Source organism: Hyperolius riggenbachi, chromosome 10, assembly GCF_040937935.1.
Source record: "Hyperolius riggenbachi isolate aHypRig1 chromosome 10, aHypRig1.pri, whole genome shotgun sequence".
Lineage (NCBI taxonomy): Eukaryota > Metazoa > Chordata > Amphibia > Anura > Hyperoliidae > Hyperolius > Hyperolius riggenbachi.
In genome coordinates this window covers 231,792,351-232,080,708 of record NC_090655.1, presented here as the reverse complement: position 1 = coordinate 232,080,708, position 288,358 = coordinate 231,792,351, and the positions used below count along the sequence as shown (strand labels likewise).

Sequence of the window (288,358 nt, the reverse complement as noted above, 5' to 3'; positions counted from 1 at the left end):
TGCCTCGTGTACACAGAAAGACACACTGCCTTGTGTACACAAAAAGACACACTGCCTCGTGTACACAGAGAGAGAGAGAGAGCGAGAGAGACCACACTGCTCGTGTACACAGAGAGAGACACACTGCCTCGTGTACACAGAGAGAGACACATTGCTTTACACTCGCAAACAGCTTTACACTCTGTGCCATTAACTCATATCCACTACATCCTCTGAACTGCAACTGAAATGACCAAGGAACTGAAGAAATGGACATCACACTACAGTAGTACAACAAGTAGCTTGCCCTGTGTGTAGAACCAGCTTTTTTGAAGTCCTTTTCACCAAATAAAGGACTGTTAAAGCTTCCTGTTTAGGAAGGTGGCCTCAGATCTCAATCCTACATTAATCTCCGGCACTCTGGAATTCAAACTGGAGCAAGGGGAACAGCCAGCACGGATAAAAAGGTTACATCCGTTCAAAATTCCCCCACACTCCCCTCCCCAATTACAATTAGACAACATGTCATCCAAATAACAAATACACAACATGTCCCCTAAATAAGTTTCCCATTATCTCCCTAAATAACACGACTATGAAGCACATTCCCCAAGCTGGTCAAATGGACACTATGGGGTTGATTCACAAGAGGCCAGTAACATTGGTCACCACACAGCAATGTTACCGGCCTGTACTGAAAAAAGCAATGCCCATTGAACCAACAGCATTACCATAGCAATACACAAACAGTGTACCACCCATTACGGAACTAGCGTAGCATGTGCTACACAACTTCCATACTGTGTGTACACTGTGGGTGAAAAATGCAGCACCTGGTGGGTTAGATTACCTCCTCCTGAGTGCCCTGGTGCTGCTTGTTGTCCTCTAGGTCCCTCCCCAGCATACAAGGAATACAAGCATGTGATTCACATTTCTTAAACTTAGAAATTACTTCTCACTCACTCATGCTCTGTATGTGCTGAAGTGGCATTAAGAATTGCACAGGGATGATAAGCAGTGCCTAATAACAAAGCAGAGATAAAGGAAGACATTTTCTAGCTAGAGAGGATCAGTGAGAGGCCATTTCTTTCAATTTTATTGCAAATAGCAGGCAGCTTTGAACTTAGCAACAAAGAGCATCAGATTTACAAAAGCTCAAGAAACACTTTACAAAACACAGGATTAAAGAATGGAAATTACCACATCAAGTGTAAGTTGGCTTCAAACCACGCTGAGATGGCTTTTGATGCAGAGGGTTGTCGCAGGTCAGTCCTGTGCTGGAGCTGAATGGAGTACAGAGGTACATTTTAGCTAGGAAATCTTACATTACATACACACCTTAAAGGACAACTGTAATGAGAGGGATATGGAGGCTGCCATATTTACTTTTTAAACAATACCAGTTACCTGGTTATCCTGCTGATCCTCTACCTCTAATACTTTTAGCCTGAGACACTGAACAAGCATGCAGCATATCAGGTGTTTCTGACATTATTGTCAGATGTGACAAGATTAGCTGCATGCTTGTTCCTGGTGTGATTCAGACACTACTGCAGAAAAATAGATCAGTAGGACAGCAAGGCAACTGGTATTGTTTAAAAGGAAATAAATATGGCAGCCTCCATATCCCTCTCGTTACAGTTGTCCTTTAATTCACACCTGAAGTAAGAGGGATATGGAGACTGCCACATTTGTTTTCTTATAAACAATGCACATTGCCTGGCTGCCCTGCTGATCCTCTGCCTCTAATACGTTTGGCCACAGGCCCTGAACAAGCATGCAGATCAGGTGCTCAGACTGAAGTGTGACTGGATTAGCTGCATGCTTGTTTCAGGGTGTGATTCAGCCACTACTTTCTATATTTATTTACTTTTATACAATACCAGTTGCCTGGCTGCCCTGCTGATCCTCTGCTTCTAATACTATTAGCCATAGACCTTGAACAAGCATGCAGCAGATCAGGTGTTTCTGACAAAATCTGACTGGATTAGCCACATGCTTGTTTCAGGTATGTGTGATTCAGACACTACGGCAGCTAAAGAAATCAGCAGGACTGCCAGGCAACTGTCATTGTTTAAAAGAAAATAAGTATGGCAGCTTCCAGGGCTGTGGAGTCGGAGTCGTGGAGTCGGGCAATTTTGGGTGCCTGGAGTCGGAGTCGGGAAAAAATGCACCGACTCCGACTCCTAATGAATTTGTAACTGTAATTAAAATAGAAAATATGATAAAATGTTCTATTTCTCACATAATAGTCATTAAAAATAATGTATATATACAGTAATAGCTGTGCTCAGTCCACAAAAATGAAATAAACCAATCAAAATTAGTTACTTGTGCTGCTTCAATAAAGCAGTCCCCGTATTTTTAAGGTCAGATATACATATCTGATTGTGACTGTATATATGATGTGTACACAGGAATCTCTTATATATACTAAATAACATATATGCTGTAAGAATAAAGCCTGATGTGTAGCTGTGTCACTAATAGAGATGGTCAATGAGATGGAAATAATTCTGCATTGATGTTGGTTTATGCAAATGTATGCACTCCCTTTGCTGATGAAATGAAATAATTTGATATGTTGTTAAAATTTGGTTTAATGACTGCAAATTAAAGGGTACCTGAGATGGATGAAAAGTAAAGTTTTATACATACCTGGGGCTTCCTCCAGCCCCCTTCAGGCTAATCAGTCCCTCGCTGTCCTCCACCACCCGGATCTTCTGCTATGAGTCCCGGTAATTCAGCCAGTCAGCGCTGTCCGGCCACATGCTGCTCCCACAGCCAGGAACATTCTGCACCTGCGCAATAGTGCTGCACAGGTGTAGTATGCTCCTGGCGGCGGAGTGTGTGCATGCGCACTACGCCTGACTGGCTCAAGTACCTGGACTCATAGCAGAAGATCCAGGTGGTGGAGGAGGACAACGAGGGACGGATTATCCTGAAGGCGGCTGGAGGAAGCCCCAGGTATGTATAAAACTTTAATTTCATCAGTCTCAGGTTTACTTTGTTACACAGTAGTACTATACTCTACATATGCACTCCCCACAGAGCTGCAGGGAATCCACTGAGAATGCTGTGCACATTGAACACAGAGGTGTTGTCGGTTTACAATCTCCTCATTCCCCTGCAGAGTACCTGCACATCATTCTTACATGTTCCCACACTTACATTGCCTAGGGCCTGATAGATGTTCTTTGTTCCGGTTTGTACCTTTTACAAGTACTCTTACCAAGGACTAGTTTTAGTCTAAAGGGAATAAATATAGTAGTCTACATATCCTTCTCACTTCAGTTGTCTTGTAAAATTCCCAAGCGTTGGCAGTTAAGAGACGAATTTCATGTTGCATACTTTTAATCAACAAAATTGTAATATGCAAATTAGAGGAGTCGGAGAGTCGGAGTCGGTGGAATCCTAAACTGAGGAGTCGGAGCCGGTGGATTTTTGGACCGACTCCACAGTCCTGGCAGCTTCCATATTCTTCTCATTTCAGGTTTTATTAAACGATCTGTCACCCAAATTGCCTTTATAGGCAGGCAATTTTGGGATGATCACTGTACATAAATGCTGTTCCGCTGCCAGCTCTATGGAGAGAGATCAAAGAGCTGCTTCAAAATGATCTTTATTTGAAGTTCGGCAAACAATAGACACCAGGAGACAGCAATCCAACCTGGCAGATCGCCACAGAGGAACTTCAGAGAGGAAAGAAGAAAAAAATATCATGGGACACTAGAGCCTTCTAAAGTCTGGCACACACATTCAGGTTTGATTGGCCAATGTTACCACTTCCATGTAGTATGAGAGCTTCCCTACACAATCTGTTCATAGTGTTCAAAAGTCTGTTGGCACTCATACTATTTGGAAATTGTAAAATTGGTCCGTGATTTGCCAAATCAAAAATTGGATGCGTGTATGCACCTTATAGTCGACCGGAACTCTTGTACAGGACAGAAGGAAAATATAGAGAAATGCACCCTGAATGTATTTAGAGAGTTCAGCCTGTTTAATGCACCCTCATTTGTGTCTAAACAAAAGTCGTGATTTGATCTCTCCCCTGTGTCACATGACTGCCACGGCAGAGATGGCAGATAAGCTCATTAGAAAGCACAGGCTGTTAACAATATGGCTGCTTCCATGAATCAGGAAGTAGAAATGGTGCAGATTTATTTTAGGATTTGTATCAGCTGTAACAAAGAAATGTTTTTTTTTTAAATGCTGTTATTCTGCTGTGTATCTTTTAGAGCAGAGAGGAGGTCTGAGTTCAGGTCCACTTTAACCACTTGCCGACCGCCCACAGCCCATGGGCGGCGGCAAAGTGGATCCCTAAAGGACCGCAATACGCCTTAGGGCGTTGCGTCCTTTTACTATGCCGGGGGAGCGATCGCGTCATTGATGACGCGCGCTTCCCCCCGGCAACTGGCTCCGCCCACCCGCCGCAACATCCCGCCGGCCTTACGGAAGCGCCGGCGGGATGTTAACCCCGCGATCGCCGCTACAAAGTGTATAATACACTTTGTAATGTATACAAAGTGTATTATACAAGCTTCCTCCTGCCCTGGTGGTCCCAGTGTCCGAGGGACCACCAGGGCAGGCTGCAGCCACCCTAGTCTGCACCCAAACACACTGATCTGCCCCCCCCCCCGCCCACAGCACCCCTCAGACCCCCCCTGCCCACCCCCCAGACCCCTGTTTGCACCCAATCACCCCCCTAATAACCCATCAATCACTCCCTGTCACTATCTGTCAACGCTATTTTTTTTTTTATCCCCCCCCCTGCCCCCTCCTGATCACCCCCCCCCCCACCCCTCAGATTCTCCCCAGACCCCCCCCCCCCCCCGTGTACTGTATGCATCTATCCCCCCTGATCACCTGTCAATCACCTGTCAATCACCCATCAATCACCCCCTGTCACTGCCACCCAACAATCAGCCCCTAACCTGCCCCGTGCGGGCAATCTGATCACCCACCCACACCAATAGATCGCCCGCAGATCCGACATCAGATCACCTCCCAAATCCATTGTTTACAACTATTCTCTCCTCTAAACACCCACTAATTACCCATCAATCACCCATCAATCACCCCCTATCACCACCTGTCACTTTTCCCTATCAGATCAGACCCTAATCTGCCCCTTGCGGGCACCCAATCACCCGCCAACACGCTCAGATTGCCCTCTGACCCCCCCTTATCAATTCACCAGTGCATTAATTACATCTGTTCTTCCCTGTAATAACCCACTGATCACCTGTCAATCACCTGCCAATCACCACCCTGCTTATGACCGGTTCCACAAAATTCGGCCCCTCATAGACCACCTGTCATCAAAATTTGCAGATGCTTATACCCCTGAACAGTCATTTTGAGACATTTGGTTTCCAGACTACTCACGGTTTTGGGCCCGTAAAATGCCAGGGCGGTATAGGAACCCCACAAGTGACCCCATTTTAGAAAAAAAGACACCCCAAGGTATTCTGTTAGGTGTATGATGAGTTCATAGAAGATTTTATTTTTTGTCAAAAGTTAGCGGAAATTGATTTTTTTTTGGTTTTTTTTCACAAAGTGTCATTTTTCACTAAGTTGTGACAAAAAATAAAATCTTCTATGACCTCGCCATACTCCTAACGGAATACCTTGGGGTGTCTTCTTTCTAAAATGGGGTCACTTGTGGGGTTCCTATACTGCCCTGGCATTTTAGGGGCCCTAAACCGTGAGGAGTAGTCTAGAAAACCAATGCCTCAAAATGACCTGTGAATAGGACGTTAGGCCCCTTAGCGCACCTAGGCTGCAAAAAAAGTGTCACACGTGGTATCGCCGTACTCAGGAGAAGTAGTATAATGTGTTTTGGGGTGTATTTTTACACATACCCATGCTGGGTGGGAGAAATCTCTCTGTAAATGGACAATTGTGTGTAAAAAAAAAAATCAAACAATTGTCATGTACAGAGATATTTCTCCCACCCAGCATGGGTATGTGTAAAAATACACCACAAAACACATTATACTACTTCTCCTGAGTACGGCGGTACCACATGTGTGGCACTTTTTTGCACCCTAAGTGCGCTAAGGGGCCCAAAGTCCAATGAGTACCTTTAGGATTTCACAGGTCATTTTGCGACATTTGGTTTCATTGTCTCAACAAATGTCTCAAAATGACCTGTGAAATCCTAAAGGTACTCATTGGACTTTGGGCCCCTTAGCACAGTTAGGGTGCAAAAAAGTGCCACACATATCGCCGTACTCAGGAGAAGTAGTATAATGTGTTTTGGGGTGCATTTTTACACATACCCATGCTGAGTGGGAGAAATATCTCTGTAAATGGACAATTGTGTGTAAAAAAAATAAAAAAATTGTCATTTACAGAGATATTTCTCCCACCCAGCATGGGTATGTGTAAAAATACACCCTAAAACACATTACACTACTCCTCCTGAGTACGGCAATACCACATGTGTGGCACTTTTTTGCAGCCTAACTGCGCTAAGGGGCCCAAAGTCCAATGAGCACCTTTAGGCTTTACAGGGGTGCTTACAATTTAGCACCCCCCAAAATGCCAGGACAGTAAACACACCCCACAAATGACCCCATTTTGGAAAGTAGACCCTTCAAGGTATTCAGAGAGGGGCATGGTGAGTCCGTGGCAGATTTCATTTTTTTTTGTTGCAAGTCAGAAGAAATGGAAACTTTTTTTTTTTTTTTTGTCACAAAGTGTCATTTTCCGCTAACTTGTGACAAAAAATAAAATCTTCTATGAACTCACCATGCCTCTCAGTGAATACTTTGGGATGTCTTCTTTCCAAAATGGGGTCATTTGGGGGGGTATTTATACTATCCTGGAATTTTAGCTCCTCATGAAACCTGACAGGTGGGCAGAAAAGTCAGAGATGCTTCAAAATGGGAAAATTCACTTTTGGCACCATAGTTTGTAAACGCTATAACTTTTACCCAATCCAATAAATATACACTGAATGTTTTTTTTTTATCAAAGACATGTAGCAGAATAACTTTCGCGCTCAAATGTATAGGAAATTTTACTTTATTTGAAAAATGTCAGCACAGAAAGTAAAAAAAGTCATTTTTTTGACAAAATTCATGTCTTTTTTGATGATTATAATAAAAAGTAAAACTCGCAGCAGCAATCAAATAGCACCAAAAGAAAGCTGTATTAGTGAGAAGAAAAGGAGGTAAAATTCATTTAGGTGGTAGGTTGTATGACCGAGCAATAAACCGTGAAAGCTGCAGTGGTCTGAATAGAGAAAAAGGCTCTGGTTCTTAAGGGGTAGAAAGACTGTGGTCCTCAAGTGGTTAAAGAATAACCGAGGCGAGTCAAAAACACTAGCTTTACTACCTGGGGCTTCTTCCAGCCCCAGAGGTCACGTCTGTCCCTCACTGTCTTCTCTCTGTTCCTGCTGACAGGCTCTGAAGTATAGCCAACCCCCAACGGGTCAGCGTCTTCTGCACATGTGCAGGCAACATCAGGCGCATACTGGGCTTGTACAGTAGTACTGCACAAGCGCAATGCAGTCCCAGTGACGTGAGTGTTGAAGGCACATGGCCTCGCAGAGGACGCTGACCCGCTGGGCGTTGGCAATACTTCCATGCCTGCCGGTGGGACCAGAGAGAAGACTGGAGCTGCAAGGAGGGCCAGATGTGACCTCTGGGGGCTGGGAAAAGCCCCAGGTAAATAAAGTTAGTTGTTTTTTTTATTCACCTCAGATATTCTTTAACCTGCTGGGCGGTCTGGACGAGCTCAGCTCGTCCAGTACCGCCGGAGCCTGCCGCTCAGGCCCTGCTGGGCCGATTTGGCTCAAATAAAAAGCAGCACACGCAGCCGGCACTTTGCCAGCCGCGTGTGCTGCCTGATCGCCGCCGCTCTGCGGCGATCCGCCGCGAGCAGCGGCGAAAGAGGGTCCCCCCAGCCGCCTGAGCCCAGCGTAGCCAGAAGAAAAAGTTCCGGCCAGCGCTAAGGGCTGGATCGGAGGCGGCTGACGTCAGGACGTCGGCTGACGTCGATGACGTCACTCCGCTCGTCGCTATGGCGACGATGTAAGCAAAACAAGGAAGGCCGCTCATTGCGGCCTTCCTTGTTTATTCTGGGCGCCGGAGGCGATCGGAAGAACGCCTCCGGAGCGCCCTCTAGTGGGCTTTCATGCAGCCAACTTTCAGTTGGCTGCATGAAATAGTTTTTTTTTAATTAAAAAAAAACCCTCCCGCAGCCTGCCTGGCGATCTTAATAGAACGCCAGGCAGGTTAAGTCAGGGATGTACAACTCCAGTCCTTAAGGGCCGTGGTCCTCACACATTTTTGCCACAGCTCAAATTAATCGATGGGACTGAATCAGTAAAGGTGTGGTTTATCTAAAAGAACACATTTTCTGTCCATCCTAAACACTGACATGGATATGGTCCTCAAGGAGTTGAACATCCCTCTTTTAAGTGCAGGAGTATATATGTAAACACTGGGAGAGTGGTTTGATCCCATACTACACTCAAATTGGGTGGCCCAATTGCAACTACATTTTGCACTTGTGGAGAAAACCTGTCTCCACTCAGGTCTTTTACTCACACTCAGATTTGCAAGTTGGGATTGGTGGTAAACAATGGGGAAGGTAAGGAGAGGGAAGGGGATCAACTGCAAATTATATGAAAAGCTATATTTTTGAGCCATCCAGATAGTATAGAATATAAGAGATCTTCATACTGGTGTGTAGTGATGGTCAGGTCTACGACAACTCAAGGATAAGCATGTGATCAGTTTGGTCAGGTGATAGAGATGCAATTATATTAGACCACTTCATATTTGAAGCTGAAACAGTTGCTCACAAGGAAGGTCCTGAAATGTGTACATTGCTTTATCCTTCCATATTGAATCTGGGCATCATCTAATCTTCTAGCTGGAGGGGGGGGGGGGGGGGTTGGGCGCTGCTTCACTACATCAACCTAGTGACTGGCTGGGGGGAGGAGGAGAGCTTCACTGCATCAACTGGACAGTGACAGGATGGGAGGTGGGTATCATCACATCTCCTAGCCAGCAGAAGTTGGAACTGGTGGGGTGGGCAACATCCCATCTCCTGGCCAGTATGGGTCGGCGGTGGGCATCATCGCTTCCCCTGGCCAGTAGAAGTTGGAACTGGTGGTGGGCACCATCTCATTCCCTGGGTTGGAGATGGGCATCATCCCATCTCATCTCCAGTGGGGGGATTTGGAGGTGGGCATCATCGCATCTCCTGGACAGTACAAATTTGAGGTGGTGAGGTGGGCACCATCCCAACTCCTGGCCAGTACAGGCTGGGAGTGAGGCTGGTGGGCATAATCCCATGTAAATGCAAACGCAACAAACTCCCAAGATGCTGCATGCAGTGTTGGGGAAAACTCGATCGACCACAATGCTTGACCAAACAACGGCAAACAGCAGTAAATGTGAGATAAACACTCCCATTCATCTGAATTGTGACATTGTAGATCCCTAGTGCTAAACACCAGGGACAGTAGCCAGCAGCCATCTATGTGAACCAGCTCCTAGGCTACAGCAGAGTGATGGGCAGTGTTCTCCCCAGGCTGTTTTTTGGTGAGCACCCGGCTGTCATCGGCTCACCTCCTCCTATGCTGTAAGCAGAGTTGCACACAGAAGCACCGGCCCTGTATTCTCTCATCTTGCTCCACCTGGCTACTTTTTCATGCCACCCGGCTACTATTTCATGCCACCCGGCTGGAAAAAATATCTGGGGAGAACACTGATGGGTAATGTTGCTATCAGGGCTATGGAGTCAGTACAAAAATCATTCGACTCTTCACTTTATGAAGCCACCAACTCCAGGTACCCAAAATTGCTCCAACTCCTCAACTCCGACTCCACAACCCTTGCAGGGCTATGGGGGGTACAAAAACCACTGACTCAGGTACCCAAAGATTGATCTGACTCTGACTCTACAGCCCTGGTTGCAGAGGAAGCATGATTATATGGTGCACGAAGGAGTAGCTTTCATCATCTAGGTAAGGAGTGGAACATTGCAGGTGGCCTTTTTTGTCACATAAATGATCTGCTCTGCTGAACCTTTGAGGAACCCTGTGGGACACCTGTAGACTTATTGTCTTGTTGCCAAGAATCAAGCATAACTGCTAAAGACAGGTAGAACTGTGCCCTTTGGTGGGGTCACTGTAGCTAAAGATCCATCATTGTCAATAAAAATTAGGGGACGTTGGGGGGACACCTGTACACTTTGGCCAAATGTCATCTAGCGTGTGATCCTAGCTTTCCCCAAATGTCTCAATGTCCGTACTCACTTGCAAAAGACCCCAAACTACCTGAGCAATAGACCTCAGCTTTCACCTGAGCAGTGTGCTCTATTCTATGGACAAGTGAAAGTCAGTTCCCAGCCCCTGGAATTCATCCACAGTTTTCCAGCACGCCTAATTACTAAAAAGCTTTGCCTACTAGGTGAACTAAACTGCAAGTGTTCACTTTACCGATGTACATGTATGCACTATATATGTACATGCTACTTATGTAATGATCTAACCTTTCATACAAACCGATTAAAAATCCAACACCTCCTAAACATCCCTGACCCCCTATCCTAACAATACTCACGTATCTGTACAGAGAGGAGATTCATCAAAACACAGAAAAACTGGAGTTGTCCTGGTAACTATTTCGACCCTCTGTGTCCAGTTAATGTGGCCATACACTAATAGATGGCCACCATCTCATCTGAAAAGGATCAAATCCTACACACTAGGCATAGATCTCCACCTATCTGCCAGTAATTGTCTTCTCCGGAGCAGTGCTTTTCAGCGCTGCTACCTTTGGGCGCAGCCAGCGCCGCCATAGACTGTAATGGGAATCAGTCTATAGCGGCGCTCAGTGAGGAAGGTCGGCTCCGTCAGAAGACGGAGCCGAAGTTGCTTAACCTCCTCGGCGTTCTATTGAGATCGCCAGGGAGGCTGCGGGAGGGTTTTTTTTTAATTAAAAAAAAACTATTTCATGCAGCCAACTGAAAGTTGGCTGCATGAAAGCCCACTAGAGGGCGCTCCGGAGGCGTTCTTCCGATCGCCTCCGGCGCCCATAATAAACAAGGAAGGCCGCAATGAGCGGCCTTCCTTGTTTTGCTTAGATCGTCGCCATGGCGACGAGCGGAGTGACGTCATGGACGTCAGCCGACGTCCTGACGTCAGCCGCCTCCGATCCAGCCCTTAGCGCTGGCCGGAACTTTTTGTTCCGGCTGCGCAGGGCTCAGGCGGCTAGGGGGGCCCTCTTTCGCCGCTGCTCGCGGCGAATCGCCGCAGAGCGGCGGCGATCAGGCAGCACACGCGGCTGGCAAAGTGCCGGCTGCGTGTGCTGCACTTTATTTGATAAAAATCGGCCCAGCAGGGCCTGAGCGGCAGCCTCCGGCGGTGATGGACGAGCTGAGCTCGTCCATACCGCTCAGGAGGTTAAAAAACACAATAATTCAGCCTCCAGCAATCGCTGGAAGCCGAATTATTTCATTCCCCCACTATCCATGGCGGCCTGGAGGGGGAATAGTAATTAAAACGCCCCGGACTTGTGCAGAAGCAGGACCAGCCATATAACAGATGGGCGTACATTTGAATACGGCGCTGGTAGACTTGGGCGCAGGATCCAGCTGTTAAATGGCTGGTCCTGCTTCTGCACAAGTCCGGGGCGTTTTAATTACTATTCCCCCTCCAGGCCGACATGGATAGTGGGGGAATGAAATAATTCGGCTTCCAGCGATTGCTGGAGGCCGAATTATTGTGTTTTTTAAACAACTTCGGCTCCGTCTTCTGACGGAGCCGACCTTCCTCACTGAGCGCCGCTATAGACTGATTCCTATTACAGTCTATGGCGGCGCTGGCTGCGCCCAAAGCTAGCAGCGCTGAAAAGCACTGCTCCGAACAGATGGATCCTGCGCCCAAGTGTGCCAGCGCCAAATTCACATGTACGCGTCTTCTCTCCTCTGCCAGGCACTCTTCTATGTCACGGGATAATAAACACGAGGCCTCGTGTTAGGACTCTAGTGTTTTTCACATGACACAGGCATCACGGGAGAGAAGAGACAGAAAGGACCGCCCAGCAGTATTGCTGCGAATACATTGGTCATCCTGTAATCAAGTGCTAGCACCGCACTCCCGTCCCAACGATCGAGCATTATCTTCCTCCCAGCGTGATTCCAGACAGAAATCGATTAGGCATTGATTTCTAGCAAATTCAGCCAGATATTGATGGGAGGCATCAATTAGTGCATGGCTGCCTTTAGTAGACAGTAGTAACTATGGCTCTACTTTACTATTGGGAGGAAGGGGGCAATAAGGTATCTCTTCAGACTGATCTTTTCTTTTCTAAAAAAAAAAAACAAAAAAAACCTGCTGCATTGTGGGAGACCTCATATGCACACTCCAACCTGAGTAATCACAAATACCTGCAAGAAGGCAACATTTGTGCATAGTGTTTTTAGTAAGAGGGCTTTTTGGTTCTTTTTAGCCCCTTACACACTAACCATGAGCTTGCTGGGCAATCTGTAACCATAAACATGGAAAGAGTCGTGACCTGCAGACAGTGCTTTCCTCTCTGCGTGGACTGAGGAGAGGTTCACAGCTACTATGTGGTCTTACTGCTAGCTGTGTCCCTGTTTCAGGAGAATTCCCACCACCCCTCGGGCTGGTAGCATAGATTCCTCTGGATCTAATGTGAGGTCGGATGTCACCAGGATAGCAAATAAGGAACAACAATAATTCCAGCTCTCCCCCATCTACAATGACTTCTGTTCCACTTCTGTTTCAGCTATTTTCCCAAGAAGGATGACGTACTTCTAACGGGAATCACATGTGCTGGCATAATAGACATATAGATTTATTATCATCATAGAAATAATCAATCTTCCTACCTCCTCTGCTGCCAGTCTCAGCAATGTCTCCTCTCTACTTCCTCCAACTCTATAGCTCTGTCTTCCGCCGTTATAGTTGAGACTACCACCTAGTGGAGAATAGCGGAACTGCAGCTGTCATTAAATTGTCTTTTGCTATGTTTCTTCCCTCATTCTAGGACAACTGAAGCGAGAGCGACATGGAGGCTGCCATGTTTATTTACTTTTAAGCAATACCAGTTCCATGGCTATCCTGCTGATCCTCTGCTTCTAACACTTTTAGCCATAGACCCTGAACAAGCATGCAGCAGATCAGATGTTTCTCACATTGGGCTCTATTCACAATAACATGTGCGGTAACTTTTTTGGGGTGAAAAATTACCTCCAGTGATAATTACCGACTTTTTTGAAATTGAAAATTTAGTGAAATTTTTCACTAAAAATTTACTAAGTGTGATAAATGTTTGATAAAAGTGCTGTAAAACAGGTGATAAAACAAGCGATAAAAGAGGTGATAAAACAGTCAGTAATATCTAGGAAATAAAGCTTGTTTGACCACTGTAGGGCAGCCCATATACTTGCCACCCATTACACAGAGACGACCCAGGAAAGCCTGTCACATTTAAAGTGGGACCTAAACTCTTGCGCAGGACAGAAGGAAAACGTATAGAAATGCACCCCGTATGTATATAATTTAGCCTGTCTAATTCCCCCTCATCTGTGAATAATCACAACTGTAATTTGAGCTCTCAGCTGTGCCAGCTGGCTGCCTCAGCAGAGCAGCTAATTTGTAAACACAAGATGTTAGGGTTAATGTCTGCTTCCATGAAAGCAGGAATTACACACTGGGGATTTTTTGTTAGATTTGTATCAGCTGTAACAAAGAAATGTTTTTCTTCAAAGGTTATTATGCGGTTGCTTATCTTTTAGAGCAGAGAGGATAAAATCATCTAAAGACTGTATGAGGTCTGAAAGTGTGCCTTGAGATTAGACACATTCGTCTTCTCTGCCTTCTGTGTAAAATTGAAATAAACTCGAGCAAACAAAGCTCAAAAGGCTCCATCCTAAAGGCCAACAGCAGAGAAGTGAAAATTATCACCTACCATTTGTAGGTGATAAGAAAAATCCTTAATTAACACCAACTATTCAATTGAGGATCTCAAATTGGCGATAAATTTTGAGGTAATTACCACACTTTTACCGCAAGAGGTAATTTAGGGAGAAAAAGTAGTAGCAGTAGGGTATTGTACCGTGTTAGCCATCAGTAAGGGCTGGTGCACACCGAGCGGCTTTTTGGGCGTTTTCAGATCCGCTTGCGGCTGCGGATCTGCTTGGTCAATGTATCTCAATGGGGTGGTGCACACCAGAGCGGGGGGCGTTTTGCAGAAATGAAAAATGCCTGGGTGAGGCATTTTTTGGATTGCGGGTGCGTTTCTGCCTCAATGTTAAGTATAGGAAAAACGCAAACCGCTCTGAAAAACGGCACTTCAGAGCGGTTTTGCAGGCGTTTTTGTTACAGAAGCTGTTCAGTAACAGCTTTACTGTAACAATATATGAAATCTACTATACTGAAAACCGCAGCAGCAATCCGCAAAACGCTAGCAAAACGCCTCATAAAAATAAAAAAAAGCGTTTAAAAATCTGCTAGCATTTTGCGGATCTGCTAGCGGGTTTTGGTGTGCACCAGCCCTTCAAGCATACCTCCCAACTTTATGAGACTAGAAAGAGGGACACTTAAGCCACGCCCCTGCCACACTCCTGATCATGCCCCCGTCACACCCCTAGTCACACATATAAAGATGTCATAAGAAAAATATGTTGTTTTATAATTCAAACCACACTTGTCCTTTCTATACTGGTTCATTTTCCTTCCTATTAGCATTTGAAAATTAGTAATATATCAATTTAAAGGATGGGAATAAAGTTTATAGTCAAACACATTTTTAGTAGAGAAATACATATATTTATATAGAAAGAGGGACACAGTCCTGAAAGAGGGACAAATGAGGAGGAAAGAGGGACAGGGCTCCCAAAGAGGGACAGGGCTCCCAAAAAGGGACAGTTAGGAGATATGGTAAAAGCAAGAACTTCTTGCTTTTAGGTAGGGTTGAGCCAAAATTTTCGAAATTTCGCATTACTATAATTACGCATGCGAAATTTGCTATTACTGCGCGAAATGACGGTAGCGTAATTGCCATTAAAATCGTAATTGATAATACCGTAAGCGTAATTTTTAACGCGTAATTTCGTGTTTCGTTCATAACGTAATTTCGCGTTAAACCATAACGTAATTTCGCATTTCTTTGTAATTTCGCGAATTTCATAATTACTTGTTAGCTATAAAAAGAAGGAAGCCTTTTCTCTGTCCACAGCAAAAACAGAGCCGCTTGAGGTATGCTAAAGCACATTTGGACAAGCCAGCTTCATTTTGGAATAAGGTGCTGTGGACTGCTGAAACTAAAATTGAGTTATTTGGGCATAACAAGGAGCATTATTCGTGGAGGAAAAACAACACAGCATTCCGTAACGCGAAAACTAAGCGAAAATTAACGCTTACAGTAATATGAACTATCGCGAAATTACGTTATGTAACTACGCTTACAAACGGTTGCATGCAAGGCAAACGTAATTTCGCGATACCCACTGTAATGCGAAAATTACGCGAAAATTACGCTTACGCGGAATTTCGCGAAATCCTTCTCCTTTACGATTATATACTTACGGCCATAATCGTACTTACACTAATAACGCGAAATTTCGCGAAATCGTAATTAAGTCATTACGCTCATAGAAAACGATAGTGAATTTCAAAATGGAGATATTTTGGTCGGTATTTATCACTACCTAAATTACCTCACAACTCCGTTAATAGAGCCCATTATTGTCAAATCTGACAAGGTTAGCTGCATGCTTGTCTCTGGTGTTATTCAGACACTACTGCAGCCAAATAGACCAGCAGAGCTGCCAGGCAACTGGTATTGCTTAAAAGGAAATAAATATGGCATCCTTCTCACTTCAGTTGTCCTTTCAGTAAGTAATACCCAGGGCCAGACATCTTATGGTGACCCAGAACCACTAGGACGGTGTTAAAATTGAATTATGTTTTAAGAAGCCTTTTTGGTTTCTTTTAGCCAAATGTTGTTTCCCATGATGCTTCACTCCCGAATATGCAATTTATCTCTTTGGCCTGGTGCACCCCAAAAACCGCTAGCAGATCCGCAAAATGCTAGCAGATTTTAAAACGCTTTTTCTTATTTTTCTGTAGCGTTTCAGCTAGCATTTTGCTGTTTTGTGAAGCGTTTTTGGTGTAGTAGATTTCATGTATTGTTACAGTAAAGCTATTACTGAACAGCTACTGTAACAAAAAACGCCTCGCAAACTGCTCTGAGGGCCCGTTCACACCTAAGCGGGAATCACACGATTCCCGCTCACGGGAAACCGCTAGCGGTTCTGCAAGAACCGCTACACAATGTAGCGAGTGGCAGTGTTCTCACTGCCGCGGTTGCGGTTAGCGATAACCGCAACCGCGCTACATGCAGCGGTTTGCCGGCGACGAGCGTTCCGCGATTTGCGATCGTGATTAGCGTGCATAGCACGCTAATCGCGATCGCTCCAAAACCGCCGCAGTGTGCAGTGATCCGTGCTAATCGCGGGAAAATCACTCCCGCAACCGGCGTTCTGCGATTTTAAGTGTGAACGTGCCGTTTTTCAGAGCGGTTTGCGTTTTTCCTATACTTAACATTGAGGCAGAAACGCATCCGCAATCCAAAATCTGCAGCAGCCCGGGAGTATGCGTTTCTGCAAAACGCCTCCCGCTCTGGTGTGCACCAGCCAGGGGCGGCGCCAGGGGGGTGCAAGGGGGTGCTCGAGCACCCCCTAGAATTGTCCAAGCACCCCCAAAGCACCCCCTGGAGTGAACTGACTTCAGGCGTCTAAAAGACGCCAAGTCAGTTCACACAGCGGCAGCACGGAGCAGCAGGCAGGGCTACGGTAAGATGGCCGCCCGGAGCCCTGTTCTGCAGACTTCGAGTCTGCAGTGCATGGCTTCGGGCGGCCATTTTCCCGTAGCCCTGCTCTCTGCATGCAGGCAGGAAGTCTCGTCGTGACGTCGGGAAGGAAGAGGATCGTGGGCGCGCGGGCGCTGCGCGCCACAATGAGGTCGGGACTCGGGACAGGAGGTCGGGAAAGAAGGTCTTCTGGCTGTAGGTGAGTAAATGGGTTTTTCTTTTCTTTTTCAGGTGATGCTGATTGTGCATATTGGGGTCATATCTGCTACGGATTGTGCATATTGGGGTCATATCTGCTACGGATTGTGCATATTGGGGTCATATCTGCTACGGATTGTGCATATTGGGGTCATATCTGCTACGGATTGTGCATATTGGGGTCATATTATCTGCTACGGATTGTGCATATTGGGGTCATTTCTGCTACCGATTGTGCATATTGGGGTCATTTCTGCTACCGATTGTGCATATTGGGGTCATTTCTGCTACCGATTGTGCATATTGGGGTCATTTCTGCTACCGATTGTGCATATTGGGGTCATATCTGCTACGGATTGTGCATATTGGAGTCATATCTGCTACCGATTGTGCATATTGGCGTCATATCTGCTACCGATTGTGCATATTGGGGTCATATCTGCTACCGATTGTGCATATTGGGGTCATATCTGCTACCGATTGTGCATATTGGGGTCATATCTGCTACCGATTGTGCATATTGGGGCCATATCTGATAACGATTGTGCATATTGGGACCATATCTGCCACCGATTGTGCATATTGGGACCATATCTGCCACCGATTGTGCATATTGGGACCATATCTGCTACCGATTGTGCATATTGGGACCATATCTGCCACCGATTGTGCATATTGGGACCATATCTGCTACCGATTGTGCATATTGGGACCATATCTGCCACCGATTGTGCATATTGGGACCATATCTGCTACCGATTGTGCATATTGGGACCATATCTGCTACCGATTGTGCATATTGGGACCATATCTGCTACCGATTGTGCATATTGGGACCATATCTGCTACCGATTGTGCATATTGGGACCATATCTGCTACCGATTGTGCATATTGGGACCATATCTGCTACCGATTGTGCATATTGGGACCATATCTGCTACCGATTGTGCATATTGGGGTCATATCTGCTACCGATTGTGCATATTGGGGTCATATCTGCTACCGATTGTGCATATTGGGGTCATATCTGCTACCGATTGTGCATATTGGGGTCATATCTGCTACCGATTGTGCATATTGGGGTCATATCTGCTACCGATTGTGCATATTGGGGTCATATCTGCTACCGATTGTGCATATTGGAGCCATATCTGATAACAATTGTGCATATTGGGGTCATTGGACGTGTTTTTTGTTAAAATCTGCTCACATTACGTGTATTTTCTTGAGAAAACCTGCACAATTATGTGAATTTTCTGGGAAAAGGGTCACCAAAACTTGGGCCCTCTGTCTTTGCGTTGCACTTTTAAAGGGAACCCGAGGTGAGAATAATATTGAGGCTGCCATATTTATCTCCCTTTAAGCAATACCAGTTGCCTGGCTGCCGTGCTGGTCCTCTGCCTCTTATTCTTTCAACCATAGACCCTGAACAAGCATGCAGCAGGTCAGGGGTTTCTGACAATATTGTCAGAACTGACAAGATTAGCTGCATGGCTTGTTTCTGGTGTAATTCAGTTCACTACTACAGCCAAATAGATCAGCAGGGCTGCCAGGCAACTAGTATTGTTTAAAAGGAAATAAATATGGCAGCCACCATATCACTCTCACCCTGGGTTCACTTTAAATTACAGTTAGCCCCGCCCTCATCCGGTCATGACCACGCCCATTTTATCGCCGCGGCGCGCTTAGCGCGCCGCAGGTTGTAGCCACACCCATTTTTTGCCGCAGGCGCGCTAAGCGCGCCGCAGGTCGTCAGCTCCCTCGGAAATTGGTCCAGCACCTGCATAGCACCCCCTAAAAAAATTTCCTGGAGCCGCCACTGGCACCAGGCCGTTGAAATACATTACCCTAGCGGATCCGCACCCGCAAGCAGATCGCAAACCGCAGCAGAACCGCTCTGGTGTGCACTAGGCCTATATGCCCCAGAACCAAGGCTGCACATCCAGAACCGCTGGTGTATAGTGTGCCTGTAGCTAATACATTTTACAGAGCCACATCAATCAATTTACATTTCTCATTATATAAAGGTGCCTACTCAAATTGACTGACATTACCAATCAGACGTGATGGGTTCTTGCTGGTTAATCGGGGATGAGGGTGTGGCAGTATCTATGCAGGGGGCTTAGATCCAGGGATGCATCCCCCCCTAATGCTGCTCTACCCAGTGCCACAGGGAATCAGGCTGCATGCAGTCCACCTATCATCTGTTACAGGCACACCCAAATGTCACCTGTGAGTGAAACTCTTTTATCCCAGTTTGTCATTCTTGCAGGTGGATATCATATATTCATTGCTGAACTGATCACTGGACTGTTTGTGCGAGTACGAGCGCATACCAGCAGGTGATTGGTTTGAGTGGACGTTACACATTACCTTCTCCCGGCCGTATGACATGTCCTCTTTAATGCAGCTCATTGCCTCTCAACCAATCACCATGTGGCTTCTGTCCCTGGTACATGGCATGAAGAGACTGGAGCCACAAGGTGATTGGTTGTACAGCACAGCGATGAGCTACACTGAAAAGGATTTAGGCCAGTTTTACACCTGGCATGTGCTTTTGGGGTGAGATGCCCTGCCCTGCCCCATCGCATTGCACCGCAACTCACAAAATGCCTAACATAGAACACTGCGGCAGATTGTGCCGACAGGGTCATATACATAGATCCCCCACACGCTACCCATCGCCCAGTGACGTAATCCCTGCTGGACATGAAGTACGTCACTGGGATTCCTGGGTTTTCCCATCATTCCGCGCATGCACCAACACATTCTAAGGTGCTGTGAAAATAAATATTTTACTAACAAATAACATGGACAATCGAGGAGGGCATTATGGATAATATATAACACGCTTTGTAATATGTATATGTACAGTAACAGTACGTGAGGCAATAAAGTACTGCAATATCAAGAAACAATAGGGGAGAGGGGGTCACTTGTATGGGTGAACGTAGCAGATAACCCATCAGAGGAAATCTCCAGCATGTTTCAACCACTTGACAACCATAGGCTTACACCCCCCTAAACACCAGGCTATTTTTCACAAGCTGTGCAGCTTGGTCAGGGTACTGCACAGCCCTGCAACTTAGCACACAGCTGCATCTTTCCTCCTTTTAGTGTCCCTAGCAGGACACTATGACGGAGGTCTCTGATCGCTGCTGCAATCTTTTTTTTTTTTTATGCTGCTCTAAAGGGAGGCCTTTCCATCCCTCCCTTCCTCCCTCTCAGCCGTGTGTCAGACATACAGCGCAGCAGGAGATCGCAGCGCTGCACAAAAGGTAAAAGGGGAATTACTTCCCCTTTCGGCGGAAAACGGCCTGCTAGCCACGATCGCAGTTAGCAGGCTGATCACGGAGACCCGCTCCGCGAAACGGCAGGGAACGATCGCGCATGCGCGCGGCCGTTCCCTGGGAAACTGCAGCCCCAGGACTTGACGCCAATTGGCGTTAGGTGGTCCTGGGGCTGCCGCCACGTTCACGCCCATTGGTGTGACGCAGTCGTTAGGTAGTTAAAGGTTACCTGAAGTGTCATGTAACAGGAGGAGATAAATATGTATAGTCCCAATCCCACAAAGGACTAGTACATGTTCCTGTTTCTTTTTTTCCCTCAGGCTAGTTACACACCGGGACGTTGCGTTATAGTGGACGTTATGGTCGCATAACGTCCCCTAACGCAACGCCTGCCGGTGTTGGTAGAGGTCGTTGAGTGAGCCGCGCTAAGCGGCTCTTTCCGCATTAGGGCAGTGAGAGTGGCGCTGATTGGCCGGCGGGACCACGTGATGCGGAGTGAAACACTCCGCATCACGTGGTACCGCCAGCCAATCAGCGGCCACCAGTGCAGTGCATATTGAGTAGCCATGTGCGCGGCTACGTTGCGGCCTCTCCCCGCCTCCTCTCCGCCCCAACACTGAGCATGTGCAAACAGTCTAACGCGGCTTAAGCCGCTGGAACGCTATAGTATACTGCACGTTCTTTAACGACGTGCAGCGTTACATGTAACGCAACGTGGGCAGTGTGAACAGCCCCATTGACTTTGTATTGCTGTGAGTTGGGGAGCGTTAAAGGGTGCACTAACGTGCGCCTGTAACGTCCCTGTGTGGAAGCAGCCTTAAAGTAGAAGTTAGAAATCCAGGGCTTCAGTCAAACCACAGTTGAAATGTAGTATAAGGGTCAGGACTGTGGAGTCGGAGTTGAAGCAATTTTGGGGTACCTGGAGTCGGAGTTGGTGGTTTCATAACCTGTGGAGTTGGATTATTTTTGTACCCACTCCATAGCCCTGCAAGGGAGTCAGAGCAACTTTGGGTACCTGGAGTCAGAGTCAGGGGTTTCATAAACTGAGGAGTCAGAGACGGATGATTTTGTACTGACTACACAGCCCTGGGAAGGGTGCATACATCACTCGACCTTCCGATTCAATAACTTTATTAAATCAAAAGAGAATTGGTGCCGCAACATGGTCACCTGATCAGTCTTTCCATTAATATATATTCTAGCCCAAAAAATTGGTCTTGAGGATTGATTGCAAATGCTAGAATATCTTGGTTGCAAGGGCAAGTGTCACACCAGGCCCATGTGCAGAGTTAAAAGTGTACCATGGCTTCCTCCGGTGTTACTGCGAGCACTGCATCTTTTGTGTTAACTTGTAAGTAGCTTTTCTCAGGCATCTTTTTTTGGGGTTCAGAAATGAACTTTGTAATTCAAATAACCTGCCCCCCTTGTTATAGCCATACTGACTTAGGCCCAGTGCACACCGAGCGGATCCACCGGCCGAATCCGCCTGAAAATCCGCATGGCTAATGTAGCTCTATGGGCTGGTGCATACCGGCGGTTTGAGGTTTTTAGCAAGCCGCAAACGTGCCTCTTGCGGTTTGCTTAAAACCTCAAACCGCCGGTGTGCACCAGCCCATAGAGATACATTAGCCATGCGGATGCTGATGCGGATGCGGCTGGTGAACACCCGGCGGATCGCATCAAGATCCGCCCGGTGTGCACTGGGACTAAACTCTGTCATCCGCACCCAAAGCCGCTAGCGTTTTGTGGATCTGCTAGCGGTTTTGGTGTGCACTAGGCTTCAGGTGTGTTAACCTGCTAGCTGGGGAAAGTCTTAAACATTTTTGCAAATGACAACATTTGAGAGCAAAAAAATATTAAAGTTATGAATTACAAATGCTATTACTGTTCAGCACCCATTTCACATGACTTCCTATTGAGTTTTCCTTTACAGATACACACTGTAGTTCCCACCATGTATTGTTACAGAAACTGGTACTGTTCCTACTAGCTGCAATTCAGAATGTTAGGTTGTAAACACACATCCATTTTTTAGAGGCCAGTCAATTTTACCACCTCTTTGTAGTATGAGAGCTTGCCTACTCTGCTGATAGTGTTCCAAATTTGTTGGCCCTCAGACTACATGGAGGTGGTAAAAATGGTCAGTTATTGGCCAATCAAAACTGAAAGTATGTACAAGGCTTTAAAGGGAACCTGAGATAGCAGCATAGGGTATATTTATACTTGCCCGGGGCTTCCTCCCCATCTTCTCCAGCCCCTCGGTTCACTTGTAATAGCTCCCGGTAATCCAGCCAGTCGTGCTCTTCTGTGCATGCATGACCAGACTACACATGCAGGTGCAAAACTCTCCCGGCTGCAGGAGCGCAAACGGAGAGTGCTTGCTCAGCCAGGCCACGCATCCGCTGGGGAGCGAGGCTGGCAAGGTTACTGGGAGCTTTTACGAGTGAAGGAAGTGGCTGAAGAGGGCAGCTTCCTGCAGCCCCGCACCTCATGCGGATAATAATTTCCTTCTCATTATTTGCAATCATAAAAATCGCATCGAAAGATCGCATTTGGTGAAAAAATTGTAATGTTAATGGGCACCTTAAAGCTAAATACACACATGGAATGTTTGTTGCTCATCGGGGATCAGTAAACAATCCCTCCGGTGATAAATTGGGGACAGTACTGGCTTCAGGCTAGCGATGCTTTCCGAAGTTATGAAGGGTAACGGAGGAACAGAGAGGGCAGGGGGAGTAAAAGTAACAGTGCGATTGGACATGCTTGGGTGTCAGGGGTCATTTAGGATCTATCACGTTGAATCCTTACGTGACATTGGCCATACGTTGTACACACATTAGAAAGTCCAGCAATCATTGGCCAAAGAGGCCTACTTCTATATAATGCTGCAGGTTGTCATTGGTCAGGTGAACTCACAGAGCTGTAAGCCAGGAACAGAAAGCTTTTCCTAATTTTTCAAAAAAGCTCTCTCAGCACTGTTGTCTGTAGCTCATGTTCCAGCTGCATTGGCTTTGTCGTGGGAGCTGTGAGTGTCACCTGTGTTATAAACTGTTCTTATCACCTTGCTTCGACACCATCGTCTCACAGACTGTGAGATCACTTGACTCTCCACACAGCAAACAGGATATAGACTTGCTCAGGCTTCCTTCAATGTTTCCGTTATTTATTCAAGTCACAGGAATACAGATAGATACATTCATCATATCCTAGCCATGCCAATCTTCATGTTGCGTTATAAGCTCATGATTAGACTCCCTCTTGAAGTCAATCAGGTACCTTCTTCCTAACTACGTTACACTAAGCTACATATGTACAGCATACATTATATCAGATTACAGAAAGGACGAACATGCTTAGGTCCCAGTCGGCCTTGCGAGCTAGTGCAGAAGGAAGAAGCAGAAGTGAGTTCTCCATTGCTTGCTCCAGCTTTAATACCGGCTAGGAAAGAGTTAAATATGACATCATCTTCGCCACCCCCTATATCAGTCTATTGGTGGACCCACTCATGGTGTCATCATACCCGCCTACTCGATTAATAATCGATGAGACATTTGACATACATGCAGGAATGTGAATATTTACAAAACATGACTGATGTTTATTGTTCCAGGCCCAGGTCAGGGAGACCTGCGGCCTTGATCAGAACAGCTTCTTGGTATGTTCTAGTTCTGCTGACAGAACTGCAGATTTTCTCTCTTCAGAGAAAATCCCCTTAAAGGGCAGGTCTGCTCATCAAGCCTTTTTGACTAACTCAGTCCAAATAACTGAGGCCTACTTAAATTATAACAATCCCCCCTAAAACGGCTTGACCCGCAGATCCCAGCGTCTGAACCTCCCAGTACCTGGTTTCTTTTGTTTATGTTTCACTTTTCGATGTTCGTGCTCACACAACTTCTCTGCTCTAGGCGGTTACCCCTGGAAGAGAGAGAGCAAGACCTCTTGGTCTTCCTGTAACCAGGCTCTCTGGGGAGGCCCTACTTCTAAGTCCCTCAATACCACATGCTCAGCATTTGCGTCACTTGCGTATCACTCACAAACTTGCATGACCACAGAAAAGTGAAACTCGTTTGGTTGTTACAAAACGGAGCAGTGCCAGGTGCCTTCTAAAAGAGCGCCTTTATACAATCAGCTCCTAGGTACTACTAAACCTATACCCGTAACCCTGTATATCCCTTAATTTAAACTATTGGTTCCGGAGATTGTTTATGAGGCACCAATCTCTGGACCAGGTTAATTTATTTTACGTAATTTTAACCCGCAACCTCACCTGGATAACGATGCCTAAAGTTGTCATCCCCATCCAGACGACCAGTGGGTGTAGAAAGAACTTTGGAACTGCAGATGCCCCGTCCGAGTGTCCCTGGAACATCACCGGAACCTTTGTCCACCAGGGCAGACTGGAACTCACCTGCTCATTTTTGTGTTCTACCTCGTTAAGATCACCTGTATCATGGTGAAATCTTACCTCTAACTTAGTGTACTGTTTGTTTAACCTTTGTAACACAATGTGGTCGTCTTGGATCAAACCCTGTTCCCCTTCGTCCCATGTCGTGTTCTCTTTCAGGACGGGAACTACCCGTGAAACTTTGACCTTTAGAGTTCTCTTAACAATTTGAGAAACAACGTCATCAAACCTGGATGACAGGATCCATATGGGATCTCCACTCACACAATATGTTCCCCTTGGAAACTCCCCCTTATCGGAACAATTATGAGAATATACCTTGAATGTATCATTAGACCTTATGTTAAAAAACCAAACCTTTCCTTCAGCCACCGGAACTATTGGTTTGGCTTCAGGGTGGATCTTTTGAATGGTAGCCTCGCAGTCTGCGTTATTGAGCCCGCAGGCTTCTTCACTAAATTTGGCTTGCCCCGGCCAACGCAGATACTTCTGCAAGAATTGCCCGCATGAGGACAACTCTACTTGCTTCACCTCCCCGTCTAGCACCAAAAAAGGTTGACCTCTCAGGTCCTGGTGTAAGACATGTGTTGAGGTGGGAACTAAGGAAGTGGCGGTGCCTAAAGGAATGTTGCACCGTTTCCATTTGTTCACCCAAACATCTCGAAGATGCCATGCAAAAGATCCTTCTCCAGAAAAGTTACTATACCTCCCCTTGTCCAATCTCTCGCTGACAAAATATGTCCCCAGCTGTCCTGATTGGACCTCTTCCCCCCTTACGTCCTGAGGCACAATATGTACCTGAGGTCGGGAAGACTGTACTCTCTGCAATCTTTCGATTAAGAGTACCTCTTCACTTACCCAACTATCATGAGGATAAGCTGCTGCATATGGACTGTGTAATATCGTCCCCTGTTGTGACCCGTGTAGTGTGGATGGGGTTCCCTGTGTGGGCTTTCCCTCCCCCGGGACCGCTCTCCCCACCCTCTTTGTCACCTGGAAATGTGGCTTGATCTCGATTTTTACTTCTTGTTTCGAGAACCTCCCACCCTTGGCTTTCCAGCCTTTACGTGTGTCTAGTTGTTTCAGAGGCATTCTCTGTTGGTCACTCCAGAGTGTGATGTTGTCCCCTGCGTCTCTCTGGTAAGAGAATTGACGCCTCCTGCTCGCTCCTCTCCAATCTGGAACCATCTCACTCTGCATAACCAAGACAAGGTACCCCTGAATCACACACTCCACCTTTTGCATGTACCCATTGTACTGCAATGTACCTTTTAACAAACCTTTGGATCGGTGCATTGATTCTGGGAGTGTGGCATTCAATAGCAGATTTACACTGCCATTAAATTCCCACTGCCCGCACACTTGACCCTTCAGACCTTTCACCCACATTGTGCCATGAAATTTGCTTTCTCCTGGCACAAGTGCTCCTTTCCTCCGTCCCTGCATGGTCCATCTGTGCCAAGCGGAGGGAGGTGTGAAAGGATCAGTACCTTTGTCACCCAACATTAACATGCTTGGGCCTTGCATTCTCATTAACCCCTTATTATACATGAGAATGTCCTCTCTTCGTTCTCCTAGGACGGAATGGCAACCTAGGATCACCATCAGCATGGTACACTTCATTATAAAAGCACCACCCTGGGAAAGAAAAACATTAGCACTTTGCATTATGCTTTGCTCCGACTGTTTTGTTAGTCTCTTTCCGATTTCAGGAATCTCGTGGTTTAGTCTCTTTCCAATTTCAGGAATCTCGTGTTTTAGTCTCTTTCCGATTTCAGGAATCTCGTGTTTTAGTCTCTTTCTGATTTCAGGAATCTCGTGTTCCTCCAAGCTTAGATTGGCATCTGGAACCTTTCGCTTATCCGACTGACATCTCCATCTTTGCTGCCAGCACTGCAGCTGTCTCAATTCCATATTGCCAAACACCTGAAATCGAAATACAAACAAATCAATTCTTATTAATGATTTGGGATTCGCCCTGCGGCTTGTACTCTTTACCCTTTAAATTGATCAATATATATCGTAATTGATCTCGTTGCTTTATGGTTCTCCTGAACTCTGTTTACTCTTATTGGTAGATTGGAGTTAAACTTCACCCCCCTACCTCAGTACTATCCTCAGTACTTACCTGTTTAAAATATGCTCCCGCGGACTTCACCTATGGAAGCTCGCTTCACCTTTGGAAGCTCTCACCCCATTGCAGCTCACTCCACATCCCCCCTTATCTGTCCATGCGCGGCCGTCGCCTGCACAGATTACGGATGCCACACCTGATGCTGCTTTGCGGGTGAGCCTGCAATGCTCTTACTCATTATCGCATTTACTTATCTAGAACTTCATCGCGATACCAGCTCTGCTAGAAGTTCTGTGTGTTGTACCCTCTGACCAATGTTTGCCGTGCCACCACCTAAACTACCAAAAAAAACTGGCTGCCTCCCTGTAGGAAGGAGCACTTTGCACTTAAACTACACAGGGTGCAGGGCTAAGCATACCAGCGTCACATGCCTGTATGCAGATCCCTGAATGCCCACATGGAAGGTAGTCACATGGCAAACAGCGTACTGATACACTGTCACTCTGTAAACGGCAATTCTATCATCTGTATAATTGCCCCATGAACTGTTGTCAGTCCTTGTTCTTCGTGCTACAATTGATAGGAGCTGGAAAAAACATATTTGACCAATCAGTGGACGAAAAAAAACGCACACAAAAACAGCTCCAGCCCAGCATAGACCTCTCAGTCCAGCTCTGGCCCTGTTCACGACAAAACCGGAAAAAACGTTACCGCTCTGCAGAAGCGGCGACGGAAACCCGAATTGGTCAACTCCCTTTTTTCCAACTCCGGCACCCCCTTTGATGCGCTGTCCCCCTTTCCTTCTATTGGGAACTCATGCTGCACCACCCATTAAGGTGCCTCACTTACAGGAATAATCCCATAAGCAACACAGTACAGACCCATTTCCGATCTGCACTGCTCCGTGTGTCCCTGCACCGAGCTGGGAAACACTTCCTATTCTGGCATTCCTGTCCATGGACTCTGGGAAAAACTCTGGGGAAATACGTTGAAACCCGAGACACACAGTAGCATGTCTCTGTATCTCTCCCCCCCTCCCTTCCAGCTGCTCTGCCCGGAGCCGCGAGCACAGCCTGACGTGACGTGGATCCCCCAGCCCCTCCTCCCCCCTGCCATGACGTGTGGGGGCCATGACTCACGGGGGCGGGCTCTCTCCACTGCCGCCATTTTGAGTCCTGGATTGCCAGCTGAGATGGCTGCTCCCATAGCAGCCTCTCGTTCCTATAGACCTAGGAGAGAGAGCAAACACAAATAGAACATACTTTTTTTATGCAATATTTACAAGCATGTTAGCAATGTTAACGCGCGGAGGAAAGACACACAAGCTACCCAGAGACAAGGGCTGTCCACCCAGCTCCCCGAGAAAAACGTACTTCTAAGTTTCACAAATGTTCTCTCCTGTCTACTCTGCTACCTCTGCCGCGGGGGACCCCCCCCCCTTTTTCCCAGCCTCTGTAGAGACGGGAAGAGAAGAGAAGAGAAAAAAACTTCTTGCCAGCACAAACATGCCTGAGACAAAAGCAGAGATAACCACTCCGTAAATATACAACACATGAAGCTTGAATCTGAAGAGGGAGGAAAAAAAAAACCAAGCACATAAACTCTGACAACACATTCTGTATTTACATCGGAGCTGCCCCTCTCCTCACCCCTCTCTCCACGCACAGGAGAGATGGGAAGCCCGCAGCCTCCCCACTGCAATTAACACAGAATATACACATTAACACATTACCCTCCTCTCATACAATAAAGATAATGCAACACAACAACGTAAAACATACTTGCCTGAGCAGAAGACTTTGTAAGCCTGCGAATTCGACCAGCTTTTGGCAACTTTCCACGACACTGAGTGGATCTCTGGAACTACTGAGCGTCAGCTCTGTGTACCCACACTGGCTCAGCGGATCATCTCCAGCGGCAGCTGCCAGCCGGCCTCGGAGCTTCCAGACACCTGTGACCCGGTTTGGCAAGGACTGATGTGCACTGTCAGTCTAAGTTTAACATCCACGAGTGTCGCCGCTGGTTCTCTCGAATTGTAGCCCGTGTGTGCTCGGCTCCCACACACTACTCACACCAGCTTATCAGTCTCAGCGTGATAAGCTTTACAGTCCGTGTCCGTCTATTCCGCTTGTTTTGCTGTGGAATATCTTGAAACCATTTTCCTTCGGCCCCGGCCCCGTCTGCCTGTATAGCTAGGCAGGGAAGGATTTCAGGCACCACTGTTATAAACTGTTCTTATCACCTTGCTTCGACACCATCGTCTCACAGACTGTGAGATCACTTGACTCTCCACACAGCAAACAGGATATAGACTTGCTCAGGCTTCCTTCAATGTTTCCGTTATTTATTCAAGTCACAGGAATACAGATAGATACATTCATCATATCCTAGCCATGCCAATCTTCATGTTGCGTTATAAGCTCATGATTAGACTCCCTCTTGAAGTCAATCAGGTACCTTCTTCCTAACTACGTTACACTAAGCTACATATGTACAGCATACATTATATCAGATTACAGAAAGGACGAACATGCTTAGGTCCCAGTCGGCCTTGCGAGCTAGTGCAGAAGGAAGAAGCAGAAGTGAGTTCTCCATTGCTTGCTCCAGCTTTAATACCGGCTAGGAAAGAGTTAAATATGACATCATCTTCGCCACCCCCTATATCAGTCTATTGGTGGACCCACTCATGGTGTCATCATACCCGCCTACTCGATTAATAATCGATGAGACATTTGACATACATGCAGGAATGTGAATATTTACAAAACATGACTGATGTTTATTGTTCCAGGCCCAGGTCAGGGAGACCTGCGGCCTTGATCAGAACAGCTTCTTGGTATGTTCTAGTTCTGCTGACAGAACTGCAGATTTTCTCTCTTCAGAGAAAATCCCCTTAAAGGGCAGGTCTGCTCATCAAGCCTTTTTGACTAACTCAGTCCAAATAACTGAGGCCTACTTAAATTATAACAATCCCCCCTAAAACGGCTTGACCCGCAGATCCCAGCGTCTGAACCTCCCAGTACCTGGTTTCTTTTGTTTATGTTTCACTTTTCGATGTTCGTGCTCACACAACTTCTCTGCTCTAGGCGGTTACCCCTGGAAGAGAGAGAGCAAGACCTCTTGGTCTTCCTGTAACCAGGCTCTCTGGGGAGGCCCTACTTCTAAGTCCCTCAATACCACATGCTCAGCATTTGCGTCACTTGCGTATCACTCACAAACTTGCATGACCACAGAAAAGTGAAACTCGTTTGGTTGTTACAAAACGGAGCAGTGCCAGGTGCCTTCTAAAAGAGCGCCTTTATACAATCAGCTCCTAGGTACTACTAAACCTATACCCGTAACCCTGTATATCCCTTAATTTAAACTATTGGTTCCGGAGATTGTTTATGAGGCACCAATCTCTGGACCAGGTTAATTTATTTTACGTAATTTTAACCCGCAACCTCACCTGGATAACGATGCCTAAAGTTGTCATCCCCATCCAGACGACCAGTGGGTGTAGAAAGAACTTTGGAACTGCAGATGCCCCGTCCGAGTGTCCCTGGAACATCACCGGAACCTTTGTCCACCAGGGCAGACTGGAACTCACCTGCTCATTTTTGTGTTCTACCTCGTTAAGATCACCTGTATCATGGTGAAATCTTACCTCTAACTTAGTGTACTGTTTGTTTAACCTTTGTAACACAATGTGGTCGTCTTGGATCAAACCCTGTTCCCCTTCGTCCCATGTCGTGTTCTCTTTCAGGACGGGAACTACCCGTGAAACTTTGACCTTTAGAGTTCTCTTAACAATTTGAGAAACAACGTCATCAAACCTGGATGACAGGATCCATATGGGATCTCCACTCACACAATATGTTCCCCTTGGAAACTCCCCCTTATCGGAACAATTATGAGAATATACCTTGAATGTATCATTAGACCTTATGTTAAAAAACCAAACCTTTCCTTCAGCCACCGGAACTATTGGTTTGGCTTCAGGGTGGATCTTTTGAATGGTAGCCTCGCAGTCTGCGTTATTGAGCCCGCAGGCTTCTTCACTAAATTTGGCTTGCCCCGGCCAACGCAGATACTTCTGCAAGAATTGCCCGCATGAGGACAACTCTACTTGCTTCACCTCCCCGTCTAGCACCAAAAAAGGTTGACCTCTCAGGTCCTGGTGTAAGACATGTGTTGAGGTGGGAACTAAGGAAGTGGCGGTGCCTAAAGGAATGTTGCACCGTTTCCATTTGTTCACCCAAACATCTCGAAGATGCCATGCAAAAGATCCTTCTCCAGAAAAGTTACTATACCTCCCCTTGTCCAATCTCTCGCTGACAAAATATGTCCCCAGCTGTCCTGATTGGACCTCTTCCCCCCTTACGTCCTGAGGCACAATATGTACCTGAGGTCGGGAAGACTGTACTCTCTGCAATCTTTCGATTAAGAGTACCTCTTCACTTACCCAACTATCATGAGGATAAGCTGCTGCATATGGACTGTGTAATATCGTCCCCTGTTGTGACCCGTGTAGTGTGGATGGGGTTCCCTGTGTGGGCTTTCCCTCCCCCGGGACCGCTCTCCCCACCCTCTTTGTCACCTGGAAATGTGGCTTGATCTCGATTTTTACTTCTTGTTTCGAGAACCTCCCACCCTTGGCTTTCCAGCCTTTACGTGTGTCTAGTTGTTTCAGAGGCATTCTCTGTTGGTCACTCCAGAGTGTGATGTTGTCCCCTGCGTCTCTCTGGTAAGAGAATTGACGCCTCCTGCTCGCTCCTCTCCAATCTGGAACCATCTCACTCTGCATAACCAAGACAAGGTACCCCTGAATCACACACTCCACCTTTTGCATGTACCCATTGTACTGCAATGTACCTTTTAACAAACCTTTGGATCGGTGCATTGATTCTGGGAGTGTGGCATTCAATAGCAGATTTACACTGCCATTAAATTCCCACTGCCCGCACACTTGACCCTTCAGACCTTTCACCCACATTGTGCCATGAAATTTGCTTTCTCCTGGCACAAGTGCTCCTTTCCTCCGTCCCTGCATGGTCCATCTGTGCCAAGCGGAGGGAGGTGTGAAAGGATCAGTACCTTTGTCACCCAACATTAACATGCTTGGGCCTTGCATTCTCATTAACCCCTTATTATACATGAGAATGTCCTCTCTTCGTTCTCCTAGGACGGAATGGCAACCTAGGATCACCATCAGCATGGTACACTTCATTATAAAAGCACCACCCTGGGAAAGAAAAACATTAGCACTTTGCATTATGCTTTGCTCCGACTGTTTTGTTAGTCTCTTTCCGATTTCAGGAATCTCGTGGTTTAGTCTCTTTCCAATTTCAGGAATCTCGTGTTTTAGTCTCTTTCCGATTTCAGGAATCTCGTGTTTTAGTCTCTTTCTGATTTCAGGAATCTCGTGTTCCTCCAAGCTTAGATTGGCATCTGGAACCTTTCGCTTATCCGACTGACATCTCCATCTTTGCTGCCAGCACTGCAGCTGTCTCAATTCCATATTGCCAAACACCTGAAATCGAAATACAAACAAATCAATTCTTATTAATGATTTGGGATTCGCCCTGCGGCTTGTACTCTTTACCCTTTAAATTGATCAATATATATCGTAATTGATCTCGTTGCTTTATGGTTCTCCTGAACTCTGTTTACTCTTATTGGTAGATTGGAGTTAAACTTCACCCCCCTACCTCAGTACTATCCTCAGTACTTACCTGTTTAAAATATGCTCCCGCGGACTTCACCTATGGAAGCTCGCTTCACCTTTGGAAGCTCTCACCCCATTGCAGCTCACTCCACATCCCCCCTTATCTGTCCATGCGCGGCCGTCGCCTGCACAGATTACGGATGCCACACCTGATGCTGCTTTGCGGGTGAGCCTGCAATGCTCTTACTCATTATCGCATTTACTTATCTAGAACTTCATCGCGATACCAGCTCTGCTAGAAGTTCTGTGTGTTGTACCCTCTGACCAATGTTTGCCGTGCCACCACCTAAACTACCAAAAAAAACTGGCTGCCTCCCTGTAGGAAGGAGCACTTTGCACTTAAACTACACAGGGTGCAGGGCTAAGCATACCAGCGTCACATGCCTGTATGCAGATCCCTGAATGCCCACATGGAAGGTAGTCACATGGCAAACAGCGTACTGATACACTGTCACTCTGTAAACGGCAATTCTATCATCTGTATAATTGCCCCATGAACTGTTGTCAGTCCTTGTTCTTCGTGCTACAATTGATAGGAGCTGGAAAAAACATATTTGACCAATCAGTGGACGAAAAAAAACGCACACAAAAACAGCTCCAGCCCAGCATAGACCTCTCAGTCCAGCTCTGGCCCTGTTCACGACAAAACCGGAAAAAACGTTACCGCTCTGCAGAAGCGGCGACGGAAACCCGAATTGGTCAACTCCCTTTTTTCCAACTCCGGCACCCCCTTTGATGCGCTGTCCCCCTTTCCTTCTATTGGGAACTCATGCTGCACCACCCATTAAGGTGCCTCACTTACAGGAATAATCCCATAAGCAACACAGTACAGACCCATTTCCGATCTGCACTGCTCCGTGTGTCCCTGCACCGAGCTGGGAAACACTTCCTATTCTGGCATTCCTGTCCATGGACTCTGGGAAAAACTCTGGGGAAATACGTTGAAACCCGAGACACACAGTAGCATGTCTCTGTATCTCTCCCCCCCTCCCTTCCAGCTGCTCTGCCCGGAGCCGCGAGCACAGCCTGACGTGACGTGGATCCCCCAGCCCCTCCTCCCCCCTGCCATGACGTGTGGGGGCCATGACTCACGGGGGCGGGCTCTCTCCACTGCCGCCATTTTGAGTCCTGGATTGCCAGCTGAGATGGCTGCTCCCATAGCAGCCTCTCGTTCCTATAGACCTAGGAGAGAGAGCAAACACAAATAGAACATACTTTTTTTATGCAATATTTACAAGCATGTTAGCAATGTTAACGCGCGGAGGAAAGACACACAAGCTACCCAGAGACAAGGGCTGTCCACCCAGCTCCCCGAGAAAAACGTACTTCTAAGTTTCACAAATGTTCTCTCCTGTCTACTCTGCTACCTCTGCCGCGGGGGACCCCCCCCCCCTTTTTCCCAGCCTCTGTAGAGACGGGAAGAGAAGAGAAGAGAAAAAAACTTCTTGCCAGCACAAACATGCCTGAGACAAAAGCAGAGATAACCACTCCGTAAATATACAACACATGAAGCTTGAATCTGAAGAGGGAGGAAAAAAAAAACCAAGCACATAAACTCTGACAACACATTCTGTATTTACATCGGAGCTGCCCCTCTCCTCACCCCTCTCTCCACGCACAGGAGAGATGGGAAGCCCGCAGCCTCCCCACTGCAATTAACACAGAATATACACATTAACACATTACCCTCCTCTCATACAATAAAGATAATGCAACACAACAACGTAAAACATACTTGCCTGAGCAGAAGACTTTGTAAGCCTGCGAATTCGACCAGCTTTTGGCAACTTTCCACGACACTGAGTGGATCTCTGGAACTACTGAGCGTCAGCTCTGTGTACCCACACTGGCTCAGCGGATCATCTCCAGCGGCAGCTGCCAGCCGGCCTCGGAGCTTCCAGACACCTGTGACCCGGTTTGGCAAGGACTGATGTGCACTGTCAGTCTAAGTTTAACATCCACGAGTGTCGCCGCTGGTTCTCTCGAATTGTAGCCCGTGTGTGCTCGGCTCCCACACACTACTCACACCAGCTTATCAGTCTCAGCGTGATAAGCTTTACAGTCCGTGTCCGTCTATTCCGCTTGTTTTGCTGTGGAATATCTTGAAACCATTTTCCTTCGGCCCCGGCCCCGTCTGCCTGTATAGCTAGGCAGGGAAGGATTTCAGGCACCACTGTTATAAACTGTTCTTATCACCTTGCTTCGACACCATCGTCTCACAGACTGTGAGATCACTTGACTCTCCACACAGCAAACAGGATATAGACTTGCTCAGGCTTCCTTCAATGTTTCCGTTATTTATTCAAGTCACAGGAATACAGATAGATACATTCATCATATCCTAGCCATGCCAATCTTCATGTTGCGTTATAAGCTCATGATTAGACTCCCTCTTGAAGTCAATCAGGTACCTTCTTCCTAACTACGTTACACTAAGCTACATATGTACAGCATACATTATATCAGATTACAGAAAGGACGAACATGCTTAGGTCCCAGTCGGCCTTGCGAGCTAGTGCAGAAGGAAGAAGCAGAAGTGAGTTCTCCATTGCTTGCTCCAGCTTTAATACCGGCTAGGAAAGAGTTAAATATGACATCATCTTCGCCACCCCCTATATCAGTCTATTGGTGGACCCACTCATGGTGTCATCATACCCGCCTACTCGATTAATAATCGATGAGACATTTGACATACATGCAGGAATGTGAATATTTACAAAACATGACTGATGTTTATTGTTCCAGGCCCAGGTCAGGGAGACCTGCGGCCTTGATCAGAACAGCTTCTTGGTATGTTCTAGTTCTGCTGACAGAACTGCAGATTTTCTCTCTTCAGAGAAAATCCCCTTAAAGGGCAGGTCTGCTCATCAAGCCTTTTTGACTAACTCAGTCCAAATAACTGAGGCCTACTTAAATTATAACAACCTGTACAGCTTTAATGGCCCATTTTGCCCTGTGTTTGTCTGTTTGTGATCATGTGGATACCCAACAGATCACGATGACACCTAAACTCCTCCCCCACTCAGCAAAGCAAATGAGACAGTCTCCTCTCTTGCCCATGTCTTCTCGTGGAAGTACAGTGTGCCCTTCATTCACACTCTCATGGCTTCTTCCAGTATGAAACATTTATTTTAACAATACAACACTGAAAGCTTCAACGCCCTAGTTCACACTCCCAGACTTTTCATGGTCAGTAAAGGTGAATAGGTGACTGTTACATTAATCACACAATTTTTATATTTGGAACACATGACTCAGAGATCTGTGCACCACACGACTCAGAGATCCGTGCACCACACGACTCAGAGATCCGTGCACCACACGACTCAGAGATCCGTGCACCACACGACTCAGAGATCCGTGCACCACATGACTCAGAGCAAATTAGTAAAATCCCCCATAGGCTTTCATTGGCTCCCTATTTCACTTTCCAAAATCTCACACCTTTTCAAAGGGCAATTGCTCAGCAGTGGCAAATTTTCTAGCATTATAGGGACTCTTAGGGGGATCATGACTGGTGAATTTTGCCACTGCTGAGCCATTGCCCTTTGAAATGGTGTGAGATTTTGGAACGGTAAATAGGAGGCCCAATGGAAGCCTATGGGGGATTTTACCAATTTTGGAGCCCTGTAACTCTGGTTTGCAGAGATGTAGGGACCCCATCTTTGGAGCCCAAGTCTAACAATATGTCTTCTACCTGCATGAGACATTTCGTGAGATTCAGACGTTGCTAACGGCCATGGCTGCGATTTATGTATGTTAGCATCACTACCATTGAAATTGCCCAAATAAACAGGTTTTTGTGACCCTAGGCTATGACTTCTTCGGCCTAGGGGCCCGAAACTCACCAGTCATGTTCCCACTAAGGGTCCCTACAATGCTAGAAAATTTGCCACTGCTGAGCAATTGCCCTTTGAAAAGGTGTGAGATTTTGGAAAGTGAAATAGGGAGCCAATGAAAGCCTATGGGGGATTTTACTAATTTTGCACCCCTGTAACTCTGGTTTGCAGAAATGTAGGGACCCCATCTTTGGAATCCAAGTCTAACAATATGTCTTCTACCTGCATGAGACATTTCGTGAGATTCAGACGTTGCTAACGGCCATGGCTGCGATTTATGTACCTCAGAATTGCCACCATTGAAATTGCCCAAATAAACAGGTTTTTGTGACCCTAGGCTATGACCTCTTTGGCCTAGGGGCCCGAAACTCACCAGTCATGTTCCCACTAAGGGTCCCTACAATGCTAGAAAATGTGCCACTGCTGAGCCATTGCCCTTTGAAAAGATGTGAGATTTTGGAAAGTGAAATAGGAGGCCCAATGAAAGCCTATGGGGGATTTTACCAATTTTGGACCCCTGTAACTCTGGTTTGCAGAGATGTAGGGACCCCATCTTTGGAATCCAAGTCTAACAATATGTCTTCTACCTGCATGAGACATTTCGTGAAATTCAGACTTTGCTAACGGCCATGGCTGCGATTTATGTACGTCAGCATTAGTGTTGGGCGAACAGTGTTCGCCACTGTTCGGGTTCTGCAGAACATCACCCTGTTCGGGTGATGTTCGAGTTCGGCCGAACACCTGGTGGTGTTCGGCCAAACTGTTCGGGGTTCGCCCGAACTGTTGAATGCATGGCCGAACATGGCCGAACAGGGCCCCTGTTCGGCCGAACAGGGCCCTGTTCGGCCGAATACTGCCCCCCTATGGGGTCGCAGGCATAAGGGGGGAGCATGCCCCGGTCGCGGGGGGGGTCGGAAATTCCCCCCACCCCCTCCGCTAGCGCTCCCCCCTCTGCCCGCTTCCCCATAAAAAAAGTTATAGTACCTGGTGCCTGGTGGCTGGCAGTGGAGTGAGGAGGAGGAGGAGGAGTCCGAGTAGCAGAGTGGCGTTGAGGCCGGGCAGCGGGCGGTTCGGGCGGTTCAGCGCTAGTACCTTGTGGTACTTCCGCCCTTTCTCTGACCTCACGTCCTCTGCGTGATGACGCATACGAGGGTACGCGTGATGCGTACCCTCGTATGCAGAGGACGTGAGGTCAGAGAAAGGGCGGAAGTACCACAAGGGTACTAGCGCTGAACCGCCCGCTGCCCGGCCTCAACGCCACTCTGCTACTCGGACTCCTCCTCCTCCTCCTCACTCCACTGCCAGCCACCAGGCACCAGGTACTATAACTTTTTTTATGGGGAAGCGGGCAGAGGGGGGAGCGCTAGCGGAGGGGGTGGGGGGAATTTCTGACCCCCCCCGCGACCGGGGCATGCTCCCCCCTTATGCCTGCGACCCCATAGGGCCCCCATGTTCGGGGGTCCCATTGACTTCCATTGAGTTCGGCGTTCGGGCCGAACATGCCGAACATCTGGCCCATGTTCGGCCTGTTCGGCCCGAACCCGAACATCCAGGTGTTCGCCCAACACTAGTCAGCATCACTACCATTGAAATTGCCCAAATAAACAGGTTTTTGTGACCCTAGGCTATGACCTCTTCGGCCTAGGGGCCCGAAACTCACCAGTTATGATCCCCCTAACAGTTCCTACAATGCTAGAAAATTTGCCACTGCTGAGCAATTGCCCTTTGAAGAGATTTGAGATTTTTGAAAGTGAAATAGGGAGCCTAATGGAAGCCTATGGCAGAATTCAGCAATTTTGCACCCCTCTAATTCTGGTTGGTTATCATCACCCGCCGACTTTAGCAGTTAATAGCAAAGGCCCCTTACATCCTAGCAACACCAAATTTGCAGGATATGTTAAAAAGATAGCAGGAAACAATATTTAAAGGACTTCCGAGGCCACAAATGTGAAAAAAGTTAAATACCTTTTCATAATCCAGATCCATGGAGGACGCCATCCGCGCCCTCCCGTTCATTCCCCCATGGCTCCCGCAGTAATACCAGCCCCGGTCGGGACCAGACTCCCGACCCCTCCGAACAAGTCGGGTTCTCATTCCCTCCTCAATATGGCCGCCACAGATTGCCGCGGCTGCGCAGTCCGCACAGACGCGATTGCACCTGCGCAGCTCTAGGGCCTCCTCCTGCCGCGTCATCAATATGCGTGCATACATCGGACGCATCGGGAGGAGGACCTAGAGCTGCGCAGCCGCAATCGCATCTTTGCGGACTGCGCAGCCGCGGCAATCTGTGGCGGCCATATTGAGGGGGGAATGTGAACCCGACCCGTTTGGAGGGGTCGGGACCCGACCGGGGCCGGTATTACTGCGGGTGCCATGGTGGAATGAACGGGGGGCGCAGATGGCGTCCTCCATAGATCTGGATTATGAAATGGTATTTAACTTTTTTCATACTTGTGGCCTCGTAAGTCCTTTAAAAAAAATAAAAATATATATATATATATATGTATATATATATTTTTATGTGCTGAGTGTGGGAAATAAATGAAAAAAAAAATGACGTGGGGTCCCCCTTCCCGAGCCTCTGTAACCCCTTGTCGCCCATGCAGGCTGGAATAGCCAGAATGCGGAGCCCCGGCCGACTGGGGCTTCGCACCCTGAGCTATACCAGCCCGCATGGTCCATGGTATGGGGGGGCTCCGGGGGGGGAGGGGCGGCCAAGCCTTCCCCTCCTCTCCCCCCCGGAGCCCTTGTCCAGTCCATGGACAAGGGGCTCTTCCCCACCTCCGGTGCCCCAGGAGGAGGTGGGGGCGACGACTCCCTGGGGGGGGGGGGTTCATGGTGGCATCTGGGAGTCCCCTTTAAGAAGGGGACCCCAGATGCCCACCCCCCTCCCAGGAGAAATGAGTATAGGGGTACAAAGTACCCTTTACCCATTTCCACAAAGGGTTAAATGAAATAAAAACACAACCACGAGAAAAGTATTTTATTATTCTAAATTAACCATAAATACTTACCTGTACCTTTAAAAAAGTTTTCCCACGCCAATATCCACAGTAAACGATCCAACGAACTGTATCCTCTTATGTTGCGATCTTCAATTAAGTTGTTTGAAGATCTCCGACGCCTGCCACATAGCAGAGAATGCCTCCTTTTGGACGCATAACTGCCGGCTCCTGCTGTCTTTCCCCACCTCCTCACCTGTCACTCTCACCTAGCCTGGCACCCATGGGTGCGCTGGGTGCCAGGCTAGGTGAGGGTGACAGGTGCAGGCAGGTGGGGAGAGACAGCAGCGAGCCGGCAGCTTCACGTCCTGCTCAGGACGCATTCTCTGCTATACTAACGGTTCTTGAATCATCCGGTTCTTTTTAATGAATCGGTTCTTTTTTTTTATGAATAGGTTCATTTTACTTTGAAACTTTAAAATTGATTTTCTCAAAAAGTATAAGGTCTTTTTGAAAAAAAAAATTTCCTCTTGTTCCCACTATTCCACTTAACATTCCCAACAATTTTGGTGTTTCTACTATGTAAGGGGACTTTGCTATGAACCGTTAAAGTCGGCGGCCATTAAAGTCTATGGGGCGAATCGAACTTCCGCAAAAGTTCGCCTGGTGCAGGCGACCGCGAACCCCCAAAGTTCGCCTGGAACCGTTCACCGGCGAACCGTTCGCTACACCTCTAGCAGATTCGCATACCTAATAATAAATGGAAAAGCACACAGGCATTGATATAGTTAAATTCGCATCCTTATACAGGAACGCGAAAACGCATGCGAATTTGCATGAAAATTTGCATACAAATTTGCATGCACATGTGAATTCGTTTATGCTTTTTCCACATAGAAATCGCACCACAGTAGTTGAAATGGCCCTTACATTGATTTTATGCGAAAATGTACGCAAATTTGCATGGAAAGTTCACATAGCGAAAACGCATGCAAATTTCCTATTAATTATATTGTATGCACGAGGCGCTGTGCAAATTCTGATGGCTCTGCTGTGCAGATTTTTAATGTACCGCACACATAATGTACCGCACACATTTGGAATGTAAAACCTTACTGAAGAAATTGGCACAACTGGACAGTGACATCTTTTTTCTATCCAAGTGCAAGAAAGAAAATCTGATACCGAAAGGTATTACTATCAGAAACCCAGTTCAACATACCTTCAATACCCATTTTGCACAGCGACTCTGCTTCAGAACATCAGAAAGGATCAGGAATCATCTCATCAAGGTTTGTTACAGCAAAAAGAAAATTACCCAAGATAATCTATGTTTACTCTTTTCTACACTGCAAGGACCATCATCAGAAAGCATTAAATCTACATTACAGAAATTCTACAAACAATTACAACACCATTTAATCCAAAACAAGAAAAAGAAACTCGACAGCCTTAGACTGAAAGCTGAAAACATCATTCTAGATAACAATACAAGTGTACCCCGTTCAGAACCTAAAACTGCCAATCTTTTACCTGTGGTTAACTTGTCCAGCTATAACCCAAGCAAGACTGAATTAGCTGTTCTATCTAAAGGACTCACTTTTTGCCCCACCAAAAGATTTGATGAAATAGAATTTTGTAGTGACATGGAAGAATTTTTTCGGAGGATAAGGCTAAAGGAGTTTTTTCACAACAGACCTAATTATTCATCATTCGAAGATACTGAACCTGCGAATAGCAAAAACAAAAAGAGCAGTACCTGGACACCAAAATTAGGGCGGAACAAGAAATTAGAAGAGTATATTGACAACTTCAGAAAAAGAATCAAATTAGAGATACTGGACAAACAAAAACAGACACTCTACAACCTCAATACTCAGGAAAGGAAAGCAATACTGAGCCTTAAAAGCAATGACAACATAGTAATTAAACCAGCTGACAAAGGAGGAGCTGTAGTGATTTTGGATAAATCCAGCTATATTCAAGAAGCAAACAGACAGCTCTCCAACAACACCTACTACAAAAGACTAGAAACAAACCCCACGCTACAATACTCAAGGGAATTGAAGAATATGCTTAATGATCTTTCCTCAAAATCATCTAACATACTTACATTAATACCAGCTAATCCTAAAATAGGCACCTTCTACATCTTACCAAAAATACACAAAGAAGGAAATCCAGGTCGTCCTATCATCTCTGGTTTGGGGACACTAACAGAAAAGATATCTGGTTGGGTAGAAAACATTCTTAAACCCATGGTAAGGAATACAGCCAGCTACATCCAAGACACCACTGACCTTCTTAACAAATTGACTGCCATGGGTCCGATCCCAGAGGGTGCTATCCTGGCTACAATGGATGTTGAATCCCTTTATACCAACATTCCACACGAGGACGGTATTGCAGCTTGCCAACATTTCCTTCAGCTAAATGATCTACCAACAGAGCCCACACTACAACTTATCAGGTATATACTAACTCACAACTATTTTTCATTTGGGAATGATATGTATCTACAGACAATGGGCAGTGCTATGGGAAGTAGGATGTCGCCCCAGTATGCAATTTTGTTTATGGCCAGATTGGAGGAAAACTTCCTTTCAACTTGTGAAATTAAACCATGTGCTTACTTTAGATTTATAGACGATATCCTATTAATCTGGACAGCATCACAGGAAGAATTAATCAGATTCCACAAAAACTTCTCAGAGTACCACAAGAACATCAAGTTAACGCTCAGCTTTTCAACCTCCCATGTCAGTTTCCTGGATACCACAATTTATATACAAGATAGAATTTTACAAACATCCATATACCGTAAACCAACTGACCGGCATATTTACCTAAAATGGAAGAGTTTCCACCCGGAACACACCAAAAAATCTATTGTTTACAGCCAGGCTCTGAGGTATAACCGAATATGTTCTAATTCAGAGGACAGAGACAGACAACTTATGTCACTACGTAAAATATTCATAGATCAGGGATATCATCCACAAATCGTTGATGATCAAATACACAGAGCAACTTTAAAATCAAGAGAGGAACTGTTGAAGTACACCCCTGTTATGATCGCTTCTGCAGCGTTTACTGCTGACTGCAGTGGTATTGCAAACCAAGCAGTTCTAATGTCATTACATGCATTTGCTTGCATAGTTTGGTTTGCACTTAAACTAGTTGCTGATTCCATCTGCAGTCGCTCTGAAGTTAATGACAGTTTAATATGCTTTTGTGTAAACAAACATTGTCTGCTGCAATGGAGGGGCAATCCCTTTCCTGCAGGCTGCATATCATTGTCTGCCTTTTCCTGCTATCAGCCTGTGATTAATTACCATTCACTTGTGTGGGAATCTGCAGGTCTGCTCCCATTGGATGACCTCAGTATAAAGAACTGCTTCCTGCAATGCCTCATGGGCTACCATAGTCTCAGATTCTGTCTGTTACTCTGCCCGTGCCCCACCTCGTTCCTAGTCCGTGTGGACTGCGCTGACTCCTGCAAAGGGGTCAGCGAGTCCTCCTAGTTCTGCTTTTGTTCTAGAAGTTGTTACTCTGCTTGTCTTGTGTCATATATTGGTTCATCGCCAATATATACGCATACTTGCGCATTTTGTTATTTTCTTTGTATTCGTGTTACGTTGATACATCAGTGTCGCTGATATATACGTACACGAACTGTTTATTTCCTGTGTTCAGTCAGTCAGCCTTCCAGCACGCTTTGGTAGTTTGCGCGTATCGTGAGCACCCGTGCTGAGCTAGTATCCTGTTCCTGGTCCTGTTTGTGGATTGCGTTCATCTCTGCGAAGAGATAGCGAATCCTTCTGAGTCCTGTTCCCTGTATTACTCCAGTCTTAGTCAGAGTTCCTGCTTATGTCATATATCGGTTCATTGCCGATATATACATATGTTAGTCAGACGTTACAAATAGTTTCATTGATAGCTGTAATTGTAATACGCTAGGAAATCATACTTATTGTATATTTATCTGTGTTACGTTCATCTATCTTGATCCTGCTATTTCCTGACTATCCTGTCCTGTCTTTGTGAGGCACGCCATTGCTGCAAACGCATTGGCTACCTCATTCCAGTCTGTTTTATTGTGGACGCTTGCTGTCACTAAGTAGTGGCTAGTTAAGCAAGCGTTCATTCTGTCTACCTGTCCTGATCTCCTCAGTCCTGGTTTATGCGCTCAGCGCTACTTTGCGCTGAGACGTTATTACGAAAGTGTTGTTTGTGGCTGTTCGGATCTGCACCGGCTCTGTGCACCACAATCTCCTATTGGAGTCAGTCCTCTCCTCCACTAAACTGGGGATATCCTGATTCCTTGTGCTAGTGTGTGTACCTCCTTCACGTCAGCTTATGTGTTGCATGCTGACTGTGGAGAATACACCTCCAAGCTTAACAACCCCAAAGACTGAAAACAACAGAATCCCAATTGTGGTAACCTACAACCCAAAATTAAAGACACTGAGGAAGATATCAAAAGCCCTACAACCAATACTCCATAAAGACAAACGCCTGAAGAATGTTTTTCCTGATTTACCACTGCTTGCTTTCAGACAACCTCCCAATTTGAGACAAATTATTATCAGAAGTGCATTATCTACACCAGATACTCCAGGCACATTACCCTGCAATAACACAAGGTGTGAGATCTGCCCTTATATCTTGAGCACAAGCCAAATACAAATACCAAACTCACAGAAATATCATCAAATACAAGACCAATTTTCCTGCGAGTCATCCAATGTTGTATATGTTACGGCCAGAACCCGAAGTTTGGCCACTTCTAGTTCTGGCCGGCCACTTCGGGTTCTGGCCGGCCAATGCGCGAAGTGGCCGCTGCGCTGCGGCCAATGTTAGAAATGGAATGATTCCTCTGAGGTTAATGTATCTTCTGGCCGCAGCGCAGCGGCCAAACGTATAACAACTTAGTGAATTTATTGCAATTCAGCCGGCGGCAATGTAACATTTCAAGCCGCCGGCTTTTTTTTTTTTTTCTGCCTCTCTCTCCTCCCCCCCCCCCCCCCCGCCTCTCTCGCTCTCCTATGGGCCGCCGGCGGGGACACGCGTGTCCCCCCGGAGTCGTTCGTCGCGGCAGGGGGATCCTGCTGTTCTTGCAGAGCGGGTGCTGGCAGAAGCAATGTCTGCAGCCTCCCCGCTCTGCTGCCCTGGCGCCACGAACGACTCCCGGGGACACGCATGTCCCCGCCGACTGCCCATAAGAGGAGAGAGAGAGAGAGGCAGAAAAAAAAAAAAGCCGGCGGCTTGAATTGTTACATTGCCGCCGGCTGAATTGCAATAAATTCACTAAGTTGTTAAACGTTTGGCCGCTGCGCTGCGGCCAGAAGATACATTAACCTCAGAGGAATCATTCCATTTCTAACATTGGCCGCAGCGCAGCGGCCACTTCGCGCATTGGCCGGCCAGAACCCGAAGTGGCCGGCCAGAACTAGAAGTGGCCAAACTTCGGGTTCTGGCCGTAACATATACATGATACGCTGCATGAAATGCCCCTCAAGAGGAATCTATATAGGAGAAACAGGACAAAAACTGCGCACAAGAATGAACCATCACCGCTTTAAAATTAATGAGGGTAAAATGGACACACCAGTGGGCCAACACTTCTGTGAACCAGGACACAGCATGCAAGATCTAAAAGTACTTGTTCTTAAGGGTAACTTCAAAAATGATCAATCAAGAAAAGTTTCTGAGTACAAATTTATGAAAATGTTCAAGACATTAACAGAAGGTTTAAATTGTGGAACAGGATTCATGACACCTTATGTAACATGATTGATTTGACTTCATGATCTTCAGAAACCTGCTGGATTTCATGTATGGTTGCACTAACTCACTGGCTCCAGCCTGCTGATCACCTGACACCTAACGGATAAACAGTAACCAACACAACTGTCATCTTCGTGTTTACCATTTATCTGCATAAGTGTTTTACTTCAGCTTACATCTGGAAATATGCCTTAAGAAGGGGACTAGATCCCAGAAAGCTTGCATCATTTAACTCTATTAGTTAGCCATTAAAAGGTATTATTTCTTACAAAACGTTGTTTTTTTTCTAGCTATATATCCTGTACAGAAAAACACTCTGTTGTCCTGACAAGTGGGAACAGGTTAATTAACTTGTATTGGTTATGTGAATCTGTGTGCAGAAAACGCATGCAGATTCGCGATAATGGAAACGGGCCCTAAAGAGAGACAAAGGTGAGTTTCTGCAATTCATATACGACAAAGATGCACATTCTGCATACTACCACCAGCCTCTGTGTCCTTATACTGTGCCCCCAGCCGCCCCACCCCCATGCTCTGCTGTCCGCCTTATAAAAACCGTCACGCTAGCGACACACAGATTGTCGCTAGATGGCTGTTTACATTGATGCTGCCACTCTCTGGGGCTCCCCGCCGCCTGTATATCACGGCTCTCTGCCTTGTCCATAGTCCATACTTGACTTAAGTCCTGGAATGGGCTGTCTGAGGGCAGAGGAGGCGTGGCCTGTGAGATGTAAAGGCTGCCAGGCTTAATACAGTCAGAAGGAGGCGGAGCTATGCAAATCATTTGGTCTGTCCCATGATGAGGCATTGCTCTGGCCAACTTTGATTATGAGGAGCTTTATTTTCTAATGATTATAAGATTAACGTTATATATTTAGGTGCAGAACTTTGCTAATGAATCTATGTAGCCAGACTATTGTTTTGTGTGGGGTATGCTGTTGTCACCATAAGTTGAATGATAAATGCGACTTTGACTTTATAAAAAATTGAGCCCATTGGTTTATATACAGGTGGATGTGTGAGGGGGTCTCAGCTGTTCTTGATGACAGGTGTACTATCTCTGATGTATACCAGCTCTTCCTACAAAAGTCCAGCCTGGCTTGTAATAATTCATAATCTTCAGTATTGAGGGCAGAGGTATGTACACCCAGGTTGTCGGGGACCACATCCACCATTTTGTTATACTGTCAAAGAATAGACACGTTGCGTTTTCCCGTGCGATTGGTGGGATCGATTCCGTCGTTTCGATTATTTCCATCATGTTCGATCGTGTTTCGATGGATACAGCTAGGGTTGAGACGAAATTTTCAAAATTTCGCATTACTATAATTACGCATGCGAAATTTGCTATTACGGCGCGAAATTATGGTAGCGTAATTGCCATTAAAATCATAATTGATAATACCGTAAGCGTAATTTTCAACGCGTAATTTCGCGTTTCGTTCATAACGTAATTTCGTGTTAAACCATGACGTAATTTCGCATTTCTTCGTAATTTTGCGAATTTCGTAATTACTTGTTAGCTATAAAAAGAAGGAAGCCTTTTCTCTGTCCACAGCAAAAACAGAGCCGCTTGAGGTATGCTAAAGCACATTTGGACAAGCCAGCTTCATTTTGGAATAAGGTGCTGTGGACTGCTGAAACTAAAATTGAGTTATTTGGGCATAACAAGGGGCATTATTCGTGCAGGAAAAACAACACAGCATTCCGTAACGCGAAAACTACGCGAAAATTAACGCTTACAGTAATATGAACTATCGCGAAATTACGTTATGTAACTACGCTTACAAACGGTTGCATGCAAGGCAAACGTAATTTCGCGATACCCACTGTAATGCGAAAATTACGCGAAAATTACGCTTACGCGGAATTTCGCGAAATCCTTCTTCATTATGATTATATACTTACGGCCATAATCGTACTTACACTAATAACGCGATATTTCGCGAAATCGTAATTAAGTCATTACGCTCATAGAAAACGATAGTGAATTTCAAAATGGAGATATTTTGGTCGGTATTTATCACTACCTAAATTACCTCACAACTCCGTTAATAGAGCCCATTATTGTCAAATCTGACAAGGTTAGCTGCATGCTTGTTTCTGGTGTTATTCAGACACTACTGCAGCCAAATAGACCAGCAGAGCTGCCAGGCAACTGGTATTGCTTAAAAGGAAATAAATATGGCATCCTTCTCACTTCAGTTGTCCTTTCAGTAAGTAATACCCAGGGCCAGACATCTTATGGTGACCCAGAACCACTAGGACGGTGTTAAAATTCAATTATGTTTTAAGAAGCCTTTTTGTTTTTTTTTAGCCAAATGTTGTTTCCCATGATGCTTCACTCCCGAATATGCAATTTATCTCTGTGGCCTGGTGCACCCCAAAAACCGCTAGCAGATCCGCAAAATGCTAGCAGATTTTGAAACGCTTTTTCTTATTTTTCTGTAGCGTTTCAGCTAGCATTTTGCTGTTTTGTGAAGCGTTTTTGGTGTAGTAGATTTCATGTATTGTTACAGTAAAGCTGTTACTGAACAGCTACTGTAACAAAAAACGCCTCGCAAACCGCTCTGAGGGCCCGTTCACACCTGAGCGGGAATCGCACGATTCCCGCTCACGGGAAACGCTAGCGGTTCTGCAAGAACCGCTACACAATGTAGCGAGTGGCAGTGTTCTCACTGCCGCGGTTGCGGTTAGCGATAACCGCAACCGCGCTACATGCAGCGGTTTGCCGGCGACGAGCGTTCCGCGATTTGCGATCGTGATTAGCGTGTATAGCACGCTAATCGCGATCGCTCCAAAACCGCCGCAGTGTGCAGTGATCCGCGCTAATCGCGGGAAAATCACTCCCGCAACCGGCGTTCTGCGATTTTAAGTGTGAACGTGCCGTTTTTCAGAGCGGTTTGCGTTTTTCCTATATTTAACATTGAGGCAGAAACGCATCCGCAATCCAAAATCTGCAGCAGCCCGGGAGTATGCGTTTCTGCAAAACGCCTCCCGCTCTGGTGTGCACCAGCCCATTGAAATACATTACCCTAGCGGATCCGCACCCGCAAGCGGATCGCAAACCGCAGCAGAACCGCTCTGGTGTGCACTAGGCCTATATGCCCCAGAACCAAGGCTGCACATCCAGAACCGCTGGTGTATAGTGTGCCTGTAGCTAATACATTTTACAGAGCCACATCAATCAATTTACATTTCTCATTATATAAAGGTGCCTACTCAAATTGACTGACATTACCAATCAGACGTGATGGGTTCTTGCTGGTCAATCGGGGATGAGGGTGTGGCAGTATCTATGCAGGGGGCTTAGATCCAGGGATGCATCCCCCCCTAATGCTGCTCTACCCAGTGCCACAGGGAATCAGGCTGCATGCAGTCCACCTATCATCTGTTACAGGCACACCCAAATGTCACCTGTGAGTGAAACTCTTTTATCCCAGTTTGTCATTCTTGCAGGTGGATATCATATATTCATTGCTGAACTGATCACTGGACTGTTTGTGCGAGTACGAGCGCATACCAGCAGGTGATTGGTTTGAGTGGACGTTACACATTACCTTCTCCCGGCCGTATGACATGTCCTCTTTAATGCAGCTCATTGCCTCTCAACCAATCACCATGTGGCTTCTGTCCCTGGTACATGGCATGAAGAGACTGGAGCCACAAGGTGATTGGTTGTACAGCACAGCGATGAGCTACACTGAAAAGGATTTAGGCCAGTTTTACACCTGGCATGTGCTTTTGGGGTGCGATGCCCTGCCCTGCCCCATCGCATTGCACCGCAACTCACAAAATGCCTAACATAGGACACTGCGGCAGATTGTGCCGACAGGGTCATATACATAGATCCCCCACACGCTACCCATCGCCCAGTGACGTAATCCATGCTGGACATGAAGTACGTCACTGGGATTCCTGGGTTTTCCCATCATTCCGCGCATGCACCAACACATTCTAAGGTGCTGTGCAAATAAATATTTTACTAACAAATAACATGGACAATCGAGGGCATTATGGATAATATATAACACGCTTTGTAATATGTATATGTACAGTAACAGTACGTGAGGCAATAAAATACTGCAATATCAAGAAACAATAGGGGAGAGGGGGTCACTTGTATGGGTGAACGTAGCAGATAACCCATCAGAGGAAATCTCCAGCATGTTTCAACCACTTGACAACCATAGGCTTACACCCCCCTAAACACCAGGCTATTTTTCACAAGCTGTGCAGCTTGGTCAGGGTACTGCACAGCCCTGCAACTTAGAACACAGCTGCATCTTTCCTCCTTTTAGTGTCCCTAGCAGGACACTATGACGGAGGTCTCTGATCGCTGCTGCAATCTTTTTTTTTTTTTATGCTGCTCTAAAGGGAGGCCTTTCCATCCCTCCCTTCCTCCCTCTCAGCCGTGTGTCAGACATACAGCGCAGCAGGAGATCGCAGCGCTGCACAAAAGGTAAAAGGGGAATTACTTCCCCTTTCGGCGGAAAACTGCCTGCTAGCCTCGATCGCAGTTAGCAGGCTGATCACGGAGACCCGCTCCGTGAAACGGCAGGGAACGATCGCGCATGCGCGCGGCCGTTCCCTGGGAAACTGCAGCCCCAGGACTTGACGCCAATTGGCGTTAGGTGGTCCTGGGGCTGCCGCCACGTTCACGCCCATTGGTGTGACGCAGTCTTTAGGTAGTTAAAGGTTACCTGAAGTGTCATGTAACAGGAGGAGATAAATATGTATAGTCCCAATCCCACAAAGGACTAGTACATGTTCCTGTTTCTTTTTTTCCCTCAGGCTAGTTACACACCGGGACGTTGCGTTATAGTGGACGTTATGATCGCATAACGTCCCCTAACGCAACGCCTGCCGGTGTTGGTAGAGGACGTTGAGTGAGCCGCGCTAAGCGGCTCTTTCCGCATTAGGGCAGTGAGAGTGGCGCTGATTGGCCGGCGGGACCACGTGATGCGGAGTGAAACACTCCGCATCACGTGGTACCGCCAGCCAATCAGCGGCCACCAGTGCAGTGCATATTGAGTAGCCATGTGCGCGGCTACGTTGCGGCCTCTCCCCGCCTCCTCTCCGCCCCAACACTGAGCATGTGCAAACAGTCTAACGCGGCTTAAGCCGCTGGAACGCTATAGTATACTGCACGTTCTTTAACGACGTGCAGCGTTACATGTAACGCAACGTGGGCAGTGTGAACAGCCCCATTGACTTTGTATTGCTGTGAGTTGGGGAGCGTTAAAGGGTGCACTAACGTGCGCCTGTAACGTCCCTGTGTGGAAGCAGCCTTAAAGTAGAAGTTAGAAATCCAGGGCTTCAGTCAAACCACAGTTGAAATGTAGTATAAGGGTCAGGACTGTGGAGTCGGAGTTGAAGCAATTTTGGGGTACCTGGAGTCGGAGTTGGTGGTTTCATAACCTGTGGAGTTGGATTATTTTTGTACCCACTCCATAGCCCTGCAAGGGAGTCAGAGCAACTTTGGGTACCTGGAGTCAGAGTCAGGGGTTTCATAAACTGAGGAGTCAGAGACGGATGATTTTGTACTGACTACACAGCCCTGGGAAGGGTGCATACATCACTCGACCTTCCGATTCAATAACTTTATTAAATCAAAAGAGAATTGGTGCCGCAACATGGTCACCTGATCAGTCTTTCCATTAATATATATTCTAGGCCAAAAAATTGGTCTTGAGGATTGATTGCAAATGCTAGAATATCTTGGTTGCAAGGGCAAGTGTCACACCAGGCCCATGTGCAGAGTTAAAAGTGTACCATGGCTTCCTCCGGTGTTACTGCGAGCACTGCATCTTTTGTGTTAACTTGTAAGTAGCTTTTCTCAGGCATCTTTTTTTGGGGTTCAGAAATGAACTTTGTAATTCAAATAACCTGCCCCCCTTGTTATAGCCATACTGACTTAGGCCCAGTGCACACCGAGCGGATCCACCGGCCGAATCCGCCTGAAAATCCGCATGGCTAATGTAGCTCTATGGGCTGGTGCATACCGGCGGTTTGAGGTTTTTAGCAAGCCGCAAACGTGCCTCTTGCGGTTTGCTAAAAACCTCAAACCGCCGGTGTGCACCAACCCATAGAGATACATTAGCCATGCGGATGCTGATGCGGATGCGGCCGGTGAACACCCGGCGGATCGCATCAAGATCCGCCCGGTGTGCACTGGGACTAAACTCTGTCATCCGCACCCAAAACCGCTAGCGTTTTGTGGATCTGCTAGCGGTTTTGGTGTGCACTAGGCTTCAGGTGTGTTAACCTGCTAGCTGGGGAAAGTCTTAAACATTTTTGCAAATGACAACATTTGAGAGCAAAAAAATATTAAAGTTATGAATTACAAATGCTATTACTGTTCAGCACCCATTTCACATGACTTTCTATTGAGTTTTCCTTTACAGATACACACTGTAGTTCCCACCATGTATTGTTACAGAAACTGGTACTGTTCCTACTAGCTGCAATTCAGAATGTTAGGTTGTAAACACACATCCATTTTTTAGAGGCCAGTCAATTTTACCACCTCTTTGTAGTATGAGAGCTTGCCTACTCTGCTGATAGTGTTCCAAATTTGTTGGCCCTCAGACTACATGGAGGTGGTAAAAATGGTCAGTTATTGGCCAATCAAAACTGAAAGTATGTACAAGGCTTTAAAGGGAACCTGAGATAGCAGCAAAGGGTATATTTATACTTGCCCGGGGCTTCCTCCCCATCTTCTCCAGCCCCTCGGTTCACTTGTAATAGCTCCCGGTAATCCAGCCAGTCGTGCTCTTCTGTGCATGCATGACCAGACCACACATGCAGGTGCAAAACTCTCCCGGCTGCAGGAGCGCAAACGGAGAGTGCTTGCTCAGCCAGGCCACGCATCCGCTGGGGAGCGAGGCTGGCTAGGTTACTGGGAGCTATTACGAGTGAAGGAAGTGGCTGAAGAGGGCAGCTTCCTGCAGCCCCGCACCTCATGCGGATAATAATTTCCTTCTCATTATTTGCAATCATAAAAATCGCATCGAAAGATCGCATTTGGTGAAAAAATTGTAATGTTAATGGGCACCTTAAAGCTAAATACACACATGGAATGATTGTTGCTCATCGGGGATCAGTAAACAATCCCTCCGGTGACAAATTGGGGACAGTACTGGCTTCAGGCTAGCGATGCTCTCTGAAGTTATGAAGGGTAACGGAGGAACAGAGAGGGCAGGGGGAGTAAAAGTAACAGTGCGATTGGACATGCTTGGGTGTCAGGGGTCATTTAGGATCTATCACGTTGAATCCTTACGTGACATTGGCCATACGTTGTACACACATTAGAAAGTCCAGCAATCATTGGCCAAAGAGGCCTACTTCTATATAATGCTGCAGGTTGTCATTGGTCAGGTGAACTCACAGAGCTGTAAGCCAGGAACAGAAAGCTTTTCCTAATTTTTCAAAAAAGCTCTCTCAGCACTGTTGTCTGTAGCTCATGTTCCAGCTGCATTGGCTTTGTCGTGGGAGCTGTGAGTGACCTGTACAGCTTTAATGGCCCATTTTGCCCTGTGTTTGTCTGTTTGTGATCATGTGGATACCCAACAGATCACGATGACACCTAAACTCCTCCCCCACTCAGCAAAGCAAATGAGACAGTCTCCTCTCTTGCCCATGTCTTCTCGTGGAAGTACAGTGTGCCCTTCATTCACACTCTCATGGCTTCTTCCAATATGAAACATTTATTTTAACAATACAACACTGAAAGCTTCAACGCCCTAGTTCACACTCCCAGACTTTTCATGGTCAGTAAAGGTGAATAGGTGACTGTTACATTAATCACACAATTTTTATATTTGGAACACATGACTCAGAGATCTGTGCACCACACGACTCAGAGATCCGTGCACCACACGACTCAGAGATCCGTGCACCACACGACTCAGAGATCCGTGCACCACACGACTCAGAGATCCGTGCACCACACGACTCAGAGATCCGTGCACCACACGACTCAGAGATCCGTGCACCACACGACTCAGAGATCCGTGCACCACACGACTCAGAGATCCGTGCACCACACGACTCAGAGATCCGTGCACCACATGACTCAGAGATCTGTGCACGACATGACCGAGAGATTTCTGCATCACACGACTCAGATGTGTGCACCACACGACTCAGAGATGTGTGCACCACACGGCTCAGAGATGTGTGCACCACACGGCTCAGAGATGTGTGCACCACACGGCTCAGAGATGTGTGCACCACACGGCTCAGAGATGTGTGCACCACAAGACTCAGAGATGTGTGCACCACAAGACTCAGATCTGTGCACCACATGATTCAGAGATCTGTGCACCACATGACCGAGAGATTTGTGCATCACCCGACTCAGAGATCTGTGCACCACATGACTCAGAGATCTGAGCACCACAAGACTCAGAGATCTGTGCACCACATGATTCAGAGATCTGTGCACCACATGACGGAGAGATTTGTGCATCACACGACTCAGATCTGTGCACAACATGACTCAGAGATGTGTGCACCACATGACTAAAAGATCTGTGCACCACACGACACAGAGATCTGTGCACCACACGATTTAGAGCTCTGTGCATCGCATGACTCAGAGAACTGTGCACCACAAGACTAATGCTACATACACACTTGAGATAAAAGTCTTTGGAAATGGCAAGATCACAGACCAATTTTACCCCATTCCATGTAGTATGGAGAGCCATACTCTACACAGTCTATTCTATGGAGCTGCACTCCCTATCAGATAAAATCTTTGCAAGATGCTGCACACAAAGATGCTGTACACACTCAAAAGATCAGTATCTGCAAAAGATCTCTTCCTGCAAAAGATCCATTCCTGCAAAATGCATTCATAGTCTATGAGATCTGCAGATCCTTATACACACCTTGTTTAACAGACTTCATCTGCACATCTGGCAATCATCTGCAGATCTGAAAATCCATCCTGGTGGATCTGATCTGCAGATGATTGCCTGCTAAACAAGGTGTGTATGAGGATGTGCAGATATCATAGACTATGAATGCATTTTGCAGGAATGGATCTTTTGCAGGAACAGATCTTTTGCAAATAATGATCTTTTGAATGTGTACAGGCATCTTTGTGTGCAGCATCTTCCAAAGATTTTATCTGATGGGGAGTTCAGCTCCATAGAATAGACTGTGTAGAGCAGGGGTCCCCAAACGTTTTACAGACTGCTGGGGGGCCGGAGTATACATCAAATGATGAAGAAGTCTCTGTGCACCAGACAGTGAAGCATACCCAGGTGACAACCTATAGTCCAATTTCAACCCAAATAACTATGTGGAATTTGATTGGAACTCAGCGAATTACTGCTTTCTGGCTTCATTTTATATGCAGACCACTAATATTTAAAGATGTAGCTGACCGCATCTATAATACATTTTGTGTGTGGGGGGCCGGTAAAAAAGCCTCAGGGGGCCACATTCGGCCCGTGGGCCTTAGTTTGAGGACCACTGGTGTAGAGTATGGCTCTCATACTACATGGAATGGGGTAAAATTGGTCTGTGATCTTGCCTTTTCCAAAGACTTTTATCTCAAGTGTGTATGTAGCATTAGAGATCTGTGCACCATACGACTCAGAAATCTGTGCATCGCATGACTCAGGGATCTGTGCATCACAGGACTTAGATCTGTGTATCACGACTCAGAGATGTGCAGAGGTGTGCACCACATAAAGTGTACCTGTAGTGAGAAAAAGTGCCCCAAATGGGTACTTACCTAGGTAGAGTGAAGCCTCTGGATCCTCCAGAAGCTTTCCCCGTCCCTCTCCTCCTCGCCGTTCCAGTGCAGGGACCCACCGAAGCCCATCGACAAGGGCTCGTCAACAGAGCTTGCCGCACTGTGCAGGTGTAGGCGGCACACTAGCACGGAGCCAAATAAGCTCAGCTTTTTACACCAAGCCCGAGCGGCATCTCCATGCTACAGCCCAGGCATGAACGGTTTTGCACAGCGCAGCCGCGTTCATGCTCATATGGATCACGGCCACAGGCTTCAGGGATCCCAGCTCTGGAACAGCAAGGTAGAGGAAGACAGGGGAAGCCTCTTAATTTTTTTACTTTGTTTGCTGCTATGAGCAGTAGTGCTGCCCACAGCTTTTTTTTTTCTTCACTTAGAATTTTTTATATTGGATCCAATACAAAAAAACTTAAATTTGCCGCCTGATGAGATGACATTGCGTGCAACCGACACCAGGGGCCGCACATATCATCACCAGAGGGACCCGCCGAGGGACATTATCAATGGAGGACAAGAAGTGGATAAAGGAGCAAGAAGAGGAGATAGCCACCGGAGATCCCTGTGAAGAAGATGTGAATATGCAGGCAGGGAAACCGCCAGGTGCCGGCAAGGCATCCCGCACTCCAGCAATGCCACAGGTGAGAAACTGTAATAACTGGACAAGCCTGACTCTTCCTTACTGATCGTAGCTATTAACAAACAAGTCAGGTTCGTCCATAAAGCTAGGGAGGTTCAAGAAAGACGCATGCAGATGAAAATGATGGAAGATAAAAGTATACAGATGATGACATCACAGGGAAGTATACAAAAGAAGAAAGAAGATTACAGAAGAGGCAACAGAAGTACACAGATATATAAATAAGAAGGCTACAGTTAAAAAAAAGTTTGATTTTTATTATTATTTTAATAAATAATTTATTGTTGGCTTTTATTACAAATAAAGTTTTTACATTGATCTTTTTCATATAAATAATGGCCCCCTTTGCCCTGGGAGAGGGCAGACATCTGGGGTCCAACATAAGCCCCTTTCCCAGCATCTACGGCCACTTATCCTAAAAGGGAACCTTGAGGTGAGGGAGATATAGAGGCTGACCTATTTCTTTCCTTTTAAACAATGCAAATTGCAGGGCTGTCCTGCTGATCCTCTGCCTTTAATACTTTTAGCCATAGACCTTGATTTGCCACAAGCTTGTTTCAGGTGTGTGATTCAGACACTACTGAACTGAAAGATGCTAATGCCAGGCAACTGGTATTGTTTATAAGGAAATAAATATAGCAGCCTCCATATGTCTCTCACCTTGGGTTCCTTTTAACAGGGACAAGAAGGCTTTGAAGGAGAGGGCAAGAAATAGACTATGTGGGCTGGTATTGCTTAGGTGGCGGAGCCCAATCCTCATCCATTCAGGCAGTACCAGCCAAAATGGGGTGAAGGGGTCAAAGAGCCTTGCGGGGGGGGGGGGGGGGCTATGCCATTGTTCTTTTCTTTTTATTTACTACAATACAAAACAAATAAATCAAATCTGAGATGGCAGATGTCTTATCACTTGGGTAAAGCAGGTGATATCTGCCCTCATTTTTGTTGTCAGTAATCTAAGCCACTGACTGAATTATACGTAAAGAACTTAGGGCAAGGATAGTAACAAGTGAGTTATTTTCAGCACGGCTGGGCGAGCTCATTTTCTCCCGCCAGTGCAGTGTTAACTGAATGGTACCATTTGAAAATCACATGAGTGAAACGACCGCCAGCAAATGGTAACATTGTGGGCCAAAAATTCTCTTTTTTACATGCAATATTTTGGAGCTATGTCTGCACAATACAGCAGTATGAATAGCAAGAATGAATAATTCTTATTAGGGAGGCAATAAATCCCTTCACAAACCAACATGGTCAGAGCTATAGCCTGGTACATACATCCAATTTTGATTGGCCGATGACTGACCAATTTTACCATCTCCACTTAGTATGAGGACCAATATATTTTGAATATTATGAACAGATTGTCTAGGTAAGCTCTCATACTACATGGGAGTGGTAACATTGTTCAATCATTGGCCAATCAAAAGTGGATGTGAGTGCCAGGCTTAAAAAGAGACTTTAACCCAGGATGGAAGTGTATCTCAATCAGTAGTCAATACCTCCATTCCAACGAGAAATCTTTACCCTTTTTTGAATAAGATCATCATGTCTGTGTGGCAGATATTGAGGTGGAACCCCTCCCACAGTGTGATGTCAGGGTCATGGCAGTTTCCTGTCTGTGAACCTTGTTGCATTGTGGGAGATAATGACTGTTGCAACTGCCAAGCAAAATACTGTATACTGTATATAATACATCACCTTTTAGCCTATTGCATTGTTAGGGGGTGTGTTTATAGATAAGGACAATTTGTGCTGTCCATTTTTTTCATGTCTGCCACAATTAAAGATGCTGACCTGCAGGATCAATCAAACAACATGAACATGGCGAGTTTCTTGATCTACAGTATCTATCATTTTGCATGGTCTTGATTTTTTTCCCCTAACACTACCTTTTGGTAAAGTTCTCCTTTCTCAAGTGACAAAATGAGTAAACAAACAATTGTTACTGGAAGAATAAGTACAGTAATCAGGGTGATAATTAAAGTGAACCTCCGGACTAAAAATCTACTCAGCAGAACTGAAAAGGCTTGGTGTTTCTTTAACAGTTTCACAGCATCAGAACTTTGTTTTTCTTACCAAAGCATAATTTTTAGCTGCATTTTTAGCTAAGCTCCACCCATCAAAGAAAAAAAGCCCGGGCTTTTTTCCCTGATGCTGTGCAGAGCATGATGGGATTTCCTATGTTGTTATTCACGTTGTCTAGTAACTGGGAGAGGTGCTTAGGACACAGGACAGTTGGAACTGTGTCTCATGCTCCCTGTCACCTCCTTTCAACCAAAGAGATGGCTGCCATCATGAAATCAAACATTTGCCTGTTCTTTTAAAACAGTGTGGGTAAGAGATTATATTACCCATCTATTTTAATTAACATAACTAATGTAACTTAATGACAGTATGTTTTTTTAGGCTGGAGTTCCTCTTTAAGGAGTGAAGAAGCAATTTTTTTAAGGATCAAATTCTGCAGTCGCCCCTTTAAGATATAGTTTATCATTACATAATATACATAAACAGACAAGAATGTAAGTACCAGAAAGCAAAACGGAGTCTCAATTTTCTTCATAGCATTCATTATGAGTAAATAACAACTCTGAGACACTGGTTTCATAGGTAAGATAGGCAAGGAAAATTGGGTTTCCCGTACGGGTAGCATTCTGTGCTGTGACTCTAAAGTGAACCATATGCTTATGTGCTAAAACTGCACAGGAAAATTTCCTGTACTCTGAGGACTCTTTCACACTGTCAGTCTATGGAGCCTTTCATATCAACGTGGTGCTACGCAATGCGACCGACGTAACTTTTCGACGCATCCTCGACACGAGGTGCATAGCTACATTCCCATGCGGCTCCTGGGTGGATGTGTGGCAGACCGGAAGTCATGCAACCCTTGATATTGTATTTTGTATGCTGTTTATAAATTAATGTAGGAGACTCTGCCCCACTATACAAATACACACAGCGCTTCTTAATGTAGAAGCGTATTACCAATCCATCCAATAGGGTGATGCGACCTACTTATTTCCTATGATTCCGCCGTGGAGCGCTGACGTCACCGCCTCACCACGCACAATTTATGTTTACAGCTATTGCACATTTTTGACAATTTGTATTGAACACCAGCACAGTATTGGGCTTGGTTTATTCTGTGCATATAGCGCAAACCCATGCATTTTTGATGTAAACTTATGGTTTTCCATTAACTTTGTTAATGTTTCTGTTAATGTTTTTGTTTGTTTGTTTGTGTTTCTTGCATTTCAGCACTTTGCAGACCAACTGCTTTCTAGCTTTTTTCCAATTTTTTTTATAATGTATACATTTTTTTTAATCTTTTTCTGATTAACATTTTGTATTTTTGCTCATTTTGACAAAAACTTAAAATGTTTCTGGTCTTGCATGGACCTCTCACTAGCACTTTTAGTTATGGTGTGAACCCACACCATAACTCCTACTTTTTGGCTTACTTAATTACCTAATTTAGGTTATACATAGATATTTTTCCTGGCATGCAAAGTGCTCTGATTATCTTCAGTTAATGGGGATCTTTTTTATAAATGTTTTTTAATTTTTTCTATAAGGGTTTTTGGAATTTAATTAACGTGATTGTTTGTGGATACTTTTTGTAGTATGATTTTCCTTATTGGAATTACTAGGGGTACTTTTTCTGATTGTGAACATATACTGTAGTTATTGCCCTGATATAGTAATTAATTACATATTTATATGCTCAATGTATGGGACGGAAGTCATGCAAGTCTATGGTGATGTGGGCATTTTTAAACTGACCGCCGCAGTTTTACACATCGCGCAGAAATGTATTTTAGCAATACGCTTCCACGCATGTGATCACTTTGCCAACAGGAAGTGAACATCACTTCCTGCTCGTCCAGCTGGCAAATGGGGATTACTGCATACTAACGTGGTAATCCCGAAGGCCTGTTTTTGGAGGTAATGCCAATCCGCAGTGTGAAACCGGCCTGAACATAAATGCTAACACTCACCTATGTGAGTTCTCTGGTGTTTAAGAAGGTTTTCATTCTGAGTGAAACATTTCCCACACTCTGAGCATACAAAAGGACATTCACCTGTATGAACTTTCTGGTGTCTATACAGATTTGACTTCAGAGTAAAACATTTCCCACACTCAGTGCAGGAAAAAGGCCTCTCACCAGTGCGAGATTTATGAGTTTTCTTGTGGCAAGTTAGTTCGACTCTTTGGGTGAAACATTCGCCACATTTTGAACAGGAAAAAGACTGTTCATCTGTATGGAGTCTTCTGTGTTTAAGTAGAGCTGATTTCCAAATAAAACATTTCCCACACTCTGAACATGAAAAAGGACGCTCACCAGTGTGGATTTTCTGGTGCGTAAGAAGAACTGATTTTAGATGAAAGCATTTCCCACACTCAGAACAGGAAAAAGGCCGCTCACCAGTGTGAATGCTTTGATGTCGATCCAGATCTTTCTTTAGAGTAAAGCATTTCCCACACTCAGAACATGAAAAAGGACGTTCACCTGTGTGAAATCTCTCATGTCTAACAAGAGCTGATTTACGAGTAAAACCCTTTTCACACTGTGCACATTCAAAAGGTCGCTCATCAGTGTGAATCCTCTGGTGTGTGAGAAGAGATGATTTCCGCGTAAAACATTTCCCACACTCTGCACATGCAAAGGGACGCTCATCTGTGTGAAGTATCTGGTGATTATAAAGATTTCCCTTGTGCGTAAAACATTCCCCACATTCAGGACATGAAAAAGGCCGCTCCCCAGTGTGAAGTCTCTGGTGCGCAAGGAGAATTGATTTGCGAGTAAAACATTTCCCACACTCTAGACATTCAAAAGGACGATGTCCCAGGTGAACTGGCTGAAGAGATGCACTTTTTAAATTGTCCCATTCAGATGACGGGAATGTATTTTCTTCTGTTTGTGTAAGAATATCTGATTTACCAGATGAATGATCAACTGATCTGTCTGCAACGTAAAATCTAGCATCAATATCTGGGGTAATAGGATGTGATCTGTCAGAAGATTCCTCAGCAGTAGAGGGATCCGGTGATCTCTCCTCATGGTAAAGTCTGTGATGTGTATCTCCAGTAATGAGGTTTCCTCCTGGAGAATATTGTGCAACGCCATTATCTTCTGCATTATAATCTGGGGGTGAGATAAGACGTCCCTCCGAGGTGCTCCCCACATCCTGTCCATCTATTGGGGAAATAATAATAGTTATACAACAGTCATTCTCCTGTTTTTATTTCTTAAGAAGTTTCTGTTTTAAACTGCATAAAAAAAAATCTGTAAAGGTGAGAAATGGATCATCTTGTTACTACATACTTTATGTTGGTCCAGGGATTGCCTTCTTAAAACAGAAGGTATTTGCGATTATTCAGGCTAGAGTGAGCATATGATGTCTCCCACGATGCATCACTGCTGAATATGCAAATCATCCTTTGTTGTCCCTGTAAGCTAACCCCACCTCCAGATCCGCTGGAATGCAATGATGTGTCAGCTTGTTAATTGTACAATAATACAATATGCATACAGACTGTTTCAGACTGGTTGGTCCTCATCAGTGCTGGGCTTTTTGGTCCTTTTTAGCCCCTTTCACACTCCTGTGAATTCTGGTTCACCAGGAGCTTGTTGGGCAATCTGTAATAGTGAGGAATAGAGATGGGCCTTTCATATGGCGTACATTATCTCCTCCTCATTTGTTGGTTCTATGATGTTATACTGAGGAATGGAGATGGGCCTTTGATATGGCGTACATTATCTCCTCCTCATTTGTTGGTACTATGATGTTATACTGAGGAATGGAGATGGGCCTTTCATATGGTGTACAGTATCTCCTCCTCATTTGTTGGGAACATGATGCTATACTGAGGAATGGAGATGGGCCTTTCATAAGGTGTACAGTATATCCTCCTCATTTGTTGGGAACATGATGCTATACTGAGGAATGGAGATGGGCCTTTCATATGGTGTACAGTATCTCCTCCTCATTTGTTGGGAACATGATGCTATACTGACGAATGGAGATTGGCCTTTCATATGGTGTACAGTATCTCCTCCTCATTTGTTGATACTATGATGTTATACTGAGGAATGGAGATGGGCCTATCATATGGTGTACAGTATCTCCTCCTCATTTGTTGGGAACATGATGCTATACTGAGGAATGGAGATGGGCCTTTCATATGGTGTACAGTATCTCCTCCTCATTTGTTGGGAACATGATGCTATACTGAGGAATGGAGATGGGCCTTTCATATGGTGTACAGTATCTCCTCCTCATTTGTTGGGAACATGATGCTATACTGAGGAATGGAGATGGTCCTTTCATATGGTGTACAGTATCTTCTCCTCATTTGTTGGTACTATGATGTTATACTGAGGAATGGAGATGGGCCTTTCATATAGTGTACAGTATCTCCTCCTCATTTGTTGGGAACATGATGCTATACTGAGGAATGGAGATGGATCTTTCATATGGTGTACAGTATCTCCTCCTCATTTGTTGGGAACATGATGCTATACTGAGGAATGGAGATGGGCCTTTCATAAGGTGTACAGTATATCCTCCTCATTTGTTGGGAACATGATGCTATACTGAGGAATGGAGATGGGCCTTTCATATGGTGTACAGTATCTCCTCCTCATTTGTTGGGAACATGATGCTATACTGACGAATGGAGATTGGCCTTTCATATGGTGTACAGTATCTCCTCCTCATTTGTTGATACTATGATGTTATACTGAGGAATGGAGATGGGCCTATCATATGGTGTACAGTATCTCCTCCTCATTTGTTGGGAACATGATGCTATACTGAGGAATGGAGATGGGCCTTTCATATGGTGTACAGTATCTCCTCCTCATTTGTTGGGAACATGATGCTATACTGAGGAATGGAGATGGGCCTTTCATATGGTGTACAGTATCTCCTCTTCATTTGTTGGGAACATGATGCTATACTGAGGAATGGAGATGGTCCTTTCATATGGTGTACAGTATCTTCTCCTCATTTGTTGGTACTATGATGTTATACTGAGGAATGGAGATGGGCCTTTCATATAGTGTACAGTATCTCCTCCTCATTTGTTGGGAACATGATGCTATACTGAGGAATGGAGATGGATCTTTCATATGGTGTACAGTATCTCCTCCTCATTTGTTGGGAACATGATGCTATACTGAGGAATGGAGATGGATCTTTCATATGGTGTACAGTATCCCCTCCTCATGTGTTGATACTATGATGTTATACTGAGAAATGGAGATGGGCCTCTCATATGGTGTACAGTATCTCCTCCTCATGTGTTGATACTATGGTGTTATACTGAGGAATGGAGATGGGCCTCTCATATGGTGTACAGTATCTCCTCCTCATTTGTTGGTGCTATAATGTTATACTGAGGAATGGAGATGGACCTTACATATGGTGTACAGTATCTCCTCCTCATGTGTTGATACTATGGTGTTATACTGAGGAATGGAGATGGGCCTCTCATATGGTGTACAGTATCTCCTGCTCATGTGTTGATACTATGGTGTTATACTGAGGAATGGAGATGGGCCTTTCATATGGTGTACAGTATTTCCTCATTTGTTGGTACTATGATGTTATACTGAGGAATGGAGATGGGCCTTTCATATGGTGTACAGTATCTCCTCATTTGTTGGTACTATGATGTTATACTGAGGAATGGAGATAGGCCTTTCATGTAGTGTACAGTATCTCCTCCTCATTTGTTGGTACTATGATGTTACACTAAGGAATGGAGATGGGCCTCTCATATGGTGTACAGTATCCCCTCCTCATGTGTTGATACTATGATGTTATACTGAGAAATGGAGATGGGCCTCTCATATGGTGTACAGTATCTCCTGCTCATGTGTTGATACTATGGTGTTATACTGAGGAATGGAGATGGGCCTTTCATATGGTGTACAGTATCTCCTCCTCATTTGTTGGTACTATAATGTTATACTGAGGAATGGAGATGGGCCTTTCATATGGTGTACAGTATTTCCTCCTCATGTGTTGATATTTTGATGTTATACTGAGAAATGGAGATGGGCCTTTCATGTGGTGTCCAGCATTTCCTCCTCATTTGTTGGGAACATGATGTTATACTTATCTTGTTTAATTAAATCTTCCCAGGTTGTAGAGGACATATCCTCTTAATCATGCACATGTGGCAAGCTTAATTCCTCCCTATATGCTTTGGGAAGCAGGTCTAACTTCCTCCAAATCTTGAGAAAAGTGGATGGAATGCTAAGGCCTATTAGCAAAATCTTCCATTGATACAGTTTTCAGAGGATGAAAAGACATATGCTTTATATTTGGAAGACATGGTCTAAATAATTCCCATTCAGCATATAGCGTATTGGATTCTTCAGTCATTATTCCATATATTGATTCAGTTTCTGTTACACTTCCATTTCTCCTACCACCCTCAATGAGTTTACTCCCTCCACCTAATTTACCCACCCACAATACATGCCCTCCCAATGCATATCCAATAATCCAACAGTCTCCACTGCCTAACCACCACACCTGAATGGTAACCTGTTCTAGATGCCTAAGCTTAACCTTAAAACTCTAACTAGTAAAGCTAGCCAACCCACTAAAACTAACCATCCGTATCTATGCTCAAGTGATACTCACCTCTTGTCCTCCATCTTGGCTGAAGTGTCCAGAGCCCAAGTCCTCCTCCTTAAGCTAATGTTATCAATCATGCTGATAATGTGACACTGCTTTGTACATAACTTGGACGCCAAACAAAAACGTCAAACCAATGTCCTTTCCTTGTTACTTGGCCTACAATGAGATTTGGATTCACGCTCAGATTCCACCACATTCTCAGCCACCCCATCAATTCTATAGTCCCCAGTGTCTGCCTACCTTGGCCGTGTCCATGAGCTGTGCCCAGAAAGCATATATTTATCTGTCGGCTTGCTGACTTGTGTAACATGTTTGCAGTCAGTTATTACTCACCTGAGCCTATAGGATATTGGCATTCCTCCCGTTTAATGGTCTCCATCACTTCACCTTCTGCCATGGGCTGGTGATTTCTCCACACATAAGTCTCTTCTTCTTCCATCTTCATTGTCCTCATCATTTCATCTTTCCCCACAGACAGTTGATCCATCCTCTCTTTTTCTTCCTCCTTAACTTTCCACATTAGGTTTCCCTCCTCCACAGCCTGCTGATAATCCTTCGCATATGTCTCTTCTTCTTCCTTTTTAATTGCCATCATTTCACTCCCTCCCATAGTCTGCTGGTCACCACTCACATGTGTCTGTTCATGTTCTTCTTTAATTCTTCTCATCATTTCACTGTCCTCATTGCACTGCTCATCAGCTTTCACACATGACTCTTCTTTTTCCTCTTTAACTGTCCGCATTGTTTTGCCCTCCTGTGTAAACTGCTGATCACCCCTCACATACGTCTCTTCTTCTTCCAATTTAACCTCAACTTTCAAATCAATACGCTCTATATCCTTAAAGACATGATCGGAAGCAACATCTTTACAATGGGAGCACTCTAATTGATTAACATTTTCTCAAACAGAATAAAGTCTCTTGTGCAGTGATAACCTCAGTTCCACCTACCTGATAATGGTGGGGGATGGTGGGATCTTCCTGCAGACAATCCTGTGAATTAAGAGGACCTGTACATCTCTCTGGTGGGTTTCTGTTATTTGATCCATCTGTAGAAAACATAAACAGTGACAAAATACATTGTTTTCTATGTGTGTGAAGGGGGGACCCCAGTACTGCTCTCTCCTTTACGAGAAATTAAAGTCTCCTCTTACTCGGTGATGTGAGGGGTAGCTGAGTCTCCATCTTGAAATCCTTGTAGAGGTCCTTGTGGCCTTCTAAATGCTGCCACTCCTGCATGGAAAAATACATGGGGACATGATGATGCCTTATACTGTAGGTACCTGACACACACACAGTGATACAGTCACCATCCACACACATCCCTTGCTGTTATTGGATCAGAACCCAGAGTGAACCTTGTATGTTCTAACAGATCCCAGCGTTCTACCATATTATCAGCATACAATCCCATTCCCCCGAAAAAACGAAAGGGTAAAAGAAGCAGGGTATTGATAAAACTAGGTTAAAAACACATACAATTGAAAAAAGTGAGGGAGCTTAACTCAATGAAGACAAATTCATGTAGATAATTAATCTTAATATGCAATGGCAACACGTTTCATTGGTCTATGCCCACTTCCTCAGACCGAATAAAGTACCTTAGATTCAGCTCAGAGCACCCTTTGGCACTTTATTTGGCCGGAGGAAGTGGGCATAGACCCATGAAATGCATTGCCAGTGCATATTAAAATTAATGAAAATTAATTATCTACATGAATTTGTCTTCATTGAGGTAAGCTCCCTCATTTTTTGTTTTATTTTATGTGTTTTTAACCTAGTTTTATTGATACCCTGGTTGCCTCTTTCCCCCTTTTGTGCTTTTCACTCTCCTTTGGAGGGGAGTTCTATTAGGCTCATTAGTGCCTCCGCCACGATTTGTAACCATTTAGCCATTTTGTATCAAAAGCACGACCGCATTCAGCTGGGCTGGATACCCAAATGGAGAAAGGTTTGTTCATCTCCACCTGCCTGCAGTGGATGGTTGCCCATCTGCAACCTCTCTTTGTGAGTACTGCATTCTACAACTCTGACTTATTATATTCTCTGTGACGTACTGCTCCATCAGGGCTCTGCATTTTTTCCCTTTTAGATCATCCCCATACCGGCCATTCCCAAAAAGTTGGGACAGCATAATGCTCTTTATAAAAAAAAAAAACAACTCCCCCCACCTCTCCAACATTCAGCTGGTATTAATCACTCGTGCTTCCTGACATTGAACCCTCACCTACCCCCTTTAGGCCTCTTTCACAGAGGAACGTTGCGTTTGATGCGACGTTAAAGTCGCACAACGTGCCCCTAACGCAGCGCATGTAGGTTCTGCAATTGGACGTTATTTGGCACTGCGTTATGTGTCTCTTGGTGCACCGTTTTCATCGCATACCGATGGAACAAAATAGGTGCAGGCGCTACATTTAAGAAAAAAAAACAAAAAACACATTACTGAGCATGTGCAACACACATAACGCAGCAAATGTATTGCTAAACGCACAGCATGCAGCACTTACTAAATATTGCTACAAGTTACACACGACGCAACGTGTGCACTGTGAATGTCGCACAGACTTTGTATTGCTGTGCGTTAGTCTGCGTTATAAATTTTTATAACGTGCGACTTTAACGTCCCACTGTGAAAGAGGCCTTACAGTAACCACTTCCTTGATACCCAGCCCTTAAAGGACATCCGAGGTGAAAATACACTGATGAGAAAAACAATTGTATTTATCCTCCTTTGCCTAAAAATTACTTTTTAGATATCCCACAGTTTTATTTTATGTTTAAATCTAGTTTTTAAATTTTTACTGTTTCATTGTCTCTGCTTAATGACACCTTCATTGAAGTATGCCAGAGCTCAAATCTATGAATTATTGGCCCTTTTTATCTCTTCCCGCCCTCAGAAGCCATTTACTGACAGGAAAGTGTTTTATGGCTGTAATTACTTATTATTAAGTGTTATGCTGTAGTTGGACCCAGTCCCGACTCGGACAGAAACTGTCACTTGCATACCTGATGTTTAACTCTTTCAGGCAGAGAAAGAAAAAAAGGAACACAGCCTAGTTATTTGTGTGCTTGGCACTGTACATATACATGTTTATCTCATCATGTCACATGCCACCTCGGTTGTCCTTTAATGTTATCACTTAATGTTACACTTCTTAATGTTATCAGCTTCCTGAAGCCTAACAGGAATGTTAACCCCTTTCCAAATGACTAACCATAATCTCCTAACAAATAAAAGTAATACAACCCTTCCCTGTCTAATAACACCAACCAATATTCACCTTTCATAGTCTTCGTCAATAGTGCTGATCTAGAGAGATACAATCTAGACAGCCGCTGCTTCCACTTTATAATAGCAAAACGCTGGTGCCCAAAGTGAGCCCTTAATATTTTAATTATATATCATATTTTTACCTATGTTTTAGCTGCATATCATATCACCATTATATTTTACATATGTACCTGCTGCTAACTCCCTCACCTTAGCTTCCCATGAAGAAATGAGAGCTGGAAGATTGTCTAAAAAGGGTTTGATTTCAGCTTGCTATAATAGAATAGAGTCTGTTTTGTATCTTACATGTCAAATGAAAACTATGCCCCACAGACTTCTAGATAGTGGACTGGTTAAAGGCTCTGCCTCTGACACAGGAGACCAGGGTTTTAATCTCAGCTCTTCCTGTTCAGTAATCCCGCAGCTATTCAGTAGGAGACCTTGTGCAAGACTCCCTAACACTACTACTGTCTACAGATCGCGTCCTAGTAGCTGCAGCTCCGGTGCTTTGAGTCCGCCAGGAGAAAAGTGCAATATAAAAGTTATTTGTCTTTTTTCTCTTACATGTGAAGAAATACATGTCCCAGCAACCTCCTCATTCTCCAGACCTTTGTTATTTGTATAAAACAATTCTCAGCATCATTTGCTGGTCATTCTTTACCTGCAGAACTACATGTCCTACAAGTCTGTCTCTGCTTTAGAACTACAAGTTCCAGCATGCCCCATGAATTGCCTTTTTTTTGTTCTCCATTGGAATCTGTTTATAAAATCATTACAGCTACTAGCTCTAGCACATTCTGTCTGAAGTGCTGGTATCTTTGCTGAATGTGTAGAACTACAAGTCCCATAATGTCCCACTGGAACCTCTCTAGGATGAGAGAACTGCAAGGCTAAGCAGTCTATCTACTCTTCTTTCCCTCGCTGGCACTTGTAAAGTTAGAAATCCCACGTCCCTCCTGTCTGTGCCAAATGCAAGTCCCAATATATAAGATTAGCAAATAACAACTTACTCCTCTGCTGCCAGTTCCTGCAATGTCTCCTCTCTACTTCCTCCTACTCACCAACTCTCTACATCCTGTGTATATGCCCCACCCCATCAGTTAGATTGCCACCTACTGGACAATGAGAAAACTGCAGACGAGTGTTTTGCATTTTAGCCGTTATTACCGTATTGTTGTTGTTAATAATAATAATAATAACAACAATAATGTATTGTTATTTTACAAACTACGTGCAAGATTAAGGATCACATATTATAGTTAAAATAAAAAATAGATTTTTAACGAATGAAAATAAGGCTGGCAGTGGGCTATTTTACACCAAAATGCGCCAGCAGTTAATGATTTTGTAGAAATTTTTTTGGCAAGCGATTTCAAAGTGATTTTTACAGCACTTTTGCTTGTCTGTGCTTTCTACAGAACCACAATAGCTTCAAATATGCTACATGCAGCACTATTGTCATTTATGCAAAATCAAATCACTTCAATGTTAAAGGAACACTGTAAGGTAAAAAAAAGTTTAACTTACCTGGGGCTTCTACCGCAACCCCCCCACCATCACCCCCAAGCAAGGACACGCATGGCCAGGGCTGCAGAGGCGCAATGGCCCACGACATTAATTGCTTGTCGACCACATTACGCCTATGGGCGTGGCCACGGCGGCAGCCCCAGGACCGCCTAACACCGATCAGCGTAAGGTCCTTGGGGCTCGCAGTGCAGGAGATTGCGGTTGCGCGCGCGACTCCTGTTGGTGGGCGGAGCTGTCTAATTACATTGTACAGCGATGCGATCTGCAGCAGCGCTGTACTGGGGACAGCTGTGTGACATGGCTGTCCCCCTGGGGCACTAGAGAACGATCGGCTCTCATAGGCAGAAGCCTATGACAGCCGATTGCCATGATTAGCTAGCTGCGAGGAGGGAGGGAGAGAAAAAAAATTAAATAGTAATATTTATTAAAAATAAATGAAGAAAAATATTGACACACAAAAAATAAATAAACACAGGGAGAGCGATCAGACTCCACCAACAGAGAGCTCTGTTGAAGAAGAAGGAAGGGGGGGAATCACTTGTGTGCTAAGTTGTGCAGCCCTGCCGCCTGGCCTTAAAGCTGCAGTGGCCCATTTTGTAAAAAATGGCCTGGTCTTTAGGGGGGTTTAAGCCCATGGTCCTCTAGGTTAAAGTTGCAAAAAATGGAAGTGAGCCGCGGCTGGGGACTGGAGGATCGTTTTGTCTCAGCGCTGACTGTTTGTAAAAAATAGGATTATTGGCACACAGCAGAAATTTGGATTGTTCCGTATATATTTGCTCTGTATATATTTGCGCTTTCCCTATTCAGGGCTCTTTAAAATGAATATCATTGGTCAACATACAGAAATGGATTGAGATGTAATGGGGCCCTAGGCAAGGTAGTAGATTTAGGGCACCTTGTCGTCCTTTTGGTAAGCTGATGTGAAGACAGGTCAAATAAGGTGGCAGGTGGGCCCCTTGACAGCCACTAGGACCCAAGCACCTGCCTTGGTTGCCTGGTGGATGATCCTGCTCTGTCAACATATTGTTATTGGTACATGATCTTGTGGTTTAATGCAGTGATCTGCAAACTTGGTTCTCCAGCTGTTAAGGAACTACAAGTCCCACAATGCATTGCAGGAGTCTGACAGGCAGTCATGATTCATAAAGGCAAATGCATTGTGGGACTTGTAGTTCCTTAACAGCTGGAGTGCCAAGTTTGCAAATCGCTGGTTTAATGCATTTGCAGGTTATACAGAAGTAGAGTCCTTTAATTAGTTTGGTCCGGGGTTCTGTGCGGGAGTGCGCACGTGCGACTCCACCCGAAGTCGGCACATTACCAGAGCCACCATCGGGATCACGGAAAGGGCCAGGAGGATGCCGGAGGACCTCGCGGGCTACATTGGGCTGGAGGAAACCCCAGGTAAATTCTGTTTCCTTTTTTTTGGTACCGCTCACGGTCCGTTTAAGCTAATAAATTCCTTTGCGCCTATGGTGTACATCGATCTGCTAAAGTTGTGTGACCATCCAAACTGATGAGAGACTAGTTGTGACGATTTGTCACTGGTGCCGGACGATAAGAAGTTCCAACCAAAGATTACATACTCCTGCTTCAACTCAGAATTATTTGCATCTCATTGACTATCCCTAGTTGCAGTAACATGCTGACACAATTTCATCGCCCTTCCCCTCAGATGAAACACAGACACACGTGCATGCAGCAAGCAGCACACAAGCACACATGTACACAAGAACAGATGAGACAGACTTCTGTCCTGTTCAGGGTGATTTTTATTTACACTTCATGGCTGTTCCTTGTATTAAATATTTATTAACAAGACAAACAATTCATATCAAAATAAATACAACAATACAGCTTGTATATCTTCCACTTTCAAAGCATTTCACAAAACAGTTATTGTGTTGTCTCTCACACACTACAGGATCAAACCAATCTTTTCTGGAGGGAGAGCTGGAAAAGAGGGATGACGCCCTCTGTACAATGTTCAATCAAAAAGAGCTGGCACATCCAAGGTGAATCTTTATTGGTTCCATATAAAACATGTAGCCAACATTTCGGAGCCACGTAGGGCCCCTTTGTCAAGGCACAATTTGCTCAAAAGCAAAGATCTGTCTGCCACTGTAATCAAGCTCCAGTAGGGGTTAATAGGAGAAGACTCCTCTAGACACTCGTTTGCAGTGATGGCAGCAGCACTCCCCTGAATACACATCACTGCAAGCGAGTGTCTAGATGAGTCTTCTCCTATTAACCCCTACTGGAGCTTGATTACAGTGACAGACAGATCTTTGCCTTTGAGCAAATTGTGCCTTGACAAAGGGGCCCTACGTGGCTCCGAAATGTTGGCTACATGTTGTATATGGAACTAATAAAGATTCACCTTGTATGTGCCAGCTCCTTTTGATTGAGCAGCAATTCACAAACGTCAGTATGGCATCCATTTAAACAGAGCATTAGTAATCATCTGATAATCTGTACTTAGAAATTGCTCTGACAATGAAGTTTTACCCTTCTATCACAGAATGCTTGTCCTGCTGTTTAATGATCTCATAAACACGATAAAAAGTTTGTAGTATGGTCCACCCCTATCAGATTTTAACAATATCAAACATGCAAAAACAAAGGTTTTTTTTTTTTTAACCAAAATTCTTGTAGTTTATTCTTTCTCAATATTCTCTCCAAATCATGGACTCATTACATGGGCACAAAGACCAGACTTCCACTTCACATACAAAGACTGCCTGACACGGGTTTCATGACCAAAGGTCGCTTCCTTAGAGGCACATCGTTTACAAACATTTGTCTTACCCGTAAACTAGCGAAAGTTAGCACCCCGATCTGGAGTTTCAAATGGAGACTGCACTCAGCGGAGGTGTCTGCACACTCCTGTGAGTAGCAAAAGATGCTGTCTTTTAATTTGTGGTGCACAAATTACATCTGTTGGATTTGATGTGCTTGCACCAAAGTGTCATTGTGCTCATAGCCCATAGCACACTTTCTGTACTGTTGCCCAACTGTTCTGAGTCTGGAATCAATCCTGAACACTGAGCAAATATGCTAGGGCTGCACAGAGACATTTCCTACTCTCTTTCACTGACCTGTGTGAGTTATCTGGTGTTTAAGAAGGCCTCCACTTCGAGAAAAACATTTCCCACACTTTGAACATGAAAATGGACGCTCACCTGTGTGAATTTTCTCATGCCGATGAAGAACTCTTTTGTCTCTGGAACATTTACCGCACTCTAAACATGAAAATGGATGCTCACCATTGTGAATTCTCTGATGGGTGACGAGAGCTGATTTCTGGTTAAAGCATTTCCCACACTCTGCACACGAAAAGGGACACTCACCAGTGTGGATTCGCTGGTGTGCAAGAAAGGCTGATTTTTGGTTAAAGTATTTCCCACACTCTGATCATGAGAAAGGATGCTTGCCACTGTGGGATTTGTAAATTCTCTGGTGATGAATAAGGTTTGCTTTGTGAGTGAAACATTCTCCGCACTCTAAACATGGAAAAGGACGCTCCCCTGTGGGAATTCTCTGATGCGTAAGTAAGGATGATTTCCAAGAGAAACAGTTTCCACATTCTGAACAGGCAAAGGGACGCTCACCGGTGTGAATTCTCTGGTGACTAAAGAGGTTTGCTTTCTGTGTGAAATATTCCCCACACTCTGAACATGAAAAAGGATGCTCTCCTGTGTGAAGTATCTGGTGGGTGATAAGTCCTAATTTCCGAGTAAAACTTTTTTCCACATTCCAGACATAAGAAAGGACGGACACCAGTATGAATTCTCTGGTGTCTAACAAGAGCTGACTTCACAGTAAAACATTCCCCACACTCTGAACATTTAAAAGGGCGTTCACCTGTGTGAAGTCTCTGGTGTCTTACGAGATCTGACTTTGCACTGAAACATTTCCTACACCTTGAGCATGAAAAAGGACGCTGACCTGAGTGAATTTTCTGATGTCTAAGAAGAGACGACTTTAGCATAAAACATTTCCCACACTGGAAACATGAAAAAGGATGATGACCTGTGTCAAAAATCTGGTGTAAAGCAAGCGATTTATTTTTCAAAGTGTCCCCTGCAGATAAAGGAAATATGTTTCCAACTGTTGATTCATAGAAGATTCCCAAAGATTGAATGGCTTAGGTGGCTTATTTGTACAATGAGTTCCTTGATGAATATTTGTGGTAACAATAAGTGATCTGTCAGAAGGTTCCTCAGGATTAGAGGGATCCGGTGATCTCTCCTCACAGTAAAATCTGTGATGTTTATTTCCAGTAATGGGGTTTCCTCCTGGATAATATTGTGTGCCACCACCATTATCTTCTGCATTATAATCTGGAGGTGAGATAAGATGTCCCTCTGAGGAGTTCCCCACATCCTGTCCATCTATTAGGGAATGAATAATAATAATAATACATTCATTAGAGCTATTTATAATTTTAGACAGGAAGAAAAAAACATTCGAGGAACAGACCTACCTCTCTTACCCATTTGTGTTGCACTTATGAATAAACATTATATGGTGTAACGTGTCTCCACTTCATTAGTTAGCAATACAATGTTATTTTAATCTATTAGGGTAAACTGGATGTATTACGAGCCCAGTTTGCTCCTCGATGCACTCATTCATGACGGCCGGGACTTAAAGGGAACCAAAGATGAACGATTCACACAAAATAAACATATCAGTTGATAGCTTGTAAAGAATAAATGCTCTACCTGATAATTTCGCCACTCTGGTGTGCCTTTTTGAGTGTTTTTTATCCATTATTGCTCCAGGAAATATCCAATATGGCCGCCGGCTCATACCTGTTCTGCTTCCGGGTTATGAGCTGTTCTAGATGTGCTGTCTAGCCTCTATGAGACTATAGACAAGCAGGGCTGCTGCAGCCTTTCATCTGTCTGCTTTCATTATTCTGGTATGCTGTGTGGCTGCCTGTAGGAAGTGTCTCTCATAGAAATGAAACTGCATACAGTAGATAATGACTGGCTGCACACTGCACATCAGATACACTTGTGTGTGTCAGAGCTTCTTTCTCGGCAGCATCAGCCCCTCCCATGTCAACAGCTCTGAGTATGAAATCTGAGCCAGGAGGGGGCAGGCTTGGGCTTGAAAAGACTCCACAGAAGAGTGACTCAGCTATAATGATTCCAGGTCAAACATAGACTGAATCAGTCGGTGGATTCTTATCACAGTTGATAACAGATAGATTAGACTGAAAAGAATAAAACTAAAAGCAGGGTAGGTTTTTACTGTCATGTTCCCACTGATAAATGTATTAAAATACACAAGGGTGCTTCGTCTCTGGTTCTCTTTAACCAGCAGTGATTGGTGAATGGGAACATGTGTTCCCTGAGCCAATATAAGTGTCGGTGTATGAATGATCATCATAAAAATTAAAGCAAAAATTATAGTAACACCAATTACACACTTCCTATGAACACAGGATAAAGCGTGTAGCACCATCTAGTGGACAAAAAGTAAAATTAAAAGAAAAATACATACAAAACATTGCAAAAGGTGATGGAGGAGGAGAATTGAGTTTTTGCCTTCAGCTTTAGCTAAAGCGAGGTCATTGACCACTTTGGTGAGAACTCTTTTGGTTGAGTGGGCAGGCCAAAATCCAGATTGTAGTGGGTCTAGCAGGGAGTTGGCATTGAGGTACTGGGCCAGGCGTTTGTGTATGAGATGCTTAACCATCTTAGCGGTATGGACGAGCTCAGCTCGTCCATCACCGCCGATGGCTGCTGCTCAGGCCCTGCTGGGCCGATTTCCATCAAATAAAGTGCAGCACACGCAGCCGGCACTTTGCCAGCCGCGTGTGCTGCCCGATCGCCGCCGCTCTGCGGCGATCCGCCGCGAGCAGCGGCGAAAGAGGGTCCCCCCAGCCGCCTGAGCCCTGCGCAGCCGGAACAAATAGTTCCGGCCAGCGCTAAGGGCTGGATCGGAGGCGGCTGACGTCAGGACGTCGGCTGACGTCCATGACGTCACTCCGCTCGTCGCCATGGCGACAGGAGAAGCCAAACACGGAAGGCTGCTCATTGCGGCCTTCCGTGTTACCTCTGGCTGCCGGAGGCGATCGGAAGAATGCCTCCGGAGCGCCATCTAGTGGGCTTTCATGCAGCCAACTTTCAGTTGGCTGCATGAAATAGTTTTTTTTTTATTTAAAAAAAAACCCTACCGCAGCCGCCCTGGCGATCTTAATAGAACGCCAGGGTGGTTAAGGAGTTTTGAGTCAAAGGGGAGGAGGGAGATAGGGCGGTAATTGGAGAGTAGTGAGGGGTTGAGGGAGGGTTTCTTGAGCAGGGGTAGTACAGTGAACTACTTATAATCCAGTATGTGTATAGCAGCCTCGACCCTCTCAGCCACTTGGTGGATTGCTTTGCTATGGCCAAATTGCACCCAAGAGCATTGTTTTCTCCACTTACTCTGCCCCCTGCATAGGAATACAACACATCACTAGCCTGCAGCCTAACGATGTGACTGTCAGCTTTGGGCCCAGCCATGTCGCCTTAGGGACTGTTGGCCTCGGTCCAGCCATGTTGCCTTTGTAAATGCATGAGGTGTAAATTGGGAAGATGTATTCACTTTTACAACTGAAAAAGCAATTCCTATTATATTATATCCTATATAGCTATTCTTCTATTCATACCAATCATACTTATGGGAAGATTTGATTCTTCATACCCATCATCCAATCTGCATGTCTTCTTGCATAATCAGAGTGAACAATATTTGCATTCTTGTTTATCACTCACCTGTGCTGATATCAAGATGGCATTCCTCCTGTTTAATTGTCCTCATCATCTGACCTTCTTTGGTAGATTGCTGATCACTCCGTAAATGTATCCCTCCTTCTTCTTCTTTCATTTCTGTCCTCCTCAGGTTACCCTCAACTGCAGACTGCTGGTCATACATCTCCTCTTTCTCAGCTTTAAATGTCCTCATCAAGTCAATGTTCTCTGTAAGTTGCTTATCATCCAATAGAAACATTTCTTCTTTTTCTTTTACTGCTCTCATCATTTTGCTCTCCTCCATAGCTTGCAGATCACCACTTAGAAAAGTCTCCTTTTCCTCTTTAATTCTCTCCATCATTTTATCCTCAATTCTAGAATGTTGATTGCTCCTCATGTTTGTCACTTGTTCTTCCACTTTAACTTTCAAATCAATACAGTTTTCATTCTAAAACCACAAATGATAGAAAAACATATATAAACTAATGAAGCCAGAAGTATATTTTGTGATACACATTAAAGTTTATTTTAGACACTGGAACATTCAGCTCCTCCTACCTGATATTGCTGAGGGATAGTGTGGTCTTCCAGTGTAACATCACAGGAATAGAGAGGACCTGTACATCTCTCTGGTGAGTTTCTCTTACTGTATCCAATTGTAGGAAACACACGCTGACTAAATACATTGTTTATATGTTCATCAGATAGTAGGGGGGATCTAGGTGGCCCCTCATTACTGCTCTCTCCTTTACAAGAAATTAAAATCTACTCTTACTCTGTGGTGTGAGGGGTGGCTGATTCTCCATCATGACATCCTTGTAGTTATCTTTGTGCTCTTCTAAACGCTGCCAACTCCTGCATGGAGATATAGGGCCTGATTCACAAAGCGGTGCTAACAGTTAGCACGCTGGTGGAAAGCCCTTTATCACGCCTAACCTCAGTTTAGGCATGATAAGTTTAGTGTGATAAGTTTAGGCGTGATAAGTTTAGGTGTGATAACTATAGCACCAACTGGGTTAGCACCGCAGTGCACAGCTGATCAAAAGTTTTGCGCTAGCAAAGTTTGGTGCACTTCGCATAGAGTTTAATGGCACTGCTTTGTGTGCGGGACTTTGCGCGCGATCTAAACTTATCTAAACTTATCACGCCTAAACTGGTTTTTCACCAGCGTGGTGCAATGGTTATCACGCCTAAAGTCTCTAACTGGGTTAGTACCGCTTTGTGAATTGAGCCCATAGACAGTGATATGCTGACACTTGATAGGAATCGGATACACACAGTCACCATCCAGACACATCCCCGTGGTTTCACGTGTCCTGTAGAACTAGAAGTCCCAATAATGTCTCTGGGATCTCTATACTGGTACCTGTCACTTTCTCCAGGATTTCTGCGGGTCCCCATCTCTCTCAGGGATGTCTACTGGTCCCCATTTCTCTCTTGCTGTGATTGCTGCTGATCCCCATATCTCTCTCTGGGATTTCTACTTGTCCTCATCTTCCTATCTTTCTGGGATCTATACTGGTCCCTATCTCTCTCTCTGGGATCTATACTGGTCCCCATATCTCTCTCTGGGATCTATACTGGTCTCCATCTCTCTCTCTCTGGGATCTCTACTGGTCCCCATCACTCTCTCTCCAGGATAACTACTGGTCCCCATCTCTCTCTGGGATAACTACTGGTCCCCATCTCTCTCTCTCTGGGATCTCTACTGGTCCCCATCTCTCTCTCTGGGATCTCTAATGGTCCCTATCTCTCTCTCTCTCTCTCTGGTATCTCTACTGGTCCCCATCTTTCTCTCTCTGGAATCTCTAATGGTCCCCATCTCTCTTTCTCTGGGATCTCTAATGGTCTCTATCTCTCTCTCTGGGATCTCTAATGGTCTCTATCTCTCTCTGAGATCTCCACTGGTCACCACCTCTCTCTCTCTGGGATCTCTAATGGTCCCCATCTCTCTCTCTCTGGGATCTCTTCTGTTCTCCATCTCTCTCTGGGATCTCCACTGGTCCCCATCTTTCTCTCTCTGGGATAACTACTGCTCCCCATCTCTCTCTCTGGGATCTCTACTGGTCCCCATCTCTCTCTGGGATCTCTAATGGTCCCCATCTCTCTCTCTCCGGGATCTCTTCTGTTCTCCATCTCTCTCTGGGATCTCCACTGGTCCCCATCTTTCTCTCTCTGGGATAACTACTGGTCCCCATCTCTCTCTCTCTGGGATCTCTAATGGTCCCTATCTCTCTCTCAGAAATCCCTACTGGTCCCCATCTTTCTCTCTTGTGATCTATTCTGGTCTCCATCTCTCTCTGGGATCTCCACTGGTCCCCATCTTTCTCTCTCTGGGATAACTACTGGTCCCCATCTTTCTCTCTCTGGGATAACTACTGGTCCCCATCTCTCTCTCTGGGATCTCTAATGGTCCCTATCTCTCTCTCAGAAATCCCTACTGGTCCCCATCTTTCTCTCTCTGGGGTCACTACCTCTCTCTGAGATCTTTTCTGGTCCCCAAGTTTCTCTCTCTGGGATCTCCACTGGCCCGTCTCTCTTTCTACTGGATCTGTTTAAAGGGACACTTAAGTCAAACAAAAAAAATGAGTTTTACTCACCTGGGGCTTCCAATAGCCCGCTGCAGCTGTCCGGTGCCCTCACCATCTCCCTCCGATCCTCCTGGCCCCGCCAGCAGCCACTTCCTGTTACGGTGACAGGAGCTGACAGGCTGGGGACGCGAGTGATTATTCGCATTCCTGGCCACAATAGCACCATCTATGCTGCTATAGCATATATCATATACCATATAGCAGCATAGAGGGTGCTAATGTGTCTGGGAACGCAAAGAATCACTCGCGTCCCCAGCCTGTCAGCTCCTGTCACCGAAACACGAAGTGGCTGCTGGCGGGGCCAGGAGGATCGGAGGGAGACGGCGACGGCACCGGACAGCTGCAGGGGGCTATTGGAAGCCCTAGGTGAGTAAAACTCATTTTTTTTGTTTGAATTAAGTGTCCCTTTAAGGGTTGAGCAGCCTTGTGCATTTCTGTGCCGATTTCAGCAACACGTCAATGTTAGATTGATATACATTGCTGAAATCAGCACAAAAATGCGCAAATGTGCTCAGGCCTTAAAGAACAACTGAAGTGAGAAGAATATGGAGGCTGCAATGTTTATTTCTGTTTAAACAATACCAGTTGCCTGATAGTCCTGCTGATCTCTTGGGCTGTAGTGGTTTCTGAACCACACATCTGTAACAAGCATGCAGCTAATCTTGTCAGATTTTTGTCAGAAACACCTGATCTGTTGCATGCTTGTTCAGGGTCTATGGTTAAAAGTATTAGAGGCAGAGGGTCAGCAGGGCAGCCAAGCTATGTGCATTGTTTGAGGGCGCGTTTCCACTTGAGCGGAAACCGCAGCGAATCCGCAGAGTTTCCCCGCAGACGAATAGTGCGGGGAAACTCTGCCATAGGGTGGAATGGTAACGTCGGCCGAATCGCTACCGCTAGCGATTCGGCCGGCTTTTCCATCCGATTCGGCGCGGGAGGATGCAGATCCCATAGCCGTGCATGGCACGGCTGATGGGATTCGCCTGCTTTTCCCACAGACCCGGAAGAGCCGGCGCGCGTCTCGCAGACGCGCACCGCTCTAGTGGAATCGCGCCCTAAAGGGTAATAAATATGGCAGCTTCAATATCCCCCTCACTTCAGTTGGCCTTTAAATTTGTAGGACTACAAGCCCCAGCATGCTTTGCTTAAAGTGATGTTATCTTTCTTCAGTCTGTAGAAACATGCATATGCTGCTTTCGGTCATGAATGAGCAGAACAACATGTCCCAGCATGTCCTCTGTTCCTCCTGCTTTCTTATACAGTACATCTGCAGAATTAGAAATCCCAGCATTTCACTGACATTTATACTATTTGTGCAAATACAATTATCAGCAAAATGTTATCAGGAAAGAATATTGTATTCGGGTCCTCCCCATAGTGTCTTCTGTTTCTGTTGTACTTTATCAAATATCAGCTGTATGTTTTTGTACCCATTACTGCATGTCTTGATTGTAGATTGTAGTGAACTACTCGCGTATCCAAGCTCCCCCTTATTGCCTGTGGTATGGAAGGTGTTTGAGCGCTAAATAAATTAATAATAATCAAATAATAACAATTACCTCTTCTGCCAGTTCCAACAATGTCTTCCTTTACTTCCTCTCACTTTACCTCTAACCCTGGATTTTCTGCCTGTATGTCCCGCCCCTTTCTGTTTTCTGGATTGCCACCATCTGGAGGACATGGAAAATGCAGACCAGAGCTACCTTATTTATGCTCTGCAATTTTAAAGGGTTGAAGCCTAACGAAGGCTTTACAGCCGAAAGCTTGCTTATTCTTATAAGCTAGCCAATAAATGGTATCGTCCTGATTCTAAACTTCCTGCTTTTACTGATGGCTAACACAGTACAATACCCCACTGCTACAATTTTAAAGGGAATCTGAAGTGAGAGGTATATAGAGGGTGTCATATTTATTTCCTTTTAAACAATGCCAGTTGCCTAGCGTCCTGCTGATCATTCTGGCAATAGTAGTGTCTGAATCACCTATACATGTCAAACTCCGGCCCTTGGGCCAAATATGCCCCTCAGAGTCATTGCAATTGGCCCTCAAGTGGTTTCTCCGCTTTGCATTATGTTTGGCCCACTATAGACCACCAGGGAAGTTATATTGAAGATGAAGCCCTAGATCACCAGGAAAGCCATATGGGGGAGATAGAGGGAAAGCACTAAATACTAGTGAACTGTATAGGGGAGGGTGGGGACCTCTAGACAGCAAGGAACTGTATAGAGGAGGAAGGACCACTAGACACCAGGGAACTTTATAGGGGAGGTAGGTGGCTAGTAGACATTGAGGTTGGCCTGCGACTAGGTCCCAGCGTACAATTTCGGCCCACTTTGTATTTGGGTTTGACACCCCTACTTTAACCAGAAAAAAAACATTTAGTTTGATTGGCCCAGTCCCCAACTACACACAAGTGGAATCAATAGCATCTCACTCATCTTCTCTAACCATTTATAGGCAGACGTCCTAGTTGTTACGTAGCTTCTATTAAGTAATTTTCCTCACTTTTTTTTGGTGAAGAAAGCTAAACACCCCTGGTTGGTCTTGTGATCATGATTATAAGATATTAGAGAATAAAATTATAGATAGAAAGCTCTGGAGAAGTCTTCCTAAAAAAGGTAGCCATGCCTATCGCACAAACACAAAGCCCTAGGAGGAGTGTTTCTTAAAAATGAGGCCGGGGTCTTCCTGAAAGATGAAGAGCAGAACAGTGGCACATGGCCCCACGGAGGCATGTTGCTGGAAAAAAAATGATTATCTTTTAATAATGATTTTGTGGGGTGGGTTGAAAGGAGGAGAGAGAATCATCCCAAGACCTGCATCCCTCAGAGATATGGTAATAAAGAGTACTAGTCTGTCATCTACAGAATGGAAAGTAGAGAAGGAAGAAGCAGCGGTGGGGAGAGGGGAGTAAGTAGGCCAGCTGCTTTTACCTCTACCACAGAGCCAAGTGGACATTCCACTCAACTGGGTGGTGGACCTTCAAATGGTTAAACTTGCACACAGTGGCCAGATTGTTGTTAATTTTTTTCCTGTTGTTTCAAACACAGGGCAGATGACTATGGCTTGGTCAAAAGGTGAGAATGTTCCCCAACATTCTTATAGTTCTGATGCTAGCAGGTCACATACTACCACCTCCTCATTCGAATGTGTCATAAAGTGGTGGCTTTGTGTCTGCATGCCTGAGGCCAACATGCGAGGTAAAGGAAAAATAAGTAGCTTCAGTGATAGAGAGAGAGAGCAAGGTGACCTTGTTACTTTTTCTTCTGGGTCTGGGCTGAGTGTGCCTTCCACTCATCTGTGTGCTGGACCTTCCTAAGGTTACTCGTGCAAGTCATGTGTTTAACGACTCAAGGGCTGCTGATTAATCTTGTAGGTGACCATAAGAAGCAAGAGGGGATGCCAGGGTTTGGTTAGGATGGAGTGTGGAAGCAACACATGGGACTCCTCAGCAAAACTAGAATGAGTCCCTTCCTGGAATCCAAACCCCCTTGTGTGGCTGGTAAAAAAAAACAAAAAAAACACAAGCACACACAACTACAACCCTCCTCCCCAAGACCCTCTCTCCACATGCAGAGTAGCCCAGGAAGCAGTGTAACATTTACCTGCTCTGGTGATGCATTTGGTCTCTTCTGTTATTCCTCACAGCTGCACGCTCTTTGTTTACATATCTCCAGCTTCTGATCACGAGACCTGCATGGGGAGCAGGAGGTATGCAGCATAGAGCGTGTGGCTACCAGGAACATCATAGGAGTCCCAAAGCAGCACTGGAGCAGGAAAATATTAAACTCTCCACTGTCGTCTTCTGCAGAAGGGGAGGAGCAAGTCCACCAGGCCGCTACAGTTACACTGCTTAGCTTGAGACAATAAAAGTTAAATCTTAACAATTTGGCCCGTGACTTTGACTACGTTTTACATTTTGCCCCTTACGTGATTGAGTTCGACACCCCTGACCTAGAGGTAAGGGTACATGCTGACAATTTTGTAAATATGTGTAGAATCGTATATAAATGAACTCAGCAGTCTGCTGCAGCTAATTGGTTGAGACTGCAGGGGTGGTGTGGAAAGAATCTGAGATCCAAGGTCAAAGTCCAACCTGCGATACCCCAACACACACACGCACATGCGCACACATGCACATGCGCACATACACACAAACACTCACACAAACACAGAAAAAACACTTCTTTAATTAAAAAAATAAATTTATATAGAATAACAAAATAATACAATAGAACTATTTTGCATGTAAACTGTACAGAACTATTCTGCATGTAAATCGCATAACAGGACTAAACAAACTTTTAATATAAAAAGGAAATACAACAATATAGACAATTTTCATCCCCACAACCCCCCACAGTCCAGAGATGGGAGGTGCATGCAGGGAAGAGGGCTACTGTATGGCTGCCATCAGGGGTGGAGAAAACTTCCATACGAGGCCCTTGAGGCTTCAGGGCCTCAAGCCCCAGCCCGCCTTCCCCAGCTCTGGGGTCAATGAGTCTGCATACTCCTCCACCTTCCCTCTGTACCTTGGCAGTGTCATTAGGTTGGGAGTTATTTCATGGCTGGCGGATCGAGATGATTTGCTGCACTGACAGTCACATGTCCTGATGCTCCAGTGCTACTCCACTGGCTCCATTTATTTCCTAATTTCTGCACCTCCTCTGTCCAATATCCTCAGTGATTGGACAGAAAGTGACATGGAGATGGATGCTATATGGCACAGAATGCAGCCACGCAAACAGAGCAGGAGTACAAGGACACCTGAGTATTGGTGGGCCACACACCCCAATCTGTCAGCCCAGCCAGTAAGGTCGCCCTCTAGTGACAGCACCTGGGAGCAGAGGTGAGAGTAAAGTGTAAAAAAGCAGGGGCCCCAGAGCTAAGGGAGGCAAGCTGGACCATACCAAGTGTCACTGATATCACTCAACTTTTTAATATACTAGCAGCTGAAAAACTAAAGGAAAAGGGGATAAACACTCTCTAAATAACCATCGTCAACCCAAGAAAAAGTTAGACCTGAGGCCCAGAGATAGTGGATAAAATTAATTAGGGCAGCCAAAATTGAATCTGTAAACAATTATATCAAAGTGTATTTATAAATATATCTAAACAAGCATTTTAAAGTGAACCTGAGTTGAGAGTTATATGGAGACTGCCATATTAATTTCCTTTTAAGCAATGTCTCTTGCCTGGCTGTCCTGCTAATCCTCTGCCTCTAATACTTTCAGCCATAGCCCCTGAACAAGCATGCAGCAGATCAGGCATTTCTGAAATTATGCCAGATCTGACAAAATTTGCTGCATGCTTGTTTCTGGTGTTATTCAGACACTACTGCAGCCAAATAGATCAGCAGGACAGCCAGGCAACAGCATTGTTTAAAAGGAAACAAATATGGCAGCCTCCATATCGCTCTCACCTTGGGTTCACTTTAAAACCATGTGTTGCATTTTGGGTTAAGCATTACCTGATTTCTAGTAGATAATCATTCAGGGTTGTGGCCCGTGGTTGTTACATCATAACCTAAGCTGCATCGCTGATAATCATACCAAATAACAATAACATTCCAGTACGTCAGTAATGAACATTATAGGCCATATAGGCCACATTTTTCATACCGTGTCTACAGTAGTAAATTGGAGTTTCATATTTTGTTATTTTTGTTTTTATATTATCATGTTTTGAGCATGCATATACATTGCATGCACTGGTAAGGTAATTGTATCTGGACATTCAATAGTTCCTGTGGTAGAGAAATTTCACAGGTGGATATTGACTGGTGTTTGTTGCAAATTTATGCCATAATAAATAGCCAGACTGATCGCCCTCAATCCAATATGTGAAATATCTCACACAGTTCTCAATGATAGTGAGGATTACAAATTCAAATTGGAATTGTGGAGACACAATCAACCTGATTACAATCACAGACATTGTTCAAAAAAAGGATCCGCACTCAAGGATGTATTGTAATAGGAATTATTACAACATGTCATCTGACTATACTAACTGACGTTTGTTTCGAGCCCACCAATTGTTCCCTTTGTCAAGGCACATGACAGACTCAAAACAATCACAGACATCACTCCAGTAGGTATAAAGGGGTATACCAATCCTGCACATAGGAGGGTATAGTTAGGTATGTGTATGCATGCCACATCCATGCACTAACCAAGGCAAATCAATTTTATGCAAAGGCTCCTAAATGTCAAACAAGGGAACCAATCACAGTCACGTATCATAGCTACGGGATGCAAAATGGGGCCTATATTGTTCATTCCTTATTTACAGGAACATTATTATTGTTTGGTGTGATTATCGGTGATACAGGTTAGGTTGTGATTACATGGAATGGCCACTCTCAATAAACAGACAATGCAACATTGTCTGCTTATTGAGAGTGGCCATTCCATGTGATATCTTTTCAAAGTTGTTACCACAGCCCTGAATGATTATCTACTAGAAATCGATAATGCTTAAAGAGCACCCCCAGTATGGAAGACAGAACCTATCATGCCACGCTCTGTCTTAATAATGCAGGATGGGGGGGGGGTCCTCAGGGGTAATTACTTACCTGATCGGCTGTAATTAGGACACAAGTGCCCCGACCCAACTCGGCAGCCACCAATAAGGCCACGGCTGCTAAGCTGGGGGCGGGCCACTGCAACCCAGATGGGGGTGACCAGAGCCCTGGAGAAGTTTGCAAAAAAACTGCCATGGCCACATTTCTGCCATGGCCATCTTTAAACACAACACTTTCTTCTTTAGTTGGGTTAGTGGGAAGCTTTTGAGGAAGTGATTACAATAGTAGCTGATAAGAAAACAAAAAAAGATAATATAAACACTGCTAGCAGTGTCTCAGCTCAATACAAGCCAAAAGTGTTCACAGGAGCCATAAAAGTTTTCCTGGCAGAATACAACTTCTGAGAGCAGAAAGAGATTAAAAAAAATGTCAATAACTCATGTGTTTTAGACTTAATAGACTGCCACTGAGCTGAGGCAACAAAACATTCAATCTACTATTTTGTAAATATGTAAATATAAAATAAAACCATGGGATGTCTAAAAAGTCATTTTTAGGAGTAGGAGGATAACTACAATGGTTTATCTTATCAGTTTATTTTCACCTCGAGTTCACTTTAAAGAGAACCTGAACTGAAAATAAAAAGTTAAAATAACCATACACTGTTCATACTTACCTCCTGTGTAGTCTACTACTCAATCTCTTGCTCCTCTCCTGCGTCCCATTTGTCTTGTCCACTGTGATCAATAGATTTCTCTGTCCTCCATTTTAAAAATGGCCATTACCCATAACACCTTCCTGGTCAGCACACTGTTAAACTGTAATATCGACCACTTGAACCATAGGGAAACATGGACATTAACTTGCACATTCAGTTGTAACTGACAGCAACTGGTATATTTCTGTTCTTACAAAATATTGTCAGAACTGGAAGGGATCACTGTAAGAAGAAAATGGTGAGCTTTTTAGAGGAACTGACGAGGTTAGTATGTAATATTCACTTGCAGCTACGTCATGTGTTTATTTTAAATAATTTTCCTCGCTTTAGGTTCCCTTTAAGACAGAGCCTGCTATGACAGGCTCTGTCTTTCAGGACTCTTTTCCACGGACTGTTAAACTGTGTACTCAGCAAGCAGTTACCAGGCAGCAGTAAGCAGTTACCAGGCAGCAGTGAGCAGCTGTGAGAGTTTGAGCAGCATTTCACTGCCTATCAACAGTCCGTGGAAAAGAGGCCTCATACTGGAGGTACTCTTTAAACTAAAATGTTTGTTTAGCTATACTGATAAATCAACTTTGATACAATTATTAACATATTCATTGCTGACTAGATTCAGTTTTGGGGGGAAAACATGCTGTCTAAGCTTACATTTACGCATTTTAAATAAATAAATATAGACATCTGCAGTGCTTTGCAGCGTGCACAGTCATACCAGAATATCTCATAGAAGCTAACAGTCTATTCCCTACCATAGTGTAAAGGAGGCCACACACACACACAATACAGTATTTTAGACAGCATTTCTTTTCAGTTTGAGAATTACAATCATTTGTAATTGATTGTAATATCTTAATACTTTGACCAATGTAGAACAAAAAAAAATGTGAAAACTATAATGATTTCTAGTTACACTCCTGTTAAATAAGTATTATAAATATGCTGCAAGTAAATGGATGGACTTCATATTGCAATTGAAGTAGAGCCCTAAATGTGAGTCAACTGTATTTTTCCTCTCAATAAGAAACAAAATCTGTGGCGATCAGAGATGGTCAAATAATCCCAACTGGCAGCCAAATGATATGAAGTTTATAATTGGACCAGTATGAATTGGCAAGAAGTACATTAAATAAGCCAATTCCAAACTGCATGAAATTTGCAAGCAAGTCACATTTTTTAGCATCTCTTGTATCTACCGTAGTGGAGTGTGAGGCCTCTTTTCCATGGGCAGTTAAACTGTGTGCTCAGCAAGCAGTTACTGGGCAGCAGTGAGCAGTTACCAGGCAGCAAGCAGTTGTGAGAGTTTGAGAGGCATTTCACTGTCAATCAACCGCTCATGGAAAAGAGGCCTAAGGCCTCTTTTGCACGAACTGTTTACAGGCAGTGAAATGCCTCTCAAACGCTCACAACTGCTCACTGCTGCTTGGTAACTGCTTGTTGCTGCCTGGTAACTGCTGACTGCTGCCTGGTAACTGCTTGCTGAGCACACAGTTCAACAGTTCGTGGAAAGGAGGCCTAAAGGCTCATACACACATCAGACTATAGTCTTGGGAAAATGAAAGATCACAGACCAATCTTACCACCCTTCATGTAGTATGAGAGCCATACTCTACACAGTCTTTTCTATGGAGCTGAACTCCACATCAGAAAAATATCTTTGCAAGATGCTGCACACAAAGATGCTGTACAGACACAAAAGATCAGTATCTGCAAAAGATCTGTTCCTGCCAAAAATCCATTCCAGCAAAATGCAATGATAGTCTATGGGATCTGCAGATCATCATACACACATGATTTAACTGACATTCATCTGCAGATCAAGCAATCATCCGCAGATCTGAAAATCCATCCTGGTGGATCTGATCTGCAGATGAATGTCAGTTAAATCATGTGTGTATGATGATCTGCAGATCTCATAGACTATCATTGCAATTTGCAGGAATGGATTATTGGCAGGAACAGATCTTTTGCAGATACTGATCTTTTGTGTCTGTCCAGCATCTGTGTGTGCAGCATCTTGCAAAGATTTTTTTCTGATGTGGAGTTCAGCTCCATAGAAAAGAATGTGAAGGTATGGCTCTCATACTACATGAAGGGTGGTAAGATTGGTCTGTGATCTTTCATTTTCCAAAGACTATGGTCTGATGTGTGTATGTGGCCTTACTCTGCATGGGTATAATCAAATTTATGAACAGTGCTGATCAGCCAATTAGCAGCAGGGATTGCTAAGAAGATGCAAATAACTCCAAGTTGATGCAGGATTATGCAACTTGACCAATCACATAGAGGGATAGGTGGGATTCATTTGGACCATTTTCAAGCATATATTTGCATTATTCTTCTTTAACTCAGAATTATTTCCATCTCATTGGCTATCCTAGGCCAGTTAAAAAGTGTCCCTGAAAAGAAAAAAATTCCTATACAAGGTACTCATCTCGGTAGGGGGAAGTCTCTGGATCTTTAAGAGGCTTCCCTCTTCCTACACTCCAGCACTGGGACAACTGAAAGAAAGCTTTCCGGCAGCTTGCGCATGAGCACTAGCATCAAATCACTAGCCCATATCACTGCACATGCGCAAACTGCATGTGCAGTAAAATGGATGTGATCGGGCTCGGGTTTTCTGCTGGAGTCTGAGTGGATCTGTGCTCCTGCGCAGGCACTGTACTTTGGGGGTCTTGCTGCTGGATCGGCCTGACTGAGGAGGACAAGGGGAAGCCTCTTTAGGATCCAGAAGCTTCCCTCTCCTGATCTGATTTCCGTTGGCTTTTCTGATTGATTTTGTATAGAGATTTTCAGAAAAAACCATCATGAATCATATCGGACCTTTTGGAAATAATCAATTAGACCGTCAATCTGACAGAAAATATAACAGGCATTAGAGTCTAAACTAAGCCTATGCAAACAGGTTTGATTTCATTAATCTCCTGATTAATTATTCATTAGCTCTTGAATCGGATTGGCTCCTTGAAAAGTTCCATTAAAGCCCCACTAATTCAATTTCCTGTTGGGTGGAAAAAGTACCATTTGCTGGAATTTAAAGGACCACTATCGCGAAAATCATAAAATTTAAAATGCATTTAAACCCATACAAATAAGAAGTACATTTCTTCCACAGTAAAATGAGCCATAAATTACTTTTCTCTTATGTTGCTGTCACTTACAGCAGGACTAGCCCAAAGCCAGTCAGTTCTGTCAGACTTCTACTACCTACTGTAAGTGACAGCAAGATAGGAGAAAAGTCATTTATGGCTCATTTTACTCTGGAAAAAATCTACTTCATATTTGTATATGTTTACATGAATTTTAAAATTTTACGATTTTTGCGATAGTGGTCCTTTAATGTTGAACTCTAATTTTAATGAAAATCTTCTTAAAGCTGGACACGCCTTGTCTTTTTTGCAGCAAAGTCATTTATGACATCATCATAGGAGATAGTTCTGGAAACGTCCCTGTTTATGCTCATCATAGCGAGGCCATTGAGACGGTCTTGTGACATGGTGGACTTCAGGTAGTTCTTCATGAGCTTCAGTTTTGAGTAGCTCCTGTCCGCAGAAGCTCCCGTTACGAGGCTGGTGGCAGCAATCCTGAGGGCTATCCACATATTTGGATGGGTTTCATTCAATTGTTTTTCTTGCAAAAATGATAACAGTTCCAGCGGAGTCATGCCATCTTTAGGAAAATCTGGGAAAGTCTGCATTTCCTCTGCCAGTTTTGTCCCGTCGAGGTCAGACTGTCCATTGTAGCTTAAGAAGTGACTAAGTGTTGTGCATTGTTCATTCAGCTCTTCGGGGGAAAGTTTTGGAAAATTGGTAAGGACCTGAAATTTGCTCTCAACTTCATTTAACATTTGCAATCTCTCCTGCACTGATGCAATGGAAGAATCCACAACTTTATTGAAAAAAGAGACTTCCATATTTATAATGTCATCATCGATAAATTCATCTGGTGCCTGATATGAAAAGTCTTTCTTCGTATTTCTCAGTCGCTTTAGCTTCAGCACAGGTTCTGAGTTCATCTCTTCACAGATATAACTTGCTGAGCTGTGAGTAGAAGTGAACCCAGAACGTCTGTAATTAACTAAGAAGGTTTCCGTTTTTCTCAGCAGTTTTATGGCAGCCTCCAACTGCATTGTCTCTGACTGCAGCATTTTGCTGGCCTGCTGAATTTTGGAAAGGATGTCATACCACACAACAGTGCAGATGTTAAAACGGTAAGACCCCACTTCTTCCGCTAGAAATTGGGCATCTACTATCACCGATGGGTCAATAGCCGTTTCCCTCACTTGCAAGAGTGCCTCTCTGATATTTGGTGCCTGGAATCTTACGGTTTTTACACCATCCACTCGAATTTCCCATCTGGCCTCTGGACATGACCGCAGACCGAGACTGATGTGGCTTTTCAAAATAGCCCATCGCTGAGTTGATGCAGAGAACAGGGTGAAAAGTTTCTGCAAACAGCCAAAATAGGAAAAGGCATCCGGAGAGATTTTCACTGAATCGGCCACCACCAGAATTAATGTGTGCGTACTACAGGGCACAAGAAATGCCCTTGGGTTGATTTCTGAAAGTCTGGATTGCACGCTTTTCCTTTTATCCCTCATGTTACCACCATTGTCGTAAAACTGCCCCCTGCAGTCTGCAAAGGGGATACTGCGTTCTTCAAATCTCTTTAGAATAAGAAATGCCAGACTTTCTCCAGTCAGTTCCTCTGGCTCAAGGAAGCCCATAAAATGCTCCCTAACTTGAAGGTCATAAAGGCCCACAATTCTAACTATCAATGACAACTGTTCTTTACAGCTCACATCGGAGATGCAATCCAAAATAATAGCAAAGTATTTGGACTGTTTTATTTCATTGACAATAGCCTCTGAAATCCTGCTGCCGATACACTCAATCAGCTCGTTCTGAATGATATTCCCCAAATACGTAGTGTGGTTGGCTCCCTTTTGCACCTCACCAACATGCTGCTTGAGGACTGGGTCAAATTTGGCCACCAGTTCCACTTCTTGTAGGAAGTTTCCATTATTGGGTTGGTAGAGGGTGTAGGTGGTGCCTCTGAGAGTAATGTTTCTTTCTGCTAAAGACTGAATAATCGCAACCAGCCTTGTCAATACCGCACGCCACCTCATTTTTTCAGCTTCGTAAAGCGACACTTCTACGGTGTCTATCAATTGTCCCTTTCGAAGGCACATCTCAAAATCTTTCCACAACTTCATGTGCTTACCATGTTCTGGACTATTCTCATGGCTTTTAAGTATATCCCCACAGTTTTTCCAATCTTTTACTCCTTTGGTGATTAGGTTATACTCTTTCTTGGAGAAGAGCTTGCAACAAAAACAGAACAGACTGTTTGACTTCTTTGAATAAACCAGCCAACTTCTCCTTATCTTCTCCCCGCTGTTTAGTACTCTGTAGAAGTAGTGATGGCGGCAACATCTCCCATCTTCTCTTCTTGGAAATACAAAGAATGGTTCAACCTCGTAAGGTCCTCTTCTTATTAAGTCTTCCCTCACGTCACCTGAGAGCAGTGGCCAATCAGCAGGGTCTATGGGTGCGTTTCTGAGTAACTCAGTCATATGCGCTCTACCGTTTATCTCTGTAGGTGTCTGTATTTTAGAGTGGATAACTTCTGGTTGAAGAATTGTTGAAGCTCTAGTGAAGACAGTGGTTGGTGATGGATGCTGCAATCTTTCACCTACGGGAAAAAAAATCCAAACAGTCACGAAGAATTCAATTCTTGCACGAAGAATTCAATTAGTGACATATATATAAAAGTAGTTATGCAAATGTAATCAAGACGATAGACTAGAAAAAATTTAGGGCGCATTTGAAAGGAAATAAAAACTCAGGATGCTTGCACAATATTGCCCCCTGTTTACCTCTCTTGTGAGGCCACGGCTAGAGTATGGTATTCAGTTCTGTAAGGAGGGACATCGCAGTTTCAGAGCAGGCGCAGACGTGATAGAAGGTCTCACTTATTTAGTATGATTTGATCAAATTTGATCAAATCTGGAAGATATCAATGTCATAACATGGCCAACTAATCTATCTTTTAGATTAATTTCTAGCCAAAATCGGTCAAATGGATTGATTGGGCGTGCTGGAAAATCTGAAAAAAAGCTTGATTGGGTGCGGCGTTCCATTTCCTGAACGACCAATAAACTCCCGGCTGATCTCCCAAGTGTATGTGTTTTGAAGCAGGCCATTTGGGAATGCGCTAACTGCTGCACTGCCTCTCACCTGGGCACTGCTATAGACGTAATGTTATCACGTCTATAGAGGCGCAGCAAGATCTAAAGTGTAATTTGGGTGCAGGCAATTGCCGAACGCCAAATTACTTCTCCCTCCAAATCACTACAACTCAGAGGGAAAACAGTGTTTAAGGCAGCCCGGCATTTCAGGGTCAGCAGGGTGAGGCATCATTTGACTCACCCTCCGCCCAAATAACCGGGCAGGGAGTACATACTGTACATAATCATGTGTTTCCCCCCTGAGCCCATGGTGGGTGTTGCAAGCTCACCTGTCATTCCAACACGAATCCTAGCCTCCTCCTGTGTCCAGCTCTTTTTGCATTGCCACCACGAACACCTGTACCATATGACACCTACACAAGTACTGATGTCAGAACATGTGTCAGTTGTCACATGGTACAGGTGGTCGCAATGGCAATTCAAAAAGATGCCGGACACAGGAGAATAGGAGTCTTGCCAGCATGACAGGTGAGCATGCAACACACACCACAGGCCCAGGGGGAGGGGAGGTCACACTACATGGGGGGAAGCAGAGACAGTGCTAGGATGGATTTCCACTAGATTTCTATTGTAAATCTATCTCCAGTGTGTGGGCAAGCAATAGATCCCTCTGATCAGATTCAATCAGAAATGGATCTATCTGATAGTCGATCTGGTGGCAGATGAAGAGGAGTATGGGAACCTGTAGATCTAATTACCATGTATAAATACATCAGAGGGCAATATACAAGCAAGGCAGATGAGATGTATGTCTCTAAGCTTGTGCAAAGGAGTATGTATAACCAAAGGAAGTAGTTATGGCAAATTCGAGATCCGTGTTTAAGGTGGCTTTAATGCTTTCTTTACCTCGATGGACATCCATGGCTATAATTACAAGGTAATTCCCAGCGGTGTTGATCCAGGGATTTTATCTGACTGCCATCTGGAGATGGGAAGTCTTTTTCCCTTTTAAGGCTAACTGGTCAAAGCCTCGTAAGGACATGACAGCACCGCACACTAAATTCAATGCTGCACGCTGCGCTCGCTCTTGCAGCGTAGCATGCCTTTCTTAGCTACATGTGCTGCTTACATAGCAACACTCGCTCCTATAAATGCCAGCTGCTGCTTTGAAGTATTGTGACCGCAGTACTTTACTAGAGCGGCCGCTACTATGTAATTGTGTTAATTAACATAGTAGTGGTCTCTCTAGTGAAGTATCGCCGTCGCGATGTTTCAAAGCAGAGGCTGGCATTTAAAGGAATGCGCGTTGCTACGTAAGCAACGCGCATAACTAAGAAAGGCCCACTACGCTGCAAGAGTGAGAGTAGCGTGCAGCATTGAATTTAGCTGGCATTGCGGTTATGGAGCTCGCGCTGCTATAGCAGCACATCTTCATGAATCAGCCCCAATGTAATTGTCATTTGTTAGTTCTGATAGTCCTTTCCCTATTGTCTTCAGTAAAACCTGGTTTTATTGGGAACATTGTGTTAATACTGAGGAATGGAGATGGGCCTTTCATATGGTGTACAGTATCTCCTCCTCATTTGTTGGTACTATGATGTTTTACTGAGGAATGGAGATGGGCCTTTCATATGGTGTACAGTATCTCCTCCTCATTTGTTGGTACTATGATGTTATACTGAGGAATGGAGACGGGCCTTTCATATGGTGTACAGTATCTCCTCCTCATTTGTTGGTACTATGATGTTTTACTGAGGAATGGAGATGGGCCTTTCATATGGTGTACAGTATCCCTCTCCTTATTTGTTGGTACTATGATGTTATACTGAGGAATGGAGATGGGCCTTTCATATGGTGTACAGTATCTCCTCCTCATTTGTTGGTGCTATGATGTTATACCGAGGAATGGAGATGGGCCTTTCATATGGTGTACAGGATCTCCTCCTCATTTGTTGGTGCTATGATGTTATACTGAGGAACGGAGTTGGGCCTTTCATATGGTGTACAGTATCTCCTCCGCATTTGTTGGCACTATGATGTTATACTGAGGAATGGAGATGGACCTTTCATATGGTATACAGTATCTCCACCTCATTTGTTGGCACTATGATGTTATACTGAGGAATGGAGATGGGCCTTTCAAGTGGTGTACAGTATCTCCTCCTCATTTGTTGGTGCTATGATGTTATACCGAGGAATGGAGATGGGCCTTTCATATGGTGTACAGTATCTCCTCCTCATTTGTTGGTGCTATGATGTTATACTGAGGAATGGAGATGGACCTTTCATATGGTGTACAGTTTCTCATCCTCATTTGTTGGTGCTATGATGTTATACTGAGGAATGGAGATGGACCTTTCATATGGTGTACAGTATCTCATCCTCATTTGTTGGTACTATGATGTTATATTGAGGAACGGAGTTGGGCCTTTCATATGGTGTACAGTATCCCCTCCTCATTTGTTGGGTACATGATGTTATACTGAGGAATGGAGCTGGGCCTCTCATATGGTGAACAGTATCTCCTCCTCATTTTCTGGAACATGATGTTACACTGAGCTGTATGATAACTCACCTGTAGTGATATCCAGATAATATCCCTCCGTTTTTATGGTCCCAATAAAGTCTCCCATCTCCATGGGATGCTGACTACCCATTGCATAGGTCTCCTCTTCTTCTTGTTTAATTGCCCTCATTATTTCATCCTGTTCCATAAACAGTTGATCTCTGATTTCATATGTCTCTATTTCTTCTTCTTTAATTATCCTCAACAAATCACTCTTCTGTGTGGACTGCTGATCACCCTTCACATACATCTCTTCTTCCTCGTTAATTGTCTCCATCATGTCACTCTCCTCCACAGACTGCTGATCATCCCTCACATACATCTCTTCTTCTTCCTCTTTTATTGTTATTATATCACTGTCCTGTGTAGACTGCTGATCACTCCTCATATTCTAAAACCAGAAAATTACAGAACATGTTTTAGGATGATTCACTAATGCAAATAAAAAGGGATTCTAAAAGGAAAATACAGACGAGCAGCCTGCAATTGCTGTACAGAAATGACCATAGTGATCTCTGGCAATCGCTCTGATGCCTGTTTACAGCAGGAGAAACTGCTGCTAAATATATTAACCACTCTGCGACCTCCTAATGCAGACTGGCGGCCGAAGAGTGGCTCTCTTTTTCCTTCCTGGATGCCATACTGTGTCATCCCGAGAAGCGACACTAGACGAGCGACTCCCCGAACAGCGGCAAGGTAAATATTTACCTACCGCGATCCTGCGCATGACATCATGCCCTGGTACTGTATACAGTTGCCCGAAGCTGCATGCGTAGAAGAATCAGCAATCATCACTGGAGAGAGCCTGTGGTGAGTAATTATCCCCTTCTCTATTTACAGCAGTGCCAGGGCACAGGAGGGAAGGAGGGGATCAGGAGGCATAGATGGTAGTTGAGGGAGGGGCGGATCAAGAATGCTGCGGAGTCTGTAGTTAGAACAGGAGGGAGGTCGGGAAGGAAGGATGGGTGATCAGTGGAGGGAGGGAGGAGGAAACAGGAATGTCGCCAGCCACCCGCTTGTTGCTGCTCTGTCCCGCCGGCTCTGTGGGCTTTCCTGGGACTGATAGATGCAGGTTGGCACACTGTGGGTAGCTCAGATCGCTACCCACAGTGTGCTGACAGGCATCCATCAGTCCTAGGGAAGCTCACAGAAGCAGAAAAAGCGGAGCGGGCAGCGCAGAGCAGATAGAAATCTCCCTGGCAGCATGGACGAGCCTGACTCGTCCATACCGATTTCCGAAAATTTTAGCTGGACGAGCCAGGCTCGTCCATACCGCTAGGGAGGTTAAATATCCTGGTTCCAGCATCAGAAATACGTCCTATATATTGCTGTATATTAGGGATGATCAGTGAAATGCAAATATTTTCGCGTTCATGTAGATTTATGTACATTTTTATGCAATATATACGCAGCTTGAAAATGGACCAATTTAAACCTGGGTGGGACTTGATTGGTCCATTTTCAAGCTGCATATATTTGCATAGAAATGTACATAAATCTGCATGAGCTCAGAAATATTTGCATCTCATTGATCATCCCTACAGTATATTAGTATGTAGCCTTGCCCTTGCACTGAGGCTAGTCCTAGGTTGCTTATCATATGGAATTCGCCCCCTTCCCCCAGAGCATTCTGGAAGACCAGCTATGTTTTTTGCACTTGTAGGACTGAAGATGTTGCTGCCTGTGATACATTTCAGAAAGTAAATCAGGGTGAGGAGAGATTTTACAACCGGCAAGCACTGTCTAAATAATATGAATAATGAAAAATAAGCAATTTTATTTATCATGTTATTTTAGCTACAATTCCTCTTTTAAGGCGAACTGTACTGAAAATAACGTAATGAATAAAATTGCTGATTTTTTTTTTCATACAATTTTATAAATAAATGATTTAGTTAGTGTTTGCCCATTGTAAAATCTTTCCTCTTCCTGATTTACCTTCTGAAATGAATAACAGGCGGCGACCTCTTTAGTCCGGTGAGGTGCAGCTCTGCCGAATGTTTGTTTAGCCTGTGCGGTTTCACTACTGAATTAAGAATAGATCCCAGGTCAGGGACGAGGCTGCACAAGGGTACCAATGAGCACTGAACCTGAGATCAACCCCCTGCTCAACGTGCTACATGGGGTGTTCACACTGGCTGCTGCTAATGGAGGAGGGGAGTCTCCCTTTAGCAGGAGAGGTAACGCTGTTGGAGAGGGACATTCTCAGAGTGCTGCTGGTGTATAGGGGTCAGAGAGGTCTTCCTATCCACCAGCAGCACCCTGACTGAAAATGCCCCTCCCCAACAGCATCATTCTGTGCGAGACATCCACCCTTCCTCTATTAGTAGCAGCCAGTGTTAGCCCATTTTCTCCCAACCAGTAGCACCTAGCGTGACCCCCCCCCCCCCCCCCCCCTTCCAGCAATACCCAGCATGACCTTCCCCCCCACACACTCTGTCGAATAGCCCGCAGTCCAATTCCCAGCCACACGTGTGATCCTTTCATCACCCAGTAGCACCCCCACCGACTAGCACACAGCGTGACTTCTCCACCCAGCTACTTTTTCATGCCATCCGGCTGGAAAAAAAAAAAACTGTGGAGAATACTGCAGACATTTAAAGTGGACTTGAACTCTTGCACAGGACAGAAGGAAAAGAGAGATAAATGCACCCCGTGTGTATTTAGAAAGCTTAGTCTGTCTTCCCCTTGATTTGTGTCTAATCACAAGTTGTAATTTGATCTCTCCTATGTGTCAGCTGACTGCCACCACAGATAAGCTCATTTGAAAGAACAGGGTGTTAACAATATGTCTGCTTTCATGAAAGCAACAACTGGAAACACACCGATTTATTGCATGATTTGTATCAGCTGTAACAAAGAAATGTTTTTTCTTTAAAGGTTATTATGCTGTTGCTTATCTTTTAGAGCAGGGAGGAAGTTCTGAGTTCAGGTCCGTTTTAAACTATTTTGGAAAATAAAGAAAGTTAATACTGTATTAAACACATATTTCCCTAAATTCACAATATCATTAGGTAGTAATTAAAACTGGTTAATAAGATATTGATGGATTTGAGCTGATACAAGTCGATACAAGTTTATAATTTATTATTCATTAATTGTATTTAATGTATTGAATCCTTCCGGTGGGGGAATGTCCACCGCTTCCCATAACTGCACAAGACCAATCAGTGGCAGCCATGTCTGCCCACGTTGCGATGACATAGGCTCTGAGATGCTTGGGGGGGTGATTAACAAGTACTGAAAGGTAAAGGAGCCAGCCAATAGGAGGAGTCACCTCATCTAACTAGTCTCCCCACATGCCTGAATAACAGTTGCCAATAGCCACCTAACCTGGCAAATAAAATACAACAGAATAAACCTCCACAGTGGAGTCGGCACCATCAAATGTATTAAAGCTCTTTATTTAAAGCAGCATGATGAGCAATCTGTAATAGCGACAGCCCTGCTGTTTCGGTCTATGCGACCTTTCTCAAGCCGTTCAGCATCACATCTACTGACATCTAAAATCATTCCTCCTTATATATTCCAACCACCTTTAAAACACCAATCAATTCAAAGATCCTTCAGCCAATCAGGATTTCCAAAGGTGTCCCACGGACCTGATGGAGAACTGCAACACCTAACATGCTAATTTAGTACCTCCCACTGATGCTGAACGGCTTGAGAAAGGTCGCATAGATCGAAACAGCAGGGCTGTCGCTGTTACAGATTGCTCATCATGCTGCTTTAAATAAAGAGCTTTAATACATTTGATGGTGCCGACTCCACTGTGGACTGGTATCTGGAATATCGGAGTGTGGAGATATTGGGAGTCTAGGGCACATCAATCAATTCTCTCCTGGGTGCTAGCTTCATACCGAAAAAAGTTAACAGAATACCCCTGGCTTGTTCTACTTCCTACACTCAGAGCCTCCCCTGTGCTATCTCTCTGATGTACATCTGCTGGACATACATATTATAAAGACTCCTTTGGGCAGTGGCACCCCCAGTTCCACCTACCGGATAACGATGAGGAATAGTGAGATCTTCCTGTAGATCATCCCAGGAACAGAGGCAACCACTACTGCTCTTATCCAGTGATGGGAGGAGAAACTGATTCTCTGCTACGACATCCTCGTACTGATCCTTGTGCGATTCTAAATACTTCCACTCATCCGTAGAAAAATAGACAGTGACGTCCTGACTCCTTAAAGGAACCTGACACATACAATGATACAGTCACAATACATATATTGCACTTGTTGTAACTGAATCATTTCCCACAATTCAATGCACTACTCACCTCTCCTGTCAGCAGCTCAATCATCTTGTAGATGACCTCAAGGATCTTCTTTTCTTTATTTCTTTCTGGTGCCTGGGAGTGAGGTGGAGGTGATGTGTTGGAGGATGGGCCATGAAAACCACTGCTGGATGTCAATCGCTTACCAGATGCCATTTTCACTACTTCATAATCCTGTATAATAAACATACAATATCTGTGATCTCCCAATACTTTGCCAGAATCCTCCTTAACTTGTTCAACTAAAGAAACCCTGAAGTGAGGTTTTTTTTTTTTCCTAAAGACGCGTTTCGCAGGAACAACCCTGCTTTATAAGGCAATTAGGACGGAGCATATAGCAATGCAGGTCTAGGTCTAAGCCAAGCGGCAAAACTTGAAATGGGTTGTACCAAACCCTGAAGTATGTAAATAAAATTACTTTGTTGATACAACCAGGGATGCTCTTAAATCCGTATTCGGATGAAATCCGAATGCCTTTCATTCGGATTTCATCCTGCTAATTAAAAGCACCTGTGCGGGTAGGCGAGGGGAATTAATCTTACCCATTAGACGTCTTTATTGATCCATCCCACGGCACCTCCCACGTTGCGTTCCAAGCCACGGTCACCCGATTACAAACACTTCCTCCTTCCGGGTCAAAGGAGGAAGTGTTTGTAGTCACGTGACGCGCTTGGAACGCATCGTGGGAGGTGCCGTGGGACAGATCAAAGAAGATGTCTGATGGGTAAGCAGGACAAAGTGCTTTGTTTAACCATTTCAGTGATGTTCTGCTAAAAAAAAAATTCTGGGATAGTAGGTTTAAAGCGGTGAGGAATATTTTAGAGCAAAGTAGATAAGCTGACTTTCAGGCCACTTTAAGCCCCCCCCCCCCAAAAAAAATATTTTAACTTACCTGTGGCTTCTTCCAGCCCCCTGGACTCCTACTGTGCCCACAATGTCTTCCTGATCCCCTGAGGGCAGCAGTGAGCCCTGCAAAGCCGGGCTGTCACCGCCAACACTGCGCACACCCTGGTCGGGTTCCCGGCACTGGGAGCATTCTGCACATGCGCAGTATCAATCTATGTGTACTGCGCATGGGTGGCAAGACTACTATATTAATACTTATGAGTGAATTAGCCTGACCCTCCCAGAATCCTCCTCACCTATCCAGTCAGGTGTGTGCTTATAACTATAAGTAACAGTGATGTCATATCCGCTTCCCAGAATCCTTCTTACCTCTCTAGTCAGGTGTGTGCTTATACAGTGTTGCCAATAATTATTTATACCTTTATACCCTTGGCAAATTTTGACTTAAAGTTACTTTTATTCAACCAGCAAGTAATTTTTTTGATGTTAAATGACATAGGTGTCTCCCAAAAGATAATAAGACAATGTACAAGAGGCATTATTATGGACAAAAAACATTTGTTCAACTTTTATTTACCGTACATTTGAGCAAAAAGTGTCCAGTCCAAAATTATTCATACCCTTCTCAATAATCAATAGAAAAGCCTTTATTGGCTATTACAGAAATAAAACACTTTCTATAATTGCATACCAGCTTTTTGCGTGTCTCTACAGTTATTTTTGCCCCTTCATCTTTAGAAATGAGCTCCACATCTTTCAGGTTGGAGGGTCTTCTTGCCATCACCCAGATCTTTAGCTCCCTCCACAGATTCTCAATTGGATTCAAAGCAGGTCTCTGGCTGGGCCACTCCAAAATGTTAATGTTGTCTGCTAACCAATTCTTCCCCACTTTTGCTGCGTTTTGGGCCATAGCCATGCTGAAATGTTCATTGGTGCCCATGGCAAAGTTTCTCTGCAGACTGCATGATGTTGTCGTTGAGAATCCTCATGTAGGCCTGGTGCACACCAAAAACCGCTAGCAGATCCGCAAAATGCTAGCAGAGTTTGAAACGCTTTTTCTTATTTTTCCCATCCCATTGAAATACATTACCCAAGCGTTTCCACATCCGCAAACGGATCGAAAAACGCTGCTGAACCGCTCTGGTGTGCACTAGGCCGTATTGCTCTTTTTTCATGGTGCTGTTTACTGTGATTAGGTTCCCTGGTCCATTGGCTGAAAAACACCCTGCAAAGCATTAGGTTCCCATCACCATGTTTGACAGCGGGGACGGTGCTCTTTGGGTTGAAGGCTTCTCCTTTTTATGCCAAATGAAGGAAACATCATTGTCACCAAACAATTCAATTTTGTTTCACAGAAGACCAGAAATCTTCTTCTTTGTCCAGATGAGTATTCTCAAAGGCCAAGCGAGCTTTGTGTGCCTTATCTGGAGAAGTGGTGTCCTCCTTGTTCTGCATCCCTGAAACCAGCAGTGTGCAGGGTCTGTTGGATTGTCTGCCTTGAGACATTGCCACCAGCAGAGCCCAGATTCACCAGGATGGCCTTGGTGGTGATCCTTGGATTCTTTATCACCTCTTTCACTATCCTCCTGGCCAGCACAGGTGTCATTTTTGGCTTCCGACAACGTCCTCTGAGATTTTCCACAGTGCAGAACATCTTGTATTTTTTAATAATACTGTGCACTGTAGCCATTGGAACTTGAAAACATTTAGAAATGGCATTGTAGCCCTTTCCTGACTTGTGAGCAGCCACGATGTGCAGCCGCAGGTCCTCACTGAGCTCCTTTGTCTTAGCCATGACTGTCCACAAAAAAACTGCAGAGAGCTGGTGTTTTTCACCTTTTGAATAAAACAGCTGTTCCCAATTAATCAGGGTAATTAGGATGCTTTAGAACAGCTTGGACTATTTGGAATGGTATAGAACTGTGGACTTTCCCACAGACTGTGACAGTTTGTGAAAAGTATGAATAATTTTGGACTGGAATCTTTTTGCTCAAATTTAAATAAAAATTGAGAAATGTTTTTTTCCACAACAATGCCCTTTGTACATCGCCTTATTATCTTTTGGGAAACACCTATGTAATTTCTAATCAAAAAAGTACTTGCTGGTTGAATAAAAGTAACTTTAAGTCAAAATTTGTCAGGGGTATGAATAAATATGGGCAGCACTGTAACTATAGATAACAGTGTCATGTGACCCTCCCAGAATCTTCCTCACCTCTCCAGTCAGGTGTGCGCTTAAATCTACAGTATAGATAACAGTGATATCATATGACTTTCCCAGAATCCTCCTCACCTCTCCAATCAGGTGAGTGCTTATAACTATAGATAAAAGTGATGTCATGTGACCTCCCAGAATCCTCCTTACCTCTCCAGTCAGCAGGTAGATGATCTCCAGGGTGAGGTTGAGCATTCTCTTAGTCATGTGACTCCGATCCTGCTCCATCCTCATCGATGTGGGCAGGTGAGGCTCTTCTCTGTAGAGGGACAATATTACCAAGCATTACAAGGTCTGGAAGACTCTAGAGTATAACAAGGCAAAGATATATGCACAACTAGCATGCTAGAAAAGGTTTACTAAAGTATATACACCAGGGACACACCATGGATGGTCAGTGAAATACGAATACCGTAATTCCAAGTGGAAATGTTTACGCTCATTTCAAAGGACCACTATCACAAAAAAATGTAAAATTTGAAATAGAAGCAAAACACATACATTTAAGAAGTATGTTTGTTACAGAGTAAAATGAGCTATAAATTACTTTTCTCCTAAATTGCTGTCACATACAGTAGTTAGTAGAAATCTGACAGAGCTGACAGGTTTTTGACTAGTCCATCTCTTCATGGGGGATTTTTGGTATTTCATTTTTCCTTTACACAAGCACTCCCTGAAGAGGATCTATACAAAGATGCCGGCCGTGCCCCCTACCAGTTTGCACACCATTCTGGCAGTTGGACTGAGCAACTGCTGTTCACTAAGTGCTTTTGAAAATAAAGAAAACCCTGAGGATCCCCTATGAGAAGATGAGTTAGTCCAAAACCTGTCAGTTCTGTCAGATTTCTACTACCTACTGTAGTGGCTGGATAGTGTAATGGTTAAGGACTCTGCCTCTGACACAGGAGACCTGGGTTCAAATCTCGGCTCTGCCTGTTCAGTAAGCCAGCACCTATTCAGTAGGAGACCTTGGGCAAGACTCCCTAACACGGCTACTGCCTATAGAGAGCGTCCTAGTGGCTGCAGCTCTGGCGCTTTGAGTCCGCCAGGAGAAAAGCGCGATATAAATGTTCTGTGTTTGTTTGTTTGTTTTGTACTGTAAGTGCCAGCAATATGGGAGAAAAGTAAATTGTAGCACATTTTACTCTGAGAGAAATGTACTTTTTATTTATGTGTTTTAGTGTATTTTAAATTTTTCATGATCGGGGTCCTTTAAGCAAATTTACACAGCTTTAAACTGTACCAATCAAACGCAGCAGTGTGAGATTGGTTTGTTTACAAGCTGCATAAATTAGCACACACATCTGCATCACCTGGGAATTATTTGCTTTTCATTAAAGGGAACCTGAGGTGAGAGTTGTATGGAGGCTGCCATATTTATTTCCTTGTAAACAATGCCAGTTGCCTGGCAGCCCTGTTGAACTGCATATGCTAGTTCAGGGGCTATGGCTAAAGGTATTAGAGACAGGAAATAAATATGGCAGCCTCCATATCACTCTCACCCCAGGTTCCCTTTAACCATCCCTAGCCCAAAAAATTAAAGCTGACAGGTGGAGGGAATAACATTGATTACTTTGTTACAATTATTCTACTGAAGGCGTGAGATATATCAGGCAGCAAGTAAACAGCCCATTCTTTTAATGTGCTGGAAGCGAGAAAAATGTATATCAGTAAGGATCTGACTGTCTAAGGCAGAGGTCCCCAAACTTTTTTGGTCAAGGGCCGGGTCAATGTACTTCAGACTGATGGGGGCCGGAACATACATAAAATGATTTTGAAAAACATTACATTGAATCTAGGTATTGATTCCCCCCAATCATGCCTGGAGGAGAACTCCCAGCAGCAGCTATTCAGTCATGCGGCGCTGAAAAGCGTCTTTGTGCACCAGACAGTGAAGCATACTCAGGTGATAACCTGCTGTCCGAAGTGTTGAAGAATTGGATTGGAAGCCAGCGAATGACTGCTCACTGGCTTCTGCAGTATTTGGATGGGTGGTGCCAGAACTGCTATTCTATAGGCAGGCAGCCGATATTTAAAAGGTACAGTGGGCCGCATCTATAGGTTATAGATTTTTTAGGTTTGGGGGGCCAGTGAAAAAGCCTCAGCGGGCTGCATTCGGCCTGCAGGCCTTGGTTTGAGGACCACTGGTCTAAAGGCTCTTTTCCACAAGCAGTTGATAAGCAGAGAAAAGACTCTCGAACTCTCACATTTGCTTGCTGCTGCCTGGCAACTGCTCACTGAGCATGCAGTTCAGCCTCCCATGGAAAAGGGCCCTTATAGAAACAGCAGCAGGTCTTAGGACCTGTACACACTCCTGCGCTTGCGCTGCGTTTTTAAAATCGCAAAGCCTTCATGAAAATAGAAAAACGCATCGCACCAGTGTGTACAGGTTTTCACGATTTTCATGATTTTTCAAAAAAACGCATGCGATTTTAAAAGCGCAGCGCAAGCGCAGCACTGTGAACAGGCCCTAATTTGAGGCTCCTGTAGGTGGTGCTTAGGATCAACCTACCAAAATGGTCTATGAAAAAAAACAAGTGGTGAACTGGCAACAGGGCCCTGGCTGGCTGACCAAGACTCACTAATACTAGTGTGGGGAACAAAGACTAGCCTGCCTGGCCCAATCTCATATAAGAGATTCTGTGCCATATATTGCCGAAACAATGTAACGCTAGCCATGAAAGAACACACAGTGCATCACAGCTTGCTGCATCAGAGGGTGGGCAGCCAAAGACCTGTCAGAGTGGCCATGCAGACCTCTTCCCATTGCTCTGTGGTGTCCCCACTCACTCTGCAAGTGTGCCGTGTCCACAATGCACCGCTAGTCTAGTTTAAAGGAACCAGCAGGAAACCTCACAAGGACAATCTAGTAAAGTGATTGGGTGGATAGCACCCTCTCGGACTGCACTCACACTACTCAGCCAATCACAATGCTTTGTGCTGTATAGAGTGCTGTGATTAGAAAACTGTTCCCTATGAGGTTTCCTGCTGGGTCCTCTAAACTAGACTAGCCCCCGCTCTGTTGTACTTCTGTAAGTGTGCCATGTCCGTTCTGCTGTGCCCCCACTGACTCTGCCAGTGTGCCATGCCTATTCTGCTGTGTCCCCACTGACTCTGCCAGTGTGCCGTGCCCATTCTGCTGTGTCCCCACTGACTCTGCAAGTGTGCCATGCCTGCCTGCTATGTCCCCAGTAACACTCTGCCAGTGTGCCATGTCCGCTCTGCTGTATCCCCACTGACTCTGCCAGTGTGCCATGTCCGCTCTGTTGTGCCCCCACTGACTCTGTTAGTGTGCCGTGTCCATTCTGCTGTATCCCCACTGACTCTGCTAGTGTGCCATGTATGCTCTGCTGTGTCCCTATTGACTCTTCAAATGTGTAATGTCTACCTGCTATGTCCCCACTGACTCTGCAAGTGTGCCATGTCTGCCTTCTATGTCCCCAGTAACACTCTGCCAGTGTGCCATGTCTGCTCTGCTGTATCCCCACTTACTCTGCAAGTGTGCCATGTCTGCCTGCTATGTTCCCACTGACTCTGCTAGTGCGTCATGTCTGCTCTGCTGTATCCCCACTCTGCCAGTCAGACATATCAGCTCTGCTGTATCCCCACTGACTCTGCTAGTGTACCATGTCTGCCTGCTATGTTCCCACTGACTCTGCAAGTGTGCCATGTCTGCTCTGCTGTTTTCCCACTGACTCTGCAAGTGTGCCATGTCTGCCTGCTATGTTCCCACTGACTCTGTAAGTGTGCCATGTCTGCTCTGCTGTGTTCCCACTGACTCTGCAAGTGTGCCATGTCTGCCTGCTGTGTCCTCACTGACTCTGCAAGTGTGCCATGTCTGCTTTGCCCCCACTGACTCCACAAGTGTGCCATGTCTGCCCTGCTGTGTCCCTACAAACTCTGCAAGTGTGCCATGTCTGCTCTGCTGTGTCCTCACTGACTCTGCAAGTGTGCCATGTCTGCTCTGCTGTGTCCTCACTGACTCTGCAAGTGTGCCATGTCTGCTGTGTCCTCACTGACTCTGCAAGTGTGCCATGTCTGCTCTGCTGTGTCCTCACTGACTCTGCAAGTGTGCCATGTCTGCTCTGCTGTGTCCTCACTGACTCTGCAAGTGTGCCATGTCTGCTCTGCTGTGTCCCCACCCACCCTGCAACTGTGTATAGAGTGCAAAAAGAACTCTGTAGTGTAATTTCTATGGAAACCATAACATTTGTGGATTCAGATAATGGCTAATGTGTGATTTCTTTGCAGCAGTATGGATGCATTTTTTCAGGTACTAATCTCTAAATATGTGACATTTCGTTTTGCATGGAGCAATACAAAATTATACAGGGTAGAAGTTATTGAATCAGCATACAGATCTAAACACAACTGCACTGTTTAGTGTGGCAAAATTCCACTTCAAAATTCTTCATTCAAGAGGTTTATTTGTGGCCACTTTCAACATGCAAAGCATCAACCTCACGTTTCCTCATTTCCGTTATGTCCCACTCATCTCTAACTTACATCTGTAGAACTAAAAGTCTAAACATGCCCATCCTGCCTGTCAACTAAGCAGAACTACAGGATCCAGCATGCCCCACTCATTGCATTGGAGATTAGTCCAATTTAAGTGTCTCTTGGTTTTATAAATGTACAAGTACCAGCATGGACCTTTAATCATCACAGCTATCAGATGTGAAGAACTACAAGCCGCAGCATGCTGTTACAACTGGTGGGAACCTGTGCGACTGCAACTCCCAGCATTCCCTTTGCTCTCTGTTTATCTAATGCCTGAAGAACAGCTCTCCTTTTTCCACGACTAAGTTTCAACAAACGTGATCTACACACAACAGCTTACCTTATATACTTGCCAGTTCTAGCAATGTCTGCCCTGTACTTCCGCCTGCCTCCCCTCTAACCCTTAACTTCCTGTCTGCTTGCCCCGCCCCGCCCTGTCACATACTCCACCTTCTGGACAATTTGAGAACTGCACTGCAGACCACAGCACTAGTTTATGCATTGTAAGGTAACTTCGCACGGCTCTTCTCTGAATCTCAAGCTGGGAGCACACTTTGCAGAATTGCATACGTTTTAATTTCTTAAGGTGGCCATACACTGGTCGATTTGCCATCACATCAACCAACAGATAAATCCCTCTCTGATCGAATCTGATCAGAGAGGGATCGTATGGCTATGCAAAAAAATCATTTAGGTATGAATTTTGAAAGCGCTGCCATTCCTCCTGCTGTAGGGATCGTATGGCTGCCTTTACTGCAAACAGATTGTGAATCGATTTCAGCATGAAACCGATCACAATCTGTGAAGCTGCCACCGCCCCTTCCCCGCCACCCCCCCCCCCCCCCCCTGCATACATCACCTGATCCGACCGGCGCGAGTCCCCCAGTCTCTGCAGTCTTCTTCTCCGCTGGGCTCCGAGTCCGGCAGGCTTCACTGAACTTCCTGTCTGGGGGAAGTTTAAACAGTAGAGGGCGCTCTACTGTTTAAACTTCCTGCCGGGACAGTAAGTTCAGTGAAGCCTGCCGGACTCGGAGCCCAGCGCGGAGAAGAGGACAGCGGAGAGAGCGGGGACTCGCGCCGGCGGAGCAGGTAATGTATTGGCTCTGTATTGCGTCGGTCGTTGGGCATTCGAACGCCGCTATCGACGCACTCCCAACTAGTGTTGGGCGAACACCTGGATGTTCGGGTTCGGGCCGAACATGGGCCAGATGTTCGGCATGTTCGGCCCGAACCCCGAACTCCCCGAACATCCTGCTTTTGGGGGCCCTATGGGGTCGCAGGCATAAGGGGGGAGCATGCCCCGGTCACGGGGGGTCGGAAATTCCCCCCACCCCCTCCGCTAGCGCTCCCCCCTCTGCCCGCTTCCCCATACAAAAATTTTCCTTAAAGTTCAATAGTACCTTCAGTGGCTGGCCTGGCTGGCACTGTGGTGTGTTGTGAGTGAGGAGGAGGAGGAGGAGTCCGGAGAGTGACGCGTTGAGGCCGGGCAGCGGGCGGTTCAGCGGTAGTACCCTTGTGGTACTTCCGCCCTTTCTCTGACCTCACGTCCTCTGCATACGAGGGTACGCGTCACGCGTACCCTCGTATGCGTCATCACGTAGAGGACGTGAGGTCAGAGAAAGGGCGGAAGTACCACAAGGGTACTACCGCTGAACCGCCCGCTGCCCGGCCTCAACAAGTCACTCTCCGGACTCCTCCTCCTCCTCACTCACAACACACCACAGTGCCAGCCAGGCCAGCCACTGAAGGTACTATTGAACTTTAAGGAAAATTTTTGTATGGGGAAGCGGGCAGAGGGGGGAGCGCTAGCGGAGGGGGTGGGGGGAATTTCCGACCCCCCCGCGACCGGGGCATGCTCCCCCCTTATGCCTGCGACCCCATAGGGGGGCAGTATTCGGCCGAACAGGGCCCTGTTCGGCCGAACAGGGGCCCTGTTCGGCATGTTCGGCTGGGCATTGAGCTGAAGGCCGAACACCATGAGGTGTTCGGCCGAACTCGAACATCACCCGAACAGGGTGATGTTCTGCAGAACCCGAACAGTGGCGAACACTGTTCGCCCAACACTACTCCCAACCTGCCGGCGATCGAGCAAAATCTCCCGCATGGACGGAACGACGGGAATCGTCGGGAACGATTGATTTCAGACGTAAATCGATCGTTCTGTCAGCGTTTGCGCAACGATTTCACAGCAGATTCGATCAAAGTGATCAAATCTGCTGTATATAGGCGGGAAAATCGTTAGGTGTATGGGCCCCTTTACTGTACTGTAAGTGATTTCTTGTCTGAGGTAAGCCACCTCAAGTTGGTTTTATAACATAACTTTTATAACTCTTGGCCTCCTCTCCACTGTGTGTTGTACCTAATATGCTCATAGTATTCAAAGTCTGTTGGTTGTCACACTACATGGAGGTGGTAAAATTGGTCAGTGATTGGCCAATCTAAATAGATGTGTGTATTCACCTTTAGGGCACCCAAAATGATCCTCGTTGCCCGTGAAGCTACAGCGATGAAGCACTTTTAGTTCACCAGGAAACACACACACACACACACACACACACACACACACACACACACACACACACACACACACACACACACACACACACACACACACACACACACACACACACACACACACACACACACACACACACACACACACACACACACACACACACACACACACACACACACACACACACACACACACACACACACACACACACACACACACACACACACACACACACACACCCCCTGAGACATCTTAGCTAATGATGCTGCTGTGTGTGAATTGTCCATGAGCAGGTTGTGATGCAATTATATGTAAAGTATATACATTTTCATTTGTATACCATTTCCTTTGAAGAGAGCTGTAAGGACATTTGAATATTGCCTAGCCTGCAGCCATATTCATTAACACACTGAAAATGAGAAAACCAGATGGGTGATGTGTATAGCGACAGAGAATGTGTATAGTGAAGTGTATTCAAGTCATTGTCAAATAGAAACTTGTCTGAAACAACATGAATAGGCAGATGGATAATAACACACAAAACTGTCTGATGTGTGAATACATGATTTTTATTATTATTTAGTATTAATATAGTGCTGACATCTTCTGCAGTACTGTGCAGAGTATATTGTCTTGTCACTTAACTGTCCCTTAGAGGGGGCTCATAATCTAATCCCTACCATCCTCATATATCTATTTCGTGTAGTGTATGTTTCATAGTCTAAGGCCAATTTTAGGGGGAAGCCAGTCAACATATCTGTATGTTGGGATGTGGGAGAAAACCGGAGTGCCTGGAGGAAATCGCAAACATTAGGAGAACATGTTAACTCCATGCAGATAGTGCCCTGGCTGGAATTTAAACCAGGGACCTGGCTCTGCAAGGTGAAAGTACTAACTGCTACACCACCATGCTGCTCCAACATGTCACCAATAGTGTTGTCCGGATCATGAACGATTCGGATCTTTGATCTGAATCTATTTTGTGAGTCGAATCATCCGAATCATCAAAATGAGTGATTCGGATCGGAAAAGGGGCGTGGCCAGGAGAGACACGCCCCCCCCCTCTCAGCAGGCAGCGGGGTCCTGGAAGCAGAGCTGAGATGGATCGCTCTGTTGGTGGGGAGCCAGGCTTGCAGGGAGACAAGTAGATGAGAGAGAGGGGACATGGGTGCCACTGCCAGATATGTGTAGAGCCAGGGCCGGGCCGAGGCATAGGCTGGAGAGGCTCCAGCCTCAGGGCGCAGTGTAGGAGGGGGCGCAGAATTCATTCAGCTGTCATTCCTAATTGTGTTTGAAGCAGAAAGAAATAAGAAAAGGGGATACATGGCAGTGACTGCAAGCCATATAACTAGATATTAAGGTGTTGGGGAGGTTGTGGGCCCTGTGGCGCCTCTTAGTCTATGAGCAATCAGTGTGTGATGGCTGGGGTGGCAGGGATGGAGGGGCGCATTTTGGTGTCTCAGCCTTGGGTGCTGGAGGACCTTGTCTCGGCTCTGTGTAGAGCACACATACTGGCTATAATGTGCTGCCCAAGCCCATTATAGGCTGTCTGTTCCGTAGTTGTACACAGTGAACACATTGGAAGCTTTTAGCTCAGCACAGCTCAGTAACTTTGCAGGCACTGTGATTGAAAGGCAATATGATCCCCCTGCACTCGCTCTAAACAGCTGCACTTTACTTCTGGGAATGCTTTCTTTCACTATGCGACGTTTGCTTTCAAAATACACAGATGAGCATATAGGTGAAATACATGTAAAGCATAATGATTGCAGCATGTGGGTGTTGTGTGTAAACATTTCTGCTCTATGCTCATCCCTCCTCCCTTCTCTGTCCACTCCCTGCCCTCTGTCCATCTTCTCCCCTTCTCTGTGTGTCCACCCCCCTTCCCTTCTCCTGTCCACAGCAGGGAAAGACCTGTCCTGCTGTTTATTTCACTCCCGAATGCTTCGGTAGTAAAATGATCCGAGATTCGGATCAAAGATCCGGATCTCTTCAATGATCCGATTCGAATCATCCGGATCATTGAAAAGATCCGAACTTCCCATCTCTAGTCACCAAAAGAGGATGTCATTCCATTTGATACCAAGGTAGAAATTATTTAGCCCCTTGGGCAGTGATGGCTAACCTTGACACTCCAGCTGTGACAAAACTACAAATCCCATCATGCCTCTGCTTCCCCGGGTTATGCTTAGAGCTGCCAGAGTATTGCAAAGCCTCATGGGACTTGTAGTTTCACCACAGCTGGAGTGTCAAGGTTAGCCATCACTGTCCTAGGGCTACATTTCAGGCTATAAAATAGACAATCATAGGATCAGTAAGGGCTTGTTCACTCTAAGGGCTGGTGCACACCGATCGGCTTTTTCAGCTTGCGGCTGCGGATCCGCTTGTTCAATGTATCTCAATGGGGTGGTGCACACCAGAGCAGGAGGCGTTTTGCAGAAACGAAAAATGCCGGGGTGAGGCATTTTTTGGATTGCGGGTGCGTTTCTGCCTCAATGTTAAGTATAGGAAAAACGCAAACTGCTCTGAAAAACGCCTGCCGGCGTTTTTGTTACAGAAGCTGTTCAGTAACAGCTTTACTGTAACAATATATGAAATCTACTATACTGAAATCCGCTGCAGCAATCCGCAAAACACCATAGAAAAAGAAGAAAAAGCGTTTCAAAATCTGCTAGCATTTTGCGGATCTGCTAGCGGTTTTTGGTGTGCACCAGGCCTCAGGGCTGGTGCGCACCGAGCGGCTTTTTCAGCATTTCTGCAGCCACTTGCGGCTGCGGATATGCTTGGTCAATGTATCTCAATGGGGTGGTTCACACCAGAGCGGGAGGCGTTTTGCAGAAACGCATACTCCCGGGGTGAGGCATTTTTTGGATTGCGGATGCGTTTCTGCTTCAATGTTAAGTATAGGAAAAACGCAAACCGCTCTGAAAAACGCCTGTTCAGAGCGGTTTTGCCAGCGTTTTTGTTACAGAAGCTGTTCAGTAACAGCTTTACTGTAACAATATATGAAATCTACTATACCAAAACCGCTACACAAAACCGCAAAACGCTAGCTGAAACGCTACAGAAAAATAAGAAAAAGCGTTTCAAAATCTGCTAGCATTTTGCGGATCTGCTAGCGGTTTTTGGTGTGCACCAGGCCTAAGGGTGCTTTTACCTTTTTTTTTTAAAGAGAACCCGAGGTGTGTTTAAAGAATGTTATCTGCATACAGAGGCTGGATCTGCCTATACAGCCCAGCCTCTGTTGCTATCCCAAACCACACTAAGGTCCCCCCTGCACTCTGCAATCCCTCATAAATCACAGCCGTGCTGTTAGGCTGTGTTTACATCTGTAGTGTCAGTCTCAGCTGCTCCCCCGCCTCCTGCATAGCTCCAGTCCCTGCCCCCGTCCCTTCCCTCCAATCAGCAGGGAGGGAAGGGATGCAGGCGGGGACTGGAGTTCTGCAGGAGGCGGGGAGAGCAGCAGACTGACACTATAGAGATAAACACAGCCAGCTCTGACAAGCTGTTTGTCAGCAGCGTGGCTGTGATTTATGAGGGATTGCAGAGTGCAGGGTGACCTTAGGGGGGTTTGGGATAGCAACAGAGGCTGGGCTGTATAGGCAGATCCAGCCTCTGTATGCAGATAATATTCTTCAAACCCACCTCGGGTTCTCTTTAAGCTCCGGCAATTTTCAAAATCACCCTAAAAGCGCTTGTTAAATGATTCCCTATGAGAGTTTTCAAATCTGAGTGGTTCGTTTCTGATCCGCTCACCAAAGCGCTGCCTGTATCAGGTATAGCAAAATCGCAAAGCTCTTGAAAAAATGATTTGTATAGCGATTTCCCCAGGGCTTTGGTGAATAAATACATTGGGCTTGATTCACTAAGACAAATAGCATGCCTTATCGGAGATAACACTCCTTATCAAAGTTAACACACCTTATCAGAGTAGCATAGCGAGCGCTACAAAGTTATGCCTGCTAATTGGCAATGACGAGAGCTCCACTCGTCCTGCCCTGAGCCTCTGTGGGTTTGTAACGCTTGCTATGCTACTCTGATAAGGCGTGTTAACTTTGATAAGGTGTGTTATCTCTGATAAGGCATGCTATTTGTCTTTGGAAATGAATTAAGCCCAACTACACTAGCAAAGGTTACCCTGACCTAATCAGCTTTGACTCCTCCCACACCAGGAATTAGACATTACATAAGGGTAAAGTTCTATTTCTGTTTTATGTCCTTTTATTTTTATAAGCGAATGTCTTCTTGTGTGTCATTGTCATTTTTACTTTTGTTATTGTATATATTATTTTTGTATATATTCTTTATGCACTGTTCCACTTTTTGGACTATTAAATCTTTATTTAGTCTAGTCTAGTTTATTTAGTTAGTCTGCAGAGTATTGTAATGCACATCAGTGCCATATTGTATGCTCAGTAGTTTCATTGCATTTCATTCAGATTGCATTGTGTGTGGTGTTCTTGTCCTTTGGGTCTAAAGCCTATGGCTGACCCAAGATACATGAACACCGGCCTGTGCGCGTGCAGCTTGGCAGCAGGGTATGCAATTGTTGTAACTGCAGGCAGGTACAGATCTCCTATCTCCACAGGAATCTTTGTGTGTGTATTGTGTCCAGCAGATTTGTTTCAGACAAATGCTAGTGGTGGCTGAGTCTTGCAAGATGTGGTTGAGGGTGAAAGACTTGTTTTATCCAAAATAAGGCTGCTCCTCCTCTCAATATGGTCAAAAACAGTTAGGTCCTGTCTCTACTGGCTTGCTGAGGGGTCGGGTCCTGACAATACTCACGTCCTGTTTTGCTTACTGTGCACTGGGAAAGGATGGGAACAGAGCTTCACATGGCTACCTAGAACTACTATCTCTGGGGGGTGTCCCATGGCTAGTGGATACTACTGTCTGGCATTTGCAAATGGCTACCTGATTCTACTCACTCTGGAGGTTCACATGGCTACATAATACTGCTATTTGTGGGGCTTCGCATAGCTATTTAATGCTGCAATTTTGATGGCTAACATAACTACCTGCTACAATCTGAGGGGACCACATGGCAGCCTAATCTCCAGTTTTTTTATTCTGATATGAAGAATACAAAGAACATAATAAGTTCCCTTTGTTTTGTCCCATCCTTGTATTCAGGTACTGCAGCAAGTCCAGTTGTAGTTAGTGTTTTTTATGTGGATTCAGGGAAGAAGCTCCACCAGCTGCAGCTACCAGCTAGGAGACGACAAGCAGTAGCACGGACTGTGGGCCTGGCAGGCTTCCTTTAGGTGCGAGGCAGAGCGGAGGTTACAGATTCCCAGTCACACAAAGGTATTGGCTGAGCCAGGCGTGTTCCGGCTTTCAGAATTATGCCCCCTTTGCCAATATTGGACGCACAATAATTTGTATCCCATCTTTAATTGTGGAAATAGGATATAGGAAATTACAGCCTGCTTGATTTGCAGTTTCCAGCAGATTCAAAGTTCTCCATGCTGGGATGTATAGCTGCCTGGAATGGTTTTCTGCCTTAGCGTAAGGCCAACCAGACATTGGGCTTGATTCATTAAGCCAAATAGCATGCCTTATCAAAGATAACACGCCTTATCAAAGGTAACATGCCTTATCAGAGTAGCATAGCGAACTTATGCCTGCTAATTGGCAATGACGAGAGCTCCACTCGTCCTGCCCTGAGCCCCTGCGGGTTCGTAGCATTCGCTATGCTACTCTGATAAGGCATGTTAACTTTGATAAGGCATGCTATTTGTCTTAGTGAATCAAGCCCATTGACTATGACTATGCAGCAGTCTGATTGTACAGTTGTATCGATATCAATGTGGTATGAGAACTAATAGGCTGGATGTAACATGGCACATTGTTCAGGAATTGGGAATTTAAAATGTGTTAAAGTGTACCTAAGAGAAAGAATATAGAGGACTTTATACTTACCTGAGACTTCCTCCAGCCCCACGTACTGAGCTCCCTCACCATCCTCCAGCCAGCTCTGTTCATCTGTATTTCTTCCCATTAGTAAGGCTTCAGGAACAATAACCAAATAAAAAAGTACCCAATAAGAGCACCAACCTGATTCAGTGAGAAGTATCATAACATACATTAGGCAGCACGGTGGCGTAGTGGTTAGGGGCTCTCGCCTTGCAAGCGCTGAGTCCCCGGTTCGAATCCAAGCCAGGTCAACATCTGCAAGGAATTTGTATTTTCTCCCCGTGTCTGCGTGCGTTTCCTCCGGGCACTCAGGTTTTCTCCCACATCCCAAAAACATACAGATAAGTGAATTGGCTTTGCCCTAAAATTGGCCCTAGACTATGATACATACACTACACAATACCTACATAGACATAGGACTATGGTAGGGACTAGATTGTGAGCACCTCTAAGGGACAGTTAGTGACAAGACAATATACTTTGTACAGCGCTCCGTAATATGTCGGCGGCGGTGCTATATAAATACTTAAATAAATATATCATTTTATTGAGGATCTATATAACATTTAAAAATCACTGCAAGGTGAAGCAGTAGGTGGTAACATATAAGATAATATATGGGTAATAATCAATAATGGAACAGTCTCCAACTAATATATCAGAAGTACATGTTAGCTCAAATAACATTAACCCCATAATTCCTACAGCATACAGTGAATAAATCAGGGCTGTGGAGTCGGGACAAAAATCTTCCGACTCCTCAGTTTATGAAATCACGACTCCGGGTACCCAAAATGGCTTCGACTCCTCGATTCTGACTCCTTAGCCTAATACTTAACAGGGCTGTGGATTTTGTACAAAAATCATCCGACTCCGACGCCTCAGTTTTTTTAAATCAACGACTCAACTCCACAGCCCTGGAATAAATGCATAAAAATCCAATACCACAAATAAATTGATTGCGCAGTGTTAACAGACAAAAACAAAGCCTAGAGGAAGGATAATAATAAGTGAATATCAGGCCAGGAGTAAAATAGCAGGGCCTAATAAAGTGCAATAGTGAGAGGAATAAAGTGCTGAGTGAATGAAAAAAGTGCTTATGTGCTGTTATGAAGAGGAAGACTGAGGACTACCTAGCGCTAACCACCTTAATGCATCTCACGGTGACGGGCACTACCGCTTCTGGTAGAGGCTTGGTGAAGAATGGCAATATATACTTTTCATTGAATCAGGTTAGTGCTGTTTTTGGGTAATTTTTTTCTTTGGCCGTTGTTCTTGATCCATTATTCCTATTAGCACATCCTGCTATTTGTCTGGCCTTTATATCCCCTATTCAGAAATGTAATTGTCCAGCTCAATTATTTGTTGTAAATTGTTACATGGTGCTTGTCCATCTTTTGATGAATATCTGATTGTTGCTTTCTTGCCTTGTTAGTAAGTCTTCAGTCGCATCAGTCAGGCTACACTGTGCATGCGCGGCAGAGCCAGGCATGCCCCCTCATCATGTTCCCATTGGTTAGTACCATATGGTAGGGGTCTCCTTCCTTCCTTGCGTGAGACCAGAATGGAGGGATGGTCCATGGCTTTAATAGCTACACCCCCTCCAATATGTAAAGGATGGGGATGAGAATATGCCACACCAGACACACCCCATACTACAATGGGCTGCAGGAGGATTGTCTGCTTCTGCAATGTGATAGCCTTGCTCCAGATGTCATCATGATGACAGCTCAAATCTTAGGTGTCTTTTGTGGGTATGGGGATAGGGAGCTGGGGGTACTCAGTGCTAGAGAGTGAGAGAAAAATACAGTTTTTTGTGGACACCTGAAGTCTCTCCATACTCCATAAAAGAAACAAACATGAAAGTTAAATACAATAATGGGAGAGGGGCTCTGGATTTTCCAGAAGCTTCCTGAACCCTTCTTCAGCCCACAAATCCCTCTTTACCTTCAACTAAACGCAAATCAAATAATTTTTTTCCCGGCTGTCCTCCCTTCCGCCTTATGAGTGCATCCCTATTGGGCATGCATGAGTAGGGTCCACGCATGCCGAGTAGTGAATCGCTTGTGCACAGAGGACAAAATCCATACCCAAGCGGCGGTGTGCTACTGGGCATGTACAGATCTTACTTGCACATGCTCAGTATGTGTGCACTCATACACAGCGGGAAAGCGGCCACGATAAACAAAATTGACAAACTCATGTTGAGTATGTTTAGAGGGACCCAGCGCTGGAACAGTGGGGTGTGAAAGGACCTTGGAAGCCTCCCACTACTGAGGTAAGTACTTCAGCTGTACTTCAAATGAAATAGATGTTAATTTCTATTAAACATCAAATCAGATGATAAACTATTACAATTTTTAAGACCGTCTCAAGTGATTTTCAGTTGAACATGGATTAGGAGTGGCCATTCTGTTTCTGATGGAGGATGGGGGCTGCAGGGAGGAGTGGCACACAATCAGCTTCATAGTTTTGTACCAATACAAAAAAGGAGGGGAAGAGCATTCACAAAATAGGAGGAGCGCGTCACAGCTACTGGTCTCTAAGGCCTAAGACCACAGTTTTGAAGAAAAGGAGATAGTCGGCACTGCTTACAGTGTAAAAAATAGCTCTTTATTTATAGCTCAAATACATAAAAGCAAAGAGAGAGTGTAGCAGCCTGCCTGGCAGAAGATGGCAGCTCTACAGCTTTGAAGAAAGGACACTGAAACCGCAACCTTCCAGCTGCAGCTGCTACAATCTCTTTGCTTTTATGTATTTGAGCTATGAATAAAGAGCTATTTTTTATATTGCAAGCATTGACGACTATCTCCTTAGCTTTGCACCAAAACAGGAAATCTGGGTGCCAGAGGTATGACGAAAGTTTGAATGCCTCATAGGTGCCCTTGTTAATACCAGCAATAAATGCCTAGCGCCCTCTATTTGTAGCCACAATATCTTATCGGGCACCTCCCGAACCCAAATGTCAGATATAGCCGGTATGAACATGGGCGAACAAACTATCACAGCGCCTGATATGTATTGTGATATGGCGAAGACAGTGCAGATATTAGCAGCTTTGCGGTGGTGGAGCACGGTTAGGGTTAGGCATCAGTGGGGGTTTGTTTAGGGTTAGGCAACGGTAGAGGGTGGACTTGTGTAAAAACAGAGATAAGATTAGTGATAGTAAAGTACCAGTAACATTAATCAACATTTTACTATTGGAATTACCACTGTCAGATAGAATATCTGTAAATTTAGCAATATTTTACTAGAGGCTCTTTTTGGCGCAGTGGGTTCCATAGGTATTAAATCCAAATTTCTGCTGGATTCTGACCCAATAACAGGTGGTGCAAAGGGCCTGATTCACAAAGCGGTGCTAACAGTTAGCACGCTGGTGAAAAGCCCTTTATCATGCCTAAACTCAGTTTAGGCATGATAAGTTTAGGTGTGATAAGTTTAGGCATGATAAGTTTAAGCACCAACTGTGTTAGCACGGCAGTGCACAGCTGATCAACAGTTTTGCGCTAGCAAAGTCTGGTGCACTACGCATAGAGTTTAATGGCGCTGCTTTGCGTGCGGGGCTTTGCACGCTATCTACACTTATCTAAACTTAGCATGCCTAAACTTATCACCTAAACTTATCACACCTAAACTTATCACACCTAAACTGGCTTTTCACCAGCATGGTGCAATGGTTATCACGCCTAAAGTCTCTAACTGGGTTAGCACCGCTTTGTGAATCGAGCCCAAAGTGTCACACAACACAGGTGATTGATATCAGGGAGCAGAAATGGTTAAAGAGATGCAAATAATTTTATATGAAATTTAACTTCACAATATTGTTTATTTTAACAAGGAGGAACAGGAGAAAGGAATGCAGTAACACATGATCCACATGGATATATAGCAATAACATGAACAGAAGAGCGCCAACATTCAAACATAATATTACATTCCTGAGTGCAAACACAATTAAACATATTACTTTTATGAGCTAACAAAACAAGGTCACACATGAGTAATCTCCTTAATATCATTAATATATGTTAATTCTATGCAAATATATGCTATTTAGAACTATTTATCAGCAGCAGCCAATTGGTAACCTTCTATCCCTCAATTCCAAATGAAACGGTCAGACTGCATGCTGGGATTGCACAGGAGCATTTCCTGCCCTCTGAACATGAACACTTAAGGTGGCCACACACCATACAATTAAAAGACCCAATTTTTCACCAATTTGATCATTTTGATCGGCTGTCCCGAAAAATCGAGAGCTTTTGTTTTCGATCGATAAATCTGATCGAATTTCCCATTTTTTTATTTGTGGAGATTGGACATGTTGGAAAATTCAGACCAACTTTATCAAGAATTGTGTGGTGTGTGTGATGGATTGTCAATTACTTGATGTTCAGTTCCAATACATTTTGAGTTTTCAATGATTTCATTCACGATTGAGGAAAAATTGAACATAGGTGTGTGTGTGGTACTTTGGGCAGATTTTTGAATTGTTACAGTCAGAAAAATCAATTGCTATTCTTGAATTGAACAGATATTAAAAAAATTGTATGGCCACCTTTAGACATTTACCCCCCCCCCCCCAATTTTTTTTAAAAACTGTCAGAATTGGGGGGGGGGGGGGGGGGGGAGGGGGGGGGGAAGTCATGTTAACCAGGACGCACATACGCTTTATTTAAACAAAAGCCATGAGGCTAGTTACACACCGGTCGATGTGGCCAACAGATAAATCCCTCGCCAATCGTTATCTGAAATCTATTGAATGTTTGTGGAGCTGCTCAATACCTGATGGCCCCCAGGTCTGCCCCTTCTAATGTACCCCCCCAGCCATTCAGAGTATAGGCAGCAGAGCTTACACTTGCCTGTCTGCTGGCATGTGTCCCTTATATATATTATACATATTGCCAGTGCTCCTCCTGGTCTCTTCTTTCCCTGGGCGCCTGTGTCCTGTGATAAATGCTCGAGGCAAAACACTTAGTGCCCGATGGCATGTACCTTATGTGACCACATACATGGTGAGCCTTTAGCATTAATTATGATAAACAGACACAGGGAGAGAAAAAAAAAAGGCTCCCTTTCTCTTCTTTTATTTACTGTCCCAAGAAGATCTGGCTTAAAACGTTTCCTTCACTGAACCAGGTCCAGTTTTCCCTCTAGGTGATGTTATGCTTGATCCTACAGGCAGCTAATGTGGGCAGAGTGGCTTACATGTTGTGGCCCAGACTCCTATATAATAAGCGCCACTTGCCCCCCTGCATGTGCCTCCCCCTTCTCCTCCATGATTAACAGAGCCATGCTAGGCACACTCAAACTAGTATAATTACCTAGCTCCGTCCCCACCCAACCACTCTGCTCATAGCTGCATCCTACTGCTGTAATGTGGCTCACAAACCAATGGCAGGACTCAAGTAAGACCAGCCAGCGGGAGAGCTGACCAGCAGAGGACAGGATAGGTAAATATCACAGAGCACTTCCTGCACAGCTTGGCCTGTGGAAATTCACATTCATGAACATCCTTATTCATATTCAGAACTTTTTTTATGGTGATAAAGAAGAGAATGCAAAAGTCCATTTATTTCAGTAATTCAACTTAAAAGGTGAAAGTAATATATGAAGTAGACTTAATACATGCAAAACAAGATATTTCAAGCCTTTATTATGAATATTTGCTGATTATGGCTTACAGCTTATGAGAACCCCAAATCAAAATCTCAGACCATTAAAATATTGTGAAAATGTTCAGTATTCTAGACTCAAAGTACCAGATTCTAATCAACTAATTAACCCAAAAGACCTGCAAAAGGTTCCTATTTCATATATTAGTTTCACCTTTTAAGTTGAACTACTAAACTAAATGAACTTTTGCACAATATTCTATTTTTCGAGTGTCACCTGTATTGGGCAGGGGGTGGGGGTATTATGGATGCAAGAACTATGGGGTTAATGACTGTAATAGTTGTACTTGTTATATCGGACACGTGTAACGCCTACGTTGTATGGCGCTGTTAATGCTTTTTCTTTAAAGTCTGTTGATTTTAGCACAAGTTAGTCTCTTTATTATCATACAAAAAATGTTCTAAATATGAATAAGGATGTTCACAAATGTGAATTCTCTGAGATCCAAGAAGACATGACTTCAAGGGAAAATGCTTCCCACACTCTGCTTGTGGAAAACAGCTTCCCTCGCTCTGCTCGTGGAAAACAGCTTCCCACGCCCTGCTCGTGGAAAACAGCTTCCCACGCCCTGCTCGTGGAAAACAGCTTCCCACGCCCTGCTCGTGGAAAACAGCTTCCCACGCCCTGCTCGTGGAAAACAGCTTCCCACGCCCTGCTCGTGGAAAACAGCTTCCCACGCCCTGCTCGTGGAAAACAGCTTCCCACGCCCTGCTCGTGGAAAACAGCTTCCCACGCCCTGCTCGTGGAAAACAGCTTCCCACGCGCTGCTCGTGGAAAACAGCTTCCCACGCCCTGCTCGTGGAAAACAGCTTCCCACGCCCTGCTCGTGGAAAACAGCTTCCCACGCCCTGCTCGTGGAAAACAGCTTCCCACGCCCTGCTCGTGGAAAACAGCTTCCCACGCCTTGCTCGTGGAAAACAGCTTCCCACGCTCTGCTCGTGGAAAACAGCTTCCCACGCTCTGCTCGTGGAAAACAGCTTCCCACGCTCTGCTCGTGGAAAACAGCTTCCCACGCTCTGCTCGTGGAAAACAGCTTCCCACGCTCTGCTCGTGGAAAACAGCTTCCCACGCTCTGCTCGTGGAAAACAGCTTCCCACGCTCTGCTCGTGGAAAACAGCTTCCCACGCTCTGCTCGTGGAAAACAGCTTCCCACGCTCTGCTCGTGGAAAACAGCTTCCCACACTTGTAAAAAAAAAAATGCTGCTAAGATGTGTGAATTTTCTGATGTCTAAGAAGACTTGACTTCACGGTGAAACATTTCCCACATTCTGAACATGAAAAAGGACCTTTGTGATTTTTCTGATGTCTAAGAAGAGCAGACTTCTTACTAAAGCGTGTTCCACATTGCGCACATGGAAATGAGCGAGGGCATTTGTGCAGTCTCTTGTGTTTTAAAAGAACAGATTTCCAAGTAAAACTTTCCCGACAATCTTCACATGAAAAAGGACGTTCGCCAGTGTGAATTCTCTGATGTCGAAGAAGACTCGACTTTACAGAAAAACATTTCTCACATTCTGAACATGAAAATGGCCGCTCACCTGTGTGACTTCTCTGGTGTGCTAAAAGAGCTGACTTCTGAGCAAAACAGCTCCCACATTCTGCACATGGAAAAGGACGTTCACCTGTGTGAACTTTATGGTGTGTTAAAAGAACGGATTTCCAAGCAAAACATTCCCCACACTCTGCACATGAAAAGGGGCGTTCACCAGTGTGAATTATCTGATGTCGAAGTAGACTTGATTTTGCTGTAAAACATTTGCCACAATCTGAGCATGAAAAGGGACGCTGATCTTTTAGAACTTTCTGTGGTAAATTCTTTTTGATTTGGTTACCTTTAGATAATGGAAATGTATTAAGAGTACATGATTTACCAGATGATTTCTCAGATTTAGACTGATGAGATGACCGATTTGTTCTACGAAGCCTAGGATGTATATCTGGAATACCAAGATGTGATATGTCAGAAGATTCCTCAGGATTAGAGGGATCCGGTGATCTTTCCTCATGGTTAAGTCTGTGATGTGTATTTCCAGTAATGGGGTTTCCTCCTGGGGAATATTGTGTGACGCCATTATCTTCTGCATTATCATCTGGAGGTGAGATAAGACGTCCCTCCGAGGTGTTCCCCACATCCTGTCCATCTATTGGGGAAATAATAATAGTTATAGCACATGTTTGTGTCATTTTAGGGAATAGAAATAAATGAATGGGGAATGGAAAAGTCTGCAACAACCATTAAATCACATTTAGCAGAAATAATAAAATTTTCACCTTCCTCTGAAGACTGCTGCCCCCTCACATTTGTCTCTTCTTCTTCTTACATAACTGTCCTCATCATGTCACCCTCCTCCACAGACTGCTGATCACCCCTCACATAGGTCTCTTCTTCTTCCTCTTTAATTGTCCTTATGTCCCCCTTCATCTTAGACTTCTGACCACCCCCACATTTGTCTTTTCTTCTTCCTCCATAACTGTCCACATCATGTCACTCTCCTCCACAGATTGATGATCACACCTCACATACGTCTCTTCTTCCTCTTTAATTGTCCTCATCATGTCCCCCTTCATCTTAGACTTCTGATCACTCCTCACATTTGTCTTTTCTTCTTCCTCTATAAAGGGGCCCATACACCTAACGATTTTCCAGCCGATATTCAGCAGATTCGATCATTGTGATCGAATCTGCTGTGAAATCATTGCACAAACGCTGACCGAACAATAGATTTCCATTCGAAGTCGATCGTTCCTGTCGATCCGTCCATGCGGAAGATTTTGCTCGATCACCGGCGGGTCGGGAGTGCGTCGATATCGGCGTTCGAATGTCCGACGACTGCCGCTAGAGGCAATACATTACCTGCTCCACTGACGCGTGTCCCCGCTGTCACAGCTGCTCCTTCTCCGCTGGGTTCCGGCAGGCTTCACTTCTTCCTGTCCCAACAGAGCGCCCTCTACTGTTTAAACTTCCCTGGATCGAAGAAGTGGAGCCTGCCGGAACCCGGAGCCCAGCGGAGAAGGAGCAGCAGTGACAGTGGGGACACGCGCCGGCGAAGTAGGTAATGTATGAGGGGGGGGGGGGGGGGGGCGGCAGCTTCACAGATTGTAAATAGATTTCATGCTGAAATCGATTCACAATCTGTTTGCAGTAAAGGCAGCCATACGATCCCTCTGTGATCAGATTCTGATCAGAGAGGGATCTGTCTGTTGGTCGATCTGATGGCAAATCGACCAGTGTATGGCCACATTAACTGTCCTCATCATGTCACCCTCCTCCACAGACTGCTAATCACTCCTCACATCTATAGGTACTCCTGATCGTCCATCCCCTCACATCTATAGGTACTCCTGATCGTCCATCCCCTCACATCTATAGGTACTCCTGATCGTCCATTCCCTCACATCTATAGGTACTCCTGATCGTCCATCCCCTCGCATCTATAGGTACTCCTGATCGTCCATCCCCTCGCATCTATAGGTACTCCTGATCGTCCATCCCCTCGCATCTATAGGTACTCCTGATCGTCCATCCCTTCGCATCTATGGGTACTCCTGATCGTCCATCCCCTCGCATCTATAGGTACTCCTGATCGTCCATCCCCTCGCATCTATGGGTACTCCTGATCGTCCATCCCCTCACATCTATAGGTACTCGTGATCGTCCATCCCCTCACATCCATAGGTACTCCTGATCGTCCATCCCCTCACATCTATATGCACTCCTGATCGTCCATCCCCTCACATCTATATGCACTCCTGATCGTCCATCCCCTCACATCTATATGCACTCCTGATCGTCCATCCCCTCACATCTATAGGTACTCCTGATCGTCCATCCCCTCGCATCTATGGGTACTCCTGATCGTCCATCCCCTCACATCTATAGGTACTCCTGATCGTCCATCCCCTCACATCTATAGGTACTCCTGATCGCCCATCCCCTCACATCTATAGGTACTCCTGATCGTCCATCCCCTCACATCTATAGGTACTCCTGATCGTCCATCCCCTCACATCTATAGGTGATCCTGATCGTCCATCCCCTCACATCTATAGGTGATCCTGATCGCCCATCCCCTCACATCTATAGGTACTCCTGATCGTCCATCCCCTCACATCTATAGGTACTCCTGATCGCCCATCCCCTCACATCTATAGGTACTCCTGATCGCCCATCCCCTCACATCTATAGGTACTCCTGATCGTCCATCCCCTCACATCTATATGTACTCCTGATCGTCCATCCCCTCACATCTATATGTACTCCTGATCGTCCATCCCCTCACATCTATATGTACTATAAAAATACACACAACGTCCAAAGAAAGTGCATATTACTCACCCCTGTTGTCCTGTTTAATTGTCTTCATTTCATCCTCATCACTCCTCACATAAATCTCTGCTTCTTCCTCTTTAATTATCCTCATCAGGTCACCCTTCTCCTTAGACTGCTGATCACCCTTAAAATACATCTCCTCTTCTTTAATTGGCTTCATGTCACCCTCCTTAGGGTGCTGCTCATCCTTCACACACAGCTCTTCTTCCTTCTTAATGGTCCTTATTTCACTCTTTTTAGGCTTCTGATCACCACTCACGCACGGCTCTTCTTTAATTGTTCTCTTTATTTCACTCTCCTCCATAGACTGCTGGACATGCCTTTCATACATCTCTTCTTCCTCTTTAATTGTCCTCATCATGTCATTCATCTCCATAGACTGCTGGTCACACCTCACATACACCTCTTCTTCCTGTTCAATTGTCCTCATCATATCACCCTCCTCCTTAGATTGCTGATCATTTATCACAAACTTTTCTTCTTACTCTTTAATGGTCCTCATCATTTTCCATCTGCCTCCACACATCACACATCACCTGTTCTTAGTTTAACTTCACCTTTCAAATCAACTTGTTCGTCATTCTTAAAATAAAAAATGATAGAAAAAGACGTTAGACTTACTGGTAATATAAATTCCAGGAATTGAAAGGACAGCACCCATGTTGGACACCCTCTCCACCCCATCCAGATAGGAAGTAGGATAAAATGTACAATTTAGCCACAGGGTATATATGTACAGTGGGTTGCAGAAGTATTCGGCCCCCTTGAAGTTTTCCACATTTTGTCATATTACTGCCACAAACATGAATCAATTTTATTGGAATTCCACATGAAAGACCAACACAAAGTGGTGTACATGTGAGAAGTGGAACTAAAATCATACATGATTCCAAACATTTTTTACAAATCAATAACTGCAAAGTGGGGTGTGCATAATTATTCCGCCCCCTTTGATCTGAGGGCAGTCAGTTGCCCATAGACATTGCCTGATGAGTGCTAATGACTAAATAGAGTGCACCTGTGTGTAATCTAATGTCAGTACAAATACAGCTGCTCTGTGAGGGCCTCAGAGATGTGTTAAGAGAATATTGGGAGCAACAACACCGTGAAGTCCAAAGAACACACAAGACAGGTCAGGGATCAAGTTATTGAGAAATTTAAAGCAGGCTTAGGCTACAAAAAGGATTTCCAAAGCCTTGAACATCCCACGGAGCACTGTTCAAGCGATCATTCAGAAATGGAAGGAGTATGGCACAACTGTAAACCTACCAAGACAAGGCCATCCACCTAAACACACAGGCCGAACAAGGAGAGCGCTGATCAGAAATGCAGTCAAGAGGCCCATGGTGACTCTGGACGAGCTGCAGAGATCTACAGCTCAGGTGGGAGACTCTGTCCATAGGACAACTATTAGTCATGCACTGTACAAAATTGGCCTTCATGGAAGAGTGGCAAGAAGACAGGCATTGTTAACAGAAAGCATAAGAAGTCCCGTTTGCAGTTTGCCACAAGCCACGTGGGGGACACAGCAACCATGTGGAAGAAGGTGCTCTGGTCAGATGAGACCAAAATGGAACTTTTTGGCCAAAATGCAAAACGCTATGTGTGGCGGAAAACTAACACTGCACATCACTCTGAACACACCATCCCCACTGTCAAATATGGTGGTGGCAGCATCATGTTCTGGGGTGCATCTCTTCAGCAGGGACAGGGAAGCTGGTCAGAGTTGATGGGAAGATGGATGGAGCCAAATACAGGGCAAACTTGGAAGAAAACCTCTTGGAGTCTGCAAAAGACTTGAGACTGGGGCGGAGGTTCACCTTACAGCAGGACAATGACCCTACACATAAAGCCAGGTCAACAATGGAATGGTTTAAAACAAATCATATCCATGTGTTAGAATGGCCCAGTCAAAGTCCAGATCTAAATCCAATCGAGAATCTGTGGCAAGATCTGAAAACTGCTGTTCACAAACGCTGTCCATCTAATCTGACTGAGCTGGAGCTATTTTGCAAAGAAGAATGGGCAAGGATTTCAGTCTCTAGATGTGCAAAGCTGGTAGAGACATACCCTAAAAGACTGGCAGCTGTAATGGCAGCAAAAGGTGGTTCTACAAAGTATTGACTCAGGAGGCTGAATAATTATGCAAACCCCACTTTGCAGTTATTTATTTGTAAAAAATGTTTGAAATGATGTATGATTTTCGTTCCACTTCTCACATGTACACCACTTTGTATTGGTCTTTCACGTGGAATTCCAATAAAATTGATGCATGTTTGTGGCAGTAATGTGACAAAATGTGGAAAACTTCAAGGGGGCCGAATACTTTTGCAACCCACTGTATAGCTCACACACACGTGAAATGACTTGTGAGGGGTGACTGGTTCTCCATTATGACATCCTAGTTTAGATCCTTGTGTCCTTCTAAATACCGCAACTCCTGCTTGGAGAAATAGCCTATGCTGACACCTTATAGGGACCTGGCAACACTACCTTGTTATTGGTTAATAATATAATCCTCTACAATTGTGTGATTTGGTTTCTCATAGTCTTATACTAACGACTTTGCAAGCCAGTCATAGGCCTCAATTCTGGTAGCCATGTGCGGTAAATATTTTTTTGACAGTAAAATACCTCATGGTGGGTTTCCCCCCTTTTTTTTTTTTTGAAATTCAGAAAGATTTTTCCGCATTTCCGAACATGTGAATGTAAACATGTAAATGCACAATAGTGTGGTAAAATGTGTGTTTTTTCAGCGATGATAAGCACGTAGTAAACAAATAATAGTGGGAGCAATCAGCCCGGAGGGGGCTGGAGGAAGCCCCAGGTATGTATATTTTATAGGGAATCCTTTGTCTCTGGTACTGTAACGATTGAGGAATTCTCTCCGTGATCAGCGCACAAGACGTGCGCTGACACCGCAGAAATCTTCCACAAGCGTATAATTTGAGGGAACCCAGCAAAAGGTGCGATGCACCTGTAGAGGGAAATTCCTGTCGGCAGGTGGAGCTGTGGAGTGCAGAGGAACAGCTCCTCTGCCCTGCCACAGACGCCAGACAGGAATTGTACAAAGGGAAGAAACGCAGGGCAAGATAGCCCTGAAAGAGAGAGAGCAAAGTGACAGAGGGTATGCGTGTCCACCAATCTAGTCGCCACCCTGCGACGATGAACACACAACCATGAAGATAAGGTAAGAAGGCAATCGCAGGAGATGGCGATTGCTAACAGCGACACAAGACAGAATAAGCACAGAGGAGGAATGTATGCGTGTGCACCAATCTAGTCGCCAACCTGCGACGGTGGACACACAACAAAGGAAACCGAGTGAGAATGCAATCGCCTGAGAAGCAATTGCGAATGAGATTGAGCAAAGGGACAGATTTCATGTGTGTGCACCAAACTAGTCGCCAACCCGCGACGGTGCATACACAACAGCAGATATGAAGTAGGAACGCAACCGCAAGAGAGGCGATTGCCAGAGGTGACACAAGGCTACAGCAAGGCAGAGCACGAGAGTAGCACAGGCACAGCAAATCATACAATGAGAAGGTAAGGAAAATAACAAACGCTAACTAAACGCGAACACCGCGCTCATTCGCAACAGCGAATGCGTTTTCTGCGCGGTCTCCGCGTGTTAAGCACAACAAAGACAAGCATGCCTAACTAACCACCGACAGAAAAACATGGAACAGAGGACGCGAGCGCTTGCTTAACGGTTACCACACCGAGCCTCCAGCAAGCGTTCGTAGCAGACAAGACAGATACACGAAAACAGGAGTAAGTGAGAGACACGATCCACTGCTCTTTCCGCCAGAGCGAGTGCGATCCGAGTATAGAAACAGAGCGAGCTGGATCCACTGCTCTTTCCGCCAGAGCAAGTGCGATCCAAGTACAGCAAGAGAGTTGCAGACCAGAAGGATCCACAGCACTAGCGCAAGGCGAGTGCGATCCAGGCAAGACAGATCAGAAGGATCCACAGCACTAGCGCTAGAGGCTAGTGCGATCCAGGAAGACAGAACAGAAGGGGCTACCAGAAACAACCGCTGTTCCGGTTAGCACCCAGACACACAGAACGATTTCCTGTCGACCACCGCTGGGACAGGACAATCGTAACAGACAAACAAATAGATATGCAATCCTAACTGCACTAGGGAACCTGCCTAGTGCAATCCCAGGAACTACTCTAAGCTAATCTTTAAACAATGAGCAAGGCTGACACTCCAGGAGTGTTTCACAGGACAAACTCTTATGACCAGCGAAGGTCTGTGATATAACATGGTATTTATAGTACAAACCTCCAGAGGATGTGGCTAGGAAATTTGCATGACCAACGTATGCAAATTCCCCAGCAGCAGCAAGCTGCAAAACTGACAAACGGTCTCTCTTCCAGAGACCTGCAGAATGCAGACCTGAACAGTGGTCAAAAAGCTGCCTGCCTGTGCAGGCAGCTGAGCGGATCATTACAGGTACATTTTAAAGAAAACCTGAACTGAAAATTAAAAGTCAAAATAAGCATACACAAGTCATACTTACCTTCCATGTAGTCTACTCCTCAGTGTCTTTTTCCTCTCCCGCGTCCTGTTTGTTCACTGTGATCAAGGGAATTTTCCGTCCTCCATTTTGAAAATGGTCATTACCCATAACAGCTTTCTGGTCAGCACACGGTTAAACTGTAATATCGCCCACTTGAGCCATAGGGAAACATAGACATTACCTGGTACATTAGTTTTCCTCTCAGCTATAACTGACAGCAACTGATATTTTACTGACAGCAACTGATATATTTCAGATCTGACAAAATATTGTCAGAACTGGAAGGGATTATTGTCAGAAGAAAATGGTGAGCTTCTGAGAGGAACTGATGGCAAGGTAAGTATGTAATGTTTATTTGAAGTTACCTCATGTGTTTATTTTAAATATTTTTACTCAGTACAGGTTCTCTTTAAGTCATTCACAGCAGATAAGGATTAATACAAAACAGGACCCTGGGCACAAGAGCAAATTTGGTGGTTTTTCAGCGATAAGCATGTAGTAAACAAATAATAGCAGTCTTTAATAGTCTTCCATAAGTTAGGGGAGTCTTTGAAAGATTTTTTTTGAGAGGGTAAAGGTGTATTTGATTATGTAGCAACCTATGAAAAGTATATTTATAGGCATCCCCTATAAAAAAAAAATCCAGTAAATATTTGGAGTTACACAGCCTGAATCGGAACTCCACTAAAACAGCAATAGGAACTCCACTAAAAACTGAAAAAAATTTGACTTTACCACCAGGTACAGGCAGGTCTTAAACCAATTGGTAAATTATGTGCTAACATGCCCCCTATTTTTCATGAGAATAGCGATTTTCTGTAAAATTAATGCAAATTACCACACAAATTATGGTATAACTAGTCTTGTCCTGATTCTGATTTGCCATTTCTGAGTACAAGGACAACCAGCTCTAAAAGATATACAAGGGATTGTACCATCACATAACAGAATCCTTGACCATCTGTCCACTAGAGGGGACTATTTTTGTTTCAGTTCTGGGGGCGTCAATGCTGCAGAGTTAATGAATGGACTTGAGTCAAGCTGACAGCAGGTATTGTGGAGGACATAAGACCCAGTACAGATATTACCTACCTTAGAAACGTCTGACTCAGTCAGAGCCGGATCATTCACAATGCAATTTAGGCAGGTGCCTAGGGCCTAGTTGGTGTCCAGAAGCCTGGTTGGCACCTTTTCTGACTCCCTTTTGTTATCTAAGCTTACTAAAAAATCTAGATTGCCAGAGGGAGCCAAATTTGCTCTTGTGCCCAGGGTACTGTTTTGTATTAATCCTTATCTGCTGTGAATGGCTTAAAGAGACTCCGTAACAAAAATTGCATCCTGTTTTTTATCATCCTACAAGTTCCAAAAGCTATTCTAATGTGTCCTGGCTTACTGCAGCACTTTCTGCTATCACAGTCTCTGTAATAAATCAATGTATCTTTCCCTTGTCAGACTTGTCAGCCTGTGTCTGGAAGGCTGCCAAGTTCTTCAGTGTTGTGGTTCTGCTATGAATTCCCCCTTCCAGGCCCCTCTATGCACACTGCCTGTGTATTATTTAGATTAGAGCAGCTTCTCTCTTCTCTCTTATCTTTTACAAGCTGGATAAATCGTCCTCTGAGCTGGCTGGGCTTTCACATACTGAAGAATTACAGACAAGGGCAAAGCTGTTTGCAGGAGAAAAAAGAGCAGCCTGAAACTTCAGTGCATGAGAACTGCAGGGAGAAAGAAACACACAAATGATCTCTTGAGATTCAAAAGGAAGGCTGTATACAGCCTGCTTGTGTATGGTTGTATTTTCTATGTGTGGACATACAGTACATCAACCTACTTCCTGTTTTGGTGGCCATTTTGTTTGTTTATAAACAAACTTTTTAAAACTGTTTTTAACCACTTTTAATGCAGCTAGGAGCGGCGAAATTGTGACAGAGGGTAATAGGAGATGTCCCCAAACGCACTGGTATGTTTACTTTTGTGCGATTTTAACAATACAGATTCTCTTTAAAGTGTATCAGAGACGAACAATTCCCTATAAAATATACATACCTGGGGCTTCCTTCAGCCCCCTCCAGGCTGATCGCTCCCACAGGGTCCTCTTCTTCCACTCCATTTGCCCGGTACAGGCCTCGAAAAATCAGTCAGTCGAAGCCAGTTGGCACATGCGCAGTCTGACCAGATGTGCTCCCCTGTATAGTTCACCTCACTTGGAGCCTTCTGTGCCTGCGCAGTACATGTGCAGATGCAGAACGTTCCAGGTGACGTGAACGCAGCGTGAGTGCGTGCATGGTCGGGCGGTGCATGCTCAGATGGCCCCGGACCGAAAGACTTTCCAGGACCAATTACGAGCGAACTGAGAGGAAGAAGAGGACACCGTGGGAGCGATCAGGCCAGAGGGGGCTGGAGGAAGCCCCAGGTATGTATATTTTATTGGGAATTGTTCGTCTCTGGTCCCCTTTAATTAAGATCTCCAGCGTAACTTTTTTTTATCTTTTCTGAAGGCAGAATAATTTTCTCTAAGGTAATAGCCACCATCTATCCAAGAAAACAAAACTTGTTCTAGTTTTTATTTTCCTCTAGGGTATTTAACAAAGTGGTGTACTCCTCCCCATCTTTATTTATCAGAGGCAAAAGATTTTTTTACCCAATCAGGTTAATGGCCTGTTGTAAGATGTCTCACCATATTTTTAGTATTCCATCACTGTTTCCGTTGTTGGTGCCTCACCATCTTCATGTTTCATGAAGCAGTAACAGGTCTCAGGCTGAGCACTGAGAATCTTCACATTCTGTTTTTATTTATCTTACAATGTCCCATTTTTTTTTTTAGAAAATGGGTTTAAATACTAAATGTACAGACACCTATAGATAGCCTGGTAGTCTAATGGGTTATCCCATCATATAGCTTTCCCTGGTTATCTCCCCCTTACATTATACCCTGGTGGTCTAGTGATCTTCCCATCAGTATTCCCAGGTGGTCTAGTAGTGCCCTTTCCCCTTACAATAGTCCCTGGTAAAGTTTGGCTCCTGCAGTATGCTGTTTGATCCAGTCCCTCCCCCCCCCCCCCCTTCACCCCTACATAGCTTTCCCAGGTGGCCTACCCATCCTAGTATAGTTTTTCCTGGTGGTCTTTTGACCCCCAGGTATGCAGACTTGTAGAGTTACGTGTAGCAGTTATTGGTGTAGTTAGAGACTCACCTTCTTCAGCAGATCGATGTTCTGTCTGTGTTTTGCAGCGGCCGTAAGCCCTCTACTTCCTGTTTCTTGACATCATGACGTGCAGAATCGGGAAGACGAGAATTGAGAGAGTGGAGATTGTGTGGCCGCTGCAGAGCACAGACAGATCATCAAGTGGCTGAAGGAGGGTAGTCTTTAAAATTAACCCAAGGTGTGAGACTTATGGAAGCTGCCATATTTATTTCCTTTTAAACAATACAAGTTGCCTGGCAGTCCTGCTGATCTTTATGGTCAGTAGGGTCTAAATCACACACCTGAAAAAAGCGCACAGCTAATCTTGTCAGATTTGTCATAGACAACTGATGCGTATGCCTGTTCAAGGTCTGTGGCTTAAAGGGGAACTGAAGAGAGAGGTATATGGAGACTGCCATGTTTATTTCCTTTTAAGCAATACCAGTTGCCTGGCTGCCCTGCTGATGCTCTGCCTCTAATACTATTAGCTATAGCCCCTGAACAAGCATGCAGCAGATCAGGTGTTTGACTTTAAAGTCAGATCTGACAAGACTAGCTGCATGCTTGTTTCTGGTGTTATTCAGATACTACTGCAGAGAAATAGACCAGCAGGGCTGCCAGGCAACTGGTATTGATTAAAGGGAAATAAACATGACAGCCTCCATATACCTCTCTCTTCAGTTCCCCCTTTAAAGTGTTAGAGGCAGTGAATCAGCAGGACAGCCAGGCAATGTGCATTATTTAAAAGGAAATTAACATGTCAGCCTCCATATCCCTCTCACCTCGGGTTCCCTTTAGCCCCACCAACCACCGCTGCACGTCATTCTGCAAGTCTATATACCAAAGGGAGCACAGGAGAGGGGCCTGAGGAGAGGGTGGAAAGATAAAAGTCAGGCCCCCCTCCTTGCCTCTCTTGTGCTGCCAGGGCTCTAGACATTCTTGGAGCCAATATGACACACACACACAGCTGCATTTTGTGTTTGCCATTTTTTTATTTGAATTTGATATTGCTAACTATGTTTTAGCAGTCTGTTACTACATTATTAGGTTCCATATATGTCTCCATGAAGACATCTACAGACCCTCATAATCAGTCTGTGGTCTCCTCAGACCAGGGATGCTCGGATGTGCCTCATCCACGAATTCGGCAATCCGCGTGGTTGCAAAAAAAAATCCGCAGTCGGCCCCGCCGCATGCGGATTTTCGTCCGCGTCCACGCAACCACGCGGATTTTTCCCCGTGAATGGCGTAATGACGCGTGGATTCACGCCCGGAGGCGGATTTTCTTTTAACGTTAATAACAAAGCCCCCATACATGCTACAGTCCCCCAAATAGCATGGATTATCGAGGTGATAAGGGGCAACATAACTTCAACATAAAAAATTCCAAAATTTTTTTTTTTTCTAGAGAAAATGGATTTTAAAGTGAAATCAACGCTTTAAATGGGGCTATTAATTGGTAATAAGTGGTTTTAAAAAGGGATATACGCGTTAAGCAGTCAAAGAGGTGAAGGCGAGTTCCAATGGCACTTGGCGGCGAAGGTACCGCTGGAGGAGGATGAGTGGCTGACGGCAAAAAGGCTCCAGAGAGGTTTTTGTAAAAAAAAATTTTGTTTTTTTTGCAGCAATTAGCAATGACATCGCAGCAGAGTTGTCAGTGGACCCGGGCAGTGTGAACGCAGAGTGTAGTAGCGACTGAGTCAGGAGGACAAAGCGGGCGGTCAGTTCAGCAGCAGCAGCACAGTAGTAGTAGCACAGCGTCATAGTGCTGGCCAAAAAATTAAATGCACCCGGCGACCCGGGCAGTGTGAACGCAGAGTGTAGTAGCGACTGAGTCAGGAGGACAAAGCGGGCGGTCAGTTCAGCAGCAGCAGCACAGTAGTAGTAGCACAGCGTCATAGTGCTGGCCAAAAAATTAAATGCACCCGGCGACCCGGGCAGTGTGAACGCAGAGTGTAGTAGCGACTGAGTCAGGAGGACAAAGCGGGCGGTCAGTTCAGCAGCAGCAGCACAGTAGTAGTAGCACAGCGTCATAGTGCTGGCCAAAAAATTAAATGCACCCGGCGACCCGGGCAGTGTGAACGCAGAGTGTAGTAGCGACTGAGTCAGGAGGACAAAGCGGGCGGTCAGTTCAGCAGCAGCAGCACAGTAGTAGTAGCACAGCGTCATAGTGCTGGCCAAAAAATTAAATGCACCCGGCGACCCGGGCAGTGTGAACGCAGAGTGTAGTAGCGACTGAGTCAGGAGGACAAAGCGGGCGGTCAGTTCAGCAGCAGCAGCACAGTAGTAGTAGCACAGCGTCATAGTGCTGGCCAAAAAATTAAATGCACCCAGTGACGCGGGCAGTGTGAACGCAGAGTGTAGTAGCGACTGAGTCAGGAGGACAAAGCGGGCGGTCAGTTCAGCAGCAGCAGCACAGTAGTAGTAGCACAGCGTCATAGTGCTGGCCAAAAAATTAAATGCACCCGGTGACGCGGGCAGTGTGAACGCAGAGTGTAGTAGCGACTGAGTCAGGAGGACAAAGCGGGCGGTCAGTTCAGCAGCAGCAGCACAGTAGTAGTAGAAACAGTGTCATAGTGCTGGCCAAAAAATTAAATGCACCTGGCGACCCGGGCAGTGTGAACGCAGAGTGTAGTAGCGACTGAGTCAGGAGGACAAAGCGGGCGGTCAGTTCAGCAGCAGCAGCACAATAGTAGTAGCACAGCGTCATAGTGCTGGCCAAAAAATTAAATGCACCCGGTGACCCGGGCAGTGTGAACGCAGAGTGTAGTAGCGACTGAGTCAGGAGGACAAAGCGGGCGGTCAGTTCAGCAGCAGCAGCACAGTAGTAGTAGCACAGCGTCATAGTGCTGGCCAAAAAATTAAATGCACCCGGTGACCCGGGCAGTGTGAACGCAGAGTGTAGTAGCGACTGAGTCAGGAGGACAAAGCGGGCGGTCAGTTCAGCAGCAGCAGCACAGTAGTAGTAGCACAGCGTCATAGTGCTGGCTAAAAAATTAAATGCACCCGGTGACCCGGGCAGTGTGAACGCAGAGTGTAGTAGCGACTGAGTCAGGAGGACAAAGCGGGCGGTCAGTTCAGCAGCAGCAGCACAGTAGTAGTAGCACAGCGTCATAGTGCTGGCCAAAAAATTAAATGCACCCGGTGACCCGGGCAGTGTGAACGCAGAGTGTAGTAGCGACTGAGTCAGGAGGACAAAACGGGCGGTCAGTTCAGCAGCTCAGAAGGAGGACCATGGCAACTTACTGGTAGTAGTACCATAACACCAAAAAATTAACCAAGGTAGGCACTAGGCAGGTAGTAAATGTCTTTATAAAGGCAGGCATAGTTAACAACAGCACATGCAGCAGCCACTTCATGTCCCCCTGTGTCCGACAATAGGGGCCAGAAACTCACCTTCCACCCAAGCCTGGTTGATTTTCAGGAAGGTGAGTTTGTCCACAGAGGCGTGGGAGAGCCGAGAGCGCTTCTCTGTGACCACGCCACCGGCCGCACTAAAGCATCTCTCTGAGAGGACACTGGAAGGAGGGCAGGATAGGAGTTCCAGGGCGTACTGGGAAAGCTCGCTCCAGATGTCCAGTCTCTTGACCCAGTACTCCAAGGGGTCCACGGGGCTGTCGGTGTCATTGAGCCCTCTGGATGACCCCATATAGTCAGACACCATGGTGGTCAGTCGTTGCTTGTGCTGGTTGGTGGTGGATGCTGTGGCGGGCACCTCTGTTCTGGGCTGCTGCACTGCATACAGGCTCTTGCTTAGGCTCTTCAGGTCTCCGGGGCGCCAGTTGCTGCTGCTGCTGCTGGTGGTTGTTGTTGTGCTGCTAGTGGCAATGGCAGGCACCTCTTGCTGGCTTGGCAGAGCAGTTACAGTGGGGGTGGAAGGCTGGGGGAATGCTTCCAGTAGTCTGCGCACAAGGGCCTCCTTCAACTCCCTTGTGCGTTGCTCGGTGGTGGATGGCGTCATGAAGTCTCCCAGCTTCCCCTTCAGACGGGGATCAAGCATCAAGGTAATCCAGATGTCCTCCCTTGAACGCATCTGGATCACCCGGGGGTCCCTGCGAAGGCAGCGCAACATGTGCACAGCCATGGGAAACAAGTGGGCCCTGCCAGCAAGATCTTCCTCGTCCTCGCCATTGTCCTATAACGCATGCCTGTCCTCTTCCTGTGCCATGTCGTTGTCCTCCTCAAACCGCCATCCACGTACAACGCCTGCTGCACTCTGCTCCTCCTCCTCCTCCTCATTCAGGTTAGGGACCTCCAACTCTTCCACTACCTGCTGTGAGCCCTCCTCTGAGCTGGACTGTGCTGCCATCTGCTCCTGTTCTTCCAACTGCCTCAGGGCTTCATCCCCACGCTCAATTAAATTGTCCATTGCCTGCTCCAGTAGACAAACCAAGGGCACCCACTGGCACACAGAGGCCCGCTCCTCACTGACCATCTTGGTTGCCTCCAGGAAGGGACTCAGCACCAGGCATACTTGCTGCATCAGTGTCCACTGAGTGGCAGTAATCATGGGGACTTGCTGGTTGCTGGGGACACTTGGGTCTAGCATGTAGGCCCTAAGAGCCAGCCTGTGCTGACACAGCCGCTCCAACATGGCCAGAGTCGAATTCCAGCGAACTGGCATGTCGATGATCAGCCGGTGTTGTGGCCTTCCATACTGCTGCTGTAAGGTGGACAAGAGTGCAGAGGCAGTGGCTGACAGGCGGAAAAAGCGTACCACCGCCCGGGCATCCTGCAGCAGCTCGCTCATCCCCTGGTAGGTGCGAAAGAAGCGCTGCACCACAAGATTGAGCATGTGGGCCAAGCAGGGGATGTGCTGGAGGTTTCCCTGCTGCACTGCTGCCACCAGGTTGGCCCCGTTATCGGCTGCCACATACCCCACTTTCAGGCCTCTGGGGGTCAGCCACCTCCGCTCCTGCTTCCTGAGGGCGGCCAGGACGTTGGTGGCCGTAAGCCTCTCCTTCCCCAGGGTCACCAATTTTAAAAGGGCTTGGCAGTGCCGAGGCTTGGCGCTGCTGCTGCCGAGGCGGGCTTGCTTTCCGGGTGCTGCGGGAGTGTCGTGACAGGACCCTTCTGCATCCCCCCTGATCCCGCGTGGTGGCACCACTAGCTGGGCTGATGCGCTCTTGTCCTCCCTCCCTTCCATCAGTGTCACCCAGTGGGCCGTAAAGGACAGGTAGCGACCTGTCCCAAATCTGCTACTCCACGAGTCCATGGTCACGTGGACCTGCTTGCCCACAGAGTAGTCCAGGGAACGGGCCACGTTTTCCACCGCAAACTGAAATAGTGGCGACTGGGGACTTGCCACTCGGGGATGCCAAATTGGAGCAGCGTCCGCATGGCACTCCCCTCCTGCACCAGGGAGTAGGGAAGCAGCTGTGATGCCATGGCCCGGGCCAGCAAGCCATTTAGTTTGCGGATCCGCCTGTGGCTTGGAGGCAGAGGCTTGGTCAGACCCTGAAAGGTGTCGCTCAGCAGGGTCTGACGACGCTGGGATGCAGGGGAGACAGAGGAGAGAGACGAACACTGGCTGCCAGCCTCAATGTCTGTGTCCTGAGCAGCCGAGGTGGAAGAGCGCTTGCGTGCTACTACTGCTGCTGCTGTGGGGGATTCACGACCCTGAGGGAGGGAGGATGCTGCTGTGCTGGTGGGCCTTCTGCTCTCAGGAACCCCTGCCAGCAGTGCCTGCTTCCTCTTAAAGTCCGCATACTCGCGGCAGTGGCGGCTTCTCAGGTGGCCCTGGAGGGATGAGGTACCCATCTTGCTCAGACTTTTCCCACGGCTCAATCTTTTGCTGCATAACCTGCACACCGCATACCTTTTGTCATCAGTACATTCCTCAAAGCAATTCCACACTGGTGACTTTAATTTACTGCGGCCCCCACTAGCAGAGGGTGCAGAGGAGCAATGTGTGGTAGTAGTTGCCGGGGGTTGCATGGTGGTGGTGCCGGCTGAAGCAGTGTCCTGTCTACTTCCTCCACGCCCACTGCTGCCGATGCCCCTGCCCCTGCCTGACATATGGCGATAACCTTGCCTAGGCGACTCGTCATCCTGCTCTGACCATTCTTCCACGGACTCAGCAGGCTGCACATAGTTAGGGTCCACAACGTCGTCATTATCAGCAGCATCATCATAATCCAGCTCTTCCTCTGACTCCCCCGCCTCCTCTTCTGTCCCTACATCCCCAGACACAGACCCCTCTTCTTCATCACCAGAACTCAACAACGCTTGTGATTGTGGCCCGATCTCAATCTCTGCCACATCAGTCCCCAGTAAGTCCTGAGCTTCTTGCATCAGCAGGTTCCCAGATGCCGGACTGAGGGACAGAACGCTGTCATCCTGGGAGGGCTGCTGACCAGTGGGTGCTGGGGTGGATGTCACAACAAGCGTGGGATGTTGGCTGCTGCTGCTACTGCTTGGAGTGGTGCTCACAGTAGAGGTCTGGGAGGAAGTCATGATGTCCATGAGTACGTCAGGTTCCATTTGCTCAACCACCACACGGGGACCAGAAACTTTAAAATATTTGGACAATGGCGTCTGCTGACTCGGCCCAGGCTTTGCTGCCCCCCTTTCTGCTGCATCACGACCACGTACAGCTGGGCGTCCTCTCCCTGGACGTGGAGCAGTCCCAGAAGTGGCTGAGGCAATTGAACTCCCTTTCCTCTCACCCCGTGAAACCCTGCCAGACATGTTGCTAGTAATGAATCACTGGATGCAGTGGGCACAGTACAAGGTCACTGAAGGATGCAGTGGGCACAGTACAAGGTCACTGAAGGATGCAGTGGGCACAGCAGTGGGCACTGGATATACAACTAGGTCACTGAAGGATGCAGTGGGCACAGTACAAGGTCACTGAAGGATGCAGTGGGCACAGCAGTGGGCACTGGATATACAACTAGGTCACTGTAGGATGCAGTGGCCACAGTACAAGGTCACTGAAGGATGCAGTGGGCACAGCAGTGGGCACTGGATATACAACTAGGTCACTGAAGGATGCAGTGGCACAGTACAAGGTCACTGAAGGATGCAGTGGGCACAGTACAAGGTCACTGAAGGATGCAGTGGGCACAGCAGTGGCCACTGGATATACAACTAGGTCACTGAAGGATGCAGTGGCCACAGTACAAGGTCACTGAAGGATGCAGTGGGCACAGCAGTGGGCACTGGATATACAACTAGGTCACTGAAGGATGCAGTGGCCACAGTACAAGGTCACTGAAGGATGCAGTGGGCACAGCAGTGGGCACTGGATATACAACTAGGTCACTGAAGGATGCAGTGGCACAGTACAAGGTCACTGAAGGATGCAGTGGGCACAGTACAAGGTCACTGAAGGATGCAGTGGGCACAGCAGTGGCCACTGGATATACAACTAGGTCACTGAAGGATGCAGTGGCCACAGTACAAGGTCACTGAAGGATGCAGTGGGCACAGCAGTGGGCACTGGATATACAACTAGGTCACTGAAGGATGCAGTGGCCACAGTACAAGGTCACTGAAAGATGCAGTGGGCACAGCAGTGGGCACTGGATATACAACTAGGTCACTGAAGGATGCAGTGGGCACAGTACAAGGTCACTGAAGGATGCAGTGGGCACAGTACAAGGTCACTGAAGGATGCAGTGGGCACAGCAGTGGCCACTGGATATACAACTAGGTCACTGAAGGATGCAGTGGCCACAGTACAAGGTCACTGAAGGATGCAGTGGGCACTGGATATACAACTAGGTCACTGAAGGATGCAGTGGGCACACAAGGATGTCACACTGTGTAATGAGATGCTCATATGCCAGCGAGCGAGCGAGCAGTGGGCACTGGGCACGGCACAAGGTCACTGACAGAATGAATGAACAGCGCTGGCAGAGAGTGGCGGCGCCGGCGGTGTAACTGGCTGCCGGCAAATAGTACAAGTGTATAACTGTCACTGGAATATACAAGTGAACACTGCAGCTGCACTAACCTGCCTGCCTGCACTCTACACACAGATAATCCCCACTCCCACTACACTGCAGCACTGAACCTGCCTGCACAGCACTACACACAGTTAAATAATCACTAGACTCCCACACTCCCACTACACTACACTGACTACAACTAACTACAGCAATCACTCACTGACTAGCTAACTGTGTACAGTATAAGAGCAGTGTTAGCAAAAAAAACCGCTTTGTTTTTAACACAATAAATGCACTTGCTCAAACAACAATGGCCTGGAGATAATCCTCTCAGCACCACAGTCTAGCAAGGACAGAGCTTTTCCATCATGGCCGCCGCTTTATATTCAGGAGGGGAGGGCATAGCTCCCCTCCTGTGATTGGTTGCTAGGGCCTGGCTGGGGCACTCTGATTGGCCTGCAATGTGTCACTTCCGCATAGTTTGACGCATTTCCGCAAACCACGACTTCAGCGCCGGGTTTCACGAGCGTGAATGCGGATTTCTGTCCGCATTCACGCAAAGCCGAAGCAGATTTTCGTGGTTGAAAATCTATTCACGGCTTAGCGTGTCCGAGGCGGAATGCGTCAAAATGGTCGTGAATCCACGCGTAAGCGTGATCACGACCTGGCGGTGAGCACCACTGCCTCAGACGGCTTGGTTTGTGTCCGTATCTTTGTGCTATGAACAGCATGATGATACAAGCAGCAGCAGCAGCACATTGCCTGCTGCTAGTTCCTTCAGCTGGGCTTCTAATTACATGCCACACAATTGTCATTCATTGATTTTGGCAGCATCTTTTTTGGAGTTTAATCAGCACTCAAAGAAAGGCTATGCAAGCCTGGAGTCCAAAATGCAGCAACAATGTTTCTTTAGCATCTGTAGAACTACAAGTTCCAGCATGTAGAACTGATGTCTCTCTTTGATGGATATGTAGTAGACCTATACATCTCAGAATCCTCTACTTGAACTCTTTAAATTAACCACTTCGCATCCAGACCTTGTTTTCAACTTATTGACCAGAGCAGTTTTGACAGTTTAGCTATGTCCCTATTTAATCAGAAATAACTTTATCCCTACTTATGACACAGAAATGAAATATATATTGTTTTTTTCAAGACAAACTAGGCTTTCATTTTATGCCATTTTTTCCCTCAAACAATTTTGTTTTCTATGAATTTTAATGGGAAAACAAAGAAAAAAATAGAAAAAACACGTATTTCTCAGTTTTACCAATTCCAGTTTAAAAATAAAAAGCGCTACTGTCGATAAAAAAACACACATTTTGTTTGGCTATTCTTACTGCTTATCACAAAACTTCGATTATGTTCCGGTCACAATTTATGGTGAAGATATTTGATTCTGAAATAGTGCTACAAAGTGTGTTTTTCACTATGAAATGAGAAAATAAAGTACCTTTAATAGTAAAAATCAATCTTATTAGCTCAGGAAACTTATATTCCCATTCACCAATTAGTCCTGCATCAGATAGTGCCAGAAATATGCACAGGAGCAAGCCCAATCCTGAACAGCACTGCTTCTGCTACAAGACGTATATCTACTGACCTGTGGCTTAGATGAAGTCCCAGAGGACGTTGTTATAAACTGTTCTTATCACCTTGCTTCGACACCATCGTCTCACAGACTGTGAGATCACTTGACTCTCCACACAGCAAACAGGATATAGACTTTCTCAGGCTTCTTACGTTATTTATTCAGGAAACAGGAATACAGATAGATACATTCATCTCCTGGCAAAGCAGACTTCCATGTTGCGTTATAGCGGCTTGATTAGACTCCCTCTTGAAGTCTATCAGGTACCTTCTTCCTAACTACGTTACACTAAACTACATATGTACAACATACATTATATCAGATTACAGTAAGGAATAACATGTTTAGAGGTCCCAGTCGGCCTTGCGAGCTAGTGCAGAGGGAAGAAGCAGAAGCAGAAGTGAGTTCCCATCGCTCGCACCCCCTTTAATACCGACTAGGAAAGAGTTAAATATGACATCATCTTCGCCACCTCCTATATCAGTCTATTGGTGGACCCACTCGTGGTGTCATCATACCCGCCTACTCGATTAATAATCAATGAGGCACTTGACCCAGATGCAGGAATGTGAAATGTTTAGTAAACATAGCCAATGTTTTCTGTTCCTGTTGAGGTCAGAGTGGCCGATGGCCTTCTGTTAGGAACATGTTCTCAGTATCTGCGTGTATCTTCTGCTACACGCAGACCCTGAGATGCCTCTGCCTGCATCACCAACCCTCTATCTATTTTAAAGGCATACACTGCGGTCAAGCCTTTTACATACAACTCAGGCCAAGTAACTGAGGCCTACTTAAATTATAACAATCCCCCCTAAAACGGCTTGACCCGCAGATCCCAGCGTCTGAACCTACCAGTACCTGGTTTCTTTCTTGTATGTTTCACTTTTCGATGTTCGTGCTCACACAACTTCTCTGCTCTAGGCGGTTACCCCTGGAAGAGAGAGAGCAAGACCTCTTGGTCTTCCTGTAACCAGGCTCTCTGGGGAAGCCCTACTTCTAAGTCCCTCAATATCACATGCTCAGCATTTGCGTCACTTGCGTATCACTTACAAACTTGCATGACCACAGAAAAGTGAAACTCGTTTGGTTGTTACAAAACGGAGCAGTGCCAGGTGCCTTCTAAAAGAGCGCCTTTATACAATCAGCTCCTAGGTACTACTAAACCTATACCCGTAACCCTGTATATCCCTTAATTTAAACTATTGGTTCCGGAGATTGTTTATGAGGCACCAATCTCTGGACCAGGTTAATTTATTTTACGTAATTTTAACCCGCAACCTCACCTGGATAACGACGCCTAAAGTTGTCATCCCCATCCAGACGACCAGTGGGTGTAGAAAGAACTTTGGAACTGCAGATGCCCCGTCCGAGTGTCCCTGGAACATCACCGGAACCTTTGTCCACCAGGGCAGACTGGAACTCACCTGCTCATTTTTGTGTTCTACCTCGTTAAGATCACCTGTTTGTTTAACCTTTGTAACAAAATGTGGTCGTCTTGGATCAAACCCTGTTCCCCTTTGTCCCATGTCGTGTTCTCTTTCAGGACGGGAACTACCCGTGAAACTTTGACCTTTAGAGTTTTCTTAACAATTTGAGAAACAACGTCATCCAACCTGGATGACAGGATCCATATGGGATCTCCACTCACACAATATGTTCCCCTTGGAAACGCCCCCTTATCGGAACAATTATGAGAATATACCTTGAATGTACCAAACACACAGGAGATACTCACTTCCCAAACAGTTCTCTGCTGCTTATATAAAGCCTGCAGGCTGCTTGTAAGCCAATCAAGAAGTGCACATACACATGACACCTAGTCTGCAGTGATTAATTCAAACAGAAGCTGAGCTACTCAGCTAGTAAATGGAGAGGGTTTCAGTTGCATATAGACAATGGCTATATGGCCAGCAGGGGGCACCAGCGTGCAGGATATACCCTCTCATCTGCCCCCCTCCTAACTAAACTGCATGGGAATCTACAATAAAATTAAAAACAGTAATGGTGCACAAGCCAGCCTGGGGCCCCAGGAACTCTCACTGCCCGGGGCCCCAGAACCAGCATGCAACACCATATGTGAGCGCAGCCAAGCCCTGGATCTGCCACACCCAGGAGCTTGTCCCCAACTGCTCTAAGACTTACCAAACACACAGGAGATACTCACTTCCCAAACAGTTCTCTGCTGCTTATATAAAGCCTGCAGGCTGCTTGTAAGCCAATCAAGAAGTGCACATACACATGACACCTAGTCTGCAGTGATTAATTCAAACAGAAGCTGAGCTACTCAGCTAGTAATTGGAGAGGGTTTCAGTTGCATATAGACAATGGCTATATGGCCAGCAGGGGGCACCAGCGTGCAGGATATACCCTCTCATCTGCCCCCCTCCTAACTAAACTGCATGGGAATCTGCAATAAAATTAAAAACAGTAATGGTGCACAAGCCAGCCTGGGGCCCCAGGAACTCTCACTGCCCGGGGCCCCAGAACCAGCATGCAACACCATATGTGAGCGCAGGCTGGCTTGTGCACCATTACTGTTTTTAATTTTATTGTAGATTCCCATGCAGTTTAGTTAGGAGGGGGGCAGATGAGAGGGTATATCCTGCACGCTGGTGCCCCCTGCTGGCCATATAGCCATTGTCTATATGCAACTGAAACCCTCTCCAATTACTAGCTGAGTAGCTCAGCTTCTGTTTGAATTAATCACTGCAGACTAGGTGTCATGTGTATGTGCACTTCTTGATTGGCTTACAAGCAGCCTGCAGGCTTTATATAAGCAGCAGAGAACTGTTTGGGAAGTGAGTATCTCCTGTGTGTTTGGTAAGTCTTAGAGCAGTTGGGGACAAGCTCCTGGGTGTGGCAGATCCAGGGCTTGGCTGCGCTCACATATGGTGTTGCATGCTGGTTCTGGGGCCCCGGGCAGTGAGAGTTCCTGGGGCCCCAGGCTGGCTTGTGCACCATTACTGTTTTTAATTTTATTGTAGATTCCCATGCAGTTTAGTTAGGAGGGGGGCAGATGAGAGGGTATATCCTGCACGCTGGTGCCCCCTGCTGGCCATATAGCCATTGTCTATATGCAACTGAAACCCTCTCCAATTACTAGCTGAGTAGCTCAGCTTCTGTTTGAATTAATCACTGCAGACTAGGTGTCATGTGTATGTGCACTTCTTGATTGGCTTACAAGCAGCCTGCAGGCTTTATATAAGCAGCAGAGAGCTGTTTGGGAAGTGAGTATCTCCTGTGTGTTTGGTAAGTCTTAGAGCAGTTGGGGACAAGCTCCTGGGTGTGGCAGATCCAGGGCTTGGCTGCGCTCACATATGGTGTTGCATGCTGGTTCTGGGGCCCCGGGCAGTGAGAGTTCCTGGGGCCCCAGGCTGGCTTGTGCACCATTACTGTTTTTTATACCTTGAATGTATCATTTATGTTAAAAAACCAAACCTTTCCTTCAGCCACCGGAACTATCGGTTGGGCTTCAGGGTGGATCTTTTGAATGGTAGCCTCACACTCTGCGTTATTGAGCCTGCAGGCATCTTCACTAAATTTGACTTGCCCCAGCCAACGCAGGTACTTCTGCAAGAATTGCCCACATGAGGACAACTCTACTTGTTTCACCTCCCTGTCTAGCACCAAAAAAGGTTGACCTCTCAGGTCCTGGTGTAAGACACGGGTTGAGGTGGGAACTAAGGAAGTGGCGGTGCCTAAAGGAATGTTGCACCGTTTCCATTTGTTCACCCAAACATCTCGAAGCTGCCATGCAAAAGATCCTTCTCCAGAAAAATTAATATACCTCCCCTTGTCCAATCTCTCGCTGACAAAATATGTCCCCAGCTGTCCTGATTGGACCTCTTCCCCCCTTACGTCCTGAGGCACAATATGTACCTGAGGTCGGGAAGACTGTACTCTCTGCAATCTTTCGATTAAGAGTACCTCTTCACTTACCCAACTATCATGAGGATAAGCTGCTGCATATGGACTGTGTAATATCGTCCCCTGTTGTGACCCGTGTAGTGTGGATGGGGTTCCCTGTGTTGGCTTTCCCTCCCCCGGGACCGCTCTCCCCACCCTCTTTGTCACCTGTAAATGTGGCTTGATCTCGATTTTTACTTCTTGTTTCGAGAACCTCCCACCCTTGGCTTTCCAGCCTTTACGTGTGTAAAGTTGTTTCAGAGGCACTCTCTGTTGGTAGCTCCAGAGTGTGATGTTGTCCCCTGCGTCTCTCTGGTAAGAGAATTGACGCCTCCTGCTCGTTCCTCTCCAATCTGGAACCATCTCACTCTGCATAACCAAGACAAGGTACCCCTGAATCACACACTCCACCTTTTGCATGTACCCATTATACTGCAATGTACCTTTTAACAAACCTTTGGATCGGTGCATTGATTCTGGGAGTGTGGCATTCAATAGCAGATTTACACTGCCATTAAATTCCCACTGCCCGCACACTTGACCCTTCAGACCTTTCACCCACATTGTGCCATGAAATTTGCTTTCTCCTGGCACAAGTGCTCCTTTCCTCCGTCCCTGCATGGTCCATCTGTGCCAAGCGGAGGGAGGTGTGAAAGGATCAGTACCTTTGTCACCCAACATTAACATGCTTGGGCCTTGCATTCTCATTAACCCCTTATTATACATGAGAATGTCCTCTCTTCGTTCTCCTAGGACGGAATGGCAACCTAGGATCACCATCAGCATGGTACACTTCATCATAAAAGCACCACCCTGGGAAAGAAAAACATTAGCACTTTGCATTATGCTTTGCTCCGACAGTTTTGTTAGTCTCTTTCCGATTTCAGGAATCTCGTGGTTTAGTCTCTTTCCAATTTCAGGAATCTCGTGTTTTAGTCTCTTTCCGATTTCAGGAATCTCGTGTTTTAGTCTCTTTCCGATTTCAGGAATCTCGTGTTCCTCCAAGCTTAGATTGGCATCTGGAACCTTTCGCTTATCCGACTGACATCTCCATCTTTGCTGCCAGCACTGTAGCTGTCTCAATTCCATATTGCCAAACACCTGAAATCGAAATACAAACAAATCAATTCTTATGAATGATTTGGGATTCGCCCTGCGGCTTGTACTCTTTACACTTTAAATTGATCAATATATATCGTAATTGATCTCGTTGCTTTATGGTTCTCCTGAACTCTGTTTACTCTTATTGGTAGATTGGAGTTAAACTTCACCCCCCTACCTCCATACTATCTTCAGTACTTACCTGTTTAAAATATGCTCCCGCGGACTTCACCTATGGAAGCTCGCTTCACTTTTGGAAGCTCTCACCCCATTGCAGCTCACTCCACATCCCCCCTTATCTGTCCATGCGCGGCCGTCGCATGCACAGATTACGGATGCCACACCTGATGCTGCTTTGCAGGTGAGCCTGCAATGCACTTACCCATGGTCGCATTAACTTATCTAGAACTTCATTGCGATACCAGCTCTGCTAGAAGTTCTGTGTGTTGTACCCTCTGATCAATGTTTGCCATGCCACCACCTAAACTACCAAAAACTGGCTGCCTCCCTATAGGAAGGAGCACTTTACACTTAAACTACACAGGGTGCAGGGCTAAGCATACCAGCGTCACATGCCTGTATGCAGATCCCTGAATGCCCACTTGGTAGGTAGTCACATGGCAAACAGCGTACTGATACACTGTCACTCTGTAAACGGCAATTTTATCATCTGTATAATTGCCCCATGAACTGTTGTCAGTCCTTGTTCTTTGTGCTACAATTGATAGGAGCTGGAAAAAAAACATATTTGACCAATCAGTGGACGAGAAAAAAAAACCGCACAAAAAAACAGCCCCAGCCCAGCATAGACCTCTCAGTCAAGCTCTGGCCCTGTCCACGACAAAAACCGGAAAAAAAAACGTTACCGGAAACCCGGATTGGTCAACTCCCTTTTTTCCACCTCCGGCACCCCCTTGATGCACTGTCCCCCCTCCCTTTCAGCTGCTCTGCCCGGAGCCGCGAGCACAGCCTGACGTGACGTGGATCCCCCAGCCCCTCCTCCCCCCTGCCATGACGTGTGGGGGCCATGACTCTCGGGGGCGGGCTCTCTCCACTGCCGCCATTTTGAGTCCTGGACTGCCAGCCAAGATGGCTGCTATCAATCTCCCGTAGCAACCGCTTAACCCTATACACATCAGGAAAAAAAAACAGTTAGAACATACAAGGCATATGCACACTAAACATTTCAGCATATATATTTTTCTCGTATACCTGCAAAACAGACACCGCAGTGTGTGAAATTTCCTATCTTCCTCCCAGAAAAAACGCAAATCATCTTGGACATGTAGATGGAGGAAAAAAAAACATGCACCCAACCCCGTGCACTCAAAAGCTTCCCACAGAACTCCGATCTTATGACGGCTGAAACAAAACATCCTGAACAGAAGGAATTCTCCACAACTACACCGACCTTTACTCATATCATAAACCTTTGCCTGGAATGCGGAGTGACAGAAACTTAACAAATCATTCCAGCTGTTAACAGATATCCGCGGACACAAACCTCAACCGTGCTTCCCCCAATCTGTAGAGAGGGGGGTGGGATGATGCACTGTATTGGCCCCCCTTCCCACTAAACCTACGCTCTGCGATCCGCCAGAAAAAAAACCAATAAAACCCATGACACTGAATCATGCTGAGATTACAGAAGCATCACGTAGCACTAACGAACTAATAGCATTGACTTGAACCAGTATCCCCACTATTCTGGGCTGCTCTCGTTATCCCAACTATGTTCCCTCCATTCCTCCCCCTAACTGCCCTCCCCACTATCCACCATCTGCGTGAGAGAGCACGAGATAAAAACAAACATCGCTGGCATCCCTCCCAGCCCAGAACTGCCCAGAGAGAAAACGAAACTATATACGCTGCCCACACTTTAGCATAACACAGAAAGATAACACACAGCTGTAGAAAAAAACACATCATGCAGACTGTTAACATATATAACAGACCACAAACATTGCTACAAAACCAAATAAACGAAACGCTATACTTGCCTGAGCAAAAGACTTTGTAAGCCTGCGAATTCGACCAGCTTGTGGCAACTTCACGAACCTTGAGTGGACCCCCTGGAAGTACTGAGCCATCTCTGTGTACCCACACTGGCTCAGCGGATCGATCTCCAGCGGCAGCTGCCAGCCGGCCTCGGAGCTTCCAGTCACCTGCGACCCGGTTTTGGCTATGACTGATGTGCACTTCCAGTCAAAGTTTAACATCCACGCGGTTCGCCGCTGGTTTCCACGAATTGCAGCCCGCGTGTGCTCGGCTCCCACACACCCACTTATCAGTATTAGCTTGATAAGCTTCACAGTCCGTGTCCGTCTATTCCGCTTGTTCTGCTGTGGAATATCTTGAAAACTACCTCGGCCCCCGGCTCCGTCTGCCTGTTTTGCTAGGCAGGGAAGGGTTTCACGGCACCAATTGTTATAAACTGTTCTTATCACCTTGCTTCGACACCATCGTCTCACAGACTGTGAGATCACTTGACTCTCCACACAGCAAACAGGATATAGACTTTCTCAGGCTTCTTACGTTATTTATTCAGGAAACAGGAATACAGATAGATACATTCATCTCCTGGCAAAGCAGACTTCCATGTTGCGTTATAGCGGCTTGATTAGACTCCCTCTTGAAGTCTATCAGGTACCTTCTTCCTAACTACGTTACACTAAACTACATATGTACAACATACATTATATCAGATTACAGTAAGGAATAACATGTTTAGAGGTCCCAGTCGGCCTTGCGAGCTAGTGCAGAGGGAAGAAGCAGAAGCAGAAGTGAGTTCCCATCGCTCGCACCCCCTTTAATACCGACTAGGAAAGAGTTAAATATGACATCATCTTCGCCACCTCCTATATCAGTCTATTGGTGGACCCACTCGTGGTGTCATCATACCCGCCTACTCCATTAATAATCAATGAGGCACTTGACCCAGATGCAGGAATGTGAAATGTTTAGTAAACATAGCCAATGTTTTCTGTTCCTGTTGAGGTCAGAGTGGCCGATGGCCTTCTGTTAGGAACATGTTCTCAGTATCTGCGTGTATCTTCTGCTACACGCAGACCCTGAGATGCCTCTGCCTGCATCACCAACCCTCTATCTATTTTAAAGGCATACACTGCGGTCAAGCCTTTTACATACAACTCAGGCCAAGTAACTGAGGCCTACTTAAATTATAACAGACGTATATCTACTGACCTGTGGACGAAGTGGTTAAAGTTACAGAATTCTCCAATGGTCTCTCTCTTCCTGATGTACCTGCAGAACTACAGATCCCAGCATGTCTCCAACCCCAATAATGTCAGTCTGTGATGTCCACTTGACCATCTCATTCTTACCACACGTTGAGAACCTAGGTCTTAGATGAGTAAAACTAAGATTCCAGCATGACTCACTGACATCTCATGCTTGTGCATCTAAAGTCCCAGCAAATGTGATCAACAAACAGTATCTGATTACCTCCTCTGCTGCCAGTTCCAGAAGCAACATCTCCACTGAGTATTCTACTTCCTCCAACTTACAACTTCCTATCTGTTTGCCCCACTTTTAACTGTTCTTGAGACTGCCATCTTCTGGAGAATATGAGAACTGCTGACCAGAGCAAAGTGCATTTTATCTCTGCTAGGTTTTCACAGCACAACTAAAGACAAAATTATCAATTATGTTTATAGTCCCGACTCCTGATCCTAAAGCCTTGTACAAACATACGAGGCATATCGGCGACATAGCTGGGCAGCAGCTGACAAACGTATTGCTAGCATGCAGGCTAGTGACATGTTATGCTCCTATGCAGGGGGGAGGGGCGCAGGCATTATGTCATGTGGCAGGCGGGGTAAGGGTAGAGATCACTGCTCTCAGTCAGCCCAAGCTGTTTGCTCAGCAAAGTGCTGGCCGAGCGGCTAATGCTGGTCTTTCACGGTGCGTTTATGCGCCGGAATCGAGCCACTGGCTCGATGCCGGCGCATTCCAGCGCGGGTACGTGGATCGATTCCCGCTCTCCCCGCGGGCACTTCCTAATCAGCTGCTCGTTTCTTCCATTGTCTGCCCGCGGGGATCAAGCACAGAATCGATCCGGCGCAGTGATCGGACAGGTTGGATATTATCAATCATCGAGCCATCAGCGGCTCGATTGATAAGAACAATCTAGCCGTGTATGCCCAGCATCTGAGGGGGCTGTTGTACCCATGTTGGATTCCCTGGACAGTGCACTTGCTCGATTTTCAGCAGTTGCAATCGTTGTCTACTGCCTCGGGTAAGTTTTATCTAGCCCGTGCACAGGGCAAGCAATCCTAAGCCTAAGCTCGGGTTCAAAATACGATAGTAACCTGAAGAAAAGGAAGCCTCAGTGGTCCAATGTCCCTTGTCGCTGAGCGTAGCACCTCTGTCTCTCATCACATCAGGGCCGCACTCCTTCTCTGTTATGAGTGCAGCTATGCAGGCTAGTGACATGTTATGTTCTTATGCAGTTATGTTCCTATGAGTGCAGCTATGCAGTAGCTAATGCTTGGCCACGCTGCAAGAAGAGGAGCTGCGCGGCCTCGATATGATTAGCGACAATGCCTTGTTGCTAATCTTCCGGGGGGGCATGCTCTGCAATGGGGGACATCAGAGCACAGAGGGACGGCTCAATAGGATCCTGAGGCGTATCTCTCTTTAGGTAAATTTCAATTTGTACCTGAGCTTTGGCTCATGTACACTTTAAGCAGACTTGTGAGGTTTGCCGAGCAAAAATGTCTAAACTTAGGAGGGGTAAGCCTCTGGGTCCTCCAAAGGCATTCCCCATCCTCCGCCAGGCTGTTCTAGCACTGAGACCCCCAAAGCATGGTCGCACTGCGCTTACACAGTAGCACAGACCTGCTTGGCCTTTGGCAGAAAAACTGAGCACAATTGGGCTTGTGCTACTGTGCATGTGTGAACCAGTGATAAGCCATTGTTGATGGTTTTGTGATGGGAACAGCGCTGGAACGGCCTAGAGGAGGAGGGTGGGGAATCCTCTGGAGGATCCAGCATCTTCCCTCTTCCCCGGTTCATTTTAATAGGAACTTGCTTTGTAATCTCTTAATATCATTTTGTACTGAAAAAGTGAAAATGGACCTTTATATTTTTGACTACATGACAGAAGTGTTTCATGTTTTTCAGTTCCCGACAGCTTTCACAGTCATTTCCGCATCGCCCTTGGTGACTGGAGGCCCACAACAACACTGGAGGATGAAGCCCTGTGCTGGAGGAGTGCAGGGCTCCCGCAGCTCTGTGTGGTTACAGAGGCCGCTCTCCTTACCTGTTCCCTGCACTCAGAAGTATTTATCAACCACGCAGATTTTATCAGCTTATGTTATTACAGTTTCCCTGCAGAGAAAATGTCACATAGAGCCCTGGACTCTTGACACTTAGGCCGGTTGCACACCTATTCATTGTGGGATGTGGCGCAAGCACCTCATCTCACTGCAGCAATCAGCCTTCACGTGACCTTACACCACAGTACGGCAACAACGTCATATGCATTGCACCGCCTCCCGGCTAGTGAAGCACTCTCTGCTGGGCAGGAAGTATGTCACTGGGATTCTCGTTGATCCTCCCATGTGTGCCACGTCACATTATGCTCCCGTCATGCACACTTACTGCATTATTTACTGCATAATCCGTGTGGTAGGCACAGATCATGCGGTAACACATTGCAGCGATTTTAATAATTCTGGCGTATGTGTTGAAGTGCATGTAAGAAAGCAGAGGCAGAGCTCCCAACTGTCCCTCTTTCTTTCTTGATTGTACCTCTTTCAGGGCTGATGTAAAGATCTATGTAAATATATGTATTTTACTATGGAAAAATGTATTTCATCGACTCCAACGTTTATTCTCGACTTTTAAATTGATCTATTTCTTATTAAAGAGACTCTGTAACAAAATTCTGAGCCTTATGTCTTCTATCCTATAATTGCTGTTCTAATGTGCTCCGTCTAACTGCAGCCTTTCCTACTTGCACAGTGGCTGTATTATCTCTGTTATATGATCTAATCTTCTCTCCTCTGTCGGATCTGTGGGGCTGAGGCAGTCAAGCTGGAATGTGCTGTGCTGCTTGTGATTGGATAGAAGCTATACACACCCTCTCCAGGGCCCCTGCACACTCTGTATGACTCACACACCGAGCTCCTCTCAGTGTATCACTTGCTATGTGTTTTGTTTGTAAACACTGCATTAAAATGGCAATTATAAACCAGGATTGCAGCATGGAGTGGCAGAAATAGCACAGAGGGGCCCAGGAGAACATAATGAATAGAATAGTATGCTTTTTATTGTAAGAATTTTAGAGTACAGATTCTCTTTAAGTGTTAAAGGGAACCTGTAATAAAGAAAAGTGCCCCTGGGTGATACTTACCTCAGGATGGGGAAACCTCTGGATCCTAATGTGGCTTCCCCATCCTCCTGTACAGCCCCTAACCAGCGCTGGCTCCCTCGATCAGCAGCAGACGACAATATTTTCCTCTCAGAACCAGTGCAGGTGCAGTGCCAGCTTTCCTCTCGGGCTCTGGTGAAATAGCCAAGCCTGAGTCTACTCTACTGTGCAGGCATCAAAGGGGAAGCTGGTACTCCGCCTGCACTGGTTCTCAGAGGTAAACATCTCCTTGTGCTACAGCCACTACTGCGCCTGCACTTATCCACCAAGCTTGTCATCGGATTTTCGGGGGGTGCCAACAATGAATCAGGGATGCACAGGAGGACGGGGAAGCCTCATTAGTAGTCTTTCCTATCCCGAGGTAAGTACTCCCAGGGGCAGATTTGTTAATTACAGGTTCACGTTAACATGAAGGAAAAGTAGTGATGTTAGAAAAGACCAATGTGGTTTGAATTATAAAATAACTTATTTGATTATGAATTCTTTATGGCATGAATAGGGGTGTAGCGGAGGCATGACTGGGGGAGTGGCAGGGTCATGTCTTAAAATGAAAAGTGAGATACGTATCTAAGTAGGTACCTAAGTAGTTCCAGAGGATTTCCATATCCTCCTCAAACCTGCAACTGCTGCCTGAGACCCTCTTCTTGTTTGCGATCAGGCTCCTGTGCATGGACAGCTTGGTGCTCTTGCACATGTGCAGACTGTACTCGCACATGCACAGTATGACCATGCTCATACAAAGACAGAATCGTGCATGGACAGCTTGGTGCTCCTGCACATGCTTGGACTGTACTCGCATATGCACAGTATGACCATGCTCATACACAGACAGAATCATGCATAGGCAGCTTGGTACTACTGCACATGCTTGGACTGTACTCACATATGCACAGTATGACCATGCTCATACACAGACAGAATTGTGCATGGACAGCTTGGTGCTCCTGCACATGCATGAACTGTACTCGCATATGCACAATATGACCAAGCACATAAACAGAATCGTGCATGGGCAGCTTGGTGCTCCTGCACATGCTTGGACTGTACTCGCATATGCACAATATGATCATGCTCATATACAGACAGAATAGTGCATAAGCAGCTTGGTGTTCCTGCACATGCGTGGACTGTACTGGCATATGCACAATATGACCATGCTCATACACAGACAGAATCGTGCATGGGCAGCTTGGTGCTTCTGCACATGCTTGGACTGTACTCGCATATGCACAATATGTCCATGCTCATACACAGACAGAATCATGCATGGGCATTGGGCAGCTTGGTGCTCCTGCACATGCATGGACTGTACTTGCATATGCACAATATTACCACGCTCAAACACAGACAGAATCATGCATGGGCATTGGGCAGCTTGGTGCTCCTGCACATGCGTGGACTGTACTCACATATGCACAATATTATCACGCTCAAACACAGACAGAACCGCAGCCATGAGGGCATATGTGAAGAGACCATGACAGATATGCTTGGAGAGTCCCAGTGCTGGAACAGTGGGGTCAGAGGAGAGGCCTCTGGACTGTTTTGGGCTATTAACCAAACGGGATAGCCTATAAGTATCAGGCCCCCTAATGCACACATTAACATCTTTAGTTTAACATGTTGGGGGTCAGGTGTGAATTACATAAAAAAAACCTCCAGTAAAGGAAATTGAAGCCTCTGGATAGTCCAGAGGTTGTCCAGATCCTTCTGCCTGGTAGAATAAAACCGCTTGTGCTCAGCTTTTTCCTCCATGCACAAGTTGACTTACGTATGGCGAGTACAAAGAAGCGCATGCTTGGATGGAAGCAAAGCCATGAAAAGGAAGATGGTCCCAGGCAGCCGCGGTGGGCTCGAGGAAGAACTGCTTGAAATGTAAAGTGTATACAGTTGTGTCCCAACATCCTTTCCTGTGATTTGCCAGGACAGATTTCCGTCATCTAACTCTTTTGTCCCATCCGCCCGCCCCTCTCCATGGAACTGGGGACAGATAAGCCTTATGTTTTTGGGTTTCTTTTTTTGCAGGCTGCCTAACTATGGGCTTGATTCGTTAAGCTGCGCTGCTAAAGCAGTGCAACTTATATTGAGCAGTGCGAGTTGAAAATCCCCATGCGCACGCTACGCACGATAGTGCTGTGTAGCGTGCGCTCCTAAGTTAGGCGTGCTCCTTTCGGCCGGTACTTTGAAGGAAGCACGCATAACTCAGTAGCGCATGCTGCGTAGCGTGCGCATGGGGATTTTTAACTTGCGTTGCTCAATTTAAGTTGTGCAGCTTTAACAGCACAGCTTAATGAATCAAGCCCTATGTATTTAGTGGGAAGGAAACCTACCTAAGGGCTCGTTCACACTAGCGGTATTTTCAGCCTTTTTTCAAGCACAGGCCATTTTTAAAATCGGTCACAAAATGCTTGTGCAATGAATATCTATGAGAAGGTTCATCTCAGCGCGGTGCATGTGCTGTGCGCGGTTCATGTGCTATGTCATTTTTGGGGTGTTTTGCTATAATGGAAGGTATAGGAAGAGCGATACACGCTCACAAAACCACTTTATGCGGCGATTGTGCTCGCGGTTTTAGAATAAATACATTATATTTACTCTTTTCCGCGTCAAAGAAGTCACTTCACTTCCAAAACCGCTGTGGCAAAATGCTTAGAAAAGCGCTTTTTCAAAAAAAATGCAGCGCACAGTGAAGCACTGGGAGTAAAAAAAAAAAAAAACCAGCGCACAAAAACACAAAATGCTTGCGTTTTCATTTTTAGGTGTAAATGAGGCCTACATGTAGAGGTTAAGCAGCACTGCCTATGGGGTCAGGCTGGGAAGGCGTGAAGTAGCAGGCAGGTGGTGCAGTGCTGGCTGAGGTAGGGAAGGGAGGTTGTGCAATGCTGGCTAGAGTGGGGGGAAAGCGATGTAGCGGTGGATGAGGGGATGTGTAGCAGCTAGGCAATTTCCCACAAATGTCCTGTTGTGTAGAAGCTAGGCAATTTCCCACAAATGCAGTGTTGTGTACGAGCTAGGCAGTATCACACACATATCATGTTGTGTAGGAGCTAGGCCATTTCCCACAAAGGTGTTGTGAAGAAGCTAGGTAATTTACCCCAAATGTAGTGTTATGTAGGAGGTGGGCAATTTCCCACAAATGTTGTGTTGTGTAGGAGCTAGGCAATTTCCCACAAATGTGTTGTGAAGAAGCTGGGCAATTTCCCACAAATGTCGTGTTGTGTGGAAGCTAGGCCATTTCCCACAAATGATGTGTTGTGTGGAAGCTAGGCCATTTCCCACAAATGTCGTGTTGTGTGGAAGCTAGGCCATTTCCCACAAATGTAATAAATTGTTACATTTGGAATTTATTACTTGTGTGGTGCTGTATTTAAAAGGACATGATCCTCTTCTTTTATGAATACAGGAGCATAAAAGGGCAATTACGAATTTTGCACTGGGCAGAATATGAAACGTCTGTATCTAGGCACTTCCTGCAATCCCGACATAGAGCCAGCCAATTGCGGTGGTTTGTGATGGAGGATGTGCCTAAACTTCAAAGAGGAGGGGACAGAAAGAAGTTGCTGCTTCAGTGTGAGGCCAAATGGATTAGAAAATGTAATTGTGTAAGCCCTAATGGTTTAAATGAGAACTTGAGCTTGAAATGTTTCTTGTAATCTGTTTTCTCTCCTAGGATGAAACGGACTGTACAGAGTGTCTAAAACAGGACCTTATCAATAATGACATTGTAAAGACCACAAAAAATTACGTTTATACATGTGTATTAAGTGTTAAACAAGTATATATTGGAATATGCTTAGGTGAACTATTCCTCAAGTATTTTCTGGGGAAGACACCTTGTGGTGTAGTTCCCCATTTGGATATATTCATTTATATGTATGGTGTGATGGTCATGTGACTTGTTTTGGTCACATGACTTCCTGTGGGATGGTATAAAGGTGTTACAGGTGATGGGTGTGGCACACCTGAGGAAGGGCTCCGCCCGAAACATGTTGTGTGTGTGCCTCTGCATGCTCTAATACAGTCTTATTACTGAAGCCATCTGTGTGCCGTCTCCAGTTTTGTGCATCAGACTACGAATTGCAGGAGTGGTGTACCTGCAGGAAGTGAGCACCGGCAAGGGGGTCTTTCTACAGACCTGAAAGGTTGGGTGACGTGTGAACCTTTGAGCCATTTCCCACAAATGTCGTGTTGTGTGGTAGCTAGGCCATTTCCCACAAATGTCATGTGTGGAAGCTAGGCCATTTCCTACAAATGTCGTGTTGTGTGGAAGCTAGGCCATTTCCCACAAATGTCGTGTTGTGTGGAAGCTAGGCCATTTCCCACAAATGTCGTGTTGTGTGGAAGCTAGGCCATTTCCCAAAAATGTCATGTTGTGTGGAAGCTAGGCCATTTCCCACAAGTGTCGTGTTGTGTGGAAGCTAGGCCATTTTACACAAATGTCGTGTTGTGTGGAAGCTAGGCCATTTCCCACAAATGTCGTGTTGTGTGGAAGCTAGGCCATTTCCCACAAATGTCGTGTTGTGTGGAAGCTAGGCCATTTCCCACAAATGTCGTGTTGTGTGGAAGCTAGGCCATTTCCCACAAGTGTCGTGTTGTGTGGAAGCTAGGCCATTTCCCACAAATGTCGTGTTGTGTGGAAGCTAGGCCATTTCCCACAAATGTCGTGTTGTCTGGAAGCTAGGCCATTTCCCACAAGTGTCGTGTTGTGTGGAAGCTAGGCCATTTCCCACAAGTATCGTGTTGTGTGGAAGCTAGGCCATTTCCCACAAGTGTCGTGTTGTGTGGAAGCTAGGCCATTTCCCACAAATGCAGTGTTGTGTAGAAGCTAGGCAATTTCCCACAAATGTTGTGTTGTCTGGAAGCTAGGCCATTTCCCACACGTGTCGTGTTGTGTGGGAGCTAGGCAATTTCCCACAAATGCAGTGTTGTGTAGGAGCTAGGCAGTATCACACACATATCATGTTGTGTAGGAGCTAGGCCATTTCCCACAAACGTGTTGTGAAGAAGCTAGGTAATTTACCCCAAATGTAGTGTTATGTAGGAGGTGGGCAATTTCCCACAAATGTTGTGTTGTGTAGGAGCTAGGCAATTTCCCACAAATGTTGTGTTGTGAAGAAGCTGGGCAATTTTCCACAAATGTCGTGTTGTGTGGAAGCTAGGCCATTTCCCACAAATGTCGTATTGTGTGGAAGCTAGGCCATTTCCCACAAATGTTGTATTGTGTGGAAGCTAGGCCATTTCCCACAAGTGTAGTGTTGTGTAAAAGCTAGGCCATTTCCTACAAATGTCGTGTTGTGTGGAAGCTAGGCCATTTCCCACAAATGTCGTGTTGTGTGGAAGCTAGGCCATTTCCCACAAATGTCGTGTTGTGTGGTAGCTAGGCCATTTCCCACAAATGTCATGTTGTGTGGAAGCTAGGCCATTTCCCACAAATGTCGTGTTGTGTGGAAGCTAGGCCATTTCCCACAAATGTCGTGTTGTGTGGAAGCTAGGCCATTTCCCACAAATGTCGTGTTGTCTGGAAGCTAGGCCATTTCCCACAAGTGTCGTGTTGTGTGGAAGCTAGGCCATTTCCCACAAGTGTCGTGTTGTGTGGAAGCTAGGCCATTTCCCACAAGTGTCGTGTTGTGTGGAAGCTAGGCCATTTCCCACAAATGTCGCGTTGTGTGGAAGCTAGGCCATTTCCCACAAATGTCGCGTTGTGTGGAAGCTAGGCCATTTCCCACAAATGTCGCGTTGTGTGGAAGCTAGGCCATTTCCCACAAACGTGTTGTGAAGAAGCTAGGTAATTTACTCCAAATGTAGTGTTATGTAGGAGGTGGGCAATTTCCCACAAATGTCGTGTTGTGTGGAAGCTAGGCCATTTCCCACAAATGTCGTGTTGTGTGGAAGCTAGGCCATTTCCCACAAGTGTCGTGTTGTGTGGAAGCTAGGCCATTTCCCACAAGTGTCGTGTTGTGTGGAAGCTAGGCCATTTCCCACAAATGTCGTGTTGTGTGGAAGCTAGGCCATTTCCCACAAATGCTATGTTGTGTGGAAGCTAGGCCTTCCCACAAATGTTGTGTAGAAGCTAGGCCATTTCCCACAAATGTTATGTTGTGTGGAAGCTAGGCCATTTTCCACAAATGTTGTGTTGTCTGGAAGCTAGGCCATTTCCCACAAATGTCTAGTGTAGAACTTAGTCATTTTTTCACAAATGTTGTGACACACACACACACACACACACACACACACACACACACACACACACACACACGTTGCAGGCAATGAGATTTATCCCTGCCCATGGCAAGTACCACCCCTTCCATGCACTGACAGAAATTTGCCTGCAGTTCAGTTGACTGTTTCATTCTCTCGTCAGTCACCTAATGACAATAACAGAGAACATTAAGGCACAGCCACACTATGCAGCCACACGCATTTGAACCTGGCTTACAACTGAGAGTGAAGACAATATAGTCTCAATACAACAGCACACACAGAAACAGTATCTCTAGGAGACATTGGCTTAGTATACAATAGGCCAGTTTATTTATTGTGTATAATTAATCTTACAGATTACAGAAAGTGAAACAGTACAAAGAAATAACATTTTGGAAAAAAAAATGATACACAGAAAACTTGGCTGTTTGGTACATGAACAAAAATACGAGATAGAACAGAAATCAGCTTGACTGCTTGGGCAGCGTACCGTATTCATCACCGGGAATACGGAAGGGTATTGAATCCTCTTGTCACAAATGAGCTGCTGGTGAAATACCACCCATCTAATGCCCCTCACTCCTTATAGGTATCTTCTGGTTCCTCTACCATTAACAGATGCTTGGCGGACCTTTGCTTGCTTCACAAAATTGTTCTATCAGCTTTATGAGCATAGATTTCAAAAGCCCCCCCCCTTATCCCTGACCAATCACCTCTTCAACTTCCCTGTGGTAAAGAAAACTCTTGCCCGTAATAGGTTGATGATAACTGATAAGTTTAAAAAGCTTGGAAGTAGATCACTGAAAAGCAGTCATTGCATGCTGCATAAAATTTGCTTCAACTTGAAATTATTAGCATCTTGCTGGCTAAAGTAAACCAGCCACTTTCCTGTCCTGCACAGGTAATCCCAAAACCCAGCGTGATTTTTATTCCCGATCATGGCTTCTTGTATGAGTCATCTATTTGCAATCAAAGATTTAACACACACAAAAAAAACTAACGCTTATATCAGTGCTTCAGTTTTTATGTTTGTTCCACTTAAGCATAGCACAAAAAAAGTCACCATTAGTGTCTCTTTAAAGTCCCTTTTAAACAATCACAAGTAGGCACATTGTTACCATCTGATTATCTCCACTCTGAAATTGCTCTAATAGTGAAGTTTAAAGGAAACCCGAGGTGAGAGGGATATGGAGGCTGCCATATTTATTTATTTGTTGACAATGCAAGTTGCCTGGCAGCCCTCTTGATCTTCTGGCATAAGAAGTTTCTGAGTCAAAACCCTTTAACAAGCATATGGCTAATTCAGTAAAACCTGAGTCAGCTGAGTCAGAGTACATTATATTCTCAGTAGAGGCGTCCCTGACTGTCCGCCATGGCCAAAAACCATAAAGCGAGTGCACAAGGGAGCTCAAGGTTAGAGGTATTTGGAAGCTGCCATATTTATTTTCTTTTAAAGGTACATACACACGTCGGATTTTTCCAAACAACTGGTCGTTTGAAAGTCAAATCGGGCGTGTGTACAGTCGGTCATTCAGCTGATAACGCTGGTTTTGACGGATCCGCAAAATAAATATGGCAGCTTCCAAATACCTCTAACCTTGGGCTCCCTTGTGCTCTCGCTTTATGGTTTTTGGCCATGGCGGACAGTCAGGGCCGCCTCTACTGAGAATATAATGTGTGCAGAGCAGTCAATGTGTCAGTGGAGATCAAACTGGTGAATTGTTTTAACCAAGCGGCGGTCAAAAGGAAAGTACTGTCAATCTACTTGCACTGCCCACACCATCGACCCTCCTCCCACCTCCATAGCAACATGTTGCTAGCCCTCTTTACAGAATTCTTCCCTAAACTGTCGCCTGAGGGTATGTGTGTATGGGGCTTTAACCTCCTGGTTGAGATGTTTGTCCTGCAATTTAATGGCATTGCCTTTTTGAGCTGTGTGTGCCTCAGTTTTGCCTGAAACTGAAGAAGACTGCCACAGGAGCGGTCTGTTGTACTGCCTGACTATAGTGCTTCTGTTTCTCCCTTTGCAGATAACCTTTACATAACAAAACCATATATGTTTCAGTTTAACTTTCACTATGGGCGACAACTATTAATAACGATACCGGGCAGCTGAAAAGACCCCAATTAATGCCATAAAGTCAGAACTATGTTGTTTCTCAAGTGGAAGAGAAGGTAATAAATATGCTGAGAAGCTGTACCTAGCTGATAAGATTACAGCCAGCTGTTACTCACATATCCCCAGTGATGCAGTGTGGAATCTTTGAGGGTATAATACAGACCTGTTTTATTACTTGCGCTGACAAAGCGAACATAAGTGGTTACATGTTGTTGGATAAACAATTGGGAATCTTGCACTTTGATCATATTGTGAAGATTGTTGAAGTTGAGCGATTGCTAGTTGCTCACCTAGACGGACTATAATATTCACTATGATAGTGGGGATTCAGAGTGTTGCACAGGCCAATTCATGAGAGATTCCCTTTGCAGTGTACCTGAAGTAACATGATGAGATAAACATATATACATACATACAGTACTAGCCTTACTAAGAAATTATCTGAAGTTCCTTTCTGTTTTCCAGTACAACAAAAGTAAATAAACTTGAGTTACTATCTATGCAAAAGAGCTTTTTAACAGTTTGTCAAATGCAGCCCGGTTTCCTGAAAAGTGAATAAAAGCTAAAAGCCCGACATCTGGAAAAGGGAAATAAGGTTTTATTGCAGAAACTTTCAATGGGTCATTCCTTCTATTTCTTTTCAGCTTAAAAGGCAGAGTGTGGATTGGATTCTAAACAGTACCTGTGACAGTCCGATGCAAGCTTAAAAATAATGCTAAAAAACTGAAAATAAAAAGATGAGACTTTATTCTATACTACTAATGTTCTATTTATCATCCATACTTCACATCCAATTCATTATCTTTTCATTTTATATTCACTTCAGGTTCACTTTAACTTAAATAGAAACAAAATAGGGAGGGGGGAGCTAAATATTGTATTAAAGGAAACCAGACAAGAGGAAGTGCGCTCTTTATATATCTCTAGAGTGGCTGCTGGAGAGATACGTAAATAGCACACTTCACTTGCATCCGACTGGCTGCGGCTGGAGGAAGTTACGGGACCCGGTACCGGAGGTGCAAGCAGCGTAGGACGGCAGTGTGGGAGCGTTCTGTGCCCATGGGGCTGGAGGAAGCCCCAGGTATGTGTAAAAAGGTAAGTATCTGTCGTCTCTGGCACACTTTAAATCAAAAATAAGAAAAAAAGCTAGTGTACATTCAGGTCATCTGGAAATAATGGCTATTTGAAGAGCGAGTAAATAGGGCCGTGGTCATTCTCTCCAAAAAAAAGTGGGTACTGGACGAGTCTCTATACCACTTCAGGAGTAGCCATGCACACCACTGATATTTGAAAAACAGATAGATGGAGATATAATAATTGAAATGTATACATTTAAGGAAATGGTATCAGCCACTCGAACTATAAAATGACTAACTAGTGAAGGTCATATTTAGGAGGACTCATGGAGAAGCATGTGATCGGTTTGGTCAGGTTATAGATATCTTTGCTAGTCATGATCATGTGCTAAAGCAGGATGTGATCACAGCAAATCAAAGCTTTGCGAATCTATCAGCTGATCAAACAAATATCACATGCTTCCCCATGAGTTCTCCTAGACATAACCATCACTATTACTTACACAGGGAGTATCTGAACACATGTAGAGAAGACTTTATTTCAAGACAAGAATGATGCATTTCATGGGGGCTATATGCTTCCTTATGCTAGGTACACACAATAAGATACATGGTTCTATAGATAATTTCCATCATGTCCAATCATTTTTCTGATCGATTTCTCATATAAGTGAATGGAAATTGATGATAAGGTTCAGAAAATCGATCGGACAGTAAATCAGCTGAAAAATCTCATCATGTGTACCTAGCATCAGGTTCATTATCATCTGCAGACATCTTTAAACATGCACATTGTGGCAGGAGGTGTGATCTCACTCTTGTCATCACCTCTGGCCGCTGCACTCCATGTCACACTCCAGCTCTCACATACTTCCTTCTTTACAATCAGGAGTTAGTATGTAAGGGATTGATGCAAAAAAAAATAGCAGTAATATTGCTGTGAACAGACTGCACATTTCAATATTACCCTTACTACCGGCACCAAGTACCGCAAGTACAATATAAGTGCAACCTGTGGTACTAGAGTATTGCGACTGTTACTATGGCAATGCTTTGAATGGGCGGCTGCGCATGAAGTGTGTCAATCTAGCGCCCGTTTTTTTTAAATGGGCCTAACTGACTAGTAATAGTATAAACTACAAAATAACGTCTTGCATATTATTCCAATAGTAAATTGATTATAAAGTCAAAAACTATGATTAAAGCTGTAAAGCCAAATCTTGAAATAAATGAAATACATGAATTAGAAGAAAAAAAATTACTGATCACTTCACTATGCGGAGGAGGAATGTTTTTAATTTAAGGCTAAGGATTATCCAGCGGATGTATGAGGCCTAAGTGTGCATATATTGGCATATAACAGCAATAGCCCCTCCTGTAACAAATAATATGTGTAATTTGGGCATTGGCAATAGCTGCCTGTTTCATATGTACTCATAAGAAGGGTGGGGGAGGGGGAGGGAATAGCTGCAGTGTCAGAGAGGTGTAAACAGGAGGAGAGGGCAGTGGCAGTGCCGTAGAGGTATAAGCATTGGAGGGGATAGCAGCAGTGTCATAGGGGTGTAAGCAGGGAAGTAGACAGCTGCAGTGTCAGAGGGGTGTAAGCAGGAGTAGGAGACAGTGGCAATGTTGTAGAGGTATAAGCATTGGAGGGGATAGCAGAAGTGTCAGAGGGGTGTAAGGAGGAGGAGGGGACAGTGGCAATGTTGTAGAGGTATAAGCATTGGAGGGGATAGCAGAATTGTCAGAGGGGTGTAAGCAGGAGGAGGGGATAGCAGCAGTGTCAGAGGGGTGTAAGCAGGGAAGTAGACAGCTGCAGTGTCAGAGGGGTGTGAGCAGGAGGAGGGGATAGCAGCAGTGTCAGAGGGGTGTAAGCAGGGAAGTAGACAGCTGCAGTGTCAAAGGGGTGTAAACAGGAGGAGGGGACAGTGGCAGTATCATAGAGGTATAAGTATTGGAGGGGATAGCAGCAGTGTCAGAATGATGTAAGCAGGAGTGGACAGTGGCAGTATCTTAGGGGTGTAAGCATTGAAGTGAATAGCAGCAGTGTCAGAAGGGTGTAAGCAGGGAAGTAGACAGCAGCAGTGTCAGAGTGGTGTAAGCAGGAGGAGTAGACAGTGGCAGTATCTTAGGAGTGTAAGCATTGGAGGGGATAGAAGCAGTGTCAGAGGGGTGTAAGCAGGGGTGTGGACAGTGGCAGTGTCAGAGGGGTGTAAGCATGGAAGTAGACAGCAGCAGTGTCAGAGTGGTGTAAGCAGGAGGAGTAGACAGTGGCAGTATCTTAGGAGTGTAAGCATTGGAGGGGAAAGAAGCAGTGTCAGAGGGGTGTAAGCAGGGGTGTGGACAGTGGCAGTGTCAGAGGGGTGTAAGCAGGGAAGTAGACAAGTGCAGTGTTAGAGAGGTATGAAGCTCGCCCTCACTGAAACAGAAAAATAACTTTATTGGTCCATTTCATCACATTTTACCACCCTATAGTTTTTATAGGATCCGTTCACACTTGCAAGACAGCAACGGATCCATTGCAGTCAGTGGAATGCAAAATTGGAACCTGCATGTAAGAAAGGGAGGGGAAAGCCGCAGTGTCAGTGAAGCAGGTTGTTTCAGCGCACGGCGCTCAGTGCAGAGCGCCGAAATTAGGAGATATAGTGCACGGGGCATGTAAAAGTAATTCAGGATTCCGGTGACCCCAAATTACATCTGATGTGACTCAGAGGGGTAATAGTATTTAATATAGCCAGGGATTTAAGTGGCAACATTGTGAGCTATCATTCGGCTCACCCTGCGCCCAGCTCACAAGTGGCGTACTAATACGTACATCAGTGTCAGATGTGTGTAAGCAGGGGAGGAGATAGCTGCACTATCAGTGAGGTATAAGGAGGGGAGGGGAGGGGACAGCTGCAGTGTCAATGAGGTATAAGGAGGGGACAGCCACAATGTCAGAGAGGTGTAAGTAGGGGAGGTGACAGCTCCAGTATCATAAAGGGTAAGCAGGGGAAGGGTCAGATGCCGTTTCAGAGAGTTGTAAGATGGTAAGTGGGGGTGACAGTCACAGTGCCAGATAGGCGTAAGCGGGGGAAGAGACAGAGGTGTAAGAGGGAAGGGGACAGCCACGGTGTCAGAGAGCTGTAAGCAGGGGCGGGGTACGGTTTGTTAATTACAATACAGAGCAAATGTGGAAGTGATCACTACCAACACAGCACACACAGCTGTTAAAGGAGGGGCCTTCTGTTACAGGATCCCCATTGGAAATTCTGCACACTGCTTCTATATGTTTGTTGTATACTACCCCTGCTCTTGTCCCCCCCCCCCCTCCCCCATTCCTTTAGATTGTAAGCTTGCAATGGCTCTCTCCCCCTTTTGTGACTTGGAAATCACTATACATTTTATTCATTGTGTTACTGTTATCACTGTCATTACCAATTCTGTATTTTGTATTCTGTATCATTTTTGTATTTTGTCTCTTGTATATTGGTGTATACCATTGTCTGTATTATTATGTACCCCATGTTCGTTTCTCACTTTGTACAGTGCCACAGAATATGTTGGCGTTTTATAAATCAATAATAATCCCGTATTGCTACACCACTGACTTGATGAATAAGGTAGCCTTCCAGGAAACGCGTTGCTGTCTGCAAATAACATTTCCCCCCCAGACATTCATTGTGTAAGTCATTTCTAACTCTACAGTTGCACTGGGCTTACCGGCCAGGAAGCGGGCTTTCTGTCCTGGTAACACTCTGTGCCTGGTTCCTGTCCAGAACTGTAAACGTATGAGTCAGAACTGCATGGAACCTCTTCCCCACCACATAAACCTGAAAAACAATGCTGACCTGTGTGAGTTCTTTGGTGTTTACGAAGGTCTCCCTTACGAGAGAAACATTTCCCACACTCTGAGCATGCAAAAGGACGTTCATTTGTGTGAATTGTCTTGTGGAGAGTCAGGTGCCCTTTCTGAGTAAAACACTTCCCGCAATCTGAACATGAAAAAGGCCGCTCGCCTGTGTGAATTCGCAGGTGTCTACGCAGAACTGCTTTGTCTCTGAAGCATTTCCCACACTCTGAACATGAAAATGGATTCTCGCCCGTGTGAATTCTCTTGTGATAAATAAGGTGACCTTTCTGAGTAAAACACTTCCCGCAATCTGAACATGAAAATGGCCGCTCGCCAGTGTGAATCCTCTGGTGTCTGCGGAGGACTGTTTTCTCTCTGAAGCATTTGCCGCACTCTGCACATGAAAAAAGACGCTCGTCTGTGTGAGTCCTCTGGTGAATACGAAGGACTGTTTTGTCGCGGAAACATTTCCCACACTCTAAACATGGAAAAGGCCGATCGCTAGTGTGAGTCTTCTGATGTTTACGAAGAACAGTTTTCTGCCGAAAACATTTGCCACAATTTAAACATGGAAACGGGCGCTCACTTGAGTGAACTTCCAGGTGAGTGAGAAGAGCCAATTTCTGACTAAAGCATTTCCCACACTCTGAACAGGCAAAAGGATGCTCACTTGTGGGAGTTCTCTGATGTAAAGCAAGTGATTCATGTGTAAATTCATCAAAATCGATTGAACCAAATGTCTTCTCATGTGTCCCTCCCACAATACGTACTTTAACAAATGATTCCCCAAAATTGTCGGCACTGTGAGATCTTGACTGGATACCAGGATGTGATGTGTAAGAAGAATCCTCAGGATTAGAGGGATCTGGTGATCTCTCCTCGTGGTAAAGTCTGTGATGTGTATTTCCAGTAATGGGGTTTCCTCCTGGAGAATATTGTGAGACGCCATTATCTTCTGCAGTATAATCTGGAGGTGAGATAAGTCGTTCCTCTGAGGTCCTCCCCACATCCTGTCCATCTATTGGGGAAATAATAATAGTTATAGAATATGCTTATTTCACTTTCTCAGCCAGGAGCTACATTCTTCATTTATAGATATATTAAAAGGAACCCGAGGTATGAAACCTATTGAAGCTGCTATAGTTATTTCCTTTTAAACAATACCAGTTGCCTGGCAGTCCTGCAGTTCTTTTCGGTCAGTAGGGTCTAAATCACACACCTGCAACAAGCATGCAGCTAATATTCTCAGATTTGTCATAAACATCTGATCTGCATATGCTTGTTCACGGTCTATGGCTTAAAGTATTAGAGGCAGAGGGTCAGCAGGATAGCCAGGCAACTGGTATTGTTTAAAAGGAAATAACCATGTCAGCCTCCATATCCCTCATATCACTCGGGTTCCCTTTAAAGAGGAAGTCCAGTGAAAATAATGTAATAAAAAAAGTGCTTCATTCTTACAATAATTATGTATAAATGATTGTCAGTGTTTGCCCATTGTAAAATATTTTAAATCCCTGATTTATAGTCTGACAATTTATCACATGGTGACATTTTTACTGCTGGCAAGTGATGTAGCTGTTGCTTGCTGTTTTGGCAGTTGGAAACAGCTGTAAACAGCTATTTCCCACAATGCAACAGGGTTCACAGACAGAAAACTGCCAAGAGTACGTACTCAGAATTTCTTTGTGGAAGGGGTTTCAACACAATATCAGTCATACAGCGTCCCCTAACGGTCTGTTTGTGAAAAGGAATACATTTCTCATGTAAAAGGGTGTATCAGCTACTGATTGGGATAAAGTTCAATTCTTGCTTGGAGTTTCTCTTTAAATATTGTCACTGTGGTGTCTATCTTTTTCCAGGACTCGATTAAAATGCAGTTAAAATACAGTTATTTGCTTTGCCATTATGAGCCTATGTACATTTTGGTTGTAGTTGCAATAGGCTGCAATTATTTATTTTATATGGTCAGCCTTGTATGCTAGGAATAGAAGTTCAAGGTCTTTAAAGGACATCCGAAGTAAAAAAAAAAAAAAAAAAAAAAAAAAAAAAACTGATGAAATAAACTATTGCATCTATCCTCCTCCTCATAGAAAGGACTTTTTTTTAGATATCCCAGTTTTATTTTATAGTTAAATCTACTTTTTAAGTTTCTACAGTTGCATTGTTTCTGCTCAAAGACACATTCATTCAAGTATCCTAGAGCTAAAATGGATGAATTATTGACTATCTCTTTCCTGCTCTCAGAAGCCATTTTCTGCCCAGAAAATGTTTTATGGTTGTAATTCCTAATCGGTGAGGGTTACACTGTAGTCTGACCCAGTCTGACTGTCACTTACATACCTGATATTTAACCCTTTCAGACAGAGAAAGAAAAAAAGCAACACAGAATCGATATTAGTGTGCTTGGCACTGTACATACACATGCCCATCTCATCATGTCACCTCAGGTGTCCTTAAAGAAAACCTGTACTGAAAACTACAAGTCAAAATAACCATACACAAGTCATACTTACCTGCTGCATAGTCTACTCATCAATCTCTTTCTCCTCTCCTGTGTCCTGTTTGTCCACTTTGATCAATGGAATTTTCCGTCCTCCATTTTGAAAATGGCCAATACCCCATAAAAGCTTCCTGGTCAGCACACAGTTATACTGTAATATCGCCCACTTGAGCCATAGGGAAACATGGACACATCAGTTCTCCTCTCAGCTGTAACTGACAGCAACTGATATATAACTGACAGCAACTGATATATTTCAGTTCTGACAAAATGTTGTCAGAACTGGAAGGGATCGCTGTAAGAGGAAAATGGTGAGCCTCTGAGAGGAACTGATGGCAAGGTAACTATGTAATGTTCATTTGAAGTTACCTCATGCGTTTATTTTAAATAATTTTACTCAGTACAGGTTCTCTTTAAAAGGACACTTGAAGTATGAGTGATGTGGAGGCTGACATATTTACTTCCTTTTAAACAATAACAGTTGCCTGGCTGTCCTGCAGATCTCTTTAGCTTCAGTAGTGTTTGAATTACACACCTGAAAAGTGTGAGTAATCTTCCTTACCTGAAAATCCTTTATTTATAGACATAGTGCACTATTGGCTCCTGTGTTTTTTTGGTCACTGGAATCTCCGGGGCCGTCCTTCAAGTCTGGATGGGTACAGTTACCTGATCCTGAGATGGCCAGGTCCTCTTCTCTATATCAACTCTCATGTCCACCTCCATCCTGGGGTGTCATGCAAAGTCACATGATAAGCTCCTGCAGCAGGACCGATTGGAGAGCTGAGAGGACCCAGTTTTCTCAACATCAGGTAACAATATCCATCAAACAACATACAGTCTTGTAGCAATATAGCAAAGGTGTGCTACATTATCTCTCTGGTACTAGACCTCGTTAAAAACGGCCCTGCCAAGCATTTCATTGGGGATATCTATAAAGAACTGATCGAGCATGTCGCCCTAGATCAGTGATCTGCAAACTTGGCCCTCCAGCTGTTAAGGAACTACAAGTCCCACAATGCATTTGCCTTTATGAATCACGACTGCGGCTGTCAGACTCCTGCAATGCATTATAGGACTTGTAGTTCCTTAAGAGCTGGAGAGCCAAGTTTGCAGATCACTGCCCAAGATAACATTCGACAATCTAAGTCGAATAGGTTGCCCATTATTTATGATTTAGATGACGGTGATTGGGATGAAGCAATAGCCAGTGCCAAAAGAGCATCTCCTAACCTACAGGGAAGGCTAACCCAATTATACTTCCTCCACCAAACATATTTGACTCCTGCAAGACTACACAAAATCAATATGACACTTCCCCCTGCGGACAAGAGAGCGATCGGCAGTGATAGGCTGGCTGGGGGAGGGAGGGAGGCTGGCTGGGGGAGGCAGAAAAAAACTTATTTTTTTTTTTAATATAAAGTGACAACATAAATATTTATTAAAAAAAATAAACAACTGGAGGGCGATCAGACCCTACCAACAGAGAGCTCTGTTGGTGGGGGGGGGGGGGGGGGGGGGGAGGGGAAATCACTCCTGTGCTGTGTTGTTCGGCCCTGCAGCTTGGCCTTAAAGCTGCAGTGGCCATTTTAGCTAAAATGTGCCTGGTCTTTAGGGGGGTTTACTACTGTGGTCCTCATCCTCAAGTGGTTAATGAACTTATAAAAAAAAAAAAAAAAAAAAAAAAAAAGAAGGAAGTGCCACATTTTTACTTACTTACTTACTTACTTACTTACTCACCTGTGCTGTCATCTAGATGACATTCCTCCAGTTCCTCCAGTTTAATAGTCCTCACTATGAGCCCCTCCACATCACACTGCTTATCATCCATGACAAACATATCTTTTTTCTCTTTAACTTCCACTTTCGAATCATAAAAGTCTTCATTCTAAAGCCGCAAAGTGATACAAAAAACAACATCTTTACAATGAGAGTGCTAATAGAGACTACATAGAGAAATATTCTCGTACACCATGAAGTGTCATTAGAAATGTAACACCCCAATTACCACCTACCTGATAATGGTGAAGGATGATATTATCTTCCTGTTTACAATCCCGGAAATGAAGATGACTTCTTCTCCTCTGACCACGTGAGGTTAGGGGCGGCTCATTTTCCATCATGACCTCCTTGTAGAGGGCCTTGTGTCCTAAATCCTGACACTCCTGCATCCCAGAATTCCCAGTACTGCTCACCTCTCCTGTCAGCAGCTCAATCATCTTGTTGATGACTTTTAGAATCTGTTTCTTGTTGTTTTTCTCAGGTGTCAGGGAGTGGGGTGGAGGCCTTGTGTTGGGAGATGAGCCATGGAGATGGCTGTTGGTGGTCAGAAGCTCACCAGATGTCTTCTTTGTAACTTCATAATCCTGTATAATAAATAGCACACAGGAAAAACAATAATCAACATTTACATTTCCGGATCCTCCTCATCTCTTGCGTCAACTGTGGTCGCCTGGTCACCCCATGCCTCACTCAGGTGACGCTCCTGCTGTCGCTGTCCTTATTCTACAAGTCTGTGCGGATATCTCCGCTACTCTACTTTGTGGTCTGTGTATGGACGCACTGCACATCTAAGATAGGTGCATGCCTCTGCCATCTGCTGGTGGAAACAGGAACTGCATACAGGGAGCTCTCTCCTTGCTTGTAAAATAGCTGACAGAGAGGACATTTAAAAAGGTGTTTCGATCACCATTCCTGTGCCTAGTTAAAGAGTCCTTTTCCTGAGAATCTAAACCAGAGGTGGGCAAATTGCCCCCCACACACACACGAAATGAAAGCCAAATAAGCCACTTTGTCTTAGCTTGGCCTGCAGTTCAGGTAGCCAGGTGTGTGAGCCCCCCCACTATAGGTAGCCAGGTGTGTACTCAGCATTAAGTAGACCCCTCCCCCAATGTGGGTAGCCAGGTGTGTCCCCTCCCCCAATACAGAGTTGGGAGCGGAGTGTAAATGACAGGTTACTCACTGGCTTTTACCTTCCAGCTCCAATCTCCCTTCAGCCGCACATACAGCATCCCCTCCATGGCCACAGCATGTAGTTCTTCATGTGACCCACTGGCACGGATTGGTGGCGGGTCACATGGTAAGACACTATAGTCATGGAGATGGGATTCTGGCTGAAGGGAGACCGGCGGTGGAAGCTGAGAGGCGGTGAGTAACCTCATTTATGCTCTGCTAGCAATTCTGCATACAGAAGGAAAGAGAAAAGGGAGAGGCGAGGAGGGAGGCACAGCAGGCTGGATTGAAAAGATTAATGGGTCTGGTAAGGCCCAAAAGCCTTACTTTGCTCATGACTATGTTACTTTGACTCTCTGCCATAACATGACACTTCATTTTGTTTCTGTGCAACATGCTAGTCAGGCAAGTCCAAAGGCCATAACCTGGCACACTGCACAACAGACCCTGTGAACCCTGAGTTTTAATTTTAAAGAAAGGTGTATCTGGCATTCCCAGAAACTTCCTTGCCTTTCCAGTCAGGTCTGTGTTTTATTAGTTGAGATAAGCTTGATGTCATATGACACTCCCAGAATCCTCTCCACCTCTCCAGTCAAGCCTGTGTTTTATATTAAAGGAACACTATCGATTAACATGTTTTTAACCTGGGATTCCTGACGTGCTGGTAAATAATGATGTATACATTTCCCATGCATATACCAGGTTTACTGTATCAAATTCATTTCACTCTTATCTGACAGCAAGTCTGCTCAAATCTTATGGCAGAGTGAATCATGAAGGGAGGGGGAATTCCCTCGCAGTGCATCTGTTAACCCTGTGTGTGTGTAAGAGAGAAAGTCCTGTGTCTCTGACTGAAGTGAAGTGTTTTACATACTTTTTTTTTTTTTTTGCTTTCAGAGAAAAATAATCTGTAGTCCGATATGCAAAACAACACTGGCTGTTTATTGAAGCAAACACCACTTGTGAGAATGATTTGTTCCAATACAGCCAAATCCTATATACAATGGATTACAGCTTTTGCCTCTGATATTTAACATGAAAAGAAGGAAAATGTTTACACAGCTACTTAGACATTATTTGTACATTGTCATTTTTAAAGTAGTAGTGTGAAGCACACCTCTTGTTGCTGGTAAGCGATGTGCCAGGCTAGGATCCAGCAGCACTCCGGTTCAATCAATGTACAGGATCTTCTCAAAAAATTAGCATATTGTGATAAAGTTCATTATTTTGTGTAATGTACTGATAAATATTAGACTTTCATATATTTTAGATACATTACACACAACTGAAGTAGTTCAAGCTTTTTATTGTTTTTCTTATTGATGATTTTTGCATAAAGCTCATGAAAACCCAAATTTCCTATCTCAAAAAATTAGCATATTTCATCCGACCAATAAAAGAAAAGTGTTTTTAAAACAAAAAATGTCAACCTTCAAATAATTATGTTCAGTTATGCACTCTATACTTGGTCGGGAATCCTTTTGCAGAAATGACTGCTTCACTGCCGCGTGGCATGGAGGCAATCAGCCTGTGGCACTGCTCAGGTGTTATGGAGGCCCAGGATGCTTCGATAGCGGCCTTAAGCTCATCCAGAGTGTTGGGTCTTGCGTCTCTCAACTTTCTCTTCACAATATCCCACACATCTGCTGAAAAGCTTTATGGAGATGAAGATTTCATTTTTCAGCACGACCTGGCACCTGCTCACAGTGCCAAAAACACTGGTAAATGGTTTACTGACCATGGTATTACTGTGCTCAATTGGCCTGCCAACTCTCCTGACCTGAACCCCATTGAGAATCTGTGGGATATTGTGAAGAGAAAGTTGAGAGACGCAAGACCCAACACTCTGGATGAGCTTAAGGCCGCTATCGAAGCATCCTGGGCCTCCATAACACCTGAGCAGTGCCACAGGCTGATTGCCTGCATGCCACGCTGCATTGAAGCAATCATTTCTGCAAAAGGATTCCTGACCAAGTGTTGAGTGCATAACTGAACATAATTATTTGAAGGTTGACTTTTTTTGTTTTAAACACTTTTCTTTTATTGGTCGGATGAAATATGCTAATTTTTTGAGATAGGAAATTTGGGTTTTCATGAGCTGTATGCCAAAATCATCAATAAGAAAAAGAATAAAAGGCTTGAACTACTTCAGTTGTGTGTAATGAATCTAAAATATATGAAAGTCTAATGTTTATCAGTACATTACTGAAAATAATGAACTTTATCACAATATGCTAATTTTTTGAGAAGATCCTGTATAGTAGAAAGAAAGTCGGCACCATCCAAAATCGACTTTGGATAGTGCCGGCTTGCTTTCTACTATACATTGTCATTTTTAGAACACTTGGTTTGATAATGTTCCTTTATTAAGGATAATCTTGATGTAATGTGACCCTCCCAGAATCCTACTCACCTCTCCAGTCAGCAGGTAGATGATCTCCAGGGTGAAGTTTAGCATCGTCTCAGTCACATGACTTTGGTCCTCCTCCATCCTCATTCATGTGGTTATGGGATCTGTACACAAAGCTGTTCTCTGTAGAGGGATAGTAAACAGAGTTACACTGGCTGTAGAACACTGGACTGCCTTAAAGCGGAATATAACCCGGCATTTCAACTTTGCTCTAAAATATTATTTACAGCATATTATATGCAACTAGCATTTGTTTTACTAGACCAGCATTGGAAGTGTTACACACAGAGCTTTAAAGTTCCGTGGAGAGAAATGCTGCCGCAGCTGAGGTTTAGATAGATACATTTAAGTAAACACAATGTAACAAGTAAGGAATGTGACACACTCTCTGGCTGTGCAGGAGCTCCTGCACAGCCAGAGAGTGTGTCACATGCCTCACTTGTTACATTGTGTTTACTTAAATGTACCTATCTAAACTTTGGCTGCGGCAGCATTTCTCTCCACGGAACTTTAAAGCTCTGTGTGTAACCCTTCCAATGCTGGTCTAGTAAAAAAAAAATGCTGGTTGCATATAATATGCTGTAAATAATATTTTAGAGCAAAGTTGAAATGCTGGGTTATATTCCGCTTTAATATGGGAATATATTACATGTTTTAAATATATGCCTTACTATACAAAATTACTCAGAGTGGCTGGAACCGTCTGTGTTGCTAGCAATCACTGCCGTGGGCTCAGTTTGTTCACCTTGCTCTGCAACTTGCTGTTATAGATATCGAGATCTGCCCACTACGGTAAGTACTGTTATTATTGTACTATTTTCTATGCTGCGACCCTCTAACAAAAATTTCTGTTTACTCCCAAAGAGACTACAATCTTTTATTATGCCTGAAATGTTTTGTAACTGTAATTCTTTTTCACTTAGATGAACTGTTCCATTTTTTTTTACAGATTTTAATCTTTAAAAAGTGGCCACTATAAGATTTAAAGTGTAACTGTCGGGCATAAAACCAAAAATCAATTCTTTATTTATATCTGGTAAACAAGTAATAGGGATGCTAACCAGGCAATGCAAAAGTTAAAATCACTATTACTTTTCTAGTTAATAAATGATTATTCCCCAGTTTACCCGACTCTTATTTGGTACACACAAAATTTAGTACACAAAAAGGAAGTTGCAGGGCATGCTGGGTTTTCCTTTTTAGCTTCTCTACTTCCCCTCAGACTTAAATAATGCAGCCTGATTGGCTGAAGCCTCTTTTCCTCCTGTTTTCCCCTCCCACAACTCTGTTCCTCTCTGAGTGGCCAATATTTGTCATGCTGAGACAATGCACTTTCTATAGTGAAGGACGGGCAAATCAGGCAGAGGAGAGTAAGGGAGGAAATTACATCAGAATTGGTTTCAAAATAGCCACAGTTAAAATTTTTACTGTGAAAAATCACTAAAGTAAAAACGTGGACAGGGCAATACATATGTTATGTAAGTAGAGCAAGTATTTATCTACTTATATATGCAGGGCTGTGGAGTCGGTACAAAAATCCACCGACTCCGACTCCTCAGTTTCGGATTTCACCGACTCCGACTCCTCTAATTTGCATATTACAATCTTGTTGATTGAAAGTATGTAACATGAAATTTGTCTCTTAACTGCCAACGTTCAGGAATTTTAAAAGACAACTGAAGTGATTAGGATATGTAGACTGTCATATTTATTCCCTTTAGTAATAGACTAAAACTAGTCCTTGGTAAGAGTACTTGAAAAAGGTACGGGCCGGAACAAAGAACATCTATCAGGCCCTAGGCAATGTAACTGTGGGTACATGTAAGAGTGATGTGCAGGTACTCTGCAGGGGAATAAGGAGTTATTACACATTCTTCATGCACAATCTGAACCAGGTTTATGGGTGACAGACAACATCTAAGGGCTCGATTTACAAAACCGTGCTAACTTTAGCACTGGCTCTTAGCACGTCTAAACTCAGTTGAAATGTGAGATCTGATTGAGAAAACCGGTGCTAACCTACTTAGCACCCTGGTTAGCACGCCTAAAGACTTTAGACGTGCTAAGTAGGTTAGCACCGCTTAGTAAATCAAGCCCTAAGTGTTCAATGTGCACAACATTCTCTGTGGATTCCCTGCAGCTCTGTGGAGAGTGCATATGTAGAGTATAGTACTACTGTGTAACAAAGTAAACCTGAGACAGATGACATTAAAGTTTTATACATACCTGGGGCTTCCTCCAGCCCCCTTCAGGCTAATCAGTCCCTCGCTGTCCTCCTCCGCCACCTGGATCTTCTGCTATGAGTCCAGGTACTTGAGCCAGTCTGGCGTAGTGCGCATGCACACACTCCGCCACCGGGAGCGTACTACACCTGCACAGCACTTTTGCGCAGGTGCAGAACGCTCCTGGCTGTGGAAGCGGCATGCGGCCGGACTGCGCTGACTGGCTGAATTACCAGGACTCATAGCAGAAGATCCAGGTGGTGGAGGTGAACAGCGAGGGACTGATTAGCCTGAAGCTTGCTGGAAGAAGCCCCAGGTATGTATAAAACTTTTCTTTTCATCCGTCTCAGGTACCATTTAATTCGTAGTCACCAAACCAAATTTTAACAACAAATCAAATTATTTGATTTTATGAGCAAAGAGAGTGCATAAATTTGCATAAATCAGAATCAACGCAGAATTATTTCCATCTCATTGACCATCTCTATTAGTGACACGGCTACACATCAGGCTTTATACTTACAGCATAGATGTTATTTCGAATATATAAGAGATTCCTGTGTACACATCATATATACAGTCACAATCAGATGTGTATATCTGACTTTAAAAATACGGGGACTGCTTTATTGAAGCAGCACAAGTAACTAATTTTGATTGGTTTATTTCATTTTTGTGGACTAAGCACAGCTATTACTGTATGTATAAATTATTTATGATGACTATTATCTGAGAAAAACCTTGTTACTCTTACCGTTAACGGTATTTCTTCCAGTCCCTCAGGATGGCCTCAAAATGAGAGATTCCGTGCCCCTCCCCCTAAGGAAACACAAGCCAATTAAAAAATGACAATAAATAGCTCCACCTCTTCCCCCTATCTTCAGTTTAATGTATAGAGAAACACCCTCTAAATAACCAATTCTAAAAAATTTACTAAAGCCCAAAATATGCATATTCATATAAAGCCTACTAGTAACGTACACTTTCATACTTACGCTTTCCCTATAGGGCGGGAAACCCAGGCCATCCTGAGGGACTGGAAGAAATACCGTTAACGGTAAGAGTAACAAGGTTTTTCTTTCCAACGTCCCTCAGGATGGCCTCAAAATGAGAGACAAGCGAGAAACTGCTTACCTCTAGGGTGGGACCACTGCCTGCAGCACTTTCCTACCGAACGTTTGATCCTGATTTGATAAAACGTCCACTCTGTAGTGCTTAACCTCCTTAGCGGTAACCCCGTGTGTGACACGGGGTAAGCCGCCGGAGGGTGCCGCTCAGGCCCTGCTGGGCCGATTTTAATAATTTTTTTTTTGCTGGACGCAGCTAGCACTTTGCTAGCTGCGCCAGCACTCTGATCGCCGCCGGCCCCTTTGCGATCGCCGCTATCTGCTGCGGCGCGGGCCCCCCCCCCCCTCCAGACCCCAGCGCTGCCTGGCCAATCAGTGCCAGGCAGCGCCGAGGGGTGGCCCGGGACTCCCAATGACGTCCCGACGTCAGTGACGTCGGTGACGTCATCCCGCCCCGTCGCCATGGCGACGGGGGAAGCCCTCCAGGAAATCCCGTTCTTTGAACGGGATTTCCTGATCGCCTATCGCCGGAGGCGATCGGCGGGGCTGGGGGGATGCCGCTGAGCAGCGGCTATCATGTAGCGAGCCCTCGGCTCGCTACATGATAAAAAAAAAAAAAAAAATAAAAAAAACTGTTGCGCTTCCCCCTGGCGGTATTTTTCATACCGCCAAGGGGGTTAATGAAGGTATTTGGAGACACCCAAGTTGCTGCTCTACAGATTTGTTCCAAGGATGCGCCTGCTCTTTCAGCCCAGGACGTAGATAATGATCTTGTGGAATGAGCCGTCAATCTTTCAGGTAGTGCTTTGCCATTGTTTTTATATGCCATAGCAATTGCTTCTCTAATCCAACGTGAAATAGTTGATTTTGAAGCCTGTAACCCTTTATTTGGACCTGCAAACAAAACAAACAAATGACTCGATCTTCTGAATTGTTTCACCGTAGTCAGGTACTTAAGAATCGCACTTCTTACATCAAGACAGTGTAATTCCTTTTCCTTTGAATTTTTTGGCTTATCACAAAATGAAGGTAGGACAATTTCCTGGGAACGATGATAAGATGAATTCACTTTAGGAAGATATGCTGGATCTGGTCTAAGAATTATCCTATCATCTAAAATAGTCATTAATGGATCCTTCACTGATAGTGCCTGAAGATCTCCAACTCTCCTTGCAGATGTAATTGCCACCAGAAAAACCACCTTTAAAGTTAATAAATGTATTGATATTCTTTCCAACGGCTCAAAAGGATCCTTAATTAATGCCTGTAGAACTAATGGTAGATCCCAAGCTGGCATAATCTTCTCTGGCACCCATCTTCCCATTTTGATTACTCTCAAAAATCTCATGATAAGAGGATCCCTAGCAAGCTGCTTGTCAAGGAAAACTGATAAAGCCGCAACCTGAACCTTTAATGTACCTGGAGCCAACTTAAGATCCACGCCTCTTTGTAAAAAATCCAACACATCAGGTACACCAACTCCTTTACGTGTAGCCTTTCTCCATGCTAAAAAAGTCTTCCAAACACGAAAGTATATTCTCCTGGTGATAGGCTTTCTACTTTTCAAAAGAGTGTCAATCACCTTTTCTGAACACCCTTTCTCTCTTAACAGGACCCTTTCAGGATCCAGGCTGAAAGTTGAAGCCAGTGAGGATCTGGATGAACAGCTTTCCCCTGTATCACAATGTCCCGAGACACTGGTATCTTGAATGGGTCTTCCATAGCCAAGTTCACTAACTGTGGGAACCAACATCTTTTTGGCCAAAAAGGTACCACTAATATCATCTGGGCTTTGTCCTTTACCACTTTGCAAAGAACTCTCTGGATTAATCTGAAAGGAGGAAACGCATACATCAGTCCCTCCCCCCAGTGGACTGAGAAGGCATCCATTCGGTTCGACTGGGTTCCTGTCTGTATAGAGCAAAAGTCTCTGGTCTTTGCATTCTGAGCTGTAGCAAATAGGTCTAACATTGGCTGACCCCATTTCTTTACCAGCATATTGAAAATACGCGGATTTAACTCCCACTCGCTCTCCAGTATTAACTGACGACTCAGAGTATCTGCCCACACATTCAATTCTCCTTTGATGTGAACTGCTGTTAATGAAATTATATACTTCTCTGACCATTCCATGATCTCCAGTGACAGGTTTAACAAAATTTCCGACCTCGTTCCTCCCTGCTTGTTGAGGTACGATATAACCACCATATTGTCTGAAAAAATGACCACCTCTTTTTGACAAATCCTGTCCTGGAAACTTAGCAAGGCATTCTTTACTGCTAATAGTTCTCTGAAATTTGACGATCTCCTCGAGATCTCTGTGGACCATTTTCCCTGGGCCTGTAGTTGAGCACAATGAGCACCCCAACCCCAGGCACTGGCATCTGTTGTAACCCTTACTGGGTCGTTTTGTCTCCATTTCCTTCCTTTGGAAAGAGTCTCTGAACTCCTCCACCAATCTAGTGAAATCTTCACCTCTCTGCTTATCAATATCCTGTGATCCAGTGAATCCTGTGTCTTGTCCCAGTTCCTCAAAATGCTCCTCTGTAAGATTCTTGAATGCGACTGGGCCCACTCTACTGCTGGTATTGCCGATGTCATTAATCCCAGCACCGACATCAATTCCCTTATCGTTAGAGTTTCTGACCCCTGGACCCTTTCTACCGACATTATTAACTTTGAGCTCTTCTCTTGAGTTAGAGAAATAATTTCTCGGTCCGTGTCTATCATGAAGCCTAGAAACTTCATACTTCTTGATGGGGTCAGATTCGATTTTTCTGTGTTTATTAACCAGCCTAGAGATTGCATAGTCTGTAGACATAGTAAACAGTCCTTTTTCAACTGATCTCTGTTTAAGTTGAGGATCAGGAAGTCGTCCAGATAAGGTATCACATTTACGTTCTGTAAGTGCAGAAATTGGATCATTTCCGCAATTACCTTCGTGAAAATTCTTGGAGCTGATGTCAGACCAAAGGGAAGAGCCCTGAACTGGTAGTGGGCAACCACACTTCCCTTCTGAATGGCAAACCTCAAAAACTTTTGATGCACCGGATTTATTGGCAAGTGCAGGTAAGCATCCTTGAGATCTATCGATGCCAAAAACATACCCTTCATCAGCACATTCCTCACTGAATAAATATTTTCCATACGAAATTTCTTTTCCTTTATAAACGGGTTTAACTCTTTGAGATTCAGAATTAATCTCTGATCCCCTGACGGCTTCTGAACTAGAAACACATGGGAATAAAAACCCCCGTTCATCTGTTCTAGAGGAACCCTGCAAACTACCTTCTGAGAAACTAGTTTTGCAACAGCCCTCCACAAAAAATCTGCTTTGCTGCGAACCTTTGGAAGATTTGTAATACATTTTTTGACTGGGGGCAAACTTTGAAACTCCAGACGATAACCCTCTTCTATGATTTTCAAAATGAAACGGTTGCCGGTGATCAGACACCAGCTCTGAAAAAAATACTGCAGTCTGCCCCCTACCTGTATCTGATAGTCATTTATCTTCGGAAGTCTTGGGGTTCCCTGGCTTATTGAATGCAGATTAACCCCTACCTCTTCCTCTGGAAAAAGCCCATCTGCCTCGAACTCCAGACTGAGCCCCTCTACCTCTTCCTCTGGCGAAGTAACCTGTTTTTGCACGAAAACATTTCTTATTAACCACTTTCTTCTTTTTGTCAGGAAGTCTTCTACCTTTTTCTGCTGATCTAGTTAACACAGTTTCTAAATCTTTACCAAAAAGCAAATCACCTTCAAAGGGCATCGCACAAAGTCTCTGCTTTGAAGTGATGTCCCCTTCCCAGGTTTTCAGCCAAATCGATCGCCTGGTAGCATTAGCCAAAGCAGCTGCCCTGGCCGAATACCTCAGAGCTTCTGCAGCCGCATCTGCCAAGAAAGCTACTGCTTTCATAATCAAGGGGATAGACAGTAAAATATGCTCATGCGGAACTCCTTTAATGAGATCCTCCTCAACAGCTTCTACCCAAGATAATAAATTACGTGCCACACAAACAGAAGAGACTTCTGGCTTGAAACAGAACGTAGCTGCCTCCCAAGTTCTTTTACTAAGTACGTCCGATTTTTTGTCCATCGGGTCTTTCAGTAACCCAGAATCCTCAAAAGATAAGTCAGAATCTTTTGAATACTGAGAGATCGCCGCATCTATCTTGGGACATTTGACCCAAACTGCTTCATCGGATTCGGAAAAAGGAAATCGTCGCTTAAAAGAACTTGGTATAAAGGCTCTACGTTCTGGTTCCTTCCACTGGTCCGAAATAATTTCTTTCAGGGAGGAATGTACTGGAAAGGATCTGCTAGGCTGACCCTTTAACCTTTTATAAATTTTATCCTGAGTAGACAATACAGGTTCCGACACCTGGATTCCCTCATTTTCATATATAGCCCTTAACAACTCAGGAGTATCTTCTGCAGAAAAAAGATATTTTGACCCCCTAGAAGTAGAGGCTTCTTCCTCCAGTAAAGGATTATCTCTTTGCTCTCCTTCCTCCATTGAATCCTGCTCTGAGGCTTCCCCTTCCTCCAAAGCAACCTCAGGCTGGGAAACATGACTACTCACAACCTGGCTCTTTTGCACCGGATCAACCATTGCCGTACGAAAAGCCTTGAAAGTAGTACATAATTCTTCTCTAATCATAGAGACCAGATCTTGAACCACATTAGTATTAGATTTTACAGGGGTTTCACATTTTTGACAAATTGCTTTTTTCCAAGTAGTGGATAACTTTACATCACATACATCACATCTTCTGGATTTTTCTAAACACTTAGCAGGACGACCAGATCTAGCAGAACTACTATCCGATCTCTTATCCCGCTTTTTTGTATCCACACTGGTCCCATCTTGCTCCTCCGTCACCTCCCCCTTAGGTCTGGATCTGGATGAGCTGTTTCCTTTCTCTGTATTTTTATTCTGAAAAAATACCAGAGAAAAAAAGAGTTTTAGTTGAATCCTGCTCTGCAAAAATCACACATACCCCAAAACAACCATATAATACCTGTCCTGAGGCAAGAGCATTGCTCTGGGCGCTTTGCACTGTAGCAGGTAATATCGAATCTGCAGGAGAACAGGGCTGCTCCATCTCCCAGATTCCGCACAAACAGAGTGTCAGGACGAACACAGACCCTGAGTCTGTTAAATAAAACTTCCTCCGCCCCCTGCCAGGCAATGAACTAAAGTTAAATTACCTGCAGCTGTCCTCTGCCTCCGTCACATCCGGACGCCGAGTCCACGAGGCGGAAGAAAACACAGAAGCCGTAGTACCTCCGCCGGAAATGCGTCATCCTAGACGAAAGTGCGCATGACTCATGCGTCTCCCTAGACGCATGTACGCGTGACGTATGTGCCTCCGCATACGTAAGCACGCCTGACTCCGCGCGAGATCCAACCTTGCCGGACACCATCTCGCCGTCATGGCTGCCGCATCAGTCTCCGCACTAACCGCCGCCTCAGACGCCGCTTCAGCCGCGTACCAGCCGCCATATAAGCCTCCTTCCGAGCCCCGCAACCCGGTAAGAGACCACACAGGGGGAATTACAGGGGGACCTGGCTCCCACCAGAACCACCAGGCCATGCTAAAAAATAAAAAATGTTGTCGCAGACATTGGCTTATGCTCCCGGGTGGACCGGGAAACACAAAAAACTGAAGATAGGGGGAAGAGGTGGAGCTATTTATTGTCATTTTTTAATTGGCTTGTGTTTCCTTAGGGGGAGGGGCATGGAATCTCTCATTTTGAGGCCATCCTGAGGGACGTTGGAAAGAAATAGAACATTTTATCACATTTTCTATTTTAATTACAGTTTAAATTCATTAGGAGTCGGAGTCGGTGCATTTTTTCCCGACTCCAGGCACCCAAAATTGCCCCGACTCCGACTCCACAGCCCTGTATATATGTGTTGTTTTTTTTCTGAGATAGTATGGCTGACAGTTCCTCGTTAACAGGTCTAAAGGTGGCCATACATTAATTGATGTTTCTCATCTATATCTGGCAGATTTGAGCACTTTGATTGAATCTGCTAGAAAGTAATGCTGCAAACAATGTCCGATTGATTACCTACTGAGATCAAACTGGTCTATCGCAACGGATAGAAACTATTGCTTGACTGGCGGAGGGTCGGGACTAGGGTTGCAACGGTATGAAAATTCACGGTATGATAACCGTCAAAAAAAATACCGTGGTATGACGGTATCACGGTATACGGTATTACACAATTATTCTCATTGCAATCACCCTTATAAAAAGCATCACATCAGCATCCTGCACATTTCCCCTGCTTCACTCAGCTAGTAGAGGCTCAGGTACAGCTGCATACATCTCTGCTGCCTGAGCTTGCATGATCTGTGGCTGAAAATCTTCAGCTATCTGCAGTGCAACAGGTTCTCTTTAAAAATTAGCTTATCTGCCGTGGTGGCAGTCAGGTCACAGGTGACACGCGGAGAGATCAAATTACAACATGTGCTCAGTTAGTTGGTGTACTTTCAAAATTAGCTTATCTGAGGCGGCAGTCAGTGGACACAGGGGAGAGATTAAATTACAATGTGTGCTGTGCTTTGTCACAGATGACAGGGCATTAGACAGGCTCTAAAACTCTTTAAAGAGAACCCGAGGCGCCATTTTTAAATCTTAATAAGACACAGAGGCATGTCCTGTGCACAATAACCTGCCTCTGTGTCATTGTGCTGCAGCTGCTTGCCCCTCCGGGAGGAAGCTAGCGGCGGGGGGGAGCCTGTTGATGGATTGAAAAGCCGCAGGTAAATAGAAGGCTAGGGACAAGCAGATTGTTGTTAGCCTGGTGGTATTTTGCTGGGGGGGGGGGGGGGGGGGGGGGGGGGAATCAGCTGCAGCACAATGACACAGACATACAGGACAAGTTTCTGTGTAATATTAAGATTTGAAAATGCCGCCTCGGGTTCTCTTTAAATACATGCAGGGTGCAGAAATCTCTGTTCTCCTTCCCTCAGTCAGGTCACAAGTGACACGGGAGAGATCAAATTATGTGTTCTGCTGGGCTCAGTCAGATGAGAGGGCAGGTTAAGTACATACAGGGTGCAGTTCTAGGGTGTGTGTAGATGATCACATGTCATGTGGGGGGTTTCGGTAAACTGGGTATGGGAGAACATTGCGCTGAGTGCTGCTGGATGGGAATGTAGTGCCACTGAAAGCTATAAGGTGGGGAGGGAGATCTCACCCTGGGAGCTGTTGATGTGGGTAAGGGGTTCTTACTAGATGCCTCACACTGTGTGATGCTAGTGGACTGGGGGTAAACACTGGCTGCTGCTAATGGACAAGGGAGCATCTTCCTTTTGGGTGATATGGGGAGGGGGTCTCACACTGTGTGATGCTGATGGGGAGGTAATGGTGGACAGGGGAATCTCAGACTATGGTAGGAGAGGAAAAAAATAAATCTATATACCTAGAGAGAGACCCAGGACTCTCCCCTCACAAGCACACATATAGAACAATATATAAGAACAATAAAGAGAGCTAAGTGCTTCCACTGGCTCTCACTACATTATGTCTGCAGTTTACACTGCAGCTGACTCCACAGACCGTATTCCATCCCTCTCCATGACCTGCATGCGACCCTCCACTATGCTGTAAATCACAGCTCACCACACTGCTCAGTCCCACTATCAGCTCCCCGTAGGACTCCAGCACGTGTTTCTTCACTGTGCTATCAATCAAAGCTCACCACACTGCTCCGTCCCGCTCTCAGCTCCATGTAGGACTCCAGCACGTGTTTCTTCACTGTGCGATCAATCACAGCCCGCCGCACTGCTCCGTCCCTGGTCCCCGCTTCAAGCGCTGAATTCCATATAAACTACTTAACATTCCTGCTCAGCTGGTCAGTGTTTGTGCACAGTCTCTGCATATCACGTCTCTACACAGCTCAGACAGCCATGAGCCTCTGCACTGTCTGCAGTTGCCGGCAAGCGCTATGGTCACGCCTCTTACCATACGCTGAGCCAATGAGTGCACGAACTTGCTGCCGGGAGGTGCGATATCTCGTGTGCAGAGACAGCCGGGCACTTGGCGGCAAACGAAGAGCGCAGCGGAAGCGGAAGTGGAAAAAAACGGTATTTCGTGAATGTGCATGGTACGATTACCATGCACATTGAAACCGTGATATACCGTCATACCGGTATATCGCGGCAACCCTAGTCGGGACACGGCAACAGGGGCTTTCAACTTTGAGAAGTCCTATATGCAATGTTGGCAACACTCACCTACGGTATATGCTGGTGCATATATTCTGTCTGTTCCTGATGGGTTTCTTCTCTTCCTGTGTCACATGACAAATGCTTGAGGCCGAACATTAGGGGCTTCTAGTGGTCACATAAGGTACGTGCCACAGTGCCTTCAGTGTGTTGGCTCTAGGGGTTTATCACATAACACAGGCACTCCAGGAGAGAAGAGACAGCGAGGAGCAGTGGCTAAGGGGAGAAGACATGCCCCGGTGGCCGGTAAGCGCAAGCCCTGCTGCCAACAGTCTGCACGGCTCGGGAAAAGGGGGTGGGGGCACATTAGATCAATTATATGCTAATAATTCCAAGTTGATGCAATTTTTGTTCTTATTTATGAAGCTTGAATATTGTCTAGCAGCTGCATTTCATTAGAGCATTTACAAGCTGAATAATATCAGTATTAAATTTGCTTCGGCTGTTAGCATTTCATTTAACCATACCTACTGGATGTTGTGCCGATCCATCAACAACAACTTTATTGAAATAACAAACACAGATAACGGCAATACTTGTCTCCCATACACGGGGCACTCTTCCCTGCTCCATAGGTGACCAATTCCAGAAAACCTGCATTTACTGCTCTTATTTTAGATTTGCAAGTTCTTTTTTGCACTAGTGCTCTTTTTTACTTTTATAATGTAAAGCTTCAGTTTTGTCTCTATCTGTTGCTGGTTTGCTATGGGGGTAGAAGGGGAACAGGTGCTACTCCAGTACCAAGTTGGGATGTCCAGAAACATCTATCTTGCATAGTGGGTGTCAAATGAGTGTATAATATATAGGGTCCAATTCTCTTCTTTGAAGGGGCTTCATCCAAATTTTTTGTAGGGGAGGAGCGCAGGCACCATTGTTTACTAGTTTCCCCTACTATGTTCCCATCCATTATTTGGCCATGCCCCCAATTAGTCATGATCCCGCCCCATTTGGTTGCCATGGCATGATGGGTGCTTACACAATACTCTCTCCACTCCACTTGGAGTGTGTGGTGAAAGATTCTGCAATCATTTATAGGTATTAGTATCAAAAAGTGCAACCTAAGCATTGACTTAAAGCTATTAGTATCAGAAAATGCAACCCAACCTAACCCTATTCTCACACAGAACCCTCCCCTGCCGATGCCTAACCCTAACCACCCCCCCCCCCCCTGCCTTTACCTAGCCCTAACTTCCTCCCTGCTGATGCCTAACCCTAAGCACCTCCCTTGCAGATGCCTAACCTTATAGCAGACCTGAAATCAGAATGTCCTTTCTACTCTAAAAGATGCATAACAGCATAATAACTTTTAAACAAAAACCTTTCTTTGTTACAGCGGATACAAATCCTAAAATAAATCTGCACAGTTTCTACTTCCTGATTCATGGAAGCAGACATATTGTTAACATACTGTGCTTTCAAATGGGCTTATCTGCCATCTCTGCCATGGCAGTCATGTGACACAGGGGAGAGATTAAATGACAACTTGTGATTAGACACAAATGAGGGGGAATTAAGCAGGCTAAACTCTCTAAATACATACAGGGTGCATTTCTCTATGTTTTCCTTCTGTCCTTTGCAAAAGTTCAGGCCCACTTTAAAGTGGGCCCAAATTAAAAATACAAGATTTCAGAAATAAAATCTATTTTCTAAATTATAATAATAAATAGCAGCCTTTTTTCAGCTGCATGATGACAAATATAAAATATTTTACATTTATTGGAGAAACCCCTCCCTTCCTTTCAAATTGCCGGGACAAAATCCGGCAAAATGCTGGAGTAGGTGGTGTCCAGCAAAGGAGGAATTGCTAATGGCTGCCACCTATATAACCCTAGTTATGCAAAGAGAAGGGTGAATAGCATGCACTGAAATGCTCATAGGCTTGAAGGAGTGTTTATTTATCTTTATATGTGTCAGAGTGGTTCAACTAAATATTTTGAATTAAAAAAAATGTTTGGTTTGGGTCCGCTTTAAGTACTTCCCTTGACGATGCCTAACACTAAATTCTGCGCCCCATGCCCCCCCCCCCCCCCCCCCCCCACACACACACACGTGATGCCTAAACCTAACTAACCTTAAAGGAGAACTGTAGTGAGAGGTGTATGGAGGCTGCCATATTGATTTCCTTAAAGAGAGTCTGAAGCGAGAACAAATCTCGCTTCAGTCCTCCTAAATAGCAGGGGCATTTGTGCCCCTGCTAAAACGCCGCTATCCCGCGGCTGCACGAGGGTCCCTGTCCCCCCAAATCCCCTCCGTAATGCGGGGGAGCGCTTCCGCATTGGGGCAGGGCTAACCGCCGCAGCCCTGCCCCACGCGCGTCTGTCAGCGCGTATCTCCGCCTCTCCCCTGCCCCTCCCAGTCTACCTTCACTGAGAGGGGTGGGAGAGAGGCGGCGATGCGCCGCTGATAGACGCGACTGGAGGCAGGGCTGCAGCCATTAGCCCTGCCTCCAGGAGCGACCAAATGCATGACCAAGTCGTGCTGGGGTGGGTTTGGGGGTGAAGGGACCCCCTTTGTGCGGCGCGATAGCGGCGATTTAGCAGGGGCACACGTGCCCCTGCTAACTTTGAGCTCTGAAGCAAGATTTATTCTCGCTTCAGAGTCTCTTTAAAAGCAATACTAGTTGCCTGGCAGCCCTGCTACTAAGCTATCTGCTTGCAGTAGGCGTGAATCACACCAGAAACAAGCATGCAGCTAATCTTGTCAGATCTGACAATAATGTCAGAAACACCTGATCTGCTGCATGCTTGTTCAGGGTCTAGGGCTAAAAGTATTAGAGGCAGAAGATCAGCAAGATAACCAGGCAACTGGTATTGCTTAAATGGAAAGCAATATGGCACCTCCATATACTTCTCACTACAGTTCTCCTTTAACTGTTACCCTCCAGATGCAAACCCGGCAAAAAAAACTCACAAAATTATAACTTAGGTGTCGGCTGGTGCTAATATATACATTTGGGATTTCTGAAAAAAGCATAGGCTGTATAAAAAGTTGCTAAATCTGTTGGGTCGCAATATCTTTCTCAAGTGCCCTGGATCTTCTGGTATCCTAATAATGCCCCTGCCTGATACAGGCTCCATGCAGACAGTTTTCTATCGAGCCCACATTTGAACCAAGAGGCCTAGCACTGCAAGGTGACAATACTATATCCACTACACCTCCGTGGTATGCAGATCTACCAAATGCATCATCATGCCCCACTATTATTCCACTAATTCCACTGGCCTCCAGCTACCAACCCTGTACAACTACATATTACTGTTGGTATCCTGCTTGTATCTGTAAGAGTACAATTCCCAGCATGGCATTTAGACTCTGTAACTAGGTGTCTAATTGTTTCTGCACATTGAAATCTGCATATATGTTATAATCCGCAAATAAACTCTCACCTTCTACGCTGCCAGTTTCAGCAATGTCTCCTCCTTACTTCCTGTGACTTTGCTTTATGGCCTTCCTGTTTTGTGATTGCCACCTGCTGGAAACTATGAGAACTGCAGTCCAAAGCCTCTTCAGTTCATGAACTTGTCTTCTTCAAATTATTTTATGCTTGTCCGTCTTTATTTTTTTCCCTGAAAATGACAATCAAGGGTTTGTAGGAATAGCCATATTTAACATCATTTTTTTTATTGGTATATTTAATTCCAACCTCAAGGAAGTGAACTTGACATAGAAATATTACGCAGCTTTTCTTCAGAATCTTTCTTTTGCATGGTAAAATAAATGAAAGCTGGAAACCTCTGACCATTGTTGATGCTTTGAAAAAAGCTTGGCTGATGTCTTTGAGGGATTAGCAAGCTCTAGCAAATAACCTGAAAATAGAAATTCTAGGGAATTTCCTTGTTCTGCAAGAAGTGAAATCAGGGGCGTAACAATAGCCCCTGCAACCGCTGGGGGGAGGGGGTGTGGAGTTTAGGGCCCTCTGTTACCTCTGTGCCACCACTTGGCCCCCTTGTGTGTCTCTTGTCTCCCTGTGTCCCCTCTGTGCCACCACTTGTCCCCCTTGTGTGTCTCTTGTCTCCCTGTGTCCCCTCTGTTACCTCTGTGCCACCACTTGTCCCCCTTGTGTGTCTCTTGTCTCCCCTCTGTTACCTCTGTGCCACCACTTGCCCCCCTTGTGTGTCTCTTGTCCCCCTGTGTCCCCTCTGTTACCCTTGCGCCACCACTTGAGCCCCTTGTGTGTCCCTGTGTCCCCTCTGTTACCCTTGCGCCACCACTTGTCCCCCTTGTGTGTCTCTTGTCTCCTTGTGTCCCCTCTGTTACCCTTGTGCCACCACTTGTCCCCCTTGTGTGTCTCTTGTCTCCCTGTGTCCCCTCTGTTACCCTTGCGCCACCACTTGAGCCCCTTGTGTGTCCCTGTGTCCCCTCTGTTACCCTTGCGCCACCACTTGTCCCCCTTGTGTGTCTCTTGTCTCCTTGTGTCCCCTCTGTTACCCTTGTGCCACCACTTGTCCCCCTTGTGTGTCTCTTGTCTCCCTGTGTCCCCTCTGTTACCTCTGTGCCACCACTTGTCCCCCTTGTGTGTCTCTTGTCTCCCCTCTGTTACCTCTGTGCCACCACTTGCCCCCCTTGTGTGTCTCTTGTCTCCCTGTGTCCCCTCTGTTACCCTTGCGCCACCACTTGAGCCCCTTGTGTGTCCCTGTGTCCCCTCTGTTACCCTTGCGCCACCACTTGTCCCCCTTGTGTGTCTCTTGTCTCCTTGTGTCCCCTCTGTTACCCTTGTGCCACCACTTGTCCCCCTTGTGTGTCTCTTGTCTCCCTGTGTCCCCTCTGTTACCCTTGCGCCACCACTTGAGCCCCTTGTGTGTCCCTGTGTCCCATCTGTTACCCTTGCGCCACCACTTGTCCCCCTTGTGTGTCTCTTGTCTCCTTGTGTCCCCTCTGTTACCCTTGTGCCACCACTTGTCCCCCTTGTGTGTCTCTTGTCTCCCTATGTCCCCTCTGCTACCCGTGTCACCACTTGTCCCCCTTGTGTGTCTCTTGTCTCCCTGTGTACCCTCTGTTACCCTTTTGCCACCACTTGTCCCCCTTGTGTGTCTCTTGCCTCCCCGTGTCCCCTCTGTTACCCCTGTGCCACCACTTGTCCACCTAGTGTGTCTCTTGTCTCCCTATGTCCCCTCTGTGTCACCACTTGTCCCCCTTGTACATCTCTCATCTCCCTGTGTGTGTCCCCTCTGTTAGGCTCTGTTACCACTTAAGCAAAGGAACAGAGGGTTTTTTTGTCCATTCTCTGCTTCACAGTGAACTGCTCCCATTTTATAAATAGAAGCTATTCACACTTGTAACTCTGCAACGGATTAGTGGGATATGACGCAGTAAGTGGACCACACAATCCACGATAATCCCAGGCACAAAGATGGATTCCCCCATATAGCCTATGGGGGCTGGATCATTGGCTCCTGCTGGCAGCACGTAGTTTGGCACAAATGGGAACACAGCCCTATCCCTGTGCCACCTCTTGTCCCTTCCTGTGGCCCTATGTTCCCCCTGTGCCAACACTTGTGTCACCTCGCACCCTTCTGCCATAACTCACATGGCTCCGATCCACCACCGATCCTTGTCGCTACGTTCCAATCACTCTGGTTACTTCCGCCGGCATCTGTGATGTCATGACAGGCACTGGATGGAACTAACTATGGTGACGAGACACATTAGTGGTGAGGAATGGTGCTCGATCGGGTGTTCATATTGTTGTGGTACCGCTTAGTTCGGCGCAGGGAGAGCCAATAAACTCCCCGGCAGCATTAAATACTATTCCGCCAGAGCCCTGAGTTACTGCTATGCAGGGTGAGTAGCATAGCATTGCTGCTATTATGGCGCCCAGCTTCGTAACCTGCCAGGGCCACGGTGCGGACTTAGCAGGGAGGGGGACAAGATGCAGAAGTCGGGGGCCGTGCAGCGCAGAATGGAGAAGCCCCCCTCTAAAGGGAGACCCCAGGCATGGGCGTACCTTTGCTTGTACGCTGGCGTTGCTCCTGCTCGCGGTACAGAGCCCCCTTCAGCATGGGGGCTGGGGTGATTGCCCCACTCGTCCCCCCTCCCCACCCCCCAAGAGCCACAACTGTACATCCTACCTTGTGTGCTGTATGACTGTGCAGTATTTGTATTACCACTGTAGGTACCATGTAATTTAATGTGTTGTTTGTCTGTGTTACTGCAGTTGTAAAACACCATGGGACGTGCTGGTTTGCTTTAATCAAATTAATAGAGACGGCACCTTGGACAGCAGAATTCCACTATCATAGAAGCACAGGAAGGGGGGGGGGGGGGTAGAGTATAGTTAGGAGGCGCCTTATCTCCAGTTCAACTAGGTAAATAAGACACATTTTCAGATCCTTCCAAAATAATTTCCCTTTTATTCAGAACAAAATCTTACAATAATGCATCAGTTTGGTCATGATCCAAGTGCTGCACAAACATCAGTATACAGAAGGGTCGCAAGCAGGCCTCAGCATCTCCAGAAATTGCTGTAGTAACAAAGTTTTACCTTCCTGGAACAAATGTTTTTCCTGATATTTATTGGAATTACCCTCCCACAGCTATTCTGTACCTTTGCTCTGCCACAGGCTGAAAGGAAAAACTTTTGTAAAGCACTTTTGTCTCGGTAATTACATAGTTGCAAGGTGGAATGTGCTACAGAGGATGAAGCTATGTCGAAAAATCTCAGATCAAACAGGTGGCCTTTCAATGTGGATTAATCCAGCTTCAAGTCTGAAACTGTCTTGATTGAGTGTGGTAAGTAGTTCCAAAGGAAAGGTGCAGCATGACAAAAAGCTCTGCCTCCAAAAGTTTAGAGGTGGACTCTGGGGGTGATCAGGTTACTAGAGCTTGTTGTTCAGAGGTTGTATGAGGTGGGATAGGTGTGGTGGTTGCAACAAATCCTTCAGAATTCTGGAGCCTAAATGATAGAGGATGTCTATTTTACTGCCTGACTGCAGTGCATTGTTTGCTCTCTTTGTAGATAAATTCCATGAAAAAACATTTCTTTCTAAAGCCTTGTGTACACAGGCTAAATGAAACTTGGCCGAGACACCTGCTAAAAACTGCTTCTGTGGAGTATTCAGCACATGTACAGCGGCCCCTGACTCTCTCGGCCAGCGATAAGCCTGGTGGATCACTTTGTCTGACAACATTGTCCTTCCCAATCACCCGGCTCCAATGACATCACATCCTGTGCCACTCCATTGGCCCTCCACCTCCCCCGCATAGCAACAGAACATGTCACCAGCACGTCTGTACAGCCTTAGCCCAGCAATGTTGATCGATCAGATATGATATGAGCGACATGCCTCATTTGTGTTTATGAACATGCTCTTACTGTAAAGAACCCCTTCTTTAATAGTTCTCTGCACCTGCTCTAAAACTGCAATATCTTTCCTGTAATGTGGTGCCCAGAACTGATTTCCATATTCCAGATGCAGCCTTACTAGAACCTTAAATGGGGCAATATTATGTTAGCATCTCGAGTTTTTATTTACCTTTTAATACATCGCAAAAATGTATCTACTTTAGCCGCAGTGGCTTGGCATTGGATACGATTATTTAACTTGTCAACAAGTACTCCTTAGTCTATCACCAAGTCTGAGGCTCCCATCTGTATCTTGATGATTTTGTATGGTGAACTCTCTGATGTTTGGGAGCATAATCGAGGAGGAGTAAGGACTGGACAGCGCATGAGTCATAGCATGTGACCCAGCCAGGTCAGAGACTTTAAATAGAGTGATAGCAGCACAATGGAGGGGACCCAGAAGACGTCAAAGACTACGGGGGCCTGAAAGAAGCCCCAGTTAAGTAAAAGTCAATAAAACTTGACATCAGTATAATATATTTTACTACATTCTGAGCCTGAAAAAGGCTGCTTGAAAAGGTAATGTAGAGACATTTAGTAGAACATCCTAAATTATTTAGTAAACCTACGTTTATGGTAACTATCCTGGTTTCAGCATCAGAAACACTTCCTTTATCTATATATTGCTGTATATTGGCATGTAGCCCTGCCCTCCCATTGATGCTTAGCCTAGACTTTTAAGCTCTAAGGAATTCTCCCTCCAGAATATTCTTGGAGACCTGGTATTATTTCTACTGGCTTCAGAACACACATAGTTACATAGTTATTTTGGTTGAAAAAAGACATACGTCCATCGAGTTCAACCAGTACAAAGTACAACTCCAGCCCGTCCCCCACATACCCCTGTTGATCCAGAGGAAGGCGAAAAAAACCCCACAAGGCATGGTCCAATTAGCCCCAAAAGGGAAAAATTCCTTCCTGACTCCAGATGGCAATCAGATAAAATCCCTGGATCAACATCATTAGGCATAACCTAGTAATTGTAGTCATGGATGTCTTTCAACGCAAGGAAAGCATCTAAGCCCCCTTTAAATGCAGGTATAGAGTTTGCCATAACGACTTCCTGTGGCAATGCATTCCACATCTTAATCACTCTTATTGTAAAGAACCCTTTCCTAAATAAATGGCTAAAACGTTTTTCCTCCATGCGCAGCTCATGTCCTCTAGTCCTTTGAGAAGGCACAAGAAACAAACGTTCTGCAGCGATGCACCTGCCAGCAGTAAAGATGTTGCCTCCTGTGATAAATTTCAGAAGGACAATTAGGGCGAGGAAAGAATTGACATTGTGCAAATAGTGACTAAATAATTTCTAAATGAATATTGAAGTGCAGATCCTATTTAACCTCCTTAGCGGTATGCCCGACACTGTGTCGGGCATACTCCTATCTGTCCTCCTGAGTGCCTCTCGCTGAATAAATGTGCTGTAATACCTGCAAAACCTTCTGCTAGCACTAGGCTAGCTAGTAAATGTGTCCTGCACCCTCCGCTCCCCTGCGATCCCCCGTTTATATATTACCCATCCCCCCCCCGAATCCAGCGATCGTGCAGCCTCCCGGCACAGCTCCGGTCTCTCTATGGGGAGTATCGGGTTTGCGCATGATGTCATGTGTGATCCTCCCCATAGTGAAGAACGGAGCTGTCCGGGGAGGCTGCGGCGATCGCTTGATCCGGGGGGGGGGGGGGGGGAGGGGGTGTCGGGTAATGTATAAACGGGGGAGCGGCAGGGATCAGAAGGTGCAGGACTCATTTACTAGCTAGCCTAGTGCTAGCAGAAGGTTTTGCAGGTATTACAGCACATTTATTCAGCGGGGGGGGGGGGGGGGGGGGAGGGGGGGCACAAAGTTGCATCACCTCCTGAGCGGCGTAACGCTCTGGGAGGTCAATTGTCTGAGCTTTGTAAAATTCCAAAATCATGCAGGGTTATGCAAATTCTGTATGCAAATAGAGCTTTAAAATGGACCAATCAAATCCCACCTACAATTAAGCTGATTGGCCCATTTCCAAGCAGCATATATTTGCATACAGAATTCATTTGCATCTCATTGGTCATTCCTACCTTTGGTGATAAATAGGAATGATCAATGATATGCAAACACTACCGAGTTTATGCAAATATATGCAGCTTGAAAATGGACCAATCAGTTTCAACCTGGGTTTAAATTGATTGGTTCATTTTCCAACTGCATTTATTTGCATAAAAATTTGCATCAACTCAGAAAAATTTGAATCTCATTGATCATCGCTAGTGAAAAATAAAGTGTGCTTTCTGAGTGAAACACTCCCTGCAAGATCAAGAATGACTCTCGCTTGTCTGAATTCTCTGACTTTGAAGGAGATTTGAGTTCAGTGTAGAAACATGTCCCACATTTTCAGCAAGAGGAGGGACATTGACCCGTGTGAACTGTCTGGTGTCTGAAAAGAGCAGATTTGCGAGAGAAACTTTTCCCACACTCTAAACAAGGGAATGGCAGTTCACCCGTGTGAATTCTCTGGTGTCTAAGAAGAGAGGAATTCTGAGTGAAACGCTTACCACATTGTGAGCACAGGAAAGGATGCTCCCCTGTGTGAGTTCGCTGGTGTTTAATAAAAGTCGATTTCCAAGTAAACGATTCCCCACACTCTGAACATGAAAAAGGACGCCCACTTGTGTGAACTCTCTGATGTCGAAGAAGACCTGACTTCATTGTAAAAATCTCCCCACATTCGGGGCATGTAAACGGGCCTGCGTGGCTTTCTTCGTGTTTTTGAAGACCAGTTTTATGATGGAAAATTTTCCCACATTCCGAACATGGAAAAACCTGCTTTCTCATGTGAATATTCTGGTGCGAGAGAAGAGCTGATTTCTGAGTAAAACATTTCCCACAGTCTACACATGAAAACGGACTCTCACCAGTGTGAATTCTCTGGTGGGTAAGAAGAGCTGATTTCTGGGTAAAACATTTCCCACACTCTAAACATGGAAAAGGCCGTTCTCCAGTGTGAATTCTTTGGTGTGAAAGAAGAGCCGCTTTACAAATAAAAGCTTTCCCGCACTCTGAACATGAAAAAGGGCGCTCACCTGTATGGATTTTCTGGTGCGAGTGGAGAGATGATTTCTGAGTGAAACATTTCCCACATTCTGCACATAAAAATGAATTCTCACCTGTGTGTATTTTCAGGTGTGTGAGAAGAGCTGAATTCTGGGTAAAACATTTCCCACACTCTGAACATGGAAAGGGCCGCTCACCGGTGTGAATTCTTTGGTGCGAAAGAAGAGCAGATTTACAAATAAACCTTTTCCCACATGTTATACATGAATAAGGACGGAGACCTGTGGAAATTTCCTCATTTAAAAGAAGCGATTTCTTTTTACAGTTGTTCAATTTGGATGAAGTAAATACCCTTCCACCTGTTTGTGTGAGAGTACATGATTTACCAGAAGACTTTCCAGAACTAGACTTATCAGATGACCTATTTGTACCATGAGATCTTGTTTGGAGATTTGGTGTGACAGAAGACTTCTCAGGATTATAGGGATCCAGTGATTTCTCCTCATTGAAAAGTCTGTGATGTATATTTCCAGTAATGGGGTTTCCTCCTGGAGAATATTGTGTGACCCCATTATCTTCTGCAGTATAATCTGGAGGTGAGATAAGACGTCCCTCCGAGGAGTTCCTCAAACCCTGTCCATCTATTAGGGAAATAACAATAGTTATACAACATTTATTCTCCAGTTTATAAGGACTCTTTCACACAGACGGTTGTTGGCAGTGTGTGGTTACAAACGCTTCTATTCAGTTGCAATATAGTGCAACTAGTAAATGCTCACCCCCGGCAATCATCCATAAAGCTATTTGTGCCCAGCACCCAACACATGTACTACCTGACCCATTGGAATTGTTATGTTGTCTATGCAAATGTTGCCATGGCCATGTTACGTGAAATACAGAATGGTCGCTTGTCAACCTCCTAATATGCAAGTATTAAAACATATTAGTGGTTTAACCACTTAAGTACCAGCGGTCTTTGCCCCCTTAAGGACCAGAGACCGCTGGTACAAGAACGACGGAATCCTGACGAATAGCCGCGCATACCCGCCGCCACCGCCGCTCGCCGAGATCCTCAGGACATAGACTCTGCCGTCTCTATGACGGCAGTCACGTGAGCCGGTCGGGAGCCGCTTTCATTGGCTCCTGACCGTGTCTATCACTGTAAGCCAATGGGAACGGCTTACATTGATAAGACACGGCCAGGAGCCAATGAAATCTGCTCCTGACCGGCTCACATGGCTCTGCCGTCATAGAGACAGGCAGAGCCTGTGAGCTGCGGCGAGAAACATAGGGCTTGAGCGGTGTGATCGGCCAGGAGCGATGGAAACGGCGGATGCGCGCAGCGGCGGCTAATTGAAATCTAGGCCCTGCCAGCCAGGAGCCCACCAAAACAGGGCGTAGATTTCAATTAGCGCGGTCTGAAAGTAGTTAAGATGTCTTAAAGCACACCTAAAGTGAGAGGGATATGGAGGCTGACATATTTATGTCTTTGTCGGGGATTACCTTGCAAGCGTAAGGAGTGCTCCTTTAGCCTGGCCTTGACATTATGGACTGTGAGTACGGCCAGAACACAGGGAGATGTGCCCTAAATAGGACCAGCTATCTATACTGGACCACACAAACTGCCGGGATGATCTATACCTCAGGCAGGAATGGGTGATGTACTCGCGCATGGGACTGTCCAAGTGGTCACGTGATTATCTGTATTTCTAGTAGGCAATTTGGCAACTCCTGCATTTGTATCCTGCTGTCTCCACCACTCTGAAGAGGTCGGCCATTATTTTAGGTACCGGTACCTATAGGTGTGGTGTGAATGTATGCAGGCATGTGATGCAGAGTTTGGGACACTCTCCATTTTAAATGGTTTTATCAGTTCTGGGCACCACATTACAAAAAAGATATTGCAGTTTTAGAGCAGATGCAGAGACGAGCAACAAAATTGATACGTGGGATGGAAGGTCTCACTTACCAAGAAAGGTTAGATAAACTGGGTTTATTTAGTCTAGAGAAAAGACGCCTTAGAGGGGATCTAATTAACATGTATAAATACATCAGAGGGCAATATAATAGCTTGGCGGATGAGCTTTTTGTCCCTAGGCCTTCTCAAAGGACTAGAGGACATGATCTGCGCATGGAGGAAACACGTTTTAGCCATTTATTTAGGAAAGGGTTCTTTACAGTAAGAGTGATTAAGATGTGGAATGCATTGCCACAGGAAGTCGTTATGGCAAACTCTATACCTGCATTTAAAAGGGGCTTAGATGCTTTCCTTGCGTTGAAAGACATCCATGGCTACAATTACTAGGTAATGCCTAATGATGTTGATCCAGGGATTTTATCTGATTGCCATCTGGAGTTGGGAAGGAATTTTTCCCTTTTAGGGCTAATTGGACCATGCCTTGTAAGGGTTTTTTCCGCCTTCCTCTGGATCAACAGGGATATGTGAGGGAGCAGGCTGGTGTTGTACTTTATACTGGTTGAACTCGATGGACGTATGTCTTTTTCCAACCAAAATAGCTATGTAACTATGTGATCTTTGTTGCATGCACTTTAGCTTTAAATAAAGGTATTTTTCACTTAGAGTCACAAGGCTTTTTGTTGTTTATGGAACACTTACTACCAGCTAAGTGACTCCTGCAGTATTGCAGTGTGTAGGGAATAGATGTGGAGTTGAGGCTAACAGATTTTTGTATATGATTTCCCACAATGCAAGAGGGTTCACAGACAGGAAACTGTCATGACCATGACATGAAATCACACTGTGGGAGGGGTTTCATCACAATATCAGCCATACAGATGTCCCTGATGATCTATTTGTGAAAAGGTAAAGATTTCTCATGGGAAAAGGGGTATCAGTTACTGATTTGAATGAAGTTATTTCAGGTGTGTGATTCAGGCACTACTGTAGCCAAAGTGATCAGTGGGACAGGCAGGCAACTGGTATTGCTTAAAAGGAAATAAATATGGCAGCATCCATATTTCTCTGACTCTAGGTGTGCTTTACCCTAGTGGCAAGGGGCAGAGCAAAAAAATATTATGTAATAAATAAAGGTACTGCAAACTCCCCCCCCCCCCAAAAAAAAAAAAATAATAAAAAAATTACACAGATTCTTACAGCTCCATTCCCTGTTTATTGCCCTAATGTGACCTGTATAGTCTCCAGCAGGCACGTTTGCTGGTGTGTACAATAGGGTTAGTCAGCACAGTTGTTGGCTAAGGTAAATGTATTAAGCCTGGTACACAAATCCAGTTTTGATTGGCCAATGATTGGTCTATTTTGCCACCTACATGTAGTTTGGGAACTTACCTACGCAATCCGCTGGTAGTATTTAAAATCTGGTGTCCCTCATACTACATGGAAGTGGTAAAATTGTCCAGTCAATGACCAGTCAAAATTGGATGTGTGCAGAAGGCTTTACTTTGGGCTTATAAAATGCCCAGGATTCTCCTTCATGCAGCAGAACTGAAGAAGTGACTCTGGGAGTGATGAAATGCCTACTGGAGAATATAAGGGTGTCCGGCTGAAGTTACCTTATTTCTGTTTATTACACCAAGACCTGGAAGTTGGAACTTTTACTGAAAATATGAATAATTTCTGCAGTCACGTTTATAACTCACCTATGCCTATATATAGATGACATTCATTCTGTTCAACTGTCCTCATCGGTTTTCCTTCCTCCGTGGACTGCTGATCATCGCTCACATATGCCTCCTCCTCTTCCTCTTTAACTGTCCTCACCATATCACCCTCCTCCGTAGACAGCTGATCATCGCTCACATATATCTCTTCTTCTTCCTCCTCTATAATTGTCCTCACCATTTCCCTCTCCTCCATAGACTGCTCATCACTGCTCACATCCGTCTCCTCTTCTTCCTCTTTGATTGTCATCATTTCCCCCTCCTCTGTAGATTGCTGACCACTGCTCAAATACATCTCTTCTTCTTCATCTTCAATTGTCTGAATTATTTCCCCCTCAGACTGCTGATCACCCCTCACATACATCTCTTCCTCTTTAATTGTCCTCATCATGTCATGATCGTCAATAGACTGCTCATCACTGCTCACATCTGTTTCCTCATCTTCCTCTTTGATTGTCCTTACCATGTCACCCTCCTCTATAGACTGCTGATCATCCCTCCCATACGTCTCTTCTTCTTCCTCTATAATTGTCCTCATGTCACCCTCCTCTGTAGACTGCTGACCACCGTTCACATATGTCTGTTCTTTCACTCTAACGGTAACCTTCAAATCAACATCTGGTTCATTCTAAAACCAAACAATGACAGAAAAACCACAATTTTAGGATTGTAAACTGAAACATTTAAGAATTTTATCTTTATACAGTTAAAATCTCTTTTGGACTGTGATACTCTCAGTTTTACCTGCCTGATAATGGTGGTAATCGTAGCTTCCACAATGGTCTGTAGAGATTGTGTGCACTAGACCAATTCACCAGCATTGAGGTTCCCTCCTTAGAATGGGTCCCTTGTTTGTGAATTTGTTTTAGCAGCCATGGTGGACTAGGTGCAGTCTGTAGCTCTGTGCCCCTATACAGGGTAGCCCATTTACTTAAAGAGGGTCTGAAGCGGAAAAAATTACCTCCTTTTACAATGTAGTCCTCTGCAGCAGTAAGATGAATCACCGCATCTGCGCGGCTGTACAATGTATTTTAACCCCCCCTTGGGATCCCCGGGCCAAAATCGTTCGGTACTTCCTGGAGGAGGCAGAGCTTTGGGCAGTAGCTCTGCCTCTGCCCACATCAATCTGCGCTGATCGCTGCCTCTCCCCACCCGTCTCAGTCTTCATTCACTGAGAGGGGAGAGGAGCGGGGAGAGGCGGCGATTAGCGCAGATTGATTGGACTGGAGGCAGAGCTACAGCCCAAAACTCTGCCTCCCCTGGGTAGCAAAATCCACGGCTTTGAAAGTCGTGGAATTTTGCCCCAGGATTTTGGGGGGGTTAACACATCATTCAGCCGCGTGGATGCAGCGATTCATGTTTGGTTATACTGCTAAAAAGGACTAAATAGTAAAAGGAGAGGAAGAATCTGATACTGCCTGTGTTTGAATTACAAGTTCAAGAGTATGAAGTGTCTTATTTTCTTGCTCACTGTGTTAGTATAGAAAGTACAAGTTCTAAGCATTGAAACTCAATGCTGGTAAATTGGTCAAGCACAAAATTGCTGTGGTCCATTTTGGATCCTCAATTTTTGCAACAAATAATTTTTATTGCTACTAAAGTTTCAGCTTGCTGTGAGTGCTTTGAGGGCAGATGGTTAATGATTGTTGGTAAGTTGATTCCTCCTCTCAGCACCGACTTTTCCCATAAAATGTGAATCCCAGCAGGGTGAGCATGGCTACCCTTGCTTGTGTTGCAATTTTTCTGCGCATAGAAAAAAAACGTGTCTAAAATATTATGCAATGTACAACATGTTTGTAGCAACAGATATAATGGAAGTACTGAGAACAAAGGGGTTGTGCCATGGAGGGTCACATCAGATCTGCTATCACCATCCATGGCATGAACTTGCTCTAGTGTGAACCTAGTCTTATATACATCCACATCCCATAATTCCCAGAACTGCTCACCTCTTCTGTCAGCAGCTCAATCATTTTATTGAGGACTTGTAGAATCTTCTTCTTGTTTCTCTCAGGTGTAAGACAGTGAGGTGAAGGCGCCAAGATGGGGGATGAGCCATGGAGATAGCTGCTGGGGGCCAATACGTCAGCAGATGTTTTCTTTACTATTTCATAATCCTGTGTAATAACAAGCAGTAATAATGATGCTCAAGTACATTCCCTGAATCGTCCTCATGTTTTAAATGTAGTGTATGTTTATGTGAATGCTCCTTACACCTCCTCACTGTGGCTGCCTGGCAATGCTCTGCCTCACTCTGGAGACTCTGCTGATGTGGGCTCATCTGCTCTGGATTCTGGTCTTCACAAGCAGACTGATAAACTGTTTTCAAGGTCTGATTGATTCCCTCATTTCCGGCTAAGCATCATCTATTCACAAGATTTGCTCATTTGTGAAGACACACCCCTATGGCTTGCATTATATGTTGGCTGCCATGATTGATTTGAGCTTTAGCAGCCTGGTAATAGAAAGATCCAATCCATGTTAAAACTCTCCCATTTTACTAAATTTTCCACTGAGACTTAGATGCCCAAAGATGGCAGCCAGAGCACCCTCTGTGGCATCAATGCCTATATATGGATTTTGGTGTCCCAGCATTGTGGGTTAGTTCACTTTCCGAAGGGTGGCCATCTAATAGGACAGCAGGGGACTTATCGATCAAGGCTTTGAGAACAGATCATTATGGATCACACAGAGGGATCCTTATTAGACTGGATTAGTATGATGGAAACTCAGTCCACTGGACTTAATATATTCTCTGTCATGTGTCAGAGATTTATAAATTAATAGAAGTGAGATAAGGCAGAAGTCATGTAATGTTCTGTGCTTTATCACTATAGATAACAGTGGTGTCATGTGACCCTCCAATAATCCTCCTCACCTCTACAGTGTATTATTAGTAGAAATTAGGGCTGATCAATGAGATGCAAATAATGCCATGTTGTTCTAATTGTTATGCTAACTTCATACAGATGGAAAATAGACCAATCAAATGTTAGAGCAAGCTGCACTAATTTGCATGAAATTAGCATACTGTAGATTTTGCATCGACTGAATTATTTGTAACTCATTGACCATCCCTACTAGAGACAGGACTGATGACATGTGACCCTCCCAGAATCCTCCTCACCTCTCCAGTCAGCAGGTAGATGATCTCCAGGGTGAAGCTTAGTATCCTCTCAGTCATGTGACTTCGGTCCTCCTCCATCTTCATTCAGGTGGTCATGTGATCTGCACAGGGAGCTGTTCTCTGCAGAAGGATAATTTTACTGAAAATTACCAGAGCTGTACTAGGATGGACACATATAACCTGTGCCGCACACCCACCATAGTGGACGCGCTTTATCATACTACAACTTGTGAAGGGTCGGTGCTGTGAGAGCAACTATCTGCATCTTCCCACATGTTGCCATCTGCCTCACATCACCATCTCAGTTTGTGGTTTTGGCCACATTCACAGTGGCACACTGCGGTGCAGTGTAACGGCTGCTTTGTAACACGGTTTGCCACACTGCATTGCACCACCTATGCAACGTGACAGTGCAGAGGAAGTGTTTTGCGGTATAACGGGATGCAACATGCTAACTACAAAACGCTTGTATTAAGGTTTACACTGAAACATACTTTTTATTGAATTGTATGCTTCACTGTAAGGGACACAAGACACGGCCCTGGTTTCACGATCTGCTGTGTTGCGTCCCTGCTGTTACAACAACAATCTAGCAGTAACCCAATCATGTTAACAGAATTTCCCTGTGAGGTTTCCTGCTGGGTCCCCTAAACCAGACTAGTGTCTTTAAACCTTCAGAACTGCATGTCCCAGCATGCTCCACTCTTCTATCGGTTAAGATGAAAAAAGAACTACAAGTTCCAGCATGCTCTCTTATGATTCAGAATAAAAATGGGGATGAACACATTTTTTTCCTAACAATCAAATGTTCACTATGTGAGGAAGGGAGGAAAACAATTGATGAACTGACACCTTGTCAATTAACTGGCAGCTAGCTATGAAATCTATTGCTGGGTACACACGCTACATTTTTCCAGTCGATAGATGGATTCGATAGATAATTCCCGTCATGTCCGATATTCCTTCCGATCGATTCTGCGCTCAATTTCTCATAGAAGTGAATGGAAAAAGATAAGAAAAAACGAGTGGAAGATAAGAGAATTGAGCGCAGGATTTGAGTGCAGAATCGAGCGGAAAAAACAATCGGGTGACAAATCGAGCAGAAAAACGTATCGTGTGTACCCAGCATTAGGAGCATGTCCTGTAAGCAGTGTTGTTATCTATCGGTAATTTGTAGAGATATACTGTACATACAAGACCTAACTATCTCTGATGTCTGTCTTGAATGAGTAGAACTACAAGTCCCAGCATGCCTTCTGTCCTCTCTTACACTCTTGAATCTATGGAGCTACAACTCCCAGCATGTCTCACTGTATTTTTGTGCAAAGACAGGTCCAAGCATATATGATCAGCAAACAATATCTTCTTACCTACTCTTCTGCCAGTTTCAGTAATGTCTTCTCTGTACTTCCTCCCTCCTCACCTCTAACCCACAATTTCCTGTCTCTGTGCTCAACACTGCCACCTGCCGGAGAATGCAAGAACTGCAGACCCGAATAAGGAGTTCTGCATTTGTTTTTGTTTTTTTGTTACTATAGTACATAATGTTATTCGTCTTAATTTTTCTTGACTATCCAAAGTTGTTATTATCAGTACAATATTAAATACCTTTATTTTGATAGGCATGTAAACTGCAGGAACAGAACTTCACATTTATCATGAAATGGGCATCCCCAACACCATTACCCAGGTTTTATTCAGACATTTTTCTAATGTGATAAATTAAAGGGAACCAGGAGTGAGAGGAATATGGAGGCTGACATGTTAAATTAATTTTTAACAAAGCCAGTTGCCTGGCGGTGTCCTGTCTCTAAGGGCTCGTTTCCACTATCGCGAATCCGCATGCATCCAATGCATGCGGATTCGCACATGTAATGCAAGTGGATGGGCCTGTCTCCACTGTAGCGTTGTTGAGGTGCGTTTTTTTCAGCGGTGAAAAAACGCACAAAAGAGCCGCAGAATTTGCCTGCGAGTGGAATGCATGCGAATCGCATGCAATGTATTTAATAGGGAAATCGCATGCGGTTTCCCCATGCATTTTTTGCCGCGAATTCGCATGCAAATTCACATAGGTACCAATGTAAATTCACACAGACAGTGACATGGTTAAAATCGCATATACCCTCACCTATGCGAATTCGCAGCAAAAACCGCATGGGGAATCGCATCCGCATGTGATTTCATCAGCGGTGGAATCCAGGCGATTCCGCACCGCAATAGTGGAAATGAGCCCTAATACTTTTTAGCCATATACCTTGAACAAGCATGCAGGTCTGATGTTTCTGACAAACATCTGAACAAGATTAGCCACGTTTGTTTCAGAACGTGAAACCACTGATGCCAGAATGATCAGCAGGATGCCAGGCAGGCAACTGGTATTGATGAAAAGGAAATAAATATGGCAGCCTCCATATGCCTCCCACTTCAGGTTCCCTTAAAGTGGAACTTTTGTTGATCAAAGTGGAACTGAACTCAGAACTTCCTCTCTGCACTAAAAGATACATAACAGCATAATAACCTTGAAAGAAAAACATTTCTTTGTTACAGCTGATACAAATCCTGCAATAAATTTGCAATGTTTCTACTTACTGTTTTCATGGAAGCAGACATATTGTTAACATCCTGTGCTTTAACCCTCCTGGCGCTCTATTAAAATCCGCCAGGGGGCAGCGCAGCAGTCTTTTTTAATTTTTTTTTTCAATCATGTAGCGAGCCCAGGGCTCGCTACATGATAGCCGCTGTGCAGCGGCATCCCCCGCCCGCTTCGATCGCCTCCGGCGATCTCTGATCAGGAAATCCCATTCCAAGAACGGGATTTCCTGGAGGGCTTCCCCTGTCGTGACGTTATTGGGAGTCTCGATCCACCCCTCAGCGCTGCCTGGCACTGATTGGCCAGGCAGCGCACGGGGTCTGGGGGGCGGCGCAGTGGATGGCGGCGATCGAGCGCGGAGTGGCGGCGATCGGTGTGCTCACGCAGCTAGCAAAGTGCTAGCTGCATGCAGAAAAAAAAAATTATGCAAATCGGCCCAGCAGGGCCTGAGAAAACCTCCTGTGCGGCTTAACCCGAACTACGTTCGGGGTTACCGCCAGGAAGGTTAACATGATCTTATCTGCCATGGCAGTCAGCTGATGAAAGGGAGAGATCAAATTACAACTTGTGATTAGACACACGATAAACGCTCTAAATACATGCATTTCTTTATGTTTTCCTTCTGTACTATGCAAGAGTTCAGGTCCACTTAAAAGGAATACTGAGGTGACATGTGACAAGCTGAGATAGACATGTGCATGTACAGGGCCCAGCACACAAATAACTATGCTGTGTTCCTTTTTTCTCTGTCTGAAACAGTTAAACATCAGGTATGCAAGTGAAAGTTTTTGTCCAGTCAGGACCTTTGTCAGATGATATCATAACTCTCACTTATTAGGAATTATAGCAATAAAACACTTTCCTAGCAGAAAATGGCTTTTGAGAGCAGAAAAGAGATAAAAAGGGTCAACAGTTCATAGATATTTAGCTCTGGTATACTTCAATAAATGTGTCATTGAGCAGAGACAATGAAATAGTATAAACCTAAAAAGTATCGCAATATCTACAAGTCATTTTTAGGAGATGGAGGGTAGATACAATTATTTATCTCATTAGTTTATTTATAACTAATATATGTAGTCCTTTAAATATACCCAAAAGATTGTACCCAGCCAGATGCATGCTGGGAGACTGACATCAGAGGCTGCAATAAGTTCTGACAAGTGTTTGACTCTTTGTAGCTCTGAACTAGGTTTAGTTTTTATCCCCCAATACTTATTGAAGATGTTGATTGCTTATCACCAAAGGCAACCTTGGCTGGGAATACAGTTTAGTTAAAGGACAATTGAAGTGAGAGGTATGCGGAGGTTGATATTTATTTCCTTTTAAACAATACCAGTTGCCTGGCAGCCGTTTGTCCATTTGGCTGCAGTAGTGTCTGAAAAACACCAGAAAAAAACATGCAGCTAATCTTGTCAGATTTGTCAGAAACACCTGTTCTGCTGCATGCCTGCTTATTGTCTATGGTTAAAAATATTAGAGGCAGAGGATCAGTAGGATAGCCAGGCAACTGGTATTACTTAATAGGAAATAAATGTCAGCCTCTAACTTCAGGTTTCTTTGAAGACATGGTTTATCATCCCTGTGCAATTCTCATCGGTACTTCAGTACGAGAGACTGAACATAGAAAGCTACACCAGTGACAACCCTCAACATGGTAATTCTTAAATATTCTGTGTCATTTTACAGTATGTTCAGGTGTCCGCTAATGTGAGCAGCCCCTGCCTCAACATATTATTTAGTACGTATTTAGCACTGACATTCCCCAGGGCTGTAAAGAGTACATAGTCATGTCACTGACTGTCCCCTTAGAGGGGCCCACTTGGCTGTACAGATCTGATTCGGGACACATTCATCCTTGCTCAATACCACTGCAGTACCCAGTACTGTGTATAACTGGCATGTGGCTGCCTGCCACTGCCCTCAATATATGGCATTGGTACTGGCAAAAGTGGCAGAATTTTGCAAGCTTCACCTGGGTCATGTCAGACCATATTCAGGATTTCTAAAAGTTAGTAAATTAACAGTTAACATTAATTCAACTGATTACCCCCTTCCCCCGCCCAACACTAATAAGTACCCCTTCCTTACTTATCTGCAGGGTTCCTCAACATTGTGGCTTCAGTAACATCCCCCACCCCTCTCCAACCTGGCTTCCTCAAGCCTGGATACTGCCCCTCATCCCACTGGGGTGGAACAGGTGTAAGGACAAATAGCAGACCAGCGACACCACTGCATATGTTTGGTGGGCGTGGTTAATTTAAAGGACACCTGAAGTGAGTGGGATGTGGAGGCTGCCATATTTACTTTTACATACATTGAAGGAGAAGAACAATTGTCAGCAATTATGTATTAAAAAGAAAAAAAAATCTTATGTTATGTATACAGGTGTTGAAAATCTAAAATTGTACATAGTGTCTTTGTATGTAAGAATACATAATTAAAAGTTATAAGATATAAATCTGTACTGTCCGATTTGTACAATAAAAAAAACATACCAATTGAGTCACTGTGATCTCCTGGATCCCTCTTTGCAGATTCCACCGCTCCCCACAGCGATCCTGGCTTTTAATCTCCAGTTTTAGGCAGTGTTTACAAACAACAAACATGGCCGCTAACCAGGAAGTGATGTTTGTGTGTGTATACAGTAGCGAGAATCACAATTCGGGACACCACCTAAAATTCTTAGGAATCTTGCATAATAATCTTCAGTGAAGATAGCATACAATACAACCCATTACCCAAATGCTGACTTCCTTAGAGGATATGTGAACTTTAAGAATATGTCACCCTACAATCCAAGCACTCTTGTATAACAAGGGTATCGGCCTTGTGGCACCGCATCCGCCCCCTTGCCAATGTAGAATGTGCAGTATACTTTACCTGTCGGTGTCTCCCACTGGCTTCGTCCTCCGTCCACATACACGCGCCCCATGTGGTTGCCAGCGTAACATCGATGTATGTTCCGGTATGACATCACATGCACTCCCATATATGCCGGCAACCACGAGACGCGTGTATGTGGATGAAGCCAGCAGCAGACACCGACAGGTAAAGTATACTGTATGGAGCACTGGGGGAGACATTTCACACTAAGGAAACAGCGACGGGGGTTCCATCGTGTTTGTCGCTCATCTCGATATCGCACACTGTTATCACCACGCACCTGATCGACCAGGGTGGCCCTTACAACCTGCAGCCATCGGCCCAAAATTGGTTGCATCATCCATCCTCTTGGTGGCAACCAATTTTGGGCCGATGGCTGCAGGTTGTAAGGGCCAACCTGCAGCCATCTGATCAAATTATAATAATCAAATCGGATGGTCGATGGGCCGCAAAGTAGCCTGATGTATGGCCACCTTTAGGCCTTTATTCCATAGGCGGCTGAACGTCTCATTAGTCAGGTAGTTCAGGTTCGTAGCTGCCGGCCACAAGCACCATTTGGCTTCAATTACATGCAGCCAAATGGGAGTGTTTGGCAACACCGCATGTCACATTTGCGGTACCCGATGCCCCTAAAACCATCTTATGACACTTCTGGGAACCGCAACCACAGTACCCAGATGCAACTCTATAGGACGAGCCGCCTGAGGAAATAAGGGCTGAGCATGGAGATTTATAGTTTTGAAAGAGTTTTTTCATGAGAACATCAGTTTTTTTTATTGTATTTTTAACAACAGGGACATTTGTATAACTGAAAACTATTCAATTAAGCATTAGCATTATTATGAACTGTTGTTCGTTTTCTAGAAGTACAAACAATAAACACAACAAAATAAAATGCATGCTCATTAACATTTGTTTCATACATGCACAAACATACTTTTTATTCATTTTATATAAAGTTTATTGGAGTTTACAATTATAAACATGTCATACAGGTATGTTCATACAGGTAACCAATATAACCCTCCACTGCAAACACCATATAGTAAAAAAAAAAAGAAAAGAAAAAAGCACTGTCGGACTCAAAGCGCTGGAGCGGCAGCCACTGGGACGCACTCAGTAGGCAGTAGCAGTGTCAGGGTGTCTTGCCCAATGAGGCTTACTGAATAGGAAAGAGCCAAGAGCCCTTGTTTCCTACAGTATGTCAGAGGCTGTGCCCTTAAAGGGAACCCAAGGTAAGATGGATATGGAGGCTGTCATATTTATTTCCTTTTAAACAATATCAGTTGCCTGGCAGTCCTGTTGATCATCTGCCTCTAATACTCTTAGCCTTACTCCCGTCAGGTACTCTTACTGGTTTTACTGGATTAGCCTTATGCTTTTTTTTATTTGCATAGAAAACCAAAGGTTTACAAGCTGTATTGTTTTTTTGGGTTTTTTTTTTACTTCTTTTGTTGTAATGCATTTCTTTACAAGTCAAAGGTGTTAAAGAGAATCTGTACTGTAAAATTCTTACAATAAAAAGCATACCATTCTATTCATTATGTTCTCCTGGGCCCCTCTGTGCTGTTTCTGCCACTCCCTGCTGCAATCCTGGCTTGTAATTGCCATTTTTATGCAGTGTTTACAAACAAAAGACATAGCAAGTGATATGCTGAGAGTAGCTCAGTGTGTGAGTCATACAGAGTGTGCAGGGGGCCTGGAGAGGATGTGTATAGCTTCTATCCTATCACAAGCAGTACAGCACATTCCAGCCTGAGTGCCTCAGCCCGACAGAGCCGACAGAAGTGAGAAGATTAGATCATATAACAGAGATAATACAGCCACTGTGCAAATAGGAAAGGCTGCAGTAAGACAGAGCACATTAGAACTGCTATAGAAACATATAGGATAGAAAAAATAAGGCTCACATTTTTGTTACAGAGTTTCTTTAACACAAGAGTCATTTTACATGTTGTTGTGTAATTACACTAACACAACTATGTGTGTTCTACTTATGAAATTCACCATAAAAGGTTTGCCTAAAACAGTGTTAATATTGTAACTTTCCTAGGTGTAAATTACAAAACATATTTTTTCTTACAAAAAAAAAATATTTACTTTTTCAAATGGCCAACAAAAGGAATCTTTGAAATGTCTTTGGTACCTCAAAACAGAAATGTGCCTTCTTAAAACAGAAGGTATTTGCAATAATTCAGGTTGGAGTGAGCATATGAGGTTTCCCACAATGCATCACTGCTGAATATGCAAAGCATCCCTTTGTTGTTCCTGTAAAGGCCCATACACACACACCTAGAAGAAAGCCACACACACAAGTAGAAAGCCTCAGCCGATAGTCAGATGTGTGTACAGAAACTGCCGATCTGCAAGCAAGCAACAGCCAACATCCTTGTGCACGCCGCTCCCCCCACCGCATGACATCATGCTACCGGTCGCTCCGTCGTCCCTCCATGCCTCCTTAAAGCTACACAGCTGACACGCGTTTGTACAGGCCAACCGAGCGACGTCGCCCAAGGGGATAAGGTCCCAATCCCCAACAGGCAACATCCATCTCAAGGTGTGTACACACCGTAAAGAGAAACCGTAAACAAGAATTGAAATTCAACCCAATCAGTAGCTGATACCCCCTTTCCCACAAGAAACTTTTTTCTTTTCACAAACAGATCATCAGGGGGCTCTGTATGGCTGATATTGTGTTGAAACCCATCCCACAGTGTGATGTCAGGACCATGGTTCTGACATCGCACTGTGGGAGTCTTGTTGCATTGTGGGAAGTAACAGCTGTTTACAGCTGTTTCCAACTGCCAAAAAAAGCAAGCAGCATCTCCTTCCACAGACATCACCGGCCAGCAGAAAAAATGTCACTATGTGAAAAAATGTCAGAATGTAAATCAGGGAGAGGAAAGATTTTACAGTGGGCAAACACTGACTAAATCATTTATACATAATTATTGTAAAAATGAAGCACTTTTTTTAATTATATTATTTTCACTGGAGTTTCTCTTTAACCACTTCACCCCAAAGGCGTTTTACCCTAACGGACAAGAGCGATTTTCACCTTTCAGTGCTCATCCCTTTCATTTGTCAATAGCTTAATCACTACTAATCACAATGAAATGATCTGTATCTTGTTTTTTTTTCACCACTAATTGGGATTTTTGGGGTTGATATTTGTTTTCAGTAATTACTTTATTTTCTATGCATTTTAAAGGGAAAAACAAGGAAAAAATGAAAAAATACACAATTTCTCCAATTTCATCCCCTATAGTTTTAATATAAACACTGCTACTGTGCATAAAACCCACACATTTTATCTGCCTATTTGTTCTGGTTATCAAAAGATTTTATTTATGTCCCTAGTACAAAGTATGGTGACAATATAGTATTTGGAAATAAAGGTATATTTTCTCTTTTGTGTTTTTTTTTTTACTATTTTCTATTTTTTTTACTATTTTCACTTGCATGCGAATGCGATGTTTATCTCATTAATATATTTTCACCCCAGGTTAACTTTAAAGGCCAGAATCTATCATACATTACAAAAGGTGGTTGATCAGGCCTCTTCTTGATGGATTTAACTGCCCTGTTACAGAGCCAGAATGCTTAGACCAAGAACATAAGACATAACAACAAACTTCTTTAGGCAATACCTTTAAAGAGACTCTGTAACATTAAAAACCGCCCCTGGGGGGTACTCGCCTCGGGTGGGGGAAGCCTCAGGATCCTAATGAGGCTTCCCACGCCATCCTCTGTCCCACGGGGGTCTCGCTGCAGCCCTCCGAACAGCCGGCGACAAACCCGACTACGACTTCAATATTTACCTTTGCAGGCTCCAGCGGGGGCGCTGTGGCTGCTGTCGGCTCCGAAGTAGACGGAAATACCCGATCTTAGTCGGGTCCGCTCTACTGCGCAGGCGCTGGAGACTTGCGCCTGCGCAGTAGAGCGGACCCGACGGCGATCGGGTATTTCCGCCTACTTCGGAGCCGACAGCCGTCAGAGCGCCTGCGCTGGAGCCAGGAAGGTAAATAATGACGTCACCGCTGTCCGGAGGGCTGCAGCAAGACCCCCAAGGGACGGAGGACTGCGTGGGAAGCCTCATTAGATTCCTGAGGCTTCCCCCACCCAAGGTGAGTACCCCCCAGGGGACGTTTTCACGTTACAGTTCCTCTTTAAAGTGAACCTTAACTGAACAAAAGAAAAAGAGTCTCACTTACCAGGGGCTTTGACCAGCCCCCTTCAGCCGTCCTGTGCCCGCCGCATGCCCAACCGATCCTTCAGTCCCACACCTCAGCTTAGTTTAGGCCACTGCGCCTGTGCGGCCCTGGCAAAGCGTGCCCTCATATGCATTCCCGTCAGCGAGCCCATAATGCACAGGTGCAGTAAGAGAGAACCACTTACTGTGCCTGCGCAGGATGCTCTTGCTGACGGGAATACAAATGAGCACGCGTTTGCCAGGGTCGCGCAGGTGCAGTGGTCTGCTGACTGATCAGTCAGCAGAAACTAAGCTGAGGTGTGGGACTGGAGGATTGGTTTGGCACGCCACGGGCACAGGACGGCTGAAGGGGGTTGGTCGAAGCCCCAGGTAAGTGAAAGACTTTCTTTTGTTCAGTTAAGGTTCACTTTAATAACTAACTGTACAAGATTTCTTTGCAAGGAATCCTTATACACTTAGTCATGGAGAGACTCCGAACACATACAGTAATAACAAAACTTGTTTAGGTGATAGCTTTAATGACTAATACCGGACCACACACAGCTAGCTTTACCAAGAACGTACTGTTATTTTGAGAGGTTGTCAGACAACAAGAGGATTATACTCCTCATAATGTACAGCAACCAGAAGTGGGATAACTGGGATAAATGGGGTTGAGTTTTGGGGGTGTCTGAGTGCAAGAAAAACTCACCGATCGTACAGCAGCATACATGGTGCCTCTCACTTCAGCAGTCCTATAAACTTATGCGTGGGGACAGCTGTCCTGACTTGTAGCCCCAGTATGACAGACACCACGATTCCTCTGTCTGTGAGGGTTTCCTCTGGGTGACTACTGACCTCTGATCTATGAAAACATTCCATTCCATGGAAACATTTCCCACTCTCTGCTCTATGAAAACATTCCATTCTCATGGAAACATTTCATACTCTCTGAATATGACATCTGACGCTGACTTGTGTGCATTGTCTGTTTTTTTCCCCACTGCCTGAACATAAAAAAGGATGCTCTGCGAAGTGAGTTCTCTCATATCTGAAAAGTTGCCCATTCTGAGTGAAGAATTTCATTCAATCAGAACATGACAATTTATCAGTGTGAATTCTCTGGTGTCTGTGAAGAAATGCCTTCTCTCTGAAGCATTTCCCACACTCACAGCTTGAAAATGCACGCTTGCTGGTGTGAGTTTTTTGGTGACTAAAAAGCTGTGTATGCACATTGAACATGAAAAGGGACGCACCCCATGTGAAGTTTCTGGTGTTTAAGTAGATTAAACTATCCCCCACACTGAGTATAAAGGGAATGCTTACCTGTGACTTTGCTTATGAGAAATAAGCCTTGCTTTTTTTCTGTAACATTTCCCACACACTGAACAAGAAAAAAGCTGCTCACCAGTGTGAGTTTTCTGATGAGAAATAAAGTCAGCTTTCCATATGAAACATTCCCCACAATCCTGGCATGAGAAAGGCTGCTTACCAGTGTGAATTCTCTGATGCCTTATATGAAAACTGTTTGTTACATTCTGAACATGACAAATCCCACTTTCCTGTGTGACTTCTCTGATAAGAATAAAAGTTTTCTTTTGTGAGTAAAAGCTTATCCACACTCTGAATATGAAAAGGGACACTTACCCGTGTTTCCTCTTATAGCTTACAAACTTTGCTTTCTTTTTAAAACTTCAAATTTTATAGAGTTTTTCAAGTTAAGTCTACAAACATTTATGTAGTGCATTGACCAAAAAAAGTGCATAGTAACGTGTATTGTACAAGAGTGTTTTGTTGAGAGTTTGTAATAATATAAGTCAATGCGTAGAACGATACAAATTTCAAGAAAACCTATAAAACGATAAGAACATAACAAAACTGGCTCACCAAATCAACCCAGTGAGTGTTGAAAGCTTATTCCCGACAATTATGATCTTCTGGTGAACTGGATCTATGAGGGTGGTTGTTGTGATATGAGGTAATATATACAAACTGTGCTTTCTTAAGGAAATATTTCGTGCACTCTGAACATGAAAAAGGACACTCACCTGTGGTGAGTTCTCTGATGAGAACTAAGGTGTACTTTCTGAGTGAAATATTTCCCACACTCTGAGCAGGACAAGGGACGCTCACCCGTGTGAATTCTCTGATGCTTAATGAGACTTCTCTTCAGAGTAAACTTTTTGTCACATTCTGAACATGAAAATTGCTCACCTGTGTGAGTTCTCTGATGATAGGTAAGGCTTTCTTTCTGAGTGAAACATTTCCCGCACTCTGAACATGAAAAGGGACGCTCACCTGTGTGAGTTCTCTGATGCTTAATAAGACCTCCCTTTAGAGTAAACTGTTTGCCACATTCTGAACATGAAAAATCCTGCTTTCCTGTGTGAGTTCTCTGATGATTAATGAGAGTTGACTTGCGAGAAAACTGTTTGTCACATTCTGAACATGAAAAATCAAGCTCACCTTTGTGACTTCTCTGATGATATTTAAGGCTTTGTTTCAGAGTGAAACATTTCCCACACTCTAAACACGAAAAAGGACGCTCACCTGTGTGAATTCTCTGATGCCTAATAAGACTTGACTTCATAGAAAACAGTTTGTCACAGTCTAAACATGAAAAATCACGCTTTTCTGTGTGAGTTTTCTGATGCTTAATAACACTTCCCTTCAGAGTAAACAGTTTGTCAGACTCTGAACATGAAAAATCATGCACATCTGTGTGAGTTCTCTGATGATAAATAAGGCTGTCTTTCTGAGTAAAACATTTCCCACACTCTAAGCATGAGAAGGGCCGCTCACCTGTGTGAGTTTTCTGATGTTTAATAAGATTTGTCTTTAGAGTAAACTGTTTGTCACACTCTGCACATGCAAAATCACGCTTTCCTGTGTGACTTCTCTGATGAGAACTAAGGCTTGCTTGCTCTGTGAAACATTTCCCACACTCTGAACATAAAAAGGGACGCTCACCTGTGTGAAGTCTCTGATGAGAACTAAGGTGTGCTTTCCGAATGAAACATTTTCCACACTCTGAGCATGAAAACGGACGCTCACCTGTGTGAATTATCCGATGCTTAATAAGATTTGTCATCAGAGTAAACTGTTTGCCACATTCTGAACAAGACAAATCACCGTTTTTTGTGTGACTTCTCTGATGATAACTAAGATGTGCTTTCAGAGTGAAAGATTTCCCACACTCTGAGCATGAAAAAGGCTGCTCACCTGTGTGACTTCTCTGATGTGTAATAAGATATGCCTTACGTGTAAACTGTTTGTCACATTCTGAACAAGAAAATTCAAGCTTTCCTGTATGACTTCTCAGATGCTCATTAAGACTTGCTTTCTGAATGAAAGATTTCCCACACTCTGAGCATGAGAAGGGACGCTCACCTGTGTGAAGTCTTTGATGATTAATGAGACTTGCCTTTGTAGTAAACAGTTTGTCACATTCTGAACATGAAAAATCACGCTTTCCTATATGACTTTTCTGATGATAATTAAGGTGTTCTTTTCGGGGGAAACATTTCCCACACTCTGAGCATGAAAAGGGGCGCTCACCTGTGTGAATTTTCTGATGCTTAATAAGATTTGCCTTTAGAGCAAACTGTTTGTCACAGTCTGAACATGCAAAATCACGTGTTCCTGTATGACTTCTCTCGTGATAATTAAGGCTTGCTTTCTGAGCAAAACATTTCCCACACTCTGAACATGAAAAGGGACGCTCACCTGTGTGAATTCTCTGATGATTAATGAGACTTGTCTTTAGAGTAAACTGTTTTTTACATTCTGAGCATGAAAAGTCACGCTTTCCTGTGTGACTTCTCTGATGAATATTAAGGTTTGATTTGTGAGCAAAACATTTCCCACACTCTGGACAAGCATATGGACGCTCACCTGTGTGACTTTTCTGGTGTAAAAAAAGTGATTTATTTTTCCAGTTTTCACAGTCAGATGAAGGAAATGCCTTCTCACCCATCTGTTTAGGAATACAAGGTTTACCAGACGATTCCCCAACATTGGACAGATCATTTGCTCTATCGGTAGTGTGAGATCTCGGCTGGATATTTGGGGTAACAGGATGTGATCTGTCAGAAGATTCCTCAGGGTTAAAGGGATCCGGTGATCTCTCCTCATGGTAAAGTCTGTGATGTGTATTTCCAGCAATGGGATTTTGTCCTGGAGAATGTTGTGTGACGCCATTATCTTCTGCAGTATCATCTGGAGGAGAAATTATCAGAACTATTATATCATTATTATCAAGCTGCCATTGTGTTTAAGTCATCTCAAGTAACTCTAAGTATAATAATTAGATACAGTTTACATTCTTCTATGATTTCTAGTGTGTATTCAGTAGTGGAAGTCACAGGTAGGAAAAGTATACATCTAGTGTGGTGTATAACTCATGTAACAGTGTGCATTCCTGTAACACTCATGTATTCACTTGTTTTCTTGGCCTCCAGTAACTTTTAGAGCTCATCTGCTCCTGTAAGCAGAGACAGGGCACATCTTATAGCTTATGTAATCAGTGCTGACTCCCATCCAAGGACAAGTACAACAAACATTCTCAATGTGGATGTCCTCGAGACTCACATGAATGTCATACATGCATGCTGAATATCTGTGTATAAATATGGGCTGAGAAATCTCAGTAGACACACACACACACAGAGACATCCTATATTGTATGGTTTAAGCTCAAGATAAAGAAAGGTTGGTAATGGATGGACTCTTATGTAACTCAGATGACCAGTGCTTAGCTGTTATGAGATTCTTCTTTATTTGAATGCTGATTATAACCCTGTTCTGAGATATTTTTGGATATTCTTTGTACATAACTACAATAATTAATTTTCATTTAAATATATTCTGGTGTAAGACTGTAGTTGTTCCATTGGGGAGATCTGTGATACTACAAATCTACATCTTGTTGGTATGCCAGTGGCTGAGAGCCCATCTGACCGATTCTAGGAGGACTGACACTTCATTGTGTTTAGTATTCTCCACATTTGCTTCACCTTTTTTATATAGGGGATAATAAAATAAGACATCCCTCTGAGGAGTTCCTGTATCATGTTCATTTATTAAAGTAAAAATATACCCAACTATTTAGAGTCCAAGTCCACATTCATCATTTTCCAACAACTAGAGGGCCAGATATGTGAGGTAACAATTAATTACACATTATTATGGTACATCATATAGGAAACAAACATATGTACATTACAAGTGCCTCAGTGATTGGTCACATGACCCGTCCAGTCAAAAACTCACATACTCACATTGAGCAGTCCGTTCCCTCCTGCCAGCATCTCAATTTTTCTCCTACAGGGCAATAAGCAGTTACTCCCCCTCCCCCCCCCCCCCCACTATGCACCCAGTCAATGATCGCATTTTGGTGGTGATTATTCACATTTGTGCTGGAGATCATGTGGTTAAAGAGGGACTTTCACACATGTATTTTAAGCCTGTCCAATTATATATATTAGAACAAAAATGATAATTTCTCAAATAACAGGACATCCTACAGATTTAGAAAGCACCACTGCATACAGGTATGAAGAAATGTCATGCCCATCACAGAGAACTGATTACATTCTGTATAAGTGACAGGTAAATATGATTACTGTATAACTGCCCAGTACTGTAGGTTACATACACCTCCTCCCATACATAGGATTCGTGTTAGATGATGGTATGTGCAAGTTAGCCCAATTTTACGTTTTAGGTATTACGATACCTTTTGAGAAGGGCCAAATCAGGAACTGCTTTGCAGCCCCAGTGTTTTGATATTCAATACCCGCATTCTCCAATTTAGCATATTTGTTTTGTAAACAGCAGCTAGATCATCACTAGTCAGCAAATGGGGTTCTTCTGAGATTCCTTCCATTAAAGAATTGAAATCTATGGTCTAGTATCAAATCAATGTGGAAAGAATCTAGCATAGAAAAGACCACTTTACTTACGGTAAAGTCTTTTCCAGTAGTCATGAGGACAGCACCCCTGGATGAGACTTGTCTCCCTCCCCACTGTGGACAGGAAACTGTTAAAAGAAGAATTTGCATAAGCAATAGGCAGCCACATATAAGATACTACACCTGCCACAGTACCTCAGTTAATAAAAAGATGACACGGACATTTAATGATGCTTACACAAACTTATTTCTCTTTCCTACCCAAATAAGGGCGGGTTGCAGGGGTGCTGTCCTCATGACTACTGGAAAAGACTTTACCGTAAGTAAAGTGGTCTTTCCCAGAACGTCATTTCGGACAGCACCCCTGGATGAGACGATATACAAGAGTTAAAACCTTAGGGTGGGACCACAGCTTGCAAAACTTTCCTTCTGAAGGATAAACCTGCAGAGACAGATACATTAAGGCGATAGTGCTTTACAAACTTATTGTGACTTGACCAGGTCGCAGCTCTGCAAATCTGATCTATAGAGGCCCCTGCCCTCTCTGCCCAAGAAGTCGAAATTCCTCTTGTGGAATGAGCCATGATAGAATTGAATTGCTCCCCCTGTGTCTGATATGCTAATGAAATAGCCCAAACAAATGTATAATCTGTGTAGGATTTAATTAAGGAAGATTTCTCCCAATTAATGATCCAACCTAGATCTTGTAGTAAGACTATTGTCGTAACAATCTGATCTCTTACCGAATTGGGAGATGTCCCCCAAAACAGAAAATCAAGGTAACCCAAAATGTTAACCTTTCTCTGTCTAAGTGTAGCTAGAACCCCAGACATTACCTTCATAAACAACCCTGGAGCTGAGGATAATCCGAAGGGCAAAGCATTAAACTGATACATTCTTACCTCTTCCTCCATCTGGATGGCAAACCTTAAGCATTATTGAGAAGTCAGATGTATCGGTAATTGAAGATACGCATCTTTTCAGTCTAGAAAGGCTAGGAAATCGTCCTTCTGTAAGAGATGAATAATAGATCAAATCCATCCTGAATTTTCTGTATTTTACCTTCTGGTTTAGACTCTTTAAATTTAGTATGAACTGATAATTTCCCTGTAGCTCCTTTACTAGACAAAACACAGGGCAATAGAATCCCTGTCCTCTGACATTTCGGTACTTCTCGAATTACCCTTTTTTTCTAAACAGGGAAAGGACTTTCGATTGTAGGGCTGAAAACTTTATTTGGTCCTGCAAACGGGGAGTAATGCAAAAGCTCTTAAAAGGAGGCTGGCTGAACTCTATTCTGTATCCCTCCAACAAAAAACACCTTAAAGGCTCTTTCCCACTAAGACGTTGCGTTAGATGCGACGCTAAGGTCACATAACGTGCCCCCAAGGCAACGCATGTGAGCTTTGAAGTTGGATGCTATTTAGAGCCACGTTATGCGTCTCCTGATGGGTCTGTGAGGCGTACTTTTTGACGCTTACTATCGGACGAAAACGGCGCATGCGGCAAAAGACTGTGGAGAGCACGTGATCGGAAAACTCCGCATCACGTGGTCCTGCCAGCCAATAAGCGGCCGCTCCAGGAAGTTAACACTGCAGTGCATATTAATTAGTCATGTGGCTGGCCACAACAGCGGACTCTCCCCTCCTCTCCTGCAAGAAAAAACAAAAAACACACATTATTGAGCATATGCAAACAGTCTAATGCGGCTAAAACCGTGTATAACGCACAGCATGATGCACTTTCTTTAAACGTCCAGCGTTAGAGTGTAACACAACGTGGGCACTGTGAACAGCCCATTGATTTTTCATTACTGTGAGCTGGGCTGCGTTACAAGCTGCTCTAACCTGCGCCTGTAACGTCCCACTGTGAAAGAAGCCTAAATAACCAATATTTTGTGCACTGTAGTTGCCATGTTTTGAAATTTGCAATTCTCCATCTCACTGGAATACTAGCGTCATTGCTTATCTGACTTCTTGGTAAAAGTGAAGTTGGACTTAGGGCCGGTTCACATTACAAACGCGGACGGCCACGCATGCGGAACGCAACGCGTACGAACGCACGCCATCCGCGTTTGCATGCGTTGCTTGGCTGATCCCATCACTGAAAAGTAAATGGGACAGCCGCGCGTTTTTGCTAAATCTGCGTGCAGCATGCGTTCGGAACGCATGCAGTGTGAACATCAGACAGTGCACTCTATGCACTGTCTGATGTCGTGCGTGTTGGCCTTCTGCACGCGTTTCCAAAACGCAGCTGGAAACGTGTGCAGTCTGAACAGGCCCTTAGGCTTCTGTGACTTGTAGAGAGCCCATCTCCTGCCCTTAGAGGACTAGGGATCTGACTTATTCTTAGAAGGAGGGACGAAAGGACCGTTTACTTTGAAAAGGTCCTTTCTTAAAGGAATACTATCGATACCCAAGTGTTCTAAAATGACAATGTACAAATAATGTCTAAGTTGCTGTGTAAACATTTTCCTACTTTTCATGTTAAATATCAGAGGCAAAAGCTGTAATTTACTGAGGGTAGGATTAGCTATATTGGGACAAATCAATTGCAGAAGGGGTGTCTACTTCAATGCACAGCCAGAGTTGCATATCGGACTACAGAAAGCAAATATCAAACAAACTCTGAAAGCAAAAAACAGTATGAAAAGCTGTAACAATTAGTTACATTTCCTCTGCTCTCTACAGACACTTCAGTCCGAAACAGGACACAGAAGCTGCAGCTGTTCTCTCTGTCACACACAGTTACACAGAGTTATCTGATCAAGTGTGAGGGGAATTTCCCCTCTCCTCATGGCTCAGAGTCAGTTTTGTCAGTAAAGTTTGAAAGCATTTTGATAACAGTAAACAAAGAGGTTGCTACTAAAATGTATACACCAGTACTTAGCAACACTTCCCAAACAATTCCTGTGTCAATTGAAAATATGTGGATCGATAGAATTCCTTTAACAGGAATACTTTTTTTTTTTTTTTTTTTTTTTTTTTAATGTGTGTCTGCCGTTCTGTCTAGAGGGTTGTCTGACTCAAACAGCAGACCCCCTTCACAAGGTACACCACATAACTTGATTTTGAAGAATTGTCATCATTCCAAGTTTTTACCCATACACCTCTTCTGGCTGAATTAACTAATGCCGTAGTTCTGGCCATAAGTTTAACCGTATCATCTGAAGCGTCCACTAGATAATTGGAAGCATTCCAAACTTTAGGGAAATCATTCAAAATTTCCCAGAAATCCTCAAAAAAGTAGGTCAGTTTTGTTTGATACCCTTGAAAAATATGGATCTAATTTAGGCGGGGTTCCCCAAAACCCTGATCTTCAGGAGAAAAACAACATTTAGATAATGATCTGGGCCAAAAAAAAAAAAACCAAAACTTTTCCTAGATTATCCCACTCCTTAATCCTAATCTTAAGAGTAGAATGGACTGGAATAAGCCGAGAATGAGGATCCGCCAAACTCTCATACATTTGATCCAAAGGTGTCAAAGATTTCTGCTCAGACTTAATACCTATTAGTAAGTCTTTCATTAATTCAGGAAAAAAACATTGCGGTTAGGGCTCTTTTCTACTATGAAATGCGATCGCAACCGCATTTGCGATCCCAATCGCACTTCAATTTCCACTATGCGATTGCGCTACTATACTTATAGTACAGCTCAATTGCATACAATGCAGGAGGATGACGATTGTGCTTTGTCCAAATCGCATCGCAATCAGATTGCACTAATGGAAATTGCTGCTGCAGTTTCCATTAGTTTAACGTACCTCGTGATCAGAATCAAATCGTAACTCGCAGAGTAATGAAAAAAAGGCCCTTAGTCAGTTTTACTCAAATCTTCCTCCTAGTTTGATACATTTTCTCTGTGCAGAGAGAGTTACTATAAAGGAGGCAGCCCCAGCATTCCTTTACATGTGCATTTTTGTTTAAATTGCCTCTCCTTGCCCTGAATCTGTCTAGTTCTTTTAAACAATCTATTTAATTGCTGCAGCTTAGAAGAACTTCAAGAATGTTACACATGCAGGCTTTCTGATGTGAAATTTATCTGAAAACAGGTACCCAAGGGGTTAAAAACACAGCCTGGGTATTCCGGGATGCAGTTTGTTCTGCTCTCACTGCAGCTGCCTGGGAGGTCTGTCTCTCCATTAGCTTGCCTGTTATGGCTGGCTTATCGCCTTCTCTAAACAGCCAGGGTTTCTCTGCTCACATTTGCCTGCTTTAATTTTTATGAATTAACCTTCAGTGACCTGTGTTGTGATAATCTCCGCACAAGGTGTTAATTTCTGGCACCTGCTCAGGAATTATAAATTTTCATGCGGACACAGGTTTTATGAATGCACACTTTACTAAATGGTGGGTAAAGTCAGCTGTTTTGAGCATTACCGCATGCAGGAATGCTCAATAAATAGAGGCCTATGTCTCTTGGAAGCAGGAGGCATAGTTAGAGGTGCAGACAACATAGGAGATGATGGATTAGCTATAACAGGTAGATAAGCCATAGCAGTACTAGTCCCAGGCCCATCTGAAGCAGCTGAGGCGGTAGAAGCAATAGCAGAATCTTTAATTTCCTATTGCTGTGGACCTTCTCTGTACAATACTGGCACAATTTCCATTCAGAGTTGCCAATCCATGCTGACTGGACTGAGTAGAAGATTTTTCAGACTTTTCAACCTTCTCAGTCTTATGTCTTTTGGGGTATAAAACATAATAAACGATAGCCAGCCATTAGACAAATCCCTCTATACATAACATACATCCAGCCAAGCAGAAGAAACAATCACATCTACTTGCCAGAGAGGGATCCTGGGCAGATTCAGCAGATTGTGCAGGAGCTGACCCAGAGGCGTCCTCCATGATCTCAGCCACAAACCAGAGTGCATCATGGACTCTACAAACTTATACCTGTGCTGCTGATTTGATGCAGCTGATCCAATTATGCATGCGGCCCCTGCCGGCTAAGCATATGCTTAATCAGCTTCTTACCTTAAGGAATCAGCTGTATGCCGATTCCTAATCACCGCCGCGGCCCCTGCCGCCCGGCTCAGACTTCAGATCACGCGGGACGCCAGCGCGTGACTACCTCCGGTTCAACCGGAAGTGAACTCTCTCCAATGCACGCACCTGCGCGCATAAAGTTGCTGCCTCCAATGGAGAAGCCTCCTCCACGCTGCAGGGCTCCGACTGTTCACTGAACAGTGCTGCTTGGAGCCCTGGAAAACGCTGCCCCTGCCGCCTGACATGGATGGCACTCCTGGAGACCTCTCCCATGCATCCCGTCCGGGACAGGAAACTAAACTGAGGTACTGTGGCAGGTGTAGTATCTTATATGTGGCTGCCTATTGCTTATGCAAATTCTTCTTTTAACAGTTTCCTGTCCACAGTGGGGAGGGAGACAAGTCTCATCCAGGGGTGCTGTCCGAAATGACGTTCTGGGAAATAAAGTGATTAAATTCATAAGTGTAAAGTATCTCCTTCTCATGTGTTGGTACTATGATGATATACTGGGGAATAGAGATGGGCCTTTCATATGGTGTACAGTATCTCCTCCTCATGTGTTGGTACTATGATGATATACTGGGGAATAGAGATGGGCCTTTCATATGGTGTACAGTATCTCCTCCTCATTTGTTGGTACTATGATGTTATACTGAGGAATGGAGATGGGCCTTTCATATGGTGTACAGTATCTCCTCCTCATTTGTTGGTACTGTGATGTTATACTGAGGAATGGAGATGGGCCTTTCATATGGTGTACAGTATCTCCTCTTCATTTGTTGGTGCTATGATGTTATACTGAGGAATGGAGATGGGCCTTTCATATGGTGTACAGTATCTCCTCCTCATTTGTTGGCACTATGATGTTATACTGAGGAATGGAGATGGGTCTTTTATATGGTGTACAGTATCTCCTCCTCATTTGTTAGTACTATGGTGTTATACTGCGGAATGGAGATGGACCTTTCATATGGTGTACAGTATCTCCTCCACATTTGTTGGTACGATGGTGTTATATTGAGGAATGGAAATGGGCCTTGGTGTACAATATCTCCTCCTCATTTGTTGGTGCTATGATGTTATACTGAGGAATGGAGATGGACCTTTCATATGGTGTACAGCACCCCGACCTATTTTGACCCAAGGACTGCTTCAGCATTAGGCAATTTTTCCAAGGACTGGGCGGATGCGGGGGATGGGGGTGTTATTGCACGGGGAGGAGGGGGTGTGCAGGCTTGTTCTACAGGCAGGGTATAAAGAAGTCCTGGGAACACCAGCCCTACCTAACCACTATCTGCATCGCCCTCAGCACTTTGGAAAATTACATCTGGTGTGTCAGGTGATGTGAAGGGGGTACTGCCTGGGCTTCTTTATCTACTAGCACTCATTTCCTACCCTCATCTGCCTCCCCTCACTTTTACCCTTCCCTCCACCTCACAGCCCCTTTACCCTCCTCCCCACACTCAGTTCACCCATTCCTCCTCTCTACACCCACTTTACACTTCCCTCCTCCCCACACTCACTTTTACCCTTCCATTCTTCTTCCCACACTAAGCTTCCAAGTTCCAGCATCAGCTTCTCACCTCCGTCCAGACTGAACTCTGTGACTGGCAAGAGACCAGAGCGTCCCAGTCATCCTCACTGCTGCCATCTGGTGTTCGTACAGACGGAAAGCATGCGGCATTAAAAATAACAGACACTAGGCGGCAGCAGTAACAATGGCTGCAGACGGTTCTTCTCTATAGCTTCCGGCAAACTTCAGTGACACTTCTCTCTGCACTGTGATGAGTCATGACAGACTGCATGACCCAGCTGATAGCAGCCTGCGGCCCACTAGTGGGCCGCGGCCCAGGGGTTGGGGACCCCTGGGTACAATATTTCCCCCTCATTTGTTGGTACTATGATGTTATACTGAGGAATGGAGATGGACCTGTCATATGGTGCACAGGATCTCCTCATTTGTTGTCAACATGATATTATACTGAGGAATGGAGATGGGCCTTTCATATGGTGTACAGTATCTCCTCCTCATTTGTTGGTACTATGATGTTATACTGGGGAATGGAGATGGGCCTTTCATATGGTGTACAGTATCTCCCCCTCATTTGTTGGCACTATGATGTTATACTGAGGAATGGAGATGGACCTTTCATATGGTGTACAGTATCTCCTCCTCATTTCTTTGTTGGTACTATGATGTTATACTGGGGAATGGAGATGGGCCTTTCATATGGTGCACAGTATCTCCTCCTCATTTGTTGGCACTATGATGTTACACTGAGGAATGGAGATGGGCCTTTCATATGGTGTACAGTATCTCCTCCTCATTTGTTGGTACTATGATGTTATACTGAGGAATGGAGATGGGCCTTTCATATGGTGTACAGTATCTCCTCCTCATTTGTTGGTACTATGATGTTATACTGAGGAATGGAGCTGGGCCTTTCAGATGGTGTACAGTATCTCCTCCTCATTTGTTGGTGCTATGATGTTATACTGAGGAATAGAGATGGGCCTTTCATATGGTGTACAGTATCTCCTCATTTGTTGGTACTATGATGTTATACTGAGGAATGGAGATGGACCTTTCATATGGTGTACAGTATCTCCTCCTCATGTGTTGGTACTATGGTGCTATGCTGAGGAATGGAGATGGCCTTTCATATGGTGTACAGTATCTCCTCCTCATGTGTTGGTACTATGATGTTATACTGAGGAATGGAGATGGGCCTTTCATATGGTGTACAGTATCTCCTCCTCATGTGTTGGTACTATGATGTTATACTGAGGAATGGAGATGGGCCTTTCATATGGTGTACAGTATCTCCCCCTCATTTGTTGGGAACATTATGTTATACTGAGGAATGGAGATGGGCCTTTCATATGGTGTACAGTATCTCCTCCTCATTTGTTGGAAACATGATGTTATACTGAGGAATGGGGATGGGCCTTTCATATGGTGTACAGTATCTCCCCCTCATGTGTTGGTACTATGATGTTATACTGAGGAATGGAGATGGGCCTTTCATATGGTGTACAATATCTCCTCCTCATTTGTTGGTGCTATGATGTTATACTGAGGAATGGAGATGGGCCTTTCATATGGTGTACAGTATCCCCTCCTCATTTGTTGGTGCTATGATGTTATACTGAGGAATGGAGATGGGCCTTTCATATGGTGTACAGTATCTCCTCCTCATTTGTTGGTGCTATGATGTTATACTGAGGAATGGAGATGGGCCTTTCATATGGTGTACAGTATCCCCTCCTCATTTGTTGGTGCTATGATGTTATACTGAGGAATGGAGATGGGCCTTTCATATGGTGTACAGTATCCCCTCCTCATTTGTTGGTGCTATGATGTTATACTGAGGAATGGAGATGGACCTTTCATATGATGTACAGTATCTCCTCCTCATTTGTTGGTACTGTGATGTTATACTGAGGGATGGGGATGGGCCTTTCATATGGTGTACAGTATCTCCTCCTCATTTGTTGGTGCTATGATGTTATACTGAGGAATGGAGATGGGCCTTTCATATGGTGTACAGTATCTCCTCCTCATTTGATGGTACTATAATGTTATACTGAGGAAAGGAGACAGGCCTTTCATATGGTGTACAGTATCTCCTCCTCATTTGTTGGTGCTATGATGTTATACTGAGGAATGGAGATAGGCCTTTCATATGGTGTACAGTATCTCCTCCTCATTTGTTGGTGCTATGATGTTATACTGAGGAATGGAGATGGGCCTTTCATATGGTGTACAGTATCTCCCCCTCATTTGTTGGTTGTATGATGTTGTACTGAGGAATGGAGATGGGCCTTTCATATGGTGTACAGTATCCCCTCCTCATTTGTTGGTGCTATGATGTTATACTGAAGAATAGAGATGGGCCTTTCATATGGTGTACAGTATCTCCTCCTCATTTGTTGGCACTATGATGTTATACTGAGGAATGGAGATGGGCCTTTCATATGGTGTACAGTATCTCCTCCTCATTTGTTGGTGCTATGATGTTATACTGAGGAATGGAGATAGGCCTTTCATATGGTGTACAGTATCTCCTCCTCATTTGTTGGTGCTATGATGTTATACTGAGGAATGGAGATGGGCCTTTCATATGGTGTACAGTATCTCCCCCTCATTTGTTGGTTGTATGATGTTGTACTGAGGAATGGAGATGGGCCTTTCATATGGTGTACAGTATCCCCTCCTCATTTGTTGGTGCTATGATGTTATACTGAAGAATAGAGATGGGCCTTTCATATGGTGTACAGTATCTCCTCCTCATTTGTTGGCACTATGATGTTATACTGAGGAATGGAGATGGGCCTTTCATATGGTGTACAGTATCTCCTCCTCATTTGTTGGTACTATTGTATGATGTTATACTAAGGAATGGAAACTGACCTTTCATGGAAATGGACCTTTCATTCCATACTGAGGAATGGAGGTGGGCTTTTCATGTGGTGTACAGTATGCACATGCGGCTCCGTGCTACTGAGCATACTTCTTGCCTGCATGGAGCAGCCACACATGTACACAGAAGGGAGCATGGCCGCGACCAATATTCGTCATTAAAGTTGAATATTGTGAAAAGTGTCCCAGCTAAGGAATGGGAGACCGGCAAAGCTTCTGGACCATCCAGAGGCTTTCTACCTACAGGGGTAAGTATCTAACTTTTTTTTTCCATCTTGACTACAGGTACGCTTTGGTAATGAGAAAATATCCCTATTGTCTGACACATTTAATCTTCACATCTACTTGTGGAAATAAAAATAGCATAAATCAGTGGTCCATGTAGTGTTCATCACTCACCTATGTGAATGTCTTGCTTACATGCCTCTTGTTTTATTGTCCCAAACAGGTCACCCTCCTCCATAGACTTGTAATCATTCTCCACATAAGTATTTTCTTTTTCCTCTTTAATTGTCCTCATCATGTAATTCTCCTTTGTAGATGGCTGATCATTCTCCACAGATGTCTCTTCTTCCTCTTTAATTGTCCTCATCGTGTCACTCTCCTCCATAGACTGCTGATCACTCCTCACATACGTCTCCTCTTCTTCCGCTTCAATTGTCCTCTTCATGTCACCCTCCTCCATAGACTGCTAGTCAGCCCTCACACACATTTCTTCTTCCACTTTAATTGTCCTCACCATATCACACTCCTCCATAGAATGCTGATCATTCCTCACATACGTCTCTTCTTCTTCACCTTTAATCCAAACTTTCAAATCAGTATGTTCTTCGCACTAAAAGCACAAAAATTAAAATATACTAAAATATTGTCTGTAAGATCAGAGCACTAGCAAATTCATGCTGTTGGGGAAAGGACAGATCAGAGGATAGGTGGCAGCATCTTAACTGCTGGCAAGGTGCATCACTGTTGGAAGTTTGTTTGTTGTGAACTGAGCAGGAACAAGGCCTAGGGCCACATGCAATTCGAGGTGATAAGAAGCTCAAAATTTGCAAGCTTCATATCCCCTCACATCGCTCAGGATTTACTGGCAAATTCAATTGGCAGTGTTAGTGATGTTGGCATGTTAAAGAGTAACTGTTAGCCCCCAAAGTGAAATTTAAATCTCTACAGCAATGTTTTATTTAGTATTAAAGTGATCCAAAAAGCCAATGCAGAACTTAAAAATCAATATAATTTTGTTACTATGTAGCCTTTTGCCCAAGCTAAGGACGCAAAGCCGCATATCTGATACTGATGAGCATGCAGAGCATGCCTATGTCTGCCCGACCCCCCTCTCCTCCCCAGGACCAGGTGCCGATCTATTCGCACCACAAACAGCTGACCGCTCTGACAGGGAGAGAGAGCGGAAGCACTTCCAGCGCAGCCATGCAGAGCAGCCGCCGCCGAGTCACATGTGAGACATGTGAGAGAGATGCACGGTGGCGGCTGCTCTGCCGTGGCTGCGCTGGAAGTGCTGCCGCTCTCTCTCCCTGTCAGAGCGGTCAGCTGTTTGTGGTGCGAATAGATCGGCACCTGGTCCTGGGGAGGAGAGGGGGGTCGGGCAGACATAGGCATGCTCTGCATGCTCATCAGTATCTGATATGCGGCTTTGCGTCCTTAGCTTGGGCAAAAGGCTACATAGTAACAAAATTATATTGATTTTTAAGTTCTGCATTGGCTTTTTGGATCACTTTAATACTAAATAAAACATTGCTGTAGAGATTTAAATTTCACTTTGGGGGCTAACAGTTACTCTTTAAAAGCATAAGGGGGGCACATGGCAAACATTTTTCAATCCAAGAAATAAAAATGTAACCCTCCCACCTCCAAAGCTTTAGCTAACCCATTGTAACTTGCACAGTCAACTTGCATGGGACTAACGTACTAGCCGTACCAGCCCACATGGTCCATGATGTCGGGGTCTCTGTAAGAGAGGGGAGACAAAGCTCCCCCTTATTCTACAGAGACCTTGTCAATATAATGATGTGCTAGATTACATCATAGCCTAGGCTAAGCATTACTGGGAGGGCGGGGCTACATACCAATATACAGCAATATATAGATATTGGAGGCGTTTCTGATGCTAAAACCAGGATAATGAACGTAAATGGGATATCCTGAATAATGTACATTACTCTACTATATGTCATTACAGGTCCTCCAGTGTGTGGGCTTTATAGCCTGGTGATGTTGGTCACACCATGCTTACATACAGTGTTCTGTGCTCCGTGTAATAGTGTGCTTTAGCTGTACCTGTTCCCTATGCTAGTGGCTGCCACCATCTGTTTGCAATGAGGCTGGCTCTGTACAAAAAGAGATACTTACCTTAGGAGAGAGAAGCCTCTGGATCCTATAGAGGCTTCCCTCGGCATCCTGTGGTCCCCCGTCGCCGAGCGTGGACAGCCGTGTATGTGCAGTCAGCTGGAGCCATTCTTGCACAAATGGCTCCGAGCTACTGTGCATGCGTGGCCGCGCTTGTAATGGGGGTCCACCGTGCTCAGCTGCAAGGGATCAGCGGACGCCAGGGGGAGATTCGATAGGATCCTGAGGCGTTCCTCTCTTTAGGTAAGTAGCTTCTGCTCTGATTCATTTTAACTACATGTCCCAACATGTTATAATGCACTTTTTCTGAGGTTTACATGGAGCTATATGGTTGAGATGACCCAGCAGGAAACCCCTTGTAATTACTAGTGGCAAACTCACTCTAAGCAGCAAATGACAGTGGCCCGGTAATACCGACACATAGACATAGAACATTTATATCGTGCTTTTCTCCTGGCAGACTCAAAGCGCCAGAGCTGCAGCCACTAGGACGCCCTCTGTAGGCAGTAGCAGCGTTAGGGAGTCTTGCCCAAGGTCTCCTACTGAATAGGTGCTGGCTTACTGAGCGGTCAGAACCGAGATTCGAACTCAGGTCGCCTGTGTCCGGTGCAGAGCCCTTAACCAGTACACTATACAGCCACTCTAATATTACCATTAATCTAATATCACCTTCCATAACCTTCCTCAACCACTAACCTTCCTCTATAACGTTTAACACTAACCCCCTTATCTCTCCTACCTGTGCTTAGAGTTGATCAATTGCAAAGAGCTGTATTTCCCAATAAGGTTTCCTGCAGGGTCACCTCAACCATACTAGCACATACACACCTGTCTCTGTGATATATAGAACTACAAGTCCCATTGGTGGCTGTGAGAGATGTGAAAAGGTAAAACCCCAGCATGCCCATTGCTCGCTCTGTGTTGGATGTGAAGCACTACAAGATCTGCATGCTCTGCTAGAAACTTTTTTGAATGGGTCGAAGTATAACCCCAGACTCCCTTCATGCCCTCTAGTCCCTCCTCACACATCTGTGGAACTACAAATCCCAACATGTCCAACTGACATCCCTGTGTGCACTACTAGTCCCAGCAACTGGGATCAGTATTATTACCTGCGCTGCTCCTGCTGCCAATCCCTGCAATGTCTCCTCTCTACTTCCTGCCACTTCCCCTGTAACCTAGAACTTCCTGTCTGTAGGCTCCTCCCTACTTGCCTTTCAAGAGTCTCTTATTATTAGTATAGTACTGTACCTGTATGTGTAAAATCACCATCTTGTGGACAATTCTGGTACTGCAAGTATCATTAAACTGCCTTTCAGAATCTACACGTTTTGCCTTATTTGCAATTATTCAGTTTGCACACTCCTAGTAGTTCTGGTTCACCATGAGCTTCTGCTTGGCAATTTGTAACTTTCAGGATCAGAAAGGATAGTTTTAGTTCCCAAGTCCCTTTACACCAAGGGTGTCAAACTCAAATAGACAGTGGGCTGAGATTAAAAACTTAGACCAAGTTTAGAGCCAAAAATTATGTTTACCATGCGCAGTAGCAGCTCTCCGCTCGGGCTCCGGCAGAAGTGGCCGAGGCCGATCGGTTCCGCTCTACTACACAGGAGCATACAGCTCGTGCCTGCACAGTAGAGTGGACCTAAGGAGATCCTCAGTGGGTCCCAGTGCTGGATCCCCTCTACTCAGGATGGGTGAAGCCTCTTTGGGATCCAGAGGCTTCCCCCCTCCCAAGGCAAGTGCCCCACAGTCTCTCTCTTTTCTCTTATTTACAGAAGTGGAACTGAAGAGCTATAAAAAAGTATTTCACTTACCTGGGGCTTCTGCCAGCCCCTTGCAGCCTTCCTGTCCCGCGCCAGACCTTCACAATCCTCCATTCTCCCGCCCCCAGCTAGTTTCATTACCGCCGACGTGGCAACTGTGCCTGCGCGCCCCAGGCCAAGCACATCTATAGCGTCCTACGCGCAGGCGCAGTTGCTGCCGACTTACAAGTCGCCGGTATGACCGAACCAAAACTAGGAGAACGGAGGATCGTGGAGTACCAGTTGGTCACTGCAGCTTTAAGGCCAAGCTGAAAAAGTGGAAACCGGAGGAGCGCTCCATAGTGTGAAACCAGTTTTATTGGATTAAAATGCGCATAAAACAATTGCACTTACTAGAAGGTAGATGCATACAAGCATATCAGATAAGGGCAAAGCCCTGTCCTGGAACCCTGGGGAGCCGCCTTCTACGGCCTCCGTGGCCTGCGGAGGTCGTGGTCCAGATGGAAGGGACGAGGGTGGCTGGCCCTGGGGACTTGAGCGTACTGGCAGCGTCACAATGCATTTTGGCGAATCCTCGTCTTCATCAGGAGAAGGCAGCACAGGTGAGTCCGAGATAAATAAAGTGTGCATTTCAGTGTTTCGTTTCAGGAAAGGTGACAGAAGATGAGGTGGAAGACTGGAAAAAAGAAGATCGTGATAGAAGACAGCACAGGTGAGTCCGAGATAAAGTGTGCATTTCAGTGTTTCATTTCAGGAAAGGTGATAGAAGTTGAGGTAGAAGACCATCTACTGAACCCCATTTCCCTTGTTGGAAGACCACCTTATCATTGGACTAAATGGGCAGTTGGCTACTACATCCCTCCCCTTTCTAATACAGGAGCTATGAAAAAGGAGCAGGCGTATCTTTAATTAACAATGCTTTTATCCTCTTTCCTCTCCCATACCTCTAATGACCTAAACTGGATGGTTACAAAGGTCTGTCAGTCTTCAATGTGTTTGCCCGAGGAAGCTGTAGAATATGGAAACTGATAAGATTTAAAGATGTTTAGAAAATGTGTTTTGTCAATGAAAGAAATGAAAGTGTTTGCTTTACAATTCTCTATCTGTGAATATCTTCTTGTAATGAATTTACTGCAGGGTTACATGTACCTCCATTTACAGAAGAGTTAACAATTTAAAGCAAATGTGAGTGAAATTAGAATAAAAATAAAAATAGATACCTATGGAGAGTTAAGGCTTTGGGTCATATAGAACCTTCTTGTTCCGCTCACGGTCCCCTCGTTCCAGCCATGTCTAAATCTGCCACCATGGGAGGTTTTGGGAGCTTGAGTAATCTCAAAGATGGGCAGCTCCATACTGCGTATGCGTGAGTGCGCATGAAAGTACAAAAGTCTTCAAGAGCTCTTGGGGTTCCGAGAGCTTCAGAGAATAATCAGAGGTGCATTTGATCAATTGGTCAAAAAGCTTTTGCAGGGGTGACAACGCTGGAACGAGGTGCCTGAGCAAGGAATGGGAAGACTGGTGAGTATCTGTTTTTTATTCTTATTTCAATTCACATTGACTTTAAAAAATGAATATTCAAAAGTTACATGAATTAATGCCAGGCCTTCATTTTACAAATTCAAGTGTTCTCTTTCCCCATTGTCAAAGTTTGTCGTGGAATAGCTCTACCTAGTGGTAGACAACCTAATTAGCTGACATCTATATTGCAATTCTGTGGGACAAGAAATCCAATATACATTTGTTACCATTGGCTTAGGATTCTTGTGTATATGAAAAGTTTTCTGTTGTTAAAAAGATTAGAAACCCCGGCATTTATGAAAATGTGTACCCTGTACAAGCAGGAAGCCACCGAAAAGCTCTGTCACCACTATAATTTTATTTACAGTAAGGATCGCCATACATGGGCCTGTACAGGCCCACTTAGACCAGAGCCTGGTTCTTCTCAGTCAAAATGGCTGAAATCACAGCTGTCAAATCACAGCTTATAAAATGTTTCCAGTGCTGTAAATTGTCCAACTGCACATTTTTTCATCCCTGTGGAGACCATTTTCAACACTTTAGTACCTTCATTCTTTGTGACATTCCTCAGATTTTGGTCTTAGTGGCATGATAGCATCATGAGAGCACCACATCTTGAGGGAAACACTGCATTGTTGTGTGTGTGTTTTTTGTGAGGGAAATGCTGCCTTCTTATATATGTAGTTTTTGGGGGAAAACGTTGTGTAATTACTTTTTTGGACAATTTGCCTGTGTTTTGGGAAAAAAATCAGGGCCCTTTTGCATTACATTGTTACATTACAGTTAGCTACACCCTGTCATGGTCACGCCCATTCTCTGACACATATCATGGCCACGCCCATTTTATGCCACCCGGCTGGAAAAAAATTCTGGGGAGAACACTGGAGTAATATATGAGGATTCTCAATGACAACATCAGGAAGTCTCCAGAAAAACTTTGCCTTGGCCACCAATGGACATTTCAGCATGACTATGACCCAAAATACACAGCAAGAGTTGTGAAGAAATGGTTAGCAGACAACAACATTAACGTTTTGGAGTGGCCCAGCCAGAGTCCTGACTTGAATCCAATTGAGAATCTGTGGAGTGAGCTAAAGATCAGAGTGATGGCAAGAAGACCCTCCAACCTGAAAGATTTGGAGCTCATTGCTAAAGATGAATGGGCAAAAATACCTTGCTGTAATAGCTAATAAAGGCTTTTCTATTGATTATTGAGAAGGGTATGAATAATTTTGGATACTTTTTGCTGAAATGTAAATAAAAGCGAGAAAATGTTTTTTTCCCCACAATAATTCCTCTTGTACATTGTCATATTATCTTTTGGGAGACACCCAGGTCATTTCCTGTCAAAAAAAAGTACTTGCTGGTTGAATAAAAGTAACTTTAAATCACAATTTGCCAGGGGTATGAATTATTATGGGCAGCACTCTATCTATCTATCTATCTATCTATCTATCTATCTATCTATCTATCTATCTATCTGGACCTTTTTGGGGGTATTGCTCATATCCTCACATTTATTGTATTTTATATATTTTTTATTTACAGTATATTCAAGGAGTGTATCGTCATTAGTTCATAGCCAAAGCTAATTATACGTCTATTTTGCAACTCAATGACTTTTGCAACATGAATTGTGGTGCTATGTATTTTTCTCTGGTTGTATGACACCCCCTACCCCCGACATGTGAACAATATTCATTATTAATTATTAAAATTACATGGATTAAGTACTTCTGCTTTGTTCTTAATTGTTATTATTTTATATGTTCGCTGTTGATTATGGACTTAATGAAAATTGTACCGTGCTACAAACGTAATCCCTTTACTTTTTTCTTTTTGGTAATACTTGGACATTATATAAATGATCATTAATAATGATAAAAAATAATGCAGGACACACCACTGCCTATATTATTTAGAGACATAGGACCTGATGCACTTACTTGCGGTAATACTGCCGTGCACAGACAGCGCACAGCAATATTACCATTCCTACCAGCAGGGTGTAACATGCATTACTACCCTACTGTTAGTTAGTAAAGTTGGTTACTGAAGCAACACTCCGGCTACTTCAGTACTGTGGGTGGCACTAATAGCGTAACTTGCGGTACACACTGCTGCTAGTAATATTGCTATGAGCTGTCTGTGCACACCAATATTACTGCAAGTTAGCGCATCAGACCCATACTGTACAATATTATTTGAGGTTGGTTATGTGGCTGCCCTAAATAACATTAAATAGTTATTTGGGGTTATGATGCTACCCTATTGTTATATAGGAAACATTGCTGCCTAATTATGGTGTTTGGAGGACATGCTGGCTGTTATTTGGAGGACACAGCTACATGTCACTTGGTGGGTGTGGCTGTCCTATTTGGGGGACATGCTGCCTGTTATTTGGAGGGTATATTGCTTGTTATTTGGGGACATGGCTGCTTGCTGTTTAGGGGGCATGCTGCCGAAAGACCTGTTTATGCTGAGACTTTACAGTTCATTACATTTTAACACAAGGTAGTCTATTCCTAATGCAGCTGATGAATTTACATAACTGGTGACAAAGCTACAGTATAATGTATCTGGCCTGATTAATTACCAATTAAACTTAGTAGCTTAGTGCCTCATACCTCCGAATAGTTTATCCGACTCTGTGACTCATACCTCAATATTCCTTAGTTCTCCCTGGACCTTATGTTTTGGGGTCAGCAGCCAGAGGTCCCATTACCACAGTAATAAATATTAAAACCCCTCAAAGGGAAAACACATTTCATGTTGCTCTACCACTGGCCTTTGTGCCCCTCCTTCATATAGAAATGAAAGGTGGCCTTTATTTCCCTACCCCCCTCAGCAACTGCGTCTGTATAAATATGCAATGTATGACCAATTCTGATATAGTAAACTACCTTCCCTGGCTCCCTGGAGTTTACTATAAAGGGATTCTACTGAGCCTCATTCCTCAACATTCCTCTGTTCTCCCCTGGACCTTATGTTTTGGGGTCAGCAGCCAGAGTTCCCATCACCACAGTAATAAATATCAATATCACTCAAAGCGAAAAACACATTTAATTTTGCTCCATCACTATATAGCAATGAAAGGTGGCCTTTATCTCGCCCACCCCATCCCCTCCTCCAGATAGTAGTATTAGGTGGTCCACACCCCTACTCTGAACAATGTAAAGACAGTGAAGTATAATATCTCACCTGTCCTGCTCCACGCTCCCACCTTCTTCCTCTCTCAGAGCACTCCAGGCTCCTGTATCTTCTTGCTGACATATCTTTTCTCAGCATTGTAACATGCTGACAGGTCATGGCGGGCAGAGATGCCACACTGAGGAACCATGTAGATCAGGGGATGCACTGGGGAAGGAAGAGTGTGCTGGGCAGACAGGTGAAATATTATGCTATGTTGTGTTTACCCTGCATTAACTCCCAGGTGTCACCCTTCTAATGGTTCCCAATACAAGGATTGCACACACGTCGGTAGGTAGGCTGGTGCTGGACCCCCAGGCAATGTGCAAGTAATTTTCATGAAGGAGTCCGCACACAAACCGTAGAAGCAATAAACGTAAAGTATTTATTCTCCCATCACATACATGTGCAGACACCTAAGCAGGTCAGACCGTGTCTGAACATGTATGTGATGGGAGAATAAATACTTCAAGTTTATTGCTTCTACGGTTTGTGTGCGGGCTCCTTCATGAAAATTACCCTTCTAATGGTGACACCAAGTGTATGCCGCACCACCATAGCCACTGAAAGGGGAGAGCCTTGGGGAGGGGGGCCTACAGGCTCTGGGGCCAGTTTGCCCTTAAGTAAGCACCGGTCCTGATTAGTGAGGGAACAAAGTATCAGAATGCTGTCACTACTATACTGGTACTACTGCATGCAAGGCAAGGCTATATGACTGTTGTTTAACCACAGGAAATATGCTGAATTAAATATATTACGGTGGTTGACCTGTATGCAGCTTTTACATGCAGTGGTTCCAGTGCTGAACAACACCAAGAATGAATGCCAAAATGTTCCTAAATGCACAATTGTATTGAATGGCTGGTATTGAAGAAAAGGAACCTGAGGCGAGAGACACATGAAGGCTGCCATATTTATTTCCTTTTAACCACCTGGGCATTACAGACGAGCTCAGCTCGTCCAGTAACGCCGCGGTGGATTGCTCAGGCCCTGGTGGGCCGATTTGCATCATTTTTTTTATACACGCAGCTAGCACTTTGCTAGCTGCGTGTCTTACCCGCTCGCCGCCGATCCACCCTTACCCGCCGCAAAAGAGGGCCCCCCCAGAACCGATGCGCAGCCTGGCCAATCACCGCCAGTATTCACGCTGGCGGACATCGGAAAGGTGGGAGGGAGAGAGCAGGGAGGGGGGAATCATGTAGCTAGCGATAGGCTAGCTACATGAAAAAAAAAAAAAAAAAAAAAAGGTAAAAAAAAACTCCCGCGGCCGTGCGCCGCACAGAATAAAACCGCCAGGAAGGTTAAACAATACCAGTTGCCTGGCAGGACTGCTGATATTTCTGGACAGTAGTGTCTGAATCACACACCTGAAACAAGCATACTGATAATCTTGTCAGATTTTTGTCATAAATATCTGATCTGCATGCTTGTTCAGGGTTTATGGCTAAAAGTATTACAGGCAGAAGCTCAGCAGGACAGCCAGCCAATACGCATTGTTTAAAAGGAAATAAATGTCAGCATCCATTCTGCATGTCTCTCACCTTGGATTCCCTTTAACCACTTGCCGACCGCCCACTACCTATGGGCGTTGCCAAAGTGGCACCCCCAGCACCGCGTAACGCCGATCGGCGGTGGCTCCTGGGGGACTGAATTGCCGGGAATTGCCGGGAATCGCGCGCATCCTCCGGCATTAGGCTTCGCCCACCCATGACGTCAACCCGCCAGCACTGCTGTTAACCCCTGATCTGTCGCATAGAAAGCGTATAATACGCTTTGTAATGTATACAAAGCGTATTATACAGGCTGCCTCCTGCCCTGGTAGTCCCAGTGATCAAGGGACCACCAGGGCAGGAGGCAGCCCCCCTGGTAAGCGCACACACACACACACTGATCTGCCCCCCCCCCTGATCGCCCAGAGCACCCCTCAGACCCCACCCTGATCACCCCCTCAGACCCCTGTTTGCACCCAATCACCCCCCTAATCACCCATCAATCACTTCCTGTCACTATCTGTCAACGCTATTTTTTTAGATTAGGTCCTAAACTTCCCCCTGGGGGCTCCTGATCACCCACCCCCCCACACCCTCAGATCTATTCTCCCCTCTAATCACACCCTGATCACCTATCAATCACCTTGTCACTGCTACCAATCAGATCAGACCCTAATCTGCCCCTTGTGGGCACCCAAACACCCACCCACACCCTGAGATTGCCCTCAGACCCCCCTTACCACCCGAACACGGTAAATCCAGCGCTGGAGACTTGGGCGCAGCAGCGCAGGAGACTTGGGCGCAGCCGGCGCCACCATAGGCCGTAATAGGAACTACGGCTGTCGCAGGCACAGGGAGTAACTTCAGCGCCGTCAGAAGACGGACCTGAAGTTGCTTTTAAAACAATAATTCGGATTCCAGCGATTGCTGGAAGCCGAATTATTTCATTCCCCCACTATCCATGTCGGCCTGGAGGGGGAATAGTAATTAACATGGCCCGGACTTGTGCTGCAGCAGGATCAGCCATATACTGGCTGTGTCCTGCGCCCAAGTCTCCGGCGCCATTCTCTCTCGTACGCTTATCACCTCCCCAGTGCGTTATTTACATCTGTTCTCCCCTCTAATCACCCATCAATCACCCCGTCACTGCTACCCATTATACCCATCAGATCAGACCCTCATCTGCCCCTTGCGGGCACCCAATCACCCGCCCATACCCTCAGATCACCCTCAGACCCCCCTCCATGCATTGCTTGCATCTATTCACCCCTCTAATCACACCCTGAGACACCCATCAATCACCTCCTGTCACCCCCTAGCACACCGACCCTTCAGATCAGGCCCAATTTGCCGCGTGTGGGCTCCTGATCACTCGCCCAAAACCTCAGACCCCCTTCCGCTCAACTCCCCAGTGCATTGATTGCATCTATTCTCCCCTCTAATCACCCCGAGACACCCATCAATCACCTCCTGTCACCCCCTAGCACATCTATCCATCCATCAGATCAGGCCCTAATCTGCCCCCTGCGGGCTTCTGATCACCCAGCCAAACCCTCACCCGTCCCACCGCAGAGAATTTTTTTTTCTGATCACTGCTGGTCTCTACGACTTAATTGTGGCTGAGACCAACCGTTATGCCACACAATATGCAACCGCCAATCCAAGAAGCTACCATGCCCAGCCTTTTCGGTGGAAACCACTCCAAGTTTCTGAACGTAACATTTTTGGGGCCTTCTGCTTAACATGGGTCTAGTCAAAAAGAATGTATTGCGGTCTTATTGGTCTACGCACCAATACAACCTGTCATCTGAGAGGCCACCCTGCTTATGACTGGTTCCACAAAATTCGGCCCCTCATAGACCACCTGTCATCAAAATTTGCAGATGCTTACCCCTGAACAGTCATTTTGAGGCATTTAGTTTCCAGACTACTCTTCGCGGTTTTGGGCCCCTAAAATGCCAGGGTAGTATAGGAACCCCACAAGTGACCACATTTTAGAAAGAAGACACCTCAATGTATTCCGTTAGGTGTATGGTGAGTTCATAGAAGATTTTATTTTTTGTCACAAGTTAGTAAAAAATGACACTTTGTGAAAAAAAAAAAAACAAGAATCAATTTCCGCTAACTTGTGACAAAAAAATAAAATCTTCTATGAACTCACCATACTCCTAACGGAATACCTTGGGGTATCTTCTTTATAAAATGGGGTCACTTGTGGGGTTCATATACTGCCCTGGCATTTTAGGGGCTCTAAACCGTGAGTAGTCTAGAAACCAAATGCCTCAAAATGACCTGTGAAATCCTAAAGGTACTCATACGACGTTGGGTCCCTTTGCGCACCTAGGCTGCAAAAAAGTGTCACACATGTGGTATCGCCGTACTCAGGAGAAGTAGTATAATGTGCTTTGGGGTGTATTTTTACACATACCCATGCTGGGTGGGAGAAAGAGCTCTGTAAATGGACAATTGTGTGTAAAAATAAAAAAAAACTCATTTACAGAGCTCTTTCTCCCATGAGCACCTTTAGGCTTTACAGGGGTGCTTACAATTTAGCACCCCCCAAAATGTCAGGACAGTAAACACACCCCACAAATGACCCTATTTTGGAAAGTAGACATCCCAAAGTATTCAGAGAGGGGTATGGTGAGTCTGTGGCAGATTTGATTTTTTTTTGTCACAAGTTAGCAGAAATGGAAACTTTTTTTATTTTTTTTTGTCACAAAGTGTCATTTTCCGTTAACTTGTGACCAAAAATAAAATCTTCTATGAACTCACCATGCCTCTTAGTGAATACTTTGGAATGTCTTCTTTCCAAAATGGGGTCATTTTGGGGGTATTTATACTATCCTGGAATTATAGCACCTCATGAAACATGACAGGTGCTCAGAAAAGTCAGAGATGCTTCAAAATGTGAAAATTCACTTTTTGCACCATAGTTTGTAAACATAAATATAAAGTGTATAAATATACACTGATTGGATTTTTTTTTTATCAAAGACATGTAGCACAATAAATTTGGACAAAAATGTATATAGAAATTTTACTTTATTTGAAAAATGTCAGCACAGAAAGTAAAAAAAAAACATTTTTTTGATAAAATTAATGTCTTTTTTGATGAATATAATAAAAACTAAAAATCACAGCAGCAATCAAATAGCACCAAAAGAAAGCTGTATTAGTGACAAAAAAGGAGGTAAAATGCATTTAGATAGTAGGTTGTATGACCGAGCAATAAACCGTTAAAGCTGCAGTGGTCTGATGAAGAAAAAGTGTCTGGTTCTTAAGGGGTTTTATAACTGCAGTCCTTGAGTGGTTAGGCAGCAGAAAAAAAATTACATATACATTATATATATATATATATATTTATATATTTTTTTTTTTAAACAAGGAATGCAGCCACTGACACAAAGTTTTTCCTTTTTACACAACATACGGTAAATAGCCATGTGCCGCCAGATACAAGAATCAGGTAGCTATATACTCCATGATACCAGGATAAGGCAGCCATGCACCCCAGATATCAGAATTAAAGGATACCCGAAGTGACATGATGACATAGACATGTGTATGTACAGTGCCTAGCACACAAAACTATGCTGTGTTCCTTTTTTTCTTTCTCTGCCTGAAAGAGTTAACAAATCAGGGATGTAAGTGGCTGACTCAGTCCTGACTCAGACAGGAAGTGACTACAGTGTGACCCTCACTAATTAAAAATTCCAACTATAAAACACTTTCCTAACAGAAAATGGCTTCTGAGAGCAAGAAAGAGGGTCACACTGTAGTCACTTCCTGTCTGAGTCAGGACTGAGTCAGCCACTTACATACCTGATTTTTAACTCTTTCATGCAGAGAAAGAAAAAAAAGGAACACAGCATAGTTATTTGTGTGCTAGGCACTGTACATACACATGTCTATCTCATCATGTCATTTCGGGTATCCTTTAACCAGCTGAGCGGTCTGGACGAGCTCAGCTCGTCCAACACCGCCAGCGGCTGCCGCTCAGGCCCTGCTGGGCCGATTTTAATGAAATAAAAAGCAGCACACGCAGCCGGCACTTTGCCAGCCGCGTGTGCTGCCTGATCGCCGCCGCTCTGCGGCGATTCGCCGCGAGCAGCGGCGAAAGAGGGTCCCCCCAGCCGCCTGAGCCCAGCGTAGCCGGAACAAAAAGTTCCGGCCAGCGCTAAGGGCTGGATCGGAGGCGGCTGACGTCAGGACGTCGGCTGACGTCGATGACGTCACTCCGCTCGTAGCTATGGCGACGATATAAGCAAAACAAGGAAGGCCGCTCATTGCGGCCTTCCTTGTTTATTCTGGGCGCCGGAGGCGATCGGAAGATCGCCTCCGGAGCGCCCTCTAGTGGGCTTTCATGCAGCCAACTTTCAGTTGGCTGCATGAAATAGTTTTTTTTTTATTTAAAAAAAACCCTCCCGCAGCCACCCTGGCGATTTAATCAGAACGCCAGGGTGGTTAAGAAGTCTGGTTTTCCCAGATACCAACATTAGGTAGCAATGTGATATTGGCATGAAGTAACTATGTGCCTTAGAAACAGGATTTAAGTAGCCACATACCCACATGACTTGTTCAGTCACCTGTCTGGTAGTGTGTCTGGGCCTCTTCACATTTCCTGGCTGTAGTGAGTGCAACATTACTATTTCCCATTGGCAGACAAATGATACCTTGGCCCTAGTTTGGGCATAGGCTTACCACACCTCCATTGGTCCGAAGTCGTCTTCCTCTGTTTGTCCGCTATGCCTCCCGTTGTCCATTTCCTGATTGGCGCCCTTTGAACCATCATACTGCGCTGCGCATGCGTACATGCCAGGTACGTTCTTGCGCTGGTGCCTCAACGAGTGCAGTCACAGGCAGCCCAAAAGGATATACTGCGCATGCACAGCATGTCAGGTCAAAGGGCACCGTCCAGGAAATAGACAATGCAAAGGCATAGCGGACAAACGGAAGAAGACGCCGGGCCACAGGAGTGTGCGGTAAGCCTATGCTCAATCCTCCCCCCCCCCCCCACACACACGGGGAGTCATTTTGAAATTTAAATTAGAGCTAAGGTATCCATTAAATCAATGTTACATGCTGGGAGCATCGACATGTCACACTGACTGGACAGGAAGAAGGATGAATGGGCTGGCAGGACAGGTGAAATAGCACCTTCACCAAGCTCTGATCAGTTCTCTGCACTGGGTACTCACAATTAGGCCTGGAACACACTAGCAGTGCTTTCTAAGGCCCAGTGAAAACCAAAAACCTATAGCAGATCTGCAAAACGCTAGAGGTTTTTGAAGGAGATTTCAGAGCGATTCTAGGCATGTTTAGAGGTTTTCTAACCATGCCTAGCGTTGTTTGGAGCGTTTTTGTGTAGCAGATTACAAATATTGTTACAGTAAAGCTGTTACTGAACAGCTTCTGTAACAAAAGTTTTTCAGAGCGGTTTTCCACTTGCTATACTTTAACATTGAGGCAGAAACGCATGGGCTGGGTGCAGGCATGGGCTGGGTGCAGGCTTGGGCTGGGTGCAGGCTTGGGCTGGGTGCAGGCATGGGCTGGGTGCAGGCATGGGCTGGGTGCAGGCATGGGCTGGGTGCAGGCATGGGCTGGGTGCAGGCATGGGCTGGGTGCAGGCATGGGCTGGGTGCAGGCATGGGCTGGGTGCAGGCTTGGGCTGGGTGCCGGCTTGGGCTTGGTGCAGGCTTGGGCTGGGTGCAGGCTTGGGCTGGGTGCCGGCTTGGGCTGGGTGCCGGCTTGGGCTGGGTGCAGGCTTGGGCTGGGTGCAGGCATGGGCTGGGTGCAGGCTTGGGCTGGGTGCAGGCATGGGCTGGGTGCAGGCTTGGGCTGGGTGCAGGCATGGGCTGGGTGCAGGCTTGGGCTGGGTGCAGGCATGGGCTGGGTGCAGGCTTGGGCTGGGTGCAGGCTTGGGCTGGGTGCAGGCTTGGGCTGGGTGCAGGCATGGGCTGGGTGCAGGCATGGGCTGGGTGCAGGCATGGGCTGGGTGCAGGCTTGGGCTGGGTGCAGGCATGGGCTGGGTGCAGGCTTGGGCTGGGTGCAGGCATGGGCTGGGTGCAGGCTTGGGCTGGGTGCAGGCATGGGCTGGGTGCAGGCTTGGGCTGGGTGCAGGCTTGGGCTGGGTGCAGGCTTGGGCTGGGTGCAGGCATGGGCTGGGTGCAGGCATGGGCTGGGTGCAGGCATGGGCTGGGTGCAGGCTTGGGCTGGGTGCAGGCTTGGGCTGGGTGCAGGCATGGGCTGGGTGCAGGCTTGGGCTGGGTGCAGGCATGGGCTGGGTGCCGGCTTGGGCTGGGTGCAGGCTTGGGCTGGGTGCTCGTTAGGTGTTACCTGTCGGCAACCAGTCCTCCGATGAGTCCGATGAATGATTGCTGCCCCTCCGCCGCCTGAGCATCCTCTGCAGCCAGTATCAGACCTTCGATCAGCACGACAGTGGAGGCATAGAAGGACACACTCTACTCGCGCCCGGTGTACTTCAAATGCGGAAGTGACGTCATTAGTCACTTCCGCATTTGGCGTACACCGGGCGCAAAGAGTGTGCGTCCTACTCTGTCTCTGCTTACGCGCTGATCGGAGGTCTGATACTGGCTGTAAAGAGGATGCTCAGGCGGCGGAGGGGCAGCAATCATTCATCGGACTCATCGGAGCATTGCGTGAGGGGGGCGCAGGCACAGCGGCAGACAGTATAATGGTGGCATGGGGAAGGCATGGCGCCCATGGGTGCATGGGCGCCCATGGCACAAGCCATGCCTGCACCCCTCTAGTTACGCGTCTGCCTATACTTTAACATTGAGGCAGAAACGCCTCAGAAATCTAAAAAATGCTGCAGCCCCCGAGTTTGCGTTTGTGGAAAAAGCGAGCCGCCCTGGTGTGCACCATCCCATTCACTTTCATTAGCCAAGCGGTTTTCTCCCTGCGTTTTAAAAAACGCTTCAGAACCACTCTGGTGTGCACCAGCCCTAAGTGCTTGTGATTTGAAAAGCTCTTGCTAATGTAAGGCTATGAGGGATTTTAAAAAAATTACATCCCTCAAGTGCAATTGCACACATAGCACTACATTAGCAAGAGCTTTTCAAATCACACACGTTTACAAAAGGTTTAGAAAAGTACTGCTAGTGGGTTCCAGACTCTAAGGACTGTTGATGAGAAATAAATAATCTGAGTTGATCCAAGATTATGCAAATGTACGCATACTTATACAGCTCGAAAGTAGACCAATCAAATTCCAACTTGTTGGGATGGGATTGGTCCATTTTTGAACAGCATACATTTATATACACAATTTGCATAATTTTACATCAATTAGAAATTACTTGCATCACAGTGACTGTCCCTAGACACACATTTGAAATGGGCGCCGGTAGACTTGGGCGCAGGATACAGCCGGTATATGGCTGATCCAGCTTCTGCACAAGTCCGGGCCGTGGTAATTAATATTCCCCCTCCAGGCAGCCATGGATACTGGGGAATGATATAATTCGGCTTCCAGCGATTGCTGGAGGCCGAATTATTGTGTTTTTTAAGCAACTTCAGCTCTATCTTCTGACGGCGCTGACGTTACTCACTGAGCGGCACTATAGATATGATTCCTATGAAAGTCTATGGTGGCACTGGCTGCGCCCAAATCTAGCAGCGCTGAAAAGCACTGCTCCGGTCCCTAGTCTCTATTGTATTCATTCAGAGCCACAGTGGGCCACACCTGAAAATCTGACGGGGCACCAGTAGCCTGGAGCTGGATCCCTGAATACAATTCACTAAGCATTGCTGCATGTGGTAAAGCAGAAAACAGATGATTTTAACACACATTTTGTGAAATGTTAATTCACTAAAGCTGCGTACCCAACTGGCGATTTTCCTGATGACCAGCAATTTCCAAATGACATCGCAAGGTGGGTACAGGTGCATGAACCCGAACATCCCGTCGTACCAATAACAACGGACCGACACGGCGGATCGGATCTTTAAGATCCCTTACGACACCATGCAAAGTACTGCGATCGCAGAAGTCTTGCTCGCACCGCCATGTACGTCGCGTGACCTCATGCTTTAACCCGCCAACAGGAAGAGGCGTCACTGAAGGGGACGTCGTGGGAGCCGTCGGGCAGTGAGTACGAAGCTTTATGCTGGGCATACACGGCTAGATAGTGCGCCGGTATCGAGCCAGCGGCTCAATGTCGGCGCGTCACCGCTCGTCCGCGCAGATCGATTCCTGCTCGTCCTCATGGGCGCTTTCTAATTAGCGCTTCGTTTTCTCTATTGTTCTGCCCTCCGGTATCGAGCGCGGAATCGATCCGGCGGGCAATCGGACCTGTCGGAAATGATCAATCGAGCCACCAGCGGCTCGATTGATAAGAAGAAACGAGCCGTGTATGCCCAGCATTAGGCCATTACTGAACGGAAAACTGCCGACCATCGCCAACAAGTCTGTGCAAGGACTTGCGGACAGAGGAGCAACAGATGATGGAAGGCAGATAAGAAATCACCTAATTACACTTAAATGACCACAAACAAACCCTGAGTCTTTCCCCACTGTACTTCAAAGAGAAAACATTAGCCACACTTGAAGAATTTCACACCTAGCCTGGAAAATGGCAGTGTAAAGGCCCGTTCACACTTAGAATCGTTTTGCGGGAGTGATTTTGGAAAAATCACAGGACACTGCGGCGGTTTTGGAGCGATCGCGATTAGCTTGCTTTGCACACTAATCACGATCGCCAATCGCAGAACGCTCGTCGCTGGCAAACCTCTGCATGCAGCACTGTTGCGGTTATCGCTAACCGCAACCGCGGCAGTGAGAACACTGCCACTCGCTACATTGTGTAGCGGTTTTTGCTAAACCGCTAGCGGTTTGCCGTGAGCGGGAATTGCGCGATTCCCGCTCAGGTGAGAACGGGCCCTAAAGATAGCAGGGGGTGAATGTCTCAAACATGGAAGCCCTTTCAGCTATTTAAAGCCAGGAGCTGCTTAGATCCCTAAAGGCCCATACACACGTCTGATTTTTTTAAACGACGGGTCGTTTGGACGTCCCGTCGTTTAGTCGTCTGGACGTCAAATCAGGCGTGTGTACAGTCCGCCGTTCGGCTGATAAGACTGGTCTTGAGCGATCCGCCAGGTGTGTATGGGCCTTAAACCTGCAGAGCTAATACATTTCAGCAGCTGCCAGTTAATTATCCTGCGGATTTGTAAATAGGTCCCCCGGTTGTATGGGGGCATTGGGAAGCCTCCCCGTGGCGCTCCTGGATAGTGCTAATGTGGCATGAACTAATTCCCGCAGGGCGACAGCTTTGCGGTATTTGTTTTTTGACCCTGTATAGTTTGGCGTGCGAAAGCAAATGCATATTTGCATGACCATTGCCTCATGAATAGCCAATTGAGCCAGAATTGCAGAGCCAGACTTGCTAGGGTTAAAACTTGGTGTTAGGGCACGCATACATTTTCCTCAGGTAAGCAAGATTTGTAAATAGGGATGGTCAACAAGATGCAAATAATTCTGAGTCGATGAAGAATTATGCAAATTTATGTAGCTTGAAAATAAACCAATTGAATTCTACCCCAGCAGGATCCAATTGGTCTATTTTCAAGCTGCACAAAATTGCATGAAAAATGTACACAATCCTGCATCAGCTCCGAATAATTTGCATCTCAGTGATCATCCCTGTTGATTAAATATTAGCAAATCCTGAATACCTCTTGCAAAGTTTAGGGCGCTAGTCTACTGTAGGGGACCCAGCAAGAAACCTTGTAGGGAAATGCTGCTAAAGTGATTGGGTAGACAGCACCCTCTCAAATGGCTAGGTTTCCAATAGATTGTACTAAACTATGCCTACACTGTTCAGCCAATCACAACACTTTGTGCTGTGAGGACTCGTTCACACTAGGGGCATTTGACATTTTTTTTTAAGCGCTGGCGATTTTCAAAATCGCCCTAAAAGCGCTTGTGCAATGATTCTCTATGAGAAACTTCACATTTCGTCAATGTCAGGAAGTGAAAAAACGCAAACGCTACGCAAAAGGGATTAGAAAAGCGTCCAAACAAAAATTTAAAAAAGGGTTAAAAAACGGCCAACGCGAACGGACACGCAATGGGAACAAGGCCTTAGAGGGTGCTGTGATTGGAGAACTGTTCCCTATGAGGTTTCTAGCTGGGTCCCCAAAACTAGACTAGCGCCGGGTTACATTCCAGCCTTTTGTACCGGAATTTGGTTTGGCCAAAATTTCTGATCATCTCCAGGATGTCACTAGATCACCTTTTAATCTGTCTGATCTGTTTTAAAGAGCCCCTGTGGGGGACTTACTTTGGGAGGGGGAAGCCTCTGGATCCTAATGAGGCTTACCCTGTCTCCCTCCGTCAGTCCAATCCAGCGCTGGCAGCCCCGAATGGAGAGCCACAATAATATTTACATTGCCTGCCTTGCGCAGGAGCACTAGTGGCTCTCCAATTGGGCTCTGGTGGAAATAGGCGAGCCCGATCGGGTCCACTCTATTGCACAGACGGCTCGCGCCTGCACAGTGGAGCGGACCTGATCAAGCTTGCCCATTTCTGCAGGATAGTGATGTAGGTGAGCGGTTCTCTGTGAATAGCTATGGGCAGCCTGACCCTGTACTATTTCTGGGTCGCAATGTCCCGCAGTAGTACCCATGCCTTTGTCTGCACGCGTCCATTACTAAGCATGCCCTGGCCCGGCAGTGTGCATCCTTGACTGCGCGCCTGTGGCCGGCCATGCTTTGCACAAGTGTGTGACGTCACGGGCGCCAGGCGAGCAATCAAGGACTCGCACCGCTGGGCCAGGGCATGCATAGTAATGGGTGTGAGCAGACAAGGGCAAGCGTACTACTGCAGGACATTGCGACCCAGAAGTAGTACAGGGGCAGTCTGCCCATAGCTATTGGCTAGCGAGCTGTTCGCCAGCATCACTACTGCAGGGGAGTAAGTGGAGTGCTGCAACCAGTGGATCTTCAGGAGTCCTAGCGCTGGATCATATCTGCAGATGTGGAAACCTCTTTAGGATCCAGAGGCTTTCACCTTCACGATAACTACCAACAGGACACATTTTTTTCACTGCAAGTACATTTTATACAGATGTGTGAATAAAGGTTAGTATATTTCATAAATTAGTACTCTTGGTGTACAATTGTGATTAAGAAAAAAATGGAATCTCCCAGGGCCAGGAAGGCTCCTGACACCGGTCTACGCTGTTTTCTGTACAGCAGCCATTTCCTGGTTATTGTGGAAATAGTTGGATTATGTGCAGCCGTCACACAAGGTACACAGACAAAGCAGGCTTGGGTCCCACTAGAAAGCGCTATCGCAATCGCTAGCGTTTTGTGGTAACGGGTTTGCAAGTGATTTTGGAAGCGATTTCCCTGCTCCTATACAACACATTAGAATGGAAATGTTTCCAATGTGCTGCATATCCTGCGATTGCAATTTGCCTAATCGCAATCGCTCTAGTGGAATCTGTCCCATCCATTTACATTGGCAGAGAGTTTATGGAAATCGCTAGCGATTGAAAATGCGCCCTAAACGCTCCAAAAATTGCTCTAGTGGCAGGGGCGTAACTGGACTTAAAAGGGCCCCCCTGCGAAAATAATAGCATTAGGCCCCCTTTTTCCCCAAACCCCATGTGGGTCACGTGATCGGGAGTCGGTGATTGGCAGCAGAGAGTGCTCTGCTGTGAAGCAGGAAAACATTACACACGCTCCTGCACATGGTTTTTGTGAGCAAACAGGGAGGTGTTTTTGCTAATTGGCTGCACTAGCGGTTGGGGAGACAGAGGAGCCCCCCCCCCCCCCCAAAGCCTCTAGGTCCCACTGCAATGGCAGGGGTCACAGGGGTGACTGCTACACCCATGTCTAGTGGGTCCCGGCCCGTAGTCCCCACCAGCCCGGATCTTCTGTGCTGACATTTTTTTGCAACTTTATAAGATTTTGCAATCGGTTGCATTAATCTATAGGTATACATATCAGAAAGTGCCACCCAACGAATGACTTTAATGTATTAGTGTCAGAAAATGCAACCCAACCTAACCCTATTCTCATTCAGAACCCTCCTCTGGTGGGCAACTAATAACCCCCCCAGAGGGAATTAATAACGCCCCCTTTGCGGGAAACTAGTAACCCTCCACTTGGCAGGCAACTAAGAATACGCCCTAAAGGGCAACTAATACCCCCCCCCCCCTTTGGCGGCCTACTAGTAACTCCCCGCTGGAGTAAACTAATAACCCCTTCCCTTGTTGAGCTACTAACACCCCCCTTCTGGAGGGAAATAAACACTGGAGGTTGCAAAATCTTACTGCCGGGATAAGGGAAAGATGCGCTGCACATGCACTATACAGGAAGTTGCAAAATGTTATGAGTTGGTCTGTCTAATGTACTTTTACTGCAGCAAACATTGTCAAAAGCTTTGCTAGCTATAAATACTGTATAGTCAAGTAACAGCCATGGCATGACCAAACAGAGGACCAGTTGTGGTCTTCCCCTCCCCATCAGCGCACTGTGGTGAGCTCCTCATTACTTGCTTCTGAATCTAGGCACGGGGCAGTGATGAGGTGAGGACTGTGGCCACTGCACAGGAAGAAGCTGTCCAATAGTGATGGGCTTACGAGTACATTACTAGCCTTAAAAGTACATTACTAGCCAAATATGTGATTCTAATGAGGCCTAATAGCCTCAGGTGTGCAGCTGGGAGAGAGGGAGTTAATTACCCAGATGTCCGGTGCTTCTATGCGTATCACACGCTCACATGCACTCAATACTGTGCACTTCCTACTTCCGGCCGGAAGGAGGAAGTGTGCAGTATTGAGTGTGAGATATGCATATAAGCGCCAAACATCTGGGTAATTAACCCCCTCTCTCCAGGCCACACACCTGAGGTTATTAACCACTTGAGGACTGCAGTGTAAAACCCCCTAAAGACCAGGCCATTTTCTGTAAATTGACCACTGCAGCTTTAAGGGCTCGCTGCAGGGCCGCACAACTCAGCACACAAGTGATTCCCCCCCTTTTCTCCCCACCAACAGAGCTCTCTATTGGTGAGGTCTGATCACTCCCCCAAAGTTTTTTTTTTTTAATAATTGTTTGATTATTTTGTTAATAAACTTCTCTTTTTTTACCTTTTTGTCCCCAGCCCTCCACCCCCCGCCAGCCAATCAGCGTGATCGGCTGTTATAGGCTTCAGCCTATGACAGCCAATCACTTTCCTGCCTCTGGAGGGGACAGCTGTGTTACATACAGAGCTGCCTTAGATCGCAGCGCTGTACAGCAATAAAATACGGCAGTTTTGCCATCTAACAATCTCCCAGCGGCGATCACCGATAGGAGACTGAATGCGGAGCTCCGCCATCAGAGCGGGAATGCGCATCAGCGTGCGCGATCGTCTGCAAACCACGCCCCAAGAACCTTACGCCGATTGGCGTTAGGCAGTCCTACACGGCTCATACTGGTACTTTGTTAATCTAATCCAGGGGTGCCCATTAGGTAGATCGTGATCTACCGGTAGATCACAAAGGACTTCATGGTAGATCCCAACCCCACTACATTTTCCATTCTGTATATACAATTTTGCTCCTAAGGCTCAACACACACCATACAATCTCGGTTGTTCAATCTTACCACTTTCATGTAGTATAAGAGCTTATCCAATCAATCATTCAAGGTGGTTTCAATCTGTTGGCCCTTCTACTACATAGATTTGGTAAATCTGTACAACCAAGATTGTATGGTGTGTGTTGAGCCTATAACTGTACACAGGTAGATCCTTTTGACTTGCTAATTGTTTAAAGTAGCTCCCAAGCCAAAAAAAGTGTGGGCACCTCTGATCTATCCTATGGGAACATAATGCATGTGGCGGTGCAGCAAATGAAAGTAGAAATGCTGCCCATAGCAACTGCATCAGTTATATCAGTCAGTGCAGAAGAAAGCATGAAAGTGGAACTACTTTCAAAATCCATTTTTAACAATAGTCGTTTATTTGCAGTGTAACAGCAACACACTAATGATCAGAAACAATATCTGCTGAAGCACTAATGACAGGCCAGGCCATGCAGACATGACAGGTGCTCTTATGTGTGAGCGGGATGTGCTGGTAGCTGGAGGTGGCAGAGGTACAGAAGTCCATTAGCCAAATCTAGGTAAATAACAAGTATATGTGAGGTAAAGCACTTTGGGCAAGTGATGGGACGCCGCGTGTCCACCGCATCACCTCCCGCAGTCATGAGATCCTCTCCGGCGGGCGGCGGCACCGTCACCTGATCATCTCCCGCTCTGCAGGAAGCGTGCCATGTGGGTTGCGTGGTAAACCTCACGTGCGGACACACTAGCGGCGGTACGAGCAGCAGAAGAGGACGCATCTCCGGACTCTCCCCCACCACATACATTCCTGTGTAACAAGAGCCGCCTACTTGCTACAAACATCTCACGGAGGACCGATGGATCAGCAGTGCGCATGTCAGACAACTTCCTGTACGGAGCGCCACCGTGTGGCCGTCAGTAAGGTGACCATTAGTCTAATAAGTCTATAGGAAAATCTGTTTAGGGAGGCAGCGGCATACAGATCACTCCTCCCCCTTGTTCTCCTTCTCCCAGCCAGCAGATAATCAGAGCACAATACACTGTCACATCCAGCTGGGGGAGACGGAGAGGTGATAATAAACTCCCGAGCACCGCACTGGAAGCAGAGGAGACGGCAGCGAGAGACAGGCTGCCTGTAACATGCAGCTTGTGTCTCCTGCTCGCCTCTGTATGATCCTCCCCAGTGCACTCCTCTCCCTCCTCCTCCAGCCACAATAAGCAGCAGCCATAGGGATACATGTCCAATGTGATCAACTATGCAGCCCCTTTTTTATATAGATATATATGCAGTGGCGTAGCTAAGGAGCTATGGGCCCCGGTGCAAGTTTTACAATGGGGCCCCCCAAGCACTCTATACATGACAATTGCTATAGCGCACCAAAACCTGCCAATGGCAACTACAGTGTCAGAGGTGCAAGAAGGGGATGGGGAACAGTTTGTTAATGATTACCACTATTCAAAGTATCTATAGAAGTGATTATTATGAGCACAGGACCAATAGAGAGCTAATACTGTAGTTGAGGGAGGGCCCTTCGGGGCCCCTCTGGCCCAAGGGCCCCGATGCGGTCGCTACCTCTGCACCCCCTATTGCTACGCCCCTGTATATATGTCTTCCTATCTATCTTTACTATGAATCTTTACTCCTCAGTAATAGCTAAACAGTAATGATGATCTAGTTGTAGAAATGACAATAGATGCTCTATCTAGTATTACTATCCAGTAATATATATGTTACATATGAACATCAAGCCATGTTATATATGGTATATACTGTATTACATAAAGTACTTTGGCCAGAAGTGCTCGTGTCACAGGCTCGAGCATCCACAACATGACATCACAACAGCTGCTGCTCAGCGGAAACACGACGGACGGGCTAATAAGGAGTCTCTGCGATGCAGGAGAGTCACATGTCTCTGCTGTACACAAGCTGACGGCAGACGGGGAGTCCGCTACCCACTAGGCATCAACACGGAGCAGCCAGGAACCAGAAGACCGTCCATACACCAGCCCAGAGGAGAGCATTAGTAGTGTGCGCCTGTGCGGAGCTCCCCCTTGTGGCCGTTATTAAGCAATCTTACTGTGAAAGTGTCCCTATTGAAATTTTTTGAAGATGAAAATAAAAAGCGATAGAAGCAAGTTCGATCAGAGGAAGAGAGTGGATTCTAATTCTGATTTCTGCATGTGAGAATCACTGTATGTAAGGCTGCTGAACAGTAAGGCTGTAATGGCAGCGGCTGCTTACAGAGCTGCAGGTAATCAGGGGCGCTGCTGCTGCAAATGACAGTCTACATAGGTAAATAAATGTGTCCTGCATACAATGGGGGGTTTAATCATAAAAAAGGTGACTGTTGGGTAAAGCAGTAACTGTGAGGTAGAGACAAGGGAATGTTTGAGGGCTCGTTTCCACTTGTCCGGCGCGATTCTGGTGCTGAAAACGTGTGAACGAATCCGCATGCGATTGTGGATTCGTTCGCGTTTCCATGCATTTTTTCACGTGAAAGCGCACACGGTATGCGATTTTAACTATGTCAATGCCGGTAAGCATTGACATAGGTTTTTGAAAGAAATTGCAAGAGTAAAACGCTTGCGATTTTCCAATTAGTTACATTTGCGGCGAAATGCGCCCGGGTGTGCGGCGAGTGAATTCTGATGGTTCTGCTGTGCAGATTTTTTCTGCACAGCAAACTTCGCAGATTTTTTGGCTAGTGGAAACGAGCCCGTTTAGTTACATTATTTATGTGAATCTACATGCAGAAAACGCATGCAGATTCGCTGTAGTGGAAACGGGCCCTGAAAGAAATACTGCTAAATTGAATTTAGACTTAAGGTAGCCATACACTGGTCGATTTGCCATCAGATTCGACCAACAGATAGATCCCTCTCTGATTGAATCTGATCAGAGAGGGATTGTATGGCTGCCTTTACTGCACGCAGATTGTGAATCGATTTCAGCCTGAAACCGATTCACCATCTGCTGAGCTGCCGCTGTCGCCTGTCCCCCCCCCCCCCCATACATTACCTGAAGCTGGCTCCCGGCATCTTCTCCGCATTACCTCCCGGCTCCCGGCTGGCATCTTCTCCGCATCACCTTCCGCATCACGACATCCGGCATCCGCGTATAACTTTGTCACTCCAGTGACAGCGGAAGTTCAAATAGAGCGCCCTCTATTTGTACTTCCGCTGTCACTGCAGTGACACAGGAAGTTATACACGGATGCTGGATGTCGTGATGCGGAGAAGATGCCAGCCGGGAGATGATGCGGAGAAGATGCCGGGAGCCAGCTTCAGGTAAGGTATACATGCGTCGATCGTACGCTGCTAGCGATGCGCTCCCTACCCTCGGGCGATCGACGATAATTTCCCGCACGGAGCGATCGACGGGATCGATCTATTTCGGGACGAAATAGATCGAAGTTTAGCGTGAACGATGTGACAGTAGATTCGATCCCGGTGATCGAATCTGCTGTCGATCGGCGGGTAATCGGCCTGGTGTATTGCCAGCTTTAATCTCTATAGAAAAGCTGGAATAGAATTAACTCAGGTACGTCGCTAGGGGTTTTTATCTGCCTACAAACCTGTTGCCATGGTGCCCCGGATGCAATATTGTCGGGTTCCCCGTGAGCATCCCTCCACCCGTAGTGTGCCGACTCCCGCTCCTGCTATGATATGACCTCAGATCGTGGCGACTAGGGAAGCGTACCTCCCAACTTTTTGAGATGAGAAAGAGGGACACTTAAGCCACACCCCTGATCACACCCCCGTCACACCCCTAGTCACGAACACCATAAAGATTTCATAAGAAAAATATGTTGTTTATAATTCAAACCACACTGTTGCTTTCTATCATGGTGCATTTTCCTTTATATTAACATTTTAAAATTAGTAATGTATCAATTTAAAGGATGGGAATAAAGTTTAGAGTCAATCAAACACAATTTTTTTTAGTAGATATATATATATATATATATATACAGTGTTCTCCCCAGAATTTTTTTTCCAGCGGGGTGGCATGAAATAGTAGCCGGGTGGCAGGAAAAAGCAGCCGGGTGGGGCGAGATGAAAATGCAGGGCAACTCTGCTTACAGCATAGGAGGTGGTGAGGAGGTTAGCCGATGACAGCCGGGTGGTCACCAAATCTAGCCGGGTGGAGCACCCGGCTAAAAGAGCCTGGGGAGAACACTGTATATATATATATATATATATATATATATATATATATATATATATATAAATTTATTTCTATGTACATAGAAAGACGGACAAATTTAGGAGGACAGAGCTCCCAAAGTGGGACTGTCCCTCCAAAAGAGGGACAGTTGGTAGCTATGGGGAAGGCAGAGCAGGACGCACTTCAAATGCGGAAGTGACGTCACTAGTCACTTCCTGTATGTGTGTCCTGCTCCGCCTTCCCCAGTCGCCTTGATCTGAGGTCTGTTGCGCTGCTGCCAGCCCTCCTGCCCAGCAAAGCCCCAGGGCCCAGCAAAGCAAATCCCCCAGCCTAGCATAGCCCCCTTCAAAGGAAAGACCCTGGGCCCCAGAACAGCAAAGAAAAGCCCCAGGGCCCAGCAAAGCAAAGTCCCTAGCCCAGAAAAGCTGCAAGTCCAGCCTAGCAAAGCCAAGATCCCGGGGCCCAGCCTAGCAAAGCCCCCGGACCCCTGACCAACAAAGCCCTCAGCCCAGAAAAGCACCCAGTCCAGTCTAGCAAAGCAGAGTCCCTGGGCCCCAGCAAAGCCCCAGGGCCCCAGACCAGCAAAGCCCCCAGGCCCAGAAAAGCCAAGACCCCGGGGACCCAGCCTAGCAAAGCCCCGTGGGCCCAGCCTAGCAAAGCCCCGGGGGCCCAGCAAAGCACCCAGTCCAGTCTAGCAAAGCCCCCAGCAAAGCAGAGCTGCCGGGCCCCAGCAAAGCCCCTGGGCCTCAGCAAAGCAGGGCCTCAGTAAAGCAGGGCCCCAGACCAGCAAACCCCTTTGCCAAAGCAAAGCCCCAAAACCAGCAAAGCCCCTGGGCCCCAGCAAAGCAAAGCTCAAAGCAAAGCTCCCGGGCCCCAGCCCAGAAAAGTGTACATCCAAGCAAAGCCTCAAGCTCAGCAAAGGCTAGTGAAGCCCCCAGCCCAGAAAAGCATCCAAAAATGCCCCCAGCCCAGTAAAGCCCTCACCCCAGCAAAGCCCCAAGCAAATTGCCCAGCCCAGCAAAGCGCTAGGCCCAGCACCCATCAAAGACAGGCCGGCTCAGCATCACCGCCAGCTAGGATGAGGTGGAAGACTGGAAAAAAAGAAGAAGATGGTGAATAAAGACAGCAAAGGTGAGTCCAAGATAAAGTGTGCATTTCAGTATTTCATTTCAGTAACGGTGGCAGATGATGAGGCGGAAGACTGGAAAACAGAAGAAGATGGTGAAGGAAGACAGCACAGGTGAGTCCGAGATAAATAAAGTGTGCATTTCAGTGTTTCATTTAAAGAAAGGTGACAGAAGAAGATGAGGCGGACGACTGGAAAAAAGAAGAAGATGGTGCTAGAAGACAGCACAGGTGAGTCCGAGATAAATAAATTGTGCATTTCAGTGTTTCGTTTCAGGAAAGGTGACAGAAGATGAGGCGGAAGACTGGAAAATAGAAGATGGTGATAGAAGACAGCACAGGTGAGTCCGAGATAAATAAAGTGTGCATTTCAGTGTTTCGTTTCAGGAAAGGTGACAGAAGATGAGGTGGAAGACTGGAAAAAAAGAAGATGGTGAAAGAAGGCAGCACGGGTGAGTCCGAGATAAATAAAGTATGCATTTTAGTGTTTTGTTTCAGGAAAGGTGACAGAAGATGAGGTGGAAGACTGGAAAAAAAGAAGAAGATGGTAATAGAAGGCAGCACAGGTGAGTCCGAGATAAATAAAGTGTGCATTTCAGTGTTTCGTTTCACTAAAGGTGACAGAAGATGAGGCGGAAGACTGGAAAAAAAGAAGAAGATGGTGATAGAAGGCAACACAGGTGAGTCCGAGATAAACAAAGTGTGCATTTCAGTGTTTCGTTTCAGGAAAGGTGACAGAAGATGAGGTGGAAGACTGGAAAAGAAGATGAAGATGAAGATATAAGGCAGCACAGGTGAGTCCAAGATAAATAAAGTGTGCATTTTAGTGTTTCATTTCAGGAAAGGTGTCAGAAGATAAGGTGGAAGACTGGAAAAAAAGAAGAAGATGGTGATAGAAGGCAGCACAGGTGAGTCAGAGATAAAGTGTGCATTTCAGTGTTTCATTTCAGTAACGGTGGCAGATGATGAGGCGGAAGACTGGAAAACAGAAGGAGATGGTGATAGAAGACAGCACAGGTAGGTCAGAGATAAATAAAGTGTGCATTTCAGTGTTTCGTTTCAGGAAAGGTGACAGAAGATGAGGCGGAAAACTGGAAAAAAAGAAGAAGATGGTGATAGAAGGCAACACAGGTGAGTCCGAGATAAACAAAGTGTGCATTTCAGTGTTTCATTTCAGTAACGGTGGCAGATGATGAGGCGGAAGACTGGAAAAAAGAAAAAGATGGTGATAGAAGGCAACACAGGTGAGTCCGAGATAAATCAAGTGTGCATTTCAGTGTTTCGTTTCAGGAAAGGTGACAGAAGATGAGGCGGAAGACTGGAAAAAAGAAGAAGATGGTGATAGAAGGCAGCACAGGTGAGTCCGAGATAACTATATTGTGCATTTCAGTGTTTCACTTCAGGAAAGGTGACAGAAGATGAGGTGGAAGAATGGAAAAAAGAAGAAGATGGTGATAGAAGGCAGCACAGGTAAGTCAGAGATAAATAAAGTGTACATTTCAGTGTTTCGTTTCAGGAAAGGTGACAGAAGATGAGGTGGAAGACTGGAAAACAGAAGAAGATGGTGATAGAAGGCAGCACAGGTGAGTCCGACATAAATAAAGTGTGCATTTCAGTGTTTCATTTCAGTAACGGTGGCAGATGATGAGGCGGAAGACTGGAAAAAAGAAGAAGATGGTGATAGAAGGCAACACAGGTGAGTCCGAGATAAATCAAGTGTGCATTTCAGTGTTTCGTTTCAGGAAAGGTGACAGAAGATGAGGTTGAAGACTGGAAAAGAAGAAGAAGATGAAGATATAAGGCAGCACAGGTGAGTCCGAGATAAATAAAGTGTGCATTTTAGTGTTTCATTTCAGGAAAGGTGTCAGAAGAAAAGGCGGAAGACTGGAAAAAAAGAAGAAGATGGTGATAGAAGGCAGCACAGGTGAGTCTGAGATAAAGTGTGCATTTCAGTGTTTCGTTTCAGGAAAGGTAACAGAAGATGAGGTTGAAGACTGGAAAAAGAGAGGAAGATGATGAATAAAGACAACCTGTTGAAGTTTCTTACTACTATTATGACATGTTATGTGTGCCTAATCCAAGCTCAAAACGGCCGCTATGTGGTCCACCTTAGGGTGGGCTTAGACCTGATCCTCCCCCGCCCCCCGGGCCACCCGCACCGACGACAATGTTTTGCATGCCGTCCTGGCTGTGGCTTTACAGTCCAGGTCCGCCACTGCAGCATTTTCCTCCACGCGGTGTTCCCCGGGGGGCTGGACCAACAATGCAAACTAAGAGCTCATTCCCTATGCTTTAAAGTTGTTGTCCTTCTGGCTGCCTGTCTGCGGGCTCGCTCCCTCTGCCCCCCCGGGGCGCCCGCGACTGTGACAATGTTACGCATGCCGTCCCGGTTGCGGCTTGCATTCCGGGTCCGCCACTGCGGCATTCTCCGACCGTGGGTCGCGGCGGGGGGGCTGAGGGACGTCCCGATCCCCCCGGACTCTCGGGGGACCCTCCCAGTCACGCATTTAGATTGCAATCTACCTGGTGGTGGACTCTGACCTGATCCTCCCCGCCCCCCGGGCCACCCGCACTGACGACAATGTTTTGTATGCCGTCCTGGCTGTTGCTTTACAGTCCAGGTCCGCCACTGCAGCATTCTCCTCCACGCGGTGTGCCCCAGGGGGCTGGGCCAACATTGCAGACCAAGGACTCATTCCCTAATCCTTTAAGTTGATGTGCTCCTGGCTGCCTACTCCGCGGGCTCGGGTTCGTTCTCCCTGCCCCCCCGGGGCGTCCACGACTGTGACAATGTTACGCAAGCCGTCCCGGTTGCGGTTTGCAGCCCGGGTCCGCCACTGCGGCATTCTCCGACCGTGGGTCGCGGCGGGGGGGCTGGGGGGCGCCCTGATCTCCTCGGACTCCCAGGAAACTTCTCCATCCACATGCTTGGTATGCAGCTGCTTAGTCTCTTATTATCTTGAGATGCTTTGATTTTATTTTACTTGACCACACTATGCATAGTCAACCGTTTAGGCAGTGGCCTTGACCCTAAATAATCGTATTTAGCTTCTCCCGACCCCTTATGCACCCCCACTGGCACCCGACGAGTGTCATACAGTTGGCACCCTACGGGAGCATTCGGATACCTCCCAGTATCCACCCTTAAATTTGAGGATACCCTGTCTAGGGCCCGTCCTCTCTCTCTTTAACTTACTTCCCTCTTTCTGCCTTTTTCTGTCTTTCCCTACTACTCCTCCGCCGTCTCGCTACCCCGTCTCTAATTTGCCTCACGAGAGTCTACCTGAAACTCGCACTTTAACCATAACCCATGGCTCTTAATATGATATCCCTGAATGTTCAGGGATTTAACTCCCCAGTGAAACGTTCCAAAGCTTTTTCCTACTTCCGCACTGCACACGTAGACATTGTGTGCCTGCAGGAGACACACTTCCCAATAAGCTATACACCTAAATACCTACATAGCACATTCCCACAATTTTACACAGCTAGTGCTAAAACAAAACAAAGAGGCGTACTTATTGCGCTCAGGAGGTCTGTTAATTTTATATGTAATAAAGAAATTAAAGACCCCGATGGCAGATACCTAATCTTGGTAGGTACTATTCAAGATGTTGAAGTCACGATTGCCACATATTACGCTCCCAACTCGGATCAACTACCCTTTCTGAGACATTTTATAGATGTGTTGGGCGTACACTCAGTTGGCACACTGCTTTTATGCGGAGATTCCAATCTAGTCTTGCGACCCAACCTAGATAGAGACAGCCCCTCGCACCTACATCCTTCATCCGCAGAATCACGTATCGCCAAGCAGTTTAGGGATCTTCTTCAAACGCTTTCTTTAACTGACTGTTGGAGGGAAGTGCACCCTAATAAAAAAGGTTACACCTTTTATTCACACCCACACAATACCCAATCTCGTATTGACCATTGCTTCCTACAAACTAACTCACTTGTAAACCTAAGCAAGGCTGAAATCAAGCCCATCCCATGGTCAGACCATAACGCAGTCCTCATCTCTTTATCCTCACTACTCACCAGGCCCCCGGAGCCCCGAGGGTCCCTTAACCAGTCGCTGTTGTCCGACCCAGTTATCGTCGCTATCTTAGAAAATCACCTTAAAGACTACTTCGCTCACAACTCGAGCGATAATGAGGTTCCTGACTTTGTAATCTGGGAGGCACATAAAGCAGTTCTACGCGGTCATATCATAGCTCTTGCCTCTAACAAAAAAAAGAAATACGCATCCGAGCTGGCCCTCTTGGAACTAACGTATAATGACGCTGTAGATAAATTTAACGGAGATCCCTCCCCTACAAATAGACAATCTAGATTTAAAGCAGAAGAAGCTTTAAACCTTTTCCTTACTAGCAGGGCAGAAAGACACATACGGTGGAGCAAATATAAACTATCAGTAAATTGTAATAAGCCGACCGCTATGTTTGCACGGCGATTGCGACACCCAGACCCCACCTATAAAACAATCAAATTAAATATAGGAAACGGCGCCTACACTTGTAATCCCAAGAAAATAGTGGAAGTGTTCCACAATGGTTTAGCCAAACTATATCAACCTTCCAAGAATACTAACTCCATTCTGCTTCAAAATATCTTACATAACCTATCTTTACCTCCTGTCAGTGAAACCTTCAGACAGTCGCTGGACCAGCCGATAACACCTGAAGAAGTAGTTCAAGCCATTCAATCCTCTAAGATCAATAAAGCCCCTGGCCCCGACGGTTTCCCGGCCCTATATTACAAAAAGTTCGTACATATCCTCGCCACCCCCCTGACCACAGCCTTTAATAAATTATTACAGGGAGAAAAACCTGGCCCAGAGACCTTACTAGCAAGCATTAGTATGATCCCAAAGCCCGATACCGACCACTCTATGTGGTCTAATTATAGACCCATTTCTCTGCTAAATATTGATATTAAGCTTCTAGCAAAAATCCTGGCTACCAGACTTGGCAGAGGCATTGATGAGCTAATAGGCCGAGACCAAGTGGGCTTCATGCCGCGACGCCAGGCGGGAGATAATGTCAGGAGGCTCCTGCACCTGATTTCTACCGCAACAACTACTGGTACTCCCATGATGCTACTGTCTCTCGACATTCAAAAAGCTTTTGATACGGTATCATGGGAGTACCTGTTTGCACTACTGAGCACCTGGGGCTTCGGCGCCAATTTCCTAAAGTGGCTTGGGGCCCTCTATTCCTCCCCCGGAGCCTTTATTAAGTATAGCGGGCACAAATCCTCTGTTTTTCCCGTAGGCAGAGGCACCCGCCAAGGATGCCCGCTGTCTCCTTTATTATTTGCCCTCATAATGGAACCGCTAGCTCTCTTAATTAACCAGCATGCTGACATACATGGAATTGAGCTAGCTGGCAGACATCATAAGCTCTGTATGTATGCAGACGATGTGATACTCACTTTGACCCGCCCTCACGAATCCCTCACCCATCTGGCAGACATTCTCCTAACTTTTGAAGATATTTCCGGACTAAAAATAAACAGCCTCAAATCTAAAGCATTGAATATCTCTCTATCCCCGGAAGTACCGCAGGATTTGCAAAAATCCTACGAATTCAAGTGGGAGCCACATAAGCTAAAATATTTAGGCATCTATTTAACTAGCTCCTACCACTCTCTCTTTGAAGCTAACTTCCCTGCGCTTTACACCGAGATTTTGCAACTTCTGGAATGCTGGAAACGGTACGCGATCTCGTGGCTGGGTCGGATAGCAGCGATTAAAATGTCGATTTTACCCAAATTTCTATACGCATTTAGAGTCCTGCCAGTCCCTGTTCCCCCTTCCTTCCTCAAGAAAGTACAAGCATCATTGCTCTCTTTTATCTGGAGGAACACCGGTCCCCGAATCGCTAGAGAAACCCTTTATAGACTTAGAACAGATGGAGGCCTGGGAGTCCCCAACATATCAGCCTACTATAAATCAGCACAAATAGCTCAATTGACACTCTGGCATGAAGAAAAATACTCTCCTATCTGGTGTGACATAGAGAGCTCCTTCTGTTCGCCTATTTCTATCCGAAATCTCCTCTGGCTCACTCCCACGCAAACTAAACTAATAAAAAACCCTATAATCTCGCACTCATTGCGTGTCTGGAACCAGGCAAAATTAAAGGATAAACTTGCATCCCCTCATTTACCCCTCACTTCATTTTTAGGTCACCCAGATTTTATACCAGGCTTGCATACCTCATCTACCTTTAAATGGTGGCAGCAAAAGGGTTTAATAACAATATATAGCCTGGTATCTGACACAGCACTTAAATCCTTCTCCTTTCTCAGGGAACACAAACAAATACCAGACAAAGAGCTGTTTAGATTTCTCCAAATCTCCCATTTCATAAATAAGTATATTAGGTCCCGAGATTCACTATTAACTAGAACATACTTTGAGCATATATGTGCTACAGACCCTGGATCCCCAGGCCTCATCTCTCAATTATATAAAAATGCAATCTCTCCCCCTAATCTCCCTAAACCACAATACATCCTGAGGTGGGAGCGGGAACTTAATGTTAATTTTGATACTGATAATTTGCAGTACATGTGGAAGGGCATCCGTAGCCTTTCAATAAGCTCCGCTCTAGTAGAGACCCAGTTCAAGGTTCTCTTGAGATGGTACATGACCCCAGACCGTGTTGAGAAATTTTGTCCCTCATCCAACGGTTTATGTTTCCGAGCCTGTGGTCAGCGGGGAACCTATCTACATGTATGGTGGTCCTGCCCAAGAGTACGTAGATTCTGGACCAGGATATACCAGGTAATTTACACTACCATTCGCCTTCGTGTTCCTAAACTCCCAGAGGTGGCTCTCCTGGGTATAAAGCCCCCGGACCTCACAAAAGCACAATATAAACTATTAATGCACATATGCCTCGCTGCCAAGAGAGTAATAGCGGGTTCATGGAAGACTCCCTCACTTCTTTTTAACTCCTTCAAAACTAATCTGAGCCATGCACTCTGTTTTGAAAAAATGAAAGCCATACTAGACGACTCTCTTCCACAATTTGAAAAGGTCTGGAAGCCTTACTTTAGTAACTACTCTCATTGGCTCCCGTCCTCGCTTACAGCGGTATAATACCTTCACTCAATACCCCTAAGTGGTAGCGTTTCGGCGAATGACACCCCCTTCCCCACTCCCTCAACTTTTTCTGTCCCCTTCTTTTCCTACCTCATTCTTCTCTCATTGGATGGTCCTGTCCCATCCACTCCCCGGCTGCTATAGCCCTCGATGTTGGGCTAACAGAACCAGAGGATACCCTCCTCGCTAAGTACTTCTCCAACCTTATAATACTTAAAACTTTGTATTTAGAAGTAGGGTACCAATAGTCATGAGCGCTTATGCCACCATCTCTGAGGTGGCCCTGGTAATAATTCTTGACATGAGCTATTTGTTGACTTAATGGGGTGCCGGCATCTGTTGCCTCGTGCTACCGACACCCACTTTTATATATGTGGAAACTACCTCTGCTTTTGCAGACTCTTCTGTACCTTATCTAATATACATGTTACTTGTTATGTTTCTAAATGTTCTTTGTAAAACATTTGCTTGTTATTTCTCTTTAAAAACAATAAAAAATATTTGTGATAAAAAAAAAAGACAGCACAGGTGAGTCCGAGATAAAGTGTGCATTTCAGTGTTTCGTTTCAGTGACGGTGGCAGATGATGAGGCGGAAGACTGGAAAACAGAAGAAGATGGTGATAGAAGACAGCACAGGTGAGTCAGAGATAAATAAAGTGTGCATTTCAGTGTTTCGTTTCAGGAAAGGTGACAGAAGATGAGGTGGAAGACTGGAAAAAAGAAGAAGATGGTGATAGAAGGCAGCACAGGTGAGTCCAAGATAAATAAAGTGTGCATTTCAGTGTTTTATTTCAGGAAAGGTGACAGAAGAAGATGAGGCGGAAGACTGGAAAAAAAGAAGATGATGCTAGAAGGCAGCACAGGTGAATTCGAGATAAATAAAGTGTGCATTTCAGTGTTTCATTTCAGTAACGGTGGCAGATGATGAGGCGGAAGACTGGAAAAAAGAAAAAGATGGTGATAGAAAGCAACACAGGTGAGTCCGAGATAAATCAAGTGTGCATTTCAGTGTTTCGTTTCAGGAAAGGTGACAGAAGATGAGGCGGAAGACTGGAAAAAAGAAGAAGATGGTGATAGAAGGCAGCACAGGTGAGTCCGAGATAACTAAATTGTGCATTTCAGTGTTTCACTTCAGGAAAGGTGACAGAAGATGAGGTGGAAGAATGGAAAAAAGAAGAAGATGGTGATAGAAGGCAGCACAGGTAAGTCCGAGATAAATAAAGTGTACATTTCAGTGTTTCGTTTCAGGAAAGGTGACAGAAGATGAGGTGGAAGAATGGAAAAAAGAAGAAGATGGTGATAGAAGGCAGCACAGGTAAGTCCGAGATAAATAAAGTGTACATTTCAGTGTTTCGTTTCAGGAAAGGTGACAGAAGATGAGGTGGAAGACTGAAAAAAAGAAGAAGATTGTGATAGAAGGCAGCACAGGTGAGTCTGACATAAATAAAGTGTGCATTTCAGTGTTTCATTTCAGTAACGATGGCAGATGATGAGGCGGAAGACTGGAAAAAAGAAGAAGATGGTGATAGAAGGCAACACAGGTGAGTCCGAGATAAATCAAGTGTGCATTTCAGTGTTTCGTTTCAGGAAAGGTGACAGAAGATAAGGTTGAAGACTGGAAAAGAAGAAGAAGATGGTGATAGAAGGCAGCACAGGTGAGTCCGAGATAAAAGAAGTGTGCATTTTAGTGTTTCATTTCAGGAAAGGTGTCAGAAGATAAGGCGGAAGACTGGAAAAAAAGAAGAAGATGGTGATAGAAGGCAGCACAGGTGAGTCTGAGATAAAGTGTGCATTTCAGTGTTTGGTTTCAGGAAAGGTAACAGAAGATGAGGTTGAAGACTGGAAAAAGAGAGGAAGATGATGAATAAAGACAGCGCAGGTGAGTCCGAGATAAAGTGTGCATTTCAGTGTTTCATTTCAGTGACGGTGGCAGATGATGAGGCGGAAGACTGGAAAACAGAAGAAGATGGTGATAGAAGACAGCACAGGTGAGTCAGAGATAAATAAAGTGTGCATATCAGTGTTTCGTTTCAGGAAAGGTGACAGAAGATGAGGTGAAAGACTGGAAAAAAGAAGAAGATGGTGATAGAAGGCAGCACAGGTGAGTCCAAGATAAATAAAGTGTGCATTTCAGTGTTTTATTTCAGGAAAGGTGACAGAAGAAGATGAGGTGGAAGACTGGAAAAAAGAAGATGATGCTAGAAGGCAGCACAGGTGAATTCGAGATAAATAAATTGTGCATTTCAGTGTTTCGTTACAGGAAAGGAGACAGAAGATGAGGTGGAAGACTGTAAGAAAAAGAAGATGGTGATAGAAGGCAGCACAGGTGAGTCTGAGAGAAATAAAGTCTGCATTTCAGTGTTTCGTTTCAGGAAAGGTGACAGAAGAAGATGAGGCGGACGACTGGAAAAAAAAGAATAAGATGGTGATAGAAGGCAGCACAGGGAAGTCCGAGATAAATAAAGTGTACATTTCAGTGTTTCATTTCAGGAAAGGTGACAGAAGATGAGGTGGAAGACTGGAAAAAAGAAGATGATGCTAGAAGGCAGCACAGGTGAATTTGAGATAAATAAAGTGTGCATTTCAGTGTTTCGTTTCAGGAAAGGAGACAGAAGATGAGGTGGAAGACTGGAAAGAAGAAGAAGATGGTGATAGAAGGCAGCACAGGTAAGTCCGAGATAAATAAAGTGTACATTTCAGTGTATTGTTTCAGGAAAGGTGACAGAAGATGAGGTGGAAGAATGAAAAAAAAGAAGATGGTGATAGAAGGCAGCTCAGGTGAGTCAGAGATAAATAAAGTGTGCATTTCAGTGTATTGTTTCAGGAAAGGTGACAGATGATGAGGTGGAAGACTGGAAAAGAAGAAGAAGATGGTGATAGAAGGCAGCACAGGTGGGTCCAAGATAAATAAAGTGTGCATTTCAGTGTTTCATTTCAGGAAAGGTGTCAGAAGATGAGGTGGAAGACTGGAAAAAAAGAAGAAGATGGTGATAGAAGGCAGCACAGGTGAGTCAGAGATAAATAAAGTGTGCATTTCAGTGTTTCGTTTCAGGAAAGGTGACAGAAGAAGATGAGGCAGATGACTGGAAAAAAAGAAGATGGTTCTAGAAGGCAGCACAGGTGAGTCAGAGATAAAAAACGTGTGCATTTCAGTGTTTTGTTTCAGAAAAGGTAACAGAAGATGAGAGGGAAGACTGGAAAAAAGAAGATGGTGCTAGAAGGCAGCAAAGGTAAGTCCGAGATAACTAAATTGTGCATTTCAGTGTTTCGTTTCAGGAAAGGTGACAGAAGATGAGGTGGAAGACTGGAGAAAAGAAGATGGTGATAGAAGGCAGCACAGGTGAGTCCGAGATAAATAAAGTGTGCATTTCAGTGTTTTGCTTCAGGAAAGGTGACAGAAGAAGATGAGGCGGAAGACTGAAAAAAAGAAGATGGTTCTAGAAGGCAGCACAGGTGAGTCCGAGATAACTAAATTGTGCATTTCAGTGTTTGGTTTCAGGAAATGTGACAGAAGATGAGGTGAAAGACTGGGAAAAAGAAGAAGATGGTGATAGAAGGCAGCACAGGTGAGTCCGAGATAAGAAAAAGTGTGCATTTCAGTGTTTCGTTTCAGGAAAGGTGACAGAAGAAGATGAAGCGGACGACTGGAAAAAAAGAAGATGGTGCTAGAAGGCAGCACAGGTGAGTCCGAGATAAATAAAGTGTGCATTTCAGTGTTTTGTTTCAGGAAAGGTGACAGAAGATGAGAGGGAAGACTGGAAAAAATAAGATGGTGATAGAAGGCAGCACAGGTGAGTCCGAGATAAATAAAGTGTGCATTTCAGTGTTTCGTTTCAGGAAAGGTGACAGAAGAATATGAGGTGGAAGACTGGAAAAAAGAAGAAGATGGTGATAGAAGGCAGCACAGGTGAGTCTGAGATAAATAAAGTGTGCATTTCAGTGTTTCGTTTCAGGAAAGGTGACAGAAGATGAGGTGGAAGACTGAAAAAAAAGAGGAAGATGGTGATAGAAGGCAGCACAGGTAAGTCCGAGATAAATAAAGTGTGCATTTTAGTGTTTCGTTTCAGGAAAGGTGACAGAAGAAGATGAGGCGGACGACTGGAAAAAAAGAAGATGGTGCTAGAAGGCAGCACAGGTGAGTGTGAGATAAATAAAGTGTGCATTTAAGTGTTTCGTTTCAGGAAAGGTGACAGCAGATGAGGTGGAAGACTGGAAAAAAGAAGAAAATGGGGATAGAAGGCAGCACAGGTTAGTCCGAAATAAATAAAGTGTGCATTTCAGTGTTTTCTTTCAGAAAAGGTAACAGAAGATGAGAGGGAAGACTGGAAAAAAGAAGATGGTGCTAGAAGGCAGCAAAGGTAAGTCCGAGATAACTAAATTGTGCATTTCAGTGTTTTGTTTCAGGAAAGGTGACAGAAGATGAGGTGGAAGACTGGAGAAAAGAAGATGGTGATAGAAGGCAGCACAGGTGAGTCCGAGATAAATAAAGTGTGCATTTCAGTGTTTTGCTTCAGGAAAGGTGACAGAAGAAGATGAGGCGGAAGACTGAAAAAAAGAAGATGGTTCTAGAAGGCAGCACAGGTAAGTCCGAGATAACTAAATTGTACATTTCAGTGTTTGGTTTCAGGAAATGTGACAGAAGATGAGGTGAAAGACTGGAAAAAAGAAGAAGATGGTGATAGAAGGCAGCACAGGTGAGTCCGAGATAAGAAAAAGTGTGCATTTCAGTGTTTCGTTTCAGGAAAGGTGACAGAAGAAGATGAAGCGGACGACTGGAAAAAAAGAAGATGGTGCTAGAAGGCAGCACAGGTGAGTCCGAGATAAATAAAGTGTGCATTTCAGTGTTTTGTTTCAGGAAAGGTGACAGAAGATGAGAGGGAAGACTGGAAAAAATAAGATGGTGATAGAAGGCAGCACAGGTGAGTCCGAGATAAATAAAGTGTGCATTTCAGTGTTTCGTTTCAGGAAAGGTGACAGAAGAAGATGAGGTGGAAGACTGGAAAAAAGAAGAAGATGGTGATAGAAGGCAGCACAGGTGAGTCTGAGATAAATAAAGTGTGCATTTCAGTGTTTCGTTTCAGGAAAGGTGACAGAAGATGAGGTGGAAGACTGAAAAAAAAGAGGAAGATGGTGATAGAAGGCAGCACAGGTAAGTCCGAGATAAATAAAGTGTGCATTTTAGTGTTTCGTTTCAGGAAAGGTGACAGAAGAAGATGAGGCGGACGACTGGAAAAAAAGAAGATGGTGCTAGAAGGCAGCACAGGTGAGTGTGAGATAAATAAAGTGTGCATTTAAGTGTTTCGTTTCAGGAAAGGTGACAGCAGATGAGGTGGAAGACTGGAAAAAAGAAGAAAATGGGGATAGAAGGCAGCACAGGTTAGTCCGAAATAAATAAAGTGTGCATTTCAGTGTTTTCTTTCAGGAAAGGTGACAGAAGAAGATGAGGCAGACGACAGGAAAAAAAGAAGATGGTGCTAGAAGGCAGCACAGGTGAGTCCGAGATAACTAAATTGTCCATTTCAGTGTTTCGTTTCAGGAAAGGTGACAGAAGATGAGGTGGAAGACTGGAAAAAAGAAGAAGATGGTGATAGAAGGCAGCACAGGTGAGTCCGAGATAACTAAATTGTGCATTTCAGTGTTTTGTTTCAGGAAAGGTGACAGAAGATGAGAGGGAAGACTGGAAAAAATAAGATGGTGATAGAAGGCAGCACAGGTGAGTCCGAGATAAATAAAGTGTGCATTTCAGTGTTTCGTTTCAGGAAAGGTGACAGAAGAAGATGAGGTGGAAGACTGGAAAAAAGAAGAAGATGGTGATAGAAGGCAGCACAGGTGAGTCCGAGATGAATAAAGTGTACATTTCAGTGTTTCGTTTCAGGAAAGGTGACAGAAGATGAGGAGGAATAATGAAAAAAAAGAGGAAGATGGTGATAGAAGGCAACACAGCTGAGTCCGAGATAAATAAAGTGGGCATTTCAGTGTTTTGTTTCAGGAAAGGTGACAGAAGATGAGAGAGAAGACTGGAAAAAAGAAGATGGTGATAGAAGGCAGCACAGGTGAGTCCGAGATAACTAAATTGTGCATTTCAGTGTTTCGTTTCAGGAAAGGTGACAGAAGATGAGGTGGAAGACTGGAAAAAAAGAAGAAGATGGTGATAGAAGGCAGCACAGGTGAGTCCGAGATAAATAAAGTGTGCATTTCAGTGTTTCAATTTCAGGAAAGGTGTCAGAAGATAAGGTGGAAGACTGGAAAAAAAAAAGAAGAAGATGGTGATAGAAGGCAGCACAGGTGAGTCTGAGAAAAAGTGTGAATTTCAGTGTTTCGTTTCAGGAAAGGTGACAGAAGATGAGGCGGAAGACTGGAAAAAAAGAACAAGATGGTGATAGAAGGCAACACAGGTGAGTCCGAGATAAATAAAGTGTGCATTTCAGTGTTTCGTTTCAGGAAAAGTGAAAGAAGATGAGGTGGAAGACTGGAAAAAAAGAAGAAGATGGTGATAGAATGCAGCACAGGTGAGTCTGAGATAAATAAAGTGTGCATTTCAGTGTTTCGTTTCAGGAAAGGTAACAGAAGAAGATGAGGCGGACGACTGAAAAAAGAAGATGGTGCTAGAAGGCGGCACAGGTGAGTCCGAGATAAATAAAGTGTTCATTTCAGTGTTTTGTTTCAGGAAAGGTGACAGAAGAAGATGAGGCGGATGACTGGAAAAAAAGAAGATGGTGCTAGAAGGCAGCACAGGTGAGTCCGAGATAAAAAACGTGTGCATTTCAGTGTTTTGTTTCAGGAAAGGTGACAGAAGATGAGAGGGAAGACTGGAATAAAGAAGATGGTGATAGAAGGCAGCACAGGTGAGTCCATGATAAATAAAGTGTGCATTTCAGTGTTTCGTTTCAGGAAAGGTGACAGAAGAAGATGAGGAGAAAGACTGTAAAAAAGAAGAAGATGGTGATAGAAGGCAGCACAGGTGAGTCCGAGATAACTAAAGTGTGCATTTCAGTGTTTCGTTTCAGGAAAGGTGACAGAAGAAGATGAGGCGGATGACTGGAAAAAAGAAGATGGTTCTAGAAGGCAGCACAGGTGATTCTGAGAAAAAAAAACTTGTGCATTTTAGTGTTTTGTTTCAGGAAAGGTGACAGAAGATGAGAGGGAAGACTGGAAAAAAGATGATGGTGCTAGAAGGCAGCATAGGTAAGTCCGAGATAACTAAATTGTGCATTTCAGTGTTTTGTTAAAGGAAAGGTGACAGAAGATGAGGTGGAAGACTGGAAAACAGAAGATGGTGATAGAAGGCAGCACAGGTGAGTCCGAAATAAATAAAGTGTGCATTTCAGTGTTTTGCTTCAGGAAAGGTGACAGAAGAAGATGAGGAGGAAGACTGGAAAAAAGAAGATGGTTCTAGAAGGCAGCACAGGTGAGTCCGAGATAACTAAATTGTGCATTTCAGTGTTTCGTTTCAGGAAAGGTGACAGAAGATGAGGTGAAAGACTGGAAAAAAGAAGAAGATGGTGATAGAAGGCAGCACAGGTGAGTCCGAGATAAGAAAAAGTGTGCATTTCAGTGTTTCGTTTCAGGAAAGGTGACAGAAGAAGATGAGGCGGACGACTGGAAAAAAGAAGATGGTGCTAGAAGGCAGCACAGGTGAGTCCGAGATAAATAAAGTGTGCATTTCAGTGTTTTGTTTCAGGAAAGGTGACAGAAGATGAGAGGGAAGACTGGAAAAAAGAAGATGGTGATAGAAGGCAGCACAGGTGAGTCCGAGATAAATAAAGTGTGCATTTCAGTGTTTCGTTTCAGGAAAGGTGACAGAAGAAGATGAGGTGGAAGACTGGAAAAAAGAAGAAGATGGTGATAGAAGGCAGCACAGGTGAGTCCGAGATAAATAAAGTGTGCATTTCAGTGTTTCGTTTCAGGAAAGGTGACAGAAGATGAGGTGGAAGACTGAAAAAAAAGAAGAAGATGGTGATAGAAGGCAGCACAGGTAAGTCCGAGATAAATTAAGTGTGCATTTTAGTGTTTCGTTTCAGGAAAGGTGACAGAAGAAGATGAGGCGGACCACTGGAAAAAAAGAAGATGGTGCTAGAAGGCAGCACAGGTGAGTCCGAGATAACTAAATTGTGCATTTCAGTGTTTTGTTTCAGGAAAGGTGACAGAAGATAAGAGGGAAGACTGGAAAAAAGATGGTGATAAAAAGCAGCACAGGTGAGTCCGAGATAAATAAAGTGTGCATTTCAGTGTATCGTTTCAGGAAAGGTGACAGAAGATGAGGTGGAAGACTGAAACAAAAGAAGACGATGGTGCTAGAAGGCAGCACAGGTGAGTCCGAGATAAATAAAGTGTGCATGTCAGTGTTTCGTTTCAGGAAAGGTGACAGAAGAAGATGAGGAGGACGACTGGAAAAAAAGAAGATGGTGCTAGAAGGCAGCACAGGTGAGTCCGAGATAACTAAATTGTGCATTTCAGTGTTTCGTTTCAGGAAAGGTGACAGAAGATGAGAGGGAAGACTGGAAAAAAGAAGATGGTGATAGAAGGCAGCACAGGTGAGTCCGAGATAAATAAAGTGTGCATTTCAGTGTTTCATTTCAGGAAAGGTGACAAAAGAAGATGAGGTGGAAGACTGGAAAAAAGAAGAAGATGGTGATAGAAGGCAGCACAGGTGAGTCCGAGATAAATAAAGTGTACATTTCAGTGTTTTGTTTCAGGAAAGGTGACAGAAGATGAGGTGGAATAATGAAAAAAAGGAGGAAGATGGTGATAGAAGGCAGCACAGGTGAGTCCAAGATAAATAAAGTGTGCATTTCAGTGTTTCGTTTCAGGAAAGGTGACAGAAGAAGATGAGGTGGAAGACTGGAAAAAAGAAGATGGTGATAGAAGGAAGCACAGGTGAGTCCGAGATAAATAAAGTGTGCATTTCAGTGTTTCGTTTCAGGAAAGGTGACAGAAGATGAGGTGGAAGACTGAAAAAAAAGAAGAAGATGGTGATAGAAGGCAGCACAGGTAAGTCCAAGATAAATTAAGTGTGCATTTTAGTGTTTCGTTTCAGGAAAGGTGACAGAAGAAGATGAGGCGGACGACTGGAAAAAAAGAAGATGGTGCTAGAAGGCAGCACAGGTGAGTGTGAGATAAATAAAGTGTGCATTTCAGTGTTTCGTTTCAGGAAAGGTGACAGAAGAAGATGAGGCAGACGACTGGAAAAAAGAAGATTGGTGCTAGAAGGCAGCACAGGTGAGTCCGAGATAAATAAAGTGTGCATTTCAGTGTTTTGTTTCAGGAAAGGTGACAGAAGATAAGAGGGAAGACTGGAAAAAAGAAGATGGTGATAAAAGGCAGCACAGGTTAGTCCGAGATAAATAAAGTGTGCATTTCAGTGTATCATTTCAGGAAAGGTGACAGAAGATGAGGTGGAAGACTGAAAAAAAAGAAGAAGATGGTGATAGAAGGCAGCACAGGTGAGTCCGAGATAAATCAAGTGTGCATTTCAGTGTTTTGTTTCAGGAAAGGTGACAGAAGAAGATGAGGAGGACGACTGGAAAAAAAGAAGATGGTGCTAGAAGGCAGCACAGGTGAGTCCGAGATAACGAAATTGTGCATTTCAGTGTTTCGTTTCAGGAAAGGTGGCAGAAGAAGATGAGGTGGAAGACTGGACAAAAAGAAGAAGATGGTGATAGAAGGCAGCACAGGTGAGTCCGAGATAAATAAAGTGTACATTTCAGTGTTTCGTTTCAGGAAAGGTGACAGAAGATGAGGTGGAAGAATGAAAAAAAAGAGGAAGATGGTGATAGAAGGCAGCACAGGTGAGTCCGAGATAAATAAAGTGGGCATTTCAGTGTTTTGTTTCAGGAAAAGTGACAGAAGATGATAGAGAAGACTGGAAAAAAGAAGATGGTGATAGAAGGCAGCACAGGTGAGTCCGAGATAAATAAAGTGTGCATTTCAGTGTTTCATTTCAGGAAAGGTGACAGAAGAAGATGAGGCGGACGACTGGAAAAAAGAAGATGGTGCTAGAAGGCAGCACAGGTGAGTCCAAGATAAATAAAGTGTGCATTTCAGTGTTTCGTTTCAGGAAAGGTGACAGAAGATAAGGTGGAAGACTGGAAAAAAGAAGAAGATGGTGATAGAAGGCAGCACAGGTGAGTCCAAGATAAATAAAGTGTGCACTTCAGTGTTTTGTTTCAGGAAAGGTGACAGAAGAAGATGAGGCGGCTGACTGGAAAAACAAATGGTTCTAGAAGGTAGCACAGGTGAGTCCAAGATAAATAAAGTGTGCATTTCAGTGTTTCGTTTCAGGAAAGGTGACAGAAGATGAGGTGGAAGACTGGAAAAAAGAAGAAGATGGTGATAGAAGGCAGCACAGGTGAGTCCGGGATAAATAAAGTGTGCATTTCAGTGTTTCGTTTAAGGAAAGGTGACAGAAGAAGATGAGGCGGACGACTGGAAAAAAAAGAAGATGGTGCTAGAAGGCAGCATAGGTGACTCCGAGATAAATAAAGTGTGCATTTCAGTGTTTTGTTTCAGAAAAGGTGACAGAAGATGAGAGGGAAGACTGGAAAAAAGAAGATGGTGATAGAAGGCAGCGCAGGTGAGTCCGAGATAAATAAAGTGTGCATTTCAGTGTTTCATTCCAGGAAAGGTGACAGAAGAAGATGAGGCGGACGACTGGAAAAAAAGAAGATAGTGCCAGAAGGCAGCATAGGTGAGTCCGAGATAAATAAAGTGTGCATTTCAGTGTTTCGTTTCAGGAAAGGTGACAGAAGAAGATGAGGTGGAAGAATGGAAAAAAGAAGAAGATGGTGATAGAAGGCAGCACAGGTGAGTCCGAGATAAATAAAGTGTCCATTTCAGTGTTTCGTTTCAGGAAAGGTGACAGAAGATGAGGTGGAAGAATGAAAAAAAAGAGGAAGATGGTGATAGAAGGCAGCACAGGTGAGTCCGGGATAAATAAAGTGTGCATTTCAGTGTTTCGTTTAAGGAAAGGTGACAGAAGAAGATGAGGCGGACGACTGGAAAAAAAAGAAGATGGTGCTAGAAGGCAGCATAGGTGACTCCGAGATAAATAAAGTGTGCATTTCAGTGTTTTGTTTCAGAAAAGGTGACAGAAGATGAGAGGGAAGACTGGAAAAAAGAAGATGGTGATAGAAGGCAGCGCAGGTGAGTCCGAGATAAATAAAGTGTGCATTTCAGTGTTTCATTCCAGGAAAGGTGACAGAAGAAGATGAGGCGGACGACTGGAAAAAAAGAAGATAGTGCCAGAAGGCAGCATAGGTGAGTCCGAGATAAATAAAGTGTGCATTTCAGTGTTTCGTTTCAGGAAAGGTGACAGAAGAAGATGAGGTGGAAGAATGGAAAAAAGAAGAAGATGGTGATAGAAGGCAGCACAGGTGAGTCCGAGATAAATAAAGTGTCCATTTCAGTGTTTCGTTTCAGGAAAGGTGACAGAAGATGAGGTGGAAGAATGAAAAAAAAGAGGAAGATGGTGATAGAAGGCAGCACAGGTGAGTCCGAGATAAATAAAGTGGGCATTTCAGTGTTTTGTTTAAGGAAAGGTGACAGAAGATGAGAGAGAAGACTGGAAAAAAGAAGATGGTGATAGAAGGCAGCACAGGTGAGTCCGAGATAAATAAAGTGTGCATTTCAGTGTTTTATTTCAGGAAAGGTGACAGAAGAAGATGAGGCGGACGACTGGAAAAAAAGAAGATGGTGCTAGAAGGCAACACAGGTGAGTCCGAGATAACTAAATTGTGCATTTCAGTGTTTCGTTTCAGGAAAGGTGACAGAAGATGAGGTGGAAGACTGGAAAAAAGAAGAAGATGGTGATAGAAGGCAGCACAGGTGAGTCCGAGATAAATAAAATGTGCATTTCAGTGTTTCATTTCAGGAAAGGTGTCAGAAGATAAGGTGGAAGACTGGAAAAAAAGAGGAAGATGGTGATAGAAGGCAGCACAGGTGAGTCCGAGATAAATAAATTGTGCATTTCAGTGTTTCGTTTCAGGAAAGGTGACAGAAGATGAGGTGGAAGACTGGAAAAAAGAAGAAGATGGTGATAGAAGGCAGCACAGGTGAGTCCGAAATAAATAAAGTGTGCATTTCAGTGTTTTCTTTCAGGAAAGGTGACAGAAGAAGATGAGGCAGACAACAGGAAAAAAAGAAGATGGTGCTAGAAGGCAGCACAGGTGAGTCCGAGATAAATAAAGTGTGCATTTCAGTTTTTCGTTTCAGGAAAGGTGACAGAAGAAGATGAGGCGGACGACTGGAAAAAAAGAAGATGGTGCTAGAAGGCAGCACAGGTGAGTCCGAGATAAATAAAGTGTGCATTTCAGTGTTTTGTTTCAGGAAAGGTGACAGAAGATAAGAGGGAAGACTGGAAAAAAGAAGATGGTGATAAAAGGCAGCACAGGTGAGTCCGAGATAAATAAAGTGCGCATTTCAGTGTATCGTTTCAGGAAAGGTGACAGAAGATGAGGTGGAAGACTGAAAAAAAAAGAAGAAGATGGTGATAGAAGGCAGCACAGGTGAGTCCGAGATAAATCAAGTGTGCATTTCAGTGTTTTGTTTCAGGAAAGGTGACAGAAGAAGATGAGGAGGACGACTGGAAAAAAAGAAGATGGTGCTAGAAGGCAGCACAGGTGAGTTCGAGATAACTAAATTGTGCATTTCAGTGTTTCGTTTCAGGAAAGGTGACAGAAGAAGATGAGGTGGAAGACTGGAAAAAAGAAGAAGATGGTGATAGAAGGCAGCACAGGTGAGTCCGAGATAAAGCAAGTGTGCATTTCAGTGTTTTGTTTCAGGAAAGGTGACAGAAGAAGATGAGGAGGACGACTGGAAAAAAAGAAGATGGTGCTAGAAGGCAGCACAGGTGAGTCCGAGATAACTAAATTGTGCATTTCAGTGTTTTGTTTCAGGAAAGGAGACAGAAGATGAGGTGGAAGACTGGAAAGGAAGAAGATGATGGTGATAGAAGACAGCACAGGTGAGTCCGAGATAAATAAAATGTGCATTTCAGTGTTTTGTTTCAGGAAAGGTGTCAGAAGATAAGGTGGAAGACTGGAAAAAAAGTAGATGGTGCTAGAAGGCAGCACAGGTGAGTGTGAGATAAATAAAGTGTGCATTTCAGTGTTTCGTTTCAGGAAAGGTGACAGAAGAAGATGAGGCGGACGACTGGAAAAAAGAAGATGGTGCTAGAAGGCAGCACAGGTGAGTCCGAGATAAATAAAGTGTGCATTGCAGTGTTTTGTTTCAGGAAAGGTGACAGAAGATAAGAGGGAAGACTGGAAAAAAGAAGATGGTGATAAAAGGCAGCACAGGTTAGTCCGAGATAAATAAAGTGTGCATTTCAGTGTATCGTTTCAGGAAAGGTGACAGAAGATGAGGTAGAAGACTGAAAAAAAAAGAAGAAGATGGTGATAGAAGGCAGCACAGGTGAGTCCGAGATAAATCAAGTGTGCATTTCAGTGTTTTGTTTCAGGAAAGGTGACAGAAGAAGATGAGGTGGAAGACTGGAAAAAAGAAGAAGATGGTGATAGAAGGCAGCACAGGTGAGTCCGAGATAAATAAAGTGTACATTTCAGTGTTTCGTTTCAGGAAAGGTGACAGAAGATGAGGTGGAAGAATGAAAAAAAAGAGGAAGATGGTGATAGAAGGCAGCACAGGTGAGTCCGAGATAAATAAAGTGGGCATTTCAGTGTTTTGTTTCAGGAAAGGTGACAGAAGATGATAGAGAAGAGTGGAAAAAAGAAGATGGTGATAGAAGGCACCACAGGTGAGTCCGAGATAAATAATGTGTGCATTTCAGTGTCTCATTTCAGGAAAGGTGACAGAATAAGATGAGGCGGACGACTGGAAAAAAAGAAGATGGTGCTAGAAGGCAGCACAGGTGAGTCCAAGATAAATAAAGTGTGCATTTCAGTGTTTTGTTTCAGGAAAGGTGACAGAAGAAGATGAGGCGGCTGACTGGAAAAACAAATGGTTCTAGAAGGCAGCACAGGTGAGTCCAAGATAAATAAAGTGGGCATTTAAGTGTTTCGTTTCAGGAAAGGTGACAGAAGATGAGGTGGAAGACTGAAAAAAAGAAGAAGATGGTGATAGAAGGCAGCACAGGTGAGTCCGGGATAAATAAAGTGTGCATTTCAGTGTTTCGTTTCAGGAAAGGTGACAGAAGAAGATGAGGCGGACGACTGGAAAAAAAAGAAGATGGTGCTAGAAGGCAGCACAAGTGACTCCGAGATAAATAAAGTGTGCATTTCAGTGTTTTGTTTCAGGAAAGGTGACAGAAGATGAGAGGGAAGACTGGAAAAAAGAAGATGGTGATAGAAGGCAGCGCAGGTGAGTCCGAGATAAATAAAGTGTGCATTTCAGTGTTTCGTTCCAGGAAAGGTGACAGAAGAAGATGAGGCGGACGACTGGAAAAAAAGAAGATAGGGCTAGAAGGCAGCATAGGTGAGTCGGAGATAAATAAAGTGTGCATTTCAGTGTTTTGTTTCAGGAAAGGTGACAGAAGATGAGAGGGAAGACTGGAAAAAAGAAGATGGTGATAGAAGGCAGCACAGGTGAGTCTGAGATAAATAAACTGTGCATTTCAGTGTTTCGTTTCAGGAAAGGTGACAGAAGAAGATGAGGTGGAAGACTGGAAAAAAGAAGAAGATGGTGATAGAAGGCAGCACAGGTGAGTCCGAGATAAATAAAGTGTCCATTTCAGTGTTTCGTTTCAGGAAAGGTGACAGAAGATGAGGTGGAAGAATGAAAAAAAAGAGGAAGATGGTGATAGAAGGCAGCACAGGTGAGTCCGAGATAAATAAAGTGGGCATTTCAGTGTTTTGTTTCAGGAAAGGTGACAGAAGATGAGGTGGAAGACTGGAAAAAAGAAGAAGATGGTGATAGAAGGCAGCACAGGTGAGTCCGAGATAAATAAAATGTGCATTTCAGTGTTTCATTTCAGGAAAGGTGTCAGAAGATAAGGTGGAAGACTGGAAAAAAAGAGGAAGATGGTGATAGAAGGCAGCACAGGTGAGTCCGAGATAAATAAATTGTGCATTTCAGTGTTTCATTTCAGGAAAGGTGACAGAAGATGAGGTGGAAGACTGGAAAAAAGAAGAAGATGGTGATAGAAGGCAGCACAGGTGAGTCCGAAATAAATAAAGTGTGCATTTCAGTGTTTTCTTTCAGGAAATGTGACAGAAGAAGATGAGGCAGACGACAGGAAAAAAAGAAGATGGTGCTAGAAGGCAGCACAGGTGAGTCCGAGATAAATAAAGTGTGCATTTCAGTTTTTCGTTTCAGGAAAGGTGACAGAAGAAGATGAGGCGGACGACTGGAAAAAAAGAAGATAGTGCTAGAAGGCAGCACAGGTGAGTCCGAGATAAATAAAGTGTGCATTTCAGTGTTTTGTTTCAGGAAAGGTGACAGAAGATAAGAGGGAAGACTGGAAAAAAGAAGATGGTGATAAAAGGCAGCACAGGTGAGTCCGAGATAAATAAAGTGTGCATTTCATGTGTATCGTTTCAGGAAAGGTGACAGAAGATGAGGTGGAAGACTGAAAAAAAAAGAAGAAGATGGTGATAGAAGGCAGCACAGGTGAGTCCGAGATAAATCAAGTGTGCATTTCAGTGTTTTGTTTCAGGAAAGGTGACAGAAGAAGATGAGGAGGACGACTGGAAAAAAAGAAGATGGTGCTAGAAGGCAGCACAGGTGAGTTCGAGATAACTAAATTGTGCATTTCAGTGTTTCGTTTCAGGAAAGGTGACAGAAGAAGATGAGGTGGAAGACTGGAAAAAAGAAGAAGATGGTGATAGAAGGCAGCACAGGTGAGTCCGAGATAAAGCAAGTGTGCATTTCAGTGTTTTGTTTCAGGAAAGGTGACAGAAGAAGATGAGGAGGACGACTGGAAAAAAAGAAGATGGTGCTAGAAGGCAGCACAGGTGAGTCCGAGATAACTAAATTGTGCATTTCAGTGTTTTGTTTCAGGAAAGGAGACAGAAGATGAGGTGGAAGACTGGAAAGGAAGAAGATGATGGTGATAGAAGACAGCACAGGTGAGTCCGAGATAAATAAAATGTGCATTTCAGTGTTTTGTTTCAGGAAAGGTGTCAGAAGATAAGGTGGAAGACTGGAAAAAAAGTAGATGGTGCTAGAAGGCAGCACAGGTGAGTGTGAGATAAATAAAGTGTGCATTTCAGTGTTTCGTTTCAGGAAAGGTGACAGAAGAAGATGAGGCGGACGACTGGAAAAAAGAAGATGGTGCTAGAAGGCAGCACAGGTGAGTCCGAGATAAATAAAGTGTGCATTTCAGTGTTTTGTTTCAGGAAAGGTGACAGAAGATAAGAGGGAAGACTGGAAAAAAGAAGATGGTGATAAAAGGCAGCACAGGTTAGTCCGAGATAAATAAAGTGTGCATTTCAGTGTATCGTTTCAGGAAAGGTGACAGAAGATGAGGTAGAAGACTGAAAAAAAAAGAAGAAGATGGTGATAGAAGGCAGCACAGGTGAGTCCGAGATAAATCAAGTGTGCATTTCAGTGTTTTGTTTCAGGAAAGGTGACAGAAGAAGATGAGGAGGACGACTGGAAAAAAAGAAGATGGTGCTAGAAGGCAGCACAGGTGAGTCCGAGATAACTAAATTGTGCATTTCAGTGTTTCGTTTCAGGAAAGGTGACAGAAGAAGATGAGGTGGAAGACTGGAAAAAAGAAGAAGATGGTGATCGAAGGCAGCACAGGTGAGTCCGAGATAAATAAAGTGTACATTTCAGTGTTTCGTTTCAGGAAAGGTGACAGAAGATGAGGTGGAAGAATGAAAAAAAAGAGGAAGATGGTGATAGAAGGCAGCACAGGTGAGTCCGAGATAAATAAAGTGGGCATTTCAGTGTTTTGTTTCAGGAAAGGTGACAGAAGATGATAGAGAAGACTGGAAAAAAGAAGATGGTGATAGAAGGCACCACAGGTGAGTCCGAGATAAATAATGTGTGCATTTCAGTGTCTCATTTCAGGAAAGGTGACAGAATAAGATGAGGCGGACGACTGGAAAAAAAGAAGATGGTGCTAGAAGGCAGCACAGGTGAGTCCAAGATAAATAAAGTGTGCATTTCAGTGTTTTGTTTCAGGAAAGGTGACAGAAGAAGATGAGGCGGCTGACTGGAAAAACAAATGGTTCTAGAAGGCAGCACAGGTGAGTCCAAGATAAATAAAGTGTGCATTTAAGTGTTTCGTTTCAGGAAAGGTGACAGAAGATGAGGTGGAAGACTGAAAAAAAGAAGAAGATGGTGATAGAAGGCAGCACAGGTGAGTCCGGGATAAATAAAGTGTGCATTTCAGTGTTTCGTTTCAGGAAAGGTGACAGAAGAAGATGAGGCGGACAACTGGAAAAAAAAGAAGATGGTGCTAGAAGGCAGCACAGGTGACTCCGAGATAAATAAAGTGTGCATTTCAGTGTTTTGTTTCAGGAAAGGTGACAGAAGATGAGAGGGAAGACTGGAAAAAAGAAGATGGTGATAGAAGGCAGCGCAGGTGAGTCCGAGATAAATAAAGTGTGCATTTCAGTGTTTCGTTCCAGGAAAGGTGACAGAAGAAGATGAGGCGGACGACTGGAAAAAAAGAAGATAGGGCTAGAAGGCAGCATAGGTGAGTCCGAGATAAATAAAGTGTGCATTTCAGTGTTTTGTTTCAGGAAAGGTGACAGAAGATGAGAGGGAAGACTGGAAAAAAGAAGATGGTGATAGAAGGCAGCACAGGTGAGTCTGAGATAAATAAACTGTGCATTTCAGTGTTTCGTTTCAGGAAAGGTGACAGAAGAAGATGAGGTGGAAGACTGGAAAAAAGAAGAAGATGGTGATAGAAGGCAGCACAGGTGAGTCCGAGATAAATAAAGTGTCCATTTCAGTGTTTCGTTTCAGGAAAGGTGACAGAAGATGAGGTGGAAGAATGAAAAAAAAGAGGAAGATGGTGATAGAAGGCAGCACAGGTGAGTCCGAGATAAATAAAGTGGGCATTTCAGTGTTTTGTTTCAGGAAAGGTGACAGAAGATGAGAGAGAAGACTGGAAAAAAAGAAGATGGTGATAGAAGGCAGCACAGGTGAGTCCGAGATAAATAAAGTGATGCAAATCGGGAATGTAGACAGTTCCCTGTTGGTGCGATCTGGCAATCCTCCTTAGGCTGCTCTCAGTATCCACTAGAGAAAGTAAAAACATGCAAAAGAAAGAGCGCTCTGAGTGACAAATAAATAAGAGCATCCACCCTGCCAAGGACAGGTCTCACCTGTTCAGAAATGGCTGCTCGTAGGACACAGCCTCTGATAGCGTTTGTCCCTTTAGGGGCCAGGGACCAGGCTCACGATCCAGCTCCAGGCGGGGAATCCGGAGGGCCACCAGGGAGTCACGGTCTCAGTTTGGACACTTCCAGGGAGGCTGTAGGCACCGCTGACTTAGCCTGATGAAGCATTTCCTATAAAAAGAGATGCCGCCATCTTGTTTTATATTAGCCTGATGAAACAGAGAACGTTTTCTCTGAGAAACGCGTTGTTTATACTAATAAATAAGCCCCCCTTTTATACCTTACTACCCCACCACTCTCTATTTTATTTGCGGCAAGTCAGCGGTTATATCTGCTAGCCGCACAATACTACTCAGTACGCTACTGACATCGCATAGACGCCGCTCACTCCCGTTTGGTCTCGCAAGGTGAGCGTGCGCCAGGATCTAACGTTTGGCCTGCCTACAGCCTCCCTGGAAGTGTCCAAACTGAGACCGTGACTCCCTGGTGGCCCTCCGGATTCCCCGCCTGGAGCTGGATCGTGAGCCTGGTCCCTGGCCCCTAAAGGGACAAACGCTATCAGAGGCTGTGTCCTACGAGCAGCCATTTCTGAACAGGTGAGACCTGTCCTTGGCAGGGTGGATGCTCTTATTTATTTGTCACTCAGAGCGCTCTCTCTTTTGCATGTTTTTACTAGATAAATAAAGTGTGCATTTCAGTGTTTCATTTCAGGAAAGGTGACAGAAGAAGATGAGGCGGACGACTGGAAAAAAAGAAGATGGTGCTAGAAGGCAACACAGGTGAGTCCGAGATAACTAAATTGTGCATTTCAGTGTTTGTTTCAGGAAAGGTGACAGAAGATGAGGTGGAAGACTGGAAAAAAGAAGAAGATGGTGATAGAAGGCAGCACAGGTGAGTTCGAGATAAATAAAGTGTGCATTTCAGTGTTTTGTTTCAGGAAAGGTGACAGAAGATGAGGTAGAAGACTGGAAAAGAAGAAGAAGATGGTAATAGAAGGCAGCACAGGTGAGTCCGAGATAAATAAAGTGTGCATTTCAGTGTTTCAATTTCAGGACAGGTGTCAGAAGATAAGGTGGAATACTGGAAAAAAAAGAAGAAGATGGTGATAGAAGGCAGCACAGGTGAGTCTAAGAAAAAGTGTGCATTTCAGTGTTTCGTTTCAGGAAAAGTGACAGAAGATGAGGCGGACGACTGGAAAAAAAGAAGATGGTGCTAGAAGGCAGCACAGGTGAGTCCGAGATAAATAAAGTGTTCATTTCAGTGTTTTGTTTCAGGAAAGGTGACAGAAGATGAGGTGGAAGAATAAAAAAAAAAGGAAGAAGATGGTGATAGAAGGCAGCACAGGTGAGTCCGAGATAAATAAAGTGTTCATTTCAGTGTTTTGTTTCAGGAAAGGTGACAGAAGAAGATGAGGCGGATGACTGGAAAAAAAGAAGATGGTGCTAAAAGGCAGCACAGGTGAGTCCGAGATAAATAAAGTGTGCATTTCAGTGTTTTGTTTCAGGAAAGGTGACAGAAGATGAGAGGGAAGACTGGAATAAAGAAGATGGTGATAGAAAGCAGCACAGGTGAGTCCGAGATAAATAAAGTGTGCATTTCAGTGTTTCGTTTCAGGAAAGGTGACAGAATAAGATGAGGCGGACGACTGGAAAAAAAGAAGATGGTGCTAGAAGGCAGCACAGGTGAGTCCAAGATAAATAAAGTGTGCATTTCAGTGTTTTGTTTCAGGAAAGGTGACAGAAGAAGATGAGGCGGCTGACTGGAAAAACAAATGGTTCTAGAAGGCAGCACAGGTGAGTCCAAGATAAATAAAGTGTGCATTTAAGTGTTTCGTTTCAGGAAAGGTGACAGAAGATGAGGTGGAAGACTGAAAAAAAGAAGAAGATGGTGATAGAAGGCAGCACAGGTGAGTCCGGGATAAATAAAGTGTGCATTTCAGTGTTTCGTTTCAGGAAAGGTGACAGAAGAAGATGAGGCGGACAACTGGAAAAAAAAGAAGATGGTGCTAGAAGGCAGCACAGGTGACTCCGAGATAAATAAAGTGTGCATTTCAGTGTTTTGTTTCAGGAAAGGTGACAGAAGATGAGAGGGAAGACTGGAAAAAAGAAGATGGTGATAGAAGGCAGCGCAGGTGAGTCCGAGATAAATAAAGTGTGCATTTCAGTGTTTCGTTCCAGGAAAGGTGACAGAAGAAGATGAGGCGGACGACTGGAAAAAAAGAAGATAGGGCTAGAAGGCAGCATAGGTGAGTCCGAGATAAATAAAGTGTGCATTTCAGTGTTTTGTTTCAGGAAAGGTGACAGAAGATGAGAGGGAAGACTGGAAAAAAGAAGATGGTGATAGAAGGCAGCACAGGTGAGTCTGAGATAAATAAACTGTGCATTTCAGTGTTTCGTTTCAGGAAAGGTGACAGAAGAAGATGAGGTGGAAGACTGGAAAAAAGAAGAAGATGGTGATAGAAGGCAGCACAGGTGAGTCCGAGATAAATAAAGTGTCCATTTCAGTGTTTCGTTTCAGGAAAGGTGACAGAAGATGAGGTGGAAGAATGAAAAAAAAGAGGAAGATGGTGATAGAAGGCAGCACAGGTGAGTCCGAGATAAATAAAGTGGGCATTTCAGTGTTTTGTTTCAGGAAAGGTGACAGAAGATGAGAGAGAAGACTGGAAAAAAAGAAGATGGTGATAGAAGGCAGCACAGGTGAGTCCGAGATAAATAAAGTGATGCAAATCGGGAATGTAGACAGTTCCCTGTTGGTGCGATCTGGCAATCCTCCTTAGGCTGCTCTCAGTATCCACTAGAGAAAGTAAAAACATGCAAAAGAAAGAGCGCTCTGAGTGACAAATAAATAAGAGCATCCACCCTGCCAAGGACAGGTCTCACCTGTTCAGAAATGGCTGCTCGTAGGACACAGCCTCTGATAGCGTTTGTCCCTTTAGGGGCCAGGGACCAGGCTCACGATCCAGCTCCAGGCGGGGAATCCGGAGGGCCACCAGGGAGTCACGGTCTCAGTTTGGACACTTCCAGGGAGGCTGTAGGCACCGCTGACTTAGCCTGATGAAGCATTTCCTATAAAAAGAGATGCCGCCATCTTGTTTTATATTAGCCTGATGAAACAGAGAACGTTTTCTCTGAGAAACGCGTTGTTTATACTAATAAATAAGCCCCCCTTTTATACCTTACTACCCCACCACTCTCTATTTTATTTGCGGCAAGTCAGCGGTTATATCTGCTAGCCGCACAATACTACTCAGTACGCTACTGACATCGCATAGACGCCGCTCACTCCCGTTTGGTCTCGCAAGGTGAGCGTGCGCCAGGATCTAACGTTTGGCCTGCCTACAGCCTCCCTGGAAGTGTCCAAACTGAGACCGTGACTCCCTGGTGGCCCTCCGGATTCCCCGCCTGGAGCTGGATCGTGAGCCTGGTCCCTGGCCCCTAAAGGGACAAACGCTATCAGAGGCTGTGTCCTACGAGCAGCCATTTCTGAACAGGTGAGACCTGTCCTTGGCAGGGTGGATGCTCTTATTTATTTGTCACTCAGAGCGCTCTCTCTTTTGCATGTTTTTACTAGATAAATAAAGTGTGCATTTCAGTGTTTCATTTCAGGAAAGGTGACAGAAGAAGATGAGGCGGACGACTGGAAAAAAAGAAGATGGTGCTAGAAGGCAACACAGGTGAGTCCGAGATAACTAAATTGTGCATTTCAGTGTTTGTTTCAGGAAAGGTGACAGAAGATGAGGTGGAAGACTGGAAAAAAGAAGAAGATGGTGATAGAAGGCAGCACAGGTGAGTTCGAGATAAATAAAGTGTGCATTTCAGTGTTTTGTTTCAGGAAAGGTGACAGAAGATGAGGTAGAAGACTGGAAAAGAAGAAGAAGATGGTAATAGAAGGCAGCACAGGTGAGTCCGAGATAAATAAAGTGTGCATTTCAGTGTTTCAATTTCAGGACAGGTGTCAGAAGATAAGGTGGAATACTGGAAAAAAAAGAAGAAGATGGTGATAGAAGGCAGCACAGGTGAGTCTAAGAAAAAGTGTGCATTTCAGTGTTTCGTTTCAGGAAAAGTGACAGAAGATGAGGCGGACGACTGGAAAAAAAGAAGATGGTGCTAGAAGGCAGCACAGGTGAGTCCGAGATAAATAAAGTGTTCATTTCAGTGTTTTGTTTCAGGAAAGGTGACAGAAGATGAGGTGGAAGAATAAAAAAAAAAGGAAGAAGATGGTGATAGAAGGCAGCACAGGTGAGTCCGAGATAAATAAAGTGTTCATTTCAGTGTTTTGTTTCAGGAAAGGTGACAGAAGAAGATGAGGCGGATGACTGGAAAAAAAGAAGATGGTGCTAAAAGGCAGCACAGGTGAGTCCGAGATAAATAAAGTGTGCATTTCAGTGTTTTGTTTCAGGAAAGGTGACAGAAGATGAGAGGGAAGACTGGAATAAAGAAGATGGTGATAGAAAGCAGCACAGGTGAGTCCGAGATAAATAAAGTGTGCATTTCAGTGTTTCGTTTCAGGAAAGGTGACAGAAGAAGATGAGGAGGAAGATTGGAAAAAAGAAGAAGATGGTGATAGAAGGCAGCACAGGTGAGTCCGAGATAAATAAAGTGTGCATTTCAGTGTTTCGTTTCAGGAAAGGTGACAGAAGATGAGGTGGAAGACTGGAAAAAAGAAGATGGTGATAGAAGGCAGCACAGGTGAGTCCGAGATAACTAAATTGTGCATTTCAGTGTTTCGTTTCAGGAAAGGTGACAGAAGATGAGGTGAAAGACTGGAAAAAAGAAGAAGATGGTGATAGAAGGCAGCACAGGTGAGTCCGAGATAAGAAAAAGTGTGCATTTCAGTGTTTCGTTTCAGGAAAGGTGACAGAAGAAGATGAGGCGGACGACTGGAAAAAAGAAGATGGTGCTAGAAGGCAGCACAGGTGAGTCCGAGATAAATAAAGTGTGCATTTCAGTGTTTCATTTCAGGAAAGGTGTCAGAAGATAAGGTGGAAGACTGGTGAAAGGAAAGGAAAAAAAGAAGAAGGCAGCACAGGTGAGTCCGAGATAACTAAATTGTGCATTTCAGTGTTTTGTTTCAGGAAAGGAGACAGAATATGAGGTGGAAGACTGGAAAAGAAGATGATGGTGATAGAAGACAGCACAGGTGAGTCCGAGATAAATAAAGTGTGCATTTCAGTGTTTCATTTCAGGAAAGGTGTCAGAAGATAAGACAAAGACAAGACAAGACAAATAACATTTATATCGCGCTTTTCTCCTGGCGGACTCAAAGCGCCAGAGCAGCAGCCACTAGGGCGCGCTCTATAGGCAGTAGCAGTGTTAGGGAGACTTGCCAAAGGTCTCCTACTGAATAGGTGCTGGCTTACTGAACAGGCAGAGCCAAGATTCGAACCCTGGTCTCCTGTGTCAGAGGCAGAACCCTTAACCATTACACCATCCAGCCACAGCACATATAAGGTGAAAGACTGGAAAAAAAGAGGAAGATGGTGCTTGAAGGCAGCACAGGTGAGTGTGAGATAAATAAAGTGTGCATTTCAGTGTTTCATTTCAGGAAAGGTGACAGAAGATGAGGTGGAAGACTGGAAAAAAGAAGAAGATGGTGATAGAAGGCAGCACAGGTGAGTCCGAAATAAATAAAGTGTGCATTTCAGTGTTTTCTTTCAGGAAAGGTGACAGAAGAAGATGAGGCAGACGACAGGAAAAAAAGAAGATGGTGCTAGAAGGCAGCACAGGTGAGTCCGAGATAAATAAAGTGTGCATTTCAGTGTTTCGTTTCAGGAAAGGTGACAGAAGAAGATGAGGCGGACGACTGGAAAAAAAGAAGATGGTGCTAGAAGGCTGCACAGGTGAGTCCGAGATAAATAAAGTGTGCATTTCAGTGTTTTG

The 288,358-nt window shown here is 45.1% G+C and overlaps 5 protein-coding genes across 8 annotated transcripts in view; all 5 read right to left on the bottom strand.

The window, feature by feature from the left end:
• LOC137534767 (zinc finger protein 605-like) overlaps positions 1-12,906 on the bottom strand; it is a 40,992-nt gene extending 28,086 nt beyond the window's left edge. The window contains exons 1-2 of the mRNA XM_068256403.1: positions 12,862-12,906; positions 1,180-1,262 (exon numbers count right to left, since the gene is read on the bottom strand). The gene's annotated coding sequence lies outside the window, so the exon portion shown is untranslated. The remainder of the gene's footprint in view (positions 1-1,179; positions 1,263-12,861) is intronic.
• A 42,881-nt stretch (positions 12,907-55,787) lies between these two features.
• On the bottom strand, positions 55,788-189,337 carry LOC137536896 (uncharacterized). The gene is made up of 25 exons (XM_068259076.1): positions 189,166-189,337; positions 174,251-174,370; positions 170,901-171,251; positions 170,626-170,773; positions 166,242-167,406; positions 150,028-150,121; positions 148,764-148,928; positions 124,563-125,010; positions 122,656-122,838; positions 121,465-122,367; positions 120,617-121,382; positions 106,460-106,513; positions 101,770-101,878; positions 98,562-98,732; positions 98,279-98,476; positions 94,286-94,667; positions 88,903-91,214; positions 72,838-72,954; positions 72,560-72,758; positions 72,047-72,358; positions 68,435-68,451; positions 65,308-65,386; positions 65,105-65,202; positions 64,488-64,992; positions 55,788-60,694 (listed from the first exon to the last, which is right to left on the bottom strand). Exons 2-25 carry the CDS (start codon positions 174,332-174,334, stop codon positions 59,484-59,486), a joined length of 10,071 nt encoding a protein of 3,356 aa, XP_068115177.1. The 5' UTR covers positions 174,335-174,370; positions 189,166-189,337; the 3' UTR covers positions 55,788-59,483.
• LOC137534768 (uncharacterized) lies at positions 71,327-79,894 on the bottom strand. Of its 3 annotated transcripts, none has more exons than XM_068256405.1 (3): positions 79,839-79,894; positions 75,716-76,114; positions 71,327-73,342 (listed from the first exon to the last, which is right to left on the bottom strand). In XM_068256405.1, the coding sequence occupies exons 2-3, from the start codon at positions 76,086-76,088 to the stop codon at positions 73,020-73,022; spliced, it is 696 nt and encodes a 231-aa protein (XP_068112506.1). In that variant the 5' UTR covers positions 76,089-76,114; positions 79,839-79,894; the 3' UTR covers positions 71,327-73,019. The 3 variants fall into 3 exon arrangements, with proteins under 3 accessions (XP_068112506.1, XP_068112505.1, XP_068112507.1); XM_068256404.1 differs by having other exon boundaries at positions 75,716-76,139; positions 79,839-79,890; XM_068256406.1 differs by lacking the exon at positions 79,839-79,894 and adding an exon at positions 79,710-79,733 and having other exon boundaries at positions 75,716-76,139.
• Positions 189,338-194,961: 5,624 nt separating the features above from the next.
• Positions 194,962-204,323, bottom strand: LOC137534759 (oocyte zinc finger protein XlCOF6-like). Its single transcript, XM_068256391.1, has 5 exons — positions 204,287-204,323; positions 202,917-203,036; positions 201,739-201,906; positions 199,769-200,417; positions 194,962-196,791 (listed from the first exon to the last, which is right to left on the bottom strand). The coding sequence occupies exons 2-5, from the start codon at positions 202,998-203,000 to the stop codon at positions 195,491-195,493; spliced, it is 2,202 nt and encodes a 733-aa protein (XP_068112492.1). The 5' UTR covers positions 203,001-203,036; positions 204,287-204,323; the 3' UTR covers positions 194,962-195,490.
• An 8,618-nt stretch (positions 204,324-212,941) lies between these two features.
• On the bottom strand, positions 212,942-231,443 carry LOC137534757 (zinc finger protein 585A-like). Of its 2 annotated transcripts, none has more exons than XM_068256388.1 (3): positions 231,389-231,443; positions 228,312-228,747; positions 212,942-216,802 (listed from the first exon to the last, which is right to left on the bottom strand). In XM_068256388.1, the coding sequence occupies exons 2-3, from the start codon at positions 228,595-228,597 to the stop codon at positions 214,629-214,631; spliced, it is 2,460 nt and encodes an 819-aa protein (XP_068112489.1). In that variant the 5' UTR covers positions 228,598-228,747; positions 231,389-231,443; the 3' UTR covers positions 212,942-214,628. The 2 variants fall into 2 exon arrangements, with proteins under 2 accessions (XP_068112489.1, XP_068112490.1); XM_068256389.1 differs by having other exon boundaries at positions 228,312-228,710; positions 231,389-231,439.
• Between the last annotated feature and the right edge of the window lie 56,915 nt (positions 231,444-288,358).

Excerpts from the sequence above, each read along its gene's own strand:
- LOC137536896 (XM_068259076.1), bottom strand. The coding sequence starts at position 174,334 with ATGAGGATGGAGGAGGACCAAAGTCATGTGACTGAGACGATGCTAAAC. Across the intron at positions 98,733-101,769 it reads TCTACCTGCTGACTGGAGAG|GATTATGAAGTAGTGAAAAT; the intron begins GTAAGGAGGATT and ends TTTATTATACAG. Across the intron at positions 91,215-94,285 it reads TTATCTGGATATCACTACAG|GTGAAAGATTGCAGCATCCA; the intron begins GTGAGTTATCAT and ends TTTTTCCCGTAG.
- LOC137534768 (XM_068256405.1), bottom strand. The coding sequence starts at position 76,088 with ATGAGGAGCAATCAACATTCTAGAATTGAGGATAAAATGATGGAGAGA. Across the intron at positions 73,343-75,715 it reads CCATCTTGATATCAGCACAG|ATGGACAGGATGTGGGGAAC; the intron begins GTGAGTGATAAA and ends ATTCCCTAATAG.
- LOC137534757 (XM_068256388.1), bottom strand. The coding sequence starts at position 228,597 with ATGGAGGAGGGTGACATGAAGAGGACAATTGAAGCGGAAGAAGAGGAG. Across the intron at positions 216,803-228,311 it reads TAAGCAAGACATTCACATAG|ATGATACTGCAGAAGATAAT; the intron begins GTGAGTGATGAA and ends TTTCTCCTCCAG.
- LOC137534759 (XM_068256391.1), bottom strand. The coding sequence starts at position 203,000 with ATGAAGATGGAGGAGGACCGAAGTCACATGACTGAGAGGATACTAAGC. Across the intron at positions 201,907-202,916 it reads TCTACCTGCTGACTGGAGAG|GATTATGAAATAGTAAAGAA; the intron begins GTGAGGAGGATT and ends GTTATTACACAG. Across the intron at positions 200,418-201,738 it reads TTGAGCTGCTGACAGAAGAG|AATGAACCAGATGTTGATTT; the intron begins GTGAGCAGTTCT and ends GTTTGGTTTTAG.